This window comes from Phasianus colchicus, chromosome 9 (assembly GCF_987193195.1).
Source record: "Phasianus colchicus chromosome 9, bPhaCol1.hap1.1, whole genome shotgun sequence".
Lineage (NCBI taxonomy): Eukaryota > Metazoa > Chordata > Aves > Galliformes > Phasianidae > Phasianus > Phasianus colchicus.
Genome location: NC_143444.1, coordinates 26,493,324 through 26,707,372, shown reverse-complemented (window position 1 = coordinate 26,707,372; position 214,049 = coordinate 26,493,324). Strand labels below are relative to the sequence as shown.

The 214,049-nt window shown below is 40.9% G+C and overlaps 6 protein-coding genes across 21 annotated transcripts in view; 4 read left to right on the top strand and 2 right to left on the bottom strand.

Annotated features, from left to right (window-relative positions):
* Positions 1-18,168: 18,168 nt before the first annotated feature.
* EPS15 (epidermal growth factor receptor pathway substrate 15) lies at positions 18,169-61,705 on the top strand. Of its 7 annotated transcripts, none has more exons than XM_090146653.1 (26): positions 18,169-18,357; positions 24,313-24,354; positions 26,087-26,176; positions 26,523-26,570; positions 27,569-27,664; positions 28,021-28,086; positions 28,548-28,673; positions 29,129-29,188; positions 29,472-29,672; positions 31,171-31,316; positions 32,217-32,376; positions 35,877-35,962; positions 41,507-41,579; positions 45,478-45,639; positions 46,274-46,471; positions 47,630-47,827; positions 48,323-48,394; positions 48,622-48,712; positions 49,955-49,990; positions 50,884-51,020; positions 52,377-52,446; positions 53,447-53,523; positions 53,947-54,109; positions 56,751-56,851; positions 57,408-57,458; positions 58,715-61,705. In XM_090146653.1, exons 1-26 carry the CDS (start codon positions 18,331-18,333, stop codon positions 58,859-58,861), a joined length of 2,724 nt encoding a protein of 907 aa, XP_090002779.1. In that variant the 5' UTR covers positions 18,169-18,330; the 3' UTR covers positions 58,862-61,705. The 7 variants fall into 7 exon arrangements, with proteins under 7 accessions (XP_090002779.1, XP_090002778.1, XP_031458153.2 ...); XM_090146652.1 differs by having other exon boundaries at positions 18,172-18,357; positions 56,673-56,851; XM_090146654.1 differs by having other exon boundaries at positions 18,174-18,357; positions 56,673-56,851; positions 57,422-57,458; positions 58,715-58,855.
* A 2,400-nt stretch (positions 61,706-64,105) lies between these two features.
* On the top strand, positions 64,106-105,691 carry TTC39A (tetratricopeptide repeat domain 39A). 8 transcript variants are annotated; one of them, XM_090146659.1, is made up of 19 exons: positions 70,731-71,129; positions 71,235-71,442; positions 73,514-73,618; positions 80,281-80,412; positions 80,999-81,075; positions 81,574-81,641; positions 83,524-83,588; positions 85,491-85,590; positions 86,281-86,346; positions 91,940-92,048; positions 92,700-92,767; positions 92,897-92,956; positions 93,714-93,875; positions 95,538-95,629; positions 96,658-96,778; positions 98,333-98,444; positions 100,209-100,323; positions 100,999-101,115; positions 104,412-105,691. In XM_090146659.1, exons 2-19 carry the CDS (start codon positions 71,405-71,407, stop codon positions 104,530-104,532), a joined length of 1,728 nt encoding a protein of 575 aa, XP_090002785.1. In that variant the 5' UTR covers positions 70,731-71,129; positions 71,235-71,404; the 3' UTR covers positions 104,533-105,691. The 8 variants fall into 8 exon arrangements, with proteins under 8 accessions (XP_090002783.1, XP_090002782.1, XP_031458114.1 ...); XM_090146657.1 differs by lacking the exons at positions 70,731-71,129; positions 71,235-71,442 and adding an exon at positions 64,106-64,247; XM_090146656.1 differs by lacking the exons at positions 70,731-71,129; positions 71,235-71,442 and adding an exon at positions 68,377-68,490.
* A 5,943-nt stretch (positions 105,692-111,634) lies between these two features.
* RNF11 (ring finger protein 11) lies at positions 111,635-139,059 on the bottom strand. Its single transcript, XM_031602271.2, has 3 exons — positions 138,472-139,059; positions 114,354-114,523; positions 111,635-113,804 (listed from the first exon to the last, which is right to left on the bottom strand). Exons 1-3 carry the CDS (start codon positions 138,592-138,594, stop codon positions 113,633-113,635), a joined length of 465 nt encoding a protein of 154 aa, XP_031458131.1. The 5' UTR covers positions 138,595-139,059; the 3' UTR covers positions 111,635-113,632.
* Positions 139,060-169,216: 30,157 nt separating this feature from the next.
* On the bottom strand, positions 169,217-174,523 carry CDKN2C (cyclin dependent kinase inhibitor 2C). 2 transcript variants are annotated; one of them, XM_031602241.2, is made up of 3 exons: positions 174,398-174,523; positions 173,898-174,038; positions 169,217-170,497 (listed from the first exon to the last, which is right to left on the bottom strand). In XM_031602241.2, exons 2-3 carry the CDS (start codon positions 174,024-174,026, stop codon positions 170,123-170,125), a joined length of 504 nt encoding a protein of 167 aa, XP_031458101.1. In that variant the 5' UTR covers positions 174,027-174,038; positions 174,398-174,523; the 3' UTR covers positions 169,217-170,122. The 2 variants fall into 2 exon arrangements, with proteins under 2 accessions (XP_031458101.1, XP_031458093.1); XM_031602233.2 differs by having other exon boundaries at positions 173,898-174,485.
* Positions 174,300-175,010, top strand: LOC149916886 (uncharacterized). Its single transcript, XM_090146662.1, has one exon. It carries the CDS (start codon positions 174,304-174,306, stop codon positions 174,916-174,918), a length of 615 nt encoding a protein of 204 aa, XP_090002788.1. The 5' UTR covers positions 174,300-174,303; the 3' UTR covers positions 174,919-175,010.
* A 2,961-nt stretch (positions 175,011-177,971) lies between these two features.
* FAF1 (Fas associated factor 1) overlaps positions 177,972-214,049 on the top strand; it is a 144,600-nt gene continuing 108,522 nt past the window's right edge. The window contains exons 1-7 of one of the 2 annotated variants that reach the window (XM_090146655.1): positions 177,972-178,384; positions 178,802-178,852; positions 192,928-192,996; positions 207,377-207,423; positions 209,954-210,162; positions 211,886-211,977; positions 212,320-212,408. In XM_090146655.1, the coding sequence (XP_090002781.1) occupies positions 178,340-178,384; positions 178,802-178,852; positions 192,928-192,996; positions 207,377-207,423; positions 209,954-210,162; positions 211,886-211,977; positions 212,320-212,408 (602 nt within the window). In that variant the 5' untranslated portion in view covers positions 177,972-178,339. The remainder of the gene's footprint in view (positions 178,385-178,801; positions 178,853-192,927; positions 192,997-207,376; positions 207,424-209,953; positions 210,163-211,885; positions 211,978-212,319; positions 212,409-214,049) is intronic. The other variant, XM_031602222.2, reaches the window with a different exon arrangement.

The window sequence follows — 214,049 nt, the reverse complement described above, 5'->3', positions numbered from 1 at the left end:
CCCTAGGGATAGACAACGTAGCAGCAGAGTGTTTGTTGTGTGAACCTTACAATATTTTGGGAATAACCTTTTCAATATTTATTTCCAAGCAAATATATTTTTTTCTATTATTTAAATATAAAGAGCTCTTTAAAGTAGAGCTGAAGTGGATCTAGTGTCTTACAGTGCTGTGCTTGTTTACTAAACTAAAGTAATTTTAACAGAAAAAGCACCTTAGTTTCCCCAATTGTGAAGAAGAATCAGTCCAAGGCAGAGTTTCTATGTTTGATTCTATATTTCTAATTCACCCTCCCATTTCACACATCACATTGCTCACTAGTTTGTTACCAAGTCGAGTTTGTATTTTTGACTTTAAAATGCCCCTTAGAGTCACCTGGTGCTGTGTTATGCGTGGTGTTACCAGTTTAATCTAGCTAATACGTGAGTCTGTCTTAAAGCCCAGTTTGCTCATTTTGATAACAATTTTTGTCAGGCTGCCTATGACCTCAGTCGTCCATTTTTTTTGAGTTTCACTGACCAAACAAAGCATGGCTGCCTGGAGATTATACCCAGGCAAGCAAAACAAAAACATCAGATGGTGCCAGAACATTACTAGTGCTACCATTTAAAGCTTCAGTTGGATTGGATCCTTATGACTTTTGCTGTATTGTGCCACAAAAGTTGAAACTATGCAAAGAGCTTGTGCAAAAAAAACCCCTTGGCTTAACTGTGAAAGGGCTGTCTGTGGGCAGAATGTTCTCAATGAGGAACTCAACAGAAGGGCTTTCTGTTTACCTTGGTTTGCCGGAGGCTGAAACTGCTAAACTTCACCATACACTGGTAGTTTGTTCTTTGTTCTCTTTGACTTTTTTTTTTTTTTTTTTTTTTTTAATAATAGCAAAGGCAAGTCTTTGGCACATTTCCTCTTTAAAAAAAAAAAGAAAAAGTGTACTTTATCTAGCTCAAATTAACCAACAAAAGCCCTGGAAAGGATGGAGAAGTTGTGTTAACAAGTGGGAATCCACTTCAAGGTTTCCTTTAAAAATATAGTGTAGGTATTCTCTTTAGGTAGTTTGGCAGAGATAGAAAAATCATTGTTTTTAATTTTAAAAGAAAATTGTAATAAATGCATATGAAATTATAGTTTGTCCTGAGCATTCAGGATATACAGCTTTAAGTACTTTCTTGACGTACAAGGATGATGTGTCTTCTGCAAATATTAAATTATTGTTGAACATGGGTCATGGGGTGTTGTTGGAGGGATTAGACTTTCTTTTTTACCTCCTTCAAATCAATTCTAAATGTCCATTCAAGTGGTTTTGAGATTGGCGCAATAATTCTAACCAACAAACTGAAAACAGCTCCAGCTGTAATATAACTTGCCCTTATGTACCCTATGTATTACCTCTTCGCCGCCACCAATTTTAATAAACTACTGGAAGTAGAAGTTAGTAAGTTACTTCCTTAACAGAAGAATTTAGTTTGCCCTAAAGTGTTCTGTCTGTATCCAATTTGGAAGAGTTACAAAGAGCTGTTATTTTTTGAAATTATAGGCAGTTTTATTCTCCGTATTTTGCAAACCTTGAATTAACCACATATTGGTCTGTCTTTAACACTGAGTTTTTGCTGTCATCCCAGAGGACTGCATACCACAGAGATCAGCAGAGCTGGACAGAAGGCAGCAGCTGTTACCTTGTGCTGCTTTTGACACCCTGCTCCATCAGTTCAGAGTCTTGTCCAGCGTCATTCTCTTGACTGAGTCATTTTTCTGTGGTGTCCCAGCTACAATATTTAGCCCAGAGCGGTCTCTGGAGTTCTCAGGCTGTCCCAGCAGGAATGCAGGGTAAAACCTCAGATATGCCTGATCCTTTCTGTGTTCTCTGGGACCTTTCAACTTCCAATCTTCTTTTTTCATTTCTACTTTTTTCTTTTCCTTTGCTCAAGCTTGTCAAATAAATTGCATCTGTTTTTTTGGCCGTTGCAGTTTATGGTTTCTAGGAAAGCAAAAGACTCTGCCCATTTACAATAAATACCAGAGAACCAGAGTTAGAGGAATTGAGAAGCAGGAATATACTGAAGGAAAGTTCGATTCTTTGAGGAGGAAAATACTTTTCTATTGTAAATTTGCACCAAATTATAGCTGAACTGTCTTTGAAGAACCTGAGGGATGAAGTTGTGTGGCTTGTGGTTTACCTTAAGGGTATCTGGAGTGTGACTAGCATGAGTGAAAGCAGCAATGGCTTCTCCCAACAGCTGCAGTTGCTTGGGGTTCTGTAGAACATAAAGAAGCCATCTGAGGACAGAACAAATGACATTTTGTTTCCTTTATCACTTCAGGAGTGGGCTGATAGGTTCATTTTATGTTTCTTATCCTATGGGGTCATTGTTATTAAGACTGATGGTGTAATTTTAGCCTGGTGGTGGATGATTCTTTTTCTACCTGTTGGTAGCAAATAATGTCATTTATTTTTACCTTCAGGAAAAAATAAAAAATTCCATTTGATTTATGTGCTACAAATGCACTAATAAATTATGATTAAGTGGAAGATGAAGCCTTCTGTGTCATCTTTGGTTTCCTGCTGCTGTTTTGTAAAGATATTTTCTGGTTCCTCTGTGCATATGCCAGCTACACTGAGAATAGAAACAATGGCAGCACCTGAACATCATTTGTTTTATTTCTTCAGAATTACGTTTGTTTCAGAGGATTGGGGAGAGGAAGATAAATAGAAGAGAATCACCTTTACTCTGCAAGCAGTCATTTTGATAAAAGTATAATTAAATTAAGTGTGCCAGAAAGGACCATCATAAATAGATTTTCTCAATAGATTTATTATGCTGTCACTGTTGGTAATACAAGTCTGTATTAAAAAATGATCATTTAAAATGTCAAGAAGACAGTAGCTGGTTCTCCATCTTTCTGAGGTAAACGAATAATTCTATCCTGAGCCTTTCTTGCCAATATTCCTATATGGTCCCAGCTAATAAAAACCATTAACAATAAAATTTCTCAATCTTATCTATTTTCATTTTATTTTTTTCTCTCATCTAAATGAATTGTCATAAATTCCTCTAGGTCATGAGGAGGGATGAGGAACATTGCTTAGGGCTAAGCAGACCTTTCTGACTCTTCTAAGTGACTGCAAATTACAGCAAGCTGAATGGAATCAAGTTCTGGGCCTGAGAATTCCTGTTCTGTTTCTACTTAGAGCTTGTCCAGATGCTCTTCCTTTTGTTGCACACTTGCAGCTGCACTGGGATTATTACAATATTGGAGCTGTTTCCAGAAAACACATGGAGTTTGTTCAGCCAGAATATAGTACCATTTAAGAAAGGGATGAAGATTATCTCTTGTATTTAAAGCAAAGATAGAGATGAATCTGAAACTTAAGATTTATTTTGTGTTTAGTAGTGCTATATTTATGGGGGATTATTTGGCAAAAGGGCAGCTACCTCACCTATCTGGCTATTAAAGTACGAAGTTTGTCAGATGTTGCAATATGTGTTAGAGATGGGGTGTGATGATATTCAGTTAAGCAATTTGTGTGACTCACTTGATGACCAAATCCCATTGCAAGGCCTGTAGAGAAGCCCATATAAAGGGGATTATAAATTCAAGCAAGTTTATAACAATAATGTAACTTCAATTTTGTTCTGGACTCATAATACTAGATTACAGTTTGGCAGGACAGTTTGCTACAGCGTTATCTTGGAGTTGCAGGAGGGGTAAACTGACATTTTAGTGCTCAACATCTCTTCAAGGAGACATCTCTGAACTTGCAGAAAGGCTTTGCCCTCACATTTACCACATGGTACCTTCTGCACTCCTTTTGTACAGAGGAGGGCAAGGAATTCCCCTGTATATCTGTGTTACACCTGAGGTCTCTCAGCGGTGAGAGATGGAGGTATTAACAGCAACACAAATATAGTATGGAAAGCGCTTTCCAACAGTCTTAACTTAAATATACTATAAATCCATTCCAAAAGAATGAGGAAATTTGCCTTGCCTTTATTCTGAAGAAAGATGAGCTATCTGCAGGAACACTGAGCTCTTGGAATCTAGAAATCAATCGAGCAATTAGAAAAATGTTGGAGTTTCACAGGCAAAAATCTTAGTTTCATTTTGTTATAAATCCTAAAGCATAATTTAGTCTTGAGAGCAGCAGGCCCAATGTCTTTGCTGAGTCCTAGGGTTCAAAGTTCACAGCATGTGCTGAATCACATTTCATGCTCCTAATGCATTGCTCAGATGGGTAACGTCTCAGCATTTGATTTAAGCATCTTATCATCTTGTGAGCAGAATTTATTTAAAATTTAATGCAGCAGTCCATGCTATTTTCTCAACCACAAATAAGTGATTTCTACTTTATCCTCCACAGAGACTTAGAGAAGATATAGAGGAATGCTGTGCAACTGGAATGTTTACTTCCCTGAAGCTTCAGTATGCAGCCCACTGGCACAAAAAGGCAAATAAGCATAATCTCCTTTCCCAAAGCTTTCCCACCATCACTTCTTTTCATAGTGTCTAGCCTATCAGTATGTTTCAAATAAGCTCATTTTCTTCTGTAGTCAATGTGTTTTGCAAGTGTGCAATAGATGCATTGTTTGCTCATAGAATTTTGGCTGTGTACAGAGGGGTTTGATGAGTAGCAAATTTGAGGAAGAGGTAAGAATTGATTTAATATTCTGAACAGTTTTATTCCTAGTCATGAGTATTTTATATTTTGTTTTGTTTTCAAGGAGTGTTTTTTCATTATAGAGTGCACTTATTTATAATTGATAGATACTGCAATATCAGTGATTTTAAAACTAGCATACATAATATACAAGTAGGTTCCAAAATACATGCACATTATTAGGCTGTTATAAAGAGTATCCACAGTATCTGGTACAGTCTTATCTCTTGGTCTTTTTTTTTTTTCCCTGTCAAGGGGCAAAATGATGTAGTAAAGAAACATAAATCGGACTACGTTAATTTTTGGAGTACTAGTTAGGAAATCTAATGAAGTGAAAAGGAGGATAAAAGGGTAGTCAAGGATGATGTGAGCAATCAATCATAACATACAAGTAGGTAGATCTCATGAGTGCTTCTATTATTCATTTTATTCCATAGCTAGCAGTATTAAACGGGTATCTGCTGAAACTAAGTTTTGGTTGTGTCAGTTCAGAATGAATTCTTGGCCCCTTCTGCATTTCAAATCTGAAGTTCGAGGCCAATTTTTTTTTCCTTAAATCTAGAATCACACCTAGCGATTTCTACATAGGAAGTACTCTATATACAATATAATCCCTAATGCCTCTTGATTTTGGAATGCTGAAAAGACCTTTCTTTACAATTGCTCTTTATTTAATAAGGATGGGGAGACAGAGGTAGCAAATCTTATCATACCAGAAAATTGGAGGCGGCTTTTCTTATCTAAAAATGAAAATACTCTTGATGACTGCTTAAAGGAGTTCCTTCCTTCTTGTTCTGATGAAAGTGAAAATGCAGAAACATTTTTTATATCTTATTCAACTCTCTCTCTTCTATGAGAAATGGAAAAATAAGCAGAAAATTGATTTAGTAGAAGAAAAATAGGTAGCCACCAGAATTTGCAGAGTACACTCAAATTTATCCTCAAAAATCATGGTTAGCATTTAGACTGAAATTTAGAGAGGAGAGGCAGCTGTCAGGAGACTATTTCAGCACTGCACGAACTAGCAGATCCATGTGCATAATGCAGCCACAAAGTGAGACTTAGGTTCACAGCAACACCTCCTGCAGCCTCACAGGGTTTGTATCAGCAGGGAGAAAAAACAGCCTCAAAGATCCATGGAAAGCTCTAGCCCACCCTAGCTAGGTTTCCAATCCTGGTGGTATGAAGGTAATAGCCTGGAACATGCTTTACACATTCATCAGATGTCTAGATTAGAAACCTCTCACACCAATTAAACACTCTGGCTCAGGTAATTTCTGATCTGCAAGTCACTGGAGGTCAGTCTCACTGCACACTTATCTGTTCTTACCATCTTCCATAGCTACTAACCATTGCCACTGCTGGAGATGGGACCCTGGGTCATTTGGACCTTTGTTCTGAGCCTCTGCCTCTATTAAATTCTTACTTTCACAGTTAGGTCAAGAGACTCTCTAAGTACTTTTTTTGTTGTTTTGTATCTTAAAAGAGTGAGATTTTATGGGGATCCTTAATGAGATTAAAGCGTAATTTTACATTTTAATGGTAGAACCTTATTTTGCTCATTTTTTAACATTTGCAGTTTCACAGACTTTCACCAAAGATGAAATTGGTCAGAACTGCTGAAATAAGCCCAGATGTTCTGGACTGAAACAAAAGGAATCTCACTCAGCTCACAGGCAGCAGCACAGGCAGGGAAGATGTGGCAGCTGTTATTCAGTTTTTAAGCCAAGATTTTGATGAAAATCCAGGCCTAGTTACACTTATTATTTCCAAGTTTCAAATGTTCAGCCTGTTCAATTCATGCTTCTGAGCATGCTGAGAAACTAGTCTGAGCTGTGATTGCTGCATAACTTCTAAGTACATGCTACAATAACATAATATTCAAATCTGCAAATGCTACTGGAGTTAACCAAATCCTCTGGGTGATTGTTAGAAAATGAGGAGGTACATCAGCTGCTTTCTGTTGCCCAAGAGAGTTAATTTTTGAAAAGAGACTTGTCTACAGTATACTAACAAGTGAGTCTGACTATAGAATAGTGTACAGTGAGTCTTTAATTTCCATAGCAGAAGTTGAAGTTGGTAAATTTTAGTACTTAATCGTTTCGTACAGTTGTGTATTAACTTGAGGCATAAACAGAAAAGAATTTGTTTTAGTTTACTGCTCAAGTTTGGGATGTAGTTTGTAGATTAGCAGCTTTAAGTCTTTTGAAATAAGATACTGTTGTGGTCTAACCTGGCCAGGTGGCTCAGAACCACACAGCTTGCTCCCCTTTCCCTGTGGGATGAGGGAGAGAATTGGGGAAAAAAAGAGATTGAACTTGTGGGTTAAAATAAAACTATTTGCTAATATATAGAAAAGGAAAAGGATAATAGTCATGACTATACATATGTAAATGTATATAACAAGTGGTGCACAAGTAATTCTCACTGTGCCCTTACCGATGCCCAGCTAGTCCCCTGAGCAGCAGAAGAAAGTGGGATGAACTCCCATCCCCCTTCAAAACTCTTTCTGCATGACATCATATTGTACAGAATATCCTAACTCTGTCCTCTCCCAGATCTTTGGGCTCTTTGCTGTGAATGGCCTGGGCTCTGCACAACACTGCGTAGCTGCAACTATAAACAGGTGTGCTGTCAGCATTGTTTTTCTCCTAGAATGAAAGCTGAGCATCATAACAAGCCCTCTGAAGAAAACAGTACCATCCCAGCTGAAACTAAGACAGATATGAAAAACTGAGAACATGAGTTCAGTTGGATGTTTCCAGCTCAGGCTGTAGAGGCCAAAATGTGTTCATTCTTTTGCTTTCCATTGGTCTTGATGTGGTTACATGTACATAATGAACAGCAAAATGCAGCCTACTGACTTAACTTTGGCTATTTACATGCTTTAATCTTTATCTCTAGGATTCATATTGCTTAAGAAAAGAGGAGGATCTAAGCGTTTTGTTAGTATTAAACTGGTTTTTGCTGACTAGTTCTAATTACATTATTTCTAGTTGCCAAGTAGAGGAAAGATTCAGATCTTCTGAATACAGCAAAATCAGTAGCTACTAAGCTGTTTTAGCAATTGTACAGATTTTAGTTTGCATGTCTGACAGCTTTAGACAAAATCCAACCCACATTTTCCCTTATCCAAATATTTACATTTTGATAACATTTGCTTATTTTGTCTGTAGCAAGTCATTGTCTACATGGCTTTACACTTTAAGATGGAATTTAATCTGTTAAATATCAGGAATGGTGTTTCATACATTTAATGACTACGGAGTCTGAATTACATGTAGTAATTGCACTGAATTTCTGAAAGAAGAGGAGCACGAGGTAGCTGATCAGCCTTATTCTGAGTGTTTCTTGTCTGCAGAGTTAACTTCAATGCCTTTGCTTTTTTTTTCTTTAATCTTGAATCCCATATGCCCACTATCTTTAATTCTAGACCTACAGTACTTTAAGGATTTCTGGGGATAAGCTGTGCAACATTGGCTGACACAGTACCTGTCTGAAGCACAGGTAATAACCCACTGACTAGCTGCTATAAGTAATATTTGGCTGACTCAAGTGATGGTTGTCATTTCTGTCCCCACTTGCAATACACAAGCATTCTGTATAATTAATCCTTAAACTAATTACTTTTCAGAAATGTTTGATTTGTTTTCAAGCATAGAAAAAATCTGTGGTATGCAGTATGCCGTTCTTTGTGGGCTTTGACTGTACTGTGCTAGGATTCCCAATGTTAAGAAATGCAGATAATTAGACAGAGTCTGCGGGGACAGACAGATAATAGGATGATATATATGTGTAGATAGATGTGTGTGTCCCAGATGGAAAAAACTGGCATATCTGGGAAAATCAAGATGTTTGGTAGATTTAAATCAACTTTGCTTTATTGTGGAGGAGTTGCCTAAGACTTAATAGTGCCTTCAGTAACAGTGCAAGCCATGAACCAAGTGTTTGGCAGGGGGTCCAAAGGCTAGGAACTATTACAAGCTGGGGAGAACTTTCTGGAAGCTGATTCCATATTAGATTGTTTAAATGGGAAATATTAGGCTTCATACTCTAGGTACTTTATCTTGTTTGTTTGTGCTTAAGTCCTGCCAACCAAAGCATAATTTGAAAGAGAATTTTGGTTTCTGAACGCTCATTATATTTTCAAGCTTTTCTTGGCAACCTTGAAGGCCGGAAAGGTCCAATGTCTGCTTTTTTGTTTGCTTTTTCTAATTAAAGCTCAGATAACACATTCAAGCTCTTAACTCTAGAGGCTGGGGCTTTATTAAAACAAAGAAACCAAAATTTGGAAAATAGAGAACCTTTCTAGCTGGTAAAATGAACTTGTTTGCACAAACAATGCCAAATGTGAAAAGAATTAGAAGGGTAGAAAATGAGTAAAGAGCATCTTCCAAGAAGGTTGGCCCTATTTGTCTAAAAGTGGGACAAGGAAAACTTTTATCTCACTTAACTTTCATTTTTTGGGTGGCATTTGAACAGGGCTTGTGTGTTTGGCAGCTCATCTGTGGAGCCATCTGTTTCATATTATGCATGTTCAGAAGGCACTTTGCATCCAGGGATACAGTTCCCCAGAACATAGGAGATGGGAGCTGGATTTTCAGTCTAGCTATCTGTAAACATGGATATGCAATCAGATATGCAAATAAATTCTGTTCATTTTGGAGAAACTGAAGCATCCATACAGCTGGAGAAACCTGAGAAAGGATTTAAGTGGAGAACCTGTTTCCCTCATACTGTGCTCAGGCAGTGCAGAATGAGAGAAAACCACCTACTGTCCTCAGGTAGAAAGTTTCTCTTGTAGATTGAAAAGTTCTTGATAGACTATGAGCTGACATGGTAACCAGTTTTACAGCCATTTAAACAGTGTCTTAAGGGATTATAGGGTAGAGAAACTGCAATTTGGTTCACTACGTTGATGAATCATCCCAGCACAGTATGAGGCATGAACTGGATAGTCAATCAGAAAGTTATAACCAACTCTTTGAGAGCCTTTGTGCAAGTACATCTTGGCCAGGAAAGAGGATTTGATCCATAAACTTTAATGGTACATTAGGTAAATTTCATATTATTTATGGCATACTAGTGGCACTTAACTTTTTCATATGCTAGCTGTTTTGAACATACTTCCTTTATTCAGAATATACAGCTTGTTCCACCCCTCCCTATTCCTTCCTTTCCTCAGAATGCTGACTCAATTCCTTTTACTCTTTCAGCTAGCTTGCAGTTTTAGGCATTTCCTTGTCCAGGTTCCAGTGAAACACACTACTTCCCTCCCAGCAGCACTGGGCAGCTCTGATGCATCTGCACAGCAACATAGACCATGGTCTTTTCACAGAATACACTAAAACTATAGATTTGAGCAACATAGGATAAGAAAATTTTGCTCATGTGGTGCAGTGATGGGAATAGTGGTAAATCTAGAATGAGCCAGCAGATTTAAGGGAAAAGCTTCATTTCATCATAATTATCTTCCTAGATTATTATGTTTCCTTTCTACTGATCTTCGTATTAGCCAAAAGCACAGAATGTTTGCATTATCAGCAAAGCTTGAGTCTTCTGGTGATGAAGGATCGCATTTCAGTGGTATTGTTCATAATGAATTGGCCAAATGGTGGATCTATTGCATTGTTTGGGCAGATCTCACTCAATGTGATATGCATAAAGATTCTCATTATGACCTTAAATTCAGTGAGCTGCTAGTAAATATTTATTTCTGCTAGAAGTAGCATATGTTGTTATTATTGCATGTGCACAATTTGCACATCTACAAATTTAGTAATTTGTAGTGATATATTTCATCTGTCCATCTTCTCATAGATCTTGATAGTACATTGCTTACTAAAGCTGTATTACTGTTTAAATCAGTCCCCAGAATGGTACAGGAATCCATGGCCATTATTTCAGCAATGTCACAAAATTGTGATACCTAAAAGAAATGAGTTCAATTAAAATGTTGCCAGCTTGGATCTTGTGAGTAGAATAAATGCTTTTCTCATATGAACAATTTATCAAATTACTACAAAGCTATGAGAGTAGGGGACAAAATTGTAGGCATGCAGAAATGTCAGATATATAGAAATGGTAAGGAGGAGAGAGACAAAAAGAGAGATTCTCTGCTGTTTTTAGATCCTGACAAGAGTGTGGCTGCAGTATTTTGGGAAGAGGAGTCTTTCAGACTATTGCCATCTGGCTGGCTTTCATCTGTGCCAGTTGTTATACAGGCCAAGAGCCCTGTCCTGCTTCCAAAACATTTCTTTGAATAAGAAATTTGATTAAGAAACACAGTAACTCTGTTACCTGACTCGGAATATATCAGTTAAGTGACACAGAAACCCAAGCAAGCAATCCAAGCTTTGGTGTGCCTGTCAGAGACTGATCAAAAGCTTCTTCATCCATGTTCTGAAGCAGTTTTTGGATACTCTTTCCCTTTCAAGCCTCACTTGGAAGCAAGAAAAGCTGGCTGTACAATCTGCTCCAATTTGCTGTCCAATGCGCATGATAAATACACTTAAAACAAAATAGGTCATTTGTCTCATTCTTTTCATTACCAACTACTTCTGAAATACCATGCACACTGCTTTTGTTTCCTGTACCTTATTTTTCCAAAAGCCAGCCATCTATCACACCAAGGTTTTTCAAAGCCTGTGTCTGTGTGACTGCATTGGCAACTCAGTTCATCTATCAAATTAGTCTGTGAAGGCATGTCTTAATCCTACATTGGAGATATCTGTATGTTTTTAATTTGTGATTGTAGCAATTCCATATGCTGGAAAAAGGATTTGAAATTATCAGAATTAGATATTGTATTGGCTTTTCTTAATGAATTGGATATGAATATTTTGTGATGCCATCCAGGCCTTTGATGAATTTCTTAAATTTAAAGTTAACAGCCATCTTGTGTACCTAAGAATCACAACTAGAAAAATAAGAAGACTTGAAAAGCAAGAATAAACATCAGATACTTGTAAATACAGCAATGTAGATTTTCTTGACCTCGATTTCTTGATCCCTGCCAGGTATTGGTATAGTTGTATTTTTGGGCCAATATTTGTGTCACCTGGCTTGTAGGTCTGTTTTGTAGTCCTGTGCAGGAGACTCACAGCTCATTTCTAGCTTTGGATTTATTCCTTGCTTAGGAGAATTGGGGATAAATGCAGCAACTCATATATTCACTTTACAGTTAACTATATAGATCTACTGATTATTTCCAAGCATTTTTTTCTTCTGCTCACCTGCATGTACGTAATTTAGCATCAGATAGAATAATCACAAGAAAAGCAGACAAAAGCTCATTCGATCATTTTTCACAAATAGTTCTGTAAGTAAATTCCCCAGGGTAAACTTGATTTGAACAGGAACTAATTATATCTCTTCAATAAACAGGAAGAGACTGACAATCAAGAATGTTTCAGCTCTGGAACTGGAGTGCCTTTGAATTGTGGAGATTTTTTTAGGAAGAGCACATCCTCTTTTCCTGCAAAGCTTGTGTAGTTATTTGGTCTTATCTAGTTTGCAAGGCTGCTTCCTCTGTTCTATCCTGAGGACCCTTGTTACTTTCTTCTTTTACAATTCCATGTTCTTTGTAATTTTCATACCTCATATCTGTTTGTTCTGTGAGCAATTTGGGGGTTTATCCTTCTAAAGAAGGACAAATCTGTCTTGTTTATACAAATTAAACTGATAAGGATATGAAAATGTGGTTTGATACTTTTACATCATCAGTAATTTTGACAGATCTTATATAGACATGTATATATAAACACCAATGCATTCTTTAATTACTTATTAGCTTTTTTGCATCTCATTTAAATAAATATTACCAATAACAGCAACTAACAGAAACTAACTCAGATTATCTTTCAAATTCTGGAGAGCATTTAAAAGGCCAGAATACTTTTAAATGCAGTTTTATTTGTAAACCAAGCATTTGTCATCAAAAAGCTGTCATGAGACCACTGAAATCCATGATGTAGTTTTCTCAATCATGGTAATTACTGCACTGGAAATATTTTCTACAGCTGCTTTAAGTGCTACTAAAACTCAGCTAAGGACACTTTTTAATGGGTGATTGCCAAACCTTTACAGTTACTTCTGTTGCAGTGCAAGAGGTGAATGTGCTTCAATTTTCTTACTACAAACAATAGAAAAGAAGCGTAAGGTCACAGTTATGCAAGTCCATGTCAGCTGGTGGAGTTTGAATTTTACTCATGTTCTTTTACATCTGATCGATCACATGCACACCTTAAACAGTTCCATTAAGGCTGAATCATTGCTGCATTAGTTTTGCAACTCAATCTCAAAACAAAACAGAAAACAAATGAGTCATTAAAGGAATAATTTGGTTGTCTCTAATGTTTCAATTGCATATTTGTGCAACCAGACAAGAACAAATACTAAATTTAGAACTACTCACTGCACCCATACTTTGCCTGAAGGAGGTAATACTCAGACTTTGCTATCTATTGTACGTTTAAAATATTTTTCACTGAAGAGCAAATTTTAAGTGCTATCTCATCAGCTGCGTTACAGTGCTGGGTTCATAATAACAACTGATTTAGAAGAATGGAAAAGGAAAGGTGGTGTGTTTTAATTACATATCAGTAGTTCAAAAAAACAAGGGAGGTTTTAAGGCAGCATTCCTCACTCTTACATGCTGACACCAGCGGGATTATTTGTTTTGCACTTAAAGGAACACTTTGCCTGCCAGTGTTGTGCAATTTTTGGCCAAGGAGCAGAACACATTTCTCTCCCTGCTACAGAGCATTCAATCAGAAATAATCCCCCAAGGTGGGGCTTTCTCATCTATGGACATACAGCAGGAGTGATTCTGAGCAGGAGGAGAGCAGCAAGAAGAAATTCCTACTGAATCATACCAAATTCCTTCAGCCTGCAGAAGGGACTTCACTATACAAATACAATACAAAGTGCAGCCTGCAGTCTCTCTTACAGCATATATGCCTGCTACCAATGGAGGCAAGTAATGCTTTGCTCTCCTTTCTCACTATTGTCAATGATTTATGATCTCCTCCATAGCAACAAAGGCGTAGAATCACACATTTTAATTAGCACAGTCTTAAATGTAGCTTAATCATGGTTAGTTAACACAGTTAAATCAGCCTTGTCTGCTGAGGGAGAAATCATTAAAACCTTTTCAAATGCCATTGATTTTCCATTGTTGTTATGGCTTTTGACCCATCTGCTTGCCATCCCTTTGGCAGTCATGGTACCATAGCCCACCTGACAGCTCTGTTCTGTCACCAGTGGTCTCATCGCTGTAGTTCATATACATGAGAGAGGTGAAACCAAGTGGAACATCACTTAAACATAGGAAAGAGTTTTACTAATGTAAAATTAAATACATGACTGTTGTGTTGTCCTGAGTAAGGAAGAGTTTAAGTGCATGTTTAAGTGTTTTGCTTTTTTTTAAGAATCAGTGCTTAGCTTGAGGAGTTGCAGGTACTAGATGAGTGATTTGAGAAAGTTTGGGGGTTTTTTTTGTCGTATGGCCAATATTATTGCATCAATGCCATTTTATTTCCATTATTTCCAAACCACGTTGATATTCTCTTAGGGTTGTAATTAAGAATAGAAGAAAATGAAGGAAACCTGAGAAGACAGTAAGAATTTATAAGAAGAGAAAAAGAAACAGGAGTATTGAAAAAAGAGAAGGTCAAGATATACAGCAATGCCCTCAAAATGCATAATGCCATAAATAGTTATGAGTTTGTCTTAGATGAACAATTCTATGAGAAGAAAAACAATTCAATAACACATTCTTTTACCTAATTACTTAATGTATCCTATAATTCTGAAATGAACTAAGAATCTTTCTGATTGGCACAGTGGATTAATTTTATATTAGGGAATTCAGCAGGTAGATTTTTAAAATATATTCATTTTACAACACAGCAGACCTGTAATTGTTTTGGGAAGGCAAATCTTGCATTGCCTGGACTTGAAATATAGACAACATGCCTCAGGAAAAACAGAACAAAGGGTAAGCTTTTTTGCTTACTGCTTTGTAAGCATATTAGTTTTCAATCTTCATTATTGTTGAATATACAACACACATTACAATATTGATGTGTTTAATTTATAATGAAAACTGTTGCTGTTGCATCAGTGGTAATGCTTGTTCTATTTCTGTCCAAGTGTATATTAAGCTGTACAAGGAATGGCTGCGTCTTCAACTATTAAACCTGTGGTCAAATTAATGCTGTTGAAGATTTTTCTGTTTTCTAAGCATGGTTTTGAACTAAAAATTAAATGCTTTGTGAAAAATGTTATTCTACTGTGTGTCATCCATCTAGTGTATTAGAGATCAGATTAGTATTTTTAATAAATATCTATATTTTATCTAATTCTTTTGGGGCTTGAGGTGTTGCCCCATGAGATTGGCCCATGCAAATTAGAGAAAATATGCTTACAGTCTTATAAATTCCTAGTCTATTAATAAGAATTCTAAATATCATACTTCAGAAATGGTTTTGCTTTTTGGGTTTCTAAATATTTGCAATACAAATTGTATAATGTCCCCAAAACAGAGGTAAAACCAATTACTCCATCCTGTACTCTACGTGACAGAAGACTGCCAGAACAGAAAACTGCGTGCTGTCTGAATATGTAAAGATACCTTAATATCCTCGTTTGTGCTTCTTTAATACTGACACTATTTTGTATGAATTTGATCTTCCCACAGCCCCCTTTAAAATGTTTGCAACACATTTGCCTGCAAACCACCACGAGAAAGTCAAGAGCACAGCACAAGAGGAGTAAGCAGATTAGTCATTAGGATGCAGCTTTCAGAATGATTGCTGTATGTTTGTTGGTAACTTGGCATCTCTGTGGAAGATATGCTGTAGTACTCAGTCATTACAGGCTTCATGCAAAAAATTAACAGATACCCATGGAAAATCTTATGGAGAAGATCAAGCTAGATTATTTTAATGGTCTCTTGTGGCCTTAAAACATAACAGCCTATCAGGAATGCTACACCCACAAACCTTGCAGCTGCATATAGCATAAAGAGCACATAGAGCATATCATTTGTTACTGTTTAGAGACACACCTGCATTTGGGATCTCCTAAAACAACTTGTGTCACTGGCCCTGGAAAGTACTCTGACATTTCTGATAAAAGATACTTTCAGTCCAAAAGGTCACCAGAGTTTTGTGCTGATCCCACTTCTCCGTAGGGACCTATCAGCACCAGAAGTGTGGTAAAATGCTGCTGCGCGTCAGGAGCCCAGCTGTTGCTTGACTTTTTGAAAGAAGCCTAAACAGTCTGTGCCTACCTGTGAGCAATTCTTTTATTTCCACTCTTTGATCAGAGAATTGCAATTTTTTTTCCCACAGGATGTTGTGTGTTTGTGCAAACATTTCCTTTTGTTCTGTGAAAATCCAAGGGGTTTCACTTCACAGTTTCAATCCTCCATTTGGTGTCTGTAGTATCGGAGCTCCTAACCTGCCTTGTGCTGAAATGCCAGAAAGCTGGCTAAGTCATTTCATGTTGAGGTGTGCAGGAGGCAGGAGTGAGTCAGCGCTCCTGTCAGCATCCAGAGCATTCATGGGCTGTAATAATACTTTTCCTAGAACGAGCAGAACAGGTCACACGGAATACCTACGTGTTGTTTGGGAAGAAAAATAGTGGGCTTCCTGTGTGCAGAGCCATAAACAATGCTGTAATAAAGGAAGGCATGGACATTTAGATGTTATTTCCAGGGAGACCAGTGGATCTCATTAAAATGTTATTAGCCTTACTAAAGGTACTTGATGACTATAAGAGATGTATAAAACACAGAGGTTGTGAGCATCTGATTCTCACTTGTGTGAGGCCTTTCTAAACTGTACAGTTGTAGCACAGCTTCAAACTCAAGTTGGTTGTACTAGCACAAGTCCTATTACACACTTGCACAGTGTCTTAAAAAGGGGTTTTGCACTGAAACAGCATACTAGTACTCTTATCCATGTCCTCTTGAGATTTTGATTCTGGGTTAGAAGCAGATCGCTGTTTTCTCCTGGGAGCTGTCATGTCTAGATTCACAGAAATCTGCAGCACAAGTTCATTGGCAGCGAGCTGATGAGCGCTGCTGTATATTACAGAGATGTCAGAGGCCAGCAGCTAGCTGTTTTAACTCAGGTAGCTGGGATCCAGGACAGGATTCCTTTGCAGGAGGCCCAGAACACAGAACACTCAACACCATGACTGCCCCAACTCAACGTTGACTGATCGGAGCTCATTATTATTTTAATTAGCAGAGCCCACATAATTACCTTGAGTGATTCTTGCACTGTGACTCCAGGCTGAGTGGTCACACGTTGTGACCATGTGTACTGAAAGAGAAGCTGTAGCTGTAGAGGTCCAGAACCACAACCTCAGAGCTGCCCATTAGCTTCTAACCTCCTACCTCAAGCCTCTGGCAGCCTGTGGGGATCCAGCATTCTCTCTGTGCCCCACAAATGTTGACAAGCTCCAATACTGCTGTCCTGTGGAGACATAGCTGTGGTTTCACAATCTTCTGGTTTATTTTCCAGATACTAATTATTGTGGGATAGTATTCCAATTTTAATCACAGATGAAAAAGATCAACCTACAAAGATAAGAGCATGTGCTATTTTCTAGGAATTTTACTTCAGAGGAAATGAACACGAGGTAGAGGTGTGACAATCACTGTGAATGGTGTGAATACATTATACTATTTGCTTTTGATATTGTTTCATATCATTTTTTTTTTCCTCTCAGAAAGAGGTCAGCAAAGCAGAGCTTCCAGAAAACCTTCATTAGAGAAGAGGTGAGAAAGAGGGATCCCACGTGTCCAGTGGCAGATGTAGATAGCAGCTAACAAGGACTGAGGACTGACATGCTGCAGAGGTGGGTGTGAGCATTAGCATAACCGTGAAACTGAGCTGGAAAAGGATTTCAGTGCTAGGGAATGAAGAACGGAGGAAGGCACAATGCACTCTGCAAAGCCTTTCCAATAGATACGATTCCTGATAATTTCCTCTGGTCTGAATGGTAGACTCATACCTGGTCCATCTTTGGCTCGAGTACAAAAATAAGAATGCTTTTCCTCCCCCCTCGGTTCCTGATGTATGACTTTGTGGTAGTGCAAAGCGGTCAGGGGAGCGGCCAAAATAGCTGCTGAGTGGGAGGGAGCAGGTACAAGGGCAGCTCCTGTGTGAGGCCGGGCCCTGCGGCACAGTGCCTGTGGCTGGGACTGACCCTGCCGGGGATGTGCCGGACCCACACCGCTTCCTCTTGGGCCCTTTTCCCAACTGTCACAACTCAAATCCCAGAGATGCTGCAGCTCTGGGCTGGGGACTTCCCCAGCTGGGCGACGGCTGAGCCAGGGGGTTCGGAACGCGTGGAGCATTGGGGCCAGCGGGGGCGGTACGGCACAGACTGGGAGCCAAGCACGAGACCCGATCCGTACCAACCCATTACACGGGCTCCGGGTTTTTGCTGCAGCCGCCTCCAGCGCTCCGGCTCCAGCCGCGTTCCGCCGCCCGGGTTTGCTTTACCGCTGCGGGCGGAGGCTCCGGCTCCGGGCCGGCGGGCGGGGATCCGGTGCCGGGTTTTGGCCGGGACCGTCCGGGGAAGTTGCCGAAGTTGGGCAGCGAGTGCTGGGTCGCGGCGCGTCCTTCCTGCGGCCCGGCCGGTGCATGATGGAAGCAGCATGGCCGCCCACCTCTCCCTGACACAGGTACCTCCCGCCGCGGGGAAGGGGCCGCCCGCCTCTCTCGGGCCGAGGCTCGCCGCCTCCCGGGACGGAGGAGCGGGGGCCCGGGGCTGGAGGCGAGCGGCGCGGGCCCCGCGGGGCGGTTCGGCGCCGCCTCGGCCCGCGGCTTTGTGCGAGCCCCGCGCTGTCAGGTGGTGGCCGCGGCGCGGTGCGAGGGCAGGGCGGGCAGGGCGGGCGGGAAGCCCCGAGCCGGCCGGGCGCCGCCGGCCCCGCAACGCGGCCCCGCGCGGCTGCAGGTGCCTCTGCCCGCCGCCCCCGCCGTCCCTCGGCCGGGGAGCGGCCCGCAGACGGCTGCGGCGGCTGTCAGCGCGGCCGGGCTTTTGTCTCGGGGAAGGAGCGGCTGGCTCCGACGAAACGAACGGAAAACAAACCCCGAGCCGCCCCGCGGATGGCGAGGCGGGCGGCGGTGCTCGCGGAGGGCTCCGAGGCGGTGGGCCGGCTGTGCGCTCGGGGGGGCCGCGGGCCGTGCCCCGTGTTCTGACGTGCCGGCGGTGCTTTAGCAACCGAGGTACCGCTGTGCAAGGCGTGTCACCTCGTTTTCGGCTACCTGCGAGCCGTGGGGACGCTTTGGCGTGCTGGCTCTCGTTCCTTAGGGGTCGATAGGTAATGAACTGCTGGCGGGGCTGGTTCGTGCTGCAGGGACGGGGACGCTTTCATTCCGACCTGGCAGGCCTGCGTTGGTTGCTTCAGTCCCACCATCGATAGTCACGTTTGTTTCAACGACAAACAAGCTACTAAATAAGCGTGACTCACCAAAGTGAGGCAATTGCAAAGTTCTGAGCAAGGCTGCTCCGTTTGCAGTTATTCCCCTGTGGAGCTGGCTTTTGAGGAAATCATCAGTCGTCTCAAGTTTGAAACATCCCCTTGCTGCAGAGGGAGAAAAGTTTGCACGCAGCAGTAACTGATTCCGTGGGCTGCTGTATGGGCACGGGCTGTTCTGGCTCGTTATGTGGGGAGGGGGAAGGAGTGTCTGCTGTAGAGCGTTCAGCAGTAAAACACGATTGCTTGCAGGCTGTGTAATCCTGTCATTGTAGAATTTATTGACTTCTTTGGTCACGTGGAAGAGGAACTAAATAGAAATGTGTTAATGTTGACAGAGGCAGAAAAAGTGCCGCTATCCTTAAAACCATTGTGACTGCAACTTGCATCAGTGGTTAGATTGAGGAAGCTTTCTGTTGTTGTTGATCATCGATGTGAGGGTTTCTTTTTTTGGCGAGTGAGAGGAGGGTGAATCGAATGGGAATAATTTCAGAAAGTCAAACAAACCTGAAGGTAATTTCTTAAATTTAGGCTCTAGTTCTTGGCATTCCACAGTTATGAAAAATCCTAACAAATCATAATTGTTCTGAATGTGTTTAGATGTAGTATCAGGAAGTGAAAATGAGTATGGGTTGGGTGGGAGGGTATAGTTACCACCTGCAGTGAGATCAATTACTTACACCAGCAGGAGAAGTATGCAGGCTGGTCCTTTGCTGCTGTAGACCTCATGCAGAGAATCAGAAGCAGTCATGCTTGACCTGCATTCAAGCACACAGTTGTCTCAGATTTTCTTTCCCCCTTCCCATGTGGGTTTGACTGATTTGACACAGCTAGGAAGTTGGGGGTTTCCAAAATCAGGCTGGGGTATTTTCAGATGGCTTTGCACCTGTGGTGTCTGAGAAGGCCAACATCCTTTATTTGAATATTAAGGCCCTGCCTAAATAACATGGAACTTTGATAACTAAAAACATTTCAAACCTGCATGGCTGTAATGAAATTAACAACATTGAGTATACTTAAAGAGTGTTACAAAATGAATATGATAATCTCTTCCTCTTACCCCCAGTTTTGGTAATGATCTGAGGTATCTTTAACGTGGAAACAAGATAGCAGTACCAGTGAGGAGGAAGTGTTGGTATCTAGCAGTGTCATCTGTTGTTGGAGAACTCAAGCTATCGCCAAGGAGAACAATTTCATTTTTGACCTTCCAACTATGGCTACTTATCTTGTTTAATTTAGAGAGGGAAAAGCAAATAGAAAAAGCACAAAATGCATATCAGGAGTGTGGAAGGTATGTATGTTGAATGCTGAATGTTGAAGGCTGGTGTAATACAGGCATTCAAAAAGCTTTGTTGCTTTTGAGAATTAAAGCTGTGGTTCAGCATGACAAACTGTGTGATTGAAAGTTTGGAGGAATCGAGGTAGGTCTGCATGGAAGTATTCAGGGAGAATGGGAAGATAACTTCTTGTTTGCCTTGTATTGTGTCATGGGTGTCTGGAATTCCATGTAGTGTTGTCCAAAAGACTCACTGAATATTACAGTGAGGCTGAGTTAGATACCTGCTAGGTTCCTATCCAGTTATTGGAGTATAAATACACAGGAGTATAAATACACAGGACTGGTTTGTAGTAATAGGTATGTTATAATAGAGCCAAAAAGCAAAGCTCTCCCGTGACTTAATTCTTTCTCTCTCCGAGTATCTGGTGAACTCCAGATTTTTGTTAGGATTCACAAAATGATTTTTATTTTTAAATATATATACATATTTTATAGACATGAGAAATCTGTTGTTCCGCTTTCTGCCCTTTCTGAAAGATCAGGAAATTTTAGTGTGTGTGCATGAATGTGTGTTTCAGCTGGTAAAGCAGATAGGATTTAATTTTTTGGTTGAGATTGACCATGTTAGTGGCTGAAAGGCAGTGGAGCTGCTTCTTTGTGTTTTATAGACTTCGTTCAGTACTGATTAGAAGATGGTTGAGGTTTCCTGGAGTGATTTGAGAATAAAATTGAACAGTATTTAATTATGCAGTGACAGATGTCTGTGCAGAAGGAAGATGGCAGTTTCTGTGCATGCTTCAGCTGCCTAAGGGGAATGAAAGTTCTGACTCTTCAAGTGCATGGCTGTAGATGCATATAATTTACAGCAAATATTTTCTTCATTTCACCTGTGTTGTTGTTAGAGAGGGAAAACCTTTTAATCTGAAAGAAGCTTTCATTCAGTAACTCCTTTTAACATCATCATAACTGAGATGAGTGAGAAGAATGGTGTGATTCCAGAATGCAATGGACTACTTAAAGTATGAGCAAGAGATGTCTGTAGAGAATGTCTGCTCTTGTTTGGAATATATAATGCTGTGTGGTCAGATGAATGTGGAAGAGCCATCTAGGCGTCAGTAGGACAAAATTCCAAAAGAATGGGTGTAAACAGTGTGAACATGCAGAATGTGCAGTAGTAATTGTCATTTTGGTCTTGTGTTGCATGTGCTGGAACAGAGTGACTGTGTAGCTCCCTTTGTATATGTGAGACTATTAGTGCTGCTGTCCGTGTGGTAATGATATTTAGATGGAGGAATTTTATAGTGGGGAAAAACAAAGAGTAGATCCAGATACTACTTTTAATGGATGCATTGTTTGAGCATTTGTACTTTCTATAATGAAGCATGTCAGCTTCAAGCTGAAGTTCAGTTGTTCTTAGCATAGAGAGTGCTAGAAAGCTTTGCCATTATATGTTTCGAATAAAAAAGAAAGGCAGTGGGAGAAAAGATGGTTTTATTATTGTTTGGAAGGGACATCACAATAAACACAGCTTGCCTTAAACTTGACTGCTTTTTGGCTGTGTGGTTTTGCTGTTGTTGTTTGCTTGTAACTCTGTTAGTACTGTGCCCAAACTATGCTCTGCTGTTGGGATTCCAGGTGTTGTAGTTGTCCATTGGTGTTAATTTGTCTTTTAGGGACTAATTTCATACTCTCCTCAACCTTTAGGAGGCTGCTGCTTCTCATATGGAAGAAGAACTGCTTGTACTTTATTCTTCCTTCCCTTTTTAACTTCTCCGAAATGGGGAGCTGAGATTCTTGCTGTGTCTGAAAGGTTCTCTTCTATCCTGAGTCATTTTGAGACCAGGAAAGAGCAAGAGGATGGCTGCATGAAGAATATTTACTACCAGATGGTGTCATTTGACATGGAAACTGTTAAAACGAATCCTAAAGCTTGGCCTCATGATAATTTTGGTTTTTAATTGAGATAGGAGGCAAGATAGAAGATGAATTGTTCTATCTCATTTGTTTTGGAGGGATGGTTTGTTTTTGTGTTGTTTTTTTTTTCTCTGCAGATAGCCCCCCAATCAGGGCTTTTTCACTGCTGTGAGCAAAGGAAGGTTGTGGATGTTAAAGCTAAGTAGAAACGTGACAGAGGGGTGGAAACATGGGTGTAAAGGCTTGAGTGCCACTAGGAAATGAAAAAGACTGGTGTCCCTGAAGGTGGGTTTTTTTATTTCCTGGGTTAGTATCCTAAAGTTCAAAGGTTTTGTAACAAAGGTGATAATTACTAGAACAGACGTTACTCTTGTGAAGTGATAAACTTTTAAATGCAAACATAATAATGTATTTTCATTTTTGCATGCAGTGGAATCTGACCTTTTCTCCCTCTTTCCTTTTTGCATGGTGAACAAGTTGAGGTTTTTCTCTACAATTGCATATTACAAATCCCATAAAAAGAGTGCTCACAGGTAAATTCTACAGCAACACCTTTGGAAGCAGAGCAGTGTTTTTCTTCTTGCAAATAGAGAATGTTCCTGACAATATTAATACCTTTTAATGTGAGGTGTACTTTGCAGGAGAAGTCAGTTACTAGTAAAAATAGTCAGGAATTTTTTTATTACTATTATTCTATTTGGTGTCACAGGAAATTCCAATTGTTGCAATGATACTGATGTTAAAGTGGACATTGCAAACACTGCTGAAACAAATAAGAATGACTGGCTTGTGCTCCAAGTGCTGAATGAAAAGATTGTTTTTCACTCAGTGTTTTCCTTGCAGGACTCCAACATGATATTTCCTGTCCAGCAGTGACAATGATAGGTTTGGCTGTAATAATGAAACATTTGGCTGAACAAAGAGTGATATTGGGCAAGAGGGATGATGTGGGCTTTTACTTCTAGAGCACACACTGCTCAACTTTGTTCCACTATTTTGCTCCTAGCTTTAGTGGGATTTTGTCTATACAGGTACGTTACGATGAATTAATGAACTTAGTAAAATATTTGAATGTTTTGGGGAACAGCCCCTCTAAAATGCTATTAAAATTGTAGGTGAATTGATAAGTGCAGCACTTGAAGATTAATTGAGAAAGTATAGTATCCTTTTGGGCGTGCTGGAAAGTGTTGTGTTGGTGCTGTGGTAGTCAGGTCTGGCAAAATGTGAATGTATTTTGTCAGGCAATTCTAAGGGCTATGTAAGTGGCTACTTAGGTAGTGGCTGAAACAAGAAGTTTCCACGTACCAAAGCAAAGTCAGAGTGCAATAATTGTAGGTTTAGATGCTGTTTAATCCTTGCTTGCTTGAGGTTAGGTGAGCTCTAAATGTGTGGTAGGTGGTAGTGACAGTAAGGCAGAAGTGATCTTTAGCAATGATACAGGTTAAAATATCTATTCTCCTCCCCCCCCCCCCCCTTTTTTTTTTCTAATAATCGTGGATTCATAATTAAATTCACAGCAACAACTTACTCAGGTATCTGAAAACTTTGCAGACTACTTGCTTAAGGCAGTGAATTCTAAATGATGATTTAGTGGATAATGAAATCCAGCTATCTTGCTTTGTATTCATTAGTGAGCACTTATTAAACTGTGTCATTGCAGGTTTCTTGGCTTGTATTGGATCTTGCATTCGAATTTGTTTCATGCTGCCTATCCTGGTGACCTGTCTGAGAGTAACCTGATAGTGATTAGTGTCAGTGACTCCAAAACAAGGAGCAAGTCTTCTACAAGTTACGATATAATAGTCCTCATCATTTAGCAAAATAAATAGACTTGTATAAGTGCATAATGCTTTATGAAGACCAGCAAAAAGTGTTTCCTAGCTCTAGTCATCCAGGGAGAAGGGAGCTGAAATGCAGATTTTATGGTTAATTGATTATCTTTTTTTTCCCCTTTTTTTTTCTTTTAGTTGTCAAGTGCAAATCCTGTGTATGAGAAGTTCTATCGACAGGTACGTATGTTCTTGCTGAGAAAATAAACTTTCTTTTACATAAAAGAATATTCTTTTGTTGTAGACTTCAGCATGGCCAGCGGAGTGTAAATGTTTGAAGTTCAAAAAAAAAAAACTGCTGACTTACAATATATTTCTCTAGTAACTAACACTTGTCTGAGCTGTATCAGTACAAAAGAAGGTGTAAGATTTATATATGACAGTTTGCTAGCAAATTCAACAAAACATACATCAATTTACAATAAGAAGACTGTTAGCAGTTGGACTGGAGTAAACCCCTGCCAAATACTGTGCTGATGTGGTTGGTTGTTTTCCATTTATAAGTGAAATTGACTTTGTTGTGTTTGTAGACCAGTTAGGTTTGTGTAAGACTCACATCTCTCTTAGTGCCTTAAGGTTCTTTCCAGTGCTGTAAGGAGTGAAAGGCAACTGAATGCCAAAAGCATATGTGTAGTTCTTGCAACTTCACTCAATAGATACAAATCTTTTGACTTTGGAATTTTATTTATCACTTGTCTTTTGTATTTAGATCCAGAAGGGGGAAAAAAAAAGTTTGTTTTCATAAAAACAGGTTTAAAAAAAAAGGTGTACAAAACCATTTATCAACTTATGCCTCAAAAAGTTGAGCACTCGCTTCCTAAGAAGGATCTTTCTCCACAAAAGGGGCATTTCAGTTTTGAAATTGCTGAACAAAAAGAGGAAGTTTGCCTTGGTCATAGTTAGGATGGCTTATGAGAGTTGAAAGAAATAGTATCACCCTTACAAAACTATCTTTCAGTCAGATGAGCAAACTTGCTCTCTCTCTCACTAGGAGTACAAATCCTTTAGAGAATACCATATTATGTTTATCATTAGAGGGTCACTAGAAGAGACAAGGAACTCTCTTCTCCATATTAGATTTCCTAGCTCCATACAAATGGCTGGATCACTGACTTGGATAATCTTTGCCACACACCTGTCTGTCTCTTCTTCGTGGTTGCAGTTGCTTAATCACTGAAGTATGAAACAAAAAGTTGGATGAAGAAAGGGAGTTACAGGCCAAGTATGATCCAGCTTCTGAAGTCACTTAGCATCTTGCATCCATTGGTTTATACAGCCTAGTGACATTGGAGCATTGTCTGGCAGTCTCAGCAGGATGCAGCCACAGGGATTCCTTGAACCTGATGTTACTGTTAGTTATGTTGTGTCAGTGGATTTGTTGTCTACGGAATTGAGTCTTCTGACTTGCTCAGCCAAATGCTTTTTCTGCAAGCATCTGTTCTAAGAAGTAACTTTGGAATGTACTGTCTAAACACTTTCAGATGCACATGATAACTTTTTCCTTCTCCTCCTTTACATAAGGAGATGTCAGCTTTCAAAATAGCAACATTGGAAAGACGTTTCCCTTTGTCATATAATATTAGTAGAGCATGTCTTGTTTCTTTCATACTAGAAGCACTTAAGAGCTTTCTGTACCAATGAAGAATAAATTCATCACCTGAAATAGCACTGATACTTAGTACTCCTCCAGTTGTATCATAAATTTAGTCACTCATTTTACGCAGATGTACTGTGAAATTAAAAATAAACACAGCTGATACTGTGTTACTCTGCCTTTGCTGAAAGAGATTCTCACAGTGGCTATGTTAACCTGAGCATTCTTTGCTAGCTTTTTGAGAGCTTCTGTAGTGAGTCTCCATCAATTTGAAAGCTGGTTTGTGATGCGAGTTGGCTTTTTTTCTTCTACCCCCAGGTTGATTCTGCTAATACTGGAAGAGTGTTAGCTTCTGATGCAGCTGTTTTCTTGAAGAAATCTGGATTGACAGACTTGGTACTTGGAAAGGTATTTAATGACAAGTATTTAATTATCCTGTCCCTTGCTTCAGTTAGCATCCCCTGTAAATTAAAATACTTGGAAAGGTATGGCAGGATACATGATCTTCCCTAATGTGTTTTCAGTAGTGGTATTAATAGTTTCAAACTTCAGTACCTGTGCTTACTTTTCCTGTATATGTAACTTGTGATGGAAATTAAAACAGCATTTAAATTTGTCGCCACAAATAATTGCTATAACAAAAGTTAAGAACTGAACTTCCATCCAAAAATTACATTGTTTTAAAGTGAGTGAGAACTTGCCAGCTTCCTCTTAGTGTTTTGGAATACCTTTGACTATTGTTTTTATGTTTTAGATTTGGGACTTAGCTGATACTGATAGCAAAGGAATCTTGAACAAACAGGTATGATTGTATGATGAATGAGGTTACTCTAACTGCTAGCAAACCTTGCAATGAGATGAGTATTAATGTTTCTGGTTCAGGAAGGCAATTCTTCTCATAGGATTTATTTTCTTTCTGGTATGTACTCCCCATTTCAGTGTAAGCTACAATAAATGAAGTACCCTTCAGCTACCTCATCTGTTTCTCTTCAAGTCATAAAGTGAGCTGCTTTGTGTGTGTGCAATACAACAGAGGAATAATTTAAGGTTTAATGTACTGTATTTACTATTAAGAAAATTTTTCCTCTTAATCTTGAGGGGAAAAATGCAGAAATTAAAATGCTGTAAAATCTTCAAAATCCCTGTTTATCTAATTTTGCTGGATTTCACATGTGTGCATTGTGTTTGGACTTGTTCTTTTTAAGCTGCAGCTGTGAGCAGTATGTCTGTGTCAGTCAGATGTACATCAGTGGTGCATGTAGCGTGAGCTGCTGACAAGCTCTGATGTGATATTGCTGTTTGATACTTTGAAGTGTAGTTAGTTAAATAATGGCCTGCAGAGAGTTGGTTGCTCTAGTCCACATTAGGAAAAGATGCTTGTAGCATCTATGAAACAAATCTTTCATCAGCCTTCCAGTTTGGTTCATCTCTTTCATATGCTGTACGTTTCTTCCCTCTTCCACTCTCAACTGCCCCTTTGGGGTTAACTCAGTTCCTTCAAGATAAACAGCTGTACTCGCTGCTTCAGATTCTTATTTCTCTGTCATAGAAGAACTGAGTACAGAGAGCTGGTTATACAAGCAAGGAAGCTACTAAATGCATGGAGCTAGTAATAGCAAGTTTTACCTCGCTGGAAGAATTCAGTGTTTTTTTTGACTGCTGCTTTCTGTCATTTTGCAACTCCTACCCTTCCAAGCTGCTTGTGACCATTGTATCTATAACAGTACTAGAAAACTTCTTAATTCTTGCTCTTGCATATTTTCATATAATAAAACTGTTACAATTTGATTTTTCCTGTAGGAGTTTTTTGTAGCTTTACGACTTGTAGCATGTGCGCAGAATGGATTGGATGTTTCCCTGAGTAGTCTCAATTTGCCTGTTCCTCCACCAAGATTTGTAAGATTTTATTTTTAATACACATATCAACTTCTTAAATACTAAATATTTCTGAAAAACATGTTGCAGGGAGGGGAGAACAAGAGAATGTGGAGTTGGAATAAGGTGCTGCATGTGCTAGCGGGGTTATAAAAGTAAAATTGTGTAAAATTGGAATATTTATGGCACTTGTTCTATTAGTGCTGTCCTTAATGGAAGAAAGGTTTTAAATTTCTTACTGTAAATCTTTATCTCCCTAACTAAAGTATGCATGACTAAAATGCTTTGAGAAGCAATGACTTCTCAAATAAGGGGGTGGTTTTGAAAGGTCAGAACTTTTTTTTTAAGTGAGTTTTTTCTCTCTTTTTTTTCATTAGACTGATACTAGTAGTCCTTTGCTGCTCAGTGGAACAGCATCAAGTGATATACCATGGGCTGTTAAGGTAAATGAAATATCATGCTACTACGTAGAAAAGTGATGTGCTTTGTAAGGAAGCACAAATTGAGAAAAATATGGTACTGATAGCTATAGTTCATTAAATATGATAAATTGACATTCCTGTTAAATCTGTAATTTGGCTTGTAGATCTAATTTGTATGGGTCTGGGGGAGGTGTGAAACTGCTTGGGAAATCTTGGGAAGAAACTTGATTTATTGAGAATAGTCACTTGAAGACATGAAAATAAATGAGGACTAAATCTCAATGGATTTTGTACAAGTCTCTGCATTTAAAAAGGAAAAAAAAGGGTGTCGGGGGGGGGATGTAATTTCTGTGTATCAGGAACTTCCATGTATGCTTTTCTCATTGTAGCATTGACAGAAGTAAGTCAATATTTTTGAAAGTGCTTTGTAGAGTGCAAGTGTGACTGTTTCCATAAGTAATATTTCTCTTCTGTTTCTGCAGCCAGAAGACAAGGCCAAGTATGATGCTATTTTTGACAGCCTAAATCCTGTTAATGGACTACTGTCAGGAGATAAAGTGAAACCTGTACTCCTCAACTCAAAACTGCCGGTGGATATCTTAGGACGAGTAAGAATAGCTTCCTATTATTATTTTTTTTTCAATTAATTGTTAATTCACAGATAATAACTATGCTTCACTCATCTTTATCTGTTTCTCCAATCCTCTGTTTATAGTAATAAGCCTAATTACTAAATATTGTCATATGGAGTGACCATATGTGTAATTGTTAAACTGTAAAGTTTTTCATTGATATTTTGATAGATTACCTCTAATTATAACGTATCGGTGTTGTGTATGCTTTAACACTTTGTTTTGGACAGGGTTCAATTAGCACTCCAATTTCAGACTCTTCTTTTGCATGGTCTGTATGAATGTGTATCATTTACTGAAATCTGCTGTTAGATTAGTAGGACTTTAGATGTAGTGTGAGGAGACTGTTCTCACATTTGTTTGGTAATGATATAAAAAGGCAAACACTACAGTTTAGGCAAATATCCCTATATTCTTCTTTTTATTGGTAGGTGTGGGAATTGAGTGATATTGACCGAGATGGAATGTTGGATCGTGATGAATTTGCAGTTGTAAGTATCCTATATACCTCAGAATTTTGAAAATTGAATGACAGAAGCTCAAAATGGGTGAATTGTGTGTTAGATTCTGACTGTGCAGTTTCATTTCTTGCCTTTATTCAAAGACTTTAATCAAATTTTATTACTAAATTAGCATCAATTTATTGAATATATTATTACACAACAGTAACTTTCCCTCTGGGCTAAATGAAATATTGTGAAAACATGCTACAAAGTTATTTCTTAATTCTTTCTCCTTCTCTCCTCATTCACATGCTTGTTTCTTTGTGTTCAGGCCATGTTCTTGGTGTACTGCGCGTTGGAGAAAGAACCAGTGCCAATGTCCTTGCCTGCAGCTTTGGTGCCACTATCCAAGAGAAAACCTATTAGTGTTCCAGGAGCAATGCCGTTAATTCCTTCTTCAGCATCTTCCAAAGATTCTCATCAGTCCTTGCCACCTGTAGGCATTTTAGCTGCCAAAGCACCATTAACACAGGTATAATTCTAAAGGAAATTGGGGTCAAAATATTTGTTCTTAATGTTGTTCTTTGGTGTCTGCCCATGTGAAGAGTCTTGATAAACATTTTATCTCCTTCCCCTATTGATAATAAAATTGAGGAGGGTGATGGGAAGACCAGATTAAGAGAAAAGATAATACATAATTTCTTCAGATGTCTTCAGATATAAATAGTTGGATAAAAGCATATTATTTAGTGAAGATTTTGAAGATGTTTTTAAAATAAATTGCTTCAAAGCATCTAGCTCAACCCAAAGATCAGAACACTTAGAAAACAGTTTAATCCAAGTATACGTAGGCAGAATGTTTGTTCTGACTGAATACTGATTTGAGTATGGGCAGTTTTTAAGACAAATTGTGATAGGATTGTGTATGTACTTACATGTGCATGCAAGCAGTTTGAAGAAGACATTAATGAAAACAATAGATCACTGCAAGGTATGGAAAGAAAGAAGACAGAAGGTCTAGCACATCCACTGAAATATGTGAAATCTGGGGCTTGTTCTGAATGTAGTTACTAAGAAACTTAACTCCAACAGAAAAGCATCTTATTGAATTCTGATCATTTTAGAATCCAGAATTTGGGAATATGTCTTTTCAAGTGCATTATAATTTACTGGTTATATTTGAAAGCAGATGTCGAGAAAGGAATCTGAAGTGAGAGCTGAAGTACTTTAATGCGTAAGATGCTGCTTAGATATTTGGGCACTTGTATTTGAGTAATCAACAGAAAATTGGCACTTTAGGTCTCTTGATTTCAAGACTTTAGTCTGTCAGCTTACTTGACTGACTTAAGCCTGGGTAGTATATGTATTACAAAGCAGTGTGTTCTGGATGTGTGTCTTGGTGTATGTTTTTTTTTTATACAGTACCATTTGGGATTTGTATGTTAAGTGTCCCTGTACACTTAAATTAGTATCCACAAGCATGCATGTATGCAGAGGCTGAAGCAATTTTCACTCATCCTTCCCCCATCTTCTTATAGTAAATAGTATAGTATTGGAAAAATTGCTGAAGTAAGAAATGTGGCTGTAACTCCTATCTTTACCCTAGTAAGAACTTCAGACCTACAATTTAGAATGTCCCAGCTATTAACTCTGAGCTTGACCTAGCTAAAGTTCTCCAGCTATGTAAAGAGGAATGAAGTTGATGGAGTCAGACTATGAGTACAGTGGTGAGCACAGAACCCCATGCTAGGAGGAGATCTGCACCCCAGGGGATACTTCTATTGCATAGGCAAAGAAGTATCAACCAACTGTGGTCCTTCACTGATACCAGTGTTCCTGCTTTTGGAGTGTCTTGCAGATGCGTATGCATGTCTATTTTGGATGATAAAAGTGATTCATAAATTTAAAATGTGCTGTAGTTCTTGAATTATGTAACTCTGAAAGTATATATAACCAAAAACAGAACTGTCTTTATCTTGGTATTGTGGGTTTTGTTTTCCTCTCTACCACTCCCCCTCCCTTCCCTTCAGTGGGTTGTATCACCTGCAGACAAAATTAAGTATGATGAGATCTTTGTGAAAACTGACAAGGACATGGATGGATTTGTGTCAGGTGTGGAAGCCAGAGAACTATTCTTGAAGACAGGACTGCCTTCTGCTCTGCTTGCACATATCTGGTAGGGATTATCTTCCCATGACAGCTGTTTAGGCAATGGTATGGTTCTTGATCTTTCCTAGCTCTTTTCATGAAAAGTGCTATATTGACATTTATAGAAAATGAGAGCTATTTTCATATACAATAGCAAGACCTCTGTATTAGCAGTGGTAACTTAATTTGCTTCTACTTTTGGATAGAAATAGGGGGAAAATTGGTTAATGCCATGAGCTATTTCCTAGCTAGAGGAAATAAAGAGACTGAAGAAATGGCTACAAACAAATACAGCATTTAGCTAAATGCCTCCATATAAAGCACCATAATGTTGCTGTGTATTTGAACACTGATACTGTCCATTTGAGAATTATCTGTATGAAATTCTTAGCATTCGAGACCCAGGGCTCATCTAATTCTGTGAATCGTTTGTCTTTCATTATAGCCTGTATATTATAGCCTGTAGTGACACCTACTGTGTGGTGGTATTTTTTCTAAATTTTTCTCCACTGTAAGCTAGTGCATGGCACTCTGGTAGAAAAAACATTGTTTTTTTTCAAAGTATGGTTAATATAATTTAGGAAATCTAGGAAAATGATATAAACTGGTGTTGCCTATGGAATGTTCTTCAGTTTAGCAGGTAAATTCAGCTGCAGATATTCAGATGTTGCAATTTGTATGCCTAGTTCTGCCTTATACCAGATTAGTAATTATTCTAACAGAGCATTGGAACTTTGCACAGGAGGAGGAAGTGGTTGTGTATGTTTCTGTATTTATTACCATGGTTTATTGTGTTTTGATTTTTTTTTTTTAATAGAAGAGAGATACAGTATCTGTTTTCACAGTTCTAAGTGAAATAAAGTATTACATGTAGAGTTATACTTGTGGAAATGAAGATTTGGTTTATTTCATGTGCATCTCTGTGCAGGGCTCTGTGTGACACAAAGGACTGTGGGAAGCTTTCCAAGGAACAGTTTGCTTTGGCTTTCTACTTAATTAATCAGAAATTAACAAAGGGCATTGATCCACCTCAAGCTCTGACTCCAGAGATGATTCCACCTTCAGACAGGAGTGTCACATTACAGAAGGTAAGGATGGGTTTGCATGCTTGGTATAAATTTCAAAGGCTGCATAGGAGACATTTCAAGTACTGACAAACCTTAAGGTTATTGTAATATCAGGAAGAAAACGAATATTAATTACAAAGAAGTGATGAAACACTGCTCCATTCATGTTTTGAAATGAAGCTGTCATTTATTACACTTGCCAACCAAGCAGAGAGATCTTATGTTGAGAAAGCATTATTTTCTATTTTAAAAGAATAATCTTTTTCCTGTCTAAAGAAATCTTAGTTCACAAGTTCTATGTTTTTGTCCTAGTGTGCTTTTCGATTATCTTCTACATTTTCTTTTTTTCAGTAACTCTCAGAATAATGTGAACTAAATAGTTTATGTATTTAAAGTTCAAAAAGTAAATGTCCACCATTTTATTCTTCACAGATAGTTTAAATGTCTTGATAGCCTGTTAATTGCCATCTGTCTTAATCCAGCAGTAGACTAAACCTCAACAGTTCAAGTTATGTTTATCAAAATGGCAGAAGTCATGGCAAATTCTTACTTGTTTTACGCATCGTAGAGTCTTATGTTGGTTACCTTTTCTTGGTTGTGCAAAGCATTGACCTGATTCTATACTTTCTTGAACAGAATGAAAAATCAGCAACTGAAAAACTAGAAACTCAAAATTTGGCACTACTTTTGAGTTTCTGTAACTGGAATCTTATTTCTTTTTTACATTCTATTTTTAAAAAGTAATTGCTTTATTTGCAACCCTACTAATCTTTTTTGTATGTTTGCTTTCCTTTCTATGTCTCTTTTCTAGTTTGGACTGTTTTTTCCATTCTGCACCACTCTGCTTTTCATCCTTATTATTCTGTCAGTTTGTTAACTCTGCTTTCTCAAGGTTAGAGAATCTTTGCTTTTCTAATATTTACTGTCTGTTGGTTTGATAATGAGCATCCTTCTAAGACTCTTAAGTAACCACTGAAATAGTGCAGCACTTTTCTGAAGCATCACAACTTGTTGCAATCTCAAATTATTACTGGTTTCCAGTGTTGTTCATCTGGAAGAATCTCAAGGTGCTTTGCAAATCTGAACTAACACAGTGTACGTGATCCACTCTTGTGCAGAAAATGGTTTCTGGGATAGACCTCTGGCTGTTACATGTTGGCTATGTGTACTGCTTAAGTTCACAAAAGAAAGTGCTTTGTGTTATCCTGTTCAAATTGTTGGGGAAGTGGTGGCAGTTGTAACCCAGTCTAACAGATGACAGTATCCATTAGGACTGATATCCATGTTATTACTAATTATGTTTCAGAAAATGTAGTGGTCAGGACACTTTAGATGAAATCAACATTGTTTACTGCTATTCTGTGTACGTTGTCTTCACAGAACTCTTAAAGACATCAGTTGAATTTTGCAGTGATTTTGCATTGCTAACATAAAAGATAAGAGTAAGAATATTATAAAAGAAGTTAAGAGAGATCTTTTAGTTAGCTGTCTAAATCCTTACCCAGAACTCATTTTACTAGATGAGCTAAAGGCTTAGCTCATTTTGAGATTTTCCAAAAAAGATGCTGTCTTCTTAGTGGATATGGAAGAACTTCATTGCTCAAGAACTGAACAGAAAGATAAGTAAGAGTGGTGGGCAGAAATAGGCCTTTTTCTGTATTTCTTGAAGTGATGTGGCTTAATTAATAAAAACAGGTAGGCTTCCTCTCCTGGTTTACCAGTATAAGGGTAGTAGCAAAAATATCAGTAACCATAATGGTAATCCATTGTATTTCTGAAGTACAGAAAGTTAACTTGCAGTCCTTCTTGGTAGGTATTTGGAAATCACATGCATGTATATTGCTGTTTTCTAATGTTTGGTGTCCTTGCAGAATTTCATTACCACAATAGTATAACTACTTATTTCTATTCTGAGGTTTGAATGCAGATCTCATAAATGGGAAAGAGCAGTAGTAGTTTAGTATTTGTTGCTATGTTCCTTTACCTAAAGCTGTTTGTAGTTACAAAACCAGCTCTTGCATGACTGGCTGTAAAACTTACACTTTCATTCAAGTTCCTTTATGGAATTGTGACTGAAATTAACTTTTATTAATATTTTCAGTATAAAAGGTTGAGGTGTTGCTTGCATGTGTGCTGTTGTGTGTTAAGTGGCAGCAAATAATTCCAACTTCTGTCTCTTCTGAACTTGTACAATAAAGCTAAAAATGGCATTTCTGGACTGTGTCCCTCCCTAGAGTTCTCCTGAAGAACTGAAAATATGATGGTACTACATTTTTGTTCAAATTTGATGCTAGAGTTACCATTAGAAAACAAAGTCCAGAAAGAATTTGTACTTGTGGCTCGTGCCACCATACTTTCCTTCCTTCTTTCTAGGAGAAGGAAGGATTTCCTCATTAGAACACTGTGAGCAACTCGGTAAAACTCCAGTGTAATTCTTGAGAATAGGATTGAACTTCGTAACTATTTGGCCAGTTTGAGAAACCAGCTTAAGAATAACTGTATGGTTTTTTATTCTCAATTTGTGTCATTTGTTCCAATGAAAATATATATGAATAATCTGTAATTGTGCTGAATAATCTCTGCCGCTCTGCTCAGATTTCCTGGTTAGGTCTTTGGTTGACTAAAGATTTCTTACTTTTTTCCCCAGTTATACACATGAATAAATAAGTAGTTAGTAGCATCTTGATTTACCTTCAGAGAAAGATAAATCTTTTTCTGCAGAATTTAAAGACTTGAATTTGTGCTATTTTTGAGATATCACCAGCTGAATGTTATGTTGCCCTCTGAACTTCTGTTTTTTGTCCCAGATAACTTTATTTAAAGCTTGAAGGAATATATGTGTTCTAGAATGTAGTTACTATGTGTATGGCTTCCTAAATGTGTGTGTGTTCTATTCAGGCATAATAAAACATTTGTTAATTTGTGTGTTTAAAACTTGTTCCCTAGTCATTTATGTAAATTCATAAACATATGCATAATTTGAGTTATAGTAGTTTTCTCATTAGGAAGTTGTTAAGGAAGAACTCACGGGCATTAATTACCTGTAATTATGTATTATCAGAGTTTCAGTCAGTACTCTGGGATTTGTGTTAACCCAGCTAGATACAGCTTAAAGCATTGCAAACAAAGCGTTTTTACTTTGCATCAGGGGGTTCACCAAGGTGAAGAAATACATATATCAGCAGTAAATAAACCAAACCAGTTTTAAATGAGAGATAGGAAACCAGCTAAACATTAACCAGAAAATAAATTTAATTTTAGAACTAGACTCCTACTGTATGATTAGGTGTGCTTTTGTGGAAGGCATGCCTTCAAGAATTTACAGGAGATAAACTTGTTCTGTATTACCAGATTCATATGGTATATTCTGTCAATATAGCAGCTGGGCTGGTTTTTTTGCTTTTTTTTTTTTTTTTAACAATAAAAATTGAAAAGTAATGCTACAAACAGTTGTTACGTTTGTGTTTCACTTCTAAAGTGAAGGTAGATGTCAGACTGCATAAACTTTTTCTTTCTTTCAGAATGTTCAAGGACTGAATTCTGTAGCAGATTTTTCTGCAATTAAAGAGCTTGATACATTGAACAATGAAATAGTAGACCTGCAGAGGTAGGTGAAGAAGGAATGTTTGGTTGTTTTACTTCTTGCTTTTTTTTTCCTTAAAAATAAACCAAAAAAACAATGCATAAGAGGAAATCAGAAGGTAATGTAGTCTGTTACCAATGGTAAGCAAATTGATAAATTTATTCTAATGATGTTTAACTCTTCTATTCTTTGTTGACTCAGAAGACTGCGTTTAGTAACAGCAAGACTTGAAAATTCTGTCCAGGGTCACTTCTGCACATATTTCAGAGAGCTGCATCTCCTCGCATCCTAGGGTCCAAATACTCTCTTTTGTTCATCTTTATTGTCAGATGAGAATACAGGAGATTGTACAAAGGTTGTGGGAGCCAGGGCACAAATTAGTGTAAGATGCCTTTGATGTGTAGAGCAAATCCTTCCTAGTGTAGGCTGGGAACTGAGACAAGATGGCTCAGAAGGATATAGGGAAGGGAGTCAGAAGGTGGCAGTTTACGTAAGGACTTACATAAATCAGCTAGAATTTTTATGGTGGTAAAGATAGACATACTTGCCTTCTGTTTGGTGAAATTCACTTTTCCTCTGTAAGAATTATTTAAATTAGAGCTAGACAGATGCTTGGTTTCCAAAAATTATTTCTAGGCTAATTATTTCTAGGCTAAGATGATTTCAAGTCACTGAGAAAATCAGGTTCATACATACTGTATAATCTTTGTCATACTCTCAAGACATAGCAGATATTCTTCTTTAGTGACTTCTGCTACTATTGTAAACATACTGTATGTTCATTCTGTCAAAAACAGTCAGTTAAGGAGTTCTGCCATGATGAGAAAGTGTGTCTTATCCATGTCACTTGTAGGAATGTTTTTATTTGGAAATGTGTCAAAGCACAGCCCATCTCCTAAATAGATAAATGTTTTTGCACTTGAACTGCTTGTTACTTTCTTTGCTTCCTCACTTGTCCCTGCCATGGCTTCCTCTGTTCTTTCTTAACTTGTATTGATAGCAGTTTTGGACTTAGGCATTTACTAACCTAAAATTTCATTTGCAACTATGTGTATTTGTTATTAGAAGGAAATAAATTATTCACAAGTGTGAATTTTTACATAAAGGTGGATTTTTTTTTTGTTTGTTTTTTACCAAGTGTACTTGCAGCCTAACATTCACACCATTTTGTTGTGTTCTGCTCTTTCTTTCTCCCTCTGATATATGAAGGAACTCCATGGCCTTTGGAAGTCACTGCTTCCGCTTCTTCTTCTGTGCCAAATTATTTATTTGGGTTATATCTGATCAGTGGGGCTATAATATTGCTATAGGGGCAATTACTAGCACGTTTTTAATTTAAAAAAGTGGAAAGTTACTTTGTTATTTACAGGCCCAGAATAGAATTGTGTTGCTAATAAATTAATTTTGATTACTTAGCAATTGTTTAGCTGCTGTAAAAGAGTCATTTTGGTAGTGGAAATGTTACTCTCCTGTATCTCACCTAAAGTACAGGTGGCAGTAGGAGGCAGCAGATCGGTCTTTGTGATGTTTAGGAAATTTCTCATCTCTTGGGAAGTCTGCATTTCAGGTATAACTGGTTAAATATATTTTCAGTCTTTATAGTTACCATATTAAAATGTCATCCAAACAATTTTATTCATTATTAACAAGACAAATTGTTTAATGATTAAACCCAGTATGTACTAATTCTAATCCATGAGTTGTGTTTTATCAATGAGAGCTGCATTTCTGGAAGCCTTTAGTAGAAATTGAATCTGTTTTTGAAATACACATTCAAAATAAACAAAGAAAACAACCAGAGGAACTCCCTCAAATAATGAAGAGAATGACTGCGTTGTGAAAATGCTGTTTGTTGAAAGACAGAGTAAAGAATGCAGAAGTGATGTGTTTGTGTGGGAAAGCATCTGGTAACCAAGAGCTTTTTAATCTAATTTGATGAAAACTTAAGATGAGAAAATGGAGATTGAGGATCAGATGAGAAATAAAAAGCACAATGCCTATTAGTAAGGTTAATTCCCCTCTAGTAGGACAAATGACTTGCCTAGGGATGTTATGGAATCTGCATCATTTTGAGCCTGACAGCAGTACTGCTTTTTTCAGAAGACCTGTAAATTCTATTTCCGTTGCACTGTATTTTTGGAAAGTTATTTCTGCTTTTTTTATTTCATCAGCCTAGTGGGAGGTTAAACCAGATGTTCTTAATACTCTCTTTTTGAGCCATAGAGCCTTTTTCTTGACCCAGCAAACCCTGCTTGCTTTCTGTGCATTAAAGCTAACTGTGGCCCACAAATGAGTGGGATTTCTTCAGACTTTATCAATACGACATTGCTTTGTAAGTGTGAATAGTTGAGCTTAACTTTGGTGCTGACCTTTGTGAGTGTTGGAGAGCAGTGGCTGCATTTTCCTGAACATAAGTCAAGCTAGGAGAATTTTAGAGCAGGTAAGTTAGTCTCTCAAAAGTAAGGAAATAACAAAATGCTGTTTTTTTCCAGGGACAACCTTTCATTGCTATGTACTTACATCAAATCTTTGTTTAAAAGTCCAGAAATGTAGAACTTGTTAGCAAATCAACAGTAAGAACTGTAAGCCAGCTGCTTTCTTCTAATCTCTGGTTTGGAAGTAGTTGAGTTGTTACAGCTGAAAACTGGGGGACTGAAGAGGAGGAAAAACTGAGCAAACTTTAGGTGTTTTTTTTCTAGCAGTGCCAAAATTAAGCACTACTACACTAGGAATTCCCACAGTTGCACATGTATGTGGAAATAAGAAATGTTTGGTAACTGAGTTTAAATGATGCTACTAAGTCTGTGAGCAGCTATCAGTCACTTTTTGTGGAAAAGAACTGATTTATTATTTTTCATTTTTAACTAGTGTTGTTCTGATTGTTAGCTCTCGAAGTAAGGCCAGGGTTGTTTCAGAGATGGCTTAAATGGCTCTACTGACATGGGTCTACTCAGCTGTCAGCTATTGCAGATGTTCCCCATGTGCTGGTTCCCATTCTTGAATAATACTCCATTCACAAATTGCAAAGCTGCTGGATTTACTGATATTATTTGTTTTGTATATCATGAAGTGTGTGCGTTGGGTTGTTCTTTTGTTGTTTATTTGTTTTCAATGATTATTTTTAATTTTTTTTTAACAAAAAGGCCTTCTGAGCTGGCTGCTGTTAAGTTACCTAGGGAAATCATATTGCTTACCTAATGGAGTGTGAGTCGGTTTCAAATGTTAACTTACTGTTGAGACCACAGGTTTTTTTTGTGTTTCCATACAGTTATGGGACTGTATGATTCAAGAAGTCTGTCGTATCCAGTAATACAGTTTGGTTATACTCCTGGTATACAGGGTGTACCAGATAGTCTGTAAAAGAAATGGAGGCATTCAGAAGAATTAGTAAATTAAGTAGGTCTGTGTTACCTTTACTTGAAACAAAGATGCTTTACTCAGGGTGGGGAGCAGGGAGGGTAGATGCATTGTTCAACCTATATACACTTAGCTTGTTTTCCTTTGTCTGAGACTACTGCCTAAGCCTTTCTTGTTCGGCCTGACAATAATTCTTTCACTTGATGTTTTTTCCATTCATTGTTTGTGTTGTGATCTGACCAGTGTAAGCTGGCTGTGGGTGGGTATTGTGTCCTGTTGCTTGCTTAGTGTAGTCCAGATTGCAAGATTTTGGTACCCGACTTGTTGAAATAGAGGGCAAGTGAATTTATTTTCTGATGGTCTCTTCAGGCCTATCAGTGACAGGAATTAGGAAAGCTATATATAAAGGCATATGTACCTGCTTGCATTTTATTTCCTGCTCAGTTTTCGTACCCAAGCTGGAAAATAACAAAACAACTTTTTGTTGATCTAGTCAATTATATTGTCATTTATCTTCAATTAGGAATAATATGCCTGAATGCTTGTGTTTGATAAGTATCTGAGGGCTTGATGGTATTTTTCAACTTGCCTTCTGTTTAGATCTGTGCGCTTTGAGAACTGCTTTGAGATTGAGACTGTTTATTTATGGAAAGTTATAAAAGGCAGAAGTCAACAGGACTTGTTTCAACTCTGTCTTGTGATGCTTTAAATATCTAAATTCAACTATGCAACAAATGCAGGTTTATTGAGCTAGAGAAATGTACTAGGTTTGAAGGAAGCAGATCTGTGTAAAATTTTCATGATTTTTTTTTTTTCTGATGAATGGGGACTGGGAAGTTTTTTGAAATATGAAGGTTCACACCTAAGAAAATAGCTAGGCTTGTTCTTCAGGGTCCTTCTTTCCACATTTTTCTATTTTCCTCCATGCAGACCTCTCCTTAAAGCATGGTCAGTAACTTAATTGGATGCTGAGATAAACAGTAACTGAACATGATATACAGTGATAGTTTTTCTGAATGAATATTTGTAAGACGTGATATCTGTTTTTTTTCCGTCTTCCACTGTATATGGCTTAGCAGTAACTAAGCATTGCTTAGCCTGAATAAAGTCAACTTTCTCAGAGGAGATTCCCCTTTTTGCTTTGGGGATGGTAGTGGTTGATTTCTTATTCGAGAAGAGTAAATAAGAAGATTAATAGTTTCAGATTGATTGCCCATTCTGCTGCTATTAATATAGGATGTTAGCTTAATTTTAATACATACTAGTAATAACATTTGATAGCTTTTCTAAACGAATTACCTTAGGGAAATGTCAGAATTGGAAAATGATAATACACTCATTTTCAATGTACGTAGTCATTTTAATAGTGGAGTCTTTATAAACATAAATATTTGTATACAAAAGCTATTGTTAAAATTGCAATGCCTACCCTTCTGCTTTTCTACATCTGGTAAAGGAGAAAAGATAGCTTACACTGTCTAGGGGTAAATTCTTTTTTTATACGAACACTTCTGGGTTGTGTGGCTTTTTCCTTTCTTAAGGCTATTGTTATCTTTGGCTGCCAAGAATTTACTGATGGTAATTCCCCTGTCATCAGTAGTCACTTGTAAGCTTGCATAAATGTCTGTAGGGACAGACTTGATATGACACAGCAAATAACTGTATATGGAGTCTGTTAAGCACATGCTGATTACAGCAGGCTAACTTTTCTTCTTGTGACTGATCTTACCAACAAATATATCTAAAATATGATAGTTAAGGTTAATAATCTGCTAGGGTGGCCTCCTGAAAATGCTTTTAGCTGCTGTTAGCATAGGAATTACTGTATTTGCAGGGGTTAACAGATGGAATCTGATGCAATCCCTCCCACTTTTCCCAGCAGTTTTCATTAGACAAGCGCTCCATAGCAACAGTGAGATCACTGAAGACAGTATTTCATTGATTTTTCCCTCCCGCCCCCTTCCTTTTTTAAGCCATTCTTATCACTAAAGTCCAGTTGGGTGAAAGGCATCTTTTTTTTTTTTTTTAATGCAGAAGGCTTATGTGGGATTCTGTCTTGTAAATTATTTGGAAAGCAGAAATCCCTTAGATCTTTTGTGTTTAATGTTTCACTATGTATTTAAAGAGAGATACAGGGTTAGGAGGCTGGATAACTGTACCTGCTGTAGCTGATGTTCTTAAGTATTCTTGCATTGTTTGCTGGTCTTCTAGGGAAAAGAATAATGTAGAACAAGACCTGAAGGAGAAAGAAGATACCATCAAACAGAGGACGAGTGAGGTCCAGGTAAATAAGACGCAGAATTATTGCTCAGATATCTGATATTGCACCATGTGATGCTTTAATAGCAATGAGATTACTGAATCTTTAGATTGCATCTATTGAGTGGTGGCTAAGGAAAAGAATGTATGTTGAAATATATTTGGTATACCAGTGTGGATTAGTAGGGTTCTGCATCTTTATAGAAATGTGTGAGATTCTAGGATATGTAATCTGCATGGAGTTTTAAATGAAAAATATTCAAAATAACAGATTCTCTTTTAAGCAGGGCTATCTGATATCTACTAAAAACTGACATAAAAGACATTATTGTGCCACGAATTAGTAAACTTAATGAGGCTGAATTAAAAGGACTTTTCTATGAGGCTGCTTCTTAAAAGTCTCAGTAATTAACCAGCTTTGGAAGAATATTGCCTAAAAAAGTGAATTCTGAAGACGTATTTGAACTTACTGTAATTTGAATAGAAAATTTTAATTTTGCAAGTGCCTTATGAATTAAAAATTACATAGTCAGCATCAGTGTTTAGGGTGTTAACATATAAGCTCTGAATTAAATACTGCAAAGCATATTTAAGTTAAATTGTAAGGTGCAGAAGCAGTTGGAATTGCAACATTAAGAAAAAAAACTTCAGTGTTATATCTGATCATTTACATTTATTTCTGCCTTTGTTTCAGGAATTTTTATTAGTTCAAATACTCCCTACTTGATTAAGAGTAAATGGTATAAATTTCTGCGTTTTACTTTGTTTTGGGCGCTGGAAGGTTGGGAAAGAAAAGCCAGTGTTGCAAGCATTGTGACTCTTGTGCTCAGTTATTTAATATCCTTAAAGCCTAGATGATAATTAATAGTCTGACCTTTCAGATAATCAGATGCTGGCCTGTTGGTCACAACGGCAGCCAGATTCAGCAGCTGCTGGAATGTGTACAGAAGTTGACCATTCCTCAATTCTGTCTGTGCATGCAGGCATCGTTCTTCTCTTCACCATGAAAAGGGCCTTTTCACACTGTTAAAAATTCTCACTGATATTTCTGTTTGGGCACACATGGTGATTTTGTTAGTGATTTGTTCTGAAACTTGTCTGTTCATATGAAGATTGAGTTCTCTGCTGCCTTTGTACAAGAGGTGGCTGAAGCTAAATGAAACACCTGCCATTAGTATTATGAGGCCTAAAATGTTCAGTCTTAGTATGATCTTATGTTTATTTTATAGTCTTTGATAGTCAGCAGCATCACAGAATCAATGGAATCATTGTATCCAGAGCAGTTGTGTTTGAAACAACTGTCTTAAATCTTTAACCTCTTAGTGAGCACATAAGCTATTTGTATCCTGCTGAATATAAGGAGTTCTCAGTCTGTGAAGAAGGAACAGTCTGTTACTGACATGTCGGAAAAATGTCAAAAGCCATCAGGATCAAATAGGACATGACTCCAGCATTCATTTGAGCTGTTTTTTGTTTTTTTTTCCTGATGTTCTTATGGTGATATTTCTAAAGATGGTATGCACAAACTGTGTTGTAATTTGCCACTTTTGATCGAGCTAATCTAGTGGCAGCACACAAAAGGGTTCATGATACCAGGATTATATTCACTAACATAAATTATAATCTCACAAAGGCTTGTGATGGATTGAACAAATCTGTATGAGGGAAGAAATAGAACAGCTATTTTCCCTTATGAAATAATGCATATGCTGTACAAAGAGAGTCTGAGAGGCAGAGACAGAAAAAGAGTTGTAGAGAAAACATAACAAACTGATATATTTTAATGTTTATTAAAGTGTTATCTCTCAGCAATGATTAAAGACTATTTTTCATAAGAGGTAACAGGCAGAATAGTAAAAATTGAGAAACTAAAGCATTTGTTTTTATTTATTCTGTGATGGAGTTTTCATTTTCTTATGAATAACAGAGATAAGAAACGTGGATACAAGATGTTCTTCTTGGCAGAAGACAACTCAGTTTTACAGAGTTAATGTATCACTAAAACATTAATTTCTGACCACACAAGTATCATCAGTGAGGCACTACCTCAAGTTAGGGGCTTTTTTCCACATTCCCAAGGCTCAGATCCTCCGTCAAGCACTTTGTATATGTGTATGGTTTCTTAGTGTGTCTGCAAAGACTCTGAAATAAACGGTGATTCTCCTGGCTTACCCAACGATGATTGGGAAAGAATACCTAGAATAAAATTCCCTAGAATTCTTCTGACATGAAGTCAAAAGGTCTGTTTCCAGTTTTAAGTGGAATATTGAAACTTTGTGAAGAGACTTTTTTTGAACAAATGCTTGGAACTCCTGGGGAAAATAAAAAGGCACAACTTATGTTCACATCTATGGAAGAAGAAAATCTATTTTGGAGATATCAGGTACAGTCAGGTCTCCTCAGCGCTTCCCTACTGCTGTGGCTAGAACAGACATTGGGACTCAAGAAGCACTAGCAAGATTGAAAGTCATCTATATTTAGCTTGTGTGTGTGTGTATGACTGAAAGAACTGTTACTTCTATTCCTCAACCTGGTTGCATACCATGAGTCAGATGGTATTTGTGTGCAAAGTCGTGAAAAAACTGAACAGATCAGCACACTTTCCAGTTGTCCAAGTCACTAGTTGCTGTCAGAGCTTTTTGCATGTATTGACTTACTGATTACTTCTGATTTATGGAAAATAAGTCATCTATTCTGGCTGCTGTAGGTTAGTCATAAAATTTAAGCCGTTAATCCTGAGGTTGATAAATGGATTTTGATTTTTTTAATAAAAGAATCTCTGATATTTCTTAGGTAGTCTTTTGACTGTCTTGAGGTTTCCTGTTCTGCTGAGCAACGTTTGTTTCCATCCCTTCTTGTCCTGGTGAACTAGAGGTGTTAACAGATATGGATTAACCTTCTCCCCCTTTTTAAAAAAGATAACTTAAAAAAATCACCTAAAAATGACAACAGAATCTTACCTTAAAACAGCACGGGAATGCATGATCTCATCAGAATGTCAGCTTTTTTTCTTACTGTCCTAAATTTTCTTTCATCTGTTTCTTTCTTTACTGTTGTATATGATTCTTTGTTCAATTACTTTTTTTTTTTTTTAGAAAGACTGCAATCTTCTTCTCTCATCTAATACTTCTGTAATGATCCTTTTTTGATCTCTCTGTATTACTTCTTCCTCTTGACTTTGACAGTTCCTGCTAAATTCTTGTCTTGATTTTTTTCCACTGTTATCTCTGCAGTTTGAAGTATAACCATTGTTTTTGCTCAGAAATGAACTAATTATCATATGATACTACTTTCTGTATCTTATATTTTATTTACAGCTGTTCCCTATAACAAAGCATGCCATGTTTTCATATATGGAACATGCATTTCTTATCAGGAAAAAAAAAGAGTTGGGGTAATTTCAGCAAAAATTGGAGGTGGGGAAAATCTTAAAGGTGCATTTGGGTTAATAAGGCACTGATTTTGTTCTTCACCTTGCTTCACCTTTGTATTTTTGGGTGAGTGTTTCTGAGGGGAAAGGAACAGAATAAAGAATTTCTGTTACTAAGGAACTCAATAAAACATATTGCTAAAATACAGAAGAGAGAATGTAGCAGCCAAAGCAAGGATGACTTCTGGATTCAGAAGGGAAGCCTACCTCCCACTGATTAAATAGTTCTGATCTCTGTTTGGCAGTATGAGCTTCAATATTTCAATAAGGCTTTTTTTTAATGAAAAAAAAGAAAAAGCAAATAACCTAATTGTTGTTTTCTTTGAATTAAAACTTGAGAACCCTTACTTGTGTGATGCACAGTACATGTTAGCCTTTGAAAGATAACATATTAATATTCTGAAATCTGACTGATCATTACCACAATTTATACCAGGAAATTTAATGGTCAGAGGGAGCAGTGAACAAAGGCAAAGCAAATCTTTTATTACAGGATCTACAAGATGAAGTAAAACGGGAGAGCAGCAATCTGCAGAAGCTGCAAGCTCAGAAACAGGAAGCTCAGGAAATCCTTAACGATCTTGATGAGCAGAAGGCCAAGTTGGAAGAGCAACTTAATGACATCAGGCAGAAATGTGCAGAGGAGGCCCACTTGGTAAGGTCTAATGGCTTCAGCCCTTAAGAAGAAATGCTGCATTTTGAATAATGCATGCTTGCAGTGTGTTGTGGTGGCTGGGAAAGGGGAAAAAAATTTAAGATCAAACAGCCTGAGTTGCAGGATTTTGTGACCAACAGAGAATAGGAGGCATCACTTATTTCACTGACCTCTTTATGTTTCAGTGTGCCAACAAATGCAGTAAGATATGCTTGCACACGTGTAAAGTTGTGTACAAACAAATGACACAAATGCGTAACACAATGTGAATGTCACTAGAAACACTAATTACCAGGACTGATTTCTTGGGATTAAAAAAAAAGAAAAAAAAAAGTTACAGATTTTTTTTTCTAATGTAAAATTTCAGTTTTTTTTTTTTTTTCTCCCATATCTTTAATATTAGCAATATCTGTATTGGTCAGGAAAACAGCTTGATCTCATTGGGACAAATAGCAGATTAATCTTCTGTTGGAGTATGATCTGAAGTCTCTGCAATAGCTGCTCATAAATTTTCTGGTCATAAATCTTTAGTCTTTGCTGGATATATTTGGAGATGTGGGGGTATTTTTGGTGTGTTGTTGTTTGTTGTTGTTGTTTTCCTAATTTGACTTTGGAATCCTTGTTTATGCTTTAGATTGCCATGCTGAAAGCTGAAATAACAAGCCAGGAGTCAAAGATTTCAGCATATGAAGATGAACTGACCAAAGCTCAAGAGGAGCTGAGTCGTCTGCAGCAAGAAACTGCAGAGCTTGAGCATTGCATAGAGTCTGGGAAAGCACAGCTGGGACCTCTTCAGCAACATCTGCAAGATTCACAACAGGAAATCAATTCGGTAAGGCGTTGTGAAAGGGGAAGGGAAAAAAGAGGAAAAACAATAATTTTTTTTTAAAAAGCAAAACAAAAAAAAAAAAAAAAACAAACCAAACCAAAACAAAAAAAGCTGTTTTAGCTGAGAGGCTTTGGTGTGATTTTTCATGAGGGGAAAATGTTTTTTGTCTTTTCACAGTTTCTATGCGTTCCGTTGCTTGCATAGAAGATGTGTATAGTAGTTAAAATTCTTATGAACTGACTCGCGTTGCTCTAAGTATTTATTTCTGTTTTTCCAAGTATTGTTAATAAGAGGGAATTCATTACAATTGATAAATAATTTGCTTTAATGTAATGAATGACTAATGAATAATGCCTCTTTAAAATCCTGATGTCCAATAGTTAGCCAAGTTTTCTTCCTCAGCCACAACCTGAGCCATGATCTCACTGTTCTTAAATTGATGTGACATTGATATAGAATTTCTTAAAACATTTATTTAGTGTATTCTTGAAGGAAGAAGGTGAATGTAAGAGTATTGGGACTGGGTACAGAGAAGCAGAGAGATTGCTGCATTGTTTTTTAAGAACAGAACTATACTTTATAGGTCCAGTCAACAATTTGTTACTTAGTGAAGAGTTAGCTTGCATACCTTTTTGTCATTTCTTGCGTTTATTGGTGAAATAATCATGTGGCTGTAATTATCTACTTAGAAAATCCAAAATATATTTTCCTAGACTTCAAAAGTTGTGTGGAGGAAGATAATTTGTAATTTTTTTCTTGGACTTCTGATTAAGTCGCCTTTTACGTTTGTGGAGCTTAAGGCAATTACAACTGAGTAATGTAAAAGGGAATAAACAAAACAAAAACAAAAATCAAAAACCCACACACAAACAAAGCCAAAGGCTTTGCAAGTCTTATGTGCTTGAGTGGCAATGAAACAAGTCTTTGATACTGCCAGTGATCACCAGTGATATAGCCTGCTTCCTTGGCACAGAAGGTTCTCAGGTCTTCTACCATATCTCTTCTGGCTCGGATTTGTACTTTTCTGTGAAATTTTATAGTTTATTATACTTGATTTTGGAGTATAAGAATTACCCTCCATCTCACAGTTAAGAAGGGAGAGTTGTATTCGAGTTTCCATGTGCTACTCTACTGATACATGTCCATTATTTCTGTTTACAGGTGCAGACAAAACTTCTTGAGCTGAAAGAACTGGAAAGCAACCAATTTAGTTGGCACTCTCAGCCACAGACTGTACTTGTTAACGGAACAGCGGATCATTCTAGTCTTAGCAACAGCAGCAGTGAAACTGCGAACCTTAATGAGAATGCTGAAAGGGAAAGCATAGCTGAAGATGAACAAATAAACAATGTATCCCCAGTGAGTAAAATGTTTTGCCTCCCTGATCATGATGCAATGCAGCTGTGAAGTTGGAATAAATTAAGAATGTATTAAGATTGATTGTATTTTGTTTTAAAACATTTTCAAAGTGAACTTTCAGGATGTTATTCTGAGGGAGTATTCCAGAGATCTGGAAGTTGATAAGCAGAAGAAGAGGCAACAGGATTCTTTTTGTGCATTTGTTTCCAAAGCTTAATGTCATAAATTGAAGGGTAAAATTAATGTTAAAGAAGAGCAGCTGTTTCCAATCGGTGCAACAGAAATAGAATGAGGAATAGTACAAAAATCTAAAAGCTGTCTTGCTTTTTAAATGCCTGGTTTTGTGTCTCAATTTATCAAACATTTCAATGTTTTCTAAGTATGAACCTCTTGAGGTATCCTTTAGTATATTCTTACAACAGTTTGATACTTAAAATGGAGTAAGTAGTATAGTGTTCTGTTTACTTACACTGAATTGCTTTTATCCTTACATAGACAAGAAATAGTCCTGAAACAGCTGCTGCAGAAGAAGACAAAGAGACTCCATCTGCAGCTGTTACGAGAAAAGTGAGTTTGTTCAAATTTAAGGGAGGAATTGAATGTAAATAAAAATAAATAAGGCATGATGTCATAAATGCTTTCATCTTATATAGCAGGTTGATTTTTTACTGTTGCTCCCTGTGAATTCTGATGAATTCAAACTTATTTCAGCTTTAAGAAGTTAATAAATGGTAACAGTATGAGATAAGTGTCTCAAACTTCTTGCCTTTATTTGCTTCTTTCATGTTTTTCAGGAGGATCCATTTGATGCTGAATCTCATCCGTTGCCTGATATAGTTTCTGAAACAAGCTTAGAGTTCTTCCAGTCTGACCCTTTTGTTGGCAGTAAGTACACTCTTCTCTCTAAGTGCAGATTTGCAGAAATGTGTTTTGTATGAACACAGATTAAACTTCCAGTCTTTATGGAATAAATGTGAAAGTACTTGAGTGACAAGAGCCAATAGCATTACATCCAGGGTGTGTCTCTTACCTGTGTTTTTTTGTTCTGAGTGCCTCTTTCTTCTTTTTTTTTTTTTCTGGAGGTCTCATTTTGGTATTAAAGGTGTGGGCATACTTGCGATATATGTGGTGTCACTGATCTAATTTGCAGCACAAAGCCACAAACAGATCATCTGAGGGTTCAGTGAGCTGTGGTGTAGGGAGCACATGGGTGGCTGAAAGTGAATGGCTGTGGCCTACTTATGGCATGTTAGGCACTCAAAAAAAGATAATGTGGAACTGTACCATCTGTTCATTTTGTGGAAGTGCTATGCTTTATTTTAAGAACTTGCCACTTAAGAATTCTGTTGCTCCATTTTTTTTCTAATGTTGGGAGGAGTGATCTGTCTGGATAGAGACACTTGGAGTATGGGAAGAGTTAATTTGGGTTAACTGTTGAAACAGATGTATGCAGCTAAATTTATTTTGCATCACTTGGCTTCTAAAAGATTGCCAATGCAGATTTAAGCTTTAGTTCATTTTTTTCACTTAAAAATATTTAAAAACCTCAATGATTTTATGTACATATTGTTTCTTTTTTTGTTTATGTTGGAGTAGTCCTGCTTATGGGGTATAACAGCCTTCCTTTCAGAGGAGAAAGATATGTCGATCAATCAACCTTCTGGATTTTGTGTGCTCAGTTTGTTTAGAGGTAGATATCTAGAGCTGTAAGACTCTGTGAAATGAGGGAGTATACTGGTGCATATACTTGCATCCAGTGTAGAAATGAACACTTGATGGCTGCTATTCCTCATGTCTGTGAGGATTATTAAAAGTGGAACTAAGTTTTCATCAGTAATTAGCCTGTATTACTGTGGTGTAAATACTGCACAATGTGCATCTTTACTGAGAGCAGCCAACAGAGATGCATTTTTCAGATGGCTGTTGTTGTTTGCTTCATGCTGGTAATAAATTATGTGATGAATATTTGCTTTGTGTTATCAGCTCTTGTTCCACTGAAAATAATGAAACTGTTCCTCTGAGTGAGGGAAATTCTAGCTTTAGAAACTTATTTGTATCAAAGAGACTTCAACTCAGAACACAAGCTTTATGATTTAAAATCTACAAGTCTCTTTTTCCTTTAAACAGGTGATCCCTTCAAAGATGACCCTTTTGGGAAAATTGGTGAGCAACTTTGTAACTTCTAATCTTTCTTCTTTTCTTTTTCTTTCTTTTTTCTTTTTTTTTTTTTTTTGAAAATGCTTCCTAATAGAACAGTACATGGGGGGAAAAGTATCACCACTTACAGTGTGAAAAAGATGGTAATGACTTTAAAAGTCACTGTAGGATGGATATATAGCAGTAGCAGCTGCCCACTTGTGTTAAACCTTTTCAGAGAAGCCTGTTCCCTAGGAATTTTCCTCTTGCTTTTGAAAGTATTCTTAGTGGAGATTTAAATATATGGAGGTGGTAAACGGAAGGCCCCAAACTCAAAAGATGTTTTGTTTGCAGAGAAGTTGGACTGTACTTTTAAAGGCTCTTAATTCAGCAACTTTCTGTAGCACAAATATTGAAAAAGATGGGAAGATCTGTTGAGACTGGCTGTTTAAGCAGTGCCATTGCATTACTTGCTCAGTCCTGAACAGTGTTACCAGTGGCAAAAAGAAAATGGGCAGTAGGAAGCTACAGCAAAACAGCATGGTGCACCCAGTGTCAAATAAGGAAACATCAGTTATGTTTGGGGAGTGAAGGAGAAGAAAGTATGAGAGTTCTGAAAAACATTAGTTTTCACAGAAATGCTTCTTTGTAAGGGGGCTGAGTTAAAGAATGTCTTTACATGGTTCTGCTGAACTAGTGGCACAATAGTTTTTGTTGTGTGCAGAAAATGTTGGTATGTCTAATGTTTGAACCATGGAATTCAGATTATTCACAGATCAAGGATTTTTGAAGCATCAAATCTGTCGTAAATGTGTCACCTTCCTGCAGAATGAAAGAAGCAATATAACGTTTCATTTTGAAGATGCTAAGTTAAATAAAGCAAGTAGAATTCTTAATGAGATGTTTGGTTTTTTTTTTAGATCCCTTTGGTGGTGATCCCTTCAAAGGCTCAGATCCTTTTGCAGCTGACTGTTTTTTCAAACAGTCCTCCACTGATCCTTTTGTGACTGCAAGCACTGATCCATTTAGTGCAGCAAGCAACAGTAATAACACCACAGTAAGCTGATAGTGTATTTTTTACTGCTGTATATAATTTGGACAAAATTAACCATCTGGTGCATTTGGATCTACCTTAAAATGCGGAAATTCAGAAATCATTTAGATAAAATGTATTTCTTACTACATGGCTCTCATGTCTCTTTCTGTTGCATTCTAGAAATAGTCATACAGAAAATAGAAATAAAAACATTTTTAAAATATTTCAGTGTGCAGCTCCACAAATCAGAATGTTTTGGGACTAATGAGTTAAGCTCTATTAATAGCTGGTGGAACTTAATCTTTGTTTTCTTTCAAGTTTATTAATCTCATCAGGTTCTGTTGAAACACTTCACTTTTTTTCCCTCCAAAGCTCATAGGATCAATAAGTATGTTTTATCTTATTTAAAGTCTGATGTGATAGCAAATTTTTCTAAAAACCCAAGCTGTTTTACAGATGTGGTGTTTGTTTTTCATAGTCTTTTTAAATTTGTCACTGAAACCTAGTCATAATGTGGAAATTGTTACTGAATGGCATATTCTTTCAAATATATCTAGGCCTAACTTCTAGCTGTTCATATTATAACTGAGCAGTTAATGATCAATCACCAGCTTACAATAAGATGGACATGAAGCCTTGTAGGATGTAACTTTAATGAAAATAAGGTAATATTGAGGCTGATAGACACTTATTCTGAGAAGCTGAAATTGTGTTAAGTTTGTCATAGTCTTTCTGCAATATCCTCTCTTCAATGGTGCAAATTCATACCTCAGTTCTAGTTTTGTGTGTGTATAAAATCTGCATTTATGTATTAAAAATACAAGTGGACTATTAATGCACATAGGAAGCAAGTTAAGTGGCTGTGGAGTGTGCCAGATGTGAACCTGCAAAAATGAGATAGTGAGGAATTACTCCACCTTACAGGGGTGTTCTTTTCCTTCTGTATGATACACGTGTTATGCAGATGCTGAGGTCATATTACCAGACCTCCAGCCTTAAAAATTGGTTTTCTATAATCTTCAGTACTTTGCACACTATCCTTCAAATCACAATATTCTAATACTTCCAATTCGTTGACTGACAGTAAGAGAAGTGTGGAGGCGTGGGATGCACAGTCTGTAGCAGCTGATCCTTGTGTGATCTGCATTTCTAAAGTTATGCATTTGTCAGAAATGCTTTACTGCACCTTTGTTATCAGTGCAGCAATATCTTCACAAAGAATGTCTTTTATTTTTTTTTAATTTTGATGCCTGGTATAAAGATGCTAGACCAACATTATCTTAAACCTTCTGAACTTAAATTGTGATTGTATTCTTAGAATGTGAATTCATCAAGCTGAAAAACAAATTTCCCACTAAAGTAATTCTTTTATTTTAGACAGAGATACCGAAGAAAAATGATCCTTTTGCTCCTGGTGGAACAACTGTTACTACGTCAGATGATTTAGGTAAAAAGAGACTGTGCACATGAAACTTTTTCTTGTTTTTATTCCTAGTCTTGACTGAATTTGTAATGGGAGCATTTGAAGGATTTTTCCAAATTAACATTTGACATTAGGAACAATTTTGTAGAGAGTGTTTTTATTTAACATAAACAAAGAAGTCATTATCCTTAGCATGCATCACCAAAAACTGATTTTGCAAAAATGTTCCTCTTCACCTAAAACTGGTGATCTAAGTGTTTGGGCTAATTGAGTGGTTTCTACTACTTCCCATTAGGGTTGCTTTTAGGACATTTCATGTTGCTTTCAAAGTAAAATACAAGATAGTTATGTACTATGTAAGAGAATCTAAGATAGAATAACTGTTTGATCAAGGTTTCTGTTTGTATTGCTGTGTCCCTCTTATCTGAGGGTAAAGATGTTTTTGGGAGGAGTCTAGTCCACTCTACTGCCAAGTTGCACCAGGAAGCACATGAATCCAAGGCATGAATCTTTGTGATATTTTGCAGTAAGCAGTAAAAAAAAACCAAAAAACAAAACTCAAAACACTGTTTTTAGAGGCAGAAGAAGGGATTATTGGTAAACATAGTATGCTTCTTACTTTGCAACAGAACAGCAGTTTTTACATGCTTTGTGGCATACAAGAGTTGAAGATTACTATTGCTATTACAGGTTGAGTTCATACAAGGTTTGAAGACACTTTATGTGAGCTTACTGTTGGAAGGGAGCTCATTTGTATTCATAGTCATCATATATTTGTAGCTGTACACACAAAAAATACCTGATTGTACACAGATATATCAAGAGAACCTTTTCAGGAGAATTATTATTGTTAATCAGTTGTTAATATTTAGGTTTTTTGTAAAAACTCCTTAAATAATGAGAGTGCCCACCTAATTATGTATTTCACATGGAAGTAGTCTATGCTTCAATATATGTAACAGCTGCTTTGTTGCAGGATCTTTCAGTGTTTCATATTTCATTTGCTTGATTTTTGTGTATTTAGCTACAGACCCCTTTGCCTCTCTGTTTGGAAATGAGTCCTTTGGAAGTGGCTTTGCTGACTTCAGCACGCTGTCAAAGGTAATGTGAAATTAGTATCACTCATAGAAAATGCATGAAACTCTGCAGTGACTTACTGTGTTCTTATTTGTTACAGTTTTTTTATCATTAGTTTTGCCAATAATAAAAATTTACAATGATTAACTTTCTTGACATAGAGGTTTTTTACAGTAAATTGTCTTAGAATTCCACAGTGAAGAACACAAAGTAAGCTTTGTATTTTCTCTGTATTTCAAATGGCTTTGAATGTATATAGCTGCACTCAACTTCTCATTGCTGTACACACACTAACCGTTCCTGATTTTTCTATAATTTTCATCAATGTTTGCTTTTATTCTTCCTGGATTATGAGTTTTAAAAACAAACTTTCATTTCTAAAGATGGAAAGTATTGGTGCAATTGCACTGAAAGTGTGTATGTTGCTGTTTTCTTTCTTTTTCAAAGGCCAACAATGAGGATCCCTTTGGCTCTTCCACATCAGGCTCTGTCAAAAATGTGGTCATAACTAAAAACTCATTTGAAGAGCCACCAGCCAAAAATGAGGACGTTCCTCCTGCATTGCCCCCTAAAACTGGAACTCCCACAAGGCCCTGTCCGCCACCTCCTGGTAAGAGCTGATGTGAGATGCTTATTAGCTTCTGTAACATTGGTGGTAGGGCAATAATTATAATGGGATGGTGAAGTATGCTGGATTAACAGTGAATGAGTGAGAAGATGTAAAACAAGTCTGTTCCTGATCTTTTTTTTTTCTCAGAGTTAAACTTTGCTTGACATTTGTGGCAGCATAGCTTGCTGTTTTTTCTGAGTTCTGTTTTTTGTTTCTTTTTTAGGGAAAGGGGAAAAGGATTTTTAAAAATGGGACAATATAGAGTTAATTGTGCAAGAACACAAATGGCTACAAATTAAACAGTTGCTGTTGTAATAGGCTGTGAGTATTGTTTGAAGTGAGAAGCCATTGTGTTCTACCTATTGCAGAACTTCCAGTTTTAATGCCAACTTTAAATAAATATTAAAACAATTCAGTGTGTATGTGGCCGGCGTAAAATAAATTAAACTAGAGTTAAGGTGACTGCCTCAGATGTTCAGATTAAATTTTTCCAGGTTGCCTTGCCAGAGGTTTGTAGTGTGAACCTAGCCAATGCAATAACAATAAACCCAGGTTTCCTGTGCTGTTCTCTGTTCAGCCATTGCTGAATCCTCTGGTTTGCTCCATGATACACATCAATCTTCTCCAGAAAGTAGTATGATTGTCATGAAAGTTAACCAAACCTTCTTTATGTTACAACAGAATCTGTACTTTCAATCTTTTTTGTTTTTCATAGATTGGAAAATACATTACATTACTACTATTCATTTAACTTTTCATCCTTCATTTCATTCTCTTCAAAAGCTTTTACTGCATCACTTTCACTACTACACTATATGATTGAATTTTACAGTGTTGTGGAAAACTATACCATGAAACTTGAGTAAATGCTCACTTTTCCCCTCGAAAGAGGACAACACAGAAAAAGTAATACTAAAAGTTTAAACTCAAGTGCTTAATTGTAATGCTGAAGTGAGGAGATCTGTTTCATGCCTTGCAAGTAGCCTGTTTCATTGCAAATAACATAACATTAAAGCAGTTGACATGATAAGTGGTGTTAATTTGAATGTTTGATAGTGTTTCCTTCTATGGAGGCCCTTAAAGGAGTGTGTGTGGTATTTTGGACTTCGTTATCTAGGAGTGGCTACAAGGTGGTGTCAGACTCACTTTTAAAATGCAAGCACCTAGTGGCAGAAAAACAGTACTGCTATTAATGGATGGCTAGAAAAAAAGTACCCTGTTCCTGTGGTTATCATGATAACCATTCCCAATAAATTCTTTGCCCATCATGAATCATAAATTGAGATATTTAAGTGTATTTGTTCTTAATGACTCTCTTGGTCTCATTCAAAACAAAGGAATGTTTTTTTGAGGAAATGCCTGTCCTTTTAAACCTTGATAATGGAAAGTGTGTGGAAGGGCTGCTTGCTTGCTTCTGACATCCACTGCCTTTCCAGACACTGATGTGTGCTACTATTTCATGATTTTTGGGTGGGTTTGGCAACGTATACTTAATATTCTTACAACTATTAATCCTTCCTCTGTAAAAGGATTCTTTTTCTAGATGTCATTTGAAGCTGCTTCTCCCACAGTATTCAGGAAAATAAAAACCATGCCTTGTTTGCCAGTGATAGAACATGATCAGTGAGGGAGGACTATCACGGGAAGGTTATCTGAGAATTGTCTAAATAAATCATGTATTCCCTAGGGGAGCATTCCTAGAAGCCTCTAAGACATTGCTGAATTAGAATCTCTTTTGGTCTGTGAAAAACAGAAGCATACGACCACTGTAATGGTCAAACCACTTACTGAATTTGCTAGGTGAATTCAAGAAACTGTAATGAAACCTTTACTATAAATCATAACATATGGAGAGAATGGTGGGATGAAATTTAGCTCAACTGTTCTTGGAAGGATTTGGGTTAATGTCCTCAGAGGTGTTGAAAGCTGACTGGGGTTAAGCTGAAAAAAGAACAGGTGGGGGCTCATGTCTGCTTCTGTTTGATCTACAACTACTTAGGCAAGGATTAACAAAATAGTTAAGCCTGTTTGTTCCAGTGTTTGTTATATGGCTTAATTGTCTTCATTTTTCTGTGAAATGGCGTGTGTTAGCACAGTGAGAGGATGCTTTTCCTTGTTGTTTTTGAAGACTTACGTTTCTGTTCCGTAAATCAAATTCTGTTACTTTGATCCAGACAAATAATAATTCCAGTAAGGCTTTTTTTTTTTTTATCATGGATAATTGATAAGTAGAAGAAATTACTGTGTTGATAGAATAGGGACTAAAGACTTAGGAATTCTCTTCCCAAAATACTGCTACATCAGAATATAATTATGCTCTTGAATCATTAACGTACATGTGTTCCTTTTCATCTGATTACACTTTACAATTTAATATTGGGCCATGCCCTCATTTTTTAAACTGGCAACCCTTCCTCTGAAGTCATTATAACTCCACTAATTTATCAAGAAGAGGTTGCATTCCACAAAGCTTTTGAATTTGTTTTTGTCTTTTTATTAATACTATTTTTGGCATGTTATTACCTGCTATCTTAAATTCATTTTAAATTCATTTTAATCTAAGGGAAAAGACCTATCAATCAAATAGACTCTTCAGATTCCTTTAAACCGAGCGATCCATTTCAGCCTTTTCCCACCCCAGAAATTCCCAAAGAACAAGAAGCAGATCTATTCTGTGATCCATTTGCTCCCACCAGCATCGGTAAAGAGGCTGACCCCAACAATTTTGCAAACTTCAGTACTGTGAGTAAACACTTTTTACATTTGTTTCAGTATACTGTCAGCTTTGAATCATTCACACTGACATCTTCAGTCTAATTTAAAATATTAACACACATCCCTTTTGCACATGGGATCTCGCTTCCAGTTAAAACAATAGTTACAGTTAGTTTACAGCTGAGGCTGCCCTAAAATAAAACAATGCAATAAATGATGAAGTTAATGTTTACGTTGCATTGCTTTTGTGAGTTTGTAATACTTTTTTCATGGAGGCCTCCTTTTAGAAGTAGGACATTTTATATATTTGTTCTAGGTATTGTTCATTCAGAGCACACAGCAGATGTGCTTTTATACCTATATATATTTCACATTTAATTATCTAATTAAAAATACAACGAAAGACATGATTTTAATCTTCCTGTCACTGTTTAGTTATAATAGTGAAATATATGACTGAAATAGTGATAAACAGCTTCATAATAGTGTGTGTTATTGAAATGTAATGTGGTGAGCTTGGAATGGCTAGTAAAATCTAGATTTATGTATGATGCAGTGAAAAGTAGTGTCTCTTTGTAACCAGAATCCATTTCATAGAAGTCGTGGTGTCCAAGCAGTAGAAGCAAATCTAAAGGTTTGTGCATGCCTACATATATAATTTTTATTTTATTTTTGAGCTTTTGCAAAGAGGAGTTTTAGAAGGCAACATTTCACTTTCCATCTTGATATTTGTGAAATGCAATTTGCATTCACAGTAATGTGATCATACTGCTTTTTTCTTTTTGGTGGGGGGTGATAAACCATTTGCTTGATTGAAGCAAATGGAGGGTTGACAGGTTTTCAGAACTGACTTGCACTGGTTGGTGTGTCTCTAGCATGACGGTAACGCTGCTGATTGCTTTTACTGGTTAGATGGTCTGAGAAGCTAGTTTGGAGGACAGAATGTGAGATGTGGAGGGGGAAGCAAAAGTTAATTATTTTTATAAAGGAAAAAGCATTCTTTTCCAGCTGTTACTACTGAAAAAGTAACAAGTGAAGTATGGAGAAAACACAATCTTTTCTACTTTTAAATACTAGCTCGAAGCAGGATCTAACTAGAGTACACTGTGATAACCCTTTAAGACTTAACACTGGGACATTCATGAACACATGGGCTTCACCTAATTCTTAGCTTTTCTGCATGCTGAATAGAAACAAATTTTGCTATTATCTTTTGTATTGAAAATAATACCATGTTTTCTGACTTAGTCATTGTATCACAGCAGTTCAGTTCATATTCAGTTCATATTGAAGTACACTGAAAGGATCTGTTCTTTTTCTTCTCCACTTCTCCACTTATCACACTTATCTTTCTCTGTATTATCACTAGGCTTCTAACTGTTACCTTAACATTCTGCTGCTTTTTACCTAAGTGTTTTTCATCTGCACAATTAAAGTCATTCTACAGCTAATTTTCGTAGTCATTGTCATCTGGAAAAGGCATCTCTAATGAAAGTACAATTAATTAGGATGTCCTGTCATGCTGGATATGGGTGTACGTGCTGTATGTTCTCATCATTCATTCAAATTTGTTATAGACTGGTTTGTTATTCAAAAATAGTTTGATTTTAAAGTATAACACTTGCTGCTCCTGTAACCTTTTATCAAAACTTAGTACTGAATTTTGAAATACGGTGTATTAAATGAAAAATAGAGCAATAGGGTGGCTTCAGTGCAGTTCTTAATAGTTAAACCTTGAACTAAGCTAATAGTAATAGTTTACTGACAATGGAAAGCAAGTAATGTTCAAAAACTGTAGAATGTAAAATGTTTTACTGAAATGCACTTAAACCAAGAACAGGATTAGTTATTGCATTATTAATCTGATTATTTTGTCTTTTAAAAATGCAGTATTCTACTGAGGAAGACATGATTGAATGGGCTAAGAGGGAAAGTGAGAGAGAAGAGAAAGAAAGATTGGCAAGACTAAAACAGCAAGAGCAAGAAGACTTGGAACTGGCTATTGCACTCAGTAAATCTGAAATCTCAGAAGCATGAATTTTAGAATAAGATGTTGTCATATGTCAACTGTTTTGTCCCTTTTCCTGAATACCTAACCTATTTAAATGTTAATCAAAAGATTACATATATACAGAAAAATTAAGAAAGGATTTAAACTTTTGAAAGTGGTGTGTTCCTGCTAAATTCAATTCTTTTGGTTATTTTTATTGTTTGAATAACTTAATTCTAGCATTCAATTTCTCTCAAGTTTTCAGGAAAATAAGGAACTTTTCCCAGATGTAAGCAAATCAGTTGAAAATGCAGAAAATGAGACATTAGTTTGACTGTAATCTGTCAGCAGTTGGTAATTGAGCATAAAGTGAACACAGCAATTATTCTGCCATGGCTGATTGTCTCCCATCAAGCAGTTAGTCATTGGAAACCTCTTATCCTTCTAGAAAGATTTTAGTAATGCCAGACTTGTGGAGTGCTTTATTTTATATGTATGCATATAGATTTTTTTTTTCTCTTCATTGAAGATTCTGTTTGGATTTGAAATAACAATCTTCATGGAGTCTAAGGCAAAAAGAGTGTGTCTTACAGAAACCTTTAATGCTTTTCTTGCATGGGCATAGGTTTTAAGACCAGTTACTTTGTTTTATAAAGCAATTAAATGGAAGATTTGTGTGCATTTGCTGTTGGCCAAGATGACTGTCAAATAACAAGGCCCCGCTGCTGTTTGAGCCAGTTTTGCCTGTGAAATATGCAGATAAGTAATTGGCAAAATTACTTGCCCTTTAACTGGCAAGTTAGTAAGTTGAAAATGAGATTGAGGATAGAAAGAAAATGTTGTCTGATTTTTTTCATTTTTTTTAAAGGTTGCTTTTTTCCTGTATGTGTAATTTATTGAATGCCAACAGATAGTTGCACCTTAAACTGAATTTTTTTTTTTTATGGTCACTGAGTGGGATTGATATGATTTTAATGAAAATAACTTAATAAAGGTAACTTATTGTTCACTTGGAAAGAACTCCATTCTGGAGAATTGGTTTAATTAAAATAATTCCAAAAATAATCTTTTGCCCTATCTAAGAAAAGTGGATGGCAGCAGCATAAGCATCAAGAGATTTTTATTTCTTTCTTGCACTTTTAACTTGTGGTGTTTTTGTTGAGGAAATGGAAATGTTTCAACACACAGCACTGGGAGGAGGAGTTGAACTCAGCCATGCTTCAATACATTTAACCTCTTCCTATTATCTGCCAATGCTGCTGTTGAAAGAATTTAATATTTTCAGTTTTTCAGGAAAATGGGTAACCGGACTGGGATGTTTTTTCTTTTGCACTGGGAAATGAGCATTTAAACACCTGCTCAAAAAAGGTAACTTAAATTTTTGCAAGGATTAAATAGTTAAAACTTATCTATACATCTTTGTAATGAGTGTACACTAATCTTGCAAATCATGCTTAACTGGATTACATAGTTTCTTATCTTTTGTTAAAAAATGTATACTCAGTGGACCAACACAATATTATTATGTATATATTATATATATATTCTTGCTTTCCTTTATGGAATTTAAAAGTTTTGAGTCATTTGATGTTACATTTCATGTTACTGACTCTGACTATAGTACTTTTACTCAGACTACCAACAAACCACTGCTGTGAGCTAAATGGCATTACTTATGAAGTTTTAACTTTTTTTAAAAAAAGAAACTTGTTCAGGTGGGATTAGCTTCTATTTATAGACTTCCCTTTTGTTTAAAAATTCTAACAATAGCCTGTAATTATGAAGAAATAAAGTTTAAGTACAGAAGTGTGAACTGTTTGCCTATTTTTTCAAAAGGGTGCGGAGCTGTAAAGTAACATGCAAATGTAATGTGAACGTTGGAAGGTGCTCTGTTTGTAGTCTGATGGGAGGTGGTTAATTTTCCAAGAAACAAGCTGCTTGAATGGTGGAGTTAGCTGAAGTGCATATTAATCCCATTTGTCACTTGCTTCGTTAGGAGCCATGGCAGTTTCAATGAGAATTCATGCTACATCTGCCTCAGGACTTTTGCCTGCACAAGGTTTGCAATGCTCAAATGTTACATCCTTAGTATTCCTTTGTGAAGATATGTCAGCATATCATGTGCTCTCAATGTAGAGCACGTTTTCTTGGCATGGTAAATCTTTAGTTGACCCAGAGTATTCTTCTCAGTGTGGTGCATCACATCTTCATGTCAAGATGTGGATGTAGACTGCTTGGTCAGCAGTTCGAGTAGCCTTTTATGTCTTGATATTTCTGTTACAGCAGTGATCAATACTAATGTACTCATCTAAGTGGCCCCAAATATTTTTTTTCTGGTTATCTTTTTAATGATGCATCAGTTGGATTAGACAATGTAATATTTTCATTAATTTCATCAGATTCATACACATACTTGAGGTTATTTGCAAACATCTGTAGGCTGTTTTTTTTTCTTTTCAAATCCTCTACCAAGTTCACATCTTGGACATACTTTTGCCTCCTACTGTGCTGCTTTCAACCTTGTCTTCCCTGCAAATTTTGAGCTGTCCATGTGATTCTATCATGAAACTGAAAGTAGTTGCTGTTCGTCTTGAATAATTTGATATCCTTTTCTGTCTTTGTCTAATTTACTGTCTTCTGAGGTTCTGTCCTGTAAAAGTTCATTGAATTCACAGCGAACCATTGCACTTTTTATTTAAGATACTATCTAATGTTTAGCAGATGAATTGGCCACTTGAAAGCTACATTTCCAATGCAAAGTAACTTAATAAGAAATTGTATCAGTGGCATGTACTGGGGATTAATGTTAAATATCTGTTATCACTGCCAAGTACTGACAGAATAAAATGGCAATAAAGGTGCTTAATAAAGGACCTGACATACTGAGTTGACTTAAGTTGTCTAGGAGTCTGTCTGCTACTTTAAGCCTGGAGACATGATGTGACAAAGAATGCAAACCCTTCTGCTCAATTCTTAAGGTCTGTTGTGTCCAACATCAGCATTGGATTTACTGGATTCTTTGGTTATACACATTTCCTTGCCATCCTTTGCCACCTGACATGCAGCTGTATGTCACTTCTTCACACAAATAGCATCCCCTTGTCAGAACCATGTTGCCTACTGTTGTTTCCCCATTAACTTCTCAATAGTTTCATTTAGCTATTGAAATTTAAAATTCTATGTTCAGAATTTAAAAATTTTAGCAAAACTATAACTTCAGTATTGGAATGCTTTAGTTATTCTTTAGCCTGAATCTTCCAACGTGTGCATTGTGTTTTACAGTACTGAGAGAACAGTATTTTTCATTGATATCATTTTTAGATAATAAAGGAAACAAATTATAAAAGAGTAAAATGAGAAAAGTGACTTATCTTCAAAATGTTGTCATTTTCCAGTCTTCACAGAATGCTCTTGAATTTAATTCTGCTGTTTATTAGAGTGATGGTTGGGATTCCTATGCATCCTTTGTTTACCATGAGATGGAAGAAGATTTGTCTTGTGCGATTGTAAATAACAAGAAAATGTCAAATTAAAGCAGATTGTCAGCAGTTATTAATTGGAGTGGACAGAAATCTTCTCAAATTGAAGATTCTTCGTGATGCAAGTTTGAAACTTACTTTTTGGGTAAGTAGAGTGGAACTTTAGTTACCTGTATGAGTGTTACTGAACACCTCTTGCACTAAAACTGAGAGATCTTGAGCTGCTGGGACCTTATATTTTGAACTGAAAATGAAAAGCATTAGCTTCTGAAGATCAGGTAGCTGATGGATGGGGAAAACGCTGCATTGTTTGGATGTTAAGAGGTCAGGATGTTTCCAATTATCTCTTGCTGATTTATTGAATGATTCTGGACAAACCACTTTTTAATGCTAATCCTCCTCCTGTTTTCTAAATGACAGAGGGCCTGGCAGTATATTATGTACTGCTGAAATTAAGAGGCACTCTTGTACGTAGTAAAAATTGTGTGCTGTTTTACTTGTGCATGTTCTGCAGGCAAGGAAGATGTAACATGTTAACATAAGCAGCCAGTTGTGCTCTAGGACTGTTCAAACTGGAAGTAGATTAAGAATTCGACCAAAAATGCTGCTCTGAGCAAGATATACTTGCTTGAGGATTTAATTTGCTGATAACATGTTGAAATTCTAACCTTTAGTTCAGAGATCTTTTAAGACTCTTTGCAAAGTGACAGCTTTCTCACTTTCCTGTCAATAAAAGAATGAATGAATTAGATGCATTCTTTCCATTCTCTCTCCACCCAGCTGCCCCTGTGTGCTGGAGTGAGACCCAGGACTCCTCCCAAAAAATCTTACACCTCAGGAACCTTTTTCAGCTAATCAGTCTTCTTTTTATAACCTTAGAGAACAGTGGATGTGTAATGTGCCCATTGTTTCATTATGTCAACCCCGTCCTCCTGTTTGTCCTGCCACTCCCTGCTCTGTGTGCGTGTTCACCTTTCCCTTTTTCCCCTGCTCATTTCCTTCCACAAACTGTTACCTTGTCAACCTGAATGCTAAGATCATCACGCACACAACAGACGATCACATTGTTTTCAGCATCACATACCACTGTGTAACTTAAATCGTCTTATTTTATTTTTTTTTCCATTATGCTTCTGTAAATGAAGTTGCCCTTACTCTGTTCATGCTGACCTGGGCTGCGTGCGCAGCTGGGCGGCACCGCTCTGTCCAGCTGCGGTGCTGCGGGCAGGAAGGCTCCGGCTTCGCACCCGCGGCCATTGGAGCGCGCTGACACGGCGGCCGTCCGCGCAAACCTGGGCTAACGAGGGGTCGTGCTGCGCTCCTCTCAACAGCCCCAGTAGCCCTAATTCCAGCCTGCCGCCACCAGCGAGGCGAGAGCAAATTGTAAAACGTCACTCTCGGAATTTCTCAAGAGCGTCTTGGCTCTTAGTGCGCGGTTTTTGGTTGCGGTCTGGAAATTGCTTCACGGTCTTAAGACTGAATTCAAGTTAAACGTCTTCGGGGTGGATCCCTTACGGCTGTCACAGTACCTTTGCGTACCTGCGCTACCGTCCTCAATTTTTGTTAAATTTTTTGGTTGATGACCTGTGAGAATTCGGCTTGGGCCCGGCGGCAGTGCGGCACGAGCCCCCGCACGATACGGGAGAAGAGGCGAAGCCCCGCAGCCGCTCGCAGCGCCTCGCGCCCCGTCCTCGCTCCGCCCGGGGCGGGCGCCGCCGCAGCCGCTCACCTGTGTGGGCGGTCCGTCGGCGGGGCCTGGCCCGGCCCTGCCCGAACATGCGCCGAGGCTCCCGGCAGCCGCCGTTTCACACCATGCCAGGTGGCTGCGGCGGCCGCGCGCGCCGAGGAGCAGCGGCAGCGGCAGCATCGCGCGAGTCTTTTCTGCAGCCGCCGGAGCCCCACGCGACGCCTCCATGGAGCCTCCCGAGGGCAGCGGCAGGAGCGGGCGGGCCAGGTGCGGGCGGGGGGCGCGGGGCGTGGGGCCGCCTCACCTCACCTCAGGCCGCGGGGGGCGGCGCGGCGCGGCCGGGGCTCGCGGCACCACCGAGGGCGCGGAAACCGCCTTTCTCTTGCAGGTGCTCGCTTTCCTCCCTTGTCTTGCGTAGGAGGTCTGTGCGAATGCCGTACCTGTGCCGCAGTCCTTCAGGACCTGCGTTTCTCGTCTATCTTTGTCTCCGCCGTCGCGTTTCGGAGCGGGGCGATGCGCCTCGCCCTGCCGGCCCGCAGCCCGGCCCTTCCACGTGTGCTCGCACTGCCCGCGGAGCGCACGGACTTCCCTGCGTGCGCGTCGCGTTCTTTCCTGAGGGCGACGCCGGGTTTTACTTGTGGGACCGCAGTGATCATCTAGTTTCAACCCCCCTGCTGTGTGCAGGGTCGCCTACCAGCAGACCAGGCTGCCCAGAGCCGCATCCAGCCTGGCCTTGGATGCTTCCAGGGATGGGGCATCCACAACCTCCCTGGGCAACCTGTTCCAGTGCGTCACCGCCCTCTGTGTGAAAAAAGAGTTTGCAAATGCATCCGCGCGGCGTGTCGGAAAGTTCTGAACGTGCAGAAGAACGTTCACAAAGCGTCCCAAAGTGGTTTGTTGGATGCTGTTACACAGGGGTGTCCAACAGACGGTGCTGGGAACTCCGTGCTGAAGCCTCGTTGCCTTTCTGCAGCTCCATCTGCTGGAACCAAGGGTCACGTACCAGCACCTCGAGAAAGAAAGATATTTTGCGTACTGTGCTCCAAAATGCTGGAGTTGAGATGTGTTACAGATCAGGATTTTTGCTAAATAATGGAAAAATTATTAGTGTTTTCATATTACGCCTCATGTTTTTACTTAAAGCTATACATTTACACTGAATGATTTAAGAAATGTTTCCGTAGGGCTGATGATTCCTGAGGTTTTGGAGATGCTTTGGGAACAGGCTGAAGTTATTAGGTTGTGGTTGGAGCACAGGACGATCTAGTGGGCTGCTTGGGACTGAGAACAAACATCAGGTTTTTGAGCAGGAGTGATGGAAAATGGCCTCTCATTCTGCAGTTTCTTGCCTTTTTGTCTTTGATGCTAAAGTTTCAGTTGTCTTTGTGGGAAAACAGTATTGAGAAGGTATTTGAATGCGAGGATGGTCGCTCAGATACACCTGACTGAAATCTCAAATGCGAGTCAGACAGAGCTTAGTGCTGTGTTATTGCTGTCCCACCTCTTTGGCTCTGAGTGGAATTGTTGTCCTGAAATCTTGTAGCTGTGTTTGATTTATACCAATCCACATTTCTTGTCAGAAAGGGAAAAAATGCCAGAAAGTTCCCATACCGCTCCAATTCCCAGTCCCAAATCCCCGCTTTTTTATTTTTATTTCTTAATCCTCGTGTAACTTTCTAAGTTGATTTTGCACTCTGTGAGTTGGGGAGAACAGCTGTGTCCTTCCCAAGGCAGTTGTGCCTAAGAACAAACGTTCAAAATGGCTTTAGGAAGCACTGAGTGGTAAGAAGCCTTGCTGCTAATACTTTTACTGTTCTCCAGTATTGATTCAATTTGCAGGTTCAAGAGAATTATAAAAGGGTTGTGCTGAAGTGCTGTGCTTCAATTTTTATTTAATTGGAGAGAACGTGGCATTGTTGCTGGCCAAGGTACCGTGAAGTACGCTGTGCAGATAACTTCTCAAATACTAACTCCATTTATTGGAAGCTCTCAGGGAAAAATACTCTGAAATTTCGTGTAAAACAATAATTAAAGGCATGGCTACAATCTCCCATTTATCCAAAGTATTTTGTCATTCCTGTATATATGCTTATGAGAGCCTCGAGTGCTTCTTAGGGAATTGGAACAGAAGCATGGCTTCTAAGTTGCAGAAAAGCAACTGTGACTGAATAGTTCATTTTTAAAATGAGTTGCATATTTCTAATGCAAAAAAGAAACAAAACAAATCATTGCAGCTCAGAATAAGTAATGCAGGAAAAATGCTTTTGGGGCTAAAATGTGTACTTCATCCCTTTCATGTTTTTCACCACATTGAAATCTAGAAGAAGTACAAACCAGACTGCAGACTGCTGAAGTTGTATGGGTGGGTAGCTCTGGGGTCCTTGGGATAGCTCTTTATTCGGGTTATTATTGGTAGGTAATGGAGAATCCAACCAGAGGTAGAGATTCCCCAGCATCACTCCCTCGCTTCCCACTGGATCTTATTTCAGTGATACCACAGATCTCTAAGCTGATCTTGTGCTCCATAGAAAAGTAAATGTCACTGATGCTGTCGGGCTTCTTACAGTGTGCATAGCAGACATGAACTTGCATTTTGCAAAATCCTTTTTGGTGTGTGTGCTGTGAGCTTTAATGTGCCCTGCTCTACTGCAGGATAGTGGTCTAGTGCAGCTCTTGCTCATTGCTTTTAATCTGGACAGGATTTGACCTTTGCAGATTGTGAATAACTGTCAGAAGTATAGATCAGCCAGAGATAGCAAAACTGAGACTTGGAGGATATGGGGAAAAAGAGTAAATGGATGTTGTAAGGTTGTCTTAAAGAACTTAAGAACCTTTTAAAAAAAAAAGAAAGCATGACATGATTCATGTCTGTGCTTCAAAGTGACAGATTACAGCATTTGAATCAATGAAAAGGAGCTGTTAAGCATTAATACAGAGTGATTTCTGATGAAAATTTAATCTGGTTGCAATGTTGCTGCATTCTGCAACGGGCTGAGGATTTGCAATTTGTTAGCCTATATATGTACGTACATTAATTTTATAAGCAGTCACAGCAGCAAACCACCCGCTGCTCACAGAAAGGGAGCTGCAGAAAGGACACACGTATACTTTTTATTTGTCTGAACAAATCTACCTAAGTGAATTTATTGCGCTGTTTGCCTGTTCAAATACAGGATGAGAGCTGTCAGCGTAATGCAACCCAGATCCTGCTTGCTGCAAGTCAAACAGTGGTGGGACCAAGGGCAGAGCAGGAGTCTGCCGACTTGCTGGACTTTGCTCCTCTCCTGGACTGCTTGGCCACATCCCCTTGTTCCGTGAGCTGTCACTGAAACCTAAGAGCCCAAAGCAGAGTATGTTTGCAACAAAGGCCTGTGGCACTGCTGAGACATCGGCAGCTGGATGCTTCCAGAGCTGTTTTGCCTCAGAAATAAAGGGGGGCTGTAAGAAGGAGGGGACAGACTCTTCGGAGAGGTCTGCTGCGACAGGACAAAGGGGAATGGTTCCAAACTAAAAGAGGGGAGATTTAGGCAGGCTGGAAGGAATACAATTTTTACAGTAAGGGTGATGAGGCACTGGGATGGAGGCCCATAGAGGTGGTGGGTGCCCCATCCCTGCAGACACCCGAGGTCAGGCCGGGTGGAGCTCTGGGCACCCATTGGAGCTGTGGGTGTCCCTCTTCATTGGGGGGGTGGATTAGATGGCCTTTAAGAGTCCCTCCCAACTCAAACCTGTCTATGATAAGCTGTGTCGCCATCCCTCTGTAGTTTGAAGTACTGACAAAGGTCTGCTTGTTTTTGGAATCGTGTTTGTTTTGAGTTTCTCTACGAAACATTTAGACAGTATTTAAATCTTTTTGATTGCTTTGCTGTTGGTAGAAATAGTGGCGTTTCTGCAGCACCTTGGTGTTAGACATGAGCCAGAAGTGTGCTCAAGAGCAGAAAACACTGCTGTGTTACTGCTTTGGCACGTAAACCAGGAAGGGATACAGCAGAATTAATTTTCTTACATAAACTTATTTGCTTTTGAGTTATGAAAAAAAGTTTCTGTATTGTCTGAAAAGTGAATGGCAACGAATTATTAACCAGAGTTGCATTCTGGTTCTCCTTTTTGTGGTAATGAGAGCAGTTCTTAAAAGATTCTTTGTGATCTGAACAGTTTTGTGTCTGCTGGCAAAAAGGGGTTCTTCCCAAGTGATGTGCTGTTTGTTTTCTTTGCATGCAGGCATATTTTTCAGTCTTGAGATCAGAATATTTGTCACACAGCCTGGCTCTAAGTGGTCATCCTTGTGTTTAGAAAGGAACCAGTGAACTCATAATGGCCAAAGGCAGTAACCACAGTGTGTCCTCTCCTACCCGTGCTGTGTCTGCCCTGCATCACGAGAACACCAGGCAGTGTGGTATTAATAACTTCTGCAGTCAGCAGGGATCTGTTTGAGAGCGTGCAGTGGGATGGACACCCTGCATACCAGTAAGCCAAGTCATGTTTGTAAGCTGGAGGTGCTTGAAATCAGGTAGGTTTTATTAAGAACCACGTCTGTGACCTTAGAGAGATGCTGTGGTGCTCCTCAGGTCTGTGTGTGGTTAAAGCTTTAGCTCAGATACAGCCAGAGCAGCTCGGTGTCTGCAGGGAGATAGCTGCACGGCTTCCTTACTGCTTCCTCGTTGGAAGAAAAGCAGCAGCTCTGGGCATTTGACTGATCTCTATTCAGTTCTATTTCACGCTGCATAAGGAGATTGTTCAAGAATTCATTATTTTAATTCTTTTTTTGTACTACATCGCTAGAAGGAGCGCTGGCGGAATGTAAAGGCAATGCTAATGGTCATCTTTGTGTCTGTAAGTGAGGTCTTCAGCATCACAGTGGTGAAGGTGGCTGACAAATACCTCTGCTGATGACACAAGTACCTTGAAATCGAGAAGTGTGTTGTGCATCCCTGTCCTTTCTGCCAGTACAAGGAGAGTTTGTGCTGCCTTAAAATAGCTTGTGATCGGCGTTGTCTTGTAAAAAATGAACCTGTTAGAGAGAAATCCCTCCTTACTAAGGGGCTAATGGAAGCCAAAATATCATATTGTCCAAGCTGTTAAATATAGAATGAAGTTAAGAGCAAATACTTCACGAGTACTTAACGGGAACCTTCTGAGCTGGATTTGTAGCCCTGCAGATGTGCTTTCCTGCCCTTCCATTAGAAGTTACTGTGTGCTGAGCAGCCTCTGCTGTGCTCAGAGGTACGTTCTGGTAGAGGAGCAGCTGCTCATACAGGCAGAGCTACAGCCAGAATCCAGGTCGGTGTTCACTACGCTGGCTTTTCTGATGTTCCCCTGTAAGATAAAAGCACTGTCAGTCATTACTGAGCACAGTTATACTGGTGCTATGCAAGCCACTGAGACAGAAGGTCATTGGCATGATTACAGAGATTTAAGGTTTGTAGGTGAAAGTTTTAGATGTACCTTTTTTTTTGCAAAGTTCTCATAAATACTGAGTTCAGAGGAGTCAGTAGCACAACGTTTTGCAGAACACAAGACTCGAGATTCTTTTTATTAAAGAAATCTGTAAAACCAGTGAGCAAATCTGCTCTGCACTCATAGAAGGGAATCAGTCAGCATCGTGCACACAGTGAAATAAAACCTATGCAGAAATATTTTAAGCCCTATCTTCAGAAATAAATAACTAGAAATCCCCTTCCCCCAAACTGTGAGAACCATCACGATTCTCGTGCTTCTGAACAGGCTTAACTTTTCATTAATATTCAGGAATTTAATTTTGCTTAGTGTGCTTATGTAATTTGTTCTGTGCTGCTGTTAGCATCAAGAGGATCTGATGTTTAAGCAAAAAAAGCATTGCTGGGATGCCCTGAGTCATTGTCCTGATGGAACGCAGTGGGGTCAGGAGCTCAGGTCTCATTGAGCCACAGGATGTGCTGGCCTTTGTGAAACACCACAGCGGTGGTCCTTGGAGCAGAGAACGATGGTTTCATAAATAATCAAACCGCAGTGAGAACCATGTGATTGTCCTCACAAGACCTGCAGCCAAAAAATCAAGAAATAGAAAGAAGCTCCTAAAACTAAGCGGAAGAGAGCCTAAACTTGGAAATATTCCTGATCTTAGCTTTGTTTTCTTTAGTTGAAAGAAAACGTGGGGGAAGAGAGTTTGTCTAAGCTGTAATTGTTACCAGACAAGTGGTGCTCGAAGGAAAGCTGCCAGCTGAAGTCTTGGAGAACTTGGCAGGAGCAGCACAGCCCTCAACGCACACAGCTTTGGAGGCTGATTTTGGAAGTACTGTACCAGTTAGGCATCGGGTAAACTAGTGAAATGATGAACTGTCTTTCCAGAGTAGCTCATTATTACGGCACAGAAGCACCTGGGTTAATTGTAAGTTGTAATTAGTAATTATTTCCAACTGGGGAAAAAATGATAGTGTCTTATCTCGGGCTGCAGCCCAGGTACACACTGCTGTTAGGAACTTGTAATGCAGTCATTACAGGGGCAGCCTGTGGCTCTGTTAGGGTAATTTTTATAGCAGGCGCAGCACAGGCTTTTCCTGTACAGGATGTCATAAAAACAGCAAGAGATTTCATCAGGTATGTTAATGTCTTCCGAGTATCTTTCTTACCATTTTTGGGTCCTCCTCCAGCAGCTGATATCTTTGTTGTTGATACTGCTTTGTTTAACCTAAACAACCACGCACAGGAGAAAACTTTTACCATTAGATGATGTGCTCTTGGCAAAAACTAGCTCTTAATTGATCGGCTTCTGCAGTGCAGCTGCCTGGGTGATGGGCTGTAGCTCTTGGTGATCCCAGCTGCTGCCCTTACTTACAGGGGCAGTGGTGCTGATAAGCCAGCAAAGCAGACTGGGAGCATGCATTGTTTTATTTCGGCCACAGGGAGATGAGCTCACCCCACTGATTCAGTTGTTAGTGCCCACCTGTGTTTCCCTTTGCAGGACCTTAAAGAGATTTGTACAAAGACCATAAGGTGTCTCAACCTCCTACAGCCCTGGGGACCGTGCCACAGCTGGGCGGTGGGTTCAGTCCTGGGCTGTGTGGTTATTTGATGGGATGAGGTGCTCTCACCTCTCTGCTCTTCACCCTGACAGCAATTAGCGTCTCAATTCTCTGCATTTCGGCTGGCCTCGTTTGACTCCCCATTCCGGTTTGTAGGCTTCTGATGCTGCCGTGTGTTTGGGTCTGTAATTAGCTGGGTATTTGACTTCTACCTTGGTGCTGAATGAAGTAACTGGTGCAGTACTAACTTCAGGCAGGTCTGTAGCTACTGTGCCAGCACCTCCCAGGTCAGTAGTAGCAGCGCTCTGTGCCTGGCTCCCGGGCGCTCACCGTGACGTGCTGTGCCTGCAGCAGCGATGCTCACGCTGTCCCTGGCTGTGCTGGGGCTGCAGGCAGTGCCTGGGCTCGCTGCACCGGGTGCATATGGCCATGTCGGGGCACACCGCAGCGCTGGCAGAAAGGTAAGGGGCAGGGCGTGGTGTTTTCCATGTGGATTAGAGGCAGTTCTGATCTTACAGCCGAAAGCAGGAGGGAATCTGCAGCCTGCTGAAGCATGACTAATCACTTTGATACAGCGTTCAGCATTTCTAGTTTCAGGTCCGTCTTTTTGTCCTGTTGTTTGTAGCAATGAGTGATCATTTGTGGTATTTATGTAAGGTGTGTGCCTTAGTTTAGGTCATAAGCCCTTTACTTGGGAGCTACATGAAATCTCTGGTTTCCTTGGAGCGTTAGGGAAGTGTGCAACTGATGTTATTGCTGCTGCTGAGGGTGGCACTGTGCTAATAATTCTTATTCCTGAGAAGATGCCAACTAACAAATGTATTTTATTTGTGCCTTGGACTTAAATGTATTTTTTAAATATGTGTATTATCTTTATGTTTTAAAAGGAGTGTTTTGAAAAGGTTTATTTGTATTGAATGGGTTTTGGTTTATAATTGTCCTGCATGGAGATAAACAGAACAAAACAAAACCAGATCAAATGTTGCTAGTCCAAATATTTCATAGCAGGAGAAAAGTGTGTTTTATGTACTGTTAAATGTTTGTTTCAGGGTTTAGAAAGGCACGTAGGAACCATAATACATGCAGGCATTAATTAATGAAGTTACTGTAAGTCAGGCTCAGAACAGAGTTGGGGTGCCAGGCTGGCATGATACTTGCACATTGCACAAGGCAGTGCCAAGGCTGGGTTAATCCATGTTTGCAGACCAGTCAGAGAGTCTCCTGGGTGCAGGATTTGCAGTGTATCTCAAGTGTGATGACAGCAGCCACTACGAACAGCATCGTGTGATGTCTCTTCAAATCTACAATCCTGGTTTTCATATGTGTGATAATGGTCTTTCTTCTTTGCAGTCATTATTAAAGTTAAAACCAGAACGCAGCTGCAGTGGTTATTGCTGATGCTATCTGTCTGTTCTGTGCTCCCCTATCTCTTTTCCTGAAGATGATACCAGGATTTTACTGTCTGTTTCTCCTTTCAGCAGGCTGTGTTTTGCTATTTTTTAAGACAGTAACAGTTTCCCAGTAACAAGGCAGTTTGCATCACTTAGAGCTGTTGGCGTCAGGAACCCGCTGAGGATTTGTTCTGTATTTTCATGGGGGCAATTTTTGGACCAAACTTACATGTGACACATTAATGCTATGTAACTCTTTGATCATTAGATGCAGATGTTTCAGCTGTCCTGACACTGACCAGGTTACTTTAACTTTGTTAGTACAAAGCCTAATTTGTTTCTTCTGCAGATCTGCGTCCAGCAGTTCTGATGGGGAGGAACTTGGGCCCAAATGTTTTCAGCTGGTCTGTGTCATCCCTTTGCCAGTAACCCACAGACCAGCTGAGAGCCCTCGTTTGAAGGTCAGGCTGACATCAGAGTGCTGTGAAGGAGAAAAGTACAGTCAGACTACAAAGATAATCTTCTGACGGAGATGCAGCAGCAGATTTGCGTTGGAGTGCAGCATCACTTCTGAGGGACAGTGATGTTCCCAGGAGCATGCACAGTGTGAGACTTTAACCAGCTTGTGAGTCCATAATAGTCTGCTGGTCAGGAACCAAGCTGAGTGTGAGCTGATCTACAGCAACTGCAGTAGTTGATAAAACAATCCGGTGTGGTTTAGAATCATCTCACCCTTAAGCAAGTGGCAATCCTAAAGTACTGAACCTGCAGAATTTTAGAGGCTCCCACCCTGTGCTCCTGTGTTCCTGCTAAATGAGCTCGTCAAAATGCCCTGCTCCCACCTGGTACTGCTGCCTGCACAGGTTCTTATTTACAGCACATGTGGTGCCTTTTATCCTCAGGAGGCAGAAAATCTGAATTGCTTTCCAGGTGTCCCAGAGCAAGAGTTCAGATAAGAGACACACACACACACACACACACACACACACACACACAAAAAAAAAAGGCACTCATATTTTGCAAGCATTAGGAGTGGACTGGGAGCAAGGCTAGCACTGAAGATGGGAACTTGAAATGTACAAGTATTGCACTGCTAGAAGGAGAACAGATGTGCTGAGTTTATTTTCTCTTCTTCTGGCAGGTCACCAGCATCAGACCTCAACGTGGCATTGCATGAGTGCATGGCAGCTCTGGATTTATTTCTTAGCAACAAGTTCTCAGATGCTTTGGCTTCTTTACAAGCAAAGTAAGTTGGCTACTTTTACCAGTTTTCATTTGTTTATTTTCTGCTTCGCTATCTCTCATAAGAATTAACTAGACATCTAGTTCTCTTAGCAATCATTTATAAAACTGTGTGGTTTTGGTTCAGAAGGGGAGGGTGAATAATATATTACAGTTTTGGGGAAGCCAGAATAAGTGCTTTACACTTGGTTGAGTAAGTAATGTAATTGATCAAAGGTAACTACAGAAAGTTCTGAATTGCTGTCCAAAGAAGTAACCCTTTTGCTGTAGTGCAGGACATGAGATTTTTTTTCTCCTGAAAGAGTAAAATCTATCTTCTGACACTTGTTTTTTTCTCCTCCTTTCCCTTATTTTCTTGCGTGTAACAAGAGTTGGTGGTTTTATGTCAGCAACTGCTAATGAATTGTCAAGTTTAGGGCATGTTACTCAAGGTTTCAATTCATATATATGAGTTTGCTTTGTGGCATGGTTATTATTGTTATTTTCTTTAATTCTTCACCACTTGCAGAAACTTTCTCATGGTTTATTTTACAACTCAGTGTTGTGCTCATGTTTCCTAATTACCTGCTGCCCACCTGTAGGCAGTGAGGTCCAAAACTCCTAAAAATTGTTTTATTTTGCCAGTTTCTTTGATTTTTTTTTTTTTTTTTTCATACCCTGTCCTGGAGTTACCTGTGCTCTTGGCTTGTTAAGTCATATTTGTTTCTCCTCAGTTTGCTCCATTTATTTTTGAGCCATCAGCATATTACATTGTGTCGTCTTCTGGATTACTGGAGTATCAAGTAAAATTCACAGATAATGGAGGTTTTCTCTTTTGCCGACTCAGTTTGCCATTTCCTTTATCCTTAACTGCATGACTTCAGAGGTGTTAGGAGATATCAGTGATCTGATGAGTCATGTAACCAGAGCTCTGGGTGTTCACATGCAGAACTTAGTGAAATGACATGCAAACACTTTTCAGTAAACATTATGGCTCTTAGTGTGTACATTTGCTCAGACCTGTATGGGAGCTCAGATATCCTCAGCAGCAGCAGGAATAGCAGGTTGCATCAGCTTCTTCTCTACCCAGTTATCCTTTTACTTACCTCATCCATAAGTATAATTGGCAGTGTTCTGCACCTCTTTCACTTCCTCTTTCCATGTCCTCTGCAGGTTGTGACTGCTCAGGCAGGAGCCACCTAAGGGCAGGAGTGTGTGCTTGAAATCCATCAGGGATTAGTGAATGCTGTAGATCTGCTTTGCTTTATTGAGGTGTTCACCTCAGTTTTTGGTACCACAATCTATGGCTTACCAAGTTAAGTACACTCTGAAAGACACTCGTGATAAATTGTAGGCTCAAGTGTATTGCTAGAATGGGTTTTAATTCACAGCAATGTTGTGTAGTGCTTATGTATCATCAGAAGATATCATTAAAATGGTAAGGAGAATGACTTATCGTTAAATTCTGGTAGTAAAGCCCCTGTGCCCATCTGAAATGTTTATTCAGTGCCTAGCATAAGATAGGGAGATACTTAATTGAAAGGAGGTTTCAATACACTGCAAAACCTAGTGAGGCTGTGTTGTTTTTTGAAAATCCGTTTTCTTATATTGCGTGTGGTTTCCGTCCAGCTTTTGTTGGGCCCTGTAGAATACATTTCATGAGCTGCTATTCTCTTTTTGTACCTGAGTGTATTGTGTATTGCCAAACAATTTTGAAACTGATTTTTCACATTAGCCTGTTGTTATGAGGAGGCCTTATTCCTCTTGTCCTTTGGCAGCAAAGGAAATGCAGACCTACAGTATTTGCAAGTGTGATTCAGAAACAAGATGCTAAATTTCCCCATAGATGATACCCATCAGGATACCCATCTCTTTGGGGAATGACTAGAGATGTAGAGTGAGCACATGTGGTAATGCTGACGGTTTTCTTTGGGAGTCATCAGTTCCTCACTGCTGCCTTTTAGTGTGCTGAGATTCAAAATTGATTTTCACAGTCCGTAAACATTCTATCTTTGTTTAAAGAAATACTTCTCAGTTTCTACATGTTATAAAGAGTATCTTACCCTCGATTTTGCAGCATTACCAGTTGTGTTGTAGGGCATGCTCTGCTCCATATCACATTATTGTATATTCACTAAATTACTCACATTTGGCTCCTCCAGTGAGTGTATTTCCAACTGATCTGTACCATGTGTAACTGAGAGCAGATTTTGGCAATATATGAGAGTTAAAATCAGAAGATCTCTCATAGCAGCTTAAAAAGAAATAGCTAAGGATATTGTCTAGACTTCTTGTTGAGATAAAGCTCTTTTTTCCTGTTAGGAAAATAATATCCTCCATAAAGATGAGATTTTGTTTCATAAAAATTTTAATCTGGTGTTCTTGCTTCATAGCACTGAACGTTTTGTTTCCTGAAACAGTTTTAGCAAAAAAAAAGTTTTAGAGTCAGTTTTCTTTCTTAATATGGTTATTATACAACAATGGGCTCCAATTCTCTTTCAATTCCTGCACTAAGTTTAATTAGTTTAATCTCTCATATGGAATATTGGTATTAAGTCTAAGAAAAACATTAAACTCAGTCACCAAGCACAGCAGTTATTTTTAATATGTACTTTGTAAACTGTGACAGGGAGTATCAGTCAGGCAGTCCAGTCACACCTGTGTTCCTCCTCAACCTCAAGGTACAGCAAATCAATTAAAAGCTGACTATATTTTTAGCTCTCATTTAGTTCAAAACAGCACTGACAGAGTTGATGAGGGCAAGATTTCTTATTCCTTTTTGTGAAACAAATGTTCGATATTTTAACAGTTATCCTTAGGGAAAGAGTGGTGTAATTACCTGATATCAGATCACTTGGGAGAACAATAAAAAATCTTGATGAAGTAATCTGGTCGTTGGTGCTGCTGTATCGTAGAAATATGAGAACGATTCATTGTGGGCAGTGGATTTTATTCAGGAAATAGTCTCCAAAAGCCATTGGAGATGTTAGTGTAATGTTGGTTCTGGAATGACTGTGTCTGAAAGGTGAGTTAAATCCTTTCATACGTGAATGTGTCAGATGGGTATGATGACATTCTGCTTTATTGGTTACCTGTAAAACTGCTGTCAGAATAGTGAAGGTCTTTGGTACATACTTACTATCACTGGAATTCTTAAAAATCTAAATTGCAATATTAAATGTTATCTTGTGTATTCTGAGTTTTAGAAAGCTTAAGGAAGTTATTAGGATTTGATAGAAACATTTTGTAATGACTGTCTTTGTTGTGTGGTAAAGTGTTCTTGTAGGATAAAAGCAACTATGGAGTTGATCATTGGGACAGAGAAGTTTTCTTAGAACTGTGATGGCAAAAAACTCAGTCAAACTGAACAATGCAAGAGTAATGGGAAGCACATGGAGGTATACTGAAGATCTAGACTGTGTTTGGATAAAGACAGTGCAGCTCCACAGAAAACTCAGGCTAGCTATTTATGGTAAAGAATGTCAAGAACATGAAGAAGGTCATTATTTCCACTTTCTTTAATGACTGGAGTCTGGAGGAACACAGCTTTATATTCTTTGTAAAAAGAACACTTATATATATTGCTGCCAAAACCTGACTTAATTATTTGTCTCACCTCCTAGCTGAAATTACTTACTAGACTCTGTATTTTATAGACCAATTTATTTCAGAAAGGCTGGGGGGTATTCTTGTTAAATCATAGCTTTTTGGCATAGACCAGATTTAGACCATTCCTCTGGCTCATACTGACTCAGGAACCAGACCAGTGGTTGATTAAAATGGTCTTTTCTAACCGTAAACTTAGGGGAATTTTCACAGGAAATAAGTCTGTATTAGAAGATGTGCAGTTATCAAAATGGAGGCTTCCTATGGAAGCCCACAAAGTAGTCTAGCGAGTTGTTTGGACTTCTACTGGAACTTCTGGGCAACCTTTCAGCTCCCTGTGTGTCCACATCCTACTGAGGAAGGTAGTGTTTGAACCCTGTTCCCCCATTCCTGGATATGCATTGATAAACATACTCCTTCTCAGTCCTTGCTGTTGGATTTGTTTCACTTGATACAAGCATTTTGATACTAAATTAGCACACAAAATTGACCCTGGGCTTTTTATAAGCTAGTGATGCATTTCCTGCTATTGAGTTACTGTTAAAGAATCCCCAAAAGGATATTAGACTCTGTGTTTCTCACACAAAAGGTTGGCCTTCATTCAATTCTGAGGTTAAAACACTCCAGGCTTTTAGGTTTTCACACTTCAGCTGGAGAGGAGAGCTGTTGAAATCTTCATGTAGGTGCTTGTTTCAAGTGGGAATAGGTGCAGGTCTTGAGGAAGGGCAGTGCTACAAAGATGACAGTGGTTGTACAGCAGCTGGAGAGCAGACATGTGGCATAACTCCATAAATGCCTAAAGATGTAAGCCTCTTATTCAGCCATGTGATACCAACTATTTGGGTAAGTGATTAATCAGAGTATTAGTTTATGTCATAAAGACTACTTAACTCCAGCAGTGTCCTGAGGAGGAATCGAAATGTCCTGCTGAGGAATTGAAAGGAAGAAAAAAAAAGCTGTTATGTCCAGCAAATTGCTGGAGAGGGAAATCCCTCTTGACCGTTGTGTAGGCGAAAAGTATGAATTTTCCCTTTAGAATGGTGGATTTAATGTTTACCTGCTTTGATTCTGACAGCAAATTTCTGAAATTTTGGAAGAGGTCTATTTTAGTGCCTTCCCTCTGCTTTGAATTTGAAAGGATTTTATTTTAATAAATCTGAGGTGAATTGTGTTTATCTGTGCCAGCTGAGGCGGATGAGAAATCAAATGAACAGGAACATTTCATAGGTTGGCATGTTATAATTTGTTCTTTTGTTGTTTTTTTTTCCTACTTACATTGTCAGTCTACTGAAAGAATCTCAGTCTGGAGACCGAGTCAGAGCTGTCCTGATTCCATGGGATTTTAAACCAATTTCTCTATTATTGGTCTGTTCTTCTTTTTCACTCTGGAGATGAGATGGATGTCAGCATAGTTTAGGGGCCCTCAATGCTTACAGCAGTTGGTTGTTTCCCAAAATAGCTTTTCTGCTGGATTGGCTTAGAGGATGATTAGAGCAGCTTGTTAGGTAACCTGTGGATGTAATGTGTGCAACTGTGAGTTAAGGACAGTCAGAAAATGCTGATTTTTTTTTTTGCATGGTTTAAAGTTGTGCACTGCACATTTCTTCACTACAGCCAGCATGCTGTGTGCCACGTGTCCTGGAAAAAGGGAGCCCTCTGGCACTGTGATGGAGCTGGCAAGGGAGATACCAGGTGTGTGTGTAATGCTGTCTGTGCCAGTGCTAGGTATAATTTTAATCCCTAAATTTGAAAACATGTATACAAGGCAAGTCTGGATCATGTAATTTTGGGATTTCATTGCATGTTGTCACTGAGCAGATTCTTTTTTTTTTTTCCTCTGGAAAACACAACCAAACCTCAGAAACTCTTCAAGACTTTAGGATGTTTCACTCCATCAGCAAAAGAATCAGTGCATAATAGTGAATGGTTCGAAAGCTTAAAGGGGTTCAGATCACTGCAGTGAGTTATTAGATCACTGATGGGCGCAGGGTTGTCTTTAATTATCCCTAACATTATCTTTCAATGCAGTCCAGTTATCTAAACCCAGAGGAGAAAGAAGTGAATTGAGATGTCGTGAAAGCTTGGCAATAGAGACCTTTCTGATCAATTCTAAAGGTGTAAAGAATTGAAATAACAAATGTAGCTCTTTAGCAGTGTTTATCTGAGTTGTGGAATTTGTCATGAGTGAATTAGAAAGGTCCACAGGGAGTGCCTATAGCAGGAATTCATCTCAACTTTCCCTTTAACCCATTTCCCAAGTTGTCTTTGTTGGACATCAAGGTCTGAAGATACATGGATTCATTAGCAGGTGATTATAACATGGATACTAAGTAAATACTGTAAGTGTGAGGTGTATAAAGCCTTCCTGCCTGAGAAATGGTGCTGGCAACGTCTGCAGATTAGGATTGCTTGTATTCCTTGCATTCTTGCCGTATCTCTTAGTTTTCTGTAAGAGGGGCATCATCTGAGGTCTCTCAAAATAGTATCTAAACTGAGCAATTTGGGGTGGAAACTTGACAGAACAGAAGAGGAGGAAAAAGCCGTCATGTCTGATTTAGACTGGAATACTTCTAGTAGGAAAATCTATTTGGAGAAGATGCTACTTTGGCCAGCATTATAGAATTGTGTTACTACTACACCATCTTCTTGAGTCTGTCCTGAGTAACTGTCCCAGAATAGAATGATATCTGGATTTCTGTCATGTATTGTTGGGTTCATTTAGGTAATTTATTAAAGAGAAAAAATAAGCGATTTGTTTTCCCTGAAAGGTTAGCCATGTGGTTAATTCCTGTACTTCATGTACGTTTAGTACCTATTGTTGGCTCAGAGTTGGAACATCTCAGTACAGTTATTGAAACTGGAGCTGTAGACATGATTTGTAGATATAGATTTGATATACAAATCAGAATCTGTCAGCATTTCGTGGTTATATTAACTGTTTGCGTGTCCTTTGTGCCTGATTTCTAATTCATTTAGACCTAGTTCCTATCAGACTGATATGTTTCTGGAGTTGGATTGTATTTGTTTTTTAAAGTAATAAAAACTAAGTAACTCTGCTTTGAATCTTGTGTTCTCTTGCAGAACTAAAGACAGTATGTATCATGCACTGACTTATGCCACTATACTGGAAATGCAAGCTATGATGACATTTGATCCTCAGGACATAATGAATGCAGGAAACACCATGAAAGAAGCTCAAGCCACCTGTCAAAAGTAAGTGTGGGGCAATTCAGTCACTGAAGCTGGAAGTTGACATCAAGAGGCCATCTAGTCCAACCTCCTGCTCAAAGGAGCCTCAATTATGAGGTCAGACCACATTCCTTAGTGTTTTCAGCACTCTGTTCCTGAAAACTTGTTTACCTCAGTATCTGATTTTTTTTGTCAATCAGTTTTTGTTAGTTTTTTGTCCTATCCATTGTACCAATTCTGCAGTGTCTGGAGACTGTTTACCATTTATAGTTGCTGCAGAATCATTCCATTTGGTGGTGATTTTGCTGTAACCAGCTGTCTTTGAAACAGCATGCACACGTACACAACGTGATTCAAAAAACCTCCTGATCCTTTCCACCATCAAAATGGGATTCTGTGCTCAAAGGATAAAAAACTGATCTCAGGAAGATCTCAGGAGGGTCATATTAACAAAATTTTACATGGAATATTCTCACGTTTGCATACGTAGGGAGATGACAGTGGGTTGGTGAACAGTAGAGGTATTTTAAAGACTGCAAAGATAGCCAGCTGAAAGATACAGTTCTCATGTTCCTTCATGTTCAGAATGACCAAACTGACTTTTCTGCAGATTTAGGAAGAAATCTACAGTAGCTGATTCCATCAACAACCTTGTGCATAGACAAAGCCTTGAAAACTTTACTGAAGGTAACGCTGTCTCTAATTTGCCTATTTTTGTTTGGGTTTTTCACTGGAATTAGAATCGTATAGAGTTGGCAATCTGCAAGAACACATTAGGTGAAAAACTCACTGATAAAACTGATGATTTATCAGCAATTGCTGGATTGCTGTTTTGGCAATTGCTGTGTCACCATGTCCAAAGTTGCTGGCTCTTTTATGTTGGCTACTGGCTCAATATTTCCAAAAATTACTACATAAGGAAGTGCCTAGAAGTTCGTGGGAAAATGCCAGAAAGGTTCCAGACTCAAGAATTTCTGGAAATAATCTGGGAAATTTCTGCAAAATTTCTCTGTGTAACATTACTGCTTGGAGTTGCTCTGGTAGTCTAGAAACAGCGCAGCTAATTTTGAAATTGCTTTTCTCAGTTTGAGATTTGTGAGTTTATTCCTTTATTAATGGTCTAAGTTTTGTTTAATTATTTTTCATCTGATTGATTTGTTTTTCTTCCATTCCACGTGACACTAGAGGAAATCCATGCAGAAATTTGCTATGCTGAATGTTTACTTCAAAGAGCAGCACTCACATTCCTCCAGGTATGGCTTCTTGCATAGCTATTCATGTTCTCTTTGTTAAAATTAATGAATTGTAGATAGCTGTTGTTTGACCCAATGGTGTACAACTCTTTCATCTGGATTATTTTGTCTATTTTATTTCCATATTCCTTCTTCTTGACATGAGCAGCCTCTAGCACTGGGACAGTTCAAGTGGTATCTGAAGCTATGGCAGCAATTTTTTTTAGAACTTCCCCATTGTAACTGTAAGAAAAGAATGCTTAATGTAATGTCTCTCAATTTTAAGCACTGTTTCTTCATTTATCCATTTTTAAAACTGCTTATAAATACATGAGAAATAAGAGTAAGAAAATAATTCCCAATTTTCTTCTGCATCAAGAAGACCAGTTTATTTGCTTTCTCTTCCACTCTGTGCTCAATTTCACATGAGCACAGGAACTGGTTTAAAAAAATTAAAGAAACTTTGTTCCAACAGCTGCTGCAATCAGTTAATTTTGATGCTTAATGTAAGTGACCAAACCCAGCTGAAAACACACAGAAATTGGTATCAGGATTTTGAGGGACAGGTTGGACTGTTCTTGTGTTGGTTATCTCTGTTGCTGGTATCTTGAGTATATAACTGAGAATACATGGTTTGATATGCCCAAGTGCTCCCTAACTAGTAATGCAATTCGTTCTACAGAACAAAGCAAAACGGGATCACATCATGGTGTGATTGTTTTGATTGGATATTATTGGGATTCAGTTATCTGGGAATATATCATCAGGAATTGCATGTTTGTTTATGGTGCGTAGCTTCTGTCCTCATCACATTTGAAACCATTCTTTAGGACAGCTGTCAAAGGCAGGTCAGTCTGCAGAAGGAAGCCCCTATCCTTCAGTTCAGGATGTGAGGCTTCTGATGCTAATTTGTAGCATCAGTTCTTCTAGAGTTTGCTTTTGGTAGGTTTGATCAGATCGAGTTATTTTCCTGACTGGCAGAAAGATGGAAGGCTCTTTGGGCCAGATTCTGTCTCTGTTTACATACTGATGAGCATGACTGGGGCCTGCTTTCTTGTCAAGAACAGTAAAATGTTCATCTAATCAGTGCTCTTTTCTCCTAATCTATGCTCTTTTCTCCACAGGCTCTCAAAATACCATAACAGAAAAAAATAATCTGCTAAAACACATGTAGCTTTCTTGTCCCAAAGTAATAGCAGGTATCAAAACAAACCAGAATAATAGATTAGATGTGATTAATGGAACAAGAAACTACCACCAGAAATTTCTGAGACTAAAGACTTCTCTCTTTGGAATACAGCTGTTGACTAATGGTCCCCCAGATACTTTCCTGTAACTTCTCAGTTCATAGTAGCTAGTAGAGTACCATGCTACTGTACAAGTATGGGGCTCATAGATATTCGGTTCAGTCCAGAAAGAGCATATCCTGCATAACTTTACTTACCCTGCTTCCTTTTTTAGGATATGAAACTGTATTCTGTAGACTCTTGAGGACAGGCAGTTATTTGTGTTTGGTGCTGAGCCAGGAAACATCTTAACTGTGCTGAAGGACAAATGAGAAAGCTATTTTTCTGAAACAGTCATAAGTACATGGACTGTAGAGGCCATTCATTAGCTCAGCTCCCTGTGTTCGTTACGGAAATTCAAATGGTCCACGGGTCATGGGGGCTCTCCTAATCACAGAAGACATCAAAGTCAAGTGTTTGAGTGTATATGTATATATCTAAACAGAGTAGAAGTATTTAAATATAGAAAGGAAGCCATAAATCCATGTATTGTTTCTTAGAGAATTATATTGTGTGTGATGATGGTTATGTTCAGGGCATGTGTTCATTTTCAGATGATAAAAGCTGTTTATAATGCTTATAAATTTGTATTGCTTGTGTGTTTTCCTTTCTCACAGGATGAGAATATGGTTAGCTTCATAAAAGGAGGCATCAAAGTCAGAAACAGTTACCAAACATACAGGTATGTTAGAGTGATGATAAAATTAAGCGTGTAAGTGTGAAGTCGAATTCTCCAATTCACAAATGAATTAGTGGTTTATTTACTCTAGCCTTTATTATGGGCCTTGCATCTAGAGCCTTTCTTAGCCCACGTGGATTCCTTCTTTGCAAAATGAAAGGCACTGATATTATGGTTGATTTGGTTTACAAATTTGCGTTAGGTAGGTAAGCAGGGAATGGGAAAAAAAGAGGTAGTGAAGCCCTTCCCTGTTAACTCTCAAGGTGTGTCTACTTCACATGAGACTGTGCATGAAACAGATCACCAGGCATATAAAATAGCATTTCTTTATTGTTCTAGCTGCAGCTTTTTTTGGAACATCAAAAACCAGTAGGTGAAGCGTGAGTAATTCCATTAAAAAGGCATGAAACAAAAAATTAAGAGAAAATAAACTGAAGAGCTTGCAATGGAAAATATAGCTGACTTCAAAGAAAGGTCAAATGAATTTACAGGAAATAGGCTTATCGGAGCTAATTAGCATAGAACAGATGCAGTCTTTCCACGTCACAAAGTCCCCATACAGGCAGTTCCTAGAGGATGCTCTCCCTAGCATATGTCACTGTCTGTGTGAAATATTGGGTTAGCTGGACCTTTAATCTGGTTAAGTAAGGCAGTTGTTGTGCTCTAAAGAGAAGGTGCGTGCTATTAAAAATGATAAGCAGGGTTGCTTATCTGAACTTGCAATATGTCCATTACTTGGTGTCTAGAAGCTAAAAACATCTGTGTAAGTGTATTTATGTTCAGGCAGTAATGGAGGGCTATTTTCAACATGTGCAAAGTGTCTTCAAGTGCAGCAGTAAATTCTGGAAGGATGCATTAAAATGTATATTGTGGGAAGCATGCTCAATTTTGCCTCAGTAAATTAAGAACAGTTTTAGTGTATGTAAAAAGCAGAGTGCTATAAAACTAGTAGAACTTAGGTGGTCTCCTTCAAAAGAATGATAAAAATGACTTATGTATAACTAGAACATATTTTAACAAGGCAAGTTTTTATGTGAGATTGGCAGTTACTGTTTTTGTACCTTTGATGTGGCAAGAAATAATTACTTGCAGCCCTGATGACAGTATGGTGCAAAAGGTTACAGAGAAAATGATGAAATGAGACTTTATTTGCACTGATTGATATTTATCACAACGTAATTGGTGATATAAAAAAGCCAACCTTCCGTTCTCTGCTGTCAGCAGAGCAGCAGCAGAACTCCTGGCAGAGATGTTAGGGGGAAATGTTGCACAGATACAATTTTAAAAACTTTCTTTCAGGGCTGAAAATTTACCATATGTTATTAAAAAAAAAAAAAAAAGGAATTAAATAATTTAGAAAGAAGCATTTGCTTTAAGTGCATAAAAAGTTTGCTTGTGGACCAGACACAGAATGACATCCAGTCCAGGTTTCCCAGAAGGATGCTGAGAGAGAGAAAGATGACAGTGTCCACTTGAGCAGGCTGGAGGTGACCAAACACAGGTCCATTGTGAATGCTGCAATTGCAACAAAAAGTCATATATCCATTAGCAGCAGTCAGCAGATAAAAACTGGACAGCCTGAATAGTAATGTGTGGCTGCCATTGAAGCAGTGTGTTGGGTTTATTCCCTCGGTAATAAACAAAATGAAGTAAAACAATATTGTGATAAACGTGTGGCTGTGGAAAGCTTGGGGACAAAACAGCTTCAGATCTGGTTGGATTATGCAGGGAAATAAAGGGATACTACAGAACTGAGATGTATGACGATTATAAGAACAAGTAGTGATTTCTGATAACCTATCCTTTAAAATAATAATAATAATAATAATTGTCTTTTCCTATATTTAAGAAAATGTTCTTTTGATTGAACAAGCACAAAATGAAAACAATCTTTTGCTTTTTCAGGGAACTGGACAGTCTCATACAGTCTCCACATTATGTCAAAGGAGAGAACCATCTTCATTTTGAGGGAGGTGTAAAGCTTGGAGTTGGAGCCTTCAATTTGGTATGTACCTGCAGTTTTTCTCTCGAGCTGAAAGCTAGCTAACTGAAAGTGTTAGTAACTTAAATACCTGAAAAGTTCCATGGACATCAGTGTTATTAATCATGTGGTTAAAGGCCATTGTTTCATGTTGTTGTTTGCATTCTGCTCTGAAAACAAGGGGTGATGGATGATGGTGGTGTGGCACAAGTGTCTTCTGCAGCACACAGCAGGATGCTCTTTGGTGGATGAGAGGCACTGACCCAGAGGTGCTAAAGGATGCAGTGGTTGTTGAGGTGTTGGACTTCAGAAAGTGCCGGGTGCTTCCCTCAGCTTGCCTTAAGCAGTGTGAGAGTCTGGCATGAGCCCCAATGTTGGATTTATTGCACAAAGAACAAATATGTACTGTGCAGTACACACCCAATGTTTCTGGAACTTCCCAGAAGTGCTGCAGTTACTGAGCGTGTGGTGTATAAACATCTTCCTGTCAGGGAATCCTGGAGACACAGCAGTTCTGAGTCAAATGGATATTTCTGTTTAAATGGTATACAAAAAACAGCAAGTATATAAGTTTACCCAGAAAATCCTCAGATATGTAAAGATGGTTTTAGTAACTTTTACTGATTATTTATTATGTTTGGAAAAGTGGTATAAGGCTGTCTTTAGTTAAGGTGCAGAAAGTCTGCTACTGTGTAACTGTTTTTTTTTCTATAGACATTGTCCATGTTTCCAGCACGAATTCTGAGATTACTGGAGTTTGTTGGGTTTTCTGGAAACAAGGTAAAGATGAAATAAGTGTTGTTGGTATATTTCCCCCACTGCTGAGTTTAAAAAAATTACAAATAAAGAAGAGTCAGAAGTTTCTCTCTTCTTTCTTACATTAGTTGTAACTGAAACACACTGATAGCTGTCACAACATGTACATTGCTGGCACTGGGAGAGTAACTATTGCAGCTCCTGCATGATATCCAGTTGAGGAAAAAAAAAAAAAATTCCATTTTAATTTCTGATTCATTTTTTTCCATGTCTTTAATGATCTCCACGACGCCTACATTCTCTCTGCCTGAAGAGTAGTAAGTGCTTTTTTGCTCATAGAGTAACCGGTCTGACCTGTGTTGCTTGTACATGTAGACTGTGGCCAGTTTAGCAATGAAGCACCAGTAAACTTACGTGAACTGCAGTAATTTTGCACAGGGCAAATGGGCAGAAAGTGATACTGCCTCTGTATTAGCTTTCTATGGATGCATTGTTTCAAAACAGGATACTAAATTATGGAAATCACTTATTTTATCTTGGCTTCGATTCCTTGTACCTGCCTTTGTCTGCTTTTACACCACCACAATATGAGATTGATTCAAAGTTGGGTTCCTGTATTAAGGAAACATTAAGGTTCCCTTAGCTTAAACTACTAGTTAAATTGATTTCATAGATGTTGGATACACAGCAAAAGCAGTGTAAACAAATTAAAACTCAACTATTTTATTATAAAGCTTCCTATTTACCAAGCAGGTTTAAAGGAGAAAGAGGATTCCTTGATCAGAACTGTACCCTTAGGTGATGAGTGGGTGAGTGCCACTGATATTTGATTAGCTCATAGGAAGGATCATAGATCTGGAAATAAAGCATCATGTTTAAAAACAAGGAACGTTTGGCAGAGTATTAATTCAAATTTGGAAATTTCAGGGAGCTTGTCAGGAGCTGTTTCACAGGCAATAAAGGCAAAAGTCCAATACTTTCACCTGTCTGTTATGAAAACAGAATATCTAAAGCAAAAGATTATCTTTGAAAATGTAGAGGTATTTCACTATATTCTAGCAGAATTCTGAAAATGAAATCATACAGAATCACCAGTGGCTTGGGCTTGGAGGAACTAATCTAGTTCTTGTTGAACACTCATCCCGTTACTGAAGATGAAAATTTTCCCTTTAATTTAATTTCTGTTCTATTCCTTTGGCCCTGGGGTTTGTTGTATGGCTGAGAGTAGGCTGCTGTTTGTGTTGATGAGTCAGATCCTGTTCCAGTTTTTTTAATATCTGTCTGAAGCATGACCTAGATTACCGTAAATTTAAGCAAAAACCTGGTATTTGCACACCGCAAAAAAAAACCATCATTTTAAGCACATTGCTTGAAGTTCATTGATGGTCATTTATTTTAACATCCTAAAAAAGTCTTTCTGCATTTGACAATTCTAAACTAGATGCCCAAAGTCAGAAACAAGATTGCAATTGCATTTGTAATCCTTTCCAGCAGAGGTTTCCCAAAGCTTGCGAGAGGAAGCTGTTTTCTGCAGTACAAGGGGCTTTCAGGTGAAAGAAACAGTAATGGAAGAGGAGAGGAAAAGTTTGTGTTTCACGTGTTGCAACCCACCTGGAGGAATGAATTTTGATTACGTCTGTATGATCAGGCAGTCATTTCAGTTAAGTGCTCATGGTGGGCACCAGGCTGTGCAGAAGATGAGAGAGCTGTGATTAGTGCCTTGAGCAGCTCGTAGTTCACCTGAAAGAGCTATAGCATGCTGCAGACCAGACTGCTTTTGGTGTGAATCATGTGTTTATTAAAAGTGGGTGTAAAATTGCATTAAGATACCTCCCACGATACTAATCTGCCTTAGAGCCAGCAGACTTGCTTCTAGTGGCTCTCCTTCTCTCCGACATGTCATGGCTGTTAGTTGTTGAGGACATGCCCAAAGCTGGGTTAATTCCTCAGCCAGCTGTGGGCACTGCAGGCACCAATTTAACTGCAGTCTGGAGTCACAGAGCAGTAGGTAGGGTGTGATCAAGAAAGTATAAAAGTAGCCTGGGGCTGCCCTTGTTCCCTTCTACTCAAAGAAGTGCCAGTTTTGCCGTTCTCAGTTGGAGCTCCTTTCCCCTTGTATCATTAGTCAAACTGAGGGCTTATTTATGTTTAATTGTGCGGCCTTATATTTAGGCACTGACATTCAAGGGACAGGAATGCAGTTTTACTTGACTTCATAAGAAATTCTGTTTGTTGAGGTGTATACGCAGTGCGTTGGCAGGTACACTGTTCTGTGCTGAGCTGGCTGGCTTTCTCCACACACTCAGGTATTTGATGAGGAATGCATCCTATCCAGACTTCTTTTGTTTAATGATGACTAACTTCTGGTGAGCAGTCACAAGACTCCTGTGGCTAATATATGCTGTCATTCTTAGTTTATAGAACGCTATGGATATTGCACTGCTAAGCTGTAGAAAAGTTTGACGAGTCAGCCATATGTTGCCTGCAACTCATCAGAGGGTCAGCTGGCAGCATGAATTCAGCGAAAGACTGGAAAGTTTTCAGATAGAACCAATTTATTTCAAATTATACATTCTGATGTGGGAGGACACTTTTTCCCAAGGCAGCTGAACTGATGAATATTTTTTTTATGTCTCAGTTTATAATAAAATGAATTTCAGTTTCCCACTGAGCATCTTCTTGATTTACATTTCAGTCTCCTGCAAATTTGAAACTAAAGTTATTTATTGGGATGCATTCAAGTGCCCAGTCTACCAACTTAATTAGTTCTTCATAAAAACTATTAGTGATATCCATCCTTGCTACACCTTCAGTGGTGTGATCAATTCATGGAACATGAGCTTGTTTTGCTTTCTTTATATAGATTTGTAATTAAACAAGAAGGATATAATACAGGAGCTTTCATGTCAGGAAAATAGATGGATTTTAGTCACAGCTGATATGGCTATGAATCAGTCCATGTGTTCTTTAATAATGCTTTTGAGTTGTGTCGTGTTCATTCCGTGTTCACTGAGAGAATCCCCACTGCTTGCCTGGGGACTCCTGTTTGAGAGAATGTTGGATATCTTGGATCAAATCGATGGGATATCACTTTTCCTTCTAATATAGTGACAGCATAGGGAATATGGTATGTTCTGAGTAAGTTACATAGAAAGATAAGGGATTTTGTACTGGATCGTGGCATTTGTCCGCAAGAAAAGCGTGTTGCTTCCTGCTCTGTGTTAGACCTTAAGCTCTGTGGAGTAACCTCCATCTTGTGTTAATTTCATTTGAGTATTTTAGAGAAATTACTAACACATGTTGGCTTGACATCTCTTTGATACTGTAGCAGTATGTCCTGTAATAGGCTGCTTGGAAGCATATCCTGGTATTTTGGCATTGCTCCTGTCGCCGGTGGCATAGGTGTGGGAGTGATTTATGGCTGTTAAAGGTACTTCCATACAATGACACGTAATGTAAGCTTAATGGCTGGCACCAGCAAGTATAGTTTGTTTGGACAGTAACTCTTTAGGTTTAAGTAGCAGACCGGGCATGGAGATCGTGTGGGTGTCACAACATTGCCCAACTCATGACTCCTCTTAGGTTTTCTGCATAATCTTCATTGGCCTCTTCTGGAGAAGGAGATGTGTTTAGTGAGGTGATTCAGAGAGCCTGACAGGCTTCCATGCTGAGTTGTTCCTCAGTTGAGTGTGTCCATCTCTGCCAGCAGCCTGCCTGGGCACAGCGGCAAAATCATGCTTCTCAGTGATAGCAGTCGTGGTCCCACTTTGGTTATCCCACCATAACTAAAGCAGTTCGCAAGGATTTGGGAAGGAGAAGCAGCTTTGAAGCCTTCTCTGCAAGAAAGTATTGCAATACTATAAGAGCTACTTCTCGATTTGTTATTTTACAGACTGTGTCTGCTGATTATATTATTAATTTAATGTAGAAAGTTTGGGGTGTTCACATATCAGAGTAAAGAGTAAGCATTCTTTAATTGCTTGTGATTGCAGGACAAAATAGGATTTTACACATGGTGCTTGGTGAGCTCCCCAGTCCTGTGTAACTGTTCAGTTTAAGAGTTTAGGCTGATATATGCCAGATTTGCAGCTATCTTTTCTTTAGAATAGGCACTTTCTTAATTCACTTGCATCACAGTTATGGCTTTCATAGATGCAGGCCCACATGGGATGGGTATGGGCTGCATTTCTTATATCATACAGAAGTTACCTAACCCTGTGGGGCAGGGTACTGTTGTCTGTAAAGGCTGAGTGGGAAGAAAAAAAAAAAAACTCTTTTGGAAATCTACTTTAAAGTTATATTTTTTTCCTGACAAATTCATTCTGCAGAGTGCTTTGTCTTCCACCTTGTAGTTCTCAGTGCTACTTTTTTTTTTGAAAAATCCAAATATTTGTGGTTTTCATCTGAGCAGTTGGAAGAAGTTGAGTGTATCGTATTTTGCAGGGGTTTTGTATCAACCAAACTTCTGCTTTTAGCAGAAAATGAAGTTGGCTTCATTTGCTGAGTGCTTGCTTTCCAGAAAGCCATTGATTTTCAGTAATGTTTTTCACATATCTTAATTTCTTCTGAAGTGATGTGCAAGGCAGTATTCTCATTATTTGTATCCTGGCTGGATGTGATACTAACTCACCCGCAGATGTTTGTGACAGTGGTACCTTTTCCCATAATAGTCATTAATGGAACAAATTAAGATTTATTAAAACTCAATATAACTGTGTTTATTTAGAAAAAACATTAGCCACACTAGTTAAGTGAAAGCATTTGCGTGGTGAAAATTAGAATATGATTGCAGGCTTCAGGGTTTGTACCGTCAGGATAAAAGTCAGGCAGTGTATCACCTTTCCATTGGTAAGGACACAAAAGATGAAAATCAGTGCTGAGGTCGTGCTGTGAGTGCTCTCTGTGATACCTTCATCAAGGGCTCCAAAAGGCATCCCTCAGGGTCCCTATTTAAAGTGTTTGAATTGAATGTCTTTGTAGTGGCATACAGCACATTCCAGTAATTTTCCACTGCAGCCATAGTGCACCTTTCTAAACAGCATTTTCCCTGCTGCAAAGTGACCATCATACTATGCACATTTACCAGAAAGCAGATCTCATGCTTAATGTTTGCATATTTATAGTATTGCTCTTGATATCATGGGATCAGTCCCTAGAATGTGCTGCTAAATGCTGCTGCCTTTGGAGCTTGAAACCTTTGTGCTCACTTGGAATATGAATGCAGCTTTACAATTGATGGCTTTAGTTCTTCCCAAGGAGAACTGAAACATTCTTCTTTACATTACATTTTTCCACCCGTGATAGTGGTCCAGCAGCCCTGCTTCATTTTGTTAATGTGCTTACTGACATCCTTCAGCACTGTTATCCTTTGCCCTCCTAGTTGCAGATATTTTTTCCCTTGATGTCTTTCCCAGAGATTAAGCATTAAATCCTTGAAAAGCTGTTAGATAATTTCATACGTGTTTGTATCTCTGATTGCTATGTAAACAATTTGCATCAGTGTATTTGGGGGGAATTTGGTGAGTGAGCAATCCAGAAATGACACTGCAGAAGCTAAAAAACTAGCAAAAGGTGCCTTTGATTCTGTTCCAATCCTTCTTTACCTCTGTCTGCACAGGAGCGTGGTCTGCTGCAGCTTCAAGAAGGAGCATCCTCATACAGCTTTAGGTCGGTGCTGTGTACCATGCTGTTGCTTTGCTATCATACTTTCATGACCTTTGTGTTAGGTAAGATTGTTTATAATAACTCTTGGATTTGATGAGTTCTTGTTGGAAGTGGGGGGGAGGGAGGGGGAAAATGATTTTATCACCCATATGTTGGTGAAATGTTTGTTCATAATCGGATTAAATGTACATCATTTGTGGGTGGCTTTACAATAGTGATTGTACCTGAAGAGAGTATCTTAATCTTCAAGATGGAGGTTCGTTTAATGCATGAGATGGGAGAAAATGGGGGATAACAAAAGAAGTCATGAGAGCTAAATCTGTCTTCTGTGGAAGTTTGAAATTTGGGAGATCGCAATCATAACTATAACTGAGATTGCTTTCCTAAATACTTTGATCATGTTTATATATTGTCTTTTCTGGGAGATGGTAGCTTCTACCTGAGAGAGCACACTTCCCCGTTAGCTACTATTAGAAGTTTTTCAAAATGTATTGGTCTACACACTTTCGATTCATTAAGCACTGTATTGTTTGGATTGTCCTGCTTGCTGGCTTAGTGAAACACTGACCTGCATTTACACCTGATTTATGAGATAGAGGAACTTCTGTATTGTCCAGATGAAGATGGCTATCGGTACCTTGCTTTCCTGTTTTGTCTTGTTGGGTTTTTTTCTACTTATTATTTTTTATCACTTGCATTTTTATGCACTCTAGGGACAGGAAAAGGAAATGTTGAGGAGGCAGAAAGGCTACTTAAACCTTACTTGGCTCGCTATCCAAAGGTAAACTGAATCATAATTCAGATTGATGCGATTGCTTGATGTTCCCTGCCAAATAGCTAAGATATAGACTGTATAGTCAGCTTGAAAACTGTTAAAGAATACTTGTATTTTTATTATTATTTATTACAGGGAGCCATATTCCTGTTTTTTGCAGGCAGGATAGAAACACTGAAGGGTAATATTGATGCGGTAAGTGATCCATTTGCTCTTGAGAAAATAAGCCTCAAAAGCTTCAGGAAAAACTCCTCCAGGAACAGTCTTTCTTTTTTGATTTATGTTTCCTGTAGCTTTGGCCTGTATGAATTTATAGTTCATGAATTACAAGTTGGAATTTTGAAAATTATTTTGACCAGCTTGTTGGACCAGCTTTTGTCACTACCCTTGATTTGTGGTGATAATCTTATCTACAAATATCTGTGACAGTTTCCTCATTGTCTTTCATATCCTGAAGCAAGTCATACCTTTAATAACTTCTCATGATAATATTTTGCCTTCTGCCTGAACGGAGACTCAGTCATACAAAGCTTGGAAGAGTTGATGCTCGGAGAATGCATGTCCAAAATATTCCAAGACTGAGTATCAGCTGATTGCAGTGGTGTAGCTCCTTTGAAGCCTTTGGAGCTATGACAGTAAATGTTAGCTGCACATCTGTCCTCTGATTTTAGTTTCCCAATTTCCCTGGGGACTAACATTCATTTTGCCTGTATGTAGGACTGACTATATAATCCAAGAATGGGAAGCTCTGTGGCAGGGATAAATTTGCTAACCCCAGGGTAACTGTGGAGTTGAGGATCTCTTACACGAAGCCACCAGATATGATCTTGGGGAATGATAGGTTGTTTTTAATTAGAAAATTGCAGGAGCAACTGTGAAAGCAGATCATGGCAAGCCAGGTTCTATTACATTTACATGTGATTAAGGAGTATTTGGAAATCTCTCTGTTCAGGCAATTAATAGGTATGAAGAGTGCTGTGAGGCTCAGCAGTACTGGAAGCAGTTTCATCACATGTGTTACTGGGAGCTCATGTGGTGCTTCACCTACAAGCGCCAGTGGAAGATGGCCTTCTTTTATGCAGATCTGCTGAGCAAAGAAAACACCTGGTCAAAGGTAAGTTAAGCAGATGAGAACAAAGTATTGAGTGGCACACACAAGACCCTGTAGTATCCATTAACTCTTAATCAGATAGAGCTGGCTTTTTATAGCTTTCAGCTCGCTGAAAACTGTAGAACAGATTCTGATCTGCTGTGGCTTATAAAGCAGTGTGGTGTGAACATTCAAACCAGTACAGATTGTGGGCAAAGAAAAATCTTTTGGGCCCCATTTGTAGATGAAGAACAGCCTGCTAAAGATGTTCTGCTGTATATTGACTGGTCGTTTTATCAGCACACAGCAGTTAGTGGCAAGCTGCCATTTCTCTTATTTACATTATGGATATAAGTTCTATTGGTAATAAGTGAGGCTCACCATGATAAATGTAGTCAGAAGATGTGCTGTGCTGTGTGCACGTGAAAAGGAGAAGTTCTCAGGTCCAGAACCCTAATAGCTTTTCCTCACCCTTCACCTTCACCTGGGGAAATCTGTTCCCAGAAAGAGTTTTAAGTCTGGTAGGTGGGTGCTGAGGTTAACTGGAGTTCACTGGTTTGTTTCTCTTCAGTGTGATCACACTGTGTGTGTATGGCAGGCATATCGCTGGGGTTTTTTCTACTACATACATTGTATGTATTGACCAAATACAGCCACGTGTGAGCTGAGGCCTGAACAGCCAGATGAGAGCAGTTCACACAGTGCTCCCAGCTGGGTAGAATCTGCAGCAAGGACTCCTTGTGCCCCTGGGAGTTCCAGCAGTGCTCTGAGCCAGAGCATTGGACCGAATAGCTCCCACAGGACAGTTCCTTAGTAGAGAAGCAACACTTGACCAGAAGCTCAGATATCCTGAAACACTGTATGATTAATATTAATGTGTGTCCTTTTAAACTGCGTGTAGATTTTGGTAGTGTATTGCAGGGGCCTTAGGGCAGCAGAGAAAGTGCTTCCTGTTGATAGGAATTTTGCTTGGTAGGAGCAAAATATTAAATGCATGAACTAAGTGAATGATGGTCATGTAAATGGACTCTTAGATCCTGATGTAAATAAATAGTCCAAGTTTAAGATTTCCTGAAAACTCTTGAAACTTATGGTTAATTTAATCTCCTCAAAGCAATACTCAAAACTCACGATTATTCAGTGCCGTTCCATATACTGTAATATTAAAGTATAGCAAAGAAAGCTTCTTTGCTTTCTTCAGTTGCTCAGAAATCTCTGTGCAATCAGTACATTTCATAATCTAAAACAATGGAATAACTTAAAAACTACTCTGCTTTTTCTAGAACTTAATACTTGAGATATGATACAAAGTTGTGACTGGACACACAGACTACATGTTTTCTGTTTTTTTCCTCTAAGCATGACATTTTCTTAAGTTTTCTAATGTGTGTTTTTGAGAATAATAAAATAATTTACACAAGCAAGATACTCAGTTGTATACTTGTTCATGGAATGCAAACATAAGCTGATATGAAGAAAACAAAGATGTGCATAATTAGCAAAAAAAAAATATTACTCAACTTTCTACAATACTCATCACCTGCTTAAAATTTTTAAGATTACTTCTCTTTGTGAGCTAAAGCAGCACCTTCTACCTCTTTGTTGCTGCTGTTTTGTTCTTTGTATCAATAGTGGTGATGCTGTAGATTCATTTTTCTGTACAGATATCCTTGATTGCATTTGCAGGCTACCTATATTTACATGAAAGCTGCTTATCTCAGCATGTTTGGACCTGATGACTGCAGTCCTTTTGGAGACAACGAAGTTGAATTATTTAGGTAAAATTTGCTAACTACCAATTACAAGAGTTTTGTATCAAATCCCAATGTTTGGGGAAGAGAGGCAAAATTATTCATAATGCAGTTTGGAAGATCTGCACAAAGAGCATTGGAATTGGTAAGAAATTTTGAATGAATGAAACTTTGAAGGAATGAAACTTTACTTTCAGACTAAAGGAGACCTTGAATGGAGACAGCAGATTTCTGCTGGCCTGGAGTGCTTTAGAGACAGGATGTGTTTTATCAGCCATAAAGGGGCTGCCGTATTTGCATGTAGCATTCACATTCTTTTTAGTTGTTTCCTTAATCAAAGTGGCATGTAAGATCAGAAAGTCTTCAGTGGGTCATGCTACAAGATGGATGCCTTCTGTACCAGTTAATGGAGACAATTTGATTTTTGGGATTTTGAGTCTGAGAGAAATATGAAACAGTTACATATGCAAGTGGATATTATATATGCCAAGTGTCATTATTGACACAGGAACCTAATCTAAGTGTAATGAGTAAGCACGAAAAAGCCTAACTGTTGCTGGGCCAAACAAAACCAACTACTTTGTTTTTGGAGTCTATTTCTGTAAAGTTTAAATAACACTATTTTTTAATGTGCTCACATTTGATTCTTCTCAGATGTTCCATATCATAAATAATTATTACAGGCAGATTTCATTGGTTGTCATTGGGATCCATTGCAAAGGGAATCAGTTTGGTCTTTGAGAAAGAAAGAGCCAGCTTGCCTCTTTCTCTCTCTGTGAAATGGACCCTTTATAAGTTAGGCACATCATCATCTAATTCTTTTGGATGGGGAAGATCCTTTCTGCTGCTTGATTAAAATGGAAGCCCAAAGAGATATATATGCATGCCCTGCATAAACAGCTTTTGTGAATACATACTGCTCTGCTTCCCCAGGGATATGTATGTAACATCTTTTGTAAGTTCTTTGACTTTATTTATTTATTTTTAAATATGAATGGCATTATCCCAGATGTTCCTGAAGGAAAAATCCCTTACATTTCCTTTTAAACTTTCAGGATTGTTCCCAGCTTGAAACTGAAAATTGCAGGGAAATCACTGCCTACAGAAAAGTTTGCCATTCGGAAAGCCAGACGGTATCTTTCTTCAAACCCCGTTCCTTTACCTGTTCCACCTTTGGTAAGCTAGAAGCCTTTCATCCCCCCCACTCCTTGTTATACTTTTTTTTTTTAATGGAAGGAAAACCAGGGTAATTGGAATAGTATCTTTCCATGTTTCTAAGGTAAAACCTCTGCAGGAGGCTGGAATGTTCCCAAAACAAAGCCAAATGAATGCAAGGAATGCTGTAAAACTGGGGCAGGCAGCTGCCACAAGGAACTGAGCCAGTTGTTTGTGACACGTAAATGTGTTGCATGTGTAACTCATTATTCCAGCTATAGACTAACATGCTCCTAACAGCTTTCTTTTAATTACCTTTTGAGGAACTTTGCCCTGGGTTTCTTCTGTCACGTGTCATTTACTGACACTATTAAAAGAAGGCTTTAAGTGAGGAAAAAATGAAGAAAACAAAGCAAGATCTGGGCACTCTATGTAAGCATCTACTTAGTGTGCTGAGTGTTTGCACTTTGCTGCCTCCAGAGCACCTCGGTGATGGGATGAAGCATGGGCATGTCTCTGTATCAGCTCCAGAGAGCTGCTCTGCATTGTTAGTTGTTTCTGGTGGTGGTTTCTTTGCTGGTTTTCTAAGCATTGCCCAGTTCCCCTTTTCCAGGTAGGATCAGCTGCATAAGTCTCCACCCATTGCCTGGCTCACATGGTGCTTATAAAAATCTGTAAATACCAAATAAAAGAACATAAAACGTAAAAAGGACAGAAAAGACTTGCCAAGTGCTGAGGAGTTGCCATTTGCAGTGCTCTGTGCTGCTTTATTTGAGAAACAGATGAATAATTAGTAAATACTCTTTAAGAGAATGCCTGAGCAAGGAGAGCCTGTTGGAGACACCAGTGAGTAATCATTTCTCTGCCCACCAGCTGGGTATGTGACACAGTGCTTCCTGAAGAAATACAGTCTCCTGAAGATTACAGCATAGTGTGGGTGTTCACTAGAGGCCACTTTCCACCAAGTTATGAGACTGAGATGAGAGGAAATAAATAGATGACTTTGATTTGTCTTTCAGGTTTCAGAGATTGTAGAGAGTAAAGAACTGTATGCAGCTGGGGTTTGTTTGGGCTGTTCTAATGGGATTTTAGCTAAACAGTTCTGTACTAAAGGCTTTCCTTGGGTGTCCTTGTGGGAACACAGCAGTCTTTGTTTCTGCTGCAGTTGCATATCTGAGGCAGCAGATGTCACAGCTGAACAGTTAAAGGTATGCTGAGGGTGTGGAATAGGGTGCAGAATCCCATTTCTAGGATTTTTCTTTATGTTGTGAAGGGACTTGCTAAAGGAGAAAAGTCTTAACCTCAGTTATTTAGCCTAGAAAAAGTATACTTTGAGTAGTTCTGCAATATTCCTTGGTATTGAGTACAATCAATGGCTCTTTAGTTGTTTTCCAGGACTGGTCCGCTCTGCAAACCAGTAGAATTTTTCATTTGCAATGACAGTATGCTATGACAAACTGAGATTTTGGTTATGGAATCTGTAACTTTTTCGTAATACAGAGATAACAGAAGTAATTGATAGTTCCGTTTATCCAGTGATGTCATTAACATGCTGTCTTCTCTCCCTGATCCTAGGAGATGATGTATATCTGGAATGGCTATGCTGTAATTGGACAGTGTCCCAATTTAACAGAAGGCATGTTGGAGACTTTAATTGAAGCAGAAGAAGCATTGGCAAGAAGTTCAGGTAATCAGTGATACGGTTTAATCAGGTATTTTACACTGCAATAGCTAAAGATATTATCTGTGAATAAGGAGAGACAATTGTTAGTAAAGTGAATCTGATCATATGAGGAAGGTAGATTATGAAACCATAAACTGTTAGTGCAGACAGGAGTAAATTTCCTCTTTTGTCATAGCAATAACTGGTAATGCTAGCAAGCTATTTTCCGTCCACAGATGTATATTAGGAATAGTTTATGACATATTGAAGGACTGTTTATTTTGCTAGATCAAAATCAGTGTATCAACTGACTCGATTATTTAGATCATTAAGGTTTATTATTCTTAGATACAGTATTTCAGTTTTGAAGGGTAAATAGAAAGAGATGAGTGTCTGTCTTTGGTTCCAAAAGTGCTGTCAGCTTACAATGTGACCTTGGAGGGCTGAATGTTATTTGTGTGTCAGAAGCTGGGACATCAGGGATGGGCTTTCTTTGCACAATGAAAGAACATAAGAAAGGAGATAATAGTGAACTGGAACAGACTGTTACCACATCTTTTGTCATTCAGTTAGTTACCTATTTATTTCTTGCCAGTATTTCCCAACACCTATGGAATTGCAGCCACAGCTTTTCTCATAGTTTCCCATTACATAAATATTTGATCTTATGTATTTCCTGTAGAAGGATTGGGCCCACCCTTACAATGGAATATGGGTTAAGTCACTGCATTGCAGTCTTTTCTAGGACCTTGGTGCATTGTTACACAAGTACTCTTTCAGAAAGAGTTGCTTGACAGAATGGCTAAAGCTGTCTTCTTAATTATTTGAGGACAGAAAAATATTTCCCATGAAAGTGACATCTTATTAAAAGCAATTTGTCTGTCTCACCTCATCACACATTTTGCAACATTATTTGGGATAAGTGAATAATTTCTGTTTTCCTAATCGGTAAATAGTGAATCAAGCTGATTTTGCAGGGATTTGTGGAGGCTGATTGACATCTGTAGAATGCAATGAGGACATACAATTGAAAAGGGCAATATATTGCAAACAAATCAACAATGTAAAGTGTTACTTGTTACAAATAATTATTTGCTATTTCCAGGCATCATGCTTCCCTGGAGCTTTCCTGATGGTGTTTGAGGCTAAACTGCAGGCTTTTCAAATATTTTCTTTCTTATTTCTGGATTCCTAATTCAGGAATCTACCACTCTAAAATCTTCAACTTGCGAATGTGCTCATGACAGTATTACATGGATAAGATATGGAAATAATTCTGTTAGTGGAAATTCAGATCTGTATTTCTAGGTGTGGTACACAGCTGAGTCTAGGATCAGTTCCTAAATGTTTTTTTTATGTAACTGGAGGCAGTTTGAAGGCTGTATTATAAGTAGAGGAGATACATCCATGTGAACATAGAATCATTAAGGTTGGCAGAGTCTTAAGGGGTGCAACAGTTCCATGCAGAATGTGTCAGCATTTTGTCAACTGGAGTGACAGAGAAAGAACTGGATAAAGGATCACTGCAATAGGAACAGGGTGAAATTCAGCACAAGATGCAGTGCCATACGTATTACTCAAATTTCTTATTAGCAGATATTTCATGATACAAGGTTGTGATAGCAGGAAACTACCCTGAATGAACTTAATGGGTCATTTAGTTTCTTCTGTCCTGTGTTTCAATAAACAGTTTTTTTAATACTTTCCTACGTACAGGAAAACTTTTACACAAGTCAGTCTGTACTGCTCTAAAATGTTTTCTAAAATGTCATTTACTTCACCTTGCAGCTACAGAATTGCTAGCAGATGACCAGTGTGTGATAAAACTGTTAAAGGGTTTATGCCTCAAGCACTTGGGCAAGATCTCAGAGGCAGAAGGCCATTTTAATTACATCTACTTAAAGTAAGTTGTCATACCTGGCATGTTCTTGAATTTCTCATTACCTGTTCATTTCAAGTAAGAGCAGGTGCAACCTTGATGTGAATAGAGGGGATTACAGAACCTTTAGTGTTTATTTCACTTGTTTCAATATCCAGGGGATCACAGTTTTAATTGCCAGTGTTGTTAGCCATATAAGGAGGAAGAATTGCAATTCTGCACTTTTTACTGATACTTTCTTCTCTTTGGGAACTACACACGCATATGATTTTTGTAATACAGCTATTTTTTCCTCCCTTTCCTCTTAGCAATCACAAAGAAGTTATGCCTAAAGAACCAAGCGTAGTCGCCAGAGATGATTGGCAGCATGATTGTATTTGGAACTCCTGTCCATTGTGAATGGGATCTCTTTTTCTCAGTTCATACAGTGCTTATAAACCTTTTTAAAAATTTCCCCTATAGTAAATGCCAATAATTTTTAATCCCAGGAAATAACACATTGTGTGTGATGGTTATGGTAAAGTACCATTTAATAACCTAGAAGGTAGCATTGGACAGAGAACACAACAAATGTTGTAATAAAGATTGATTGCTCCTCCTGATCTTAGCTAATCTCCTATTTATTTTTGCTTGGAGCTGTTAAACGAATAAAACAATAAATCATTTCAAGATCTTGAGGCTATTTCTTTTCCTTTGCAGTGAGAAGAAGATAAAATACGACCATTATCTAATTCCAAATGCCTTGCTGGAGCTTGCATTGCTGTATCTGGACCAGGACAGAAGAGAAGAAGCAATAAAACTACTAGAAAGAGCAAAGTAAGCAAGTTAAAAGCCTGTTTGGTGGGTCAGTATGGTGTGTTACTGATGAGCAGGAAGCAGAAACGTTAATACTGTAGGAACTTTTTGTTTATTCAGTGGTAGCACACATGCCCAAGGTTTGGTTAAACCTTCTCAGGTAGTAGACAGTATCTGATAGTTCAGTCTGTGAGTTACCCATCCATTCTGATAAGAGCAAAAATAATTTTAAGGATGTTAATATGAATGTCAAGGGCTTCCATAAGAAATAATCCATGTGTAACAAGGTGTAATTTTCTTTGTAATCTATTTACTTATTGATAAAAGATGTATTAAATGAAATCACAGCTCTGTGTTAGGACTGAAAAAAATATTATTCAGATTGATGGCTAGCAGTGCTGGGTTTTTTCCTTGATGAAATATATTTGAGAAAATGTTCCAGTTTGCATTTAGTATCTTTGCATTTTTATCTGCATCCGAGGCAGCTGAAACACCTGCTGTTGCTACACTGTTGTGATTGATTTCTCTATCAAAGCAGGTTTATCAGGAATTGTTGGACTTGATCTTTTATGTTCTTGGTTATAAATCTAACAAATCTAGTTTTGCCTCTGTCCCAGTCTTTAATGCTTTGCTGAGCCAAAGTTTCTATCTGGGGAAAAGGAAAGAAAAAGAAAGGGGAAGAAAAAAAAAAGACATTCCAAACCAAACAACTCTGGTCTCCTTCAGCATCTTGTAGCAGGGCAGTTCACCTCTCTTCCCGGATGCTGAACGAGTCCAGATGTCTGCACGTTTCCAAGCACAGTCACACCAGCCACTGCTGCAGGTGTGCAGCTGCAAGGCTGATCTCTGGCCCCATCTTCCAAAGAAGTCGAGGGAGGTTTTGTGTCGATCTCTTATCCGAGTCAGTTCACTAAGAGTGGTGAATTAGCCTGCTGAAGGCGATGCCAAAAGCCTGTCAACACAGAAATTACAATGCTGCAATGCTTAATCCCCTGTGCTTGTGAGCCTGGTTCTCTGTAGACTCATGGAAGATAGTAAGGGCAGCTAAAATTCTGTTCGTAAAACGCAATGGAAATTGTTTTAGTCAGTTTCATGTTCCTCAAAATGCACCCTGCCTCAAGCCATATTTGAGTACAGATTATTCAAATCTTAAAAAGAGGTCCAGAAATTATGGGGCTTCTCGTTCTGTCCAATACTGCTGTCAGTTCCCACTCAGCCTTTGGCCCTTTCACCTGGCAGCTTGTGTGGCTCAGGTCACAGTCTCCTCAAGGGAAGATGTTTGGCTTACAGAAGAGCTCAGCAGTTCACAGCTTTTAAAAACGTGTGTGTGAAAAGCTAATGCTCAGGCTGGTGGTGCTCAAAGAACTCACGGAAACTGTAACAGTAAGAAAAAAAGAAAGGTCTTAAAATCTCAGAGGCGTTCAGGTTGGAAAAGAACTCCAGGATCACCAACTCCAAACCCACTGGCAGTGTCTCTCAGTGCCACATCCCCACAGTTCTCCTCCACCTCTGGGGACGGTGACCCCATGCAGCTGCTAAGTAACCGCCTGTGGCTGTTACATCCCCGATCAGAACATACACAAATGTTTTATGAGCCTTCAGCTAAAACTGCTGAATGTCTTTCCAGCCACTAGAGGGAGAATGCGTTGTCCGTGGTGGGTTTCAGTATTGCAAAACTGTGTTCACTGTTGGCAGGAGTGGAAATGAGCTCTGCTTGTGTGTGACGCTTGATTTGCTTGACCTAAATCTACATACTGCTGCTGGCTTAAATGTTTCAACTCTAAGAGAAAGAGTGAAATGAGATGATAAGCAGTTTTGGCTTGATTATGCATGGAAATATTTATATTTGTATTACCACAAGCTACAAGCAACAATATCAGCCTGCTGGTGAGAAATACAAGAGGCATTCTTTAATATCTGCGTGACAAAATCTAGCTAATTTTTGGTAGAAACTCCAGAGGGTTTCAGATCAGCATACAGCACAACCCGTTCATTTCCTCTTCTCAGACAGCCCCTTGAGTGCTGCATACATAAAATTATAAGTGGGGATGGGATGGGCAAGGAGTGCCTTGTATTTGCTGAGTGGCTGCTGTAGTGGCAGATGCTTGCCTCCACGCTTCATTTGAATTATGAATTTTGAGCTGAAGTGTTTTTAAGATTATACAGACTGTTTAATATGTGATGTGATCTTTCTGTAAAGATGACAAATATCTGCTAAAAGAAAATTACCCTGCTAATTTTCTTATCCTCCTTGGTATTTGGATTCTGTATCCATCCTGCAAGAGCTGAAATGCTAATTCCTAGTAAGTAGGATCTGCATTTTCTTTGTTTTTTTTCCATGAAAATACAGATTTTTCTAAGTGTCTGTGGCTCTTCAGGATGTGACTTAGCCACGGGAGACAGCAGGCAGGTGGCACTGCTGAATCGGCTGCTGGATGTTTGTGGGGGGAAGTCCTGCCAGTCTTCCTCTGTGCTGGCAAATTGCTCTTTGAAAGCAGATACGAACTCTCCTGTGTACCCACTTTCCAACCTTCTAGGGCAGCAAAGTGCCTGGCTTTGTTTTCCTACACACACACAGTTCTCATCTGTGATATGGTGGTGATGGGGCACTTCCCTCAGATGAGGAAGGCTCAGGAAAGCTTCTCTCTTTCTTTTTTTTTCTTTTTCCTTTTTTCCCTCTACCTCCATAAAATATGACTGCTGAGCTGAGATGAATCCAGCATCTGTCTGTCCTTAAGAGTGCTTTGTAGGCAGCACAGGGGAAGGTGTAAGTACCCCTCACAATAGGCTTCAGGTCTTCTCCTGAACAGCATGTCTGAGAGTTGCTTCAAGGCTGAGCATCAGCCCATCTCCATGTCTTTGGAAGACATAGCTTTTTCTCCCTGCGTGTTAGTTCTAATCTATTTATTTTATTGTGATTTGGCAAGTAAGTTGCAAACAACTTTTTAAAAAATCTGTTCAAATTTGTCCGTTGTACTTTGGGAGGATTAAAAAAAAAATAATTTCTGAATGTAAACTAAGTGGATGTTATGTATATTTAATGTTTTCAAATATTTTTAGTGAGTAGAACAAATCCAGTTCTTATTAAGCTGTATTTTCTGGTAATTGCCAGACAGTAGACCTACAAATGAAGAACAAAGAGCTGCATTGTCTGGCTAGGAGCACATGCCATGTATTTTACAGTAAGCAACAAAAGAGCTTATGAAGGAAGGCGTTCTGCTGTCTACAGTTGTTTTGCTTAGAGCAATAATATAAAGATAACTTGAAAATGTTTAAAAATATATATATTCATCAGACTTGATCTGCTTTTGTTTTAGACAAAACTACAAGAATTACTCCATGGAAACGAGAACACATTTCAGAATTCAAGCTGCCCTGCATCAAGCCAAATCCGCCCCAGAAAATGGAATGCACTCCGGAGCCTCGGCGGTGTCGTAACTCTCCCTTCTTTGATGTCCTGTTTGTGGCAGACTTTGGTGCAGACGATTACTGACACTTCAGAATTATTTTTCCTTCTCTTTCAAGTTGGTGAGAAATCAAGTCATTCTAAGTTTTAGAGATGATACATAAAACATGAATGTAATAACAGGGCAAAAACTCTCAAACCAACCATAATGCATAAAACATTTGTTTTTCCAACAGTCGCTTTTCAAACACATTTCTGTAGCTCTCCTCTCAATCGTGTGCCTTTTCTTACTTGTGTTTGCAACATCTGCTAAGCAAGGTACAACATCAAGTGCAACAACTGGAAAAACAAACCCTACACCTTCTAGGGTTCACAGAATTAATCAGTTAGCTTTAAGCACTCATCTGGATTCATACTGCTAGCAGTTGAGAACGAAGTATTGCTTTTTCCAAATATCTGCTTACTTGAAATGGTGTGAGAACAGTGCACGAGAAGCACAGCAAGGAGGAGCTCTGAATTCTGGGCATTTTCAGTTACACATAGAATGTCTTCTCTGTAGCTTTTAGTGGTTACTTTTTTGCTGCTATAAGAAACTTACTGGTGGAAAAAAGCCATGCAAGTTCCTTGATTTTCTTCAGTCTTGTCTTCTTGTCAAGTCTGCTGCTTGTCGTGGCTGAATGATTTAGGGGGGGTCGGGGGTGGAGAAAAAGATGGTGGTAAGATAAAGCTGCATCACTGCTTTGAAAAGTCAAAGAATGGGAGGACTTTATGAAACAGTTCTGTCATCAGAACAAATGTAATTTAAAGTTTTTATTGTATTTAAAGCACAAGTCCTTGAAGGTCACTTAAGAAACAGCAATATTCCACTGGACTCAGAGCAGTGTGCAGTCACTGTGTCAGTCACTTCCTCCTTACAGTGGTTGTTGGTGGGTTTGCCTGCTTGAGATGTCTGTGTTTGAAGAGATGCATGGCAATGTTTCCTGTGGTAAGGAGCTCAAGTTGGAGCAGGCTCTTCTGGCACAGTGCTCTGCCCTTTACAAAGGGGAGCAATTTTCCTTTTTGCTTCTTCTTGATGTTTTTTGAGAATCGTAAGGAAGGAGGTGTGCTGAGAACAGAGCAAAGGGCTATAGCTCCATTCTGATGCTGTCTGCCCTATCACTGCTGCTTTTCTGCAGAACTGGTGCAGTCAGAGGTAACGCATTTTCACAGTACTTAATGTTCTCCAAGCCAGCTCTGTGCCTGTACACCTGTGTTTATTGAGGACACACTTCTACCTCCCTTTTGAGAGAGATTCTTCCCAGTAACCCGTTCTGATGTGTGGAGATGGGAGGTTTTCTGATGGCCCTTTTTCTCCAATGGAGATGCTTGTCAGGGAGATTCGTATAGAAGTACTTCATGGTGAATATTCTTGCTGAAGTGATTGTTCCTAGCAAAAGAGAAGATTGACAGTTTATAGCTCTGCTCTTACCTCTCCTAAGGAAATGTCATTGTTTTATAATGCAAATTAATATGCAGGGAGACAGAACCACCTGTTTCTCAGTACTGAGAACTTGCATTGTATTAAAAATAGACACCCTTTATAAAAGTCTTCTCCAGTTAAAATTATAGATGAAAAATTCATTTTTTAAAGTGATTTTCTCGTATAAATTCAGTTCAGATAAATTTCTCAATTCAGATACAACTCAGTATGAACAGTTAACGCTATTTACATATTGCACATCAAAATTTAAGTGTAAAAACTCAGTCATTCTTTGTATAGAATAAAAAGAGATTCTTGTTCTATTTCACACATATAACGCCTCTTCTTCCAGTTGTGTCCTTCTGAAATATTTTGGCAGTCTCAGCATCTTCTGAGCAAGCAATGTCATGAAAATTAGCATCATTTGTACTGTGCAGAAAGTTAACAGTCCTTATGACTTTAGATTCGTCTTTCAAGGCCACTGAAATGCCCTTTTGAAATTTTACCCACAGCTGAGTTTTGCCTGTGCTCTTCAATGCGTCGCACAAAGGACACGCTGTGCACACTCAGCTCCCCTGATTCTTTGCCACAGTGAAAATCCCAAGGTTTTCCTTGTCATCTTTGGTTGAGCACAAACGCCATTGGTATCTGGGATTGCCTGTCAGGCTGGGTAACCTTCCCCTTGCTTCTGAAACTGCTGCATCCTTCTGAAGGAGCTCTCCAGAACTGTATGTTGTTTTATCAGTCTGGAGCACCAAGTGCAGTGGGTTAGGGAAAGCACAGTTGGTGTGAGAAGTTCTCAAACAGCCTGAAGCTGTACTCACCTACAAGAAAATAGTGGATATCACAGTGGAATCACAGGTCAAGGATTTTCAGCATGGCCCAAGGTTCAGGAAACGTGAAGCACTCCTTTCGGATGGATAGAGGAAAGGCCTCATTTGCAGAAGCAGTTCTGTGTTCAAACACAGTATAGCCTATCTAGCACTCCGAAATGCTCTGTGTGATAAGCTTTAGCCAAGTGCTGGGTTGAACTCTGAATCCTCAGCAAAGCCAGAGGGGTCAACCAGACAGAAACTAACTCTCCCAGCAGAAAGCAGAAGCTCATTAGTACTAAGCCAGCAGCATAGGAACATGCTTGAATTTGTTACTGATGCACGGTTCTGTTATGATCTGCAATTAATGCATCATGGATTATTAAAGACTGCCCCATTCTAGCAGTGCTTTTCTTTACACAGCATTTGAAACTTTGCCTTTTATAAAACATAGGATTGTATCAAGTATTTCCTCCCATTTCACATTGATTTTGTATTTTTGATTTAATTGCATTCTGCATTAAGTTCAGTGCCTTAATATTTCTTGTTGACCTATGGCCTGGATCCGAGGTAGCTCGGGGATGATAGAGTGACAGCTTGCCTACCTCTGGCCCAGCAGAAGCAGCTGCAGTAAGAATAACGCTCCTTTGTGAAACCATGCTTCCCCAGGGGACAGCTCAGAAAGCAAAGGGCAATCCCAAGAGCTTAAACACAGCACTCTGGGCCTCCTGTTCCACCTGCAAGATGCATCGCTTTGCTTCTGTAGCAAAAAGCACAGCACCAGTGCGTGAGTGTGTGAAATGGTGAAACAATGTGTTCTACACAGTTCCCCCTCTGGGAGGAAGAGGAGCAGATAAAGAGGTGAGTCACACTGTTTACTGCTCTACAGGAAAATGGTTAATGGTTGGAAACGTCACTGATGAACAAGATTGGAAAACCTGGACAGGCTGGAAATGAACTCACTTCTTTACTCTTATGTTCTGCAGACAACCTTTTGTGATAGATAACATGCAGGCTGTGTATCGGCAGGTTCTATAATTGAATGATTTGTCATCATAAAATACTTTAAAAGATGCTTGCTAGATTTGCTCAGATGTTACAAAAAAAAAAAAAAGGACAAATACTTTAAGTGCAGCCCCTGTCTCTTATGAAAAGCGACAGAGCTAATAAATATCTGTGTTGCACTGTGGTAAAAATCTGCGGTACGATAGTGTTTGCTCCAAATTCAACAGTGTTGTTGTAGGACTTGGCTTCATTCCATTACTTTCTGGGTTTTTGTCATCTCTGGACCTACTTACTTTCATTGCTGGCTGAACACAGGCAACACGTTTGCTTAGAATTATGCATTGTGCTGAATTCCACTTGCTTTAGCTCTCCTTGGCTACTCCACAGAAAGAGTACGAAGCGCTCATGAACACCCAGTGCACTGTTATGGGGTTCTTCAATTTAAAAAAAGAAGCAAACATTTATCTCGTGGTGTCAAGTACTGGAAGAACATTTTCAGGTCTGTGGCTGAAAAGTAATCTGTTTTTCACATCTCACTTTTACATAAGTCTGTTTCTTACTAATTAATCCCAATAGTCATCAGAATCAAACAGGCCATAATATTTACTGATTGTAGAAGAAACAGATGATTGAATGTTGCATTCACATTCTGTAAGAGAGCCAGTGACGGTTACAGATTACTGGTTTAAATAAGGCAGCTAAGCCTTGTCTTTTTGACTGCTGTTGAAATAATTGAGGTTATTACAGAAATGCTGGCTTGAGTATCATTGCTACAGACTGGTTTTAATGCCTGTCTGTGATGCTGCCTCGACTTTGTGTGTGTTTGCTGCTGGAGCAGAGGGCAGAGCTCAGGGCTGGGAGCTGTGAAAGACAGCACAGCTGTGGCTGTTTGGGGTCTGGCTGAGCTGCTGTGTGCGTGCTTGTGTATGCGTTCCATGGACTCTGCTTTTGCAGAGGGCTGGCACAGAAGTTATCAGATGCTTCTGTGTTTGCAGTAATGCAGTGCGGTGTCGGTGATGGAGAGTGTGGAAGGTGTGCAGAACTCCAGCACCTGTGTGCGTCTGAGAGCAGCATGTTGTGTTATGTTCTGGTGACCAGCAATCTGGGTTTGCTGCTGGATGGTTGCAGAGCTCAGGCCTCCTTGAATGCTTGTTGTGGTACTGAGGTTGCTTTCATCCTGGATGTCAGTGGGGAAATAATGCCATAGGTCTGTGGGCCAAAATCTGCCTTTGCTGTTGCAAACTCTTTGTGATGGAGGATCTCTGATCCTAGTGTTATCTCCAGCTGAATGTTCAGAAGTGGACAAGGTGGTTACCAGAAGGAAAGTGGAAATGCAGAACTGTGAACTTTGGTTTGGATATTCTGTACAGCAGCTGAACTTGGGGTTCTGCTGGGGCAGGTGGCTCAGGTGTGAGCCTTTGAGCTGCAGCATTGTGCAGTGCTCACCTCTCATCCAGCACTGTGTAGGACACACAGATGTAAGGAGCTGTTGGCACCAATGTGGTGTTGGATGGTGGGCTGTGTTGGCTGGAGCTGTATTTGATGGCGATGGAGCCGTGGGTGCAGCTGTGGGATGAGCTGGTGTTTGCTGTGCTTTTCCTGACTACTTGGTGATGGTGTGAGGTGCCTCTGCTGTACATGATTGACAGAAATATATGTTACAGTATATATAAGTGTATTACATGTGTAAGTTGCAGAAGACTTCGTGTAGCCAAAGCTTTTTAAAAAGTTATCAAAGCTATTTGAGCTATTAACATCAACACTGAAAAAAAATTAAACAAAATAACCATGTGAGACACACAAAGCAAAAGCTTAGACACCTTTTGAGGTGATGCTTTGGAAAATGCAGGGAGGTGAGGAGCTTTTCTGCTGGCTGTGGGAGTGTGTGACATACAGCCTTCTGCAGGGAGCCATCCCAGAACAGAGAGGCAGTGTGGAGGCAGCAGTTGTACTTCACCAGAAAGCAGCTCTGTGCTAGAGAATGAGGGAAAAGTGGAGCCCTGCAGCAAAAGGTGGAAGGCTGATACCAGCTGTGTGTCACATGAGCAGGAGCAGGGCCTGCTTCTGTCCAGACTAAGTGCTCAGTTGGAATGCTTTCATTTGTAATAAAAGCATTCTCTGATGTTTCAGTGCTGCAAAGAACATTTTTATTAAGATTTGGGTTGGTTCTTTTTTTTCCAGTGGAGGATGGAGAAGGACTGGAGGATTTTGGTTGGTTCTAGCGTGGTTGATCCCCTTTTGCTGGTTAAAAACACGTACCTTTGTGCCGCTGGAAACAGGTGATTTCAGTGATACTGTTTTCATTTATACAGGTTCCTTCCTGCAGCTTTACGTGGCTGTAAGTGGATATGCAGAGCAGGTACTACAATAGTCAGACTGACAGCATGCTAACATGATCATTCCTTCTGCTTAAATCTAGAAGATGCTTTTGCAGATTGTATTTGGAAATTCCTTTTATAAAGAGGTATAAACTTTACATTTCATACTAAGGACTTCCGAGTCAAAGAATAGATTTAAATCTGCAGAGGACAGTTAGGCATAAATAATGTTCTAAGTTACAGTCTATGTAACAGGAGAAGTTAATCCTTGAAGCTAATTTTTATTCTGGGTATTAAGTGCTCTGTGAGATGGACTTTATGCATTTATAGGTTATCCAATAGTTGTATGTTTTCACTTTGCACGTCCCTTCTAACCCAGGATTGCACCTCAGCTGTTTGGTTTCACCCGTCTCAGTTTTGTTTAACTGACTCTGCAGTGTTTTCTTTTTACCACGACTGCACAAGAACAGGAAATGGCGAACTCTTGAAGCTGTGGCAACTCAAGTCCAGGTATTTCACAATCCCTCTGCCTGGGCGCATGCCCTTGTAGTGCTGCAGAGAGAGCTGTCAGCTTCCCAAGTGTACAATTGCCTTCAGCCCTGGGAAGCTGAGAGACAAAACTCTGAAAACCCTCAGTGGTTAAAGCTTTCCTCTACCTCCAGCTCTTCTTGAAGAAATCCTCTGGGTTTATCTACATCTTTCTGTTTACCTCTCAGACTTACAAAATGAACTGGCAGAACACAGTAAGGATGATCATCTTTAGACATAAAATGATTAAAATAATAATTCCAGTAGCATGCAAGTATTTTAAGCGTAAAGGTCTTTATAAAACTAAGTATCTGTTATTTCCATTGCATTTCTTCTGCCTCAGCTGGAATTTTGCTTTCTTTTGTTGTATGAGACAAAATCCCTTTCCCTCTATAAGCTGCAGATACACCTCGTGCCTTCCCTGCTGGAAACAGCAGTGCCCTCATCCCCACCTGCTCTGGTGTCTGGTGGTGATGGGGTGCATGGATCTTCCACTTCAGTGCCTCCCTGTGCTGAATGGAACTGTGAGGAAGGAGCTCAGGGGACACCCTGAGACAGAAGGCAAACAGTGCTCTCACCTCTCAGGTGGAGACCTCTGGTCTCAGAGCTGTAGCTGAGGTTCGGTGTACACCTCGTGTCAGATTGAATTTGGATGAATTGCTGCTTTGAATTAGAAATCATCCAGAACAGCACTGCACCTAAAAACTTGAAAAAGTCATTTGATTTATTTGTTTTATTTACACATTTGTTTTTAAACTAAAATTTGACTTTTCTTTTTGAATGTTGTGTAATCAACTCTAGTTTTAGCCCTTCCAGACCTTTTTGTTATTCACCAGGTACTGTAATAAAAGTACTTTTTTCCTATAGGCCAGTAAGTACAGCAGTGGGAAAGTTTACCTATACAAAGCGCCGAGAAAACACATTCATTTCAATACCACTCACTCCATATTTCTTTGAAGTCTTCCTTAACAAGGCTTGTAATAAATAAAGACTAATACCAACATGACAGTGATGCTTTTTAAAATTGTTCATTTGCCAGTTTTAACAAGATAAAATAACTAATACTTAATGTGGACATTGTTTTTGTCTAAAAAAAAAAAACTAACCCCCAAATGAAGAACAAACACCCCCAACCAGCCAAAAGAGGACACAAAGGAACACATATGGAATGATGAAAAGGAACAACTATTTTGCACTGAAAAATATTGCACAATTTCAGGTCTGTCTGCCCCAGTTTTGCTCCAAGTAAGTAGGTATGCATGAGTTAAGCACAAAATTGTGTCCAGTATCTGTAGAATTTGAGTGAATGTATGACTGTAGACTGCTTTGTTTCCACCTGCGACTTGGAATTCTTCAATAAGAGAGCAGTCTGCTACCAGCTACAGGAATAATAAATAAATCAACGTGTTGGCTCTATGTTTTGCTGACTAACCCTTCATAAAGTATCCATGCCATGCACAGTTGTAGCTGGGCGATAGAGAAGGTCAAAGTACTTGGGTCTTTAAGCTCAAGTTGATAGAACAAGTACTCAAACTGCACGTGAAAAACAATCAAGAACATTCCCTGATTTGTTGTGGTTAGCGTGAGATTGCATCTCATTTTGCGAGACTGAGACTTCTCAGTGTATCAGCACTGAGTTGAATGCATACAAGTCACTGCAGGGTACATTAAGAAAGAAAAAAAAAAACATGCTAAGTGGATAAAAGTTCTTTACAGCTACAATCTTGCAAGACCACCTTGTAATAAGCACATAATTTTGCTGCAGAAATGAGCTAATGGTGTCACTCTAGCTACAGCAGTACTACTCTCCCCCTTCATTGCTGCTATGACAATCTGCATTCATATAAACTCTGCATGTATGTGCAGAACAAAGTTATTTTTTCTCTGCTTGATAAGATTTCTTATCTGCTTGGTGGACTGATGTGTCAGCAGCAGGGCTTAACAGATACATGTAATACAGGAGACTGAGATACAGTATGTTTATTCTTAACTTCTGAAACCTAAGAACTACAAGAACAAGAGATGCAGTATCCATTTGCTGCAATTCAAGACAACCATTTTTTAGGGAGAAAAAAGGTAGAATAAGTGATTGCTTCTAACACTATGTTAGTTCTAATTTTTTTCTTCCAATTGCAGTAGCTTCACTGTTTACTGTCCTTCTGGCCCACTTTTACCTTGATCAAGTTCAAGTAGACATCCAAGTGTAAGGATTTGTTTGTCCAAACCGAAATGAGTTCTAAAATCCATGATACCGTAATTTCAGTTGCAGGACCTGTTCTGTATCTTCATATTCAACATCACTTGCAGAAAAGGGGTAATGCATCTCAGTTTGCTTACAAGCTAGGAGATCACTCCAAAGTCTGCATATTCCTAACTGCAAACAAAATATAGCACTTGTAACAGGTTATAAATAAACTGGTTTTCAAGCATAGAGCCAGCCCAACAATAACAATACACTATTAAAAAGACCTAAGGCAATGAACTCCATCTCCAATGGAGGGGGAAAAAAAAAGAAAGAAAAAAAAAAGAACTGTGCAAACAAGCTTAAAACTATTTCTTTGTGCCAGTGTTATAAAATGTAGATTTTAATAAAGCCTTGACCCAAATGCCAGGACTCGTGAAAAGAATCAGAAAAAAAAAGTTACTTTATTTAGGAAAAAAAAATACTCTTATCTTACTGCTAATAAAATTGGATACACGCAGTTTAAACATTTACAGTTGCTGTAACACTTTACAATTCCTATATATGGGTGTAAGAACAAACATTAAAGACAATGGTGGGTCAAGGCTTTACATTAAAAATAACAACCTACTTTTTCTATAGTCTCTAAAATACTATGCTTTTTTTCCCAATATTTGCAGCCATTCAGGAGTATTTTTTATTCATTAGGAAATGTATGTTTTGTGCATGACCTTAATTCCTAATTTCTGGCTCTTTGGGCTGAATGACAAAAGGATCAAACCCATTGAAGTGGATGGTCTCCTTGAAGGTTCACAGAGAAACCCTGGCTCAGTTAGTCTCGTATGATGAAAGCAGTGCTGCATCCACTGGCTCCATGCAGGATGGACAGGTAAAGGATCTCATCAACCAGTCATCTATACAGTCCAGGTGGTAGATGTGCATGCAAGGCAGAAATCGAATAGGGTCCCCATACACAAAGTCCATCATACAAATGACGCATCTGGGGAAACAAGAAATAGTTATGGTGATGGTAGCACACTGGAAATGAAAAGCAATGCAGTATCTGTCAGATACAACTGTCTCAAACAAACTTCTGTTATTATTGACAGATACGGCAAGATTTCTCTGTTAGATCAGTGCTGGCTCCACCCAGCACTGGATTTCTTGGTGTTTTCTTCATACAATAAGCCCCTGACTGCAGCATTAGCAGGAAGCCTGCAGCCAGGGCCAGGGCAGCTCAGCATCCGGCACAGAACTAGAAATAGGAGATGGGAGCCATGAAGTTGAGAAAGCAGCAGCATGGAATTATTTTCCCATAAAGGGAAGAAGAAAATAAAAGGGCATAAATTACACATATGAGAGAAAATACGTTTCATTTGTAGCAGAAAAACAAAGGACAGAACAAAGAGGCTTCTGCGTGGAAGAAAGCTGTGTCAAATTACACTTCCTGAAAGTAAGGCAAAAACAGAAGGACCAGATGAGGTTTGCCATGGGAGTAGCACAGACCAGTGGACACCCACAGGAGCTCTGTGAGGTCTGTGGAACTTACTCTCTGATCTTCTTCTCGGAGCCATCTCTTCCAGGATCATAGACTCCCTTGGGTAGGTGCTGGATAAGGCCTATCCTCTGCGCTATTCGGATTTGCTCTTCCTCTGTCAGCTGTGTTGCCAGCCGGGTCTGGCTGGGGGTTGGGTGATACACAGGAACGGGGACTTGCTCCTAAAATTAAAATATTTCAGTTAAAAAAAATTTTTAAAAAGGCTTTCCTAGTATTTCCTAGTACAACACAAGCAATGTATTGAACTTTTTCTCTCTCCGTCCTGTTTCAGTGATTTCCCACTCCTCCTTTGTAAATTCATGGCTGAAATTATATACAGGATGGGTTTGTGAGTGACACCACAGCCACGCTTCAGAACTAACACTGCTGGTGTTCAATAAGTTTGGTTAATTTCCTTAGGGCTCAGGCTCTATTTCACAAAGTCACAGTTCCCTTCTAATGCAGCTGCCTTTTAATGGTTCCCATCACCTGTGCACTGCTGGGATAGGGACAGCCAGCAGCTGAGGGTGACCTGTCATACAGCAGCACCCATGGCGTGGCTCTGACCTGCATGCCGGGGAGATAAAGCATCGCTCCCCTCCCTAACACCGCACCTCTGAGCTGCATGCATCAGCCAGGGCAGGGCCCTGTGCTGTTCTGATGTTGCAAGCACCACAAGCTGCCCCTGACTTTCTATTTTCATGGCTTTGCTGTACTTCTGTGGATTACACCAGCTGGGGGGAGGAGGGGGGGGAGGGAAAGAGTGCTCCTTTATTTCTCACAGAGAAAGGAGTGCTACTTGGCTCTCAGAGGCAGGGCCAGGGAAGGGTGCAGGTGTTTAATACAGCAATACAGCTCCCTTGGTAAAGCCCTGACAGCAAGAGGTTTCAGAAACATAAAGAAACACAGATACTGGAGGAAGAAAAAAGATTGAGGAACTCAAAACGTTTGAAAGTAGTATGACATGGAACTGCCAGTGAACAGCTCCACCAGCAGAACAGCAAACTGAGCACAACAACCCATCTGAGCACAGCATCACTGCACAAGAAACTACAGTTAAATGAGATCCTGCTGCAAACTCAGCCCTTTGCATTTTGGACAGCTCTTGAGACAATCCCTCAGTCACAAGGCCTGGGCTGGCAGCTTCAGGTGGGTTTGGGACAGTAAGCACAACCATGAGCACTGAAGGCCAAACAAGGCCAAAAAGTCTCTCCCCTTTTCCAGCTGCATAGCAGCACCTCCTCCTACCAACCCCCAGAGGCCATTCCCATGAGAACTCCCTCTGTTATTTTAGGGCCAGCGGTGCACTTCATCCCCTCCACACACCACAGCACACTGCCATCCCAACACGATGGCAGCTCCCAGCCCCCCGTCTCAGCTCCCCCTCAGAACAGAGCCACGGCCCCGTGCCATGGCCCCCATTAGGGCAGGGGACACAGGACGCTGTGCTGGCCACATCAGCTGTAGCAGAGGCTGAGAATAGTGCTGCCTCTCTGCAAGGGAACATGAAAAAACGGGGCAGTGGCTGCCAGGCTGCTGTGACAACACATAAATCGTGTTACTGTAAATAAAAACGAGTGGCTGTTCCATTCCCCGATCCCTGACACGCTGTCTGATGGCACTTTAATCTCTCCTCCAATTGCTATTAAAAGCCTGCCCAGCCCGAGCCAGAGCCCGCTGTGTGGAACCATGCCAGTGAAATGGAAGAACACGGCCACGCACACTGCAGGGGTCAGACCATGGGGAGCACCCACAGTGACCACCCCAGAGCCAACCACTCCCCAGTGGAGGCACAGAATCCCTATGGGCTCACGGCCCCTCTGCACATCTGTGTCCATCAGCCCAGGCACCACAAGGCCCTGCACCCTGCAGGGTGGTTCTGGGGCCCTGAGGCTGCACACCAACAGCACTTGTAGCTATGGCCCCCTGGCACATACGTACATTAAAAAAAGATCAGGTTATCCATGTAATTATTGCTATACTCCAAAGATGAGCATGGATTTATTGCTCTTCTGGCTCACTTTTATTTACCATGGAAAATGTTTCTGCAGCTGGAATTACAAAATACTGAATTTGTAGCCGAAGTCTGTGTTCTTTATCGTTGGATAAAGATGCCAGGCGTTTCAAACTAAGACGAAATTTCATGCTAACTATTCTTCCATACAAATTTTTACGTATGTATATATATGCATACAGCCAAACCAAACTATCAAACTCCCATATTAGTGTCAGCCAGCAAAACAAAAAATCTCTCACTGGCACTCAGTTCGCTTTCATCAGTTATCCTTCCCCTCCCGGAACACAGGAGCAGTGCTGCAGCCCCTGCGTGCCCCAGCACAGCACAGGGGCAGCACGGCTCTCCCTGGCTCTGCACACACACATCCTGCACTCCTCTCACCAGCCCTGCAGGAACAGCACCAAGTCAGACTCCGGCTGTACACTGGGGTTTGTGTCTTCGTGTCGTTCTCAATCCTCCTCCACTGAGGGAGGGAAGGGGGAAAATCACACAGGGCACCCAGAGGTCGGCATTTTTTACTTCTAGTGAAAAATAAACATTTTCACACATTGCTGGAAGCCCAGACACGGTTTCTGCACATGGACTCCCAGGCACGCTTGGGGTTCTGCCTAGAAAAAGGTCTCATTAAGCACAACTTTTTGTTGGAGGTTTTCTCATCAATGCAACTTACCCTGGTTACTTATGCTGCCGTAAAACTGCTGCTATTTTGTTTTACCACATTTCCATCTTGTTCCTGCAAGTGTAATGAATTTGTAATTCTCTGAAAGCAGGTCAGTGGTAGATCAGAAACTCTTAATCCCTGGATAAAGATTATTTTAAGATCCCTGCACGCCGCATATCAGCAGTATGTTATCGGGGCTTTTGTTTGTTTGTTGCTTTTAATAATTGCACCAGCATGCACGGATTATCCTTTCGAGAAGGTCAGAGGTGAGACAAACAATTCTGACATCCAGCAGCTCCAGAACTCAACCCTCACTGCTGCCTTCAGCCCCCACCTTCCACCCCTGACATCCATGCTGGAGTCCTGGTTCTACCTGATTCTTTTTTTGATTCTATCTGGTTCTATTTCCCCCCTGACCCAATGCTCTCAGAGCTGATTTGTGCTGGTGATGTTCAGGTGCATCTGTGCATTCAACCCAACAGAGGAGACAAACTTCTCCCTACCTACGTTTATCCCAAGTTGTCTTCAGCTTTTTTTTTTTATTATTATTTCTTTACAGCCTTCAAATACCAGCACTTACACTCCTTGTGGTCGCTGCCTACTCAGTTAATACAAATAAACTGTTCAAACTGAACAGCCCAGTCGTTCCCACAGCTCCCCTCTGCAGTCCCTCCAACGCAGCCATTTCTGTCCTGCACTGCACTGTCTGGGGCTGCAGGGGTGGTTCACATCCAGCTGCATTGAGGCCACATCTGCCTCCCCATTGCCCTCACAGCACCGCCATCACACACAGCTTCAGCCTTCCAGCTTCCCACCCCCAAGGAACCCTGACACAGACAACTTCAGCTTACAGCTGTGAAGTCAGGAGGTGAGAAAAAAGATCTCGCTTTTTCTGCTTCTTGCTAAATCCCCACTGAATTGTATGAAATGTTCTCCTCTCGCTACTTTATTACTCATAAGGAACTAACTGGGATAATGGTCCAGAGGCCTTTTCTGGAAATGCCATTCTGACCGGGATGAAAAGACTTGAGCTCCATCCGTATGTTAATACCCGTTCTGAAATAATATCCTCCCCCAAGACATATTACTGTAAAACCACTTGCCATTATAATGTGCATTATACTGCAACTACAGCTTACTCTAATAATCCTTAGAATATTATGAGCAGACTGCCAAATATAAAACCCTTTTTCTGCTGTACAGGAGAGAACAGTTCATTTATAAAGCTGAATACCAGTTGCCATAAAACATCACGTAATGAAATCGTTACCCAACCTTTTATATTCCTGCTTCCAGGTAGCCAGGCAGTATAAATAACTGCAATAGCTGAGCACTTAGGCTAAGGAGTTCTTTTTAAAGAAAAATTCCCGTCTCACCTCTCCCACTTGGAAGAGGCAGGGGGACTGACAGCTGGGCTGGGCACACACACACACAACCAGAGCCATCAAGACTGGGTTTGCCCAGCAGACCCAGGGTGAACTGGATGCACAGTGCCTTCTCAGACAGAGAAGAGCTGCTCCAGGGACATGGTTTCACACTTCTTACATGTGCTGTCAGCACAGAAGCCCATCGGCTGCCTCTACCCAGCCCTGCTGATGGCACCTGCTGCACCACGGAGGCATCTGGCTGGAGATCTCATTGCCCACCAAAGCATCTGAAAAACCGAAGGTTATCAAGAAGAAGTCGTAGGAGAAAAGTAGTAATTAAAAAGCAGTAATTAAACCCTGGAAGCATAATCTCCTGACACAATCAGATAATTTTTATATTGCCAGACTGCAGAGCAGGCTCCTCTGGCTCCAGGGCCACCTCCCTGGGTGCATTCCCACTAAGCATGTCCTTGGTCACCAGCTCCCTGCTGGATTTAGCTGCCTCTGTTCCTCCACCAATCCCATCAAATTTCAGGGGGCAAATTTCTGCAGAAAAGCAGTACTGCACATTCCTGTGAGTCCCAGAGCACACAACCCCCCACCTCCAGCCAGAGCCCTCCAACAGCTCCACTTCGGGCACCAGCACACAGCTCCCAGGAGACAACAGAGCCCTCACCCCACAGCTCCCGGCGTGTTTATTTTAATAGGTTATTTTTATACGTGGAGGGAAAATATCCACAAACAGTTCACGGAGATCCACGCATTTCTGTCAAGCTGTGGCAGCAAGCAGAACCAGGAAGGAGAGCTGCCCCAGACGTTCCTTAGGGGCATGCAGAGTGCTGCACCCCAAGGATGACAAAGCAGAGCAGCCGGCTGGGGACGGAGCAGCCCTTGCTGCAGCTGGTGCCAGCAGAAGCACATGTACACAGATCATCCTCACCCATATGCAAACATCTGCACTGCTGGCACAGATCCTCTCCTCCTCTCACCAAGTGGTTATCTCTGCAGAAAGCCCCTCTCAGGCCTGGCAAGCAGAGGTGGCTGTTACAGCAGCATGGCTGTGTATACACAGCACTTTGAGCAAGATGGCTGCTGGGAGAACGAGAAACAGATCTCACAACAAATAAAAATCTGACGTTTGGGGCAGAAAAAACTAAAACTGAGAAACTCAGTCCTAGAGAGCAGGGGGAGAGGCTGAAGACAAAGGTCGTGGTGAGGCTGCCTCTGCCTGAAGGGTCCAAAGCAAACCTGCTGCATCTCACTCACTCACTGCCAGCGAGCAGGAGGCAAAAATAAAGTTTAGGCCAAAAAACTCGTAAACAACTAATCCAGTTAAGGGCTTCTTTGAAGACTGCATTCAAGCACGAGATGGGGGAAACACAGCGGAGCTGCGAGGGAGGAGCTGACAGAACACTAACCCACAGGAATCCTTCGCACTTCCTGCAGACGCCTATTTACGTTCTGGAAAGGGCAAGGCATCAATCATTGCAATTGTTTCTAGCGTAAACCAAAGCCATCAAGGCTAAAAGCAGCAGGGCTGATCACTGCATGCTCTCCCAGTGGCAGGCCAGGGTGCAGCACAGCACAGAGGCTGTCCCAGCACACCTGTCAGCCTCCAGACACCATGGCCCACGCACTGCCTGCAGCACTTGGAGGCTCTGATAAAAGCCCCGAGCTCACACACCTGCTTCTGTGGGCCAGGCCGAGCACCAGCAGCCCCTGCTCACCTCCCAGGAGCACGTGGAGATAAGGGTGACCCAAGGTGATCTAACACGGTGCTGCCTCTGCAATACCGGTCCTGCCACCTCCTCTACAGTGGCTCCCATCATCAGCTGTGCAGGCACTGTTCTGACCAACCTCCCAAAAGCAAACACCACTGACTGCAGATACTGCAGTGCCTGGAAAAGCTGGGAACCAGCACTCCCTCTCAGGGCCTTCAGACAATCCCAAAATATTGAGCTGAACACTTCAGACATAGCAAGAGTGCTAAAATGTATCTTTTGGCAATTAGTTACCTCAGCTTGAAGGTGATTCTAAGAACTCAGCCATCCTCAGTACTTCAGGAACAAGGCAGCAGAGTTACAGCAGTCAGCTCTAACTAGCTAAGAGGAATAGCAACGGAAAAGGGCCAGGATAGCAAATATGAAAATACACGTGCACCAAAGACATGAGCAATCCAACAGGGGAGGACAGCTGAAGTATAAATATGTACAGGCTGTGCTTCCACGTGTAAATCTGAGACATGTCTATGTATATTTCAGTGTGTTACAAGAGCTGGTCTGGCCTATTAGCAACACAGTAACACAGCAGGAAAATATCGCTCATTCCAATGCAGAAGTAGGAATGGACTTCAGAAGTATACAGTGGGCACGACATCAAAGGATCGGTGACATCAAGTGAAGAGTGATCTCATCTGTAAGATCAGGGCATGTGTTATCTGGGCATTACCTTTCAATGATATGGCAAGCACGTTCCCAAGGCAAACAGGGTCACATAATGGCCTCATCTAAAACAAGTTTTAACGGATATCCACACACTGCATCCGATGATCCAAGTCCTCATACAACAGGCTCCTAAAGAGGGCTGACACAGACACAGCAGGTAGAGCTGGAACAATATCATCCAAGTATGGTCTTCTGGGAGGTGTTAACTTAGCCTACAGCAAGAGGTAACACAGGTAACGAAAACAGATCAACGTCAACTATCCCAGATGATCTGCCTTTTTATAAATAGTCTGTTCCCCACCTCCCCACATAAGAAAAAGGGGCAACACATGAAAATGCTTTTGGCAGAGCCTGCCAGAGACATTCCCTTACCTGGGGAGCAGGCCAAAAGCACTCCAGCCAAGCTGCACTGACCTGCAATGGTTGGGAGCAAGGGCTTCTCCAGACAAGGCAAGCAGAACAGAAGTGCTGGAGACTTTTCCATCAGGCCCTGCAGCACTGAGTCCAAGATGGTGGGACACCATCACACAGTGCAGATTTCTGGCAGCCTACAGCAAGAGGAGAAGAAACCAATGGCTCTGCTACAGCGCAGAGACACAACTGGTATGTGGCACCTGCTTTGAGTCATGCCAGCCAGCACGGCAACCCATGGCAGCAGGGTTTGTTCCAAACCTCAGGAACCTGCAATACACTTCACCTGACCATAGTCTTGTACTCAATCTGAAATACTTTAATTACATTTTTAACAAAATCATCTTCAATTACGAGTGCTCACTCAAGCAGGAAGCTGCCACGCCTTGGCTGTTTGATGGCACACTCAGATTTGCAGCCATTTTTATTGCCTTAATTGCACCTGAATTTCTGACAAAGCGTTAGAAATACGAAGTGTTTCAGTCTAACATGAAGTGTGTGTCCCTGAGATCAACACACACAGCTCAAAACCTGAGCCAAGGCCACAAATAGGGACCTGCAGAGGACCCAACAGCCTTCCGAGGCCAATAATAGCACACAGTCAGGCTAGGTTTGGCAACAGCTTAACCATAGGGCTATTCCCTGCATGTTTCTTCATCAGCTTGTTACAAAGCCACAGATATGTGAAGGACAGACACCACACCTGCCATGCACTGGGGTCAGTGCAGCAGGAGCCTCCTTGAACAGCTGTCCCATGTGTCACCACAGCACGCCAGCTGGGAGATGTGTCCCCAGCATCGCCCTGCCATCCCCACCTCCCTTCTGCCCAGTCTCGGGCAGCCAGCAAGGCACATCTGCTGCTCCTCCAGCACTCTGAGCTGCACTGCAATGGGGTTTGGATCAGGCAGCACTGCCAGCACCACTGCTGCATACCAAGGATTTTCGTCAGCGATGCCCACGCGCAGTCCGGAGCATCACACTGTGAGGAGGCTGTCACCTCTCCCGAGTGCACTCCCACGTCACACTTCTGTGAGAATGAACACACACAAAAAAAGGCGATCTGGCTATTCGTTTAGTGCCATTTGATAATGACATTAATTATTTCAGCTATGAGTTAATAAGCAGCAGGAGTAAATGGCCAGAGGCACTGCTTCTGGCTATCAGCTCATCTCTGCTGTCATTTATTAATCTGAGGGGAATGTCTCAGGCATCAATGATTATTGCTACATCTGTTGTTTCTTCGCTTGGGTTATTTTAAAGTAGTATACCATCTAAAGGCAAGGAATGACTGGACAAAAACTAAGCCGTGCTAAAGCTCTATGAAGCTGCTCCCCTTCCCAATGCAGTATTAGCAGCCAACACAAGGGCAATGTTTCTATTTTCTTCCAGCTCAGTCTTGTCCTCACAAGCAGTGACTCCGCATTTTTAGCTCGCAGGGCATGAATCCAAGAATGATCTCACCCAACTGTCAAACCACTTCTAACAGAAAAAATGCCTGTGCCAAGAACAGGTAGAAAAATCATAAATAGCTCTCTCAGGACTCGGTTATACAAGCAAAGTACTTCCAGAACGTATTTTTCCTACTTATTTTCAAGTCTGCAATGCACAGAGGCAGTCAATGAACACGGGGGCCATCCCCAGCCTGTCACCAGAAAACACACCTTCTTACAGTTGCATGCAAAATGCCTTCAGTCACTGGAGCAGCCAGGCTGCTCAGCACACATTCTACTGCACAAATGAATAAGCTATGATATCCTTCAGCAGCCATACAGGCAACCTCTTCTTTAAGCAACATTTTGAGTCTGTTATTTCTTTACATGCTCTTCTTTAGATCTTGCCAGTGTTTGTTTGACACAAAAAAAAAAACACCGCTGAAGACTGGAGGCCATGGTGTCTTGTTGTCAGTCCAGGCTGTCCTTAGTCAGCCCACTGCCCTGCTTACACATGCTTTCATGGAAAGCAGCCACAGCTTCACTTACAGTAAGACCAGCTACCTGGAGGAAATCTTGAGGCCTTACAGCAACAGCACATTGATGGAACGAGGCACCCCATACGCCATTGCACCACCACTCTACAATCAGAGACATGCTGCTCAACGCAGGCAGCTCCTACACCCAAACAGCACCAAAACACTTGCATTTGACCCACTGGCATGCTTGCTCACATGAGCACACGACTGGGAGGCACCACAGGACCCCAAGAGATGTGCAGGTAGCAGGCCATGGGCCTCAGTGCAAGTGAGGTGTGTGCTGAAGGGCACTTCTGAGACAGAAAGCTGTGTGAGAGGAAGGCTTTGAATACAGAGAGGTCATTTTGCTGAATATGGACTGCAAAGACCTATCTTACCCTGAAATACCCGCATGTGAACAGCTGCAAAATTGGAGATAACCAACATGGCCTGAGCTCATCCCCGTGCAACGATGGGCTCTTTGTGAGACAGGAAGTAAACCAGAACATCTAAGCTGGTGCTAAACACAAAGCCATCCCAGAGCTGGGGCTAAGAATGAAACCCCATTGCAATCCCACCCTGGCCATGTGCTGAGGCGCAGCTCTCATGCAGGTGATGCACTCAGCGTTTTTGGTGTGAACACACATCACATGGGACATTATGCCACCAACACTCCTTCAAGGCATTATGAAGATGTAAGGAAATGCTTCCACTCATCTTATTCTCCTGTCCTAATGTTTGGGATGGAATAACCATGCCCTGCTACAAAGCTACTGGATCACTAAGAGAAATGTTGCCAGGCACAAACAAACTCCAGTTATGTCAAAATACAAACAGGGAGTAACACTGAGCTACAGATGGAAAGCTTTCAGTCCAGAGGTACTTCATTTGTTATGTCAAAAACAAACAAACAACACAGCCAAACAGCTATCCAGAAAGCCCTGGGAGCTCTCTATGTCTAATTTATGGCATTTGGCCTAGCATACACCTTGTTACTCAGGAGTCATTACAATGTGGTTACAGGTAAGTGTAATAGCTAGAGAGCCTTACAGAGAAGGAGAAAAGAAAACAGGTGGGAAACTCCTTGCTGGGATTCCAACTGTAGGAGCAGAAACACTGCTGCTCAGTTTCTACAGAATTATTTTAGTTATCTTTCTACATTATTTAAGCTTATTTGCTAGGCTGTACTCTGTCAGCAGTGCTTTCATGAAGCATTTGCAACCACAAATCCCTTTTCAGCATTACCACAAAACTTGGGAGACCATGGCTGATTTAATTTTGAGCTGTTCCAACAAACCCCAGCAAAGCAGGAACCTTACTAGAGGACTGTGCCTGAGCACTCCTCCATCCCACTGGGCTGGGTGCACTGACGCCAAGCAGGGAGAAAGCTGTGGCTGTATTTGTGTTCCTGTGCATTTAAATACAGGAACAAAAAGATAGCTACCAATTTCAGTAGCAACTTTGTTCTCAGCTTACTGGATAGCTTCCAAAAAGGACTATCCTAAAAGCATCTCTTGGAGAGAGGACGGTTGCATCACAAAGTAACCTAGGTGGACATTACAGATTTCCCAAGTCATCCCTCAGCTATTAGCTGAGGCAAGGTAATAAAGTCAGTCTAAATTCTTGTCTTCAGCTGGGATACCTCCTTTCCTACAGGCAAGCCTCCACTGCAGTAAAGACACAAATAGAAGTAACTGCAGCAAATGGCTTCTGGTCTTCCACTTGTTTTGCATCAGGCAGCAGCAGAAGAAACAAAATGGTCACCCGGGAGGTGGGCAGCTCCAGAACTTACCTTGGGCCAGAAGAGGGCTTGGCATGGCTGTGCCTGTGTGCTCTGGTAGGAAGGAGCCCGATGGCTTCAAATGAGATCTGCTGAAAGCCATACAGGAATTGCCTATGTGGCACTTTCAGACTGGCATATTTGCTTAAAGAAACTTTCATTGCTCAGGTAAAGCTTTGCACAGAAATTAGCCTTGAAATACCACACAGGTCTGATCCTGGCTTTGTCAGTAGGGGTTCACACATTGCTGTGCTCCTGGTCAGGTCCAGAACAGCATAACCCAGTTTACTCAAATGAGAGAAGGTAATGGCTATGAGAATGAGCAGAGGTGGATCCTCGTGGAGCCTCGTGGATCCCTGAGCTGATTAACCTGAATGTTTCTATTACTTCTACCATCAGTCAGAATTCACTGCAAGATGCTGAGCAATCAGGCAATGATTCCTCCATCACTTAAAACACGCCTGGCTTTTATTCTTTTTAAGTTTCAGTGACTATGGATCAGACAAGATGCTGTTTTTCAGGAAAACTAAGTTTCTTGAATATTATACCCACTGACAAGCAAAATAAAAATAGAAGCATTAGCCTAGAAAAACAAAGGCTGAAAGGTATTTAAGATTGATCTCTAAATAAATCAGGAGGGTAAACACTGGGAAAGGAAAAACAAGATCTGCTGGGTACAAGAATAATAAGTGCAAGTTGGCCATAAATATCTAGATGTGAAATAGCTCCTTGAGCTTTAGCTCCCTGCTGATCAAGAGACTCTCTGCAGGAGAGGTAAGGGCAGAACTTGAGCAGCTTCTTGTAAAAACTGCATAGAATAACATGTACAACATGATATCCATAAAATAACTTCCTATAGCACATATAAAATGCATAATGCAGAAAATATCTTCAGTGATCATACACAAAGCTATTCATACTTACTAATATGCAAATTCTAATATTGTACCAAAAAGGTCTGCTATCCAAATTAATATAAGCTATGATGTAGTGTAATGACTAACAGCAATGCTTGGCATATCTAACCCAATGTAATCTAAATAAAATAGAGAAGGTGGTGCTCATTAAATCTGATCCTCATTTTGTTGAAGTGATAATAAATCCCTGCAGACATTGTCATGAGCAATTTTACCTGGACGTTTAAGATGCTAACAAAAGAAAAGCTTTAAGAATGAGCAAAGTTTCTTTAATAAAATCATTCTGAGTTCTGGCAATCAAGACAACTGCTGAGAAAAGCCTTTGGTTTTCTGAACTGGTTAAAAGACTGTGTTCCAGTGCCCACTGAGTTAGCCTGTTCCACAGCTACTGCTACCTCCGGTTCACCACTGTGCTCTGACAATTTCTTACTGCACCCAGCCCAGCTATAAAGTTCTGCACAGCTTACACAGATTGGGTAGTCTCATATTCAGCACACAGCTGGAGCTCAACAGCACATGACCCCTTCTTCCTCCCCTTCTCCCAAGGACAGGACAGGACATGAAATAGGAACAGACCTGGTCTCACCCCCTGCTGGCTTCCTGATAGCCCAACAGTGGAAACCACCTGCAGCAGAAGCACAAACATTTTTGCTCAGACCCTGCAGCACACTTTGCAGGTAGAGGCAGGAGAAAGGTGGGGCTGAGAACAGACCTGTAGGAAGCCCGTCCTTCTGGCAGTTCAGATTCACTGAAGTCCTACCACTGAAGTCCTACCACGTGGCAACCTCCAGCTTTACAGACCTGCTTCGCTTCTTGCATTGCACCAGGCAGCTGCCTGGGGAGAACTTGCCCAGTGACACAAGTGAACAAATACACATTATTATTTATTATTGTGCTCCACACTGACACACTGCAGGCACAACTGTGCTGCAACACAGTAAGTATTCTGCTTCTAGGATTTAAAATGTGTGTATATATATATATGGCTATCTTACTTCAGTTTGGTGCATTACTTAAGTCTTTCTAATAGAGAGAGGGTGATAACTATTGGTCTAATGTAAATAGTTGCATTTCAGCTGGACAGAATGTATTACTGTACTCAAACTGAAAGCTGGCCAGCATATCTTGGAAAATAAAGCAAGGAAAGCAGCAAGTGGGCTCCTCTGGAAGACAACTCCTATAGCTCTATAGAGTGGTGCTTGCAGCTGGGAAAGGCTGGCTGTGGCTAGGGAGCTTTTCCTGCAGGCTCTTGGCCTGACTTAGCTCTAGGACCCAACAAACTGAGGTGGCTACATTAGCTTCTACCTTGGTATAATTATATAATTTCTTAATTCTAAACATTTTAGACAACAGGGAGTTTGTTGCATTAGAAGCCACATACCCCGGCAGTCCACACACACACACACACAAAGGTAATCAAACTCTTAACAGTACGGACAAAGCTTGCCAAGTTATATTCAGACTTTGGAAACAATCCACACAGTAATAACTGGAAGGCTTGTGTGTGGAAGGAGGCACTGCAGCACCCCGCAATGCACATGAATGATGTTACTGTAATCATTCGTGTCCCACGGGAGAGCAGCTCGCTGCACAGCATGGGCAGGCTGTGAAAGTCCTCACTGATTCCTGTACTTAAAACATACCCGTAATTGCTGGGTAACATTTGCAAAGTTGCTTAGAAAAGAAAAAAAAAAAAAAGGAAAGAAAAGCATCTAAACTTTAGCAGTCACGGAAGATGAATATTTTTTATTAAGTGGGTTGGGTTTTTTGTTTTGTTTTTAAACAGGAAGATCACAATTCAGAAAGACAGAATCAAGGCTTTGCCTACATTGGACATTTGTCCTGAAGTAGCTTAACTCCTTCAGCTGTAATCACGGCCCTTTATCATTACAAGTGGCAAAACTGAGGCTGCACTTCACATTCAGACCATTCTCCAGTGCACTCACTTTCCAAACCAGCAGCAGGCCTTCACCCTACACATACTCTGGGATGCAGTTAAGTCCAAGCACATTCTTAATTGCACTATGGAGAAGCCAAAAAATGCTGTAGCACTTTGTAGAAACAGCAAACATCTAATAGCTGGCACCTCCAGACCTTTCCAGAGATGTCAGAAAGAAAAATTGAATATATGGATTGCACAGAGTACAGATAAATCCAATCTCCTACAGGAAGTCAGTTCAGGTCACTAAACTGACAGGAAGAAAGTAAGAGAGAGAATCTGTTTCGGATGCTTTAATGGTGTGAGCTGACGCACGGAGGGATCAGATAAGCATCAAAGCCACCACAAAGAGTGTGGAGTACATGGCTGTAAATGGAAAATGGGGGAAAAGCAAAACTAGCCATTCTGGCATCAGCAAATAGCAAGGTCAGGCTTCTTGGTGTCAGAATCATGGCAGCACACGAAGAGGCTCACAAGGCACTGTGTATTTTAGCTTGGTTTCAACCTGTGGTATCCTGAGTATCCTGAGTATAGAGACAGCCTCCTCGGCCTCAGCTGCATTTGCTCCCCAGTGCAGTCTGTCAAAGACATTTTTAAGTTGTGGAACAGAATCCTGTATTAAATCAAGTTAAACGAACACAGATTCTCATTTCCCCCACATGCCTGAGATGCAGCACACTAGCACAGGGGCACGGATGGTTTCAATTGGCATCGGTCTCTGATGTAGCTAAGGCCCCAGGACAGGAGCATTCAGTTTCATCACACAGCAGCACTTTCCCAAGAGCCACAGAAGTACCCCCCCTCCTTAGACACACAGCAGAAGTCCAAACAGCTCCAGTTACTGACACACTGAATCAGACTAACTCCTCTATACTAAGAAAATTAATCTTATCCTGACAAAAGGATGGATGAATTCCCTTCTGCCTGTAGTTCTCCGGCTGCTTGACTAGTTATTCTGAGATGGAAGCATTTGTCTGATCCTACAACACCAACAACCTGTTTGGTAGCATCTGTTACATGGCTGTTACTACCGCTTTCCCAGTTTTCACTTCTTTATATAAAACTACCGCAGCTGCAGCCCAAGTGCTCAGAGGAATCTCCAAGAAGAAGGGCAGTGGAGAAGCAGGCACCGAGCCCCACACACTGTGCTCTGAGTCCAGAACTCCTGCCAGCATGCACACTTGATCCAACCCTCTCTTTAATGAAGAGTTAATTAGTCATTATTCATCCGCAACACACTAAGATGACACAGAGCTGAAAGAGACAGTAAACTACTACAGCTGGCAGTCCAAAAGCCCTACCTACCTTCACTACAGCATAGTCTGGATAGCAATGCATCCATAAGCTGTGTTACACAGACCAAAAAGGAAGGAGGGATAACACGCCCCCATTTCCTGCCTCAGCATAGAACTACAGCTCTGTTCTCCCCAGTTCACCAGATCCAAGCAGGTGACAACTTCAGCCACACCAAGAGACTTCAGGAGAAGCTACACATAGGGTGAGGCGAGTTCTTCCCCAGGAAGCACCAAACCAGGGTCACCTTGCTTCTTCTTGGAGGGAGGAATAGCAAGCTACTCAACAAACAAAGGAAAGATTACTGTTTATAGAGGAAAGCAAAGATCACTTGGAGCATGAAACTGTATTTGTGTGCGAGTAAACACTATTTTTTTCTTTTCTAAAAGATCCTACAGAAGGATTTTGCAGAATAAAACTAATTATACATCTACTACAGTGCCAACTCCACCTCCTGGAAATCAATAAAGCCACTATATACAAAAGGAATGGGCGCTCTTCAGCAAACATTTTCCGTAGGTTAGCTGCACAGTAACGCAAGCAAACACAACCTGAATGCTTACAAATTCCAGACAGTTTGTCTAAACGCAGACATAATGAAAACATCTCTTTCTGCACCTCAGTTTCGGTCCTTGCAGATGACTGGCTGGGAGGATTCTATAAATAGCAGAGCTCCACATGAGTTACCATATGAAGCCGTTCCAAGGGATTCATTCTCACAGCACTACCTGCAGTCAGGGCGGAGCTGCAGGCCCTTGGTGTAAGAGGTGCAAAGCCATTAACCTAAAAAAGAATTCCTGGTTAATTGAAATTAAGTATTTTCGCTTCAAATTTAGAAGTTATGTTGTTTCCTTCCACAGACAACATACTTCCCAGAACGTCACCCTCCACACAACAATCCACAGCCACTGTAAGGTCCTAAAATAAAAATAATATCACAGAGCTTCATGAAGCAGACACTAGAAGCAATGACTTAGTCATATCTCATAAGCTAAACTGAAGATAGATGGATGCAACTGCAATCATAATACCCGAACAGAACACAACCAAGAGAAATTCCAAAGCATCAGAAACTAGCAACAGCTAGTACTATTAACAAGTAAAAAATAAAAGTTTGCAAGAGTTAAGATGTTAATTTTTGTCTCAACTAAATTTGAATTTACAGTATTGGTTGGCCAGTCTGAGCCTTTTATAGTTTCCACCAAATACAGCAGTTAACTGCTTTCTGTTAGGCAACGTTACAGAACAAACCAGTTTAGCAGTTTGGAAGGTCTGTAGTCCAGCAATTCTTACAGTTGTTTCTTCAAAACTAGAAGCAATCACAGCTCTCTCTCTGAAATTCAAATAGAAGGAATTTATTCAGGCAAAATAAATATTGGTCTTCACCTATACTGCAGTGTTACACCATGTCTGAATTACAATTTCAACAACCGCGTTCATAAAGCACTGCGATTAATGTTCAGCACAGAACAAACTCTGTATCTGGGTTTAATTACAATGATGAATAAGCCAGACTGAGGCATCGTCCCAGAGCAGTCATGCATTATACTGTCCTGCAGATACCGAAATAATGGAATCTGATGCACTTTGATCTCTTAGATACATCTCCTGCAGCTGTAAAAGAGGGCAAGAGCAGCCAGCCTCATCCAATTCTGCAACATGCACACGCTGACTCAGAAGAGATTTGTCTCCCAAACTACTTATGGGAATAAATAAAGCCAGATAAATATTGCTCTGTTTCCTTAGGGCTAGAGTCTGTATACAAATCATTGGGAGTCACATAAAGCGATAGTGGTGAGAGCCATGGGGAAATTGTGTAGTCGGACAGTAGCTCAGTAGGTGCCGGATGGATTCTCTATGCAAATATGTCTGAGTTATAACCTAGTTGGCCATTTCTTTTAAATTAGTTTTGCCATGACAAAAATTAGAACATGTGATTCTGTGAAACTGGAAATACCTGACAAAAAAAATCAGCAGTTTAATCGAGGCTGCAGGACAACTGATTCCCTGCCTTTGTCCAAAACAGCACCAAATGTTTGGTTGGTTTTTTTTTTTTTTGCATGCACTGGATATTTGTGCAGCTTCGTTATATTTTATTAGTCATAAAACAGGCATTTCCTTGATGCTCCTGGGACTTGTCTTTGCTGTCCAAATTCTAATGGCACACGAGCTTAGTCTGAAAAACTCAGCCAGCTGAGATTCATCTTTGAGGACAAGGCCACCTCTGCGTGGTTATCTGGCCTTTGAGTTCAAGGAACAAAGTACAGTGACTGCTGCTGAGCTGTGCCTCCACACATACCCACTGCTCCAGGTGGGAAAAAAGAAGGTCACAGAGGCTGCTCCAGTGTCCAAAGAAACACGATCCCAGGAAACAAGACTCAGTACCACAAGGATAGCAGCCCACGCATTCATCGCTGCACGCTGGGACTACAAGAACTGATTTTCCTGAGTCACAGTTTCTCCCGTCCCTCCCCCAGGCAGCACAGGTCTACATCACCTTGAGACTAAGCCAGTGGCTGAATATGGGCAGGATGAGAATGCTCAACAATCAAACCAGCCTTCAGTATGGTTCCATGAGTGCACGCACATGTGAGGCAGGGAGCGTGCGCAAGCTTTCTGACAGCTCAGCAGAAATGTCCAGTGCAATAAACCAGCTGGTTGTGATTTGGCTGACGCAACTGTGGTTGAAAGGAAAGCTCTTTCATCTTCTCCTCCAGTTGCTGCATGCATCTGCTGTTTGTCCATGCCGCTGCTCAGGGACTGTGGCCACCAGCATTCTAACTTTCTTTTTCGTTGTTGAGAAACAGCGCAGCCGACAGGGATTCCTACAGAGGGCTGGTAAATAAAACAACCGCTCTCTACAACTCCATGGTCTCTTGGAAATTGTTTCATTAGCTCATAGGAAAGTCACAGTTGGTTTGCTTTAGTCCATTCCACAAACCATTATCTCTTCAGAACACAAAACTAGCTTATTTTCAGTGGTTCTAAAACTCAAATCCAGATGTACAGCCAGTAACATCAGCAGATTGCATCAATGAATCGGAGGCACATCCAGGAATCTTCCATGACACGAGGTGGTCCTGGGTTTGGGGAGGGCCGGATGGTTTGTTAAGATTGGCTTGCCTCAAAGAACACTAGAGCTCCTCGGATAATGAAGATTCATTATCCTGATTAGGCAAGATTTCTTATTACCGTCTCCACTGCCTCTTCATTTCTCCTAATTGAGCATCTGGAAGCATCTGCTCTGCCAAACAAATCCTAAATTATCAGATTCCACAATAGATTTTAAGAGATATCTCTTGTCTTAAACCGATCTTCTGATAAAGCTCCCTCTCCACAGCAGATAATTTGTTGTAAATTCCTGCAGAGGTTCATTTTGTAACGTCGGAATACCATTTTATTAAAATCAAATTATTGCAGAACACTTTACAAACATGAATTAATTTACTAAGCATGTCTGCACTAAAGATAAGCTTTATTACTCCTCATTTTACAGACGAGGAAACCAAAGCACAGAGCAGTTAAGTGATTTGCCAGAAGTTACAAGCTAAACGTCCGGCTGAACGAACTAAGAATGATGGCTTATGCTAGGCCTGCTCAAGTGACTTATGTTTTTATTCTCCCAAGTCTCTGTTTCAGTCAGCAGGAAGCTGGACACCAGCTCCAGCAGTGCCCACCATGGGGCTGTATGGGAACTACCTCTGCCAGGCCGGGTTGCTGCTGCAGGCAGCCAGAAGGTTGGCAGAACAATACAGCAGATAGCATCTTCCAAGAACACATATCTACCTGCATATCTTACTGATGAGACTTCCGTGGCGTGTCAGCAATATTTTCATGCAATCTAAGCCTCACCAGGAGCTTGTTTTGCCATTTATAGTCAAAGAATGGCCAGCTTTTTCCCCTGAAGAGGTTTTACTCAAACTCACCACAACATCCCTAAAAACCTGCTCATTTTGTAATTTTTTGGTCTCTTAGGAACACTTTCATTAGCTCAGAGAAAAGTCACGGCTGATTTGCTTTAGTCCATTCCACAGACCATTAACTTCTCAAAACATAAATAGGTTTCTGTGCACATCTGTGGGGAGGCAACAGTAAGGCCGAGCACAAAGGCTGGAAGACACAAGTCTGTCACAAGCAAGCAGTGTTATTTTTATCTTCTTGACCTTATATTACACAACCAGTTCAACTAGAAATGTTGAAAGCATCAATGGCAGTGTTCTTTAAACCAAGCTTCTTTCCTTTATTGAAGAGATGAACAGTGTCACAGCAGACACGACAGACCTTGCGTAAAATCTCGATGCAACTTTGCCATTTCTTGGAGAAATGCATGCAGTGGATCAACCAGGATTCTGTCAAATGAGCTTATGAACTCCTTCTCATCTTTTCAAAACACCTATTGCAAAACCTTCTGGTCAAAATGGTTAGGGACAGATCTTCACCCATTGCTGACTCAACAGCAAGAAACTCCAATATTCAGCCAAAATCCATAAAGAACAATTTGTAACAGGGTAACTTCAATATTATGCCAAAAGTTACCTACCTTTATGACACTATCTGGTACCCTTTATCTCCAGGCTCCTCCTCCTCCTTCCCCTCCTTCCAGCAGCTTTTTTCACCAACAAGGTGGAAGCCAGCACCAACCAGCCAGCCTGATGCCACAACCAATGTGCATTAAGACAGCAAATACAGGTGCACTTTTTTTTCTTAAAGTAACTATTACTTACAAAGGAATTTACACATGGCACCCCAGAAAACCTCGCTTCCTCTTCTCGCTGAAGCTGATCCCCACCCGTGCCCATGGTGCCAGAAGGCCCCACACAAACAGACACTCCTGCCTGCAGCCCATTCCCAGGTCCATCACAAAGAGGAGCCATGGGCTGAAGCACTATTTCAGTTCAGATCCACAAACGCAGCTGCAATTCATGCATACCTCCCGCACAACACGAAGGACAAGACCTGCATGTGCAATTGCTAATACACTCATTTCTCTTACACAGAATGACTATAGTTGATTTAGGCTTTGGTTTTGCTCTTCCCACGGCTAGCACTCACCATGCAGTGCTTTTCTCACTGCAATTTTCCTCTCTTACACTCTCCCAACACACCCCAACAGTTCAGCCATACAGAGAGCAGAACGTTACGTCGCTGGGATTCCTCTCACCAAATATATGCCATCACTGATGACAAATATCTCATTTGTGACCCAAGAGAATTTTGCACACATTTCTGTGAACAGATGCAATTGCTATATCAGAATGCATTGGCATTGCAACATTTAACCATATCAATTACCATTCCTTTGAGAGGACAGCATCAGAACACCTGTGTATTAGTTAAGTCATAACATAAGTCATGACAAAGCAATCATAAAAACTTTGTGGTCTGTTGAGCAAAATACACCCAACACACACATCCACAGTGGCAAGTCTCACGCAAATGCAGCAGACTGTATCAAGGACAGCCTCTGACTGTTCAAACAGAGGACTTTCTCACGTAAGGAACACCCCACCGAGTGCTGCACTGAGGCTGCAGGACTTGCAGAGCACTGCACAGAGATCCGGGCACAGGCAGAAGGAAGCCCAGCAGCACAGATGGATCAGGACAAGAGCACAGTGCGCACCAACGATGCTCACTGAACAGAGCAGGCTGGAGGAGGCCATTGCTGCAACTTCAATTTAAAAGCAGCCACAAGATATCCCAAATTGCATTTTCAAAACCTGCTGCTGCCAACAGCTTTTGCAAGTTTATGGGCACACTGCGCTGGCTTAAGCTCACGTCTGTGATCTCTTGCCTCATTTTGTGCCTGCTACCTAATCAAGCAACTACCCAGGTCAGAAGGCTTTAAATGATGCCTTCAAACACAAAACAAAATTTAAAAAAAAGAAATCCATTGAAATACTTTATCAGGGCCCCAAAGACAAACAGGGTGGTACAGAGCACCAGAGCTGGCTTTGGGTTTTCCCAGACAAAGGAAGAACATATTTCACCAGCCTGTCCTCCACACTGCCATTTCAAACGTGCTCCTCTGAGCACAGGGTGGATGCTGAGAACAGGCACTTCTCACACTTGTGAGAAGCTTATTTGATCAGCAAGCGTTGTATGTCTTTTTAAAAAGATCTCAGCAAGCATTGTTCACAGCACACTACCTTTGAGAAACTCAGGAAGAAAAGATGGATTCCAGACTCCACTGACTAAAATTCCAAGGTTTGGTAAATTCAGAAATTATTTTCTGCAGCTGTTAAGGAACTACTGAAGAGGAGAAATACGAGACAAGGGCTGAGAGGAGTGGCACATCTGTTCTGCAAAATAACATCGCTGCAAAGAACTACTAGAGGCAAGAGAAACTGGGTAAAAACAGAGTTCTGTGGACAAAGCAGCAGAAGGCATATTGCCAACAGATGGCAAAGGAGTCAAACGTGGAACAGAAAAACGAGCCTGGAAGTACACTCAATTTTGAGGACTTGAGGAGGCAAAAACGCTAAACTAACCCTTTCCTAAGCGGATTCACTCATTAGTAATGGAGTTGCATGTGCTCAGCACTTGGACAAACAGTTGTAATTTCAGGAGTCTAAAATGGAGGCAGCCAAAATCAGCATGCCTATGAAAATGCTGGTCAACTGTCAGTGCAACTTCCCCACACACAAACACACACTTTTCTCTGTGTGCTTTAATTATTTCCCATGTTAGCCCTTAAGCTTGATGTACTGGAAAACAGCTGCTGTTTTAATGGACCACTTTTTCATGAGTTTGGATAGCTGCTTAAGCTATCCCATGTAGCTTACAGCACGTTGACAAGGGGCAGGTATATGCAGAGCCTTTGAAGGGAAGGTATATTCCTCATTATTCCATGTGTCTGTACTGACAATACAATTTTCAGTTCAACTTTCAGAAGCAGAAATTTTACACAGCAGATTCAGTACCACTCACTGATAAAAAGGAATTTGGCATGCAATAATAAAGAGATTATTGAGTGCATATTTTGCAGTTACAAGTGAACACCTTAAAAATTATTGCTTAAGTAGATTCCCATATGGACACCCACAGCACAAGCGTGCCAAAACACAGAAAGTATTTTGAACATCAAGATAGCACAGACATTAGCTCAAAGAGGCACGCAAGTCCTTGTCTGCAAGGCTGCACCTAGCCCAGCAAGCTTCCTTCGCTCTGCCTTGTTTGCATACCTTGCAAGAGCGGCTCAGGAAGTTTGCACATCGTTGCTGCAAACCCAAAGGAAGCAAACTCAAATGTGGCCATTTTATTGCTGAGGTTCCAGCAGCTCGATTTTAAGTTGTTAATCGTCCACAGCTCCTTTGTTTTCAAATTCATTTCATTCTCTTGCTTGCTTTCCATTCTCCGCAGGTCTGCGTGTTCTCACACACACACTAACTCTCATTCAAACATTGTGGAAAGTATTTATCACACACAAGGACAAAAACCCTACGTTCCCATTTCTAACAGTGAATCTGAGCTGTGATCTGAAAGTTAAAATGAAACCATGACATCCTGCTGCCACTACAGCAATAATGGAGCTCCAGGAGTTCCCAAAGTTCAGTGCTTGGCTTGCACACCTTCTGGCCCTAAAAACAATTCAAAGTTACAAAACCCTTCAACCTCAAAGCATGTGAAATACTGCACAGTATGAAGGTGAAGGTCTTTTGTCATCACAAACCACTGCACTTTTTGACTGTGTGACACAAAACGCCCCTTACAGTGAGTGTGTGGGAACTGCTGGGATCAGCACATGGGGTTTGGGACAGCTGAATGCCTGCATGCACACCACCGCGTGCTGGGGAGTTTTGCTATGGATGCACATAGTATCAAGTGTCTGCAAGTTTGATTATTTTACTGTCTACTGTGGTCTCAGTCAACCATTCACACTTATGTACAAGAAGTTCTTCATTTAAAATTGAAAAAAAAAGCATCAGCAACTGAGGAAAAGCACTTATCCACCACTGGAGTCGACAGGAGAAGGCCTGCACAATGCGATTTCTCAACTCCTGCAAGAGCCAACAGGTTGTTTTCCAAGGGAAAAAAAAACAACAAGCAACCAAAGTCTTCCCAGAAAGCTGTGAAAGTAGCCAACAGCACAGACAGTAATAAGTATGTTACAGCAAGAACACAGTGCGTTCCCAAACAACTGGGACATGCAATTGTCCCAAAGAAGGGACAATTAGGATTGGCTTAGAACATCACCTTTTGAAAAACTTGACACCAAGAATTTTCATTTAACGACTTGTGCAGACTTTGCTAAGAAGTCAGAAAAAAGAAAAAATAACCCCAAATCTTAGGAAATGTGTTCTGTCATGAAGCACTCACACAAAGCGAGCAGCTCTGTGCAGCCCAGCGGTCCCAGCATGGTTCCACTGCACCACCAAAGGCTGCTGTGCCCATGGCTCCTCCTGAACAACCCAGGGACCTCCTGTCACAGCTGGTGTTCCTCTGATTGTTGAGTATCGCAGGTTACACATCTACCCTGCTAAATACTTCCTGCAGTTTTGTTAATTGTACGTTAAGGTCTGCAACTCCTGCATGACTCCCACCCTAAGGAGCGCTCAGGCCACCCCGCAGGATTTATCTGTACCCGTCATTGTCACAGATCCCTCCAGACAGGGCTCATGTCCTGCTCTCAGAGCCACGTACATTTCCTCCTTAGGGGACGGAGACGAAGCAGGGGACAAACGCAGCCCTGAGTTCCGTGTCCTCCTTTCGGGGGCCACCGCAGCAGAGCTCAGGACCGGGCCGTGCCGGGACCTCACGGCTGCGAGGACGTGACAGAGCACCCGGCGTTTTTCCCCAGCTCGTCATCAGACGTAGATTTACACGTCCTCTGCGGACAGAAGACCAAACAGCCCTTCTCGGAACCCCACGCAGCCGAAAGAAATAGGCTCTCCGGCAGCACAAAAGTTACTCCGGTTCAGCTGCTGCCGGAGCGCCGCAGACAAAGCCGGGCAGCGCCGAGCGCGCGGCCTCCGGAGCACCGAGAGCGGCACAGACAGTGATGTCACCGCGCGACGACAACAAAGGAAGCGGCACGGCTGGAAGCTCGGCGCCTTCCCCTTCTGTTTTCGGTCCAAATCCAGAGACGACCGCGGCGGCTCCGACCCCGGGGCGGGCCCTGACCCCCTCCGCCGTCTCCGGCTTCACGCCCCGCGCGGCCCCGCGCCGGGACCGGGGGAACAAAGCGGCGCTCCCCGCGCCGCGGCCGGGACCCTCCGCTCGGCGCCCCGCGGGGACGGACGGACAGACGCGGCGCCCCGGGGGCTCCTCGGGGCTCCTCCCCGCCCCCCGCCCGGGCCGCTCTCCGTCCCCGTCCCCTCGGGCTCCGCCGCGCCGCTCCCCGCCCCCTCCCGTACCTGATATGGCGGCGGCGGCTCCTGATCCGGCTCGGCCCCGTCCCCGTAGCTGGCCCGGTCCGACTGGGACTCGTGGAGCAGCGAGATGTCATCCGAGGTGGGGGACTTGAGGCAGTTCCCCATTTTCCTTCCCCCCGGGGAAGCGGAACGTCCCCGCCGCCTCCTCCCCTCCTCACGACGCAGGGCTCCGCACCCTCAGCCGCCCCGCAGCGCGCAGCCCGCAGCCGCCCCGCCGGGGAGGCTCATGCCAGCCCGGCCCTAAGCGGCTTAGCGGCAGCGCGGCCGCCTCTCGCGCCGCCCGCACTCCGCCCCGAGCCGTGGGGCGGCGGGGCTGGGCCGGGCTCCCGCCCGGGAGCGGTGGGGCAGCGGGGCTCAGGTGGGGTCCGCCCGCCCCGCGGCAGCCCGGCGCCGTTCCGCTTCCCGGTCACCGGCTTTCTGCGCACTGGGCTTTGTCGCGCAGGCCGCCCCGGCTCCTCCTCTCACTCCGCCCCGCCGGGATCGCGCACGCAGGGCCCGGCGGCACCGCGCTCGGCGGACGGCAGCCGTGCCCGCCCCGGCGCGCTGAGGCGAGGCCGGCGGCCTCCGGCCCCAAAGCGAGCGGCCGTACGCCCCGCCCCGCGGCTGTTGGTGTGCGGGAGGGGCCCGGCGTCTGACCCCGGGGGCGGAGCTGCGGCGGAGGCCGAAGTTCCTGCCCCGCGCTGGGCCCCGGCTGCCTCTCGGGGCAGAGGCCCGGCCGAGCTCGCTTTGTGCTCGGAGCCCGGGAGGAGCCGCGCGCGGAGGCGGCGGCGGGCGCTGCTCGTGCCGCTCTGCGCTCCCGAAGGCGGCCTTCGAGGTGACGAGAGCTACAGCAAATACATCATTTATTTAACGTGTTCGGCTTCTCCGTGGAGAAAATAAGCTTTAAAATGAAATAAAACTGTGTGCACAGTGCAGAAAGTCAGCACCCCTCTCCCAGCATAACCACACTGACACGGCATGGGGGAAACACGTTTCTCAGGGTTTCCTCCAGCACAGATCCTCACAGCACCTTGCTGCTCTTCAGATTCAGGCCACTGAATATATCCAAAAATCAATTTTTCATTACTGGTCCTAGACAAATTCAGTGCAGGTGACAGCAACTAGAAATCAGGTCCTGCAGCATGGCCAGCTTTAATCAGGAGCGCCTCAGCTGATCTGTGTCAGGCCTGATGAGCGCAGAGCTCCCATCTGAGCTCAGTATCTCTAAGGCAGCTGCCCAGCAGCAGGTTTTTGGCTCTGCCATTTCTGCTCAGACCTCTGAGAGGCCCTGTAGTGCTTGGAGGATGGGGAGCTGTGCTGCTGCTTGTTACCCACGTGAGCTCCTCCTTGAGGATTTCCTTTTATTATTGTGTGAGAGTTTTGTTTTGCTGTTTGTCATTGGATGACTTTAGCACTTTCAGTGTGAAATCTATAGCAACAGAGAAGATATTACTGCTGTTTATGGGGCTTGGAAAAGGTATTTCCAAGAAGCTTGAAGTAGTGCCTGAGTTGTGAGTGTTGCTTGTGATGGAAACACTTTGCAAGTGTGCTGTAACTGACAATGACCACTGTACGGGGCGTGGATGTTTATCACAGGAGCTTGTTGACTTGCTTAATAGGAGAATTAAGAAGGTAAGCAGTGGCTGGAGAGGAGTCACTGCCTCTCCCAGGAGCGGCTTCAAGGTCAGAGCAATGTCAGAGCTGCTGCGGCAGCATCCTGTGGTGGATTAGGGGGACAGCTAGAGGTCCTTCAGCTGGTAGCATTGTTGGCAAGATAACAGGAGAGCACGAGACAGGACAACATGAGAAGGATGTCTTTGTTCTACTGCCGTTTCTCCTTTTATCATAAAATCATTAAAGTTAGAAAAGACCTCATCCACAAGTCCAACCCCAACCTGACCCCCCAGGCCTACTGACCACGTCCCTTAGTCCCACAGCTCCATGGTTCTCAAACATCTCCAGGAATGTTGACTCCACCACCTCCCTGGGCAGCCTGTGTCAATGCATTGCCACTCTTTCTGAGAAGAAATTGTTCCTAATATCTAACCCTGGTGCTGTTTAAGATCATTTTTCTCTCGGTAGAGATTCAGTGCATGTAGTTGCTGTAGCTCCATGTAGGCTGAGTAGCTTTGAGTGAGGAAGAGCAATTAGCAGTCATTACTGAGCTCTTGGAATTAGAGATGGGTTGAGCCACTTGTTTTTCCAGGCCGTTTATTGCTGTCATGTCAGGTAGGTGGTTAATAGCAGTTGGGTGCCATCAGGTCACAAATTGAAAAGCGATCTGGGAGATGGAGAGTGGAAATAATTCTTCTGTTCACAAATGCAGAAACGTTGTGGGTTTTCTGTATCCCTGTACCTGCTGTGGTGTTACTGTGAGGCCACTAGTTTTCTACCACTTTTATTTTCCTTTCGCAGCCTGGGGATAAGAAAGCAGTCAAAAAGATTTTCAAAGCAGAAGTTGGTTGTCCTTAGTGTTCAATAGCTGTTTGGAGGGAGCCTTTCTTTAGAGACCCTATGACCTGGTCCCACTTTTTTTCAGTATTAAGCTGCAAAAATGGAACAGATCTGGCAAGCTTCACAGTACTGACTTTCTATAGATACTATTTTAAGTTCATGGGCTGCTTGGAAGGAACTGCTTTTGTTGCAATAGACATACAAGTGACCTTTGTACGTACAGAATGGTAGAGGTGGCAATGGACCAAAACAACACATTTCTGAGCTGTTTGTTTTGCACAGACTTGGAATCTCCCAAGTAAATTTTTACATGGTGTTGGTTTGTTTTTTTTTGTTGTTGTTTTTTTTTTTTGGAGACTTGCAGGTACATTTGCCCTGTTCCAGCAGAACTATAGGGAAATTTAACTAATGTCTTTGTTAATTAAATTTTATTTTTTATTTCCCTTCTTGTTTGGGGAACAATTCTTAAATTTAAGCTTGTTAAGTCTTAAAATGATCACGCAGATGCAATTGAATGTTTTATTTTGGAGAGTTTTGATATTAAAAGAGACATATTATGTAACAGTATGTTCTTAAGGCTCATAGAAGCTCACCAGAGATTAAGCTATCTTACCAAAAAATTCCTGACATGCTTTTGGAGTTAAAAATCTGAAAACACTGAAGACCTGAAGAAACTTTCTTCTTAACAGTTTCTCTGCAGATCTGACATTGTAAGTTGCCTAATTTAGAGATAAAAGACCTTCTGGTTAATTTTATGTGACCTGTTGTTGTGTTATTGCTGGAAAATGTTCAATGTGTCATGCTCCCCAGAAGTTTCTGGAAGATCTTTTGTATCAGCAAGGAATATGTTTTTTCCTTCCTTTTCTTCCATCAGCCTAGCATTTATCATCTCTTATTATGTCTTATCTTTCTGCTGGATAAGATTGTTTTATCAATTCATATATAAAAGCCCAGTCAACTTCTGGATGAATGGAGTTGCATGGAAAGTTTCAAAGATAGCACTGTTTGCTCAGGTAATGGTGGTGAATAGATATGTTATTTTAGAACTTTTTCCTGGGGAAAAAAAAAGGTGTACATTTGAAGAAGTGAATGACATTCTTCTATTATTCATGTGAATCTGATTGTGGGAATGACCTAATGAATGAATTAATTTGCTTGGGTTTAAAGAACATAGCATCTTCTAAAATGCGTGATTGTTTTCAGTTCTGATGATATTTTAGCTGAACCATGACCATCTCTCTGTGTATATTGTAATTGTTTATTGTTTTTCAAGGGGGACCAAATGCAGCATAATAAAGTAATTAAAATACTAATATATTTCCCTTTAATTTTGTGATGCAGTATTTTGCTCATTTCTAAAAACAACCTTCAACTTAAAGTATCCTGGTATCACAAATATCACTTAGATTAATCTATCCTGAAGATAAAGCTTGGTAGGGATGTGTTTTCCATCACTGAAATAAGTTGCCTTTTATAATAACTCATTTCTCCAAATCCAAGATGTTTTATCTCCAAAGAGTGCCACACGTACTCCACATTGGCATACCCATGCTGTATGTCACAAAGGAGAAAAAAGACTAAAACAAAACAAAAATACCACACAAGAGCAACTGAAGCAATCATCATACAAAGGTAACCTCGTCTAAAAAATCCCCCTGTCACCCAGCTTCATGTAAATTTTGTGTAGGAGTCAATCTTCCTTTTTCCTCAGTGTAACACAAGGGCTCAACTGCAGGAGTGATCAGAGACCTAGAAAACATGATCTGAGAGGAGCGACTGAAAGAATTGGAGTTGTTTAGTCTAAAGGAGAGGAATGTGTTGGGAAAAGTGATAATGATCTTCAAAAATATAAAAGGTTTCTGCAGAGAGAAGGAATAATTTGTTCTTCCTGTTCAGCAGATCTAGGGCAAGAGGTAATGGACTCAGAGCTTTAAGGTAGACATTAGGAAATTATTTCAAACTGCAAAGGCATTTTAGCACTGGAAATTATTACCCAGGAATCTCACTTACTGAAGGTTTTGGAAAAGCAGGTTAGGCCAAATGTCCCAGTATTGTCTTCAGATGAGGCAGATGATATGCAGATAACCTCAAGAGGTTTCAGACTGTTTTGTATTCTTTAATTTCTTTCAGATAATGTAGCACAGATGTACTACTGCTATGTTTTAATTCTCACTCTGCCTTATGTCTTCAGAAAATTCCAGTAAGAAAGCGTGGAGGTAGATGGAGGTGGGGCAGGGGGAACGGGTCATGAAGTTCCCAAAAGCAAAGTGTTAAGGAATCACAGTCACTGCAGGGTGACTGTTTTGCTTGAATGAGAGTGTGACTTGCTATATTTCTGCATGATGGGCCTTGGGTGGCTTGAGTTGTGGGCTGCCATAGCAGGCATGCAGTGTCAGAAAGCCTGTTTCGAATTATCTTTTAAGTTCCAATTTAATCACAGGGGTGGTCTTTTTTCACTTTTTTCTGTAAGTACTCCTGAATTCTCAAGCAGCAAGCTGTGTTCAGAGCTCACCAGGGGCCGTTGTGCTTATCATCAAGTGCCACAGGTTGTGGGACATTCTGCCTGGACGTGTCTGAGTGCTGCAATTCCTGCAAAAAATCTCTAGAAAACAATCACATCATACAGAAAATAGGAATGATCATCAAGGAAGTCTTCCTGATTTCTCTTGTTCTACGAAAAGGGGTAAGAAAGGATAGCCATATGGTCCCGTTTAATTTTGGTTGGGTGGAGATTCCTCTAGGACATGAAAGTCTCAATTGTTTAAGCTGGCTTATCTGAGGCCTGCTTTTTAGCAGAACTAATCGTGTGTTGATTAAGTAAACACTTCACGCAATCCAAAACAAGGCAGCACAAGGTACTGTAAGACTAGTCCTAGTTTGTAACAGCAACATTTTTCCCTCCCCCAGTGAAGTTTACAGAAATTATGGACTCTGTGGACTGAGTTATTCTAACTTCTGCTGGAAGTGCCATCTTCACAGTACCATCCTTTAAAAGTGACGTTGCAAACCTCTTTGGAAGGTCATATATTAGGCTATACACTGACTTCGTTCTGTTGTCCCAGAACAGCAGGCACTTTATTTGGTGTTTCAGACTACACACTTTTGTAGAAAAGCTTGTGAAGAATCTCTGAAGGACGCAGGATGATTGACATGGTGCACAATGCAGAGGTTCAGGTCAAGGTGAAACCACTTGCTGCTGTTTTGATTTACTGAGGAAATGCTTTTACCCATGAGATGTGAAGTGGGATTCCTTTTGTGAATGCTGTGCCACAATTTATAAGCATGGTGTAATAGTGTTCTGTTGGTTGTGGTGCCATCCATAGCTTTTGCATTAGAATCTTAAATATGGGTGCAGAGATCCCTGTTGTAGAAGCCCCATCTTGTGGACAACCAATCAATGACTACTTCAGCACTATGAAGATTCAAAATATTAAGGAAAGTTGAGGCTAATTTGGAAGACTTTTGCAATAAACTGCAGTGTCTTCAGTCTGCTGGACAATATGCAAACATTCATGTGCAGAAACTGGCATATGTAGATGTTTCCACAGGTGAGTAATAGTGAATTACAGAGAGAAGGCAAATAGAGATGGAGACAAGAATTTGTTGCCAGATTCCTATTTTAAGACTGATTTTGCTGAAGTGCTACTGAGCCTGAATCCTGCACTGAATTCCCAGAATGGTTTCCTGTAGCAACTTGTATAATATACATTAGTCTCTAGCTGACAAAATCATATGAGGGCAGAAGAGCATTGTTTGAAAAACTTGTTCAGACAAAAAGAATAGCAGAGACTGCATGGAAACTGAACCTGGAAACTTTGGGAATATCCTTTAAGAAATGCTTTTTTTTCAGCACAAAAAAGGGCAAGCAACTCAGAGTCAATGAGCCAACATACATGGTAGAAAGAGTATTGGGAAGGTGAGAAAAAATGTGAAAGTAATCCCTAATATAAATTATTCTCAGGTGCAAGGGTGACTAGTAGAATATATTATATATAAATGTGTGTAGTATGTTCAATTATATATAATATATATAATTAGGGTATATTTTGAAGAAATTATGCTAATATATAAATTTTCATTCAATAACAGTAAAGATTGTAATAAAATAGCCAGAAAGTATAGCGACATCTAGGGAAAGTTTAGCAGAAGTGCCTCTTTGCTGTAATCTCTAGCTCCATTTTTACTTAAAAGGTTGGCATTTGACAGATGCAGTGTATTAAGAACAGAAGATTAACTCCTGAAATTTGTGGAGTTCTGTGCATTCCTTCTTGCACTATTAGGTTTTATCAAGAAAATGTAAGATGATAATCTCAAGTATAAATTTGGAGAAATACACACGCATCTTCTGCCAGTGTTTATAGAATTTACTTGAAAGGAAATAAAGAGGTGTGATTGGAAATTATTGCTTTATGGAGATGGGTATCGTGGTTCATAAATGAATGCACATGTAGGTCTCGTTAAAGAAATAAGGATGAAAATTTATTTTACTACACACATTTTTGTAAAAGTTTAATTTGTGTGCTTCTAGCCTTTCTAATGTATTTAATCTTTTTGCATATTAAGTTTTTATTGTTCTCAAACTGTTGATGATGTTGATATTCCTAGTGATTTAACATGAAGATATTCAGCGGCGTCAGGGAAATTTACACCATTTGTAAGCAAAGCTTGTGTGTTTTGTTGCTACACAAATATATGCAGTTGAACTCAGAGCTTGGTATGTAATTTTAGCATTTTCAACAGTGTGGGTTTTTGCAGCTGGGTGGCATGTGATTTGTTTCAAGCATTCAACTGCTGCTTCTGTTTGATTTATTTGCTTGCTATCTATCATACATTTCTTTTTATACCAAGTTATTAACTTTTTAACAATGTATTGTTAAAAAGTTATATATATACAGTTATGTTCAATGTACTGGGCTGCAGATTAATAGAAAAGACTGATCTTTTCTTAAAACTCTGAAAAGAAAGTTCAGCATGTCAGTCACAACTCCAGAAAGAGCTTCTGGTTTAACAAGAGTGCAGGTCATGTGTTTGGATGAAGTAATGTGCTCAAATTGTATCGCTTAATAGGCGATAAGTTAAAATACCATCTCATTTGCCAGACTTCAGTTATAGGGTAGGTAGGTGTTATACGCCTTCTATTTCTTTTTCAGCATGCTAAGAGGCAGAAATGGAGAGGGAGGAGGAAAGGGAATGTTCACCTAGACAAAAGTCTGAAAAGTCCACCACATAGCCTTTGCAATGCTGTGGATCAATGGTGTAAGATGCCTTAGTAATTTTTGTAAATGGTCTGAAACAACAGATACTTTTGCTTGCAAGTCTACGTTATAACACGCCCTTTATTCTGGGGGAAAAAAAAAAAAGAAAAGAAAAACACAAGTATACTGTTCCTATTACACACTCACCTTGGACTTTGCTTAAGTAAGGAAGGTGTCATTCAGAGCAGTGTTCTATGCAGAGTTCAAGGGGACAGAGGGAAGGAACTGCTGCGTGGCTCGGTGCTGCAGTGTTGGATGTTGAAAGCATTGCCTTCCCTTGACACTGATTAACCAGCATGTAAGAAGGGATTTTCACTGAGCTTCTAATGCAAAATGTTTCAGAGGAGCTGAGTTTTTTGCATAAGCAAAGAAAAACAGCTATGTCAGCAGAATCATGAAGAAGTGGGTGCCTAACTCCGCTGCACTTTGGTTTTCTCTCTTTCCCTCAGCAAGGAAAGAATGAAGCTAGGAGACTTGCAGCCCCGAATCTGACCGTGTGTGTGGAAGACAGTCGATTTATCTTCTTTAAAAGACAAGCACCTGTTTACAAACTCACCAGAGCAAATCCTTCATACTGAAACATTCTTGACAAGGCATTGTTTTGGTTTTGCAATTAACTTCTGCAAGGATACGGTGCTGTAGGAACGATTAAAGAGCAATGTTGATGGTATTTTAATATTTTACCAGAAAAAATGATAAGAAGTTAGTTGCTTATGTTTGCCTGTCTGATGTCAGCCTGTTACACAACCACACCTGCGCTGTCTGCCTCGTGTGCCTTCCCCTGCCAGCACTGGCCCCTTCTCTGGAGCCATGCAGGTTTCACATACTGCTGTAACCCCGCTGCCCCTTGCAGATGTCACCACCATGGGGTCCATCCACGTCCCCCAGATTTTGTGCCAATGTATGTCTGTACACGTCAGGGAGGTGAGCAGAAGGAAAGGCCCCTGCCATCTCCAAAGGCATCTTGAAACTCTTCTGACTGTCATCCAAAAAGCTTTGTAATTTCACAGTTCCTGATGGTAAGACATGTTTTCTGCTATTAGTGTCAGGAGCAATTCTAAATGATATCGGCTATTAATCTCTATCACAGCTTCTAATTCTGGTTTTCTGTTTCAAATCTTCCCCGGTTCAATCAGAACCAAAAGTTAATGCCTGCTGGCTGATCTCCAGCACGTGTCTGCACAGAACAACTGTTGCCTTTAGCTGGTGGAGAGATCAAGGCTTGAACTGACAAAAGACATCTGTATCTTGGAAAACAAATTAATGTTTATGTTTTAATTTATAAGTTCCTGGCTCTTTTATAGTTCCTGTTTTTCAAGTAATATCTCTTTGGATCCCTGGCTGATGGAGAGTCAAAATGGAAAGGACCCATGAGAGAATTATCACAATATAACATCTGGTCTGCATTGGAAAAAGCTGAGAAAGATATTCGACATCTTTGAGACTAACAGGCAGTTATGAGGCTCTTTAAAGTCAGTCTGTGAAATATTGTGCAGGTTGTGGCCACCTGGGCCAATCTCATGTTGTTTTGGGAAGAGCTACTCCGCTTCCTAGCATCTGAATTTTAATCTCAGTTCAGCATGTGTATGGAAGAGCTGGGAGTAATATGAGAGGTGCTTGTTTTTCATAATGTCAATCTGATTCCTTGCACTGTCTCATTATATTGTGGTTTTTTTCCCTTTCTCTCAATTTCCTTTTGGGCACATGAGCTGAAGCGTCAAAATGCTTTCCCAGGTCTTTCAGCATAACTTTGTAGGTGTTTTTACCAGCAAAAAGGGATGTAGAAGATACTGACTTTCTATATTTTCAGAGGAATATTTTGTGTCCCATTTTAAGTTTGATTCCAGGAGACAAAAGGACATTAATTGCATGTTAGCTGACGAATTAATATCTCACTTGAGCAAAGAGTTTTGCTGCACCAAATAATTGCTGTTCTTTAGGAACAGACTGTGAGAAACACAGAGAAATCACGGACCAGGTCGGGCAGTCAGAGCACCAGTGAAATTCAGAGAGAACAAACTCCTTCCAGCACATGGAAATTTAGTCCCTTAAGTCGTCAAGGCTCATGCAGAACAGAAACAATTTGACATGTATAACAAGAAACACTGAAAATTGTTGGCCAAACAAAGACGTATACTGCAGATGGAAAAGCTGATGAAAATTGTTTATAGTTGAGGAACTACATGTAGATTTTTCAAGAAGGTTGCGCTCTTTCTTGCCAAGACAAACAAATCTGATAGAACATCTCATTGCTCCAAGCTGCCTGAGGACCTGCTGGAAAGTCTATGGGCTTTCTCTACAGAAAAACTGTGTGTTGTCAGTACCTCACTGTATTGTCCACAGTTGCACTGTGGCAGCTGCAGAGGAAGTGCAAGGTTCTAGGGAATACGTTGAGGGAGAACTGGATATTTGGCTCCTGAAGTGGTATGGAGTGCTTTTGGAAACAGTGAAAGGTTGTGAGCTGAATGTTATTGCTACAGAGGGTTATCTGTAAGTTAAACATAACAGTAATTAATCTGCTATCTTCAGTTCTCAGTATTAGCAACACAATGAGATTAGGAACTTGTATCGTTTAGAACTGAAGTTTTCCAAGGTGCCTGCATTTCTGCAAAGATGCTCAGTATTGCATTTATACCTTTAGAAATACACTGTTGTGCAGCTGTTTTCACAAGGCAATGTATAGTTGTCCCACACATCTCTTTTTAATGGGCAACTTATTCAAAAAGAACTCTGAATGAGCATAAATGCAGTCCCTGATGTGGACATAAAAGGTGTATTAGCAGAATAATGCAGTTTTTACTTCTCTGGTTTATAACAGGTCCTGGAATTATAAAACTGTGTCTTTGAATTTCTTTTATAGATATAATATACTGGGAAAGGGCCAACAGCATTCTGGACTGCATTAGGAAAAACATTACCAGTGGGGCAAGGGAGGAGATTATTCTCATTTACCCAGCACTAATGAGACCTCAGCAGGAGTACTGCATCCAGTTCTGGGCTCTCCAGAAGAAGGACACGGACATACTGCTGGGTACAGGGAAGGACTGTGAAGGCAGTTCAGGGCCTGGAGCATCTGCCATGTGTTTGGCCAAAGGGATGCTGGAGTTGGGGATATTCCAGCCTGCTCTGGGTAACTCTGCTTTGAGAAGAGAGGTTGGACCAGGTGGTCTTCAGAGGTGCTCTCAGCCTTGGTAATTATGTGATCATCTGAAGCATTTACTTACGTCCGAACTTGGCTGCGCAGGGATTCTAAATACAACAAAAGCTGCATCCCCAAAAATGCTTCTGACACTCAGAGAAGGTGTGATGGCAGCTGGTAAGTGCTCTGAAAGTCTCATCAGAGTGATAATTGATTTAAAAATCTAAGTGTGGAAGTGATTTTAGGTCTTACTGTCAATGAACACCCATAATGATCTCCTATTTCAGTCAGACTGTGGATGGTAACAGCCTTTCCATATCCAAGCTCCTATTTTAGTTTAATCTCACTCTGGAAAATCTTGCTGTGTACTCTACTCTAGAAATGAATATTCGGTGTTTTATGAAACAGATCTCATTTGATGGTTTATTACAGGTTTTCTTTCCTAGCTGATACTAACAAATCCCAGTGTATTTTGACACACTGCATATTCTGTGGCATTTTATACAGATAGCTTGCAAGTATTCTGTTAGCACCATCAGAACAAGAACAAAGCTGAAATTCAAAAATCACTTGTATTTTTATTAGACAAAGGGATTTATGTTGAAAGGTACTTTTAAGATCAGCTGAATAGGGTTGTGAATGTTTACCTGTGTTTTTTCCATCATGAAGATGCTGAGAACTAACTTGTGCTGTTGAGAATTACCAGATCCTCCTTCTTTGGAAATTTTCATATTCCCTCTAAGTAAGAGAAAAGGCACTCTGGAAAACAAGAAATTGACAAATAGTTGGGAAATAAATTATAAAGCATTTGAATTTATTTTTGCACTTCAGGAAATGACACAGTAGAAAATGACTTCCTTCTTAGTTATCAATAGATACAGTCAAATTGGCTTTTGTAGAACAATGCAGAAATGTGCTCTGAACATTATCAGAGGTGCAGTTTATGCATCAGACTTTGCTACGGATGAACACAAAAATCGAAGTCTTTGGACTTCGCTTGGCTTTGTGAATTGAAAACGCAAAAAATAAGTCTTTAGATTTCTGTAGCATCCGAAGGTCAAATACTAGCAGTTAAAGTTCCCATCTGCTATTACCGATTATCCCTGCCTTACTGCTTTCACAGCATATTTCCTCTGATTGTAATCATCTGTGTGGGATGGGGTTATTTGGTGGTCAGAATATTATGTGAAATTGGCACTTCTGGCAGCGGTTCCTCCGTCTACTGTTTTCCTTTTATAAATGTGTAGCCTGTTCCATCTATCCAAGCCTGGCATAGCTCCAAGTCACCCATTTCTCAATAATACAAGAAATTAAACACTGGATTTAATACATGTGGAGGCTTATGCAACCTTTGTTAGCTGAACAAATACTTAGTATCTTACCAATATTAGTGTGTCTTTTGATAGCGTGCTTTGTTGTTCTGTAGACCAAATACATCCTGTGTTTGGTCCAGGGGTGCCTGAGATTTGTCTGTTGGTTTCTGGGGACTTTCTGAATGTCAGTGATGCTGTGGAAATTGACTTTGCAGTTGATGTGCTAATTTGGCAAGAAATCAGTTTTTGCAGAAACCTGCAGAAAAGTATTTTAATGTAGTGCCATGGTAGCTGGGTGACTGTAAGGAAAAAAGATAATTAAGACATTCGAGGGAATTCCAAATCTCTGGAGAAAATACCATTGTGGACATACAAGGTTATTTTTACCATATGGCTCATTAGTTTCTTTATTCAAGGGAAATGGAAGAAGTGAATATGATAGACACAAAATAACATTTTTACCTGCTTGAGAAGATGAGAGATAATTTGATGGACTGGGTTCACTGTAACACTAGACTTGCAGTAAATATAAATTGGGTTATTTTCAGCCAACAGGTTCTTCAGAGGCCATGTCAGTGCCTTAGCTGTCGTGATCCCTCCTCTTCCAAACCTATGGGTGGGTAGTGCTTATTTATCTCCTTTACTAATGGTGCCATAGGAATAGAAAACAATGTAGTTGAGAAATACATGTAACATATCCCCAAATCTCAGCTCTGGGGAAAGGTCTGCAAGCTCTACTGGAGATGACTCTACTGGTGGTCTGTTCTAGACTTGCTGTGCTGGGTTTCTTCCCAGTATGGCTTGGTTTGGTTTTCTCTAATGCTAGACCTCTTTTTTTGTGTGTGTGAGAATGACCTGAGATGTCAGGCAGGCAGCCCCAAAGAAGCTTGTTAACTATGTGTATTTATTCAGTTAATTCAGCTCTGTCTCAAGAGGGAACAAAAATAGTTTTGAAAGCTAACGCTCTTCTTGTCTAATGCTCAGGAGAAAAGAGCCAAGAAGACAACTGTGTACATTCAGGCCAGTATTTATTGTAAATTTTATTTTATATCTTGATTCTTTGGAATCAAATTTGTAGTTTACTTTGCTTTAGCAGATCTTTTTTTTTTTTTTTTTTTTTCCAAAATTAACTGCTCTGATTTAGTTGCTGTTGTTGACATTAGGCAGCTTCTCATTTTGTGTAGCAGTGTCCACAAGGTGGTGCCACTGCTAAAAAATTAGCAATAAATAAAATAAATATAAGCTGATAATTCTACCCGAGCATCACTAGAGAATGAGTAAACGTTTTGTAAACATAGCATCATCTTAATTTCTAATGATATCACAGATTTGTTAGATTTTTACAAAAATCATTCATGCATAAGCATGGACAAAAACGAGGAGGGTTAAGTAAATGAGTTAATGAAGAATGAGGAATGAGATGCACGTAGATTCAGACCAGCAGAGCTGTGTGTCCTACAGTGCCAATGTGGTGCCCACAGAGGAGGCTGCATTGCTTCCAGTGCAGGTATAGGCTTTGTCTGTGTGACAGCTTCATCAGATGCTGCCCAGCCTCTGATGGTCCCCAATGCCTCATCACTTTTTTCCTCTGTATTTTATGACTTTGGAGGACTTGATACAATGTGTGCAGCTCCAGAGTGGGCAGGGACAGACCAGGTTCAGCACCAACTCTGTAAACCATCTTCTAGCCAGGAGCATGAGGAGATGTGTGTCCGTGGTGCTTTAGCAGTACTGTAGGAGTCAGCACAAGCAGCACTGCTTCTCCTCAGCCCCAGCCAAGTCATTTTCCATGGATTCACGTGTCTATAGCACCTTGCAGCCAAAATTTTAATTTTTTCATCCTGACATATGACAGTTTACAGCATACATGTGATAATGCACAGTTGATTCAGAAGTGGGAAGAAGTGCTTGTGGAGGGTCCTATAGTGAGTGCAGCTGGGTTAGTGTGTGCAGGCAGGATGTAGCAGTAGTCTTCTCCTTCTCCAGCCCTTGTTAAAAAGGCAACCATCCCAAACTGTGTTTAGTACATGTGATGAATTTTCTGAGCATCTTTCCACACAAGATCAGACCAGAGAAAATAAGAGACGGTGACAGGAAATACAAAATGTCTATAAAAATTAAAACCCCTGTGCAGAAAGGACAATAAAACTTATAGAAAATGTTCTTTTTGTGGAAGTGGATGACTGCACTGTTTTATAACAGACTCTTGCCTCCCAGAGGAGCTCCCTCCTCCCAGCACGTGTTAAATTTTCCAGCCAGCCCTGGCCACGCTGCAGGTATGCACATCAGCAGCACCAATGTTCTCTGTGTGCTTCTGCAAAGGATAAATCAAGTTTGAGCCATTTATTCATCTTGTTATTTTGTACCAAATGCACCAAGAGAAAGGGATAATTTAAAAACCCCTTTCAAATAAGCACTGCATTGATTGTATGTACTCCTCAAATCCCATTTCAATATGGTAGACCTGGATCAGAAAGAGAAAAATAATTGGTTTTTGCATCTTATATTTTCTCTAAATTGCCATATTATTAATTTAAAATAAAATTCTGAAGTCTTATAAGACTTGGTGGAAATTATATATGCTCAGGAATATGGCCTGTCACTCTGCTTCAAAGCAGAATGAGAACTAGAGACTCTGCGAGCCTAGCTTTAAAAGATGGCAAATGACACAACTACCTTTTTTTTTTTTTTTTTTTTTTTTCTGGGCCATATTTTAAAATTATATTTTAAAATGGTTTTGAGCATCTTAAAATGTCTGTATTGAATTTAACACCTGGAAAGCCTGCTGAATGAACAGGTCATTTAATGAACAGATTCCATTTCCGAGGCAGCCCAGTAGCAGTGCCATGCTGCCAGCGTGTTCCTGTCAGGTTGCAGTTGTTGTATGGCAGCAGTGTGTTGCAATTAAGATTGCATATTTCTGTTTCGGTTTCCAGTTTGCTTTTTTCTCTGACTTCAAAAAAGATTACTTTTGAGTGTATATTTTCAGATGTTTGCTTGTAGATGCATCCACAGAGAGGAAATTATGCTCTATTCTAAAGGAAATAGAGTATCTAGGATTATATATTTAGATCTCCACTGTGTTTGGGGAGGGGTGAAAAACCAATTATGCTTTATTTTGGTAACTTAGCAATCAAATGAAAATCCAGAACATTCATGCTTGTGTTTTGCTTGTAATGATTTTGCATTCTTATTAGAAATCCCATTTGTATTTTTAAAACACCAAAACAATTTTTTCCTCTGTCAGAGTTTTCTTAATTCCCCATTTAGGCAAGCACAAATAAATCACGGTTTAGCTTTGTACCCCTAAATCTGTGTCTATATCTATATTTAGATCTCATTGCATATTTGTAAGAGACAGCTTCCAGAACACAAACCCAGGAGTCTCTCTGAGCTCAGAAATCATCCTCCAGATGCACAGCGTTCACCGGAAACAATTCAGAATGGCAGTGGTATCCTGCAGGATGTGTGCAGCTCATTTGGCTGCGTGTTGATTTTCACAGTGCTATATTATAGATTATACATTCTGGTAATTGTGGTATTATTACTGCTAGGCTGTATCTGAGCACAGGAAATGCATATAAGCACTTCTGAAGTGATAATATCCACTCCTGCTTAAAATGCAATATTTTATCCCTGATGAAAAATGCATATGTAGTGCAGCATTTTACTAATTGGTACTTAGCAAGACTTCTAGGAAAAAGCTGGTTAATTGTGGAGGACTGTAACCAGTATTTACTAACAAATGCAGATGAACTTTATTCTTAATTTCTTTAGAAATGCCTTTGTAAGTGTGGTCTTGATCCCAGATGAAGGAGGAGACACTACATTTCCAGCTGAAAGCATGAGAGATCAGTATAGATCTCAGTGTCATCAAAACCACAGTGCTAGGTTTCTGTCGAGAAGAATGAGTAATAACTATTCCAGCCACGCAGAAAACTTTGAGAGGCGAATGATTTCATCTCACTGATAGAGCAGGCGATATTTGTACATGCTACAAGAAAATGATCACCCTTAAAACCTCATCCATTTCTCCATCTCTGTAAGAAAGCCCACCCCAAGCCCATTTACCTGAAGTCCCTCTGTGCCTGCTTATTGAAAAGCAGAGTCCAGGAGCAGGCCCACACTCCATCCCACATCCCCAGCTTTCTGTTGTGGTTCAGGAACAGGTTGGCTCCAGCCTTGGCTTGGAGAGAGGCACCCAATGCTGCTCCTGCTTGGCAAGTTGTGCTTGGGGTGAGTCAGACCCTTCCTGTAACACCTCTCACATTTCCCTGCAGCAGCACAGCTTCACACCTATGTGTCTACCTGGGGAAAGGACTCGGGGGTGGTTCTGCCTCGAACTTGGAGGTTTATTATTTATTTTTTTATTAGCATTAAGGATATGTTTGTCTTATGAATTTAGAAATAATACTGGTCGGACTTATTTCTGTTATCAAACTAACAGTGAACAGAATTTCAGTTTTGTTAAATCTTGCAAAATTTTGAAATAATAAGGTGGGTGTTGCTTTTAAATACATATTAATATGCCTTTGCTTCTTGGAATTTTCATTATACTATTATCTTGGAAGAGTCTGTTTACATAAACTCTGGTTTACAAGATAATTTGAAGATATGTTTCATTTTAACTATGGCCTTCAGTATCTTCCTGAATTGGAATCTCTCTCCTCCTAATTTAAACTTGCAATATCCTGTTTAACAAAGGAGCAGCTTCAACAGTACTTGGAGTACTTACTGCTCTGCAAGTTTGTTAAGTTTGTTGCTGGGATCAGAGCTTTAAAAGCAAAGGTCAGATAAAGATCCCTTCTTGGAACACAGTTGGAAATGAGCTGTAATGTTTATTTTTTTTTCTTCATAAATCTACTTATTAAATAGTTAAGTGAAAGATAATTTTACCTTTAGAATTAAATGTATTTGTGTGCATCGTGGGACAATAAATGTACATATTCTGTTGAGCTGCAGACCTAACATGGCAGCAATGGGTGAACCTTTCCACACCACGTGCAAATTTTGCTTTTCATTAGGCAGCAAGAGATGTTGCATGCACAATTTCACAACTTAAAAAAAAAAAAAGGGGGGTTATAATGTCTGTATTTCACATGGGAAATACATTTCTTCACTCTTGCATGCAATTCTAAAACAATTGTGTCCTTCTTGAGTCATCACTATGGAGGATCAATTGCAGTGTCAAACCAAGCACTGCATGCTGTACAATCTGTAATCAGCTTGAGACATCCAAAGGAAATTCTGTTTCATTATGTCACGATTGGACAAATATGTCTCCTGCTGTAATCAGCAGCAAGAACATGATCTGCTTCAGTACAATAGGCTCCAATCTTAAAATAATGGTTTATGGTACTTCCTAATACCAAAGTTATGTTTCAGGCATAACGAATTTATTTGAGCCTGACTTGGTTTGAGTTTATAAGAGCAACTTCTCAGTGGAAATGTGTATGTTTTAATTGAAATCCACTGGTGAGACCTTGTTGTGAAAATCCTACCATGAGGCAGAGAACATGTGAGGACCCATGGGGTCCAGTGGACAATTCAGAAGCTTCCTTGCTTTGCCTGAGCAGTGTGATGTAACACTGGGGGTACTTCTAGGACTTTGAATGTGGTTTAAATTTCTAAAAAATAAATATATCTTAAATCACAGAGTTTGTAGATCAGCCTGTGTTAAACCTCTTACATTTACATCTTTAACAAAGCTGCAAAAGGGCTGAACAGTCAGCTCTTCAGACACGCTTTCTTCTTGTTTTGGGTAAATAATCCCTAAGGTCTGGCATCTTCTTTACTGGTTATGTCTATGTACATTTGCAAACAGTTATTTTAGGTGACGCAGCGAAATGGGCAGCATAAATTCAGAAACTTTGCATAGTGCTCTGTCAGCGTGCCAGAACAAACTTGTAGGGATTTTCCTAAGGTTTAATTTCAAGTAATTGCCAGGTTGCAGAATTCCACTTATTCCAAACCAGGACTCATCTTAGTCCCAAACATTGTCAACTAACTGGAATCAATGCAGTCAAAATGGCCTTTCATCCTCCAGCTTGAGCCCTCTTATCTGCAGGCCTGCTCTGTCAGGACATGCAGGCCGCAGCTGGCCCTGGGCTCCTGCCTTTGGTTGCATGGCAGAAAGCCAAACTCAACCTGCACACCAATTTTTCCACAAAATAAAGTGATTTTTAGCAACAGCATGGGGGGGGAAGAAAAAAGAAAAAAAAAACTTCTCAAAGTTATTAAATTATTTCTGGTTTTGAGAAGGGATGGTATTGAGCAGATATTCAGAGAAGCAACAAAGCCCAGTGGATTGAGAAGCCTGAGTTTTGTGGGTTTTTTTTCCCCCCAAGTTCTTCTGACTTGTAAATGACCTTGAACTGTCACTTCTCTGTGCTTTGGTTTGCCCATCTTTATAAGGAGGATAATAACCCTCCGTGATGATTCAGGTTTACTGAAGAAGGAGCTGTGGCAGGGATAGATATTTCTTGTATTGCCCTGAGCTGGAGGCATTTGGGGTTAAAGATGGGCAGGATTTGGTCAATGCCCTGTGTGTTCCTGAAAGTCTGGGAAATAGAGAAGAAACTTTGGTTGTCAGACTCCCTGCTTTCTACTGTCTCTCAAAACATGTTTTCATGTTAAAGGTCTGTCTTGTATTTCAGACTCTTACAAATATCTCTAGAACATTTTGTATTATTCAGTTGCTGTATTAATGCAGCTCCTATGAACATTACTGGAAATAGAGCTTGCCAAGGGCCTTTCAAGATTGTGGAATCAATAATCTAATGTAGATAAAGTATTTTTGAAAATGAAAGAAATGTTTTCTAATATTATACTTAACACACTTGAGTGAAACTAGTATTATTTAGCTCATAGGATACTTCAGTTGGACTTTCAGCTTGGGTTTAAAATATTTTGATTTAAACTCAAAGCACATGTGTTTTGTTTTGATCATATATTGATTTTACACGCTTTGTATTAATATCTAGCTACAAGCTCTGTGTACAAAAAGAACAGTCTACATGCAGAACTGTTGAATGCTTTGACCTCAAGGGCATAGAAACTGTTGACTCATTGTTTTTACTGCATATAATATTAGTCCTTTGTCACATCCAGGGAATGACATCATCATCTTCATTGTTAGCAGCAGGTTTGAATAACAGAAAAAGTGCAGCGTTCGTTGTCTGCTGTATTTGCCCTTAACAAATGAATGGATATCTGGCCCCAACATTCAAATTTCTGAGAGAACTCATCTTTCTTTTAGAAGGAGCCCCTGCACAGAGCTCTCCTACTCACGTGCACACCCCCGTGCAGGCCAGGCAAGCTGGCAGCGTGGAGCTGTGGAGGCGGTGTCACCAGTGGTGACATTGGCTGCTGGATGGGATGAGGGCAGCCAGGAGAGGAAGAAACTGCACACGGAGTGCAACAAAAGCTTTCTTTGGGGTCAGCTCAGTAAGAGCAATCCCTGAACTTCTGGGAATCGTATTTCTCCAGAATCTAAAATTATTAAAGGTAATTCTCTGAAAATAAGTCATCTCTAGAACGTGCTAACAAAATGGGATCTGATTGTCTTCACAATACACCAGGAGAAGTGTGTTCTCCATTCCAATTTTGTAATCGTGTCTGGTAGTCCTCTACATCTTATTCTCAGAGAGTAATTCCTTATTAGAAGTATTTGCTTATGCCTGTTTCATGGAAGAATCCTTACAGATTGCAATCAGGCTACTGGCAGAGTTCTTTGAGTAATTAACCTCCTCCTTCTCCAGTATTCTGCTGAATTCTTTTATGGTGAGGAAAATTCTAAGTGTTGCTTCCTGGACAATAAATATTCCCAATGAAACAGAGTTTTCTCGGGGAGAGATTTCAGGAGTGACTGATAACGTGCCAAATCCTAATCTCTCTCCATTTTCCATTGCCCTTAACTCCTTAGTCCAGACAAAATGTGATGTGTTTCACTAAAAAAAATTATACCTGTGTGGTCCCAGAAAGATTTTATGCTGGGGAGATGTTTCTATGATGACAGCCTGAGTCAAACCGGACTTTGAAAAGCTGAAATACAGCTGTGAGAGAATGACTGGAGGCAGCAGGCTGGAGAATTGGAGGCAATGGGTTAAGGATCCTGGATTGCCTAATGGCAGAGTGGACTCAGGCAAGGGGTATGCATATGGAAATGCTACCAGAATGGCAGAGGTAACAAAAAAAAAAGAGAGAGAGAGAGAGAAGAAGAAGAAAAAGGCAAAAGTTAAATTCAGACCCACTGACTTGGAAGTAGAAAGGAATTAATGCATTGGCATTTTTGCAGCACTCTGCTCTGTCACTCAGATAGTGATAGCTGTCTTGCAAGCAGATGGCTCAGGTTTAGGCAGGTGCATCAACCCCAAATCCTATCCCAAATTTCAGATCTATCTGTTAGGAAAAGTACCAAATGTTAAATTGTCTTTATTTGTGCTTCTGCAGTATGAAGTCCATCTTTTCTCAGTCTTCTATTCCAGCCCACATTTCCTCTGCAGCATTTTCAAAAGATAATAATGGCAGTCAATATCCCTCGCTGTTTTAAAATTACTGAATTACTGACTACCTCTGTAGAACTTGGTGTCTTTTTTTTTTGTAATAACTTCTGTAAGTTAAACAGGTTGTGGCCAAATGAAATGCTTGGGAAATAGACCATATGATTCCTTTGCAATAGTAAGTTGTGTCAGCATCATTTTTCTTCCCCTCAAGGGGAATTCTGGCTCAAACAAAGGAAAAGGTTAATGTAATAAAGATAATCTGAAGACATCCTGTTATTAGTTCTGAAGTGGGATGGTATCATCTATTCTCGAGTGCATAACCAGCAAACAGTGTAAAATTCGGAATTTCTTCCTACCATAAAATTGTAGCCCTAAATGCTACAGAATAATCTCTGCATTTTGGAAAAGCTGATGAGAATGTGGGAGAGCTTTTGTTTGTTTTTCATAAGTTTTTAATAATTCTGCACAACTTATGAACATACTAATAGGATTTTCTTTATTTAGACAAGTCAGCAACATGAAGAGAACATAGGTGTGTGAACAAAAGGAAAATTGCAAGCAAAATAACAGTTAATTTTGGGAAAAAAAAAAATCTCTGAATTTGTAAATAAGATTTCCAATGTTTGTGTTGGGGCAGAAAAGCCCTGAGATTTTAAATCCAGCCAAAATGCAAGCTTTCAACTACAAATGTATTTGAAACCTTGACCTTGAATGTCAGATTCAGTCACAGCAAATATTGTATGAAAAGTCAAGTGCATAGATCCAATAAAACTCAGATATAGTCACAAAAATTCGCTGGAGCACAGCTTGCAGAAAACCTGTATGAAACAGGAGTTTGCAGTTCTCTATTGCCCTAAAATGGCTTTTCCTCAAAATGGATGAAAGCTGATTCAAGGCAGTTTTGCTTGCGCGAAAATTGTCATAAAATATGAAAGAAAACACAGAATGTTATTTGCTTCAGTTCATGTACAACACACAAGCAGAACGATGAGAGTCTGCCTGTATTTGGGAGCATTACTGAGGACTATGCATGAGCAGTGTTCCTCCCCACGTAAACAACTGCAGCTCTGCATGTGCACCAGTGTAGAAAAACAAGTGCTGATTTATTCACAGCTTACTTTCTGATCCGGATTCCCAGAAATACATTTGTATAACACCGTCTAGAAGCAAATAAACTCATTGATCATTTAAGCATTTTTTTTTTCTTTCCTTTTTGTGGCCTTGATCGTTTTAAAAAGAAATTATATCGGTCATTTTTAAAAGCAGAACTTTAGTCTCAGCTCTAATGCTCACTTCCTTACTTATTTTGCGATATAGATTTTCTACATGGATTCAGTTTTCCCTGTTTCATTTTCTTTCAGGCTGCCATTTCAGATGTTTCAAAATATTTTATCTTACAGACAGTTTCTCTACAAGGGAACAACTTGTTCTCCTGCTTTTGTTATCTGTCTCTTTCTGAAATGCACTGAGTATGATACAGGTTTTTTGCACATCAGTATGGATTTTTAAATTCGGTCGTTTTGCAGGATGGTAACGAGGGAAAACAAATCCAATCTTTTATCTGATTGTGCCTGGAGTAGCTCACAGGCTTTCCTGCACTCTCACACAGAAGAGAACAGAGTGAAACAATAATGCTCCTGCATTTTTAGCTTAGAAAATATGTTAAAGATATCACAGGAAAGCCAGACCCAATTGAGTGTGAAGTTTTACTCATCTTAAAACAAGACTCGTGTTGCCCTACTGGGTATGACTGGGTGCTCATGTCTGATCATTCAGGGTCTCTTAGTATTTAATATGTTATATGAAAAAGGAAAAACTTGTTTGCAGGAGGCAAAATATGGGCAGGATTTCACCCACCATAATGTTTCCTGTCACTCACCATGTCTCACACAGGTGGGTGATGAAAACTATCCCTAACTGTGCTGCTGGGCACACCCTGATTCATGGCAATGTAGGAAATCCTGACACTGTGGTGTAGGTGTTGATCAAAGCAGCAGGAGTGTATAAATTTGTTTATAAATTAATATTGTTAGTGATAAGTTCAATGTAGCCATGGAAGTCTAAAGGCTGTGATGGAAAAATAGATAAATTTTGGGGCAGGCAGGAAAGTAATGTTGTCCTCTTTGTGTGAAACCTTTGCTATAGGCAGAGAATACTGCAGGTTGGCTCTGAACATTGTATAATGCAAGGAAACAGTGGGACAGTAAAAATCCCAAAGGTAGACTTCAACTCTTACAACATCCTTTATTATTCTCTCACATTATCCTTCGAGATGCAAGGAACTCTAAGAGAGCTTTAAGGAAAAGTCTGAGAAAGATCTTCAAAATTATTCACTGTTTAGTTTTCAAGGAGCAGCTAGATAGAACTCCTCTCACTGCTCCACAGACGCCTCCCATTTGTAAAAGGCACCTAATAACAAATACACTCTTCTCAGTGCTCCAGAACAGCCAGCACTCTCATTATTTATGTCATTTACCCAAATTGATTTCTCTCTTTTGGTGCCTCCAGTGCAAAATTACTGCATTGTCAGAAATAAATCAAGCCTAACATGTGGGGAAAAAAACAGAATTCCATCGTATGTTTCATATTGTGCCATTATGAAAATAGTATATTAAATTCAAATACTTCAATTGTACCATTAGATGGTGTCATTATGTGGCTTGCTAATTGATAGGTTTTTCAAATGAACGTTGTAATTTTAGACTTCTTAGAAGTATCCACATGAAGAACTTCCAAACTTCAGAGAAGTAGATTGGGTGTTATGAAGGAAAACCATTTTCTGAGAGTATTTCCTAATGCATGTCAGTGAAAAGCCATTACATAACCACTGTGTGCATTCCAGTACTTGGTGCAGTCTATTTTTAATACCTGGTATGAGAGAACTTCCTGCTACTTTTTCTCTTTGAAGACTGCTTTGTGCCTCATTGCATCGTGCTGTCAGGTCAACTTCTCTACTATCCTTAAACCTTGATAAACCGTATGAAATGGAAGAAGATGCTGGGGGTAAAATGCCATTATGAATGAGACAGGTTATAGAAATGCTGCAGCAGTCCCAGGAGAGAGCATTGCAAGCTGAGGCTTTAGTATTAAAGCTTAAAAGGAAAAAAAAAAAAGTGAACTAGTTGAACACCTGCACTTCTAGGAAGGCAAACGCACACATGTGCCAAGCAGCAACACCCAGCATGAAAATTCAACTTTTTTTGAGGGGGGATACGAAGCCAGGTTAATTCTGTGTGTGTGTGTGTGTATGTATTTATATAAAATTACAGCAGTTTTAATTTTGTCCTTTTCTCTGTATAGTTTTATCACATGTCACCATTTTGACCATAATTAATATAATTACAGTCATTACCATAAAGCATTTGGCATAAATGCAACCTCACTCCTTCAGGCAGCACAGCACCACTCCAGATATTTTAACAGCACAGAAAGTTCAGAGCCGTGTCCAATTTTGCTGTTAAAATCACAGACAAAGCCTGACAGAGGTGAACTGGCCAGAGGGGACCACCATTTCATCTGGGCTGACTTCCTGCAAAACAAAGGCCACAGGACTTCCTGAACGAGCTTCTTTTCAAGTGAGAAGATATCTTTTAGGCAAATGTGCTGTCAAGTGGCAGGCAATCCATTTGTTCTGCTGACAGAACTGAAAAGCATTAATCTTACAGGTTAAAAAAAAAAAACAAAACAATCAGTGATTTACCTTGCAAATTGACAGGAAGCTCATTGTACATTAGAGAGGACTCCTGTGATTCTGCTTCTTTGCCACTTAACAAAAAAAATGAATAAATTTGAAAAGTAACAATTCTGAATGCCTGTTAGCATCCGGCATTGGTTACTGTGCTGGTGTTGTCCATCACACAGTGACCCAGAAGTGGGGTGGCTGACAACCCCAAACAAACTGCTTGGGCTTCTGCTGCTGTTGGTGTTCTCCTTGAACCAGCTCCTTCACCCCTTCCCTCTGCTCTCTCCATCAGGTTTCATCCCTATGGAACGCCTTTTGTTCATTTATTTCAGAATGTGAAATCTGGCTGAATTCCGCTTAATTGCCCCAACCTGCTACTAGAACTGCTCACCTAAAAATCTCCTCCATCCAGGCCAGAGCCATGGCACTGCTCTGCTTTGTGCCCTGTGCTCCACCACGGCATCATGTTTTCCACTTGCTGACAGATTCCAAGACAAATATCTGCTCCAGGTTTAATTTTTGGCAGTTCCTGGCTAAACCACAGTGGTCATCCTCAAGCACAAAGTTAACCAAATATTTTGCTCACGTTAAGTAGTAATGACAATAGTAATAAAGTTGCTCCCTTCAGCAATGTTGTTATCCCCATTTCCCTACAGAAGGAATATGAAAGGCAACACTGACACTGGCCATGCCCAGCACTGCACCTTCTGAGCAGCAATTCAAAATTTGGCAGCACAACTGATGTGGTTTCACAGAAGTGCATCCAAATGTAACAGAGTTCTGAGATGCTGTAAGATCTCGGCTGGAACGTGGTCAGGGACAGAGGGCAGCTGTGGTCCCCAAAGAGTGGCCTGCGTGCTCCCAGGCTGGGGACCAAAAGCTGTCACCACACTCCTGGGCAGCCTGGGCTGGGGTCTGGTGGGAAAAGTGTAGTGAGTCCTTGTGAGTGGAGCAACGTGGGGACAGAGGGAGACTGCTTGGCAGAGAGAAAAGGATGTCAGAGGTGGGTAAGGATAACGAGGGTAAGGTGCCAAGGGAAATAATTAAAGAGGGAGAGCAGGAGTGAGGAACAGATGACCGGTTTGCATCAGGAGATGAAAATAAGGTGCAGGAAAGCGGGAAGGCAGAGCAAAGAATGGGGAAGGGATCCCCCCAGTGTTGTGAAGGGAGGAGAGCCATGGGCCAGGTGAGGAGTAAGGGGAGAAGAGCTGAGTGTGCCCCATTCATGGGCTGAGTGTCTGAGCTGGATATCTGTGCAAATTGTGATTCATCTTTTCTGATACAATAATGAGAATCTAAGAAAATAAGAATAGGGTACAGGTTACTTCTATTGCAAGACATTTTGTTGTTAAAAAGCTGCTTTGTTCAATATTCTGGAGCTCTTCAGCCAGACTTCAGGTGACTGCATGTCACTGTTTACTTATCAGACTTCCTGTGCCTTTGTTAACAAACATTCGAATTGCAAAAGTGCAACACACTTCTCTTGTAAGCACAGTAAAAAACTATTCTGCAAACTGCATTTGAAAATACTTAGAGCAACTGGAAACAGGGCCGCCAGCAATGAGATTCCCTGGGTTCGTTTGCAGCATCACTGCAGGAATTGGGCTGCAAGCACGGGGGGAGCAGAGCAGAGGGCTGAGCTGGGGGGGGGGGCGGGCACAGCCGCGGGCGGGGGCTCCTGCCGGAGCCGCGGGCACCTGCTGCTTTCCGTTGGTAAAATAGGGGAAAAGGCTGCTATTTGTGCCGATCGGGCTCACGGGTTGGGATTTCTTTAGCAGAAGTGATGGCTCTGCCCCCAGCCAGCGCGGGGGGGGGGGGGGAGGGGGGGAGAAGGGGGGGGTTGCTGCAGCCCCTTTCTTCTGGAAAGCTCTGCTGCAGAGAATGAAAGCGGCAGCGCTGTCAGATGGAGTTGTTGGTGCGCATCAGGTGATGGGAGAAATTACTCATAAGAGCAAAGGGTCCGTCGTGCGTTTATTGTGATACAGTCGGGAGCTGCGAGCTGTGCATTTGTCAGCGTGTAATACTGAGAGCTGAAAACCGCAGAGGACACTGCCAGTGACCCAACTCCGGTGCTCCCATAGCCTGAGAAGTCCGAAAAACTCTCATCTTGGGGATCTGGGAGGGCTGGGGGCTGCTCAGTGTGCCGGCACTTCGAGACACAGCTCTGTGCTCCAACCCTGACCTCCGTCCCAGCTAGAAGCGCGCTCAATCCTTTCTTAATTTGTAATAGATACTTGTGTACATTACAAAACCAGCTCACAATTTGGCAAATTAAGCTGTCTGTGGTTGGCTCCGGGACTGCAGAGATATTGCAGCGCTGCAGCATTGCATAACGGCTCCGCAGCATCTGCCCTACTCCGCGAGCAGCGGCAGTCCTTATCTCGGGTGGGCATCACATCCACCCCAGTCCTCAAAAAAAAAGAATTAGTATCAAATATACATGGGGCATGTTCTGCCTTGTGGCTGCAATGTTTTTTCAATTAACTTCTCTGAATGTACCACAATGAAAAGTGTCAGCTTTTTGCCTCAGAGGCCTATAATTAGCTTAAATGAATACAGTTAATTATCTGCTGCCTTCTTTACACAAAACAATACGTTTCTATAAATTAAAAGGTTCATACGGCTGTTCACTTTGCAGTAAGGGTGTGTTGCTGTACCGGGGGTATCTGGTGCATCAGGGTTTTGTCTGCGGCTCTTACTGCAAAGCAGTGAAAGCAAAATCCATCTGAGCAATCTATACCGTGCAAATCGCAGTAATTAGAACACACCTCGGTGACATGATTACCGGTGACAGTGTCCATCAAACAAGCACTCCTTCCTATTTAACAGCTGTTTTCTGTCAAACTCCGTTCGACAGCCCGAGCGCTGCGGTACCTGCGGCCACACCAGGACGGGAGCACCGCGGGGCAAAGCGCTGCTCCCGGCATTTGTACCCCCGGCTGCGGGTCCGCCGCTGCCCCCCGTGCGGGCCCGGAGCCCAGAGCCGGCGGGATCGGGCTGTGCCGGCGCCCGGCCCGCAGCCGGAGGAGGGAGCGCTGCCGGGGGGGCGGCGGGGCGTCCCGCAGCGTCCCCGTTCCCATCGCAATGGGTGTTAATAGCTTACGGCCTACGTGGGATCCTCGCTCACCAGTAAGTTGCTATTAAATTTAGCAAGGGCCCTTCTTGCAGCCGGGAGAGCGCTCTGAGCTGCGCTGCGTTAAGGTGCATTTTACCCCGAAAAACCTCCGGCCGTTCCGTTTTCTCACGGACGCCGCACGTCCCCGCGCTGTGCGCTCCGTATCCGCCCCTTCCAGCTTCCCTCACCCCGCGTTCGGCGCTGCGCGGCGGTGGGAGAGCGGCTGCGGGTTCGGAGCGCCGCGGGGAGCCGCGGCTCGGCCGTCACCTCCAGGCGGCTGCGGCGTCAGACCGTGCCCTCTCACGGAGGGTATCACTTCTATTGTCAGCGCTCGTAAATACCGGTGCCCCCCTGCGCACCTCTGCAAACGCCAGAAAGCCGTTGCGGGGACACCGAGGCGCGGGGGACTCGCGCTTCCCCGCGGAGCCGCTTGAGGCTCAGCCGGTGCCGCTCGGAGATTCGTGCCCCTCTGCGGGGCTGCCCGGCTCTGTGCCCCCGCCCGGCTCTGTGCCCCGCGCAGCCCGGAGCCGACTCGGCGCCGCTATGAGAACAGCCGCAGCCGTCGGCGCTCCCGCAGGTGCCGCTCGGTGCCCCGCTGTCCCCGCAGCATTTCTCTCTCTCGGGATGGGCGCAGCTGCGCACGGTCGGGGCTCCTTTCAGCACCCAGCGCTGCTGCCGGCAGTTCCCATCGCTGTGCCCAATTATCACCGATATTATGTCCAGAGGCGACGCGACCACTCAGAGCAATGAAAGCAGAGCGAGGAGCGCACCGCGCTGGGAGCTCCCCGCAGCCCGGAGCGGTGCGGTGCGGGGATGGCAGCGGCGGCAGCGGCACTCCGCATCCCGGGGCGATTTCTTCGCCTTTGAGACACCGGAATGCGCGGCTCGGGGGGTCCCTAAGAGCCGGGGGAGGCGCGCTGTACTCACCGCACTGCGGCTCTTCGGCTCCGGGAGAGGGATGGGGAAAAAGAAAAAAAGAGGAAAAAAAAAAAAAGAGAGAGAAAGAAAAGGGAAAAGTAACCCCGCGGTCGGGCTCGGAGCGGTGCGGCCGGGCCGAGCCGGGCCCCTCGCGGCGGGGGGCCGGAGGGAAGCGGCGGTGGAGCCCGCGGAGGAAACTCGCGAAATAAAATCAGACTGTTAGTTAAGGCGCGTAAATTTAAAAATATTTGGACAGGAAGAGAAAGGGGAAAGAAACCGTAGAGACGAGCTAACGGTTTCGGAGCCGGGCGCTGCCCCCCCCCTCCCTCCCCAGCCCGGCGGCCTCTGGGGCGGCCCCGCTCCGCCGCGCTCCCCGGGGGACGCCGCAGCGCTCCGCCGCCACCGACATTTTGAGAGCGGGCAGCGGCTCCCGGAGCTGCGCGGGGATTTCGGCTGCGCTGCCCGCGGCGGCCCGGAACCATCGCGCTGCCCGCGGCTGCCCGCTCGCTCCCCTGCTTTCTTTTTTCTTTCTTTTTTTTTTTTTCTTTCTTTCTTTTTTTTTCTTTATTTCTATTTTTTTTTTTTTTTTTTCTGTTTTCTTTCCCTCCACCCCCGCCTCGCATAGTGCCGCCGTCCCTCAGAATAAATGCAGTTTTCCTCTCTTGGCTTTTTTTTTTTTTTTTTCTTGCTCCCCATGGCAATCACACTCCGCTGGGAAGTGGATAATAACGTGGGACCGCTCCCCGGCCCCATCGAACCGTGGGGTGCATGGATGGCAGAGGCACCCGTCTTTCTTTTAGAGGCTCCAAAGTGGCGCTTTTCTGCTGTTTTAACCCTTTCTTCACAAGAACACTGCAACGGCGTTTCCCACAAAGATAATTCCTCACCCCAGCACGGAACGACTCACCCATCCCTCTTCTCACCGCACAGAAACTCGCACAAAGCCTCACGGAACGCCGCCCCTCCGCTGCTCCCACTTGCTGTGCTGGGGCTCACCCCCAGCCCCCGTTCCCCCCGGACCCAAGGGCCGTTCCCCACCGCATCCCTCCGGGATCTGCTCCTTTTCGGATGTATTTCAGCTTTCCCTCTCTCTATAATTTAGAAGCAAAGGTCAATGAAACAGCTCAGCCCCGCATCCCGAAATAGGGGAGAGGGCTCCGTGCCCGGGGCAGCGTTTTGTTCCCCATCGCTCCGCACCGCACTCTCTGTAGTTGTGATGTGCACGACCCCGGCTGCGCTCCCCCTGGGCTGCTCCTGCCCGGGAGATGTCCTTTTCTGATGGTCTCTGTCTCAATAAAAGCTTGAAAAAAATATATTTCGTTACATCTGTGTGTTTGCTTCCTCTGCTGAATGTTATTGTTGACACCGTCACCAACAGGATTTGTAAAATTGGACTTTCTGCTGCTGTCAGAGCTCGAGGAGAGAGTCGTAAAAACCACTTCCAGAACCACGTCCGAGCTCAGAACCCTTTGGGGCAGAAGGATCCCCACTGAGGAGCACCGCAGCACATAGGGAAGCCCCCACTCCTGTTCCCCGGAGAGTTTCCAACATCCATTCCCCTCCCGGTACCAAGGGCGGGGGAAGAGGTGTCAATGTACCGTGTCGCCGCCGAGAAATAGGCTTTACGGATCGGGAGAGCCACGCACCGCGCTCCGGGAGCATCCCGAGGGCACCGGGAGGGCGGGGCGGGGGGTGCGGGCAGAGCGAGGACGGGGCGCCGCTGGGGCTGGGGGGTCCTGGGCTGCGCAGGTGGGGAAGAACAGAGGCGGTGAGCGCGGCCCCGAGGTGCTGCCACCCCGTGCGGCAGCGGGGAGGGGGTCCGCAGCCCTTCGGGAACAAATGTGCCACAGAACCGCGCGAGGCGTTGCAGTGCACAGAGGTTTTTAATCAGAGAACCCAGAACACAGTGGTTGTGAGAGTACAGCGACGGGATGGACAGGTCCAGGCAATTACTGATACTGGAAAACAATGGTAACTCATTTTGCGGGACAGTGTATACACGCTTTGTTTGTTTGTTTGTTTGTTTTAGAAAGAAAACGTAAAGCAAGGTACACCCCTTGTCTTTTTGGTGCTATTTTGTAGCCAGTCTTTCCTTTCACACTGATGTGAGCCCTTCCCATCCTGTGCCACCGACAGTCGGACCCCGCAGCACAGAAAACGCTGAGGTTCCCGTCCGCCGCGCCTCCCGCTGCTCCCTGCGGCCCGGGGGGTTCGGCCGTAGGAACCTAACGGCTGTTCTGGAAGGGAAACAGTTGAGGGATTACACTGCTCGTCAGGTGCAGGCATTAAGACCACCTCACTGGTACCTAACGTGTTGCTTCCTAAATTCCACTGCATCCAAATATCTTTAAGATCCAGCTATCATCCCTTTTTATTTTTTTTCCCCAGACAAAACAAAACGGGTGGATGCGAAGCGATCATCGAAACGGCACTCAGCTCAGGCAGGAACCAGAGGAGCTGTAGTATTGCAGCCCCTTCACGCTCCTACCTCTGCCCATGGCTATCTGCTATTTTGAAACTGGAAAATAATGTACTTTTCGGCGCGGGGTGCCAACTCAGCTCTTCGAAACCTCTGGCCAAAAAAAAAAAAAAAAAAAAAAAAAAAGAGCCACTTATGTTGTTTCTGGTAACTAAACTCAAAGGCAGCTCGGTGAAAGTTTAAATACACAAAGTGGAAAAGTGTCATCTACATTTAGAAAGCAAGCGACCTACTCCTAAGAGCTCCTGTTAGTGTCAAACTGAGGCAGCTGCCCGAAGCGGCTCTCCCGGGCCCGGTGACCCCCGGCCGGGCCGCTCCCGGTCCCCGCCCGACCCCAACACGCGTCAGGCTGAGCCGGGGGGTGGGGAGGGAACGGGGAGAGGGGGAAGAATCCCCGCGGGTTGTTTCCTTCCCCCGGAGCGGAAAGGGAACATTAAGCGGTGGATGCGCAGCGTTTGGGTTAATGGCTGAGTAATGAGCGGGGATACACTGCAGAGCCTGGTGCTGGAAGCCCGGTGCGAGCGGCGGCGTGGGCACGGCGGGGTAAGGAGTGCCGTGAGCGGCAGCGGTAGCGACGTGCCGCCACCGTGCATTGAAATCATGTTCCTCAGCTAAAACCCCACCTCTACAACTTCTTGAACTCACGCTATCGACTATTAAAAAAATATAACAACAACAACAACCAAAAAAAAAAAAAAAGTAGGGTTGAACCAAACGTTATTCAAAAGGAGGGGAAAAAAAAAGAAAATAATAAAAGAATGAGGCTGGGAGCCGCAAGGTCCGAGGGGGCCCGGTTCAGTCGGCGTCGGCCGCGGGCGGAGGGCCGCCCTCCATCAGCCGCACCACGGCGCTGCGCCGGTACAGCCGGGCCAGGTCCAGCGCCGTGTCGCCGCGGCGGTTCTGGTGCGCCACGCGGCTCGGGGTGCGCCGCAGCAGGAACTCCACCACCCGCACGTGGCCCTCCTGAGCCGCCAGGTGTAGCGGCAGGTTGCCTTCCGCGTCCTCGATGTTCACGTCGGCGTGGAACTCCAGCAGGGTCTGCAAAGTGTCCAGGAAACCCGCTCTGGCTACGTCGTGAATGACGGCGAAGCCGGTACTGTCCTTCAGGTTGGGGTTCGCGCCGCTCATCAGCAGCCTGCGGGCGATCTCGGGGTTGCCGAGCTTCATCACCTGCGGGACGGAGTGAGACGTGAGCGCCCGCGGGGCTCCGCGCCGCCCCAGCCCTCAGCCCGCAGCTCCGAGCCCTACCGCGAGCGGAGCGGCCCCGCGCACGGCTACAAGCGCCCGTCTAATCTCAAGCTTTCCTCACTGACCTCGGCAGCGACAGGGGAGTTTTGGTGGCTCGGTGGTGACAGCTCTGTCTCAGAAATTAACGCCTGCAGCGGGCGCGGCTTCTCCCCGAGAAGTTCTCTCGGCTCCTCACCGCAGGACGCGCAGCCCGGCCCGCTCTGCGCGCACCGAGACGCCGCCGCACCACCGCTCAGTGCCGCTCACCGTCGGCTGTGGGTCTCCGAGGAACAGAGACTGCACCTCAGCGATAAAAAATGCGCGATGTGCTTCGATAAGCCCTCGGGTGTTTGCATTGCCTGTGCATTATCATAAAGCAAATATTTGTGCCGCGCCATAGTTCTGGCTGCTAAGAAAAATAAATGCTCCAAGAAATTGTTCTTCCCGGTGTTGGAGGCTCAAAATGTCACCTGAGAAGAAGTCAAAAGGAGTGTTGCAAAGTCCCACACATTTTCTTCTAAAACCAATAAATTATTCTATGGTTATGGATTCTATGATTATATTGGGATTCTATAATTTTACCATAAGCAAACCACGGCCACGTCCTGCTGTTACACACATCTCTATTTCAGAAACAATCGTTGGATTTTTCTGATCGTTCCTTTCAGGAAAAAAAAAAAAATTAAAATGCCTCTTTAAATGATCTCGATTGCATCACAAAATCATTAAAAATTAGAATGCATTTTTTTTCGTATTCGGGACGTAAGAGCCTGCAACGATTTCCACCAAATTCCCCTTTTTTTCTTGTTTTGATTTCTCAGAGCCTGTCCAGACTCCACACCCCGCACCCCTCGGGCAGCACTGCTCTGTTTTTGCCACCAGCCGCACTGCGAGTGTCAAATCCGAACAAAATTCCCCCTGAATTTCCTTAGAACTGATTTGAAAACCTTGCAAAAAAAATTATCAGCATAAGTTAATGTTACAGTGCGTTGGATGCGAAATAATTGAGCAGAATTTACACAAAGCATTTGCCTCCAAAGTCTCCAAGTGAAAAACATGCATTTGGCTTTTTAAGGCCATACAAAAAAAAAAAAAAAAAAAAGTTCATCTAATGATTCCTCTAATTAATAAACCTCATTCCTTCCCTGATGTGGTGCGGGGCAGAGTGGGAGCAGGGAGCAGAGGCTCGGGGAAGCACAGCTCTGAACACGCTGCTCTTTCACTTCTGAGCAGGAGTGGGAGGGAAAATAGGAGAAGTGCGAGCCCTCCTTTGTGTTGGGAAAATTATTGGGATGTCTTAGGGAGTATTTTTGGAGGGCTCGGGGTGTATTTTTTGTGGATTTAAAAAGTGTATTCGGTTGAAGTGGGAGTTAATAGGCTCGAGGAAGGCAGGCTCGGGGAGTGAGGCTGCATTGCCACATGCGGGGGGGGGGGGGGAGAACTGCTAACAGAGGGGATGGAGCCGGGGGGGGAGATGCACAGCTCCATTCTGCCCGGCTCCCCTAAAGAGAGACAACAGCCCGTAGCTGTGGCAGGGAGGATCGAGGCAGAATGGGCAGTGAGGCCTGCAGAGAGCACCTCGTCTGAAACAAAAAGCAGAGAGGAAGAGAAGCCGAGCAGCTGCTGAATTAAACAGAAATTCAGGGGCATACATATATATCCACAAATATTAATATTTAGGCAACCCCTCCGTTTTTATTGAGAGGTTATTGAGAGAATGTTGAGAAATTATTGAGAGATTATTGAGAGACTGTCTAAATTTGGGAGGCTGCACTGACAGAGCTGTTCCGAGGGCAGCCACGCACCCGCAGCCCACCTCGGGCGGTACGTACGGAAAGCAGCGGCCGGACCCTCCTGCCGTGCCCCGGCTGTGCCCCTCTGCTCCATGAGGACCGACGGTCGCAGCGCGGAGCGGGGCCGGGGAGCGGCTGCTGCGCCCCTGTGCGAAGCGGCCCCACGGAGGGCACGGGCAGCTCTCAGCAAATACATCACCGCTCTGCAAATCGCTTTCCAGCCCTCGTCCCGAGGGCGAAGCCCCGAGCTGCAAGTTTCTCTCTCCCTGATAAAGTTTTTGCTCTAAGTGTCCGATTTCCAGCCTTTCGCTCTCTTAAAAGTTGCCCCGAGTGCCCGCACGGTCACCCGGCGCCCGATTTGGGTGAGAAGAGCCTTCAAAAAATCGTACAGCCCTCGGGCCCCGTTCGTGTGCCCCCCCAGGGCCACCCCCGCTTGTCAGCGAGAGGTGCTCATTTTCGAAATGCAACATGTCGATGTCAAGTCAGGGAGGAAAAAAAAAAAGAAAGAAAGAAAAAAAAAAGCTGTAAATATCTCGAATTCATCCGCAAGCACTCTGCTTTTTACAAAGTACATTTCAGAAATGATTCTCGTGGTTTCGAGGAGGGGGGAGAAGAGTTAACAAACGATTTTTCTAACGTGTGAAATTAATAAGCCCCGGAGCTCTGCTTCCACGTCCCTCTGTTTCACCTTCGGCACTAATAACCACACACTTTCTCCTCATCTATAAACCGTTCCTTTCGCTATCCCGTACGGATTCGACCCTCCTCGCCATCATTATCTGATATTATAAAAAGCAAAATCTTTCGTCAGCTTCAACAGTTCGCAGTTGGATGAGCTCCAAATGCTGCCTGTGCGGCTCCACGCTGAAAAACGAGGACACGGCACCCCACGGACGGTCAGAAATGAAAGAGCCGAACCCCCGCCCCGCCACCGAGCCGAGAAAGAGCAATTTTCAGCCCTAATGATGAATGAAGCTCCGGTGGCGGGGCTCGGGGTGCCGCTCCGCGGCTCTCAGCGCGCATCGAAGGTGCTCGGTGCTGTGCAGCCTCCGAACGAGAAAGGTCATTCGGCACAAACAGCGCATAAAGGAAAAGTACCATCGCGGCAGAGCCCAGCACCCGGACAAGGCACGTTTTAAGAGGGAAAGTTGGGGGGGGGGGGGGGGGGGGAGAACCGAGAAGTGCAGCTCCAAACCATAGCACGTCGGTGTTTACAGACCTGCCCTGAGCCCTGCTCACCTACGGTGATTTCTTTTCGTCTCCTCTATTTCATTCTCTGCCTCCTCCCCTCCGAGTTCCCAAATCGCACCCAACTCTCAGCCCGTCCGCCACCGAGGGTGACCCCCGGCTGAACCACTGCTTCTGAGCACTTTTATTTCAAGTACGTCATTTTAGGGAGCTGGAGCCACTAAAGTTATAAAATATGGCATCCAACTCGTTGAAAAAGCCCTCGCATTTCTCCACCAGCCTGCTCAAAGCGTTGTCTTTTTGGCAACCCGGGTCACGTAGGTAGCAGTGATGAAATATTTTCTCCCTCTCTGGATACCAACCTGCAGCGCAGTCCTCCCAAATCCATTTTGTGCATTGACGTTTACATTCTTTTGCAACAAATTAGTGAGTTGCACTAGGTCCCCCTTGGCAGCCGCGGACGCCAGCTCGTTCCCAGAAGGCTCGGCCATTCTTTAGGGTGACTGACGATCAGAAAAAGATGAGATTTTTTTTTAACCAGGCATGGCATCGGAGACTGACAGAAGGATTGGGATGGTTAATCTTCTGGAGTAGACCTTGTAGTAAATACTCGTAAAAAAACTCCTTGCCAAGAGCCCGCCCCTAACTCACACGTGATTATTCAGCAAAACTGCAGCTCCGCTTGAAAGAAGATTTCTTTGCTTCCACATAGAGAGGAACTCATATTAAAGCCTTTGGCCGGTTGCGAGGGGAAATATATTAAGAGCTATGCGATATATGATATATGTTACACGTAACATATATACACGTACGTACACCGGAGACTCACTCAGACCTGAGATCCTGGAAGAGGACAACCCACCCTGCTCACAGTCGGCATCTGAGCCTCAGCAGCCGCAGCTCCGAGGCAAAGTCTTCACTTTGGAGGTCCGCCCGCCGCATGCCCCGCTCCGGGCCGGGCAGAAGGCGCGGGGCGAGACGCGCCCGGATCTCGCTGCCTCCCTCGGCGCTCTCTCTGCCGGCGGCGGCCTCACTCCCGCGGCCTCTCCGCGGCTCCGCGATCCGGGCCGGCGGGGGCCGCCCTGGGCGGCGGCGGCCGCGGGGCATCCAGCGGGGCGGCGGGGCGGCGGGCGGCGGCCCGGCGGGGCGGGCTCGTGCCGTATCCGCGGGGAGCCGAGGCCCCGCCGCTCTCGGTGCCGCCGCCGCCGCCGCTGCCGTCCGGGCCGGGGACGGAGGAGCCGCGGGTGCAGCGCCCGGCCCGGGGTGCCGCCGCCGATGACAGCCGCGCTGCGCTGCGCCGCTCCGTCCGCTCCGCAGAACGCTGCACTTGCCGCTCCGCAGAGCGCTGCCTCCTCCCGCGGCTCCGCGCTCTCCCTTTTTTAAGCGCAAACAATCGCTACTTCTGTTTCCTACGGACACGAAGCCGGTTTCTCTCTCTCTCTCTCTTCCAACCCCCCCCTCCTTTTTTTTTTTTTTTTTTTAACCTCATCAGCTTTTTTTGAAAAGAAAAAAAATTTGAGCGCTTTTTGAGTTGAAACACCCGCCCACATTTTAACGGCAGAGATTTAAGGAGGCGCGGCGGAGTTGCGGCTCGGCCGGGCAGGAAGGCCTGCAGCGCCCGCCCCGCCCCTACGGCCCCGCCGCTCCCCGCGGCCATCGCGCGGCCGGGACAGGGGGAGGGAAAAGGGAAAGGGAAAAATAAAAAGAAGGCGTTTTCGGCTGTTTGAGCTCCGTGGCCGCCGTGCCCCGCGGCCGCGGGCACCTGCCCGAGGAGCGACCCGGGGCCGGGGAGAAGCCGTCCCGGCGCTGCGGGAGGCGGCGCTCAGCGGCAGCTTTTCGACTTTCCGCTGCTCGTGATGGATTCGAAAGTGCCATTTTGGGGGGGAACGGGCGCCGAGAAGACGCGAGGGATTCTCTCTTCCCGCAAAAGGGCCGCGGAGCGGCGGCGGCGCAGCGTGGAGATGGCAGCGCCCTTCTGACAGCGGCGCTCCGTGCCCTACGCTGCTCTCGTTGCTTTACGTTTCAGGAAGCCTCGGGAGGCTGAATTCCGCCCCAAAGAGCCCCGCGGGAGGTAAGGAGCAACGCCGCGGCTGCCCGTGGCGGGGTCTGTCAGCACCCCGCCCGCCTCTTCTCACCGCGGAGACGTTGGCTGGAACGGCCCCACGCGGGAGGCGGCCCGGAGACGATCGGCACCGGGGAGCTGCCGGGCGCAGCGCGGCACCCCGGCGGGGACAGCCGGCGCCGAGGGCCCGGGACGCGCGGCCAGCGCCTCCGAAACGAGAGCCGGTCGGCCCCGAGGTGACGGGAGGGCGCGCGGCGATCGCTGCCTCTCCCTTACAGCCCGGCTGCGCGGTTTTCCTGCTGAGATCCCCCAACCGCCCCTCGTTCGTGAGTGCAGAAAGGCGAAAGGTAGTGAGGTGAGCACGCTTCAAGCAGGAAAACGCCGTGCTCCGGCTGTCGGATGTCCACAGCCACGAAATGAGGGGAAAAGAAAGTGTATTTAAGGGCCTTGGTATGACGGTTCTCTGTCAGAAGCAACAGTGCAGGCAGCATTGTTAACAGAAGTATGAATTGTATCTCTATAGTTATCTCTGGGGGAAATTACATGTGTATATATATGACACCCGTGTATTTAAGTCCAGTTGCTTTTCTGCACAAAAATGAAATAACATGCAGCACTTCGAACTTGGTGTCAGGCGGCTTCAATAAGACCAATTTCGTGTCTAATCAGTGCCCCAGATCCCCGGGTTTGGGATGTTTGCTGTGCAGATGTACTGCAGAACAGGACTCGGGGCCTTGCAGCAGCCCCCCACTACTTGCTTTGTTTTACAGCTACAAAGCAAGCCCCTGCGTTCTGTTAATCACATCGCATAGCAAAAATAATGAAGTGAAGTACAGCAGGGATGCCGCAGGCCTCCTGCGAGTGACACTGCCCGGCCACAGCAAGCAGGCAGGCATCCATCCAACAATTCCTCCCAGAAAGAAGTGTCCCCATCACAGTCATTTCCTTTCGGCGGTGGTAGCGATACCGTCAGATAGAGGGAACTGCCCCGATGGGCAGCAAAACCCCCTGTGGAGGGCTGCAGGGACAGAGCCGGCCGTGTTCTGCGGCGCTGCCCGCGGGCACCTCGGAGTGCGGAGTTGCGAGAACGGAAAGCTTCGCTGCGAATCTCACCTGAGCTTCCCCAGCCGGGGCACGTCGGGCCGCTCACCTCTCCTTCACATTCTGGATCAAATCCTTCCCGTCTTGATCCAGTGAAGATATCATTATTTAAAATAATCCTGTGATAGACGTGAACACGGCGTAACTTATCTTGACAGCACACCTAGAACACAAATCGGTGCCAGGAATGAACTGGCTCCGGTCCAGTTTCCAAACCTCGCCTTTCAGACCTCGTTACAGTTACTCTCTAGTAATGCGGGGGTGGATTTGTTTGTAGCTCAGCCCGGGCTGCCACGGGCACCGCACCATTCCCGGTACCGACGGCAGCGCCGTGAGGGCAGCGCTGGTCGGACGGTTGTGAGCGGGGCAACAAGAAACCTATCGGGAAGCCTCGCCAGCTTAAACTAAAGCAGGTAAAGCGTAACATCCAGCTTTTCTGACCCTCTGCCTCTCTATCCCGAGCGGTGTTTTAGTACGGTTTGCATCCACCTCGAAGCTCTGCGTAGTTTTGCAGCCACCGAGGGGCACCGGACGCGTCCCGAAGGCGCCCAGCGGCACCTTGGGGGCGGCTCACAGCCCTGCCGCCCCGCTGCGCCGCGCCCCTCGCTCTCCCCCCACACAGACGGATTCCGCCGGGACCCGCGGCCGCTCTCCTTCCCCGCGCTTCGCTCTGCTGTTTGCCATCGAGCAGAGTCTGAAAATGGTCGGGCAGCGGCTCTCGCTGACGCGAATAGAAAAACAATAAAGGATTCTCTCTCCTAAAGCTGGGGAAGGAGCTCGGTTCCGAGATGGCGTGACGGAGCTCCGCGGGCCGGCACCGCGAGCAGGGCGCTCGGGCCGCCCGTGACCCGAGGGACGGCGGGCACAGCGATCGCTGAGCGCAGCGTTCGTGCTCGACGCGGGGCTGTGAGGGCACCGGGCTGTGGGGGCACACGGGAAAACCGGGATTCGGCCGCGCTCCGCCGCGCAGCCGCCTCTCACGGCGCCGGGGCGAGCGCGGGCCGCCGGCGGTGCCGTTGGACGCCCGCCGTCATTTCTCGTTAGGCCGCTCCCCGGGCCGCGGGGCCGCCCTCAGCCGGCCTCGGGGCGGGGGGCGGCCCTGAGGAGACGGCTCCCCTCGGGAGCCCCGCGGCGAGGCGGGGCGCCCCTCAGGCCGGGCCTAGGCGCGGGGCGGGGCGGCCTCGCGCTCTCTCAGGCGCGCTGGGCGGGAAGGCGGCGCGAGCGCGGCGCGCGCTCCCCTCCTTCAGCGGGAACGCGCGGTCAGCGCCGGAAAGGCGCCGCCTCCCCCGCTCCCTCCTCCTCCTCCGCTCCGCGAGCGCTTGACAGGAGGCGGTCACGTGGCGGCCGCAAAGCGCCTCTTTGCGACCTCGATGACAGGCAAAATGTGCGACAGGCGCCGTGCGGGCGGGGAGGGAGCGGCGCTGCCTCCTCCTTCTCCTCTTCCCCGGGCCGGCCGCTGAGCCAGGCAGCGCTGCTCGGCTCCGGCTCCCGCCCGCTCCGCCGCCTCCCGGCCCTCCGCCTCCTCGTCCTCCCGCTCCTCTCCGTCCGGGCCCGGCCCGCCGCCTCCATGAGCCCGTAGCTCCCGCCGGCACAGCTCTCGCTGCGCGGGGCAGAGCGGAGCCGGGGCCGCCGCCGGCCGCCATGGCGTCCAACATGGACAGAGAGATGATCCTGGCCGACTTCCAGGTAAACGGCGGCCCGTGGGGCCGGGGGCTCGCTCCTCTTTCTCTGTCCGCCCGTTTCGGTGCCTCCGGGGCTTTGTGGGAGGATCGCGAGCCGCTCTCCGCCGCGGCCGCTCCTCCGTTCCTTTATTTCCCCGTCACGACACGTGCCCTGGGCTCTCGGGCTGCGCCGACGCGACGTCCCCCTGAACTCGGGGAGCTTCGCGTCGCGTCCCGAAAGCTCTCGGCTCCGCCTCGCTCCCTCGGCCCGCGCAGGGCAGGCGGTGCGGGGCGGCTCGGGCGGAGGCCGTGCCCGGCGATGGGTGCCGGCCCGGCGGTGCCCTCCTCGCGGCAGCGCCGGCTCCGCGTGTTGTAATGACGGAAGGACTCTCCCCTCCCTTCTCCTCCCCTCCCCGTTCCGTACAACAACGTGTCTGTGTAGGAAGAATATGCCCTTGCAGCTTGTTGCCTCCCCTCCTGCCAGCGAAAAGAGGTAACGTTTAACTTGGAGCTCTTACTCTGAAGTGCGGTGGTCAGCATTTATTGCGGGGCCTGGTCAGTCTCTTCTGTGTACTGCTTCCTCATGCTGCTTGTTTGCCTTATTCCTACGTCCAAGAACGAGTAAACAAACAGGTGGGTGATGCTGGTTGTAATGGTGGGGCGAGCCTGCAGAGAGCAGCAGGTAGGGATATCAGATCATGTTAGAATATCTCCTTAATATTTGCTTTTCAATTAACCTTCTTTTTTTAAGCTTTGTCCACTTGCAGTGCCTGATTTTTGACTGGATGTACTCTTGGACTGAGTTGTAAACCTGCTCGGTGAACGTACTATGCCTTAAAAGAGCCTCTCTCAGCTGTTGGCTGTAAAATTCGTATATTCCATTAAAAAAAATGGGAGGGAAAAACTCCTCCCTTCCCTCGCTGTGTGTTTAACAAGAATGTTTCCTTGGAATTAGAGGTGGTGTGACTATATTGTACATTACATAATTCCTCTTTTGCAAAAGTTATCTGATCTCTTCTTGATGTAACATGTAGAGTTCCCAGTTGATAACAAAGAAACATTTTCACTTGTACATGAATATGTTGCACCCATTTTTATTTGAACATTTAGTGAATGTTTTTATAGTCATTTGATTTGCTGCACTTGGAGTTACTTTTGTGTATGTAAGGAGCAATGTCTCAATTTTAAGGATGGGTTTTCGTAGCTTTTCCACTACCAATACATTGCATAAAAGGAGACTAGGGCTCCAGTTCTGCATCAGTACCAACGGAGACAGACTTAATGGAGTCCTCCACATTACTAGCTAAAAAGCTTTGTGTTCCTCGTGTAAGACAATGATTCAGTTAGTCACAGGTAAATCTAATAAGACAGGCCTTTTTTTCTGTCTACTTTCCATATCTTTAGTGACTATGCTATTTTGCAATTCTGCAGTAGTTTTCTGCTTGGGTTTTGAAACCAGCTGCAAAAGGTATAAGAGCAACTGCGCTGTTTGTTACTGCAAAGACAAGTAAGTATTGTTACAAACTTGCAGAGCAGCGGTGGAGCTGCAGGAATTGGTCGTATAGAATGAAGGTGATGTAATTTGTAGTCATTGACCCAGGAAATGCTTTACTGTGTAATAATGCTTCTTTAAAAGAACAGAATAAGGAAGCTTCCATTTTATATACTTGTTTATTTCTGCTGTCATCTTTATTTTTGTTACTTTTTTTTTTTTTTTTAGTAATTCTCAAACTTCCATCTGATTCTGAGGTGCTGAACTGTCAGTTGTTGGACAATCATTTTTAGGCCTCATATCTTTTAGCTGTCAAAAATGGTGGAGGATTTTGAGTATTTTAAGTACACAGTGGGATTTACAACTCGTTAACTAAGATTTTAAAATGTAAAGTAAAACATCATGTACAAAGCAATCTTTCATGATTTTGTCTTTTATTTATCTGAATTTTTTAATTAATAAATGTGTTTCTGAGAGTTGTTTTGCTGTCTTTTATATTTGTGTTGGATATCTTGTTGAAGAATGGTGTACACAATGGGAATTTTAAAAGCCATTCTTTATAGTTGAGCTAATTTTTCCCGAGTGAAACTGGGAGGGAAACTTCATCAACACTTCACACTCAGCTTTCCCAAGCTTCTTTGAAGAATAATAGAGCATTGGTCTTGGAACTTTTACAACTTGAAAGGGTTTTCCATCTCCCCCCTTATTTATTTATTCATTTATTTTTAGGTAAGTCATAATCATGCCGATGTTTGATGCATTCATGGGCTTATTTTGTATCTCTCAAAATCATTAGGGATTTTGCCATTAGTTTAAACTAGAGTAGGATCTTATATTGCATTTGTTGGTTGTTTTTTTCCCTTTCTAACAAGGAGGCAAAAATAATTGAAGTTATTATAGTATACTCATATGTAAGTACATACATTGGATAATTTTATAAAAGACTAACTGCAAGATAAAGCTATCTACCAGATATAATTCTTAACATGTCTCAAAGCAATTGAAGGCTGTTCTGTGTGATTTCTGTTTGTTTTCTTCTCTCCTGCTGTGTTTTAATAAGGTGACTTTATGCTACCTGTAGAGTACTAAGTATGTACATGTAGGTAGGTTATATAAGCAACCCATCTGACTTTTTCCCCTTAGATCCTTCCTTAGGAAAGCCTCTACCAAAGCCTAGTTTTGTGCACCATCAGTCTGTTTTCAATGGAAGGATGTGAAGTTTGTGGGAGTTAAACCCACAAACAAGTTTTAGCTCTTTTCCTAAATGCAGTTCAGAATTTCTCCACAAAGTGTCATTGGCATATAGAAAAAATTCCACAGGAGAAAAAAAACCAAACCCAACAAATTCTTTGAAAAGATAACTGTGTGTGAATTGGTAAGAGTGATGCAGCAACATAAGTCAGATTCTGTTACAAATAAGGGAATATAATTTCTACTGATTTTTGTTATCATTTTTCTATTTGTTGTGTTTAACCAGGGGCAGGTAGTCAATCCCCAGGGAGTCACTTGATTATAGTCACTTGAGTCATATTAATGATCTGAGAAGGTAGGGCTTTGAAGAGAGTTGCTCTCACAGTGTATTAGTTCACTTTTCACTGTAAAGAACAAACAAATGGCAACTTCAGTTGCAGTTGTGAACTTAATCACAACTGTTATTTGTGCTGACATAGTTAAACTGTTCAGGAATGAAAAACAGTCTTTGGGTATTGCCAGAAGGGTCAGGTATGGACATTTATATACACTGGTACCTTAGGATGGGCGCTGAAGTTTTTGTCAGTGTAAATCATGTCACTCATAGGACCACTTTTGTCATTCAATGCAGTTATCCTCGCAGTAATTCCTAAGTGTAGAGTGGGTTGGAGGGTTGGAGCACAGTGGGAGTTGGGACACCAGCTCTTGGGTGTCCATCTGTTACAAGAATATCCAGCACATAAAACTTCCATAGGAAATTTTTCATGGAATTCACGCTTCTCATTGACCAAGTAAATTAGTTCAAGGTTTGATCTGGGTGGGAAGACTTTGGAGTGGAATAGTAAGACTCAAAAATCCTTACTTTCCTTGAAGCAATGGGTATCTAATAGCTTGTTTCTTCTGTGAAACAGTCATGTGGTGTTTTCTTCTTTTCAAAATTAACTTAGAAAATTGCTGGATGGTGGAGTGCTTTGGTATGATTCACATTCATATATAAAACATGCTTGTTTTTCTTCTGAGCTTCCCCTTTGCATCAGTTTTTTTCTCAAAAAAGAGATTTGTGGAAGGAGCAAAGAGGGGTTGGGAAGGTAGAACATAATTGCCAGAAAGGTGAGAAAGCATGCTAGATAATCCATGTTTTAAGTTATAAGATTGATCATTACGTTGGTACCTCAGCCTAAGAGTCTTTATTTTGAAGGTTTAACTGTAATTCAAGCTACTCTTTCCATTCTGGAATAGTAAAACTAAAGAAACCGCAGAGTCGCCTTCACTTGGAAGTTAACAGAGTGCTGCTAAATATCTGACAAGATATGCTTTCAAAAATACTGTTGGTGTTTTTTTTTTTGGTGACTGTGGGAAACATCAGTTTGCTTCAGCCCTGTTTAAGCTTATCTCTGTTATGCAGTTTTCACTTTGTAACAGTCAATGTGCAAAATTTGTGTGTGTTAATTTTTCTTTGCTACTGGAGTTTTGCTTTCTTTTGCATGTATTGTTGTGTTGCCTTGGGTCAGCGTTTGTCACCTTTTAGTTAATGCCAGTCTGAAAAGTTGATAGGTGAAAAAGGTAGGCAGATACAAGAACAGCTTCAAGATAGTGCACGTGGTTCTTGCCCTGCACTGTGACTTGTGCTGGGGGCTGAAAGGAGCGTCCCATCCATTGTTAGTAAGAGGAGTTTATCCACCTGGGGGTTTTGAGCCCATAGCAAAGTTAATGTTCATATAATTGATTTCTGAAAGAAAAAGTGTTGGTGTTTGGTTATGAAGATGTTGGAGCAGAAAGGACTGCTGCTGATTTCTGCGAAGGCTTTCTGTGACATGTTTGGCAATTCCCTTAGAACACAGCCCTCAGCGAAAGATAGATGCTGAAGGGACATCCAGTCAAAGGTTAAATCTTTGGAAAGCGTTCTCAGACTTATTCTTAAAGTTCTTGGAGGGCTACCATGAGTGTCTGTTTGTGTTCAGATCTGTCTGATTTTAAAAACTCATAGCCTTGCTTACACCAAAGCCAACAGGATTCATTCCTTTGTGTGATTGCTGAAGAGCTTTAGCACAGGCACTCCCAGAGCTGAACTGAGCTCTGCAGCTCCCCATAGCTGGAAGGAAATGCAGTCCTGTGAAGGTTAGAAATCAAGGATTGGGAGAGGTAGGTTTGTTTCCTCTTTCCCTCCTATTGAGTGTGGTTTTGTCATGTCTTTTAATTTTGTGCATTACACAGTCAGTAGCAGCATTGGAACTGGTAGTTGGTCCTCTTGGTTTGCAGTGCATTTGGTTTTGTTTGCTGCAAGTGGCCTTAGGGGTCGAGATGTGATGGAAGTATACTGCATGCTCAGTGTATTTTGGTTTGGTTACTTTGTTTGTCATTGGCTGCTGCCAAGGCTGTTGCTCATATTTATTTGTTCTTTATGTGTTTCTGAAGAATCAACAGTTGAATTCCTTCAGACACTCCTAGATTCACTTGTGACACCAGAGCTCATATGCGCCAGAACAAAGCTGGTTTGATTTCCTCATCCCCTCTCTGGCCTTTAAACAGGAGATGAAGTGGATTGCAGAGTTGCAAAATGGAAAATTCATGTAAGAATGATGTTCGTTTCATAACATGATAACTTGGATATTTTCACTGATAGCTCCTCATGGAGAAGCCTGCTATGCTCTTACATAAGGATAGATATTTAATTAGAAATACAGTCTGACATTTATGGAAAGAAGATACCGTGATATGTGTAAATTACAGCCTAGCTGTAAGAACCTAAATAATTTCCTGCTAGAGCACTGATTCATTTTTAGAAAGAGGTTTATGCAGTTCTTTTCATTCAGTTACCTTGGAAGGAGTCTTCACATCATAGTAATCACATCACTTTTTCCGTTGGCCCATTCATATCAGTATTTGTGTTCGTAGGTCACTGAAACTGACTGGGAGGAATAGATGTTTTTCAAATGCTAAGACAACTAGTAGTAGCTATAATCTGTAAATTATTGTGTCTACTCATAGAGGCTAGGGATGTCTTCTCTTCATTGTAAGGAAAGAGGACATTGTTTGGCAAATAAAAAGTAAAATGTGCGACCAATGTTTCTTTGTGCACAAGTATCATGTACAGTAAACAAATTTACTGAGTTGATATTTTTGACTGGAGGGAGGTGTAGAAAAGGAGAGGATGAAGATGTGAACTGCTACAATTCCTGATGAATTCAGAGAATTTCCAATCTTAAAAGAATCTCGGTGCAGAAGGTCTGAGATGTTCCCCCCTCTATTTGGGCAGTTCGCTTACCATTGCATGCCTTGTTTTCATGCTTTTCCTACTGTGAACAGGAGTTAATAGCTTATTAAAGAAACTGCATAGCATTTTTGGGGGGATAGAATTTGTATTTTTGTAGTGAGTAGATATGTTTGTGCATTACACAGTCAGTAGTAACAGCATTGGAACTGGTAGTTGGGCCTCTTGGTTTGCAATGCAATTGCTTTTGTTTGCTGTAAGTGGCCTTAGGGGTAAGAGATGGATGAAAGCATACTGCATGCTTAGTGTATTTTGGTGGGGCAGCCAGTAGATGAGTCCTTCCTTTTAACTGCTGTAAGAACTAGAAGAAGCCTAGGTAAACACCTAGCATTTGAGTTGTCCCTCATCATTTGGATGAAAGGAAATTATGTGCTTGGTGGCTTGATGGATACCTGCTAATTAAGCCCTTTTTTTTTTTTTAAATTTACTAGATAATATGCAATTGTTAAAAACAAGTTGAAGAGGAAACCAAAGTCCTAATGTATGCGTTTGATGTTATTTGGTCTATCAGAGCAGTCCTATGGTGATCCTCTGAGTTTAACTGGCTGAGCAGGTCTTTGTTCTGTGGAAGTAGTTATGCTTTCAGAAGATACTTTGATAAAACTGAAGTTTTAAGACTTTTTGAAACCAGAACAGATTAGTCTTTCAGAGCTATTTTACATAGGTTTCATATTCTACCTATTGCAGGAAACAATCTGTAAAGACAAGAGTTCTGGATCTGAGTCATCTCTATTATTTTTTTTTTTAAAGGTCAGGTTATTTGTGTGAGCAAATACCAAAGGTGCTGTATCAGCTCAGACTGAAAAACCAGGTTGCCGAATGTCTCATCTGCAGTGGGTGGCTGGTGGCTAATCCTTAGGAAAGAGCAGTAAGAAATAATATTTGAATGGGTTTTCCTGTTCCTGGAAGTCAATACTTTGAGAGTGTAATGATAAAGTTTTTTAGGAGAATTTTGGAAATTGTGTCAGTTTGATACAGCTTTGAGTTCTTCATCATTTGAGTTCTTTGGAGATCTCTGAGTAGTTCTTGATATGTAGGTTTACTTTTACTCAGTATATTGTACATACGTTAGTGTACACACTCATCCTATTCTGCATGTTTCACTGGAGCTTCTACTATCTCTTGTGATACAGAAGTCAAAGTTGCCCAAAGTGCAGAAATCTTAACCCTCTCTTGTTTCCCTCCAATGAAATTCACAAAAAGTTTGATGCCTGTACTGTAGGAAGAAGGGGAGATTGAGCATTTAAGCCTGTTTTAAAGAACAGTCTGCTGCTTTTTTTTTTTTTTTTTTTTTTTTAAATCATTTGCTGAGGTTCCCTTAAAATTTTGGAGACTGTCTGATCCAGGTGGTTTGTTCTGGGTGTGTCTATTGATGCTTCAGAATAACAAAGCTTCTCTTTACAGAGAACTCTTATGGGATGAGTTTTAAGTTCCTCTGTAGTGAAAATGAGCACACACAATTCATTTAGCTTTTCCATTATGTCCTTGCCTTCCATTAATACTTCTTTGGTATCTTCTTTGATCCTTCTGACCTGTTTGCAACCTTCCTTGTCAGGATGCTTTTAAAAGCTTATGTAATGTTTGTGTCTTTAGTCAAATGTTTTTTTTACAGTCATTGTTGGCCCACTTTATGGTATGGCATGTATCTTACTGGGATTTGCGTGTTCTTGTACTGTCCTATTTTGGATAGTATTTCCAAGTTTTGAGAAATACGTCCATTCCTTGTTGTCCTGTTCTGTACCAAAAAATATCACTATGGAATGTTGAGTATAGAGATACGGATGCATTAAATAGGAGTTAGTGCTCTTCCTTCGTGTGTTTGTCTGAAAAATGGACTTTATTCCTTCTTCAATTTCTTCTAGGATTCTATTGCTTTAAAAGTAATGGGGAAAAAGATATTTGTAAGTATTGAGGAACCCAGAGTGTTTCTCTGACCCTTGTTTCCCATTTGTATTGTTTTCTGACATGGTAACGTATGCAGAGCATTCCAAAAGTAATGCCTCCTATTTATCTCCATGGAAATGACAAAAGATGCAAAGAGCACAACAAAACTATTTGGTAGAACAACTCATCTACAGAATGCTGTTTTTCAAGGTAGTCGCTGCCCCTAGTTGTACATTTTCACTACCAGTGAACAAGAGCCTGCATGCTGCTCTTGTAAAAATCTGCACCAATGGGGATGACCCACTGTTGCCACTGTTGAGGTTCAGCCTCTACTTCCAGACCACCAGTGTCCACTTCTGACACTGTGGACCAACATAATAAAACAAGAGGTGTTACTTTAAGAGCAGTATTTGTACACTCTGAGAGCAACTGTGATTCAGGAAATATTGGTGTTCTTACTTTCACTAAGATGCTTTTGTAGATTAAGCAAGCACAGGAAAAAATGGTGATTATCTGAACGAAAGCATTTTGTAGTTGGATGGCAGTTGTAGTGAAAGAAGGACATCTTCAGCGTTCAGAAAAGGCAGAGGGTTTAGTATTCCAGAGTACTCATCAATGGCTGCTTGTTTTTGGTTTGGCGTGGTTTTTAATTCAGTTTGAGCACCCCTCTTTGTATGTAGTGCAGGGAAGATGTGGCTAAAATGTGTTCAAGTGTTAGAATTGTGAAACTGGGGTTCATGTCTTGGCTCAGCTGATGGACTTCCCAGTGTTGTGCCTCCATGGCTTTCTGGAAGCAGAATTTACTACAGATTCTGCTGGAAACCATTTGAATATGGTTAATGGGGTTCCAAGCTAGCTAGTTCTGCTCAGAAGTGGTTGGAGCTTCATACTACCAGCTCAGACTTTGTACTCTGCTTGCTTTGTTCAGGAGGTCTGCAGTCATCTCAGGGTGGGCAAAGTTCACTCTTGCTACCTATTAGTTTCCAGGCAAACAAGTCTTGTGTGACCTTCAGAAATACCACTTTTGTTACCCTCTGTAGGAGGGGGACAATGTTTTCTCACTTTGTGTAATGCACTGCTCAAGTAGTATGAACAGTTGGGGCAGGAATTGAAAGCATTGGGCAAAGCTCAAGCATGGCGCATGCGCCTGGACCTTTTCTAGACTTCTGATGCTGGTAAGTGTGTTAGCTTGTTTTGTTAAGTGAACAGCTGGTAAATCTGCTTCATTTTTACCAGATGGTCTTCCGAGTTATGTAAAAACAGAGTATTCTTATCTCTTCATTTAGATGCTTGCAGTAGGTGACCTTTCAGTTGGTGTCTCAGTCGATATGCCTGGATGTTTTTTAAAATGTTTCTCTAAACTAGAAAGAAGTAAAAGTTAATTTAATAACCACAGATGACTCATAGTAAGAACAGTCTCATTGCCTCAGTATGGTTGGGTTGTTGCAGGGTTAAAGTGATATGGGATACCACTCAGGGACTTGTGTCTTGTTCTCCTGTGTAACTAGTGATAGGATAGGAGGGAATGGCCTCCAGTTGTGCCAGGGGATGTTCAGTTGGGATATTAGGAAAAATTTATTTTCTGAAGGGATGGTTAGATGCTGGAACTGTCTGCCCAGTGAGGTGGTTGAGTCACTGTCCCTGGAGGTTTCAAGAAATGTTTGGATGTTGTACTGAGGGATGTGGTTTAGTGAGGAAATATTGATGATAGCTGGATGGTTGGAGTGGATGATCATGGAGGTCTTTTCCAGCCTCGGTGGTTCTGTGATTCTGCATTGCAGTCTGTGTGGTCTGGGAGGCTGGTGGGGCTCTGGCGTAAGAGATGCCCAAGTACCCAAAAATCCCAGTTGTGAGGGTCCCCTGCCATGACCAGAGAACCACCTAGGTGGAGAGGCAGCTGGAGCTTGTTTAATAAAAGGAGAGAAGGAGCTAAGGGGGATCTAGTGCTCTTCCATCTCTTCAGCAGGCAATAGACAGTATAGCATCCAGTATCTTAGAGTGACAGAGTGAAAGGACGAGAGGTAAGGGTTACAGGTTGCATCAAGGAGAGTTACAGCTAAATATAAGGGAAAAAATCCTTCCATTGGTGGTGATCAAGCACTGGAGCAAGCTGTCCAGGGTGGCTGTAGACTCTGTCTTCTGAGATGTACAAAACCCGACAGGAAGCTGAAGTGTCTGTGAATTGACCTGTCTGGTTGTGATTGAAGGAGTCAGTAAAACAGCAAGCTGAATTTTGGTTTTATTGGAAGGTTAAGTACGTGAGGAGACAGAAAAGAAGGATATTGCTGTTATTTCTGATGCTATTAAGAACAGCTCTGAGGTTTTCTTAGCTGCCACCCTTGAGAATTCTGCTATTCTTTCTAGCAGATCTGTGGCCTGCACCTGAAAAGTGTTTTTCTTGCTCCTCGTCTCTTGTCTTTTAAAGAGTAAGTTACTGAAGGGACAGTGAATTGATTTTAACAGTATTCGTTCTTTGCCACTGGTTTTCTCTTTAGAAACTCATATATCTTTATAAAATAGAAAGAGCTCCAGCTGTATTGCTAAAACCAATAATAATAATAATAATAAAATGTTGGATACTTTTAAAAGTAATAATTTCCTAGGGTGCTATCTGTGCAGCTGCAGTGGTGGGGATGAATTAGGCTGCCTTCCTGGTGTTTCATAGATCTTAAAAGGATTAAATCCTCCCAGGTGACATGACCTGTTGAACCTTGTGATGCCTTAATAGAGTTATTTTCCCAGGTATTGCAGTTTTGGGTACATGTTAAGAAGATGGGCTGAGCTATAGCTGCAGTAAAATGCTGATGGCTGAAAGCTCTTTTCATCCAGCACAGGGAAGTCTGCATCAGTTGTTTCAGTATCTGAGGAGTAGGCATTGGACTGAATGACAGTAGCTTAGTCTTACTCTGAGATAGATGGATATGATGTTAGTGAGAGGAAAAAATCTGTAGTTGACAACTGGCATGAGTCTGTCCTGTTGATCTGTTGTCTGAGTTGGCTGTTCGGGGTGCTTGGATCTAGGGCTCCAATGTTTTTGCTGTATGGACCCATATTTGTGTCTGCCCCAGGTTACTGCAGGAAGCTCAGCTGAAGATGCTGACTGCAGGATGCATGTGAAGGCTAGTCAGGCACACTGTGAGCTTTTTTTTTCCCGTCTGACATTTACAGGAGAGAGAGCAATGCTTGAGGTAGTAATTGCCATGCATGATGCAATGCATGATGTAGTTCTCTGCCATCTGTCTGTCTGATTTTAATGGTCCTGAACCCCTTGTGTGAAGTGTTTGACTGTATCGCCTAAATTGGGTTAGTGCAGAAGTGGTCCCTGCGTGGGGAAAGCTGTGAGTAGTCAAGGGAAATAAAGAGTTGATCAACAGATCATTGAGAGAGGTGGACATCAAAGTCATTCCAATTACTGGCTATTAGGCTGACCCTGGTTTTTGGGTACTTCTGACTGTTGTGTTGTGTCTTGATGAGAAGGAGAAGAGGCCACAGGTGAGTAGGGATAGCAAGCTCCGCCTGGCTGCCAAATACCATTTGCTCCCAGCTTCTGTGCAACAACTGCCACCAGCTATCTATCAGGGCTGCAGTAGCCTCACTCTGTATTTGAGCCAGCAACAGCTGTTTGCTGCTCTCCCAGCTTCTGCAGAAGTAACAGCCTGGCTCTCTGTGCTGGGAGCAACAGTTGTCTCTTCCAGCTTTGCTGTGTAACAACTGCTTGGGTCTCTGTAGCAGGTGCAGGAGGAGCATTTTCAGCAGCAGCTGCTGCCAGATGGGGAAGTCAGCTGTTTTCCTGTGATGTGGAGGTAGGCTAAAGCCTTGGCTGGTGAAATGGGGGGGGGGGGGGTCACAGAGGTTCTCAAAATCCAGATGCAGCTGTTAGAGCTGCCAAGGTCAGACCACCCTCCAAGGAATTAGAAGAGTGAGTCTACTGCCATGTACTATAGCTTTCTGTAAGCACCTCCTGGGTTTGTCTTGGATGCCTGGAATTGTCTGCCTTTCAGCTGAATTATTTCCTTGATGATTACTTTATTTTTCCCTATTTAACAGTGATTCAGATTACTTTGCCAATAAAAAAAGATAGGCCTCTTGGTGGATAGCTCTGAAACTTTGCATGGGTAAGCTCTCCATCAGTAACTGAGGTGATGGTTAAGCTGTAAAGCTATGTGAAAAACATTTGAAGGAGAACTGCAGAGATTTACTGTATGCAAATCTAAATCTGGCTGATAGAAACACCTGGTCTGGAAAAGCAAGGTGCTGAGAGAGTTACTTTAACATTCAGTAGTTTTATCTTCAAAATCTGGTCTTGTGCGTTCAGTAAAAAACAACAGTTTATTCATTTTTCACATTCATTTTCCTCTTGTGTGGTCTGAGAAACCCAGGAGAGACTGCTCAGTCTCTGCAAAAATGCTATATCTGCTATGAAGGGCAAAAATGCTATTTTAGATTTAGAGGAAATCCAGAGAAGAGAAGGCACTCTTCCTAACATTTTCTTCCCCTCTGTCCTTTGCTTAAATTCCTGGATTTCTTTTTGATGTATAAATGTTTGCAAACCAATAAACGTGGAAGGTTTTACCTTTACTGCGATCATTTATTTAAGTTTTAGATTTTACTTGGAGGACGTGCTTGTTGTTGCTTAGATTTAGTACTTTGCCGGTAGGAATTTTCTTCTGAGATATTTAATGCCTTCTATGAAAATAAATCTGAATAAAAATCTGTTAATCTCTGAATTAAAGTGGAAAAAATTCTCATCATACTTCTAACAAAGTATGCTTTTGCTTTCCAGAGTTTGTATACTTTCCAGTGGCTTGGAATTTTTTCCTGTTACTGTTAGAATTCAATTTTTTTTAATTTTAATTTTTGCTTGGGTAGAATGAAAGGCATAAGAATGAGTAAAATGCATGCTTTATGTATTGTGAAGGAGTTGGCCCTATGATTCTTAGTTTGGCTTCCTGAAGAAGTAATGCATGTGAGATCACAGTGCCCAGGTGTCCTCATAAATAACTTCTGAACTCAAGTACTCATGCCAATTAAATTCTTCCAGATTTAATCAAAATACAACAAGGTAACATGGAAATAAGTCCATTAAAAAAAAAAAGAAAAAGAAAAAGAAAAAAAAAAATGACTTCATAAATATTCTAGTCATTGGAAAAGCTTAAATCAGCTCTTGAATTAGGAATGAGAGATGAACCCATAAAGAACCAGACTTTATTAATTTCGTGGCTCACAGAACCTGCTGCTTCCTTATGTGTATCTTCCAGAGGAAAACAAAAGCTGGTGTCAGCCAGATGTGCTGGGACTCATCCTGCCCTCCAGAAGCCCTTGATGTCACGACTATCAGGGAGGCCTTGTCTTGGGTGCTTCACCTTAAGGAAAATAATTGAGGTTCAAACCAGATGATTTTCTTGAATTTGTATTGCAGGAAACAAACTCCTTTTTGATTTTTTTTTTTTAAATTTTCTTACTCATCTTTAGACCGGTGATGAAGCGTGACTTGAGACAGAAATTTGTGTTTGACAGCTTGTAGTGTCTGAATCAATTCTCCTCCTCCATGTTGAAGTGTTTTTCTGAAATCATAGTCTGCTGTGATATTACAGCATGCTAAGGAAGATTTTAAAACATCGTGTTTGTGGTTTACATTAATCAGTAGCTTTCATTCCTTCATTGTTGTAATTCCAAAATGTTTGTTTCTCTTTTATTGGCACCTAACAAAACTAACAAAAGTAGTCAATCTGAACTGTGAAATCTCAATGTTGTTTTTTAAAATGTCCAGACTTTAAGTGTGTTTCACACTGTTGTCAATGGAACCTCAGACTTTGGTGAAAGTTTATCACAGAGTACATTGCAGCAGAGCTGTCAGGATCACTTTCAGTGTGGCCTGATGATGTTAAGTACTTGTTTCTGTGCTCCCTTCCCTGCCATTTCTCTCTTTTAATGCTTAAAGGAAAGTGATGAGTCTTGGAATCTTTTCTCCCACTGATTCTGTTCTATTACTGTTAAACTATATGGAGGAAGGAACATGATCATGGCTGAGATCTTGTGAAAGATGAGCAGGATGCTCTCTTGCATTTGGAGCTGAGTTCAACTTACAGTACCGGTTTGATGGATTTTACCACTGCTGCTGTATTAGATTACTTGAACTACATAAAGCCAGAGTAGTGCTGGAACAACATTCAGGCATTTTATCTGGAAGTAAATGTTTCGTTACATAGACTTCATTTTAAATAGTTTCACAAGGCTCCTCACCTGTACTAGGCTGAGCAAAAAGTCTCACTTGCCACCTTTTTCTCCACATAGCAGTGCTGTGTAACACCCACAGTGTGTAGGGGTAAAAGGCATTGGTGGAGGCAGTAGAGTTGGTTTTGGTTTGAGACAAAGTACTGCAACCACCCCAGACTTACCATTTTAAATATTTTTGTGGTCCCTTTTAAGGGAGCATGAGTGTTTCACAATTTCTGACATAGAATTCTCAAAACACCTTTATGAGACAGCACTGTAGTCCTAATTTTGCAAATAACTACTTTGTCTTGCTTCCTTATGTGGCTTGTTCAAGGTTACACAAGAGTCCTCTGGTGGAAGAGGGAATTATACTTGACTCTGTGGTGTTTAAAGCTCTCCTAGCAGAAATCAAAAACCTATACGTTTCCTGTCATTTACTGAAATGAATTCTAAGTATTAGTGCTTGCTTTGATCAATGCTTTTAATTCAGTTTACTGCTTCTTTTTCTTTCTAGGCTTGTACTGGTATAGAAAATATCGATGAAGCTATAACTTTGCTTGAACAAAATAACTGGGATTTAGTGGTAAGTATTCTAAGAGAATGACTTGTCAGATGAACAGTGGTGTGCCATCCTGCTGAGACAGCTATTGTCTTTATTTCAAAGTTGTATGGCTGGGGCAAGCAAGTTATGTGCAGGCTTTTTTTCTAGTTCTTGCTTGTATCATGACACTGCAAAATAAAGGCTTGGTGTAGTTTGTCCAGTACTAACTTTAAGCTATGAAACTGTGACATACCAGAAAGCATATGCAGAAGTGCACATTTAAATTTTAGTCATTAATGTTTTTAAACAGGAAAGCACAACTGTGTGTTGGCAGAATGGTACGATTTAAAACATCCTTAGTCATAGTGGTTTGTTGTGACACAGTGTGGGCTGGGCTGTTTTGCAAGTTAAAGTATTTGTTATATGAAAGCAAGGAATAGTGTTAGGCATTCTTCCCGGGTTGTAAGGTTCTTAATACGATGCATTAAATCAGTTGGGTAGGATTTTGGGGGGCTTGTAAATTGTAAAGTTATATGTATTACAATAAATGATCACAGGTAATGCTGAATGAGAGAATTATGATGAAAAAATGTTAGGAATAATAAAGAGGAGTTGTTTTATTGTTTGTTTATTTTCTTTTGAGACTCCAGAATGAGTGAAAAGGGAGCGAAGTACTTACAGCTATGATAATGCCTTTACATTCTTCATCTTATTAGTGATAATTAAGTGATCTAGAAGTAAAATGTAGTAGGGAAAGAAGTAATGTCCCAAAAATGCATGCTTAAAAAAGACATGGAAAATAAGGAAAAAAGGTTAAGGATGTAAGAGGTACTTCAGGATAGTGTCCCCAAAAGGGGAATGGGTAAGTGGTGGAAGAAAAAAAACGAATTGGAGTAGGTAGAAGTGACAGAAATGCCCTAAGCTCCTGTCATTAATAGGACACTGTCTCTCTCTTATTAAGAGCAGACTTGTAGAAAGGGGAGTGGATGCTAAATTATGGAGAAGAGTGATGAAAGAGAAGATGAAATTTGGAGGCAGAATGTAAAAAGACAAGGAGTTTCTATCTTGAGAGAATTAAACATCTTGTTCTTAGACAAGGGATTTCAGCATTTCAAAAATCAAAACTGCACATGAAAAAAGCTCACAACTGATGAGAAACCTAGAGACTCCTTATTTTAAAAGTGTAGAATGAAACTGTAAAATGATAATTCTTTATGTGCTTACTGCATAGGTATTATCTGTGTGCTTGTGTTGTGCCTTTCTACCCTGTGATTCAGTAGTCAAGTTCAGAACCAGTTCCAAGAAACTGGGGAGGAGGGAATACTTCGTTTTTGATTAAACCAAAAGGTCTTGAAACTTTTCAGCTGAGATGGAAAATATGAAAATGTATATGCAAGAAGCCTTACACTATAAATGTTGTATTTTTAGGTTGCTTTGAGAATTTTTTTGTTTGCCCTGATGCAATATTCCTACTGCTTATTTTCTTCATAGTTTTTTTTTTTTCTTTTTTTCTGGTCCTGTTAGTAGATTTAGTACAAGGGTTAAAATGTCACCCATCTCCTTCCTGTAACTTGAGTGAGTGTTGCTGCGTTTTTGCATTTTTTTGGACATAAGGTCTTACCTTTTTAAACAAAACAAACCAGCAATCCAAGCCTGAGTGAGCTCGAAGGAGCTTTGCAGTTGGACTTGATGATCTTTAAGGTCTTTTCCAACCTGAGCAATTTTATGATTCTTTCTTGGTTTAGTTGCTCTTTTATTTTTTTTTAAAAGGCAACCTTTTTTTTTTTTTTTTTTTTAAATTAAGAATGTGTATGAATTATTTTTTTCTTTTCATCTGAGAATGGAAACATCAACAATTTTTGAATTTGTAAAGATCCTACTTCTGTTATGGTCACGCCTCCCCAGTCTTCATTTATCTCCCTTAATGTGGGGTTCTTGGAGACATTATCTTCCACTTAGGCTAAACAAATTGGATTTAAATCTGAGTTGTGTATGTTTCATGGTGTTGAAATCACATTTGTAGCTGTTTAAAGTGATACAAGAAGCTGCCACTCATAAACATTGTATTGCTAGGTTTCAAGTGCTCAAAATCAAATTGGTAATGAGATTGCTGTGGAGGAATTTGCCTGCAGTAACAACATATGAATTGCTTGATGGGATCATGAAGTCTAATCTTGCCAATAACTGGTTTCCTCCTGTTGCACATGAGTTGACCTTTGTTGTGGTCTTCTGCAAATAGCAGTTTACTCTTTTCTTTTTTTTTTTAATGTATTGGAGCTCTGTAACCTATTTACTGGGCTTATTTAAGGCCAAGTGATGAAATGCTACAGATGTTCTGTGGAAAAAAAGTAATCCCAAGTATGTCCTTTTAAAATCATTTCTGATAGTATATATTTAAGAGAAATAATCTATTAATACAGAAATTCCTAATCTGCTTCTTGGCCCTACGTGACATGGACTTTCAGGTATATGAGGTTATTATATGAGGTTATTACATATGTGGTAAATCTGCTGTCCTGATATCCTGTACATAAAATCAGTAATTTTTTTGTATGAGGAACAGGATTCCCTGCTTGATTTTTCTACCTTTTTCCATACGAGCATTTCTGCTGTTACTCCTTAAGTTGTTGTTATTTCATTGTATTTCCAGCAGATTTGGTGATGTGGGTACTGCTTGGCATAACACTTTAAGAGGAGAGTCAGTTTAATCAAAATTGAGGTGGGGTTATCCCATGTTCACTTCACTGTAAACATTGTGTGTATAATAATATATTAGAAGAAAAAACAACCTCACAAAAATCTGTTTTCTATTTAAAATAAACTCTTAAAATGGCCTTTGTGCCTTCCTGCTGTGCTTAGCTTTGTTATTCTGTGTTTGAAGCACAGGATAATTTCAGTGAAACCAGCAGCTTAGTGCACCTGGAAATGTGATGACTTGCAGTTCCTTTCTCACATAGCTTCCAAGAATCAGCTGACAAAAAAACATTTCTGTATCTTGGAACAAGAAAATTGTATATTTTGAACATCTGTTTTTAAGAAGCTTCTACTCTCAGCTGCAGGGTTTTCTGTTTTTGTTTTAATGTATAACTTATACAGAAGATTGTTTGGTTTGACTTAATTTTTAATGGAAATATGCATTTTGTTTACACTTTATTCTTGTATTTTCTTCTGTGTGATGTCCTTTGGAAAGAAAGAAAGAAGTAAAAAAAATATGAAAAATTTGAACTTAGAAAAGTGAGAGAGGGTTTTATAATTTTTCTTCTCTGTTTCTATTGGAAATGCCATTTAAGATGGAATTCCTGGTCAGATGATGATCCACTGCCTCTTGACAGTTAGCAACAGTCCATTATTTCTGTCTTTTGCTACTTTCTAAACATTAACTTAGTTCTTTTGTTATAATGTGTAGTAAATCTCAGTACGACCTGGTAAGAACTAAAACACTGGAGATGACTTTTGTCTGGTTTATTTTTCCAACTGATTTGCCCTGCAGAAACATTGATGTATCTCTGTTTTTTTTTTAAATTGATTTAAATTAGACTGCACCCAGAAATCAGGCCTGATTTTTTTTTTTTTTTTCCAATTTCAAATTTTGTCTTTAGACAGGTGTCTCCTGTATCTTGGTGTCCTGTCAAATATGTTCAGCTCAGTTAGTTAATTCTTGCTGTTGCTGTGTTGAGTAGCCTGGACAGCACTCAGAATGGTGCAGCCAGAAGAGCTGAGGAGGAAGAAAGCTCAGAGGTGACAATGACAGGTACTGCTGGTGGACAGGTTTCCCTTGGTGCTGGTGAACTGTGGTGCCTGTTCTCCAGGAAATACAGGAGTTGCAGGTTTCTTGTGCAGCATTAACCTCTTGTAGTAGGAGACAAACTGTATGTAAGCTTCTGTTTTTACAAAGGCTTACAGAAGTCCCTTTTGGAAGTCTTTAATTTATTTTACATTACATCAGGATCCCTTTAATTTCTTGTTCTCTGTATTTCCATCTGTTTTGCAGCTTCCAGTTGACATTTCTATATCCCTGAGTAAGCTCAGGTGAATGCTGTGTATCTTATGGTAGTTCTGTGCAGCGAAGCATTGGCAAAGATGACCAGCTGTTCTTAAAGCATGATTAATAAATCCATTATTATTATTTACTTTTGAATGCCTTAATCTTATATAAAGCAAATGTTTCTTCCCTTTTTTTATATTTTCTATATTCTCTACTGTGGAATGCTCAGATCTATAGGTAGTTGTAAATGTGGTATTGCTTTCCATGTAGTGATGTGCACTTCCATCTATTAAGGAAAAAAAAATACAAAAAACTCAACAACTAATACTTAGGGAGACAGTCAAGATTTTTAGTTTGCAGAATGCAGAATAAGAGTGTTTCTTTGTCACCTCAGTAATGTGCTTGAAAGAAGGAAGGTCACCTCTGGCAGTAACATGGTAGCCCAGTTTCTTTGGTACGACCAAATCCCTTTGGCTTTGTTCACGTGGTTTTTGAATCTTTTTTTATGAGGAACCCTGTTTAAATTGCAGTCAAAGCCGTATCTGATACGGTGTAAATACTCAGGAATCTCATTTCACAGTGCTCCCCTTTGAAGAAGAGGCTGGGAAGGGAATAGTTCCTCTTGTTTCAGTCCTCAAATCTTTCTATACAGATTTATTTTCCTTATTTCAAGTCTTCTATACTAAAACTTCGTTAGATTCCCATAGATCTTGCATGTGACTACTCAGGTATTAAAAAAACCTTCCTCACATGCTCCTCACCCAAGCAATTAATAGCTGTGTCACATGCTAGACCTATGGGGGCATTTGGTTTCTTGAATTTCTTTTTTTTTTTTTTTGGTCCTAAGGCAGGTGAAGGCTAGAAATATGAACTATTTCCCACCCCTGAGTAAATTTCTGTGTCTGCATGGGGTTTTGTGAAAGCAGTTTGAATATCTGTAAATGCTCTGTTGAAACATCTGTGACATACGTGGAAAAGGCCTTTAGAAGCTTCAGTGGATGAGAAGACTTGAGCTTTCATTCCAGAAATCTCGTGTTTTTCAGTGATGTTCATTCTTGCCTCCTATTTGTAAGGCACTGCTACAGTTTTAACAGTGTACAATTATTTGTTTTGTAGGCGATAAACTCTTTTTAAGAATCAGTTTGATATACCATGATTGAGGCAAGGGGTGTAAAGTTTACAACTTTATGGAAACCAGGAGTTGGGGTTAAATATGTGAATTGTTTTCACCTCTAATTTGAAGGCAGTTTGTTTTTTTGAAGGATGAAAATGAATACCTCTCATGGAAGAAGTTCTTGGTTTTTAATTTTATGTAAGGCAGTTAAGAGTCGTGGGTTTAAACGTGTTTTCTTTAGTGCTGTTTCATGTCTGGTTTGCAGTTTTGTTCATTCAGCAGAAGGGTCTAATTTTCACATTACCTTTTGAAGAAGGGTGTGTAATAGGGTAAGAATATTTAATATAGGGTAAAACTGGTGTAGCATAGGTACCAAACCTTGGACAGAGTGTCTTCTAAATCAATACCCTCTACTTGCTGTTAAAATTTTCTCAGTATGTGTGAAGGGATCTATACCTTTCATCCCCTCAGTATTTTAGCAAATGTAATGGTTAACTGGCAAATTGTCAGTTTCCTAGGCACTAAAGGGATTGTACTAATCTAAAATAGTTTGATTTGTTTCATTACTAGTGATTTAATATTTCTAATAGGAACTGCCTGCTTTATTCACTGGAGCATAACAAAGGAATTGTTATTGCTGTATTTTAAGTGCTTTGGCTGCATTGAAGAAGTTTAAATTAAAACTTAAGTTTTAATATCTGGCCAGAAGTGTAGCTGAGCAGATTTTTTTTAGGTGAAATGTTCACACTGACATTATAAAGTCATGTAGGCACTGTCTTCTTTCTAAATAGTTAGAACGTAGTTAATGAAACAATGAGCTCCTTGAACTTTGTCTTGCGTAGTGAAAGCAAGGGGACTAGAAAACTTTGATTTCATTTCATGAAGAAAAAGCTCTGTTTCTTGTAATAGGTAATTTTTCTGTGCTCTGAGAACACACACACACACAAAAAAATCAAGACCTGAGAAAACAGTAGTGCCTGAGTATTACTCTAGCTGTATGCATACATTACCCACCTGCCTTACATTTCACAAATACTTATTTTCAGAGGATTCTATCTCTGGATTGGCAGCCTGTGTGCAGATTGCTTAGCATTAATTTGTCCTTAAACATTGCAATTTAAGAGCAAATTTCTGGAGTATATTAATAGTTGAGTGGATTGTAATTGGTGTTTTAAGGTATCTGAAAGTAGTTTGCCATGTTTTACTCTATAACTAGTTGAACTGAAAATTGCATACATCTTCTAAATGTGTATTTGACAAGCAATTAGTCTGTCATGAAATCATGCTGGGAATGTATGAGTAGGAGTAAAATGAAGTAATTTATTTAATTTGAGAACCAGCGCCTGCAGATTTTGTGACTGTTTTCAAGTGAACCTTAATGTGGAAGACTGGCCCATGGTAAGCTAGGAGTCATCTGGACCCACCAGGCTTTTAGAGTGGGGTATTTTGAAAAATGATATAAATATTTTACTACTGAGAATCTTAACTGTTCTGTCCGAGTTTTATTTCAATAAACTATCTGATCCTGGAAGACCTGGTTGGTGCACTGCTAGAAACACAGCCCTGTCTGAAACGTAGTCTGAAACACTGTAGATGAGCTATACACTGCATACTTGAACTTCACATTTTCTGGCTTCCAAAATAAGCTAAATGTTGCATAAATATTCTTTATTATTGATTACTGATTAAGCAGTCTGTTGACTACAGTAAGACTAATTTGGAATCTGTCAGGATGTTTGGTGTTGTTATGCCTTTTTCAGTAAAAGCAACCTTATTCTGTATACATTGCTTCCAGGATTTTTAAAAATCATGTTGTGTCGTGAGATTTCATCTGCATTCTATCTTTGTAAGACCCACTGGGAACTAGCATGTCATAACAACGAGCAGTTTTAAAGTTGAACAAGATGTATATTATCTTTGAGTAACCATCCCCAAACTTTCCCAGTTAGTGTTGCCATTCAGATTTACATAAAACAATTTGGAGAGGGATAGAAGTGTGGGAGCTCAGAACACAGATTTTTTTCAGGCTCAGCCTTTGTTTTATCTGTCTCTCCTGTTGTCTAGTTTAGTGTTTCAAGGAGTAACAAAATATGCTTTGATATCAAGCTTAGGCTTTTGTTTCTGTGAAGTTAGGATATGAAGCAGTATTAGCATAAAAAATGTATGACATTAATCAGTACAGCCAAATATATATCATAGCCCACTCTCTTTCCCATGCATATATATGATTTTTAAATGGATCGTTTTGGAGTAGATTCTTTTCCTTTTTTCTTCTGTTGACAATAGTGTTTTGATACTGATCAATATAAGCTTCTTTATTTATGTGCTCATGTTTTTTTATTTTCATTACACTATAAAAGTGGATCCATTTGTGAATCTGTTATTGAGATTGAGCTTTATTTGTGGAATTATGCAGTGACAGTATACAATTAAAGGACCGTGTGAAGTGTGGTTTTTTTCCCCCAGGATTATGGAAGTATATCTAACTGTTGAAAGGCTTCCTAGTGCATTTCGGCATATTGTTTGAGCTACAGGAACAAGTTTGTTGAAGCCACCAAAGAAGTGGGGAAAAGTGGGAAACCACATCTAGAGTGCTAACTGCAAACTATTTCAACGCTCGCTCTTCTGCTGATGATGTGAATCATCTGTATGAATATATTCATGTGGCATTTTTGATGAAATGTTAATTTTTTGCTTTATTAGTAATTCTATTGTTTCACAGCTTTTCATGAAGTATATTTGTTATAAAGAAAGCAAGCTGAAATAAAGCAGAATGCATAGAAAGACATTTCATTGTAGTTCAATTACAGCTTTTGGTTAAATTTTAACCACGATGGGGACAAATGTTGGCATTTGGTAAGAACTGTGGGTGTAACTTAACGTCTAGCGCTTAGAAATACTTTGAGACTCGCAAAGCTGGGGAAATGCCAGCAAGTATAATGCAAACTGCAGGAAAATGCTCGCTCTTTTCTATGCTTTGTACAGCCTGGTAATGGTAACAAAGGTAGAGGCTGCTCCTGTTAATGTACTGCTGGAGCATAGTAAGTAATTGTTAAGAAAATTTAAATATTAATGCATTCATTCAAAAATAAAAAAAAATAATAGTTTTTGTAACTTGAGCCGAAAACAGGCATTACTTGTTAAAATAGTAGTTTTAAAGTATCTGTGTAGGAGGGTGATGGTTAATCTTGTCTGCAAAAGTGTCTGATCTAAAATAATTTATATTGGTGCAGAACATTTTACAGAATTTCACATCTAGGATGACAGATTGCTAACATGCATGTAACAGGCAAGATTAGACAGTTGTGTGAAGTTGGGTAGAAGACATGTTTCTTTGCTCGGGAATCTCGTGATACACTCCCAGTGTCTTGGTGCAGGAAGAAGTGATTGCATTACAGCTGATTTCAGTAAGCCTTCTTTTTATTAATCCAATTCACGTGCATTATTTGACAAGTACTTGCTGTATGGTTTTGTCAGTGTTGGTGAGTAAAACTTTTCCTGTTTGCTCCCAAATATTCCACTGCCTATGGTTATAATCAGATCGCAGGAGAAGTTTCTACATACATATAATTTTTATGGAGTTGACTGAACTTGTAGCATTAGGAAGTCAGAACAATATTTTTGACATAACTACATCTGGCATTATCTGTTAAAAATGTCGAAATGGCAAGATCAGTTTTGTTGAAAAATGCAAGATTTTTGTTGATTAAAAGTCTGTAGAAGAGCATTATGAAAATGGTTATTGTTACTACTGAAGTTTGCAAATAGCAGTATCCTGTGTTTCACTGTAAGAGATATTTCTGTGGTCAAAATGAACAAATAAATCCTGATGCTATTCCATTTTTCCTTTTTTTTTTTTCCTCCTAAATTCAGCAATCTTGAGTGATCCTCAAGTAGGATGAATTGATCAAATACAGGAAGACTTACTGACACTGACATTTTCAAAACACAATAGTTAACAATTTTTTTATTGGTACAGAACACTAAATGCTTGTTGTGTCTGCCTCTACAGTGAGGTTTTGTACATATGAGTTGGTGTTCTATTCACTTGTGTTATCAGACAGAAAAATAAATCTATACAGGATTAAATGATGAAAGGGTCAATCAAGTATTTAGATATATATGTAGTGTGAAACAACAAAACCATTTATTGTTATATTTCTAAATGTACTCCAGAAATCTGCTAGTACCATAATCTCTGAGATGGTGAACTGTCTGTAGGAAGCAGCATGGGATAAACTTTCTGAATTTGTGGCTTGAGAGAAATTGTTTTGATGTCAGAGAAATGTTAAATATATAATAGGATGAAAATGCAAGATGAATAGCATAGCCACAAAATGCAGAACTTTGTTTCTGTATTCTCCCAGGTGTTTTAAAACAAATGTAGAGCATGACACTTGGGAGAGAGTATTGCTTTTTGAAAGATGTAATAAATGAATTCGTTTATCAAAGCTGAATTCATTTATTCAGCTGAAGTTTATTCTCTAGCTGAAGTTCATAGAAGGAATTAAAGATATAGATCATGAGGGTATTATATTACTTAACATGGAATAGAGCAAAAAAATGTAACTGAGGAATCTTTTCATGTCAGGCTGACAGAATACCAGACAATTAGAAGAAAATGCCTTGAGCAACTTACCGCTTTTTTCTTAGAGATGTTTTCTGGTATCCAGTTTTAGAAGGCTGATCCTGAGTCGTACCTCCCAAGATTCATTTCACTCAAGGAAAATGCCCAGGTTGTGTCCTGAACAGAATCCGTAATTTTTGCGTTTCAGGCTGGATCCCACCTGCTCTTGGTTTTCATTGAGGTAGAAGTCTGAATGTGGAAAGTTTTCAGGGATCGATGTGGTAGGGTCTGTATCTGTCAGCCAAAACTGTTGTGTGGAATGGAGACTAGGAAGGAGAGGGGAAAGGAGGTGGCTGAGAACTTTTTTCCCATCTCAGCCGTTGGGAGAATCTTTGGCTGTGCTCATCTGGGCTTGACTTGAGCACTTAAGGTAATTTATCTAAGCATCACTTGTAAATTGTGGACTTCATGAAGAGGAAGGAATTCCGTGCCTGGTTTGTGCATGCAGTCAGTCAATATATGTTAACCTCTGCTTCTAAACAATATCATTAGCAAATCTGGTCTATTTTCAATCCTACTGATAACCACTGAGTATTTTAAGCTCAGGAGATAAGTCTGTACTATCTAAAATGACGCAGTTTTTCATCATTTCCTCCTTCCAGGATGAGAGAGACCATGAGATGTGCTTAATTATTTTTTTTTTAATGGCCAGTACCATAAGTCTGTGTTTTGAGAGAAGTCATCAACATTGTTATTTCATCAGGTTATTAAAAAAGGTTGATTTTGGTTTTTTTTTTTCTCTAACACTGTTTTATACCAGTAAAAGAGAAATTAGTCAATTCTGAATACGTGTGACCATTACAGTGAATATTCCCTTGAGGAAAGGCTTTAAATTTAAGTCTACTTCACAGCATTCTTCAGGCACTTAAATTATTCTACTCTGTAGAGTACTACTGAGTTCCTGGGTTGCCCAAACTTTTAATGGATTTAATGACCTTTTATTAATCCTATTGCTCCACTGCATTTAATATACTTTGATACTGTAGTTTGGAAACTTGCTGCTATGAAGCTAACACCAGAAAAAAGTATTGTTACTTTGACCTTTGTAATTGGCACTCATCAGGCCAGTACTATGTCATATTTTTGTCTTTCCATTCTCTGAATGAACAAGATTCTTAGTCATCATTCTCAGTATGACTTACACTGTTAGGCGGAGGAGACTCAGAGTTGTAATATTGAAACTTCTGGATGTCTGTCTAGTCAAAAATGAGCCAGTTTTAAATCAGGTTATGCTGGGCTTAATGAATTCTTAAGTAATTTCAGTTCTTAGATATATGACAGTCTCTAAGCAAAATACATACATAAAGAATAACTGAATTTGGCTTTAAAATTTCCTAAATAAGTTGTGAACCTTCTAGTTTGAATATTGTCACTGAAGCAATAATTACGTCCTTGCTTCTGCTCATTTGTATGACATTTGAACAACATTACACAAGATTTGGTACGTGGGTAGCATTGCGACACACCTTATATCTTTAGCTTTGGGAAAAATCTTATAAAAACTCTGTAATTTTCCAGTTAAGTTGAGCTTAACTCTTTAAGTACTGCTAGCATTAGAACAGACAAAAAAAAAAACAAAAAAACAAAGAAACCAGCCAACCAAACAGAAGTTGAAGTTGTGGATACTAGTGGATAGACACTGAGAATGAAGTAAGCACGTACTGCTGCTTCCCTGGTAACAACCTGAAGCTGAAGAAATGTTCTGAGCCAGACGTGCATCTTTATTTAATAACCCCTGTGCAGATTTACTGCACCTGTTATATATTTTACTTGAAGTAGTTTTAGTATCTTCAACTACTGTGCATTAGTCACACATGCTGGTTTTGATGCTCAGATGATCCCTGTTTGGAAAGACAAAAAAAATCAATATCTTTGAATGTTTGCTTCATCACAGGGAGCTGATCCTCTCTCAAAGGGGACTGATGCTGGGGAAGAAAAGTCTGGAACTGTATTAATGTGTTCACTTATTAATTCATTTTCAGTCGCAACATTTCTGTTATGAAATCTTAAAGTGGATGGTTGTTCCCACTTCTTTGCAGTGTCCACCTGTAGATGCCATATAAGAACATAAATGTATAATGTTTATGTAGTATCTATGTCTGCACTGCCACCATTTGTCATCTACATATTTTTAGTGTTCCATTTTCCTTAATAAACAGTGTCCAGACTGTTTTTACTGTGGTTAATAGAGGTCTTTCCATCAAAACCATACATAATGCTGCTGCTGTGTTTTCTTAGTGTTGTGCCCCTTACATGTTATCAAGTTTACAGAACTGGGGACTTGAACAAATGCATTATTCAGTTCTAAAGAAAATTGCTTGGAGCCTCTATCATATTTAGCCCCTTTGATTAGGCTTAGAAAAAATGAGCTGATTTAATCCTCTGAGATTGAGACACAAGCTTTGACTGAAGAAGTGTGGAGATGCCCTGCTGTGCTGTATTTCTTTATTGCTGAAACAGTTTCTTTTTGTCCAGATTGTCACTGGTCCTCTGGCGCAAGAATCTCTATTTGGTTTTCATATCCTACAGATGCAGAATAAAGGGTGTTTTTGTCTCTTGTGTATTTTGCTGATGAGTATTGGGGCCAATACAGAAAAACCCAAACAAGCCAAACCTTCCACTTTTTCTTGGAGGTTTATTAGATGAACATGATCGAGAGCTGTGTATGACTGCAAAAACCACACTGATAAATGAGACACATTAAAAAGAATCTTCTGGTTATTGCCATATGCGATGGATAAACTAATTTAAAATGTGCTCTGCTAGGAAGCTGTTTTCACTGTAATTTGATACAGACTTGTGGGTAGTTGCTGTAGTTTATAGATACCTCCAGCACTTTCGTGTGTCTTTTTCTGCTGTCCTTGTGTAATGTTTTGCATATCTTGTTACAATATCTAAGTTACTCTGAGTTCAGTAGTAATACTTTGACTTCAATTGTTAACCATTGTTTATTAACTGTTAACAGAAACTGTAAAAACTCATGATTGTGTATTCAGAGAAGAATGATAGGATTTAAATCTTGGTTTATTCTACCTTTATATTTATTGGACACTTCTTGTTTAAGCCACATCAGTAAATACTGATTTGTAAAAATGATGATGGATAATGACAGTTCATAGTCACAGTATTTGACTTAATCCTCTTGTAGTACTAAGAAGTCTGAGCTTCTAAATTTCAGCTTTGTCTTCATCAAGGACCAGTCACTCCTCAGGTATACAGGCCAGCAGGTCAGGTGTATCTGACACATGAGAATGGATATTAGTCAGATTAGAAATCCTGGTATAATACGTGCTGGTGGCACAGCAGAAAGTGGGGATAGTAGTGGGATGCTACAAACTCTTAACAAATACAAAGTCTAGCAAATATGTTCCTGTGAAAACAATAGTGATCATAAAGGTTATTAAAATTAAGGAATAGAATTTATCTTTCAAGCTCTTTTGCTCTTTTTTCTCTGACAAATTTATCGGCTTTTTCCCTCTCTTCATTCTTGATTGAATACTTTTCTGCTTTACCTGCCCATTGCTGGGCCTTCCTTAAAGATTAAAGTTAGTTGGGGTTCTGATATTGCTACTCCCATATCTTCTAACAACCAGAACATAATTTAAACAGCCGAGTAGTGAAATGCATAAGCTAGCATTACCAAATTGCATGGTATTGCTTTTGCTGAACCTCAAGTCTGATACATTTTAGCATCAAGGTGATTTTAGAACCTTTTTTTGTGATATAAAGCAGTCTGAAAGAAGTTGTCTTCTAAATACTGTTGGAGAGGCACTTAATAGCTTTCCAGCATTTTTCTTCTTCCTGACTTCATGCAAGCTTCGGTGTATACACGTGCTTTGGATGTGATGGAAATGCACTAAAGCTTTCTGCAGAATAGAGCGGAGCAGTTTGTCACACGTCTGGCAGAAGTAGATTTTTGAATTTGAAACTGGAATATGTGGTGGCTATTCTAACAAAAAAAAAAAGCATTTCAATGTGAGATAGATTTTTTAAAGATATTTTTATAGGTAGTAATATACTTATATAATATGTAATTACAAATAAGAGGCCTAATTTGAATGCAACTTGCTCGGTTTGGGCCTGGGCCTGCACCTACACTTGAGTAATATTTTGTTCTGAGTTGCTGATCAGCTTGCGATGACAATTAGCTGCATAAAGCATATATAAAAATGTTAGCTTTTTTCATGTGAAGATTGTTTGAGTATTGGAAGTATTTCAGTGGTTCTGTGGCATGTGACATGCTTAGGAGGTTGGACTTCTCTAGAAGTGTGCAGCGCTGGTGTATGGGCTAGAATAGGCCCAGTGCTTCTGAGAGACATGAGCTTTTCTGTGTACGTGCTGTCTGGCTGCCTTGTCTGCACACAGCTCAGTGAGTCTGAGAACTGTCTTCTTACTGTGTACGTGTACAAAGTGTTAGATTTACTGAGCATGAGCTGTGCTGTTTATTCCTTTGCGCCACAACTGGGAAATCTATTGAGCATCAGTTGATGTTCATTTTCACTTAAATATGTTTTTTATTTTAAGAAGGTACTTTAGTGGCAATGTGGTTTACCAAGAGTATTTACTGAATGGAGAACATCTTATGGCGTATTTTAAAGCAAGCTAACCACTTTTTAAAGCAAAATATAGGGGTTTGTCCTGATTTATTTTTCTTCCTCTAAACATACCTGATTGAAAACTTATTTTCTCTTTTCAGGCAGCTATAAATGGTGTAATACCACAAGAAAATGGCATTCTGCAAAGGTAAGCACAGAGGGATGGAGTAGTACATACAGAGAATGATGCTGCATAGCAGTTGCATTTTTGTTTCTGAATCCCAAGATGATAATTCTCCTTTTAAAGCGCTTTTTTTTGGGCCACAAATTCAATTCCTGACCAAGCTGATTTCACAATCAATTTTTTCCATTCTGATGAAGAATAAGCTCAACCATCTATTTGAATTAATGTTTTTTTACTTTATATTAATTTATTGTTAGGTCATTAACTGGTGGTAGATATTATGCTAGGTAAAATAAAGTTGCTCCCCTTGACAAATAGCTTTACTGATTTCCTTTCAGTTTTTAAATTAAATTTTGGCTCATATTGATGCCTGGATACCTTGGAGTCCCTGAAGCATGATCTCCTAAGTGTTGATAGGGCAACTGAAAACAACAGAACAGGAGTTGAGCTACTTGAGAGAGGCAGTTAAATATTATTTTTAATTTTGTTTGGGAAAATAGTCAATGTACTGTTTTTAAAAGTTTATTTTAATGATTAAAGAAAACGCTTAGTGTAGGTGATGTGATGTTCTGGCATATATGCCAATGCTCACTAAAGCTATTATTAAATAAATCATTTTTTGGATCAAGATAAAACCTCATTTGCTTGATAAAGTTACTAGATGTATATTCACTGCTAGGCCTGCATGATCTGACTGAGATCAAATCTATTCTGTGTCAAGTGCTATTTCTACTTATGTTAATAAGTCCTGTCCTCAAAGCATTTAAATTCAAAACACCAGAACATTCGCAACCATTTTGTCAGGGAGAAGGATCTGGACAGCAGTTATACCAGATTTTGGTAACAGGTAGCTCTGATGTCCACTTAACAGCTTTCTTATTAGTAAATTATTCATCTGTAGAAATGGTGGGACAGTCAATGTGTCTCAAGTCTTTTTTATTTTCCTTTTTTTCTTTCAGTGGAAGAAGTTTAAAATTAGGCCTCATAGACTTAGAAGCCTGGTTTCCAGTGGCTTTCAGATGAGGTTGATTTACTGATTTGGATGCTTTTTTTGTGGCTTTTTATGCTTCATTAGAGATTGCAAGTCAGATATATAAAATACTTTTTGTAATGGAATGAATTATACTTAATACAGCTGAACTTGAAGTCAAGTTTTACTTTATAGTTCAGTTGTGTTGCATTTAAACAAATAAATAACTTCAAGTCCTGAGAATCAGAATATTCTTTGCTTCTGAGGTCTGCTAACAAAAATGATTACAGTACTAAGTTTTGGTTGGACATCAAATTAAAAACAAAAATAAAAAAAACCCAAGAACAAACAAAAAAACCAACAAACATTGCTCAGTATTTAAACTTTTTTAAAGCTTGAAAATAAGACTCTTCCCTTTTTAAACTTAAACCTCTGAAGTGGGTCTTTGACCTCTGGATGTGAGTTTTTGTGGTTGGGGATTCATCCTTCTGAGCCTGCTGATGTGAGAAGTGGAGAACTATTCTACAATTATTCACAAGCATAATACATGGTGGTTTTGGTTTTTTTTTTTAATTTAATTTTTTTCAAAAATGGGTGTCACAGTGATGTGACTTGCAATAGCTTGGTACTATTTATTGCACTTATGTGACATGAGTGCCATCCACATTCATATTTTTTTCTAAGTTCAATCTTCATAGGCTTGACTTGTGTAAGAAACATTTCCATTGATCCAGAGATCTTATAGTATTTTCAGGAAGGGGAGTTTGCATTTTTTTCAAATAAATTCTGTTTAGGAATGGAAATGAGGCAAATTGCATCCCAGTGTTTCCTAAATGCTTGCTCATTTTCAGTTCATTCATTGTATTAGCTTACATCCTTCATCAGGATACCCTGTTGGTGCCCAAGACACATAATCCTCTAAACAGAGAGCACTGTCTTCCTGGTAAGAACATCTATGACGTGAAGCCCTGTGAAGTGTCTTGCCAGCAAAACCTTATTTCAGTACATCATAATTTTCTTTGGCCTAGAATTATGTTCCTTAAGTTTAATGTTTTGTTACCTTTGTTTCTAATCTCAGTTATGTGGTACTTTTATGAGAGGTTCACTGAGGAGGATGAGATGTGCTTCTGGGTAATCAGGGTTTCCCAGTTTATTCTAACCTTTATTTTAAGCTTTACATCTTACTCTAAATTGCATATGATGCTGGCCTACTGATACAGAAAACTGGTGGTTGCCATGGTGCAAATTTTTACATGATGACAGCACTCTTGAAACAGGAAATGATGCTACTTCTCAAGATAAATCTGATGTTAATTAGTGAACTTTAGGCTAAAATAATGGCTATAATACCTGTTTGTCTTCTAAGCTGCTCTGCTGTAGCACTTCTGAGTCATTGAAATATTAATATTTTTAATACAAAAGTTAATTTCTAATTATGAATAAAAAGGTATTTTCAGATATGACAGTGTAGTTTATTCAAGAGGCATATGTTGTGGACAGCAGTGAGTAATACTGTTCACTTCACAAATCTTTATTTAAACATTATCAGTTTGTACATACTTTTTTTATCTGTGTATCCTCCAGTGAGTACGGTGGAGAGACTTTACAAGGACCAGCATATGGCCCCACAAGTCATTCTACAGCAGCTTCTTCAGCTTCTTCATCTTCCTCAGCATTTCGCCATGTAGTGCCATCTAGACAAATAGTGGAAAGACAACCTCGAATGCTTGACTTCAGGGTTGAATACAGAGACAGAAATGTGGATGTAGTACTTGAGGACAGCTCTACAGTTGGTAAGAATGTGTAAACATGACATAACTGTTGTAAAATTGTTAAAGTAAAATCAAACTGAAAAGACCCCACTGCCAAGATCTAAAAGAAACCCCAAAACAACCAAACCCTTCAAAAGATATCCCACAAAATGCAGTTTTTGTAGCTTCTAACCATTTTCAAACCTCTTTGCAGCTCGAAAAAAGCAAAATTTCACTAATCCATTGTAAAGGTTAGTGATCTATCAAATATTTATTTTGACATCTAGTTGTCTTGTGGACTTACTTCATAAACAAAATGGAGATTACTGATTAAGTTGAGGCAAGAAAGTTTAATTTGCAGTAGGATTAGTGTAGACGTAGTCAACTAATAAGTGGATCATCTTGGCATTTCCTTTTTGAATCTCTGTAGCATCATCTCTTTCTAAATAAGATTAGTGACACAATTCAGAGAATTCTCCTAAGTGTGAAAAGCATTCTAGCATCCTTCTTTTTATTTGTCTCTTTTTTGAGGAAATTAAGAGTTTTTTTAATCAGACTTGTTTGTTTTTATTCTAAATATGATTCATTTTGCACAAGTGTTTTAGAAATAACGCTGTACTTACCATTGCAAGCATATTCTTTTTTATATTTCCCAACTGACTTAATTTATTCTTCCTAGGGAAGAATAGTATTATTGTTTTTTAAAACAATAAGCAGATCAAAACAAATAAATACATCGAGAAATAGTTCATTAAAATTTGTTGAGCTGTTACTTTGTGATGAAATTTTGAAACTTTGGATCCTTGTTTTTCTTGTTAGTGTTTGATTTGGTATTTTTATGGTGCCACCTAGTGGTGATCAGTCGAATTCTTGATTAGCATTCCTTTGCTCGGCATGGCGCTGCACTGAGTTACATCCGAAGTAGATACAAGAGTGACCAAATCAGAATTTTTCAGCTATAGTAGGTGTAGTAGGTGATAGGTGTTTGTTTATTTGTTTTGTTTTTTTTTTTTCTGTCAGCTTCTTTCAGATATAGATAATTAAGTGACAGGGCGGAAGGTAGTCAGTGTGAAACTTTTGTCTGTTTCTTGGCGTATGAAGGTTGAAGGAAGCCTTGTTTAAAATCCTGAGAGAAGTGTGAAAGGTAAATCATAGAATTTCAACCATAGACATCAAGAAAGCAGCTTTTGGCTTGTTGAGGGATCTGCTTTGCAGAATCCCGGGTGAGACTGCCCTTGAGGGTAGAGAGGCCTAAGAGAGATGGTTGATCTTCAAGATAACCTCTTCAGAGCATAGGAACAGTCCATTCCAACATGAGGAAGAGCAGATGTGGCAGAAGGCCAGGATGGAGGAACAGAATGTGCAAAACACTGAAAAATCTGTCTGACGAGTCAAATATACATACACTTCAGTTCCTTAAGTCCAGATTATTGACTGTGGAACTGGGTGTCAGAAATGCAGATGCACTTTATTTCTGGCAAAGTGCATAGCTCCAGATGGCATGCATCTGCAGATGTATGGATCTAGCATACATCATGTAGAGCTACTCAAATATATGTCCAAATCACTGTATCCTCATGTGATTGTGTGAATCAGATTCTTGTTCTATGTGATTTTTACTTTCATTTATTCTTTACTGTTTGAAATGTGTTACAATGATAACTTCACTAAAACTAGTGTTCACTGTACGTTTTCCTTGCTTTTGGAAATGAGGAGATACATTTTACACATTAATTTCTTGACATTTTCTTCATTTTCTCTTCAGGAGATATCAAACATATTCTAGAAAATGAACTTCAGATTCCTGCATCTAAAATGCTGTTAAAGGGGTGGAAGACTGGAGATGTAGATGATAGTGTAAGTTTTCAGTTATGTTTTCAGTCAATTGAATTAAGTGTTTCAAACTGAGGGTCTGAGGTTGGGGATGACAATGCAAGGATTCTGAGTTTCTGAGTGTTAGATTCTCAAGTGAAAGCTCTTTGAGGATCTCTTAAACTAAAGCGTTATAAAAACATCAATGTATTTTGCAGTGTTTTTAGATACAATGCAGCATACCTGTAGAGTTGTTATTAAATTAACAGTAGATCTTAAAAATTTGCAGGTGTTGTAAAGCAGCTTTTATAATTATAAGGAATAAAGTAAACTAATATGTCAAAATCAGCAAATGTTATATATTTACAATTTTTTTTCTTCCTTCAGACTGTTTTAAAAACTCTACACTTGCCAAAAAATAATAGTCTTTATGTTCTAACGCCTGACCTGCCTCCTCCTTCTTCAAGTCATTCTGGGTAAGTCTTTTGTTCATAGATTCTGCTTGTATGATTCTTTGTGTTTTCTATGAAGCAGTTTGCATTCTTGCAGGAATTTGCAATCAGTAAATGTGCAGTGTTTCACTGCTCTGAGATGCAAGTGTAAAGATTGACTACCTCAGCACCTCACTATTGAAAAAAGGTTGTTAAAAAAGTTTTAAGAAAACTGTGGTGTAATACATACTTAGGTTCATACAGAATTTTGCATCTTCAAGTCTTTATGACTTAATTTTTTTAAGATCTTGTCCCTGTGGAAATGAAAGCTGGTCTTTCATAATTTATCACATTAGATTGATTCATTTAATATAAGCATGTACAAATTATTACCAGCAGACCATAATTTTCTTTCTGAAGTGTGTCATTATTTTATCATATCTTCTTGGACTTATAAAGTGTACATAGTTAGAGTAATAATTTCCTGTAAGCAGGACATCTTCTATTACTGATTTTAATACTCAAGTGTTCACTCGTCAGTGGATACTGCAAAGGCTTGGAAATTAAATAGTTTTTATGGGAAATGGAATCATTGTTGTTGTAAAGTAATTTGTAGCTACTTTGCTTTAATTTATTTGTCTTATTTTCTACCCTGTCTATATGTTTCTCAGAAGTGAATTGGTGTCAATTCTTAATTGGAAAACATGAATTTTATTCCGTAGCCACTAGAGGGTGCACTGTAATTGAGTGTGAAAGGAGTAGCTCTGATCCTAAGTTATAAAGTAAGCAGGAAAGATTGCAGTTTCAAATGATCAGATTGCATAATCAGTAGACTAGGTTGCCTTCAAATTGTCTGAAGAGGGAATTGCTTTTCTGCTGCTGTAGTTAGGTAGTAGAATATTCTACAAATATGATGAAGGAAACCTTTTGACAATCAATAGAAATAAATACAGACTTAGGTCCATGACCCTATGCTATGGAGGAAATAAGAAAGCTGATGTATATTATTAAAAAAAAAAAAAAAAAATTAGTAATAAAACACAAGCATTAGAAGAGGGAATAATGGTAATGGAACAGAAAGAGCTGGTTAGTACTGAGCTGTGATGTGAGTTTGATGTGCTGAAAGGAGTTGCAGTTGTGAGTAAGAGCGATCAGGTGTTATGCTTAAGGAGCTAATTGAAGAATAGTGACAATACTGTGGAAAAACCATGTCGATGCTAATAAATTTATTAGCATAGATTCCTAGTGTATTTTAATTTCAATGGAAATAAATGCTGATGATTTTAACTGAAATAAACTATGTAACAGCAACAAACTATTTAAAAGCAGTTCTCAGGCTTTTTTGTTGAACAGTTTAAAAGAACTGTACTTGCTAATAATATCACAGTGGGTGTTACCTTTACTTTTTATACTTGTTTCATAGAGGAGATGAGTTCTGCATATTTTTAGGATAAATTTGGTACCTTTGGGGGTAGCAAATGATGATTAATTAGTGGCTACTTAAAGATAATTTGAAGGCTAGATCATCCCTTGGAGTCATAAATTCTAGATGAAAGGGGAGGCTTGCCTCCAATTAAAGCATCAATGCAGATCAAAACACATCTAATTGATGCAGTGTACCAAACCCAGTTACACTGTTCACTGCCTACTGTTAGGTCAGTTATTATTCAGATTAGTTTGATACCC

What these genes read in the sequence shown, in the direction of transcription:
- EPS15 (XM_090146652.1), top strand. Translation starts at nt 18,331, where the DNA reads ATGGCCGCCCACCTCTCCCTGACACAG. An exon ending in AAATAAACAATGTATCCCCA is followed by an intron (nt 47,828 to 48,322) that starts GTGAGTAAAATG and finishes ATCCTTACATAG; the next exon opens with ACAAGAAATAGTCCTGAAAC. An exon ending in GCAACAGTAATAACACCACA is followed by an intron (nt 51,021 to 52,376) that starts GTAAGCTGATAG and finishes CTTTTATTTTAG; the next exon opens with ACAGAGATACCGAAGAAAAA.
- TTC39A (XM_090146656.1), top strand. Translation starts at nt 68,429, where the DNA reads ATGGACACCCTGCATACCAGTAAGCCAAGTCATGTTTGTAAGCTGGAG. An exon ending in CTTTACCTGTTCCACCTTTG is followed by an intron (nt 96,779 to 98,332) that starts GTAAGCTAGAAG and finishes CCCTGATCCTAG; the next exon opens with GAGATGATGTATATCTGGAA. An exon ending in AAACTACTAGAAAGAGCAAA is followed by an intron (nt 101,116 to 104,411) that starts GTAAGCAAGTTA and finishes CTTTTGTTTTAG; the next exon opens with ACAAAACTACAAGAATTACT.
- RNF11 (XM_031602271.2), bottom strand. Translation starts at nt 138,594, where the DNA reads ATGGGGAACTGCCTCAAGTCCCCCACCTCGGATGACATCTCGCTGCTC. An exon ending in AGCCGCCGCCGCCATATCAG is followed by an intron (nt 114,524 to 138,471) that starts GTACGGGAGGGG and finishes TTTTAATTTTAG; the next exon opens with GAGCAAGTCCCCGTTCCTGT. An exon ending in TCCGAGAAGAAGATCAGAGA is followed by an intron (nt 113,805 to 114,353) that starts GTAAGTTCCACA and finishes TTGTTTCCCCAG; the next exon opens with ATGCGTCATTTGTATGATGG.
- CDKN2C (XM_031602241.2), bottom strand. Translation starts at nt 174,026, where the DNA reads ATGGCCGAGCCTTCTGGGAACGAGCTGGCGTCCGCGGCTGCCAAGGGG. An exon ending in TTGGGAGGACTGCGCTGCAG is followed by an intron (nt 170,498 to 173,897) that starts GTTGGTATCCAG and finishes TCCGTCCCGCAG; the next exon opens with GTGATGAAGCTCGGCAACCC.
- LOC149916886 (XM_090146662.1), top strand. Translation starts at nt 174,304, where the DNA reads ATGCGATATATGATATATGTTACACGTAACATATATACACGTACGTAC.